General features: G+C 41.0%; 4 protein-coding genes, 1 long non-coding RNA gene and 3 pseudogenes across 11 annotated transcripts in view; 4 read left to right on the top strand and 4 right to left on the bottom strand.

The window, feature by feature from the left end:
- LOC128115165 (uncharacterized) overlaps window positions 1-10,467 on the bottom strand; it is an 11,438-nt gene extending 971 nt beyond the window's left edge. The window contains exons 1-3 of one of the 2 annotated variants that reach the window (XR_008220026.1): window positions 10,388-10,467; window positions 10,098-10,177; window positions 1-165 (exon numbers count right to left, since the gene is read on the bottom strand). The exon at window positions 1-165 is cut by the window's left edge and continues 971 nt beyond it. This is a non-coding gene — a long non-coding RNA (uncharacterized LOC128115165). Of the gene's footprint in view, window positions 166-5,796; window positions 7,478-10,097; window positions 10,178-10,387 lie in introns of those variants that run through there. The other variant, XR_008220025.1, reaches the window with a different exon arrangement.
- A 53,296-nt stretch (window positions 10,468-63,763) lies between these two features.
- On the bottom strand, window positions 63,764-160,474 carry LOC128115349 (zinc finger protein 431-like). Of its 2 annotated transcripts, XM_052745916.1 has the most exons (12): window positions 160,365-160,474; window positions 148,319-148,445; window positions 148,058-148,118; window positions 145,660-146,789; window positions 139,417-139,564; window positions 130,957-131,109; window positions 126,866-126,989; window positions 123,613-123,917; window positions 118,622-118,739; window positions 97,701-97,795; window positions 69,065-73,822; window positions 63,764-67,678 (listed from the first exon to the last, which is right to left on the bottom strand). In XM_052745916.1, the coding sequence occupies exons 1-5, from the start codon at window positions 160,380-160,382 to the stop codon at window positions 139,533-139,535; spliced, it is 1,368 nt and encodes a 455-aa protein (XP_052601876.1). In that variant the 5' UTR covers window positions 160,383-160,474; the 3' UTR covers window positions 63,764-67,678; window positions 69,065-73,822; window positions 97,701-97,795; window positions 118,622-118,739; window positions 123,613-123,917; window positions 126,866-126,989; window positions 130,957-131,109; window positions 139,417-139,532. The 2 variants fall into 2 exon arrangements, with proteins under 2 accessions (XP_052601876.1, XP_052601875.1); XM_052745915.1 differs by lacking the exons at window positions 63,764-67,678; window positions 69,065-73,822; window positions 97,701-97,795; ... (4 more) ...; window positions 139,417-139,564; window positions 160,365-160,474 and having other exon boundaries at window positions 144,760-146,789; window positions 148,319-148,370.
- A 14,653-nt stretch (window positions 160,475-175,127) lies between these two features.
- On the top strand, window positions 175,128-195,335 carry LOC128115340 (zinc finger protein 431-like). 3 transcript variants are annotated; one of them, XM_052745910.1, is made up of 5 exons: window positions 175,159-175,244; window positions 179,037-179,069; window positions 191,946-192,072; window positions 192,269-192,329; window positions 193,465-195,335. In XM_052745910.1, the coding sequence occupies exons 2-5, from the start codon at window positions 179,067-179,069 to the stop codon at window positions 194,675-194,677; spliced, it is 1,404 nt and encodes a 467-aa protein (XP_052601870.1). In that variant the 5' UTR covers window positions 175,159-175,244; window positions 179,037-179,066; the 3' UTR covers window positions 194,678-195,335. The 3 variants fall into 3 exon arrangements, with proteins under 3 accessions (XP_052601869.1, XP_052601871.1, XP_052601870.1); XM_052745909.1 differs by lacking the exon at window positions 179,037-179,069 and having other exon boundaries at window positions 175,128-175,244; XM_052745911.1 differs by lacking the exons at window positions 179,037-179,069; window positions 192,269-192,329 and having other exon boundaries at window positions 175,128-175,244; window positions 193,465-193,974.
- LOC128115346 (zinc finger protein 120-like) lies at window positions 186,485-231,343 on the bottom strand. Of its 3 annotated transcripts, XR_008220132.1 has the most exons (4): window positions 230,134-231,343; window positions 204,119-204,287; window positions 188,670-188,744; window positions 186,485-188,017 (listed from the first exon to the last, which is right to left on the bottom strand). XR_008220132.1 is itself a non-coding variant. In XM_052745914.1 (3 exons), exons 1-3 carry the CDS (start codon window positions 230,149-230,151, stop codon window positions 211,599-211,601), a joined length of 210 nt encoding a protein of 69 aa, XP_052601874.1. In that variant the 5' UTR covers window positions 230,152-231,343. The 3 variants fall into 3 exon arrangements, 1 of the variants encoding a protein (XP_052601874.1); XR_008220131.1 differs by having other exon boundaries at window positions 186,485-188,744; XM_052745914.1 differs by lacking the exons at window positions 186,485-188,017; window positions 188,670-188,744; window positions 204,119-204,287 and adding exons at window positions 211,599-211,663; window positions 211,863-211,989.
- LOC128115344 (60S ribosomal protein L5-like) lies at window positions 198,976-200,950 on the top strand (annotated as a pseudogene).
- On the bottom strand, window positions 209,091-211,588 carry LOC128115341 (zinc finger protein 431-like; annotated as a pseudogene).
- Window positions 231,344-255,693: 24,350 nt separating the features above from the next.
- LOC128115345 (zinc finger protein 431-like) lies at window positions 255,694-273,831 on the top strand. Its single transcript, XM_052745912.1, has 4 exons — window positions 255,694-255,814; window positions 272,533-272,660; window positions 272,865-272,925; window positions 273,525-273,831. Exons 2-4 carry the CDS (start codon window positions 272,546-272,548, stop codon window positions 273,727-273,729), a joined length of 381 nt encoding a protein of 126 aa, XP_052601872.1. The 5' UTR covers window positions 255,694-255,814; window positions 272,533-272,545; the 3' UTR covers window positions 273,730-273,831.
- Window positions 273,832-273,835: 4 nt separating this feature from the next.
- Window positions 273,836-274,975, top strand: LOC128115343 (zinc finger protein 431-like; annotated as a pseudogene).
- Window positions 274,976-288,358: the final 13,383 nt, after the last annotated feature.

The raw sequence follows: 288,358 nt of genomic DNA, 5'->3' as shown, positions 1-288,358 counted from the left end.
GATTCCCTCTCTACTTCCCCATTTCTCTGGCCTCTTCAGCTTCTTCTCGTTTTACATTGATGGTATAGTATATTCACTTGAAAATTGGATTGCTTCGGCAAAAATCAATTAAAGACTTTATTTTTAAATTGAAACAATGTGGAAAAAATTCATCAGGAATCTGATCTAGAAAAAAGCAGGCAATATTTTAATTGGTGTAGTTTCAGGCTTTCTTTCTTTTTTTGTATAGCAATATATGTGTTTTCTAAATATGAATATTTAATAAACAAATTGGATACTACTCATTTTATGTCAAAAATATGTTACTGAAAGCTTTACATTTCCAGAAATTTCTATGTTACTAATTTTAATAGCTAAAAACAAGGCATAACACAACTTATTTACATGCTGTATATTTTATTGTTTTAGTTTTTATGCTTTAACCAATAATACAGTAAACCTCTATTTATTTATATTTCCACTTTTGTATATTTATCTTTGTATATTTGCCTTCGGTAAATTCCACAAAGAAAATTTGATATCTCAGATTGCACATCGCATTTCTCTATGAAAATCTAACAGCAAATTTAAAGCCAGAAAGCATGTTATATTTTCTAGTTTCTCCCTAGTCCTATAGTAAATTTGAGTAAACTCTTTCTTACCCCTTCATAAAAATATTATCCAGTCTTTTTGACTGAATTGCCAATCTAAGCAGCTGACAATAACCTTGTTTCATTCAAATTTCATTGGCCAGAATTTAATCAGATTTTTTTTTGCATTGATGATTCATATTTCTATTTATGAATGCCTCCTTCACATTTTTGGCCTATGCTTTGGTTAGCTATTTATTACACTTGTACTTAGTCTATTTGGAAGTCAATTCTACGTCATTCTATGATTACCACACATGTGCCTTTGGTTGCCATTTTCTCTTCATCTTAGTTATTACTGTTAGAATCCTTAATTTTGAACAGGACCAATTTTGTCAGTCCCACGGTGGATTTTGTTTGTTTGATTTTGATTTTGATTTTAGCTCCCTGGAAACTTAGAGACAGAAGAAGGTCTCAACCCCTACATTCTGAAATCTCTTTTTGTGCTTCTGTCGTTTAAGGTATAGTTGGCCTTTGACCCATCTCTGGATGATAACACGTCTTTTCTTCCTTCTCTTCGGTTTCCAGCTATGCGGGTCCCACCTTCAGATTCATCACAGCTCAAGACCCTGAGGTTCACCTGACCACAGCCTTCTGCTGCTGCCACACATCCAGGTGGCTTCTTTAACCACAAGGAGCTTCCGAGAGATCTTGAATTTTATTAAGTTCTTGTGTATATTCACTCCCCTGGCCCTCACATAGCCTAGGAGGGCTTCCTGGACCCTCAACTCCCACCAAACTTTCAGTGATCCATGGGGTCCTTTTCCAGGAGAAGGAAAGGGAGGCCTGGAGAAACTGCAACAAACCATAGGTAGATCTGAAATCAAGCCAAAATGAAGTTCAGTCCAGAGACCCTCAGATTCCCGGAGCCATCCACCTCTCATGACACAGAACTTGTGGAACCCTGCACATTTCTCTGTTGCAAGCCTCCTGCCGTGTACCCTCTTCTACAGACCAATGTGGCCTTTCTCATCATTCGTCTGCATTTTGCAGGTGTCTCCTCCCCCTCTACTTAGAGTACTGATCCCAGATTAATCTTCCTAAATGAAGGTTGTGTGCAGACTCAGAATCCTCTGGTCAATAGAAGTCTTTATCTTCTGTGATAATTCTCCAGGGACTTCAGGGACACCAATGATCTGCCAAACACTCAGCCCCACCTCATGCTGTCCTAAAGGGATGGCTTGTTTCCAGTTACCACTTCCCACTACAATCAGCCCTGCATTTCTCTTCTTCCAACACCCTGTCCTTCCTGAGGCCCAGCGCGAATCTCATGTCCTTCATTAATCTCTTTCTGGAAACTTCCAGTAGACGTTTCATGTCTTTCCCCCTTTACGTTCCACCGAGCACTATCTGTAACTCCCAGAACTGACAAAGCTGTGCTTTGTAGCTCACGCCAGGGCCTTACTTTCCTTATCAGACTGTCAACTTCTGGGGCTGATGGATAGTCTCCTCTTTATGTTTTTATTACCCATCTCCCAATGTGTGGAACGAGCATAGGTAATCTCTGAAAAATAAAGTAACTAGTGAATAAGTGAGTAGTGAAGGAAAGGCCTATTGAGGAATAAAATATGGGATGGCTTACTTCTTTGAGAGCCTCCATTTTCCAAAAGGTTTTGTCCTTTCATGCTTTCTGCTTGCTCAGCTGTCAATCAACAACCCCCGCTCCCAAGAAGGCTGAGTCCTGACATCCCACTAGCACAAATCTATGGTTTAAGTTATCACTTTGATTCCTGCAAATAAATGTGGAGGCTCTTAGGAACATTGGTCTATCTGTCTCAAAGAAATGTCCTCTTGCCTGCAGTGAATGAAGGACTTTGAGAATTTCCCACCACCACCACCACATTACGCAATGATTAGAATAGTATATGACATGGGAGGTTGTAGAAGTGTCAGCTGGAGGTACTGTCCTAAACATTTGGATACAGCTGATCTGTAGTCCTTGGAGATAAAACTTGAATTCTGTATGTCTTGCTCCCTACCCATTACAGACAGACTGCCTTTCTATGTGGCCCTGGGGCTTCTGAACTACTCCTAGGAACAGACACATACAGGGTATGCCATCCCTGTGTCCAGGGAAGTCCTTGTCCTTGATGGAAATCATCATAGAGAAGAGGAGCAGCCATGTGACATGTGGGAAGAATGGAATGCTCCAGAAGAACTCCTTGCCCCAACAATGAAATGTTATTTTAGAGAGGGCTGAGGGCCAGTTTGCTAGAATTGAATACATCAGATTTCCAACATCTAATAACAGATGTTCTGGCTACAATTCATGAAATCATTTAATATTGCTTTATGCTGTGGTAATAAAAATGTCATCTGGCTCTAGTCGGCTCAGGTTGCATATCTTCCTCAAAGGGTCAAAATGACTTGATGCAGTTCCTGGATCAAAGGGGCTGATGGTGCCTGAATCTTAGAGGCTAGTGGACAGGATTTGATCTAAGAAGGGACATGTGCTGCTGCCCTAATATGTGCTTTCGATCCAACAGCCTGAGGGACGCCTCTGACGCCTAAACTTGCCCAGACTCTAATCCTAAGAGAGAAAGAACAGTTTAGGGGAGGCTCACACTTCCCATCCATCTCACATCTCACATCTGGCAGCATGAACATCTGGGGGATGCTAAAATAGGTGGACCAAACATTCAGAATGTGACTGGCATGGTACCAGACTTTATCACCAAGGTCTTGGAGCAGCCTAAGTAAGTAGAGATGATTTGGTCTCTCAGAACAAGTATTGCAGGAGGGTTGGAATTAGCCACTGAGGCAGGGGATGAGAAAAGGCATCTCGTGGAGTGTGACTGTAAATCAGGAGACTCAGCAACATGAAGAGATAATAAAGTTGCCAAGATGACTTGAAGATTGAAATAACAGTCTAAAGGAGATAACAGTAAAGCAAGGGGATTTCTTATGCTCAGAAAATATCTCAGGTAAAAACCAAACAAAGGACACAGTAGAAGTGCAAGACAGCAATGCTTGGGGTCTGTTCCAGAAACAAATTAAAGGGAAATAAAGGGTAATCCAGGGCCTATAAAAAATGAATACGTTTCACAAGTTTTTAAAGAGTGAAAATTCCTCCTCAGAAACCATGATACCAATGATTCATAAAATGGAAAACCAATACTGAATGTCAGCAATGGCATCACATAGGCTGTTTAATCCTACAGCAATCTACTATATGGGCTCAGACTCCTAGACGCAATGAATGATGGCTTTTCATTGTCAACTTGACTGGGTCTAGAATCAGCTGTAGTTGTACATCTGGATGCATCTTCAAGGGTGTTCCTAGAGACATTTATGAATATGATGAATATGATGGCATCATGCCATGGGCTGGGGCCCTGAACTGAATAAAAATGACTTAAAGGGAGAAATTTACCCAGTGCCATCTGTCACTTCATGCACCTACCAACTGATCCAGAATTGTAAGTCAAAATAGGTCCTCCTTCTTTAAGTTCTTTTCCCCGTGTTTTATCACAAAGTTCAATTTAAATGATATATAAGCAAAGCAGATAAACACCGGAGTCGAATTAACAGCTGCAGTAATAACTGTAGAGAACGCTAGTGTCTCCAAAAATGTTAGCAAAAAATTGATTATGAGGATGGCGTGACATTATAAACCTGCTGCACAATTGGAAAAAATTACCAGAGTAAACAGATAATCTACAGAATATGATAAAATCTTTGCAGGCTGTTGACTTGCAAGGAATTGATATTCAGAATAGAAAAATGAATGCAAATACCCAAAGAACAAATAATCTAACTTACAAATGGGCAAATGAGTTAACCACTTTAACACACACACAACAGCAACAACAACTATAAGTCGCTGCTAAATGTGTAGAAAAAAATGTTCAACATCCTTAGCTGTCAGGAAGATGCAAATTATTTATTCTTTTTGTTTTTGAAAACTCTATACATGTGTACAATAAAATTTCATCACGTTTACCTCATTTCACTGCTTCAAATTCTTCCATTATTTTCATGTCTCTGTGTGTGTGTGTGTGTGTGTGAGCACATGTGTGTGTGCATGTGTGTGTGTGTTCGTGTGTGTGTATGTGTGTGTGTGCATGTGTATGTGTGCAACAAGTTAGTGCTTCCCTTGTGTGTATGGCTGAGGCCATTGAGTAGAGCATGGGAAACCCATTAGAGCTATAACATCAATAAAGAATGATTCTCTTTTTCCCAGCAACTACCAACTGCCAATAGTTCCTCATAGGAAGTGGGACCTTAAGATCAAGATGTTGACTGCTGGGAGTTAATAAGTGCAACAGCCGTGTTCCATCTAGAAAGCAGCATCTCACAGCATTTCTCCCTGCCTTTTGGCTAGGATACACTTTCGTCCCCCTCTCCCACCCCTGAGCCTTCTAGGGATGGGGTTTTGTTTAGGGCTCAGCACTCAGTCTCTGATTCTCAGCACAGTGACCAGTCCCGCATCTCTCCTCCATTGACCGCTGGCACTGCAGGAGGAAGAAGCATCTCTGACCAAGGCTGAGAGCAGCCCAGGTCTGTCAGAGCCAGGAGCTGGGCAGACTCAAGAAGTCTGAAGTGCTACTGTGAGGCTCTATTCCACCCCTGTCAGATATCTATCATCAGGGAAACAGAGCCATAGAAGCTGGTAAGGATGTCTGTGTGGCAAAGTACTTGAGCTTTCTTGACTAAAACATAAATGAGTTCGCTATGGAAATCAGTCTGGCAAAGCCTCAAGAAAGCCAAAAAGAGAACCAGAATGTGAACTTGTCGGGGAACTCCTGACTGTATATGCAAAGAAACAAAATCAGCATGCATGCCCAAACATACATGCTTATTGTAGCACTCGTCACCACGGCCAAGTTATTCAACAGCCTTGGTGCCTGCTGATAGGTGAATGCCCAAAGTGTGGCTTATTATACACAATGGGTATTATTAATCCGTCATAAAAAAGAATGAAACTATCTAATTTGCAGAAGAACTATTGATCACATTAGAGATCTTATTACACAAGATAGTTAAATTCATAACGACAAATCTTGTTTTCTCTCATATGTAGAATTTAGATATTTTAAAAATCTTACAAGAAAGTAAAGGGAAATAATTGGGAAGAGGAAAGGGGCCAATGGGAGGGGGCAAAGAAGACAAGGGATGGGGAGGTGGTGAAAGTACACTGTATACACATGGAAATATCAAGACGGAATGCACTATTGTATATAATCAATGTATGTTAATATTGTAAACATTGTAATATTAAAGTAATAATACACACGTAACTAGAAAACATTTTTCAAGCTGAGGGTCTGACTAGAAAAGGTACTTGCTGCCAATCCTGAAGACCTGAGTTCAATCCCCGGGGTCCCCTGACCTCCTCACATGTGTAGATGCACTCATGCACAATATATAAATAAATAAAATGTAGGAGAGTAACTAATGTCTAATACTAAATGTATATATTGAATGCTAACTGTCCTTTCCTTAGTCCTCCAACCAAGCAGTTTCTGCCCCCAATGAACTCATCAAGATTGCCTGGGAAAGTACAATAATAGAAATAGTTTTCTATGGTTTGTGTTTTAAGTGTTTTGATGTAGTAGTGTCTTAAGGGGTGGAGTCAAATGGAAAGTGAAGGCTAGTGGGAGGTTTCTGTCAAGTGGGGATGCACCCTTGAAGGGCATTATAGGATTTTTGTCCCTTGTTTCTCTCTGTCTCTGGCTTTCCAGGTACGAGGTGAGTAGTTTGTCTTGGCCACTATCGTGATACACTGCCTTTTCCAAAATAAGAGGCAAACTGATCATAAACTGAATCCTCTAAAACCATGAACCAAAATAGTCATTTTCTTTTTGTAAGTTGATTATCTTAGGTGTTGACTCGAGAGTGAGAAGAAGCTAATAATAATTAATGTGGGTTAGCTTCGTTGGTTCCAAGCTCCAAGTCAGTTAAGTTTTTTAGTTCCTATTTTGCTTTCTCTTACAACTCACTTAGAATATACTTACTTCCTTACCTGTCTAAGATCACTGTTTATGAGACCAGTAGGACCTAAATCGTTGCCCCATGACACTGAATCCCTGCTTCCCACCACTGACCAGGGGAGCAGAGTTGAATTCTGTGAGCCTGGGAAAACTTCTGGAAACACCAGACCTTTTCCTCTGGGCTCCAACACAGGAGGCTAATGGCTTTTTGAAACTCTTCCTCTTAGGAAGCTGAATTGATATATTGGAGCACAGTCACAGGAGCTGAATGTGAACTGCCCAGCTATGAGAGCAAAGAAGCCCACAGAGGTGCCCAATCCTGACAACACCTGAGACCCTTTCTGCCTGGTGCAAAAATGCACACAAGGACTTCAAGTGAAGAGCAGGGGTTGCAGATCTCCACGGGGTCCAGTTAAAGCACATGAAACTCCAGCTGTCCGGTGATGGGGTTTCTGGGCCAAGGCCAAGGCAATGGTATGCTCCTCACAGGTAGTCTTCCCATTGCTGAGGCTCCCCAAGGTGTATTCAATAATGCTCTCCTCATCCTGAAGCAGATGGGAAAGTGTTTTAAAAGGTGCCAGGTTTATTTATGGAAGCATGAGACTGCATTTAAGAGATGCGCTTTGCCAATGTGAAATGTGAACTCTCAAAACAGGAAGTGTGCTTTACTGCCTATTTATTTTATTGCCGTATCAGCTGCCCAGGGCCGAGGAATCCTTCCTCTCAGGAATTATTTATTTTCTAACTTCTGAACCAGAACATCTTGACCATCAGTGTGTCTGACTCCTTGCAGCCAGATTCCCAACTACAAACATGTGCCTTGTGCCTGACTGTTATCCCGAGTATGTGGCTGACAACACTGGAAATAGAGGAAAAACATTGCCCGGAGTCTTTATTTCCATGTCGATGAAGAAGCTGAAAAGAAAGGAATCAAATGATACTAGATGGTAGACACTGTCAATGCCTTTTAGAATAATGAAGAAATTACTGACTCTTCTCCTGTGTCTCAAGACACTTGGAGGTAACCACCCATCATCATTAACTCATAGGAAGTTCTTAGCGGAAGAAAATAGCTCATCAATTTGAACTTGTCGCTTTGCCCCTGGCAACAATAATGAAGAAACAAAACAGAATTTACTGTGTTCTTCAGTTTATGCTCTGATCCTTTGTGGTTCTTTTCAGTGGTGAAGACATGAAAGGTCCTAATCCAGGCTTTGTTAACTAAGCCAATAATAACTAGCTAGAAGCACTTTTTGGTATCAGCAGAATAGCCCTGTGTACAAAGGCACAAAAGCAGAGTAAAGACACCTCACGTCTTGTTACCGGGCACTATCAAATCAAGAACTGAGAAGGAATCCAGTGAGGGTAGGAATAAACTTGCCATCCAAATGCACTAGGGATAGCCACACATGATAAAACAGACTCTGGGTAAAAACAGATAATATATACAAAAACGCATATGTATGCAAACTTGTAACTGCATGGATGCTTTCATATTCTATCCTAGAAGAGAGCTAGCACTTCCTTCAGCTTTAAAGAAGACTCTCCCACCTAATCTGTGGGAATCCATTAGAATAGGTGTGCTTTCATACTCGGAGCTTATGGTACCTGTGGACTTCAATTCCTGGGAGGAGCTCTCAGGAACGTGTCACAATGGCGCCACCTTCTGGACACTTCCAAACATATCTTTTCTTCTTGTCCATATTGCACGCCTAGTCTCCCTTTTGCCTATGTATGGTCTAGCACAAATTCACACTGAGGTGCCATCTCCTCACACTCCATACATGGGTGATCAGTGCCTCCCTGGGTAAGTTCAACACCTTTCTGCATCCTCGTTCTCAAGTGTCTCAATGCAACGAGGCGGATCAAGACGGGAACTGCAAATTGTTTCCATGGCTCAGTCCCACCGACTGTGAGGATGACTAAGATTAGGAAGCCTCGATACCCACAAAATACAGGTCATAAGTGTTCATGACAACCTGAACTTGGCTCTCCTTGGTAGAATTTAGAAGTCTAATGGGGGGGGAGTAAATGGTGAAAAAAATAGATAACAGGGCATGGATATAAACTCAAAATGTACATAGTAAAAGTAGACATAGACAGGCTTAGGAGATGGCTCAGCGGGTCCAGCACTTGCCATACAAGGATGAGGACCTGTGTCTGAATCCCCATAGCCTAAGCAAAGCTGGGCACAGTTGTACACATCTGTAATTCCATTGCTCCTTAAGCAAAATGGGAGACAGAGACAGGAGAATCCCACTGTCCAGCTATTCTGGGGTTCACTGTAGCAAGCAACACAGAGACCCTGTCTCAAATGAGTCACGAGATGAAAACTAACTTCTAATGTTTCCCTCTGATTTCCACATATTTACAGAGGCATGTGTATGCCTTTGAAACACACACACACATACACACACACACACACACACACACACACACACACACACACACACACAAACACTATACACAAATATCATGTATACACACACAAAATAAAACATAAATATATGAAAGTGGATCAATAAATTCACAAATGACAGAAATGCAGTGTTATGATTGTCCATCCAACATCCAGAGATTATTATTGAAATGATGGTATGTCTTGTTGCCTAGGAAACAGGCAACTGTTATGCTTATACATGACATCATTTCTAGAGGGGAATCTGTGAGTTTTCACCAAGAATCCTAGAAATACAGTTAGAGTTTAATCTAGAAATTCTATTTACAAAATTATCTCCAGCATGTATCATCATTTTACAGTAATACCTGTGAAAATGATGATCATTTTACCATTAATTTTGGTTAAAAATAAAGTGAAATAACCTACATGAATAACCACAAGAGATTGTTAAATCTAAATAAACATTGAAGTTGATAATGTAGTAGATATGTCTCTTACATGTCTAGGGTTTATGTGATATCAGAGGCATGTTCTATTTGATTCTATTTGTTGCTATTAAAACAGGAACAGTGATCAATAGCTATCCCAAATATTAATGGTGCCTTCTGTAGGAACTATACATGTATCTGCATGTTTCAACCTGACAATCTTAATACAAGTTCCATCCAAGTGGCATGACCTCAAAAGAGTAGTATCATGTTCAAACATACTTATTGCTGAGTACCAATAGTGAAAATTGTGGGGACAATGGAAACATCCACGAAGAGGTAAACAGTTAAGTAGGCCTAGGATAGGCATTCCATGGAAACTGAAGTCATTAAAATAGCTTAGGAAAACTACAGAGCAAGGTGGTAAGTGCCTCTGGCATAATGCAGTGAAAGGAAATAAAACAAAACAGCTGGGTTTGTGTGATTAGGATTACATCAAAACGAGTTGTGACATACTGTGTGTACACAGAAGACAATAGTCTAAGCAGGCCTGAATGCCACTGCAGCTCTGTTCAGGTTAAAGTCACACGTACAGCTCTTGGGGACTCAGCCCCTGCCCTGAGTGTATGGATAGAGTGCACGGGTGTCAACTGTGATAGGAAACTGGGAAGGTGAAGGCCTGAGCAGAGGCAGAAAGTTCTCTTACCCTCAGGCTGCTTCCTAGGCGAGTTTCATCATAGGAAATGTGATGCTTTGCTGGATTTCTCAAAAGATGAGACATCTTTGCTGAAAAAAAGAAAGAAAGAAAGAAAATGAAGCGTTCGGTTCTGTTGTATCAAAAACCATGAATGCCTCCGACCCTCTTCCCACACATTTGACTCAGTGACTAAAGATTTTTATAGCAGGAACTGAGGTTGTCAGTTTATACATCTTAATCCATTTCCCCTACACATCCCATGCTTTAAAATGATAGTCTAACCCTCCTGAAGTGAGTACCCAGATCCAAAGAAGAAAGAGATTGAAAGAAAGAGACAAATTGGTCTATAAGGGAGAACCATGAGGCAGCCCAGCACTGCATTCCCTGGAAAGGCACACCCTCCAAGGACATGCCTCTGCTCTCAGAAAGGTTGGCCTGGCAACTGGCTTACACACTCCGCACACTTGGAGAAAATTCTTTTCAGCACTCGCCAAAATGCCGGTCCAGGCTCCTTTTGCCTAGCAGCCTTGAAAGCTTGCACACATTGAGAGAAAATACTTTCAAATGACTCTGGGGTTCTGCTTTATGTTTCATATTCCTTTGAACTTGTTACCTCTTTACAATGTCTTGGACTATTAGTTTGGGAACATTTAAACTTAATGACTATATGGAAAGTAAAACAACACTTTGAAGTTTCCCAAGTCATTCATTTTTCCCTTTCATACACAGGAGGTTACAGAAGGCTATATGATGCCAGACTGAGTCAGTTCAGGAATAAATAACTTATTTGGGGGTCTATGTAGCTTGTTGCTCTGGGGTGGGTCAGGGGGAGGATAGATTAGTTATGGAATGTCTAAGACAACCAAAGCCATGATTAATGAGGGTCAACTTGACAACAGAGGACACACAGATACTGTTACTTCATATGGAGAGCAGAGACTGTCTGACCTGGGGTACCCAGACGCAAACTCCGGAGGTATTTGTTTCACAAGTCTTGTTGGTTTCAGGATGCACTAACAATAAAAAGAGATATGCTGAGGACTTCCTCTGGCTATAACTAACAGAACCAGGACAGCCATAAATGCAAGGATGATGGCCATTAAAGAAAGTTGGCAAGTGTGTCCAGAAGGTCAAGGCTCAGGAGTTCCAACTAAGTGTCTTTGGGGGAATGTGTTCTTCCACATGATAGTCCCACATGCTGTAACATTTTAATCTTCGTTTGCTTCCTTTTCTTCTGTAGATAAGATCTTGGAAGCTATTGTGGGATAGAGTTCCCTGTAGTGTATAATGGGCTTAGAAGTGGATATGGAGCCAAGAAATCAGAGAGACATATTCATCCTGGGTTTCTTAGATGTTCCAATAGACGTTTAGGGGAAATGGAAGCCAACTACAAAACCTTCCTAATTCTCATCAAATAAACAGCATAGCAATGTGGACCAAGGATCAAATCTCTAAAACATAAGATAGTATTCAGCAGAGATCCAAGAACACTGCTCCTCAGTTTGATTTCCATTTCCAAGAAAAAGCTAAATATGTATTTATTGGGGGCAACTATATGCATTGAAAGGTATGCTGAATGTGGAGAGCAATAACATCATCTCTCAAAGGGCTTGTGACTTTAAGAGACATGATTAATGTGTTTAGATAGTAAAGAATGAGTGATGGCCCTGTTGCTATTCAAACTTGTCAAACATCTACTGTAGGCTTCATACTAATGTAGATATTGGTACAAAATGGTGAAAATACAAAGTTCCAGTTCTCATAAAATTTATACTCTGGAGTGAAGAGATAGACAATAAACAACAAATAGAGATGATATTATTTGTTAAAAAGCAGTAAAGAAAATTAAAGAGGATAGCATGACTGAGGGTAAGAGGGAATGGAATTGATCAACGGACCTCTCAGTCTAAAAACTCTTGGGCTCCAACTGAATGGGAACTGCTGGGTTTACCTGATGCTTTCTATGGGAGCATGACTGTAGAACTGTCTACTGGAGCAGAGTAGGCTTACCAGTGACTAACAACTAAAGATAATGGCACCTGGGTCAGGAAGGAGGTAAGAAAGGGTGAAAGTGGGTATAATCAGAATTCATTATTTACTTGTGTGAAATTGCCAAAGAATAAATTTACTAAACACAAAGGTAAATGAGGAGTATTTCCAGGTAGAGACATAAGACATGGGGCTAGAACACATTTATTCCTTCAGAAAGCAGAAAACAAGTTCCTATGGCTGAAGTTAACATCCTACAAAGATAGAGAAGAAAGGTGATTTTAGAAAAGAATGTAGGATAGGGATTGTGTGAACACTGTTAGGTAGGGGAAATGAGTTGGGGTTTTATTTCAGGTACAGTGACAATTATAAATTTTAAGCAAAGAAGTAACATAGTTGATGTTTTCAAAAAGTCTGTTTGTTGTTTAACAGTTCCCCTGCAGATAGAAACATTCCATTCTGCTGGGAAGAAGCTCTTTAAGCAAGAATGTAAAAGAGCTTCAAAAACAAAACAGTTTCAGGAAGTCCCTGAAGCTGAAAAGATTCACTAGGCCCCTCCCTGTCAGAGTAAGCAATGAAAGTTGAGAATCCATCTCAGCCAAGCCAAGCTACACAGAAGACTCTTGAGAACATACCAGCTGCTTGAAAGAAGCAGAAACTGTTGCAGCTGCTGGGAAGAGGTTTAGACCAACTGAGTCACTTAGAATACTCTTCAACCTGTTGAGCTGCCTACAGTGTGCTCCAGGTTCCTAGCTTTTGTGAGTTGTCACCTGTGCTAGGGTGCGCTTTGATGATGTAACTGTCTTTGAGTCACCTCTGCTCCTGTAAGTAGCCCTTCATCTATATTCCTGTAATTAAACCAATAAAACTCACTGGGCCACAAAGTTGGATTTTTGTGGTTTTCATACTTTGTGCTGTGGGCTCCTTATCTGGGGTGAATACATGTGTGCTGGGTCTCCCTAGGAAAAGTTTTGTCACAGAACACTGTTCTGTAGGGAACTGACAAAACTGAAAAACTGACGAAGTTCTCAAAATTCTTGAGAAGTGTATTACAACTGTTCAAACAAGAAACCCTGATGCACAGACCAGGTTAGAAGAGTAAGATAAAGACAATCTAGATATGATTGACAGTAGAGCCCATAGAACTTGCTGAAGAACTGAAAAGTGGTCCTTACACAAGGACCAGATATATTCCCAGGGATGAATGATAAATGCCTGTATGCTCTTTGGGTGGTTGCATGAATGGAGCATCCCTATAGGTTCAGGTGGTTTGTAAAAGCTTTCTAAGACATGAACCTGGCCATGCTCTTTTAAGAATGGGTAGAATTTGAACATGTGTCTAATGATGTACTGTTGAGGATGATTTCAGGGCACAGCTTGGAAATGTTTTATGAGTTATTTATCTCATCAGCTTCAGTCATTAGTGATTATTTTGCAACTTCAGACCTATTTTTATTTTATGCTAATGGTGATAAGAGCGGTTGTTTTTATTAAATCAATCTCTCTTCTTTTTCTGCAATTATAATGTTTTTTAGGAATAGTTTTTGGACCAAAGAATTGGTGGCCCAGTACCCTCTTTAGCACTGCACTGAGTTCCTTAAACTATACCTGGGTCACCTCACTCTTAAAATGAATGCTGCATGCCTAGTTAGTATTCACCACCCTGAAACAAAGATTCTGATTAATCACCATGTCTTTCTGTCTCAGTAGATTCCAAGAACCTTGGAGTGAGGCTGAAACAGCTTCTTTTGTTTGGTTTGCTAGGGTCTAAGTTGGAGTTTGAGATAAAGGATAGAGTGAGGACTGTGCAAGGATTTGTTCAATAAACAAGTCCACACTTCATCTTCCGGTTGAGATTGTTCTATTTCCATTCTCTGGTTATAAAACCATTATTCTGAGAGTCATCAAAATGACTCTCCAAACATATATCTACCTTAACTTGAAAAGGCAAAAAAGGACTTACTGAATAAGGACTTTGAGATGACATCACAGTGGGACTTTCGGGTATCCCCTGAATCCCATAAGAAAAAGACACAGACTGAGAAGTTCATGTGAAGACTGAGATGGGTATTGGACTTCACTTGTCATTAACTAAGGAACATCTAAGGTCACCAAATGCAGAAAGGAGTGAGGAAGTACTCCTCTTAAGGACTTTAGAAAAATCCTGATCCTGACAATGCATCATGATTTAGGGCTTTTAATCTACAGATACTAAGAAACAGTAAAGTTTTGTTTTTGAAATAAATGTGGGTACTTCATTATATCCACCCTTGAGAACTGGCAACCTTTAGACACAGCTCAATTAAGCTCAGCATAGAGCTTGCCCAAACTAGCAGGATCTGGACAGCGTAAGAGAAGCTAGACTCTGCTTGAAATAGTTAAAGGGGTCCTCAACGGAGCTCTTGAATGTTTCCAGCCCTGCTGTGCCTATGATTATCCACCCTAATTCCCAGATGGTGTAAGAGCACTGAGCAGTCTAGATGACAAAAATATACCAACCGAAGTAACTTCATCTTGAATTCTAAATCCAATGGACACCTACAGTCTGGTTGACTTAAAGCATTCTGATTGGTGTTAGAACAGCCCAGAATACCCCAGAAATATTTGTATGACCTCCTCAGAGATAAGAAGCCCCTGAGAGTCCATCCAAGCAGTTGACTAAGTTTTCCTAACATTTCAGGCACCTCATTTTGAAAGGGGAAAAAAGGAGAAATGTTCAGACTGTTGATAGTTGTGTTGATTTATTTTGGTTGTCCCTGGTGTGCCAAACATAGACAATAAGGAGAAGTGTGAGGTGGGGGTGAATAGGAACTTCTGAGTGTTAGCAGTAGAAGTCCAAGGAAAGAAGGACAAAGGAAAAAAAAATAAGTCAGAACTCGGTACATATGGGCATTCATCCTCAGCTGTATGAGTGTTAGAGTGGTGTTAACTCTGATTTGATCTGTGTGTGTGTGTGTGTGTGTGTGTGTGTGTGTGTGTGTGTGTGTGTGTCTGCTCTTGTTGTAACTGATTCTCATGCAAATAAGTGAGCCACACGAGTTTATTTCCAGATACAATGTTCTAGAAATGCCTCTCTTTAACTTGCAATGGGGCTAGAGTTTTCATTTAACCCAAATTTGTATTTTACTGGCATCATCTCTAAGAAAACAAAATTTAAAAAAAAAAATCAAACAAACATCAAAAACCCTTTTCCTGAAGATTCCAAGAAATTAGAAAGATAGTACCATATAAAATGATGCAGATGATCCAATCTCTGTGTATTTCACACAAAAATTTTAATACCTCATCTTTTCACATCCAACTTCTAAAATGTCTCCAACTGGCTGACAAAAGAGTAACAACTCCTTGCCCTTAAATCCATGATTAGGTGACAAGTTCTTCTTTTAAAGAGGAGACTTCTACAAATCACGTGTTCTGAAGGGTTCTAGTAGGCCTAGCATGGCAAACATGGCTCTGGCAGGCCTTGCCCTTCTCCTACTCCCTCCTCATTCCTAAGAACTGAGATTATATTCCTAGAGCTAGCCACCAATGTCTACTCCCTTATTTGGCCACTTCCTTCCCCTGAGGCTGACTACGAAGGTCCAACTATCAAAGTATTAAAGTCCAGCAATCAAAAGCCCCCTTTTAGCTAACCTAATGAATCTGTCCAATCAAAATTAATCACTTCACCCTAACACAGGGTTTCCCTTTTTACCTTCATAAGTTGCCATTTGCCTAGGAGCCACGTATGCCCCCTCTCTATCCAGAGACAGTTCTTTGTCCCTCTAGGGCCAATATCCCTTCCCCTTCTCCCTTGTTCCCTTCCCCATCTCCCTCAACCTCTATCTCCTGTCTTTGTCTTTTATGCCCTGCCCTCTGTCTGTAGAGAAGGCCACAAAGAAGTCAATAAGGCCTCTAGGAGCTGAGAGTGGTCCTTAACTGATAGCAAATAAGAAGGCAAGACTAGAGTCCTATAAGTGTACCAGATGAACTTGGCAAAGAACTTGAGAGAGCTTCAGAATAGATGCTTCTCCAGTTAGGCCTTCCTAAGTCAACACAGCCATTCTGTGGATTGAAGTCTGGTGAGATGATGAAACAGAGAACCAAGAAAAGCCATGCTTTGATTTGATAGACAGAAATGCGAGGTAATCAATGAATGATGCTCTCAGATTCTAACTTTGTGATAAGTTATTGCTCGTCACAGAAAGTTCATGCACATTTATTGTAACTCAGGACCTGTGTTAGGTGCACCAAATTTTAAGAGTTCATCACCAGTTTCTTCTGCTCTCAAGTTGGGAAATATTACAGAAGAACAATGCACATAACATATTTTATAACTTTTTGTTAAAATGCTCATAGTAGCGGACAGAGCTAAGGTAACACAAGAAAATCCTCATCTGCCACCTTGACCCCATGGATTCGTTTCCTTTCCTCTTATTGCCAATTTCTCTCTAGCCCTTCACTTTTACTGATATGCAGGAACAAATGTCAGCTCAATCTGACACTTTTATTTGTAGTAGTATAGCATAGAAACCGAGCTCATCAACACCCAGGACTTCCTTCTCCTTTCGCATGTGGTATGAGAAATTTTGCAGACTTCCCTGAGGTTGGAATTCTAGGAAAGAGTATACTGACATATTAAGGGACAATACTTTCATGCCAGGTTTTAAAGTTCCCCATAAGAACCCTTGGACAGAAGGAAGATGGCCTGTTGACAAATTCCAAGCCCTGGAAATAGAAGGATCCTGGAGCCCTAAACCACATTGTGAAATCATGCCTACCTCCTCACCATTTCATCAAAAAACATCTACAGATCAACACACTGGGGATTCGTTGTTTTCTATAGTAACTGTTTAAAAGCCAAATTTTACTAGTATGTAAAAAGGGATTACAGAGATGGATCAAGGAAAGAAATAGATCAGCAATCTTTTATAACTGTATTTAGACATGTTTGAGATCTCCCGGATATTCATGCTAAACTTCAGCTGATACTTAGGCAGCTGTGAGAATACATGGAGACACACATAGCGAGGGACTCTGTGGGTAAGAACAGCTGTTTCTAACCTTAACCTCGGCAGGCAACAAGGCCAGTGCTTCCAGCCTACCCCTGGCATTGGCTCTTCCCCAGCAGATCTGTGGTCTTACCTTGTTCCTAGGACTCTACTTTCACAGAAGGGCAATTATAAGCTCTGGGAAAGGAGCCAGAGTGCTTCATATTGTAATGGAAAATAATCCTTCCACCCTCAATCTGCACATTTTATTTAAAGTGTGAAAAATGCTTTCCCAGCTTCAGCCAGAAGCATTCAGGTCTCTATGGGGATCTAGGCTAGGGAGGTGGGGGAGCAATGATTAGGTGAGGGAGAGAACACTCCCTGCAGTGGGTTCCAGGGGAGCAGCAAGCTTGTCATCAAATGAAAACAAGGCTTGACCTCCAGCCTTGCTCACATCACAGATTTCTTCTTCACCTTGGTGCCCAGAAGCTCGGGCTTAAACTTGGCTTGGAACCAAGGGGAACTGAATGGTGCAGCTAGCCTCTCTGTGGACTAGGAACCTAGAATTACTGCAGCCAGAGCAGTCCAAGAGTGAGTAAGGAACAGGGAGACCCATGTGCATTGGCAGTTGAAGGTGGTAGACTAATGTGCACAATTCCCAAGTTTGGGAGGTGTTATAAAAGCTCCAGTGAAGTTGTTTTTTCAAAGGCACAAACACAGCAGCTGGCAGCTTAGTGTTTGTGTCAAACAGTGGTTAATTCTTTCACAGTTCTGGGTCCTCATTCAATCACTTCATTGTTATATTTCCTTTGTTATTTCCATGTAAGTATGATGTCCTTTCATCAATTATTTTCGAGCTACATAATTATTCTGTAGTTAAAATTATATATGAAAGAAGAGAGGCACAATTATTTGACACTTGTTGGGCATTGGTGTAGTTACTAACTTCCTCTGGTTGGTGTTTAAGGTTATTCAAAACTTAAAATGAATTGGCATCTATCTGTGTCCAACCTGTGGCTTTGGCCAGCATCAAAATGAGGAGAATTAGGAGTGAGACTCCGCGCAAAAAAAAAAAAAAAAAAAAAATCATAACCTTACTTACTTAAAACATTAGATTTGTATGTTCGTGTGTGTGTGTGTGTGTGTGTGTGTGTGTGTGTGTGTGTGTGTGTGTGTTTCTGTTGCTTTGTTTGATTTGTTTGGTTTTGTAGCTCAATTGCCTGGCTCTGTAGTGTGAACTTTGTAGATAACAATGCCTTCTTGCCATGTCAAAAATTTGGCCATACACTCTAGAAATAAATGAAGTATGATTAGAAAGTATGTTTCCCATTGGAAACATTAATTTCCAAATTTTTTTCACTTTATGAAGATGTTTTCTACTTGGTTATTCATAATTTCTACAAAATGATGGTATGGCTTCTATGTTACAGACTAGCTCAATGTCCATTTTACTCAGAGACAACTCTAGCATAGAGAGGCTATTACATAATTATAGGTCTGTTTAGGGTAACAGCATTAAAATTCTTTAATTAATGCAAATGACTTCTCCCTGATTTTGTGTGCACCCACTGAATAAAACTCCAGGGTTCTTGTTCTACCACAAAATGGATTCTACTCATCTTCTACATCTATTTCAATGCTCCCTTCACTGAGAGAAGTTTTGTTGCCCTGATTCACACCCATTTTCCTTGCTGCTAGCACATGGAGGGCACCCTTCAACATCATTCTGCTTGGACACTTCATCAGGCATTGTCTAAATAGCTCATGGATATATTTTTGAAATGCATTGAGCAGTAAGTCCACTGACAATCAGTGTACAAAGTATTTTATAAGGCATCATTTTATTTGATATTTGTAATTGATCGATGAAAGAAATATTATCATTAGTTCCATTTTGCACGTGAGAAAACACAGGTTCATGGAGAGTGTTACTTGTTCAAGACCACATAGCTAGAAAAAAAAATCCAACTGGGTCTGTGACTCAGTGACTTGCACCACTGGGGTCCTTGATTTCTTCCTTCCTACTCATCTCCATCCCCATTCCATCAACTAATGATGCTTATTTACCTCAAAATGTGTCTTGAAATGAGTGTGTCTTCCCATCTCTTCTACTGATGCCTTACTTCATGCCCTGCATCTCTGGATGCATTCATGAGGAAAAGAACTCTCTTTAAAGCAGCCACTGTGCCTAGATCCAATCAACCATGAATGTCCAGCCTTCATGGCTTCCTTTCTTATTTTAGCTTATCCAGCATATTTCTACCCATCTTTCCAGTGCTTGCTCCCTGTGGCTGAGGGGCTTCTCAAGGCCAGCATCTTGAAGTCAAGGGAGAGTCATTAACTTCAATTCGCTCTCGCCACCATTTTACTTTCACTTTCACTCATAGCAACATTTACTCTAAAATATAAGAGAGGTATCTATTTTTTTAAAGTGTCTCCCTTGACCAGTTCTGTAAAAACAGTGCCTAGTCATATATGGACCCCTCCCCATGAATCTTTTTAAATGAATGAATAGGTATTTCCTAGGTTAGAAAAAATTGAGTAAACAAAGAATGAACTAGTCTCAGTTCCTCAAAACACATTTTTCAAGTTACTTATTTCTGTACTCTTATTTCCCAAAATGCTTGACAGAAAGTACATGCTCAAAAAACCATATTAATTAAATTAAGTCATTTAAAAAATATCCTACGAAAGCTTAACATCTAAGGATGAAATGGGAAAAAAAATTTTCACACCATTATGAACACATACATTATATGCCTATATATTTCTTCTTTTAAAACTTTGAAATTGAGTAGAAATAAGTACAGAATGGGGAAATCTGTTCCTAATAAGCTAGAATATTGAATTTTCACCCAGAGTGTTGGTAGATGTGGAATGAGGACTGTTCTGGAGGTCAACGAGCCCAGCTGAGGTCCTGTCTCAGTCCTTCCTCAGTCACCAGCAACATCCCAGAAGATTCCTAGAGCAATTTCCCAAACTCTCTTTAAAATGGGAAATTGATGAATTCCTTATTTCCAGCATAAAAAAGAATGATCTGAGGTCTAGGGAAGGGCGCTCATGTGATCACATGCATCTGACCCCCAGCTTGAAGACAATAGCATGTGGCTGACTCTGGGGCTGCATCCACATCACCAGGTCACTTTGAGTTCTGAGAGAAACACTTGTTTGCTACCTGAAGATTCAATCTTTGTCAGCTTCAACTTTCCCTTATATTTAATACAGTTTCAACGTGTTTGGGTTTGTGCTACAGTAAAAGGAGGTTTAATGGATTTGGCAGACAGGGGATGGAAGGTTATCAGTCCAGTTTCATCTTCCTGGGCACATAATGCAATCACACCTCTCAGCTCTAGACTGGACAAGACTGTGGTGTGTTGCTGGGTCTTGAATAAAGCAATGTCAGGCATCACTATTCAGACATAGTTAAGAGAGGATGTTTTTTCTATGGGGACTAAGGAGATAATGGTAGCTGTTCCTTAAAGACAGGATGGAAGAGAGGATGCTTTTTCTGTGGGGATCAAGGAGGTTATGGTAGCTGTCCCATAAGACAGGACAGTTCTGGAGTGATTTTATCAAACAGAAACTATGGCAACCAGATTGAGCTAACACACACCAACAAGGAAAGAACGTATTTTATTACTTTAAGCCCCTGGTATGTGTGGTTTTATTTGTCATAGCGGCTTTGTGGTCATTGTTCTTATTGAAATGATGGCTTTAATAGAACTGCTTACTTAGGTTGTTCTGTCCAGTGCTTAGGATGAGGATAAGGACTGAAACTACCGTGATGCCGGATGTTATCGTAACAGAATCGTGTACTTGGGCTGATTTGTTCCACATTTAGGATGAGGACTGTTTTTATTTCCGTCTATATAAAGAACCAGTGGAAGGTTGGGGGTATAGCTCAATGGTAGAGAGCTATCTTTGAACAAAACCTTGGGTTCAAGTCCCAGCACTACACACACTCATACACACGCACACACACACACACACACACACACACACACACACACACACACACACATCCACCACACACCAAAAAGGACAAATACAGATGCTTTCCATCCATGATTAATAATAATACAATGAATAACAGTGATAAATATGATGACACTATGACTCTCCTGAAATTTTTATTTCATGTTTGAAGATCTCTTTTACATCTATAAATGCATACAAAATTTTATAATAAAGTATAAATGGAAATCCTGAATATTTTGAAATCACACACAAAAATCTCATTTTCTGACCAAAGCAGGAGACATGGTAATTTGAAGATTTTCGAATGTTAGCATTATGATTCATACATGCCCTTTTATTCTGCCTTAGTGAGTTCTAAAATTACTAGGAGTCAATAGGTTTTCTTCTCAAATCTGTTTGTGGTTGTGCTACTTCACACTATGTCTACACAACATAATAAAAAGATAAATAAGTGATAAAATATGAAGAAAGAGCTACTGTTTCTCTCAGAATGAGATAAAGGCAACCTACTAAAACTAAACCTCAGTTGAACTGGATACGGGCAAAGCAAGAACATGTATCTTGGGGGTTGTTGGCTATGTTATTAAGTGACATTTATGGCAGAACACAGGAGCCATTTATATGGATTACTAGTCTGCAAGTCAATGATTTGGGTTTGCCTAAGCAGCACTCGTCTGGATCAAGCTTGACTGATCTTGGTTAGACCTGTCCACGCATGCCCAGTAGGCTGGTAAGTTGTCTGAGGACAGTGGAGGTGACTTGGGCTTCTCTCCACATAGCATATCATTTGAAGGAGGACTCAATAGTACAAAGTACGGTTCAACAGTACAAAGATAAACCCTGACACACAAATGCCTTTCCAGTTGAATATCTATACTGATATCTATTTCTACTTCCTGAACCACTCATCAAAGAAAACCACATGGTCTACACCTGATGTCAGTTTGGAAGGATGACTCAAAACACATCAACATCAAGAAACGATATTAAACTTGAGTGATAATGGCACAGCCTTACACAAAGATGTGTGTTTCTCCCCTGGAATCACTCTACTTTGTAGTAACAAATAGGTTTTGCTTCCATGCTTTTTGTATATTTTTGATAAAATTCAGTGAACAGAATATATGTCATGGCCTACAAAATATACACATTAGGATTTTTTTAAAAAAAACTTCTTTGTCCCTTGTCCCAGCATTATTTCTTCTTTCCACAAGCAATTCCTGTCAACAGTTTACCAGTTTACCAATGTTCTACAAAGAACCTTTTGCAAGCTTTCATAAGTGTGTCTGCATGATACAAACTGTTCTCTGTTTCAGTTGGTTCCTGTAACTCTTTGGACATCTTTCTGTATTACTACATAAATCTGCTCAACATTTTAAAATAACTTGAAGTATGTCATAACTTTTGAAAATGTATCAGCTTAATAGGCAAAACTGATATCTCATTGTTTTGAAATCCCCATTACTTTCATTTCTGCTGTGCTTAAATGCTATTTTTTCAGAGGCCTAGCTTCCCTTTTATTTTCCCACTTCATGATTTTCATCCATCATAGGTCTGGTATAATGGCTGTAAAAAGCCATTTTGGACAAATTGTACCTCACAGCGATTACAGGGGGATACATTGCCTCTACTGTCCCTGAAATTCTATTCCCACCTTTGCTTTCAGGCAAGGAGATCCTGCAGTGGTAACCAAGAGCCTACAGACTGAAGAGGCCTCCAATGGTTCTTTCTCTAACTTTAGAGTAAAAGAAAAGGTAAGCCTTGAAGCTATCAATTAAAAACATGAAGGGGAAAAAGGTAGAAAAAATCCTAGGCATATTTGATGAAATACCTATATTCTAAAAAAATTTTTAAAGCATACCCTTCAACTAAGGTGCATGATGTGATTTGATGTAAGGTCTCACTATAAGTTAACTAAATCTGATTTTTAAAAGAAACTTTGAGACATTGCTTGGCAAGAAGACATTCTCCAGGCCTTATGAATGCCCTCTCCAACACTGCAGTAAAATAAGTGACCAAGTAAGGAACTCCAAGTGGTAAGGAAATGGTCAACCAGTCTCAGGAAAAGCAACGACATCAGGGACAATCCAGGTAGGGGATGAGTTTCACTTGAGGTCCTCCTATTAAGTAAGAACTCTTGAGGAGACACTGGGTCCCATGAAGAAGTGGTCACACACTGATGGACATCTAGAAAAACCAACCCAGTAGATGATATATGTATGCTATGATGGTTGTGCAAAGGTGTGTGTGTATGTATGTGTGTGTGTGTGTGTGTGTGTGTGTGTGTGTGTGTGTGTAAGAGAGAAAGACAGAGAGAGAAACACAGAGACTGAGGAAAACGAGAGCTACAGGAAAATACTGTATATTTTAATAGCAGTCAAGTAAAAGCCTTTTAAAAACGCACATATGAATGCAATTTAAAATTGGTCAAGGTACAGGAAGATAAAATGCTCTCTCTGCTGGTGGAAATACGCACTTCCTCTTTTTTTTTCCTGAAGCGTGATCTGCTAACACATGGCATGAACTTGAAAGGGTGTTCCTACCTAACTAACGAAAGTGGACATAAATCCATATAAACATTTACATCCAATCAGATAGGTGCTGAAAGGCTAATTATCATGTAACATAAATAAGTTCTGATAAAGAAAGTCTACACTGCAAAGATAAACTACCAGTGGTATTTGTAATTAATGGAGCATAATTGTTTTTTTTTCTAAGACTCTGCAGTAGCAAATTTAAATGGTAAATATCAACTTGCCAAAAAAAATTAAAGAGTTTTAAATGCCATATAATATTACTTTATCTTAAAACATAAAGTATGGAAGAAAGTATATTTATATTAGCAGCCATTTTTATAAAATTATTACTGTCCGTGCACGGTTTATCTTGTTCTTTTTATGCTAAGTTTTCATTCCATGTTTTCCATGGTGGATTTCTTTATTTTATAGTGAAAAAAAAATATAACACAAAAGAAATCCCTAAGAAGTTTTAAATAATGTGCATCATGTACATGCATCCCAACTAGAGCCAGTAACTTGCCCTTACATTCCTTGCAGTTAATAGGATTGAAGGCAACATTATCAATGACCAGGTAACCTTTCTCTCACCACATCATTTAATGTAATGATTTGACATAAATAGACATACAACAAAATTCAAAGTTCTATCACATATGTGTATTGGGAAATATTTCTCTTTGTGTTTAAAACTCATGGGAAATCATGGTGGCAGTAAGGCTCAACTGAAAATGGACTACCGTGGAAGCCTGAGGGCCTGAGTTTAACCCCAAGAATCCATGTGAATGCATCTATAATTGCAGCATTTGTACCCTGTCCTGGGAAGCAGAGACAGGGGGATCAACTTGGAGCTCAAGGGCCAGTTAGCCTGTCACACTCATTAGAGGCAAGAAACAAGAGAGATCCTGCCTCAAAATAAGATGGAAGCAAATAATCAACTCTTAAAAAGTTGTTTCCTGACCTCCACTAGTGCGCCATGACATGCACAATGCTCCCTCTACACACATAGTCACACATAGTCACACACACACACACACACACACACACACACACACACACACACACACCTTAAAAAAACCATTGCCATTTTGTCATTTTACTAATAAGTTGTATGTTTTAATAGAAAAATAATATTTTAAAAGGTCAATCACACCTGAGTATAATCTTGTTTGATTTTTATATTGTTTGATAATTTCATATAAGCATATACTATGTCTTCATCAAACATATCCCCTATTTCCTTCTCATCCAATTTGTTACCTATTCCCTGTGCCATTTTCCCCTCCCAACTTCATGTACTTAGAAAACAAAACAAAATATAAAAACTCACTGAGCCTACTTGGTGCTAAATATATGTTCATGCCTCCATAGATGATCCTACACTCAGGCACATATAGGTAACACTAAGTCGACTCAGAGCCTGTGTCACTTTGAAAACATTCTACTATTGTGTGATATTTTGTTTGTGTTCTGACAAAGCTTGCCTGGAGATCAGAGGGCGGAGCTAGCCTCTAGTTAACCATAGAGGCCAGGTGGTGGTGACTCAAGCCTTAAATCCCAGCACTTGGAAGACAGTAGAGAGAGGAAGTGATAAGGTGGGGCAGAGACAGGACCTTGACCTTTAGGTCAGAGAATACCAAGAGGTAACATGTCACTAGTAGCTGCTCCTCTGCTTCTCCATCTTTTAGGTTATTACCCTGATATCTGATTCCTGGTTTTTATTGATAAGACTAATTGGGTTCATGCTTCATTCTACTCTACAGAGATCTAGAATTCTTAAATCAGCTAAGTCTGGAATCAAGTTAGTATTATAATTGCCCTATATTTACTAGTAAATACCTGTCTTGTGAATTAGTTCCAGTCTTCTATAAATACTGTCTCTATGTCAATCCCAGGACTAGGATTGGACTATATCATTTAAATGATGAAGAGATGGTTCATTTCTTTGTAAGTCTTATATTTCAGTGAAGAAGGAAGACAGAAAAGTGATCATAACTTATCATGAATCAAATGCCAATGTATCCTAGAAGGGGAGGAAGTATAGAGAGGGGTGTGGGAAGTTATAAGGGAGGGAGGGCTAAGGAGCTGTTGAGAAACTACTCCCGAAGGCCAGAGGTTGGGGTGGAGACCAGGGCTGACTTTTTGCTAAGGGTGCTATTCATAGCGATGTTTGGGTGGTATTCGTTAGACAGTCCTTAATTCCAGAACTGGACTGCAAAAGAAGAATTTTGAAAAATGGCAAGATTTCCTCCCATCTTTCATTATCCCACTAATGCTGCTAAGTGCTTATTTTGAAAGTGAGAGAGAAACACGAGTCAGCTGGAGCAGGGTCCACAGACACACCCCGAACTCTGGCCACTTTGCATCTCATTATCGATTCTGCCTTGGAAAGTAATCTTGAAATTCAAAGATAAATGACATTTACACTGTGCCAACCCTAGAAGACATCGGGAGGCAGCCGTACCGCTCTTTTTCTAAACCTGAGGAAACTCACAAGACTGGTGACTCATCCCAGACAATGAGCGTGCTTGGTAACATTGGGACATGAGTGTGAGACACTGGGAACTCTTGGCTCCTCTCCTTCAGTGACAAGTTACTCCTTTGAACTTGTTGCATGGAAGTCTGTCCTTCCTTATCATTTGTAGAAAGTCCTACAAATAGCCAAAACGAAACCATCTTAGACTCCACATCCATCAGTGGCTTGTGTACGTGGAATGTTGTATTTTAGAAGTGGTGACTCATAATTTATGTAATCGTATCTGTTTGCACAGTGACCTTGGTGCAAGCTGATGATAAATCCTTTGGACTAATGTTTCTCTGCGTTTCTTCACATGTAATGCATAGACTTGTAACTGAACTTAGAATTTACCTCTGCAGCCGTTCCATCTTCCCTAGTTAATTGACTTCTTGGGTTGACTTCTCTGAAAATGTGTTGAGCCAGAGTTTCCCCATGCCAAAGCGACTCCCTCATAGACTTGGCCTCACTTGGAAATTGCATTAATGTTTCTTCTGCCTTCCAAGCAGGGACTGCTTCAAGAAGAGCTCAAAGCTACATTAGAAAAGTCAATACAGCTTGAAACAAGGAATACTTTCCAGGCTTGAAATCAAAACATGCATTAGATTTTTTTAAATGATGAAATGAGAAAATAGGGAGCTAAGAAAACAAAGAACCCTGTATAAAATCCCACTCGTGGCTTTGAAATTTAAATTCTTAGATGCTTTATTTTTTTTTTTCAAAAATAAGCAAATTCACCCTCAGTACTGTATTACTCAGTATGTTCCAGAATGACCCATGTTAGTCATGGAATTAAAGCAATGTCAGATTATATTGGAAATGTGCATGTTCACAGACAATTCTCTGTCAAATCCCATTTCCACCGCTTGGAAGCCATATGCCGTGCAGGATATTTCTTAGCCATTTCGGAGCCGCAAAACCCAAAACTAGCAAAGTAGAAATTATATCAGGTGAGATATAATTTGACACTGACAAAGGGACTGTGTTTTAAACTAACTGCAAAAATCCAACATGCTGTGGGACCTTTATTCACTGGTAAGAATGTAAATTAGTCTGGCCACTATGGGAGTCACTATGATGGTTTCTTTAAAAAACTAAAAAAACAGAGTTATCATATGATCTAGCTATTCTATGTCTGGCTATATACCCAAAGGACTCCAAGTCAACCCATACTTGCACGGCCATGTCAACTGAGCACAGATGACAACCGTCAAGTTGTGGCATCATCCAAAGTGTCCATCAACAGATTGAATGGGTAAAGCATGTTGTGTATACAGAAAGGAGTTTTATTGACTCATTAGGAAGAATGAAATCATGATATTGCAGAGAAATGGCTAGGACTGGAGATCACTATGTCAAGCAAAATAAGAAGACTGAGAAAATAATGGTTTTTTTTCTGTTTGTGGATTCTGGTTGTACGTAGATATACAAAACTATGTACACATATTATATGAAAGAAGAAGGGGGGCTGGAGAGATGGCTCAGAGGTTAAGAGCACTGGCTGCTCCTCCAAAGGTCCTGATTTCAATTCCCAGCACCCACGTGGTGGCTCACAACCATCTATAACGAGATCTGGTGCCCTCTTCTGGCCTTCAGGCATACATGCAGACAGAATACTGTACACATAATAAATAAATAAATCTTAAAAAGAAGAAGAAGAAGAAGAAGAAGAAGAAGAAGAAGAAGAAGAAGAAGAAGAAGAAGAAGAAGAAGAAGAAGAAGGGAAGGGAAGGGAAAAGTCTAAATGTGAGTAGGAAAAGGGGAAGAGGGAGAAACAGGAGAGTACGAGGTGAATCTCAAAGTACGTGATATACTTGAAATTATATTTATGGGATTCATTATCACGTGCAATGAATCCCTGCACATAAAACAAGTATCAGAAACCCATTGTGGAATAAGTTGTGGTATAGTTTATTGTTTTAACAGAACATCCATATGTGCATATATACATACACACCACACACACACACACACACACACACACACACACACACACACACACACACACAGAGAGAGAGAGAAAGAGATGGAGACGGAGAGAGAGGGGATGTTCAACTTTCCAAAAAATAGCTTCCACCCATTTGTTCCTTCATAAGCAGATTGGACCTAGCATTCTCTTAATAACTTAGCATTTTGGCCTTTTGAGATCTACAAGGTCTTTCATTTTCACTAAGTAATTTCATATGGTAATTTAATGCTGTATTCCCTTGATTTATTATTGGTGGTAATGAGACACAGGTCATTTTTTCCCCAAAGTACACAAACTTTCACTGATAAAAGACGATGGACAAAGTGAAAAGCCCAGACGTTATTGCATGGTGGAACTTGGACTTCTTCAAATTTAAAATATTTTAAGAGAAAGTAAGTCATATCATCCACAGAAGCACTGTATTCTATCTGTCCCCAAATTTAAATTCTATACTCACATCTTAACACAAAAGATTACAATCAAATGATAATCGCTCTGATTGATTGACCATACACCTTCTTCAAAAGTGACTCAACATTTTATGTTGATACACACACTTAGAAACAATAGACTACATCCTTATCCTGTGTAACACTAGCACATATTTTTATATGTAGAATCATACTTCTCATATTCTCTATGTACTCACCTCTCAGACACACACAGAATGATGTACTGAAAAGTTTAAAGAGAGAACAAATCAAGTTTTAAAGTATTTTTTTTCCTGAACAAAAAGCCCTACAAACTTTGATGATGAAAATCTGACTCAATAATACTATTTCCAAGAGAAGGAATTTTCCTATGTTTTCCGATGATTTAATTAGAGTACATTGGCATATTCATTCTGGCAAAAGCCAAGAAAACCTATATGTATTCTTTCAGTGCCAAGAAACAGAAACCAGGAGGTATTTAGAGTATTTTACAGTGATTTACTCACTCTGTATGATAAAATTTTCCAGCTTCAAGCTTAGCTAATAGTAATTTAATTACAACATTTTATAGAAATACAAAGCCAGATTTACTCAGTGGCCAGAAGCAGGGCCAACTGGAATTATAGAGCTGGTACAAGATGACTTAATACTCTTAGGCTTCTATGGTTTTGCTTAGAAAATTTCCTTGACTATAAAACCAGCTTCCTATGGACCTTCCTTCTATCAAGGAAATGGATCAAACTAAGTTTGTGCTGAAACACAAATTGAGCCAAGAACAATCCAATTATCCTAAGCAATAGAATGTTAAGTCAGCCCTTCTCAGGAAGATGGGATGTCAGTGTTTTGGACCAGGGAAGTCAGGGAAATGTCTAGTGTTGTCTTGGATTAAATTGTCTCCTGGCTTTATTCTTAGTCAAACATCTCTGCTACTGGCCTTAAATTTGGTTCTGAGGCTGCTTAAGACACTTAGAATGGTTGGATCCTGCTATTTCACTATACTGCATGAAATACATGAGCAGCGCTTTTTTTTATTTTCAATATTGACCTTAAGCTTAGACAGTCATGAGTGAGACACTATATTATTTGGTGTAGTCACAAGAGGAAGACCATATTTTACTTTAAACAAGGAAAGCATAATGGAAAGGTTTACTAGCTGCCATAAGACATTGAGATAATAAGCGATTGACTAGTCAGAAATGAAGAGAGCTCTGGAGAATGAGAGCAGAGAGAAATAACTAAGTCCCTGGAGCTGAAGTGGAGAGGGGAAGAGCTTTACACCCTAGGTTTGGGGGGTGAGATCCAGCTCTCACTGGAGGGTATGGCCATGACTCACGGGGAGACAGAGGAAGTTCTAACTAGTCATCTGCCCTCTAGGATGCCGAGGGAAGGTGGTTTGCCTGAAGCCTTTGGCAATAATCACCCAAAGGCATCGTTTGGGCAACTACAGTTGGCTCTGTACTGCAGAAGTCAGTTACTGTGAAACCACTCATGCTCCAGGTAAAAGAGAATGCTTGCGCTGCTGAGGCGGCCAGAAGACACCCTGCGCACACAGGTGCTGAGCCTGTGACAGAAGCTCCCTGCAAGAGAGTACTAAACAGGAAACAAAACTCCATCCAACAGTGACTTAGCAATGTCCTCTACTGACAAAGCTTAAGATGGTGCTTCCAGCACGAGAAAGCTGTTCAAAGAATCTACTCATAGCCTCCTGAAGCCGGCAATGAAGAGGCTGTTTGGATCTGACAGGAAATCCCTTAATAACTGGCAAAGAAGTTAGTGAGAAAGTTTCTTCTGGTGGTGACTGAGAGCCATGAAGGGGAGGGGCTGTAGCTAGGATGTCACGGTCTCTTCTTTACCCTAACAGCATGATTTCTTCTTATTGCATGCCTTGGCTGCTGTTGTTGTGGCTGCTGCTCTTCTTCTTCTTCTTCTTCTTCTTCTTCTTCTTCTTCTTCTTCTTCTTCTTCTTCTTCTTCTTCTTCTTCTCCTCCTCCTCCTCCTCCTCCTCCTCCTCCTCCTCCTCCTCCTTCTTCTTCTCCTTCTTATCCTTCTTATCCTCCTTTTTCTCCTCCTCCTTCTCCTCCTCCTCCTCTTCCTTCTTCCTCTTCCTCCTCTTCTTCCTCCTCCTCTCTCCTCCTTTCCTTTCTTCTCCTCCTTCTCCTCTTCCCCCTCCTCCTCCACCTCCTTCTTCTCCACCTCATTTTTTGTTGGTTTGTATGTGTTAAGACTTCTATCAGGCATAACCTGGTCAATGACCCCCACTGTAAAATCCTCACTCTCCTTAGATTTATTACAATCAAGAGAGAAGACAGTGTGTGTGTATCATGCTGCTGTCACGTGTCAGACTCTATCATAGGTATTTGTCATTTATAATGTTCCTTAATCCTTGGAGACTGTTGGTAGTTCATCCCCATTATCAAGGTTACTCAGCTTTTAATCACATGTTTAACATTTTACATGAATTTAATTTCCATTAATAGACTGTAACTTTTAGAAAGCTGCATATTCTTCAGATGCCTGTTCTCTCTTTTGTTCAGTAGTAATACAAGTACTATTGACTCCATAAAATGTTTCAAAGATTTAGGGGATAGGTGGCGCAAAGTCCTTAATACCATGTTTTGCACATTAGGCTACCTGAGTTCAGTAAGCAATGTGAGTGATAATATTTATGGTGGTTCTGATAGTAACTCAGACTGGAATAATATTAATTTGTGGGGGGGGGGGGGCGCTGGGGAGATGTCTCAGACAGTAAAATGCTTGCTGCTCAAGCATGAGAACCTGGGTTTGATCTCCAATGCTGCCTACATAAAATGCCTCAAATATCTGTAAGCCCAGTGTGGCGGAGGCAGACACAGAGAGATCCTTAGGATTCGCTGGCTAACAGCTAGTTTATCCAAGAAGTGAACTCTAGGTTCAGTGGGGTTCCTGTCTCAATAACTAAGATGGAAAAGCAATTGAGGAAGACTTCTGAGATTGTGATCTGGCTTACACAAGCATACCATCCATGTGCTTCCATACTGCACATGAACACACACACACACACACACACACACACACACACACACACACACACACACACACACAATTCCTAGGTAGAAAGAGTCTGCAGCTCATAACCCTTTCCTTATGCATCACTATTAACCTTTGCGTGCCCCCCCCCCCACGGGAAGACCCTCTGTTTATTTGATTAAATGAAAATAAAATAAGATGCATAGGAATCATTTTAAAGTCCAAAGAGACTTTAAAGGCTTTGTTTTAAGGCTGCAGTAGCTGATATGTCTCCCTGCTACTTCTCTAGCCTTCTCTGTGGACACAGAGATACATTCAGAAGCCTGTGAGCTCACAGGAGGTTTGGAATGCTTCTCCACTGGCTCTTCACCTGTTCACTGCCCATCAAGCCTGTGGCTGGCAATAATGACATAAAAGATTTTAAAGGTAAAAATCCAAAAAGCAGGGAAAGGGACTTGCCAAAATTATTAAAAAAAAATAAAAAAATACACTTTTGCTTTGAGTTATTTTATATATTATTATTTGATATAATAAATAATTCTTCATCCTAACCTGGAAGCCTACCATCAGCTAAGGGCTAATATACACACCTCCTCTATTTGCCTTTTATAGGAACGACATTTTGATGACAATATGATCAGTTCCTAGAACGGCTGACTCCAAACAGTATTTAGTAATTGCCAACGATGCTCAAGAGTCAGCAGATCAATCCACAAAGATGACTCCCATCTCTGCTACTCAGCGAGTGTATTCCCGGGGCATCCCTCATCTCCCTGAGCCTCACGGATAAAATAAAAATAGCAATAATTGCCTTTCAAAAGTACCTTGAAGGCACTCAGAACAGAACCCTGTTCTGTTGTGTTATTGCATGGACAAAAGTTAATAAACTGTTCATTTTTATTAAGGTTTACAATACCCAAGTGTTGTAGTATGAGTGAACTCCGTTAACCACTGATCACAGAGGCCAGATAACTGTTTTCAAACCTATCTTTTTTTTCTCTGCAGCATGACTATAAACTCATTTTCCAGCACTCCTTTCAGTGAAGCATGGCCAAGGGTTGAAAACACAATACAGACAGAAGTTCATTAGCACATCCAGGACTGCTCTGTGAAAACTCTTGCCTGATTTTCCGTTCTGTCTCCATCTGTCAGCTGTGTGTTGACAATATAACAGAGGATTCCAAAACCCTGGGATGGGGAGATCTGCAAGTGGAAAGACACTGAGTCCTGAATCACTGTTTGAAAGGCTACCTGCCAAATCCCCACACTGAAAATCATTTGAGTGAGTAAATAAAATGATTTTTATGAAGCTACTGAGGTCCGGGGCTTATTTGCTAGAAGCCGTAATCAATGACATATTGGAAAATGTTTAACAAGGAGCACTGGGAAAAACAGGCTCTGATTTGTAACGTTTGCCAATTTCCATAGTGTAAATATTCCTATCTTGGCCAACTTCAAGTTACTAATGTGACGTTATTGAATACAGTTGCAAAGAGATTTGCACAATTAGTTCTCATGAGCCAGTGAGAGCTAACTGTGGGATAGCATACTTGAGGTAATCATTCCTTAATCTCTGTTGCCAATAAAGATGACAGTTTTTTTTGTTGTTACAGTTGTTATGTAAATTAGATACAGTTGTAACCAACCTTAAACTGGTTAATAACTGGTGGGACCTAGAAAATGCCTTGCTTATTTGGTTTGCATACTGTAGGGAGAGAGAGAGAGAGAGAGAGAGAGAGAGAGAGAGAGAGAGAGAGAGAGAGAGAGAGAGAGAGACTGTTTCACAATAACCAGAATTCTTATGGTTTGCTACTCTTATGTTCTTATTTTGGTTTGATCCTTGTGTTTTATGTTTGTTTTTCTACACAGACACCAACAGTACAAAAGAATCTAAACAAAATTCAAAGTTTGTCTCGTCTACTTTGATACTTCGGGACATACAGAATGAAGATTTCTTCTATGTATTTCTCCAGGAAATACTCCAAAATTTACCCCCAAATGGAACTACAAACACATGAATATATTCTAGAGTCTTAGAATTAGTGGGGCAATAGTCAGCTTATAGTTCTTGCCCTGGTAGACCAACCTTTAGGTTTTCTTCTCTCTCGCCTTTTCCTCCTGGAATTGAAAGTTGTTGCAGAGAAGCATACACAAGCTTTGTACATGAGACCATTTTTATCTGCTTGCTGGTGTGCAGACCCTGGTCAGATAGTAAGTCTCTATCCAAAAATTATTTCCATGTGTTTTACATAGAAATTATCTTCCTGGATCAATAATTTCCTTTATAAAATACAGTTGCACAATGCTCAAAGCCTGCTCTGGTCAACTTCAGTGGACACTTCTATTTTGAAAATTTATGTTGAAAAATACTTGCCATGGACCTTTTTTCATACACAGATAACCCTGGGGAGAAACTTATGCAATTGCTCAATTCCAATTGCTCGTCTGTCATCTGTCAAGTTTGTGACCATGATCTATCCTGTGGTTAAGAAAAGGGAACACATTTCCAAAGGTAGCATACTGAAATGATCACCTTCTTCCAGTAGCAATCATGGCTTGTATGCGGGCTGCTGGTGAGTTCTCCAGAAAGGCTATGTGGAAGGTGAGGGAACACCCTGCCTACGTTGGCTGAACTGGACACAAGCTCTTCCCAGATCTGGGGTATGAATGAGAACAAGATACGGTGAGAAAAAGCAGTAAGTGGGCACTTAAGAATGGCTTGTTGAGTACCCAGCCCTAGGCATGACAGAGTTATGCATGGGGCTCATTGACTCCTAACACTGGCTTTATGATATTGATGGCACTGTCACTACCTTATAAATGAAGACACTGACATTTAAAGAAGAAGAAAAAATACGTCATTGATGGTCACAAAATGCAAAGTGCTAGGCAGATGTTTCAATGCAATTAGAATCAAGTTCCATATAAAGCTAAAGAATTTTAATTAAAAAATTCAATCCTAGCCGGGCGGTGGTGGTGCACGCCTTCAATCCCAGCACTCAGAAGGCAAAGCCAGGCTGATCTCTATGAGTTCGAGGACAGCCTGGGCTACAGAGTGAGTTCCAGGAAAGGCGCAAAGCTACACAGAGAAACCCTGTCTCAAAATAAAAAAATAAAATAAAATTTAAAAAAAATTCAATCCTAAGGAAAAGAGATGAAAAATTTCTATTTGTTCAAACAATTGTAAGAAACCATGTGATATATGGAAATGTAAATGGTAATATATTCTGATGGGAAAAGATATTCTCCCCAATATGTAAAGAGAAATAAGATAACTGTAAAAATTTAAAAGTTAACCAAAAATCTGATAGCATCAATTATTTAAAATGATTCTGTATCACCATTTTTCACTATAACTTTTCTTTTATTATTTTCTTTTCATTTTTGAAATCCTAGAGATAAAGCCCAAGACCTTGAACATGCTAAAATGAATGCTCTACCACTGGACCACATCATTAGTCTTTAAATAACCAAGCCGTTTAGTGTGTTGAAAATAGCACTATTGACACGCACTGATCAGCACAAATTTTATAAGCTAGTTTGTATTTGAACACCATTATAAGTCTGCATTCATGCACATGACATCACTTTATTAATTGCCAAGAAAAATGAACAACACATTAATATTTATGATCAATTACAACAATGTAAAGAGATGATTACATGACAACTGAGTGCTTACTATGTACTAGGTATTAAGCATAGAAGCTGCTATATGGGAATTTTAAGTAGAACAGAGAAGTTCAGGCCGTCACAGCAGACTAGGCAAAACCAAAAATGAACCAAGACAATAGCGAAAACAAAACAAAACTTTAGCTGGGCAGTGGTGGCTCATGCCTTTAATCCCAGCACTTGGGAGGCAGAGGCAGGCAGATCTCTGTGAGTTCGAGGCCAGTCTGGGCTACAGAGTGAGTTCCAGGAAAGGTGCCAAAGCTACACAAAGAAACCCTGCCTCAAAAAACCAAAACAAAACAAAAACAAAACTTCAGTTTTTAGGGTTAGTCTCTAGACTACTAAACTGATGGATGAAGGTTCAGTAGAAGAAAGTTAATGGATGTGAGCACTAACTAGTTCAACGAAGGAGATGCTGAGCACAAGGCACGGGGCAGGCACAGATACACTCAGGTGTTCGAAACGCAGACAGATCTGATCCTCCCTGGGAATGAAGACTTGAAGCCGTCGGCACATTGGAGTTGAAACCACACATGGCAAATGTAGGGCGGGAGAGGCGTGAATATATTGAGGGACGCAAGTGAGCAGACAATATTTAAGTGACAAGGGAGGAAATAATTATCTCAGAGAAGAATTCTTTAAAAGAACAGAAGGCGAGAAAAAAATCAAAAGATTCTTAGACACACATTCTTCCCTAGGCCATTGAACAGATGCTTAAGATTTACATTTTCATGGCCGGGGCACTACATTTGTGTGCCTCTCGGGGGTGTTGCCCAAGTACCACTCAGTGTGAATGGCTCCTTCAGGAGCTTTGTGGTTCTGTGATGATATGCTTTCCCAAGCCTCCTATTCATTTCGCCCAGGGCTCAATACATAAATGTTTGCCTCAATCCACATTGATAACCATCTTTTGATTCTCATGGTTCCACTCTCGTCTCAAAATCCTCATCCCTTTTAGTCCTGGGTTTCCTCTGGGCTTTCTTCATATCAGGGAAGCAAAGGCCACTATGAAAGCTACATTGCGTACATTCCAGTCTCCCACACAGCATGTACAGAAACAGATGAGAAATGAAATATCAATAAACCCCTCAGAGTCATTTCCACAGAGGTGTTTTGCCAGTTCATCTGGGATTTGCCACGGCTGTGAGATATTTCATCTACCGCAGTGATAAAATGTTCAAAAGGTATCATCAAACAGCGAAGTCGGTACGTGCTCTATATGAAAAGATGTTCCATTAAAGATGCAGCCCCTAATGCACAGTGTAAAATGCTTGTAGCTTTTATTATGTCCTAGATGGAAAACATGTTTTACTGCATACCAGAGTAACAGACGTCAACTCACTTTTCAAATTGGGAACAGCTTTTCATTTTGTTCTGTTCAACAATTTCTGGGTCCTAATTCAACCCTTCCCACCCTCCATCCTACCTCCCACCATCCCAAATTCGCCTCTGCTCCAACAAAACACTGTCACAAACTGCTACCAAGGGCAAGAGACATGGTCATCAGGCGATGAGAGGAAGGTTCCTAGAGATAGGAGCCTACCATGATCTCTCCTTTCAGTCAATTAGAATGAAAGAGAGGAACAGGAAGGTGAAATATTTACTGCCTCAATATTGCTGGTTGAACCCAATCCACAGGAAACACAGATGTCCAGAGAAGTAGATCCGAGAGGGAAAACTGTGTGGCTGCATAGCCAGATTTTCTAGGCTCCCCTAAAAGGAAGTGGGGAAAAAATGACCATCTGCAATGCTGTTAGATCCCAGCATGGAAACGGTATCCATCCCGGGCTTCTTCCAAGTGCTACTTTCTATTTTCTGATGACTGGTTCAAGTTCATTCCTTATAAAGCTTAAATGTGTTTGAAGGCTTAATTAAGATTTCAGGGGTATTGTAATTCCGATATAAAACTTTGTTTGAATGTTAAGCAAATTGGTGCCTTTTACTCCTTGGAGGGGAAAATCAGATCTAATTTGATTTTTTCTTAAAATTGAACACAAATGTTGAGATATGCAATTAATACAAGTTAGGCGTGAAATTAATGGTGTCTAAGTGGAATATAACACAAGCACTCATGTCCTGGGTGTTCTCTACTTGAGAGAGGGATAGTCTGGGTTTAATTTTAAGAGACATGGTAGATTTTGCTTGGGATGTAATCCTTGAGATTAGGGGGTCTGAATTCTAATCCTGGTTCCCAATCTGCATGAGTCTGTAAACTGTCCTTATTTCAGGCAGATTTTCCCAGATGGAAAAAATGGGGAGATTGCCTTTTGCTCTACAACGTTATTACAAACAGAAGTGAGGCAAATCGGTGTGAGTGCACATTAACCTCTTCAGATAAAAAATGGTGAGGAAATACAAAACAATGAAATATTCCTTGAACAATGTATAATTTTTTCCTTCCGCTCTCTCAGATAGCCAAGTTTAAAGTCAGCGGTGCCCATTTAAAAAGAAAAATCACAGAAACATGGGGAGAAATTTGGAATCAATTTATTTAAAGACATGTTCTTCACAGCTGTTGTTCATTAGGGAACTTTTATTGACGTGTCCAGAAATCGTTCCTAGTAGTTTAGACACGCGGGGGCTTTGAGCTCTATGAAGTACAGCAAATTGCAGATGAATTGGTCCAGAAGTGTGTAGGTTTGTTTTTTGAAAAAAAAAATGCTTTGTAAAATAGAATATTCTCGAGGGACTGACGTGGGGGTAGCGAGGTATGCACTGACATTTTCAATACCCTTGACCTTCTGGAATCCGCATCAAAACTTCTGCAACAGTAGCTGAGAAGGACTGGAAATCGGCGTGCAGGAAGAAAACCCTTTGAATAAAAAGGATCTCAAACCAAGCGAAGCAAGAGTTCGTTTATAACAAGGTCCTGCTTGCTTTAAGGGACCTGTTTACCTCAGCAGCCTCTGTGTTCAAGCACCACCAAACTCCTGCGTTTCAGCAAGATTGAGAGTTTTCTCGGTAGACTTGATCAAAACAAAACAAAACAAAACAGATGGAGACTTGAAAGGCCTCATTTGAAAGATGGGTCTTTTGCTCACTTTTTTTTTCTTTACTTAATCATTACCCAAGCGTATGTTGTGCTCCTCCTGTTTATTGGGAACCATGTTAGGTGGTTGAAAAGAAATAGATCTGGCACTAAGCCATTATCAGAGCAGTGGGAGAGATGGTAATACAGTATAGGAAGGTTTAGGTATGTGTGGGAACAGGTCTCATGAGATCACAGTGGTAGAGAAGAGAGCAGAGACTGTGAGATGGGTTATCATCAAGGAAAGACTCTCTGGGAAGATGGAGCACCTAAATTGAATCCTAAAGAACATGTAGAAAGTGGCCATAGGGATGTTGGAGGGAAAGCATCCTCCAGGTGGCGGAAGCAATGTAGAGAAATAGACCAATGAGAGATAAAATTTCATGTAATGAAAAAAAAAATCAAGTAATTCTGCCTGGAGCGCAGCTCGTCTAGGAGGGTCTGATGGAGTGCTGGTTAAGAGAGGACGTGTAACAGGAAGGACAGGGGACCATTGGAGAAGGAGGAAATCACAAAGATCCTGGGACATCAGGAGCAGTACAAGACTTGATCTGGAGTTCCAAGGAACAGTCTTTGTCAGGGACTCATTTTTGCCGCCTGGGGGAGCTGCTGCACGGGGCTCAAAGGAAATCCATGGAGTCAGCTTACTGTGACTTTTCTGAGGGGGTAAGGGAAAAGACACACTCTCTCCTGATGGTTTAGTTCTTTATTCTTTTTCTATGCTCTTCTCTTTATTTTTTCCTTCTTTCATTCTTGATGTTTTCCTTCTAACTCTATCTTTACTTCTGATGTTTCCCTTCTAATTCTATCTCTATTCTTTCCCTTACAGTGTATATACCTCAGCAAAATCTTTCAGGCAATATAGAAATTACAATGTAGTTACATTCTATTTTTCAAGTGAATGATTACAATGAATACAAGTAAAAAACAGCATGTTTTCCATATCCTTTACATGATTAAACATTTTATGTATTACAGTTGGAAAACAAATTATCTCTAAGAACCCACATATATTCATACCCAAGCAACTAGTTATAGATTAACAGAGTGTTAGAAAGCAAGATTTTCTTCTCAGCCAGATCTTTTACTGGTTGGCTGTGTTTTGCAGTTACAAAGAAAGGCCCAATCACTTTATTACTAATCTTGAAAGGTAATCTTTTAAGGAATCTTGAAGGAATCACAAACCTAAAATTTTATGCATGAAAAACAATCAGTCAGCTCTACTTTAAATCTTAGTGTGCATACCCACTCATCAATAGATTTTATATCAGGAGATTGAGGGCAGAAATGGGTATAAGGAACTAGTTATCATCTTTGATCACCAACCAGTCCTAGCAAGGAAAGTACATCAGCTAGTAACAATTGGGCTGTTTTGAATTTTTGACCCTAACCTAGCAAATCTATACTCAACAATGTGTCATTGTGAACTTTACATTGTTTTCTAAGGTTTTTCATCTCAAAGCTGTTATCAAAACATCTGATCTAACATGAAGTTATTTTAAGGCTTTGTTTCAGCTATGATACGCTCCAAAACTTGTGAACACATCTCCCAACATTAAGATTAAAAGAATTTAAACTAGATGGGCTACTGGGACTCAGTTGTTTTCCTTAATCATTAACCTAAGCCACCATCTATGTGACTCCTCAATAGAAACCCATGTGTTCTAGCTGTGTGACATTTCCTTGTTTTATTTTTTATCATCAAAACTCTATTTAAACTAACATTATCATCAATTAGACAGTACAGCTTAGGAGGAAATCATCTTCACAATAATCTACAGATTAAAATGCCCAGTAGAATGGGATATTTCCATGAGATAAACACACTACATTACAGGCAGTAGGGATCTCCACACACCCATTCACACCATGCCAGATACCAGAGAAAGATAGCAGCAGCAAACATGTGAAGGAACAGCAGAAGCAAAAAACATTCTGGAGTCTGTGGTCTTGGGGCCTTGCCTATCTGAGATTCATCCATCAAGGATTTGCTACTCCTCTAACATGGCCACCAGCACTCATGATGCTAGACCCAGCTTTAGGAGAGGGAACTCTGTGTAGGGTAGGCAAGAGGAAGAGCAGGGGAGATTAGTATTTGGCCTGTACATCTGAGTTACATAAAAGAGGAAATGAGTCTATGAAACAAAGGTATCCACAGGCATCGGCAAGCATCTGCAAGCATCCATAGGCATCCACAGGCATCCACAGGCATCCACAGGTATCCACAGGCATCCACAGGTATCCACAGGCATCCACAGGTATCCACAGGTATCCACAGGCATCCACAGGCATCCACAGGCATCCACAGGCATCCACAGGTATCCACAGGCATCCACAGGCATCTACAGGTATCTACAGTGTATACTTTGTATTGCTGGACCTACCTTCTGACTCCTACAAATTTGTATACACCACTCTGTTAGTACTACAAAAAAATGGCCTATTTGCTTACTTGGGTTCTCTACAAAAATCATGCATCAGCTCTGCTATGTTTTAGAATCTAGGTCTTTCATTCATTTTACAGAATTCATGAGAATCAGGTGTGGGGGCTACCACAGAAAACTGAGGTAAACCGTGAAGTGGAAGTCAGGACCCTAGCATGTAAAAGCTGTGTGAAATGCCTACTGAAATGAATTTATAAATAAACTGACAACTCTTATTAACATTGTCACTGGGTGGAGAGGCTTCAAAAGAAGAGAAAATCTTGTAGTTTGACCTACTGAAATAGAAACAGCATGTGCCTTTAGGGACTGTGAGGCAATAATTAGATGTAATATAGGAAAAGAACTAACGAGGATTGTAAAATCCTGAATATACAGTTGGTTTTACTTATAAATAGATAATGAATGGAGATGATAAATCTCCTTGATCCCTCTATTTATGGGATGAGTTCCCTTTGATGATCTCATCTACTATTCCTATTTCCCCACCTACATTTCCATAGCTGAAGATCTTCCCCTGATTCATTGGCAGATTTTAAGGCATGATACATCAACATGTCTTCCCACTTCCTAAGCTATGTACCCTCCCATAGCTGTCTTCTCCTCCAATCAACTTCACAGGAAGAGTACTTTTCCCATCCCAAGGCAACGTCTACACTTCCTGCTTCATCTCACCCCCCACCTGGCTACCCTCCTGACCCATCACATTCTCTTTATCTACAGCATGGTTCTCATCAACTTACAACCATGCTTTCTTATCCTCACCTTGAAATAAAACCCTCCAAACTACTTTGATCCCCACCCCATCAACCAAACCCCTCATATGCGCTCCAGGTCATGAAAACCTTCATTGTTTTCTCCATCTTCTTCCTCATCCCATTTACAGTTCTTCATCTCTTATGCTGGCATTGCATCTTGCTACACCAAGGAGGATACTGTTTCAAAGTCACCAATGCCCTCCACATTGTCGGGTCCAATCGTTGCTGCATGGATTTTTTTTTTTTTTCTTACTTGACTTCAGGAGCATCCAAAACAAAGGAAGGGCTGTTTTTTGTTTGTTGGTTGGTTTTTTGTCTTGTTTTGCTTTTGACATCCTCACCTTTCTGGTTTTATCTTATCTTGTTTCTTGCCTCTTGCTATAAACACAAGCTTTAAAAGAATGAATGCTTCTGTGGAAAAGGACCAATTCTCTTCTCTTTGAGTGATGCTTTCAAGTCTATGGTTGCATCTGGATCCTAGGGATTCTCATCTAGCCTCTCCTTCACAGAACCCCCGATTTGTGTATACTTTCCATGTTCATATTTCCAACACAAATCTGTTAGTTGCTAACTTGACATTTATAGTTACAGATAATTAAAAAGGAAAATAAAATCTTTGGTTTTAGTTAGTATTCTCCTCACTGTGACCAAACACTTAACAAAAGGCAGCCCAATGGAGAAGAATTTATTCTGGTTCACTCTACAGAGGAATGAAGCTCACCCTGGTTGGGAATGCATGGTGGCAGGACCAGTCTGATCCATGACATCAATCAAGAAGCAGAGAGTGGGGAATGACAGGGGTCATGTCAGCAGGCTTTCTTTTTGCCCTTTTTTGTTGACCATAGGAGGGTGCTACCTACATTCAGGGTGTATCTTACCTCCTCAGTTAGACCTTACTGGAAACACCTTTATATATACAACCCAAGATGTACCTCATTAATATCCTACATGTTTCTTAATTCAATCAAGATGACCATTAAAACTAACCATCACATACTCTATTATAGTGCTTATCATCTCCAAAAATGATTTCATTGCATCTACCTAGTATCTTGACCCTTTTCCTTCACTCATATTTTATAAGCTGTCCTATACTTGCTCATTTTTACTTCTGGACTACCTTGGTAATCTCCTATGTAGCTTCTCTTCAGCTCTCACTTCCTTATAACTCATACTCCATATAATCCCTAGAGTGATATCTTAAAAGCTGAGGATCCACCCATCCCAGTCTTAAAGCCCTTCAGAGACTCACAACTGCATTTAGAATACACCTCTTTTCCTGGTGTAAACATCCTACCTGATATGATCCTACTCTGACCTCTTCCTCTCCTGTAGAGTCATTGGCAACTCACTCTACTCTCTAGATCACTTATATTTCAGGGAATGACCAAGCTCAGTGTTCCCCATGACTTTTCATGTATAATGTTTCTATGTAGGTATGGCCATCTGACATCCTGACTTAGAACACAATCTCTGTCACAGAAGACTTAGTCTGCAATTCTGAAAACAGTGTGCTCATCACACTGAATCCATTAGTGACATGCACTGGTGACATAAAAAATAGTGCTGAGTAAATTGATGTCCTTAGGATGGTGGTATGGACTATGAGGTCATTCTGGCTCAGCATCTCCATTTTACCAATCAGGAAACTAAGATCTAAAGTAGAGTAGTCATTTGCAAACAAAATAAAACAAAACAAAAATCCACTTGTTAAAAGAAATGCCATTTCCATTGGCAACATTTTCAATTCTCCTTGGTTGACTTAATGATTGAGACCAAGATCTTTAAAAAAAAATCAATATATAATGCATAAATTTCTACTTTATTATCAATAAGAGTGAATCATGGACTAGATCATCCCTGCACCCAGGACTTGGATATGAACTGTGATGGTGCATGCATCTCTTTAAATCCTAAAAAACATCTGATTTCTAGAAGCTGAAAGAAATGGTGGGCTTCAAATAGGCAGTTTCCATGCTCGCTTGGAGAGAGGACAAATGTTGAATTCCTTTGGAGTGATAGGAAACATATGTGTGTTCTTGATTCACAACCCAGGAAAGTCAGCTGTCAAAGACGTAGCTTTTACCTTCCATTTCTTCCACCTTAAAAACCCAAGACTGCGCCAACATGGCTGCACCCCAAATCCAAAGAACCCGAGGCTAAAGAGTTAGATAGGCTTTAAAAGACAGTGGGGGAGGGGGCTGAATGCCATTGGATGGTGTTTGACTTTTCAAATTTCCTTTTTTTCACATTTAGGTCTTTTTAAACAGAAAGCCCATGAGAAGACCTACAGTTCAGAAAGATCTCCCTGGTGGAAGTTGGATGTGGATTTGAAAGACGGAAGAGTAAAAACAAGGAGACCAGTTGGCAGATAGTTACAGGAATCTAAGCATGAGATAATGTGGACATGAGGCAAGGCAGTAGAAAGGGGGTGGGGATGAGGGCAGGTCTGAGGACAACACACAGTACTAAATTGAAAGAGTGATTACCAGGATGTCACTATTGCGTCATACTTATTGTCTGGTATGATGGTGGGCTAATGCCCGGCTAGTGAGAAGAACAGAAATGGCCTCTGATTTTCATGAAATCCTTGTCCTGGGTCTAGCCCTTCTGTGTAACTAGATAGGGCTTCTCTAAAAGCCATTATAATCTATTGTGTGATATTTTATTTGGGTTTTGACAAATAAAGCTTGCCTAGAGATCAGAGGGTGGAGCTAGCCACTAGTTAACCATAGGGTGGTGGTGGCTCGTGCCTTTAATCCCAGCACTCAGGAGGTGGAGACAGGAAGTGATAAGGTGGGGTAGAGACAGGATTTTGGCCCCCTTTTGGTTGGAGGATCTGGAGAGGTCAGAGGCCACTGGTGGCTGTCGCTCTATTTTTCTGATCTTTCAGGTTATTACCCTGATATCTGACTCCTGGTTTGTATTGGTAAGATTACTTAGAATTATGCTTCAGTCTATCCCTCAATGTATCCCCTCATTTTATTCAAGCAGGCAAGAAAAGAAAAACTTCTATGTAATCCAGAAAGATAAGGTAAGAATTCCAATGTACACAGAGGCCAGCATTTAAGGACTCTATATAAACCCACTTTCTATGACAATTTCATCAAAGAGAAACTGTCAAAACCAGTTGCCAGATACCTCAAAGCTCGCTAATGTTAGTACCCATCCCTTCTTCTGTATCATTTAATCTAAACAAGGAACTCACAAAGGTATATGGGAAGGGATACATAATACATTCTGTTTAACAAAAAACTAATTTTATATATCTGTATCGTGTGTGTGTGTGTGTGTGTGTGTGTGTGTGTGTGTGTGTGTGTGTGTGTAGAAAGCATGATTCAGTAAGTGGTATAAATATGATTCAGTAAGTATGTTTACAACACTCCATCTTCATGAGAATCATAATCTAGAAGATTCCATAAGGTCTTTAACAATCTCTCCTTATGGCCATTATTGAATGACATGTGTTTTGATTATTTTAGGGGGAAAGACATGAATCACAGGATATGCCTGGAAGTGGCTAAAAGATATTATTTCAGTAATCAACAACTCCCACTGTTTACTAATTCTGAGGCCTTTCAGAGACTCTCACAATGACTTTTTGTCTTCATAACTTTGGAAATATTTTTGCTAAATAGATTATAGCTATCCACTGTTAAACAGACTGCAAATCTAGAGCTATACCTTTTAGAACCCTAGCCATTAGCCACCTTCAAACTTAATTTTAAAATTAATTACCATGAAATAAAAGTAATAATTCAGTTGTTGCCCTACACTAGTTGAGTTTAATGTGTTACATGCCTATATATATATATATATATATATATATATATATATATATATATATATATGTATATATATATATAGCCAGTGGCTATCATTTTGTCAGTACAACAGGAATATTTTCACAACTGTGGAATACTACATTGCATAGTTCTGGCCTAGAGTTTGCCTGATCCTGAGTCATGAGCTAGGAATTCAACAAGAGATAGATTTCTGTCTTCAAGTCTCTCTAGACTAAGTGGAAGAGACATTAAAACAAAATTAGTGTCCTGTAATATGTGGGCTTGCTCTGGCTGGACACAGGGCCTCGTCCTGCCCCCAAGCCTGTAGCTAAAACGCTTTTGGATCTAGGGATCAGTGTCATGGGGCCATCAATACATGAGTTAAATGAATCAACCTTTACCAAGACTGTCAGAGGAAGGCTTAGACTCTGGAAAATGAATTTCTTTATTCACTGAGCAAACGTGCATTGAAGGCTTGCTGTATATCAAGCATGCCATAAGTGACAGAGATATAGCAGTGATCAGAATGGGCCAAGTCTCTCTGAGTTCATGGGGATCACGTGCTTAGTGTCTGGCACGGGCAATAGAACCCAAAAATATCAACTGGTATACCAGATGGTGATATGTGGAATGGAGAAAACTTGAACATGGTAGAACCAGGAAGGGAAACAAACGCGCTAGGTTGTGAGGTGGGAATTGGAAAAGCTGGGGAAGGGCCGTGTGCTTTAATAGGACAGACATGGAAACCCTGAGTAATAAGATGATGTGACATAAGGCTCTGTGCGGAAGGAGTTCTTATTTGATCTCCAGTATAACAGTGTCCTTTAGAAGTCCATGTGTCGTGGGAGACAAGGTATAATACCAATATACAATTCCCATTCATTTCCTGAAGTTATTATGCAGGTCCTTGTTCCTCTCTGGTCCCCTGTGTCCCCTGAGCATATGAAGCATTTTGACAATATGGCATCCAAGGACACGTCTGGTCCCTCTGAGTTTCGGTTTAATCACAGCAGAAGTGAGATGGGGTGTCAACGTGAGCTCATCCTTCCTTCACTATTGAGTAGCCATCCAATGCATGGAGAGAGCATGGGGAATATTAACATTCAGAAGGTGAGGAAGCCGGTCCCACTGTCACAGAGCTCCTGAGAAATGAGCCAGCGGATGCCTTTATATCTTGGAGGCTCCGTCTTTGCCTCTTCTCTGCTGGCGGAGAAGTGCAGTCTCACTGCTCTCCAGGCCTCCTAGCCACGCTACATAGTCATGGTGGGGGCCTAAGGCCCCAAGCCATCAATCACCCTGAGGCGGGGAGCCAGGCATTCTGTCCTCCCCAGAGTCTAGCCTCTCCCCTTAAGAGCACTGTATCGTAGAAGGGGGAACTGTCTCCATGGAGGATGATGATGATGGATGGTCAGAGGAAAGCATTTTTCATCCCCAGGCGGTCCACGTGTGCATTCTCATGCTGGGGCCAGGTTCTGGCTGGGATGCCTGCTGCTCTACATTTTCCTAGCTGTTGTCACCTTTCCCCTTTGTCTGACAAATGGACCCATTTTACAGCCTGAGTGACTCATGACTTCTTCCGGAAGTCTAGCTTAACCCAATGTGGTGTAGGAGGAAAATAAAGACAAATTTTACAACTTAACATCTTAAAGCCCTATCTTCATCTTAGCCCGCCACTCTGAAGGAAAAAATGGCCATGGCTCCCTCTCGACCCTGGCGTGTTAGCCAAAGTCTATTTCCATCTGGTTCTAGTAATTCCAACCTTCCCCTCCCACTGTGAAATTATGCAGGCAGGATGCTCTCAAACATGTCGTTGATTTTCCTACGCAAAATTTACATGGTTGATGCTTACCAATCACGAGGCTTTCTCTGGGAAATTGTCACTGACCAAGCCAGGTCACTATAGTAGCTTGTCCTTTGAATGGTCACCCGGCACCAGCTGCACGAAGTGTGGCATTGTTGTTCTCAGAAGAAACTCTGAAGCGCCTGCGATTCCTAGAGCCCAGGGACTGTGTCCACCCTTCCCGTCTCCAACAGCAGCAGGTCCAGCGCCCAGCACGTGGAAGTCGTAAAACGCAACTTAGCTGATTAATTCTTTCAAAGGCCCTCTCTAATGTGCTCTAATTCCATCAGCAAGCGGGCAGGGGACCAGGTTCCCTAGTTTCAGCCTCGATCAGCCTAAGAGGAGGCTGGGTTTTCAGGCCCAACAACAGCGCACGCACGGGAACAGAGATGCCTGAATTTCAGGGTAGACAAGTATCTCCAGATATTTTGGAGTATTTTAGAAGCCTTTAGAATAGGTACAATGTCAGACAGTTCAGGAAAGCTTCGGCAGTGTTTAATGAACGCTTTGCTTCAACATGAGTCCCTAATCGAGAAGAATCTTCACCAGTCCGTACATGGTTCTTAGACACTTTGAGGGCGATGTGCCATTTGTATCTGTGTGTAAACCTCAGTGTACCTGCCCTGGTTTCCTTTCTGTTCCTGTGATAAAACCCTGACCAAAAGCAATCTGGTTCTTAGACACTTTGAGGGTGATGTGCCATTTGTATCTGTGTGTAAACCTCAGTGTACCTGCCCTGGTTTCCTTTCTGTTCCTGTGATAAAACCCTGACCAAAAGCAATCTGGGAAAGAAAACGGATTTATTTGGCTTATACTTCCAGATCACAGTCTATCACAGATGGAAGTCAGGGCAGGAACTGAAGTAGGGCTCAATGAAGATATCGTGGAGGAATGTTGCCAGTTGGCTTGTTCACAGAGAGCTTTCATACACATTCCAGAACAATTTGTCTAGGTGGGCTGGACCCAAGGCTTCAATTAATAACAAAGACAACTCCCACAGGCTAACCTGATTTAGGCAATTCCTTAATCTAGGCTTTCCTCTCAGATGACTCTAGGCTGTGTCAAATTGGCAATTTAGGACAGCACCCAAGAGGAATATTCAACTCTCTCCTTGGTATTGTTATCCCAACAACCCTACATCCACTGAGATGCCATGTGACACACATATCTGTTTGTATCTTGATTGACACATTGAGATTATTATATAAAATTAGAAAAACTTCTGGACATGAAGCAGTTTAAAGTCAGAAATCACATGCAATGTGGAAAGCATTACTTTCCTCCTTCTTACAATATATTACACAGAAACACCAATACCTTTTGTTTAAGTCCAATTAGAGAAAATAAGTAAGAGATGTTGTTGGCATACACAGTGTCTTTTACCAAAACAAAACAGCATTCTCTCTGAATGTGGCGCTTAGCATTTAATAAGGAAGGTAAATGATTTGAACCCCTGGCTGTTGAAAACACAGGGCAGCAAACCCTAAGAAAGTGCGTGAAATGAGGGACTATTGCAGTATAGAGGTGACATCAGCATTGCAAAGCACCAGATCTTCCTTAAGACCCAGGCTTAGAGCCAGGTGGGGGACTCTATGGAGCACAGCAAACACTAAGGTGGCTCTTGTAATGTGCCCTGTCAAAGCCTTCAGGAAGAGCCCCTTCCTACCTGAAGAAGACATTGCTCCTCTCAACCACCGGGAAGCTCCGAGGACCGCCTTTTGTAGCCTGGGACAGCTTAAGTTGTCACACACACTGCCACCACCACCAGCAGCAGCACTCCACCCCCAACCCCATTTTCCCTTGGCAGAGAACAATTGAACGCTAGCTGTGTTTTCTCGAATGGTCTGATTAATGACCCACCTGTGGTGCTACTCACCCACCTGCTTCTCTGGAGCAGCCATTATAGTATTTCATTCTCCTTGCCTACTCTCGTGTGGAGGCCCAAATTACTCAGGATCAGAAAAATCTGAGCTTGCTTTACCCAACAGGGCTGCACAAGGGGATGGCTTGACCACGTGCGTGGTTACCAGGTGTTTGGAAGGGCCTACACTTGACTATGTGATGTGCTTTGATCTAGCACAGGGGAGGTCTTTTGCCCTGCCCCTTGGCATTGATATAAAAAGCCCTTTTCAAGAGGCAGAAGGGGCCATTGGGTATTGACCAATGTCCTCCTGAAGCTATCCTGTATTTCTGTCTTTCTCCTCTTCGCTATCTTTCTATCTAATATTTTCTTATCCCTCTCTCCTCCTCATAGGAACCCTTAAAAAGGTGGGAGCTGGCCTCCCACACTCTCGGGCTATACTTCCTCCATACATAAAATACACCGAGCTCTATAAAAAGGAGTAGTTTTATCTGCATAGACAGTTTGGAGAGTTAGTTTCTCTCACTCGGTAGGACAAGGAAAACCAGTGTTTCCCCATTTGTTTTAGAGATTTGGTTTATGTAGATTTGCCTCGGAAGCTTCTATTTTAGACATATGATGCTGGTGGGTGTGCACACATTTGCTTGGTTTTATTGTCATGAATTTAATTCTTGACTTATAATCTGGAGGCTTCCGATGAGAAGTGGACTTTGATTTAAGGCAATACATTATGTAGAGCTTTTATTTTCTGCTCAACGTTAACTACCAGTCAATTTCAGGGGGAAAATGAAGTATGGTTTTGGCCAAAGACCATGTTCTGATGTAATTAATATGGACTTAAAAGTGAAGCATTCCCCAACAACCCCATGAAATGAGCCTCGCTCTCCACAAGTCTGACTAGTGTGGAGTGGTCCCCTCCCCTACATGGGAGAAGCAGAGTTGGATGCTAGAATCTTTCGCTCTGGTCACAGATTGGTTTCCTCCATCATTCACTCTCAAAATACCTGCAAAAGCTGTCCCCACGATCATCCGTGATAGGAAAAGTACCTTCTCTTGGGAAGGTCCCACGCCTTCTGACTCTCAAATAAACACCTAGAGCTCTGAATCATCCCAAACAAGTCAGTAAGTTGAAGCCTTGGGGACATCACATGTCAGTCTTAATGGACAGGTAATTTACCTCATCCTGTGGGGGTGTCTGCAGTCAACCCTACACACAAGGCAGAGGCTGCTGAGCTGGTTCAGGGAGTAAAGGTGCTTGCCACCAAGCCTGACCATCAGGGCCAGGTTCTCAGAAGCAAAGGTAGGAGAGTGAACCCCCACAAGTTGTACTCTGACTGCCACACATGTTTAGTGGTTTGTTTAAACACGCGCATAGACACACAATAAATAAATACATGATTAAGTGTAAAAATTAAAAACCAAATAAAGGTAGAGTCCTTCTCATTGTAGGACCTAATCAAAGAGCTATGGCCTCCCCTCTCTCTGGGGTAACTGGTTACAATTTATGTTGATGTTACATAAAGTACCACTCAGTTGGGAGAAAGATCGCAGGAGTCCTCCCTTGCAGCTGGATACACATCTATACTCATTTCAATGTCTTTAGGTTTAAATTTCATCAGGCTCAGTGGTTAAGAAGACTGGCTGCTCTTGCAAAAGGACCAAGTTCATTTCCCCATACCCACAGCACCAGGAACTCCAGTTTGGGGCATCCAATGCCCTTTTTCAGCCACTGTGGCACCAAGCATGCACATGATGGTACATACACATGATTAGGCAAACACTCAACATGTAACATATAAAAAAAAAAAAATTTAAAGAAGAAGCTTTAAATTTTTCAAATGCACTCATCTCTTTACCCCACTCACTGTCCATGGAGTAAAATAGGCCATAAAAATCAAGCAAGCATCCCGGTAGGAGGCAGCTTATTTGGATGCCATTGGATGCTCAGAATGACATCACCTACTTTGAATATCCTGTAGACTGATTAGAAACATTTGAAAGTTCAGGACCTGGAACACACAGCGGGCACTCCACAGGTGTTATCATATAAACTGTCAGTCTCAGAACACTAATAGTGGCAGTAAGATTTGCTAATTTTTCCGGTGTTTCAATATTCCTTAGGGATTACATTTGAAAACAATCTCTGTCCCTGCCCCTCGACGTGCACTCCTTGGGGCCCTCTTGTTACTCTTCACGTTTTTTCCATTTAGTTGGCTCGGGAGTGACTGTTAGGATTGAATAGTACCTTCACTGAGGATTCTCTCACACACCTGCTCCTGTGGTAGGTAGCTCCTCGAAAGTGTTTCATCTTAGAGGATGCGGATGTTCCATTGGGAACCAAAGGTCACTGGAGACAGAGAACTGAGAGGAAACATCAAAAAGCAACAAGAGTGACTGTCCACCTTTCAGTGGCTTGGAAGTATCTTCATCGTCTTTTCTTGGGTTTGTTAGCAGAGTCATCAATCAGCCTTGGCTACCCATGCATATTGCCTTCGTTGAAGGATATCCCATCGTTTCAGAATGCTCAGTGCAGGCTGGTCTCTACCCTATGGATGGCCAGTACATTTCTAGTCATAAAACCAGTCTATATCTAGATACCTCTTAGTATCATCTGAGGGCAAAGTCACGCCCAGATGCTCTGGTACAGGAGACAGAGTGTCCAGGCCAAAGAGGACCATGGGAGCATGGGTCCCTGGGATCCCGACTTCTTTACCACAGTTGCATAGTGAAGCTCGCTGAGCGCCAGAGTAGGTAAGAAGGCAGACTTGACTACTGACTTCTGGGAGGGAGCCTGGGGCACGTGAGGCCGAATCAGTGGTAGTTGAGTATGGTGCTACCAGCGATCATTACACTTGCTTCCAGGGCCCCATGAAATAGGCACAGTTTCACAGTGGAATGGAATATTATATTCGAAATATGTCTAGCCTGAACAAAAGCATTGGTTTGAAAATCCATTCCTCATAGTTCTCAAAGTAAGCATGAAGTCGCGTCATTTACAGGTCTTGGTTGCCATTAATATTATGGCAGATTATTATTTTAACCTATATCCAAAAACTCCAGTTATTTCCAGATTCTTTATAATTAATTTGCCTAGCACCTCACACACATGTTTCCTTTAAGCTATTCAAAGACGAGAAGTGCATGGTAAGTGTATTTCACACACATCAATTTTCTTGAATGTTCTTGCAGTTTCTCGAGCTGCACTTTAATTCTAAAAGGTAAGTTACAGGCATCCAAGCAAAATGCCAAGTGAAAAGGAAAATGGTATTTCTGATTCTAGCACTAGAATTCCTTGTCAAGCTCTTTCCTCTTTTTGTGTATGGAGAGCTGAGCTGGGGTGACTTAGGGTTGGCCTAGGAAACCTGGCTGGCCCAGAAGAAGGGGTGAGGGGCTAACCTTTCCAGTGAATACCCGGTAGGCAGCAAAGTGCAAGTGGGGAGAGCCCAGTGATGCGGCCTGGCGTATCTGCACAGGGAATGTGCAAAAAGCCCGAGCATGAGCAAGGACCCGGGCGGAGCTAAGACTGGCATCTGGCATTGGGGTTTCAGGCAATGAGCCTGGACCTAACTCCAGCAGAGAAAGTGCCTTGATCTACAGGTTTGTCAGGGTTCCCCAAAAGACAGAACAGATAACATGTGTGCATATTAAAGGGGATTGTTTTAGATTGGCTACATGATATGGTCTGGGTAGTCCAATGGCTGTCTCACACAGGTTACTTATTTAATTTTCCACTTTGCTCTTTGCTGGCTGAATAAACGTAACTTTTGGAATGATGGCCTGACTCTCAGGCCTTTGGTCTGTTCATTTCAAGCACATGGTTCTTGTGAAGATTAAACCAGGGTGGGATGCATTAAGCACCGGCACACAGTGGGAGTTCACCAGGTGACAGTCTGGAGGATCCCTAGAGAGCTGCTAGTCTTCAGTCCGTATTGGGAGCCGGAAGTGACGTCCTAAGATAAGATCAATGAAAGGAAAGCAGCAATGATGTCGACAAGGTAGATGAACTTGCCAGTGAGAGTAAAAGCCAGCAGGCCAAAGCAAAGCTTCCCCCGTCCATCCTTCAGCTGGGCTGTCACTGGAAGGTGCTGTCCACACTTAGATAGTCTGAGATCCTTCACTGCATTGCTCACTGGCTTGTCCTCAGATCCAGTCAAGTTGAAATCAAAATTTAAAGCCGCAGTTAGGAAGAGCAGAGGGATGCTATCCTACCTCATGGCCTTCCTGTTGACACTGGCGGGGACTTGTGTCGAATGGAGATCACAGGAATGATGACCCTCTGCCACAGATGAAGCTGCCAGGTTGGAAAGAAACAGAGAAAGAGAACAGACACTCAAAAGCTGGTGGCTTGTCTGCATCATTTACCAGAGATGTTGTTGTCAGAAGAGCCAATTTTTAGGAACAACCTGAACTGATCGGAGAGGCACAGAAAAGCAGAATCAGTTGTCAAAGAATAATAAAGCTGCGGTTTCTGTTCATGCTTATTTATGACTCACCATTGTTATTAAAAGCCCTGGCCTCCTTGTACGTGCTTTTTAAAATGACTTCCATTATCTAGGACTCTAAGGCTTCCTACAGATCCTCAGGAATGCTTTAATATGTGGTCTATATGTTACTATTTACAGGTCACAACACTTAATGGCTGGATGTCTTCCAATGTTTATGCTTACACTCACCCGAGCTTTGTTGTGACGCTACTTTTCCAGATGCATAAATGACATAAACTTTTCCTTTTAAAGCTTTATTTATAAAAACAAATAGCTTCCAAAGCTAAGAAAGAATGGTGCACTCTAATAGCACATGTCGCCAAAGCAATGGAGCTAGTGGCCAAATGTCTAACGTTTGAGAGATGATGGTCCGGTGCAATTCACAGGGTCCTGGCACCCCTGGGAACCTGAGGGGTACGTAAGTACCTACACCTTCCCATAGCTGCAGACTTCTACACCAGACTATGTCTATTGAAATCTTCAAAAGGATTGCTGGCTACAGAGCTGCTTGTCTCAAACAACAAGTCATAATTAATTCAAACACACAGGAGCTCTAGGAAACACCTGGTGAACTCCCACTGTGTGCCGGTGCTTAATGCATCCCACCCTGGTTTAATCTTCACAAGAACCATGTGCTTGAAATGAACAGACCAAAGGCCTGAGAGTCAGGCCATCATTCCAAAAGTTACGTTTATTCAGCCAGCAAAGAACAAAGTGGAAAATTAAATAAGTAACCTAGGATTCGGTGAGAGTCTAAACTTGTCAGAGACTCATTTTTTTAAATGTCCCCAGAAGGACATTAGGGCATAGGTGTGTCTCCACTTAGATCTGTGAATCAACAGTTGGGTGTGGTGGCCTGCAGTATGGGAAGGATAAGAATATTCTCTCAAGCGATGAGGGAGGGAGGCAGTTAGACCTCTGAGACCCCGCAGTGGATCCACAAGTAAACAGTGTGTAAATATTGGCTCCAGTCAGCTATTGTGGTTACCTTGTGGCCGAGCTGACTCATTGGGAACTTTCAATTCTCACTTCATCGGGCCTTCCATGAATTCCAATAGGATTCTAATAGGAATCCCAGTCTCCTAAGGATGCTCCAGGGCATTAATTTTACTAGCACATACTGCCATCTAGTGGCCGACTTCGGTCACTGCATGTACATTAAACAACTCCTCACCACAGATCTATTCAAACAGTAGGAGACACACATTGTCTCTTACAGTCCAGCCATCCTGTTGTTCCTAGCAGTCTCTTTGTGCTTTCTGGGCAGCCCTTGTGCCTTGCAGCCATCCAATCCCTTATGCTTCGTACTTCATACTGCCAGTTCCCCATCATTCGGGGTCCAAACCTGTGGTCTTTCCTTCCTGGACATCTACAGCCGTAGACGTCGATCTCACGGTGCCTCTCTTGCTTTCTGCTGTTCCGTGCATGCTATTTATGTATAAAACTATCCAGAACTTCCTTCTCCTTGCCACACCCGATACACACCCTCTCATGAACGAACCAAAAAATAAATACTTGATGATTAGCTTTCTGTTTTATTCTTTTGACTTTTCGAGATAGGGTCTCTCTGTGGAGCCCTGACTATCCTGAAACTCAGGATAGTAGACCAGGCTGGCCTCGACCGCCTCTGCCTTCCGAGTGCTGGGATTAAAGGCGGGCGCCACACGACTCGATTAGGACCGACCAGGAGAACTTAACAACAGCTTGCAGCTGCCTGCACAGTGTCACACCAGTCGACACTCCAGCAAGGATGATGCGAGAGGAGCTCCAACCGCCGCCTGAGGAGTTACCAACAGTTGACGCTGCCAGGAGAGGGTGAGTCCGTTCTCCTTAGGGGTGTGGCCCCTGGTCGACTGAACTTGCTCCAGTGGGGGACCCACACCCGTGCCCTCACAAACAAGCAACACTAAGGTGGTCCTTACTAATCAGACTCAGTGCGTAATTGACGAACACGAAGTGGAGAGTATGATGGCGGGGGTGGGGTGGGGGTGGGGGTGGGGGCGGGGGGGGGTTGGGGGGTGGGGGTATGGGGGTTCGAGATGAGTCAGAGGGGAATAGTAGGGAGTGAATACGGCCAAAATAATTGTATGCATGTATGAGACTCTCAAAGAATACACTTTAAAACAGTATGCTTTTTTTTTTTTTTTTTTTGCATCTTCTCATGTGTCTTTTGGAACCCACACCAGTCACCCTCCAGCAGAAGCCACCAGTGACTCGACAGTCAACTGGAGCTTCGGAGACCCAGATGCTGTTTCCCAAATAAATCCCACTTTGCTTATGCCAGGCTCTATCCCTCTTTCTCTCTGATCCATCTTAATTTTCCAAGCCCTCCCTCAGCCCCCAGCCGTCAGCTAACATGCTCAGAGACGTGGGAAACTGCCACTCTTCCTTACAGCCCTGCCTGGGGTAGCTATCTCCCCACTCTCATCTGTTCTCTAGGATCAGGACACAAACCCAACTTCAGGTGTGGTTTCGTGGTCAGCGCACTCTTGTGATTCTCCAGTGGTCGTTGGATGGCTGATGTAGCGGGATAGCAAGTCCGGCAAGGAGATACTGAAGAGCTGGTACAAGTGAGGACATTGAGATGATACTGCAACAAAGTCAGTACTGAGGGTTAACTTACTGCAAAGCTAATGCAAACACCAGACACGATGTGACTAGGCTCAATAAGAAAACTGCTATATTTTTGGTTGTGAGCCTAGCCTTTAACGGCTGAGCCACCGGGCGGTGATGGCACACGCCTTTAATCCCAGCACTCGGGAGGCAGAGCCAGGCGGATCTCTGTGAGTTCGAGGCCAGCCTGGTCTCCAAAGCGAGTTCCAGGAAAGGCGCAAAGCTACACAGAGAAACCCTGTCTCGAAAAACCAAAAAAAAAAAAAAAAAAAAAAAAAGAAAACTGCTATAATATAACAGACCCGCTAAGGAGGAACCAAAGTAGACCATGATGAACACATCGGCTTCTTTATCTTCCTCCAAGCCCAGGGAGGCACACTGGAAAGGCCCATTTATAGAAAAGTGAACCTAGAAGAGGTTAATAACTCTCAGTTAGTTGTGGCCTCAGTAATTATGGAACAGATCAAAACAGGGATGTCCTCTGCCCACGTGCATTTACCTACCCACGAGTCCCAGGGCTCAATGGAGCTGCACTGATACCTGCTGGACTCCTATGTTGGTTCCCCAAGAGCTTCTCTAACAAAACAGCACAGTTTGGGTGTTTTAACAGAAATCACTTAATGTCCATGTTCTAGAAGCTAGAAATCTGAGGTCAAGGTGTTACCAGCTCTTACTTCTTCAGAGGTCACACCCAGACTCCATTCTGGCTGTGCCTTCCACGGTCTTTTCCTTCCTTGTCTCTTCCTGTGTGTAAAAAGTCCTCTTAGGACACAAATCATGTCGGCTGGACCTCTGCTGGCCTCTTTAAGGGCTCTGTCACCAAATACAGCCCCACTCCAGAGCACTGCGGTAGAGCATCCATGCATACATTTGGAAGAAAGGACATTCCTCAGTTCTTCACAGCTTGTTTTTCACATGTTTCAGGATGGGCAAGTTCTCTGCTGGCTTTTAGGCTAGCTGGAGGTTTTAGAGGTATTTATTGCTCATTGGTGCCACACAGCTAGAGGACTGCTCTGTTGCGAATTGAGGAAATGTAGCAGATATAGTCATCAATTAGATGATGACACTCTGGACTCCAGATCCTGTTAATCCCACCAGACAAGAATAAGACCACTGCCACAATTGTTGAGCCAATTCTGAAGCAAGCTTTATTACTTGCCAATACTGGTCGGGATGACAGACACCAGTTAGGTCCTTACCCGAGATTCCCAGAGAATGACCAGAAAGTATGTCAATCAAATGCTTATAAAGGCAAACCCCACAAGGCTACGGACTTCCTGCCTTCATCCAATTGGGGGCAAGCGTATGTCCTGATGTAATTCCTGTCAACATACCTCCTGCCTAAGGGTGATTAAGCACATCCTGTGCAGTTGGGGCAACCAACCTTGTTTACAGAAGTGAGAACTTGTGTCTTGTTATCTTACATGAACAACAGCCCCCAGCACTCCAGGAAGTTATCTTTCTTTGGGCCAGTGGTGCTTACAGGTTAGAGGCATTTTTGTCTGACAGATCTCTTAAGCACAATAACTTAAACTTAAAGCGTAACTTTAGCCCTCACAATCCCTGTCATCTACTGGGAGACACAGGTGATCACTGGGAGCTTTGGGTTCTTATCCCTTAAATTCAAAGAGTAAATTCACCACAGAGAGTGAGTTTTAGAGAGAAGTTTCTTAGAGATTTATAGGCGGGCTCTTGGGAGTGAGAGGAGAGAGAGAGAGAGAGAGAGAGAGAGAGAGAGAGAGAGAGAGAGAGAGAGAGAGAGAGAGAGAGAATTATATAACATGATGAGTCCCAGGAAACAGGCTACAATGAGCCGCCACTCGTCTGGGGCCTTTATAAAGAACTTATGTATGCCAGTAACTTGAATGAAGTGGACAAGGGGATGAGCTGGTCCATCCAGATGGCCTACGCCAGTATCTCCTTCCACTTTCTGTCAGGGTACAAAAACAAGGAAAGGAACCAGACCTCTCTCTTGGCCTTCCTGGTCTCCAGCAAGGAGGTTCTCAAAACTGCTTACTTTGGGGACCCCCGCCCCCACTTGATCAGTTTTTTAATATGATCATGAACACACTGATAAAGTGGTAGATTAACTCAGAGATAAGTTGGAAACACATGCAATGGAAACAGCAAACGATTTCATTCTAATCAAAGAGCTTTAGAGAAGCCGGGCAGTGGTGGCGCATGCCTTTAGTCCCAGCACTCGGGAGGCAGAGCTAGGCAGATCTCTGTGAGTTTGAGGCCAGCCTGGTCTACAGAGTGAGTTCCAGGAAAAAGGCGCAAAGCTACCCTGTTCGGAAAAAAAAAAAAAAACAAGAGAGAGAGAGAGAGAGAGAGAGAGAGAGAGAGAGAGAGAGAGAGGAGAAGAAAGAGCTTTAGAGCACAACAAATACTCATTTGAAAAGCAGGGAAAGAGCTGACCAATTCTTAAGAGCAGAAAAGGCGAATGCACGGGGCTGGAGAGGTGGGTCAGTGGTGAAGAGCATTCACTGCTGTTCCGGAGGACCTGGAGTCCAGTCCCAGTACTGTGTCAGATGACTCACACCCGCTCTTAACTTGCACTCTGGGAGATCCTCCAAGGATGCACACAGACTTGTGCACATCCACTACATGTACATATAAATAAGAATAAAAACAGATCTTTAAAAAAAGAAGAAGAAGCCGGGCGGTGGTGGCGCACGCCTTTAATCCCAGCACTCGGGAGGCAGAGCCAGGCGGATCTTTGTGAGTTCGAGGCCAGCCTGGTCTCCAAAGCGAGTTCCAGGAAAGGCGCAAAGCTACACAGAGAAACCCTGTCTCGAAAAAAACCAAAAAAAAAAAAAGAAGAAGAAGAAGAAAAACCTATAAGTAGAGTGGGAAGATGCTACACCCCCAATTACCAAGGCGAGAAATGTGATTAAACACGAGATATAATTTGTTATCATCTGGGAGAAGGAAAAATACTAGAAATGTCTGTTTCCAGTAAGTGGTGAAGGAGTGTGAATTGGGACAATTTCCCAGAGAAGCGTTTGACACTGTATGTCAAAACATGTCAGAGGAATCTCCTTGACATTTCTAGGATGTCAGATAACTTGACAAAATGCACAAAGAAATGTGCACAAAGCAGTCACTGAATATGCATTTGATTTTTATCAATCCCTGTATAGCACTAATGGAAACTGAAAATATTTGTCTATAATAGATCACTGATAAGTCAAGTTGTAAAACATTTATCTCATCGAATCCTATATTTATTCTCATATGAATTTTAAAACTGTGCCCATTGAGGAACTTTGGCCGTGGGTCTAGATTGGCAGAGAATTGTTTATAGTATTGTTATCTGGATAGACTCTCAACTCTCGGGGTAGAGATGCTTTTTTTTTTTTTTTTTGGTTTTTCGAGACAGGGTTTCTCTGTGTAGCTTTGTGCCTTTCCTGGAACTCACTCTGTAGCCCAGGCTGGCCTCGAACTCACAGAGATCCGCCTGGCTCTGCCTCCCGAGTGCTGGGATTACAGGCGTGCGCCACCACCGCCCGGCCTCCATTCATATTTTTTAAAGCCACTTTTGCTCCCCACACTTAAACTTCTCCGTTGTTTTGGTCACTCTTGCGGTTCTTTCTTCCTTGTTACTTTGGGACTGATTTTTTTTTTCATCAGTTCTGAGTTCCCCTTGTGTCTGTCCATGACGGTAGCTCTTAGTCATCAAACACGGTGCTCTTCCCCCTCGGACCACAAGTTTACACTCTTTTGCGATGTCATCTGTGGGAATTCCTCAAGACTTGTGGTGAAGTTCAGGGGAGATGTGTGTGCGTGCTTGCTGCCATTTATCTGGAGCACCATCAACGAGGGATCACAGATTCATGTGCTGCAGAAAGCTGGTTTCTGACGACCAATGATTCGGTTAAACAAAAATTCCCTTCAGTGATAGTAGTAGTATGTGAAGGTAAGTTTTTCACTGTTCCTCTCATGTTACAAATGGGTTTATTACTTTGTCATAAAAAAACATAGTCATTGAGGTCTCCATGTGCTGGGTGTGATGGTCATGGTCAACTTGACTGCATTTAGAGTCATTATGGAAACACGTCTCTGAGCGTGTCTGGGGGAGTGTTTCCGGAAATGCTGAAGAGAGCAGAGTCACTCTGAAGATTGGCTGCATCACCCACACAGATTGGAACTCCGACCTGAACGAAAGCACAAAGTGACTGTTCATCTCTCTGCTCCCTGACTGCAAGGGCAATGTGACTGGCCCCTCATACGCTCTCCACCATCACTTCCTCACCGTGATGGACTGTACCCTCAAACTGTGAGCCCCAATAAACCTTCTTTCACTTGCTTTTTTTCAGGTATGTTATCACAGCAATAAGAAAAGGAATACAGTGATTTACTTCCTAGTGGTTTACTGGATTGGACCGGTTTGGGTTTTTTTTTTTCTCCTCTCCTGAACCACGCCCAACCATCAAATTGAAAGTCTATAGCAGCGGAGTTTGACAGGTCCCCCTGAAACAAAATCTCAAAATCTAAAACAAGCATTCGTACAGTTCATTTAGTTGGGGGTTTCCTTGCCATCTTGCAAAATTGAGAGATGGCTTAGAGGAAAGGTCCTTTATAACATATTTGGTAGGATTCAACAGTTCTTTACGGGTGAAGGATGGTGTGTGTATCTGGTCCATCACATCGCAAGAAATGGAGCCTCTCTCTTTCCCTGGGTTTCTTTTTTCCTTCTGTACTATCGACTCTACCATGTGGACTTTTTTTTTTAACTTTTATTAATTCCTTGCGGAGGATTTCACATCATGTATCCTGATCCCACCTGTCTCCCCGTCTTCCTGCATCCACCCACTGCCCTTACAACCTCCTCCCCTCAAAACAAAACAAAATTTAAAAGAAAACCCAAAACCAAACCAAACACATAAAACAAAGGGGTGAGTGGGAGGGGAAGCTGTGGTGTGTGGCCTGATGAGTCACACACTACACCCTTTAGTCCATTCATCTTCATTTGCCCTGAGTCATTGTTCTGGGTCAAGACCTCTGGCCATCGCTACACCATCAATAATGGGCTCTCACTGGGGCTCCTCCTGTGTGTGTGTGTGTGTGTGTGTGTGTGTGTGTGTGTGTGTGTGTGTGTGTGTGTGTTTAGATCCTGCAGTTTTGGACCTGTAGCTTCATCCCCATCTCATGCTCTAATGGTTCACAGATGAGGTGGTTGTTGGGGTGGGCCAACTCATAGCTCCGGTCCTGGGTGGCAGCTGGGTTTACCCAACACAGCCCGCAGCAAGGAGCTGGGCCAGATCTTCTGCTCTCGTGCCCTTGGTCCGGCTCACTCACACTCACACCACCAAGGTCAGCTCCACTCTCTTGCCTAGGGGACTTGCAGGGCCCTCTCTCGCGATTGCTGGAGGGGCATATGAGGGTGGGCGGGGTGTCGGCGCTCCAGATCTCATGCCCTCAGGGCTGGCTCATCTGTGCCCCTGACAACAGGGTTAGCTCTAGTATGGTGCCCTGGCAGTCTGCGGGGCTCGCTCTCTTGTGTGTTGCAGCTGGGGTGTGGCAGGGCTAGTTCTCCAACTCTCTCGAACCCGGGCCATTTCTCTCGCCCTCTCAGGTAGGGGGGCGGGCCGGATACACACATCTTTCCCTCCCCCATACCACCACATACCATGTGGATTTTTAACTGAACATCTTCAAGGCGGTTGCTTTAGGTCCAGCAACTGTGTCAGGATTGCAGACGAGACAAGGACATGGGAGGAAAAAGCCTGTTTTATTTTGGTGTTTTCTTTTTCTTCAGGGAAAAGAGAAGCTCTGCTGGGAGACAATTCATTAACTAAAATTATGCAATATGACCATCCTTATATTGAAAGAAAAATAAGACATGAACATAACGCCTTGTGAATAACGGTCTCCGTTACCAAGGAAAAGTGAGAAATGGCTATCGTGATAAAAACAGAACGTGTCTTCCACTGCCTGGAATCACCAGAATAATAATCATAGATGTATAGTTTCCTTGCTTTATGCCATGCACAGTGACAAAATAGATACATAAAACATAGGCATGATAAACAGCAATCTGAATTCCCCAACCTTGGCACTATTGACAATTTGGGTCAGGTGTTTTCCTGAGAGGGACTGAATTGTGAGTGCAAGGTGATGAGGGAATCCCTTGTCTCTGCTGAAATTAATAGGGCACTGGTAGCTTTCAGCCCAGAGAAAGTTAAGACAAAACACTAAAAGCTAAGCACCCCCCAGTATCCTACACACGAGTTTCGTGCCGTAACACTAAATATTATGGGTTCAGGTTGGGACTATACACTTGTAATATGCAAAACGCCGTGCTAAAAAACCTTTAAATTCCCTGGAAGTTTGCAGAAATTCCTCTTCGAGCAGTGAGTGGTAAGAGTATCCATAGCTGCATCACACAAGAAGAGAGGCACGCATCCTTTCCAGATGGGGCATTGCCTCAATCCAACAGCAGAGGGCAGCAAAGTCCACATTCTGATTCAGGAGCGACTTGGGCAGGAATTTCCAACATCAGGACCAGTCCTTTCAAAGAACTTTTTACTGTGGGCTGAAATTAATTAAACTGTCATTCTGCTGTGGAGAGCATAAATTCTTCCATAAACAATGAGTCCTGGAAGTCCTAGAGTCCAGAGGGAGACTGACTCCAAGCCACAGAGTTCTATATCTCCACTACCTTCTTTACTAGCATCTGTCACCTAAAATGGGACATCTTGGAGTGGGTGTCTCAGTGTCGAACTAATACACACTGTGCTTCAGAAACTGACCGCAATGATCATTTATTCCTTCCAGCCAGTTCCTGATACCTTGGTTCCTGCTCCTGTGCATGTCCCAACTGCAGGAGACCACCACCTCGCCAGACTCTGAAGGGGTGGGTTGCAATCTTGGTTCTCTGAGAAATTCAAGAAATGCCAAAAATTTTCACTTTGCTTAGCTCTACTGCTCGTTTGTGAGGTTGGAAATGTTGTATTTCAAGCACTTTACAGGCTGAGGCTGAACCCAAAGGTCTTGGGTTTGGTTTGATTTGGTTTCGGTTGTTTGTGAGCATTCACGAGCAAGGATAAAATTTAATCACATGCAAAGACAGACATTAAATGCCATCCATAGTTACATAGCGAATGAGTCATTAAACTTTAATTTAAAAAGAGATGGCAAGTTGTCATTCCTGTTTGTAGGACCACGGCCATCCACTTCGTTTTTGATTTCTCAATAGAAGTCGTCTTTCATCACTTAGATTTTTGTTTGTTTGTTTTCTTAGGTTTTCCAGTTTGCCAGAGTACAGATATTTTATTTTCCCATATATTGCATATGGACTGCAGTTTCCAACTGATGCAAATAGATGCAGAGACCTACAACCAAACATTAGCTGGAGCACGGGGAATCCTTCTGAAGAAGAGGAGGAAGTGTTGCAGGAGTCGGGTCAAGGGCATCACAAGAAAACCCACAGAATCAACTAACCTGGCCTCACGGGGGCTCACAGAGACTGAACTGACAACCAGGCAGCCTGTATGGGTTTGACTCAGATGTTATGGTTGCGTAGCTTGGTCTTCTTGTGGGACTCCTAACAGTGGGAGCAGGGGCTGTCTCTGGTTCTTTTGCCTGCTCTTAAGACCCTTTTCCTCCTACTGGGTTGCCTTGTCCAGCTTTAATATGGGGGATGTGCCTAGTCTTATTGCAACTTGATATGCCATGTTGGGCTGATATCCCCGAGAGGCCTGCCCTTTTCTGAAGGGAAATGGAGGAGGAGTGGATGTGAGGAGAGAGGAGGTAGGGGAGAGGGAAGGGAAGGGAGAGGGAAGGGAGGGGAGAGGGAAGGGAGGAAAAACTTGGGTCCAGAAGTCTTGTTTTTATTATGCATTCTGCCAATCTTTCAAAATTAGAGTATTCTAACATTTATACTTAATGTATAAATATATACATATATCGGTATAGTCAGGTTTTATAGATAGATTGATAGATACATAGATGGATAGATAGATAGATAGATAGATAGATAGATAGATAGATAGATAGATAGATGATAGATGGATAGACAGATAGATGGTAGATGGATGGAAAGAAAGAAAGAAAGAAAGAAAGAAAGAAAGAAAGAAAGAAAGAAAGAAAGTTAGGTAGATGATAGATGGATGGATAGATGGTAGATAGATGGATGGATGGATATGTAGAAAGATAGATAGATAGATAGATAGATAGATAGATAGATAGATAGATAAATAGATTTCACATCTATCAGTATAGTCCGGTTTAAATCTACCAACCACATTCCTGTTGTTTTATATCTTCTGTGAGTTTTTTGTTTGGTTTTGGTTTGGGTTTTGGTTGCCTGTATATAGTTTTATTTCATTAGTGGTTTCTTGAGGGATTAGTTTATTGATTCATACAAAAGGCGAATCTTTCCAAAATTAAAAAGAAAACTTAAACCCCAAGTCATTGTTCTTCCCTTCCTCCCATCAGCGCAGCCAATTCTGACATCAGACATCTCCTGCCCCTCCTCAGTTCCATGCTGGGTTGCTCTGAGTACCTTGTCATTGTCTGTAATTAAGTCCCTGTGATTATCCACTCTCAGTCCTTGCAAGGTTATCACAGCTGTAACATTGGTATTTCCAAAGAGGTTGTAATGCAAGAAGGAAACGGTCTTTAAACAGACTCGAGAGATCTTTAACTGAGATCCATAGTGCACATTAAAATGCAAATGTTTGTGCTGTTCATTGCAAGAAAGTACACTATGGTGCATTGCAATATTTAAGAGCCCACAGCGATATCCCCGGGACAGTTCGGTTACAAGCACATTCCAAAGAAAGATGTGCCACCTTTCCCCTCTCACAGAAAATGTTTCTATTAAGTATAGCGTGTAAAATGAAATCACAACACTCGGGTTTAATGTGGTCAATTATAAATACCTCTCTTTTAAAACATTTTATAGAAGTAGTATTGAGGCACCAAAGGCTATGCCCAATTAATAGAGTCAACCTGACGAGTCTAAAGATGAGTCTAAAGAGTCTTCGGAACCATCTCTATAACCTAAGCTGTAAACATATCTATGACCTCTAAAATTCTTCTCACACTCTTTTTAGCAAGTAGGTTCTTCAAACGTATTCATTGTGAAGAGTTCAAAGTAACTGAGAAATTTCCTTAAGTGGTCTGAAAACCCATTCCCTTTCCACTGGACAGTATGAATGTTATGTTACAATGGTATCTTTCTACCTGTAATGTCCATTGGATCTCATGTCTAACACCTAAAATACCAGCATGCTGGGCTCTTTCATTCACATTTAGAAAATAATCTCCATAAAAGGAGCATTCAGAAGCAGGTGTGCTTGCTTGGACTTGGTTCAAAGTTAAGTGGATCTTGACCAGATTCCTTCAGATTACTTAATGCCTGGTGTATCACTGTGCAGTCCCTTCAGAGTCCTCCAGATCTTTCACTCAGTCACCTTGCATTCTGGAAGCTATTCCGGAATACAAACAATGGGGTAATAAGCCTTTATTTCTTACGTCACAACCATGACATATAGTCATATGACACATAAGGTATGCACGAGAGCTCTTGTTGGCTTTGGCAATTCCAGAAAGAAGAAAAAAAGGTACCTGAGAGAAGTGAGCAGGTAACTGTATTACTGTGACTTCTGAAATATTTGTTTATTTATTTTTATGTGTATAGGTGTTTCATCTACATGTACATCTGCACACCAGAAGAGAGCATCAGACCACATGATAGATGCTTGTGATCTACCATGTGGCTGCTGAGAATTGAACTCAGAACCTTTGGGAAGAGTAGCCAGTGTTCCTACCTGCTGAGCCATCTCTCCAGCCTCTATTTGTGACTTCTGAATACTGTTCAAATTCATGTTTGATTTTTTTTTTAGGAATTTTACATTGTGCTAGTAACTACATACATAATCATTGACGTGAGATATATATATATAGATAGATAGATAGATAGATAGATAGATAGATAGATATCTATATATATATATACACACACACATATATCAAGCACTCCTTTGGGAAACATGCAGACATGTATAAAACATTAGAAATTACATCTATAAAAACTATAGTTTTGTATCTCTAGGATCAAGAATCAGTTCCCTTGCCTATGTAACTAATCAGTTAATGTCTGGATAACTTGGACTTTCTAAAACTTATGGTACAGGAAAGGAGTTAGCCACTAAGGAACATGGGCTCATTGTTTGTGAGAAAATTAAGATTGGGGAAATGTACTGCTTTAAGAGATTTTTTTTTCTAAGTTAGTGCATGCTGAACATTAATGAAGATGGTCTGCCATGGGGGTGGGGGGCTGAGGAGAAAGACAATAGCTACTTGACAATCCAGTTCTAAAATGGAACCAAAAGACCTCCAATCCTTATGGCTGCTCTGTGTATAAGAAGTAGTCTGTGCTGGGTTTCTTCCAAAAATCAGAGACCCAGTGGTGAATTCCAAGTCCTCCCTGCCCTCAATGAATGGCCAGTGTTATGAACACAGCAATGTGTATATTTAATTTGCTTAATCAGACTAGAACCATGTTGGTAGCCCACGATGTGTTCAGAGAATGAGGCCTCACCTCCATAAACAGCAAACTATGGATCCATGTATTTGTCTCATAAGTCCTTTGGAAAGTATTTACTCATTGGAAGAAGAAACGTAAAAGAATTTTACAGAGCTGTCTGAATGTGAAATAAATTCATAGAGATTTATTCCCTTCTTTCTGATATCTTACCATTTATTAAAAAAGAAGAAAATAACAAATGAAAAGTTGAAAACAGAAGAAAGAAGTGCCACTGATATCTGTCGGTAAACATCATGGAAGGTAAAACCAGATTAGCAGGTGGAATGAGTAGGCAATACAGCAGGGAAGAAGGAGCTGCCAACCTTCCCAAAGGACTCTAGAGTGGCACTGCACTCAGAGCCCGCAGACATTCTGCCCAGCTGTAAGATGCATGAAAGAAAGGGATAAATACTTCCATTGGAAGTTAGGATTTTATTCTATTAATTTTTAGAAGATACAAACATCCATTCCATAACTTGTATCCAAAAATTCTGTTCCTGCTTTCAAATCCTAGCACCCAGGAGACACAGGAACAGAGATGAGTTGAGAAAGATCATCTTTGGCTACAAAACAAGTTTCAGGCTAGCCTGGGCTACATGAGACCCTCCATCAAATAGAGATAGATAGATAGATAGATAGATAGATAGATAGATAGATAGATAGATAGATAGATGATAGATAGATAGATAGATAGATAGATAGATAGATAGATGATAGAAAGATAGATAGATAGATAGATAGATAGATAGATAGATAGATAGATAGATAGATAGATGATAGATAGGTAGATCTGCTCCTGCTCCTTGGATGGTCCTCTTATCCTTCTACTGCCCCAGGCTTTCTTTGGGGAAAACAAGTCATCAACTCCCCCCAGAACTATGCACAGAACAGCTTCCCAATGCCTGATGGCAGCTTGCCCAGAAGGCAGTGGCTGCCTTCACGTTCACGAGGTGACAAACTGTCACAAGTTGCTTTTGTCTGATCAGTTGCAGGACTCAGGTTGTGGAGAAAGTCTTTTGTCCCAGCATTTCTGGGTAGAGTTGTGTGTGCTGAGATTGGTTCTCTTGGAACTTGTCCAAAGATCCAGCACCAATATGTACCTGCCGAACATCCAATATCTGCCAATACCCGTATCCTCAGCCTGCCCACCTCTGCCAGTCCAGAGAGCACAGAGGTACTTCTTTCTTCCTGAAAAATCTGAAAAAATCAGGACATCAGATCTGACTGGGATTTCAATTATCCAGGATAAGCCTCTCATTTCATAAACTGAGTTGGGGACAGTCGGATTCTTTATTCGTAACCCTCTAAAGGTCAAGATGAGGCAGGAGTCACTAATCCCTGACCTCATAACTAAGTACATCCTCCTTGTCATCTGAAAGTCCGTGTTACATTGAACTCAGGCTTATAAACTTTCCATTTTCATCTACTTGAACAGCTTCTTAAGATCACTGGGGACCTCCATGGGTTACACTCTGCCATGCCCTCAAATATTAACTGCAATATACACAGCTCTCTCCAGGACTGAAGCAATCAGACATTTCCTATTATTGGTCTCTGTAACCTTTCAAAAATCCAGACAGATAAATGTCCCTGACTGTGGGAGGTGACTGACAGGGAGGAGTCTGGCAGAGCCTTGTCAACGCATGAATGACAGCTGAAGACCTGTAACCTTCCCTATCAAAACAGGCGAATGGAAAATTTTCTAAAAACAATCTGTCATGGAGCATGTCAGATTGTCTGCATGAAGGTAAGAGGAGGGGCCTACGGACTTCTCTTGGAGATGGAGCAATTGGTATGTTCACAGAACACTTGTTTCAGGTCCTGCCTGGGCTGGATATCACATGAAAGATAAAATGGGAAGGACAATATGTAAAGAACATCCAGTCCCAGTGGCCACAGATCACTGATCTAAGGCATGACACTTGTTTCTCATGAGCTTGTCCAGTGGTTTCCTTTTGAATAATACAGGAATGTAGATTCCATTCCTCTCTGAAGAACATCAGTAATGGAATCTCTCCTATCATAAGTCATGTATATATGCAGGTGCCAGGCTTTGTGCTGAGTACTAGGCAACCAGAAAGAATGAGAATGATCCAGATATGGCCTTCATCACACAGAGTTTGTTTCTCTAGGTAAGCATACGTATATGTGTGTGGGTGGATTTACATACATGTATATGGACACATACACTATACATATGTGTTACACATATAATATGAGCTTAGTAAGTGCTTGAATTTTATCAAGACATATGTCAGGTGGCTCATCTACAATTAGAACATAAAGCAATATAATAGAGTTTAGTGGAATGTAAAAAGGCTTGGGAATTGGACACATGGTCCTCTCATTAAGTGTTTACACCTCTCATGAAATTATTTACCTCTCAAGATTTTCCCCAGCTCTATCCACCCTTGTTACAAGGCAAAATGATAAAGGTACTAGACAGGGGCATCTTCCTCAAGGGCAAGTTTTTCCAGGATGGAATATTATATTAGCCTCCCTAAGCCAGATCAACTATGAAGGGCTGAACTTGAAGGGCTGAGAACGGGTCACATACACTAGTAGGATTACTAAAGGTAATACTTCTTTCTAAAGTTGTGTCCAAGTGTCCAAATGATGCAGAGGCTGTGAACACACATCACATTACTCTCCAAATATCCCACTGTAAGCCTTTGTCAGACAGGTCCACCATCACCTCCATAGCCTTTCTGGTTTCCTCATAAAAGGTAGGGGAACGTAGAAAAAATATTAAAGAGGTATAAAATTTACCTTCTAAGCCACTAACTAACTAAAGTGGGTTGGAAGATGCATGCCTGCTTGGTGCTCTGAACTTTTCAGAAAATGTAGGCAATTACTGTTGTCCGGTATCTGCAGCTAATCCATTGTAGATGTGGAACTTCACACTCTTCCTGTGTCGTAGCTGGACCTTAACGTATCACTTGACCTACAGCTCCCATTGGTCAAGCAGGCATGCATCTTCCAGCCCACTTTAGTAATTGCCTATGTGGTTCTGATGGTGTTTGTCTTCATGGAAAAGTTCAGAGCACCAAGCAGGCAGGTGCTGTAGTCACAGGAGACAACTGAGCAAGCCAGAGCTTAAGCAATATTTCAGAAAACAAACAGCTATTAAGAAACAGAGGGAGGATTCAGACTCGGGCTGTCTGGCTTCAAGTCTTATACTATCTCCCTGGGTTCTCGCTGTTACTCTCCTGTTAAAATGGGGCTGTTGCCATTACGAAGTCCGATTATTGTGACCGCTACAGAAAATGGACATAGCAAGTGCATTTTCCAGCCAGTTCTAGGGTCTCCAGCACATTCCTTTCTTTCTGTGGACTTCAGGTTCCTGGTAGAAAAGGAAAAGGCTTAAGGAATCAACCCAGGATCTCAGGTTCCAATTTAATATTCCAAAGAGCAGAATATTTCTCTCGTTGAAGTGTTATTTTAATGCCTTCATCCACAGAGGACTCAAGAGAGAGAGAGAGACCAAATCTACCTCACGGACGTTGGCAGCTCTTACAGCTTACGTCAGCTGAAATAGAGGCACTCATGCTTATCATACGGACTGTCCCCTTGCTTGAAAATTTCTCCTTATAGAGGGAAAATTCAAGGTATAGAAATAGGAATAGAGCGAACATTTTAAGATGGAGAGCCAGCCAATGTTTCACATTATATATTGATTAGTGATTCTCACTGCAAACTTGGAATCTGACACCTCACTGCATGGGCAAGAGACCTGGCTTCGGATATTCCTTGGGCAAGATTTGTCTAATTAAGGACTTTCAGTAACAAATAAATGACACAGATTCCATCTGCCCTTGAGTCCTTCTTCACTTCAAAGATACCCTGGCTGTCGAGGCTGCAAGCATCGCCCAAGCTCTTCTATGACAGTGCACAGCTTTAGATGTTGGGAAATAAAGATACTAGAGTGGTCCTGTATAAAAGAGTAAAAAGGAGGTGGAATTTGGGCCAGGTTGTTGTCAGTTATCTAATGTGTTCTCACTACACACACACACACACACACACACACACACACACACACACACACACACACACACACACACCAGGAGCTCCATTGAATGGTTTCAACATAAGAATTACTAACTTAACCCTTCTCAAATCAAAGTGAACTAGCTGTGCCTTCCAGAGAGGCACATTCTCATTTTGTGGTCATGAACGACTCTTCAAAAGGGAAGTGGTCCCTTTAAGTTTTTGTGAGAGTTTTATGATGTCTCATGCTTCAGGGTTCAGGTCATTTCATTGTGACTTTCAATAATAACATTTAATGATTTGGAAAATAAATTTTTTTCAGTTACTGGCAAATATCATAAGCTCCTTTTGCTTTATGGATGACTTCTAATAAAGTTGTTGTGGTACCAGTGCTTGCTTCCTTTTGGATGCCATGTTAACCAGCTGTATGTTGCTATGACAAAGTACCCAGGATAAATAAGCAAAAAGGAGAAGAGACTTCTTTTTGACTCACAGTTTCAGAGGTATTAGTTCATAGTTCTGTGGCTCAGTTGCTTTTGCATCCTTAGGAAGGCAGTGCATCATGGCAATAGTGTCTGATGAAGAAAAGATGTTGAGAATTCATAAACACCAGGAAGAGAGTGAGAAGAAGGTCTTTTAAGGACACAACACAACAACCTGCATTCTCCAACTAGGCTCCTAACTTCTTGCACCTTCCAATGGCACCACCAGCTCAGGCAAAGCCTTCAACGCGTGAGCTTAGAGGGGCTGTTCCAGATGTAACATGTAACAGATGATTTGGACAAGGCTCCAAAAAACAGAACCTAGGTTGGGAGGAGTAATTCGTGAAGTTTACAGTCCATATTCTTTCGTATTTTTGTTCACTCAAACAATACTGAATATCGAGTGCAACGTGTGTATCTTAAAGTTATCGTAGTAATTATTGGTGATGACATATCTACCCTGTACTGGGACAAAAATGAAAGGTTTGTGGATTAGTTTTCTTTCTATTGTTGTGATAAACGTCATCACCAAAAGTAACATGAGGAAGAAAGGGTTGGTGACATCTTATAGCTTATAGTCCACCACTGAGGGAAGTTTGGGAAGAAACTCAAGCAGGAATCTAGAGGCAGGAACTGGAGTAGAGCCCACAAAGGACCACTGCTTACTGGCTTGCTTTCATGGCTTGCCCAGCCGGCTTTCTTATACCCAAGGGTGGTATCACCTCAGCGAGTTGTGCTCTCCCACACTAATTAACCAAGAAAATTCCTCTACAGACTTGCCTACAAGCCAACCTGATGGAGACAATTCCTCCACTGAGGTTCCCACTTCCCAGGTGGCTCTCGTTTGTGTCAGGTTGACATAAAAACTAACTAGCAGGGCCTCGTGGAAGTCTTATAATAATTGTATGGGAGGGAATATACTGTTATCGTCTTCTTGTAGATAGAAAAACTAGGCTCACAAAAAAATGATACATCCAACATCACACGCTTACCCCGGAGAATGATGAAAAAGCCATATGTGGTATCAACAAATACAGTTACATCTCCTCTGGGGCTGGAGGGATAAAACATTCATTCTTTGACCTATGCAGATACATGGAGCCATACCTCACCGGGAAATAAGACTTGGGTATCTGGGGTGTCAGTGATGGGACAAATAAATCATGAAGATGAGTGACACAAGGAAGGTCACCACAGGTTACATAATGATAAACAACGTCTGTCACCCAGAAGTTTGACAGGTGCCCTCCTGGCACCCAGGCTCTGATTCCTGCAGTTTTCTTTTCACATGAGGAGTTCTGTCAGTATTAGAGAGAGGAGCTCCCCCTTCCCACACATTTCTCTGCCATTCTTCAATCCAGGCTTTGCTTAATGGACTCTGGAAGGACTTCACTTAGGAAGGACAATGAGAGGGCGTTAGAGTCTGGGACAAGGTGAATTTTGTCTGGTGTGATGGCCCCTGTAATTCCACTGTTTTCTAGACCTGCTAAATTGATAACAAGGATTTACCCTCTCTACAGAAGCAGAAATAATTTATGATACCCATTTCATTATCTGGAAGGCTCCCACATAGCTTTACATAATGACTCATGTTGTCTTTATGGATTTTTTTTCCTAGGGAACATTTTAATCTAGCTGGAGTAAATAATATCAATCACTTTGCTCGTATAATCATTATTGGCTTGGGTCTTTGATTGATTTTTAAATATTGTGTTCTTTGCTGGAGGCAGGCTAGTGGAATAGAAACAACACTGTCCTAGAAACCAAACTGGAGTTCGGGTTTCTCAGTCCGATTTCATTACAATAGGGTCCGTGTCTTCCCAAATACTCCGTTTACTTCTCTGCTTTGAGCCTTTGATCGAACAGAATTCTGCAAGAAGGACAGGGACACTGAGTAAGTGTGTGCTGGGAAACTTGGTGTCAGCAGCCTCTTCTGCTAGTGCCTGGTTGTATGACCTTGGGGACGCTAGGGAAACTTCTCACATTCTTGTGTCTGGGAAACTGATAATCAGTTAAACCTGTCATCCCCAATAGTTAAAGATTTGATGAGAAGATTCAGATGAAGCACTTTAGAGAGTCCCTGTGCTGTTGTGCTCAACAAGCAGGCATTTGTTGTATCTACATCCTCGCTTCCATTCCAGAGTACCCCTGTGTACTCAGCAAACACCTACAATGCCCCTCCTCTGAGCAGCCTTCCATGGGTTCCTTTCCGATTCTCCCTACATGGAATAGATGACTTTCTCTTTCTGATCTCTCGATCCACTTTGTGGATAAGACACTTTATCCACCCAGACAAGGAGTGTTCACAAGGCTGTGGTTACTCTGCTTTACTGCCACAGTAGGTCTACAAGGAGGTCACTGTTTCCAGCGAGAGGTGACACACGTAGTAGGCTAGCATGGTGGTATGAAAGTAGCATGGTTGCTGGTTCAGAACAGTAATTTCTCAAACTGTAAATCCCAGGGGCAGTCCATGGAAGCATGTAAATTGAGTTTTCTTTGCCTCGTCTCCATTGTGTTTTATTTCTCAATTTACATTTACTTTCTGATTTTCTCTGGTTTCTTCTATTACTCATGCCTAGTGTCCTTTAGGTATTTCTTCTTTATTCTTTTCTTTCATTCTTTCTTTCTTCTTTTTCCTTTTTTCCTTTCTTTCTCCTGTCTTCTCTGTCTTCTCCTTCTTCTCTTTCTTCTCCTTCTTCTCTCCCTCTCCTCTCCTCTTTCTTTTCATACACTGGCATAGGAGAATGCCCAGGAAAGTCTTGTAGGAAAGACAGTACCCAGGCTGAGTCTTCAAGGAAGTGTGAGATTTATACCACAGGTGTCATGAGGAAGATTGTGTACAGATGGAACAGAAGAAAAACATATGAGATCCCTGGGGAGGAGGAAAATACAAGAGAAAAATGTGTGAGTGAATAATGAAGTGCCAAAAGTTAGTAATGTTAGGGATGCCTCAAAGCTGGGCTAGAATGAACAAGAGAGAGTATGTAAGCAGTCCACAGAAACATGGGCATTCGTTGCCTGTGGAATGAGTTCCACACGGGGGCTTCAAGGAAGAGAATGATATGAGTAAATTTGAATGCCAGAAAGATCCCCATTTCTGGGTGTAGGAAACCAAGTACATGCAGAGTGTTCTGCTGTGGGAGTGAGACAGTCCAAGAAGGGGATGCTGATGTCTCAAGGACCTGTGGATATGTGGTAGTTCAGCATGTAACCTCTGCTTAATCACTAGGGTCCTAATCCAGATTCTGCCAACCACAGAGGCCAGGATGAAAGGGTAACTCCCAATGCCCTACACTCCCAGACAAACCTCTCAGGGCGTGGAAATGGGCTTTTGTGCCAGGTGGATGACTATTCCATACCAAGAAACAAAGTGATTTGTCTAATAATCCATCCTTATACTTCACAGGTTAGGAACATGAGATGGACACTTTTAGTCATTCATTTATTTTAATATTGTACAGAAATGCCCTAAATGCAGGGTTTCCATCAGAATGGAAGATGGGTCAAGCTCCCCAAATTCTGGAGATGACATAGAACATAAGCAATATATTAATGCACATGGTTGCCCTCATGATATAAGTTGGTTTATGTTATGAAGAAAACTGAAGCAATTAGAGTTAAATCAGATAAGGTGGCTTAATTAGGATGGCAAATTTATATGGGATGGAAATGGGAGGCTGTTCTAAAGAATGTAAGTGAGAAAACCAGGCAAGTGTTTAGGGGAAGAGTGTTCCAGGATGAAGAAATAGCAGACGCAAATGACTTAGAGCAGGTATAGGGGTGATTAAGTGTCATCCAGGAGGCCAGTGTGGTACTTAGAGGGTGCATAGAGGGTACTTAGAGGGTACAGGGGAAAAGACACCAGAGCAGTAAGGGCTTCTTTGACGCCCAGCTTAGATTTAGTTCCTACGTGTACAGGGAAGCCATTGGAGCAAAGAGAGAATAGAGAGCATGATTTAACATCTGACAGCACATACATGGTAGAATGCAAACTAGACCATCATGGAGCAGAACTGACGGAACCCACCTAAGAGAGCTTTGTCAGAGTCACAGGAGAAGAGACATGGTGGAATGGACTGGGACCTTGTGAGGGAGCCAAAGGAAATGGCAGAATTCTGGATCTCTACTGAAGACAGAACTGACAGACTAGTTGGGAAGCATTAATGTAAAGTAGCAAAAACAAGGAGAGGGCTGCATGGTTATTTCAGGGTTGAACCTGAGCAACTGGATAAAAAAGTGCTCTTGAGTTAAGCAAGAATAGGATGGAGTTTAGTATCCTGGGACTTGCAATTGCTATTGGTTACCCACACTCCCTCTGGCAGTAATGCATTTGACAGCCTAGTTCCTTCACCTGCATGTACCACACACACACACACACACACACACACACACACACACACACACCTACAAACAATGCATATAGCAACCTGAGACCTCTCTCAGTCTCCCCACCACCTGCAGTAGGTTAAACATACTCTCATCTCTGAATAATAGTGTAAGTTCACATGCCCCTGGTCTATCCAAGTTCAATTTCCAACATTTGCAGATATGAAGAATAGTTGGGCTGATCCTGCTTGAACCAGTTTGAGGTGCCTTCACAGTAATGTAAAACTGTGCCCAGTATTATAACTTCATTCTGAATGAAGTTAGTATGATGGTTTGAATGAGAATAACTCCCACAAGCTCATATATGTGAATACTTGGTCCCTACTTGGTGGAACTAGTTTGGAAGGTTTAGGAGGTGTGGCCTTGTTTTAGGAGATGTGTCACTGGGAAATGGCTTGGAGATTTCAAAAGCTCACATTATTCCCAATGTATTTCTCTCTCTCTCTCTCTCTCTCTCTCTCTCTCTCTCTCTCTCTCTCTCTCTCTCTCTGTATGTCTCTGTCTCTCTTTCTCTGTCTCTGTCTGTCTGTCTGTTCTCCCTCCCTCTCCTTTGTGCTTGCTTCTCCAGGTGTAAGATCTTAGCCACTGCTACAGTCCATGACTTCCTGCTTGCTGCCATGCTTCCCACCGTGAGCATCATGGATGCCAACCCTCTGTAACTATTAGAAGCCCACAACAAACTCTTCATTCTGAGTTGCCTTGGTCATGTGTCTTTTTATAGCAAGAGAAAAGTAAACAAATAAGTTGGCTTGCTTCATTTGCAAATCTGCGTGAACCCTTATTTTCAGTTCTTTAGATAAGAGGCCAAAAACCTGAAGATATCAGACCCAGTCCCCAGTGACCTGTAACAGTGTTGTTATGCGTGTGGTGATGGGGAGGGATGTAAGTTTGGACATGATTACTTTGAGATGCCTAGTGTATACCTAAGTGACTGTATTAGCTGTTTTCTGTTGCTGTGACATAATACCATGACCTAAGGCAATTTAAGAAAGAAATAATTATTTGGGCTTACAGTTCCAGAGGGGGACTCCATAATGGTATAGGAGGCATTACAGCAGGTGGACAGAATGCGAAGCTGAGAGATTCCATCTTCAACCACACACAGAAAGCAGGAGAGAACTGGGTGGTGGGGGCTACATATTCTCAAAGGCCACACCTAAGTGACATGCTTCCTCCAACAAGGCTACACTCCATGAAGTTTCCGTAATATTCTCAAACAGCACTACCATACAAGTACTCAATTATGTGAACCTATAGAGGATAGTTCTCATTTGAACCACCATAGGGACAAAGCAGATGGCAAGGACTGGTCCTAGACAGCCTGGAAATGCAGAAGTAAGGCTGAGTCATCAGTAAGTGTCTCCCTCTGGGACTTCATGTGCACATTATAGACAAGAGATGTTCTCAGGAATGGGATGGAAGCCTAGACCATCCCAGCAGACGAAGGTTACCAAGAGAGGCAGTAGCCAATAACAGATGTGCACAAAGAACCGCATAAATCATTTCTAGAAGAGCAGAGGTTTTGAAAATGTTTGTGTGAAATCATCCATCCCCCTCCCACTTCTCATAAATCAGACAAACCCACAAGAGAATAAAAAGAAAGCTGTAAGCCACATATTTAATGGAACTCTCAGACATGTTTAACCACAAGCTGAGAAGCAGCATCCAAAAACAGCAGAGTCCTGAAGAAGGCTGTGCCAGGAGCAGAAAGGTGAAACCCGGGATTTCAGCTCTCAGAAGGGTAGGCAGAGTGCACTTTTCTGGGTAGGAGAGATGCTAAGGTGCATAGCCAGGTCAATAAGGCCACTACTGGTGCTCATTTGCTCACAAGTCAAGAAATAGAAGGTAGGACTGAAAATGAAATCATACAAAGAGGCACAAGAAAAGAAAATTTTGCATTTTAAATTCCTCCAGGTTCCAGTCTCTGATAAGCCAAAAGAGCTACAAGCTAAATGACATCACAGACACAATGCTGGTGCGCGGAACTATTACTCATCTTGTGTACCTTGCTGTTCCTTAAGCCTTCCAAGAGACACTGGACCAGGAGAGAATCTACTGCAGAAGATAATCAAAAGAGCCAGCAAACAAAACAACGTAAAAGTAAGAGAAGCAGAGCAAGCACATGGGGGACAAAGAATGTATCAGAAAATGAAAGTTGAAACAGAGACAATGAAAATACTTACATTCAAGTGTTGTTGTGTTGTAATGAACTATAGGCTGGGCAATTCAAAATCAGATCCAATCATTTCTATTTTTTCTAAATTATGAGTATCATTTACACACAGTCATCTAGAGGTTTTGCCCATGACAATGATCCACTAGTCAAAACTATTACCTGCCATTTGAGGCAGTATTCAACAAACACTAAGCAAGCAATTTTTGGCAAAAGCAATAATACAGGCTGCCAATGCTGATCTCCATAGTGGCGCCGACTGAGTGGTCCTGAGCATCTTGGGTGCCGAGCAAGAATAGTAGTAGCCATGGATACCTGTGAAAGCACAGACTTGGGCATTTTAGCTACTCTGCCCCTAGCTGGATATCTAAGCTGAGTTCCCAAGCATTCCAGGAGGGTTTGTGAGCCTCCAAATACCCTTTAATGAATAGATTTGTTTGAACCATCTGGCCTAAATTCTGTTTCTGGCAACTAGAGAGACTGATCAATATTCATAGATTCATAGAGAGAAAATTCAACAAAGCACTTGCTGGTATTTAACAACTGCAGAGAGGAAAACACACAAAGTTAGGGAATAGATAATGATACGGTAGGAGGAGTTGAAACGGAAGCTGCAAAAATCAAGGTGATGAAGGTGGGGGAGGGTAGACAAGGGAGGGCAAAAAGAAAAACAGAAGAAAAAAAACCCTATCATTACTGTTCATTGCAAAAATTAAAATATTTCGGGTCGATTTGAGAATAATGATTACTAGCTCAGCCAGTCATTAGAGTACAAGCACAAGGACCTGAGTTCAACTCCCAGAGCCGATGTAAAAGAAAAGATGGTGGTGTTTAATGTCTGTATGAAGGGATGCTCCATGCTTCCAGATGCCCCATCATCCTTTACTGCAGCCACGTCCCTTTCCGTGTCACGAGCACAACAAAAACCCGATTATACTGAGCAATGTTAGGTACGTGGTCGCCTCTCTCACCTCCTGTCTCCCTCTACAAAATGCCAGTTTTCCTTTGGATCTTGGGCCACATTCTTTATCCTATTGGAAGCTATCCCTGGCCAGTCGTGGCTGTGCTAAGTATCTTAAGAAACAAAACATGGCTGAAAGAGGACTAGGAAAATGAATTGACTAGATGAAGTCAGGATAGGGTTGTCATATCTCTCTCAGATGAACTGTTCCCACGACATGGATGCTCTTGCCCAAAACAAACAGGTAAAGGGGGCAGGAGAAACCACCAATAAATATGCTTTCACAAAACTATTCTGTAACTGATTTATTCCCAGTGATACTGGAAACGTATGTGTTGTAGATAATTTATAGGTTGCAGGAAGCAAAAGGAACCTCGAGTGCAATCAAGGGCCTTAAGGAAGGGTAGCTATTCGAAGTTCTCAACACGGAGTAAATCAGAAGGGAACTGGAGAATGAGCTTACTTTTCATCATATGAAGTTCCTATAGGGGACAAGTCTTGAATCTCCAGGAAGTATTAGACCTTAATCAGTTTGGAGATAGAGATGGAGAGATGGGTCAGGGGTTAAGAACACTTGATTTTCTTCCAGAAGACCTGGATTCAATCCCATCACCCACATGGCAACTTACAGCTACATGTAACTCCAGTCCCAGGGGATCTGACATCTTCTTTTGGCTTCCCTGGGCACTAGGCCCACATGTAGGCAAAGATATGCATACAAGTAAAACATCTACACATGTAAAAACAAATGAATAAAAATTAAAAAAAAAAGAAAAGCCCACCTCTATGGTGGGCTGATTCATTTGCCTTGTCTGAAAGGATCCAAAAAATAATTCAGTAGTTTCTTCTACATGGTACAGTCCTATCATTATTGACCTATTTAGAAGCTTAGAACATAAAATAATAATTTTTTTGCCCATTAGTCTCTTGCGAGGAGCAGAGGCTCCCTAAACTAAGCTATGTATAGAACTCCTTTCTAAATAAAGACAAATTCATATTTTGAAAGACAACTGAGGTAAATTTAGTGGTTGTCCAGTTCCATGATTTAGTGGGGTTCTTGTTTTTGTTTTTTTTTTGGACATGAAGATCTGCTGCACTCACCAAGAGAAGGTTTTCCAAGAGAAGATGCTTACAGAAGTGACTGGCATTGCCAGCTTTGTGTCTATTCAATAAGATGACTTGTCTCAACATGGATGATGTAATGAAACCACCATTCTTCTAGACACAGAAAGTGAGAGAGGCCCTCAAAATTACACCATGTGTAGAAGAAAGTGGAGAAAGGTCAATGGGCACACAGTATAATGATATATGTATACAAAATGTCATAATGAAGTCTAATTCATTTATTTATACCTTGTGTAAGTAGATAAGCAAAGAAACAAAAGTTAGAACATCTGCATGCAAGGTCGTATCTGATAACAGCTCCTCTATTGAAATCATTCTGAGATGCTTTCCCCCTCTCCCCTGCACCTGCGGAATTGACTTCTTCCTCCTGCATGTACTCACTAGACACAAAATGGGTTTCTTATATTCCTGGCAACAAATGTTGCTTTAAAACCACACCTGACTCATCAAATAGAACATGGGCTTCCTGATGGCAAGGGTGGTGCCATTTTTGTCTTGCCTATGGTCTTAGTTAAGGTTACTATTGCTGTGATGAAACACCATGGCCAAAGCAACTTGGGGAGGAAAGGGTTTATTTCACTCACAGTTCCATGTGATGGCTCGTCATCAAAAGCAGCAAGGAGAGGGACTTGTACAAAGCAGGAACCTGGAAGCAGGAGCTAATGTAGAGGCCATGAAGGGGTGCTGCTTACTGACTTGTTCTTCATAGCTTGCTAAGCCTTCTTACTTATAAAACTCGGAACCTGGTGGATGACACTACCCACAGTGGGCCGGGCACTCCTTCATCAATAACCAATTAAGAAAATGCCTCACAGGCCTGCCTACAGTCTGAACTTGTGGAGACATGTTCTTAGTTGAGGCTCCCTCCTCTTAGATGACTTTGGTGTGTGTCAAGTTGACATAAGAACTATCCCACACAATCCATTTGCCCAAGAATAGTTCCCATTGGTACTGTCTATGAAGACCCTGCTACAAAGAGAGGGGTAGAATAACGGACATTCTTATTCTCTTAGGGCATCAAGATGTACCTGGACTTCCCTTCTAAACACGTTGCTAAAATGTAAACCCCATGAGGAGAGGAATCACTCTTCTCATTCACCATGGTATCTTCCTCATCTGAAAGAGTTTCTGGCTGGAAGTAGACTACAATATTCTTGAATGAATGGATGAGTACATGAATGAATGTTTATGAGTTGTCCATACCCTCTTCCTGCCACTTTTCCTCTGTCTCAGAAAAAAAAAAAAGAACTAAAATTTTTGTCAATGTCACTCATTATTCTTCATTAATTGCCATAAGACAAACTCAGGAAGCTGGCAGTATTCTCCAAGTGATGGTTGGTGTCGAATATAGATGGGCCTCTTGGGGATTAGCTTGACCATTTTAACTGAGATGAGGAGATGTACCCACTGTTGGTGGAATCATTCCCTGGTTGGGATGATGGACTCAATAAGTGGGGAAGGAGAGGTAGGGAACAGTGTGTATTCATCGTTCTCTGACTCTTGATTGTGGACACGTGGGCAGCTAATTCAAAATCTTTCTGGGTATCGGACCCAGACTCTGTCTGAAGATTTGAGTAAGTGCAAGAGGCTTAGGGCTAAGAGGACAGATGAACCAGGCTGGGCCTCAAAGAAAATAAAACATATGGGAAGTGAAAGATTTGTAAAATAAAAGCTTTAAAAACCTCTGAAGAAAGAAATGGAAGAAGATCTAGAAAATGAGGGGACTTCCCAGGCTTACGGATTGGTAGAGTTAATATTGTGAAAATGACCATTCTACCAAAAACAATTTACAGATTTAATGCAATTACCCTGAAAATACCTACAACATTACTCACAGAAATAGGAAAGAATATCCTAAAATTCATATAAAACCAAAAAAGACTCCAGATAGCCAAAGCAATCTTGAGCAAAAGAACAATGCTATAAGGATCACCACTGCAGACTTCAAGGTACATTATAGTGCTATGGTAATTAAAAGTGTATGGTCCAGACATGAAAACAGACATGTGGACCACTGTAACAAAAGAGAAGACCCAAACATAAGTATGCACAACTACAGCCATCTGATATTTAACCAAGATGCCAAAAAACATACAGTGGTAAAGAACAGACAGCATTTTCCACAAATGCTTCTGAGGAAACTGGATGTCCAGTATAAAAAAATGCAATTATTCCTGTATCTATCAGGCTGCATAAAAAAACAACAACAATTGAGTCAAGGACCTCAATTTGAAACCTGAAATACTGAAACTTCCAGAAGAAAACATAGGCAGTACCCTACAAAATATAGATGCAGGAAAGGATTTTCTCTACTGGAATCCATTTGCCCAGGAATTAAAGTCAACAATTGACAAGTGGGACCTCATAAAACTAAAGAACTCCTATACAGCTAAAGAAACAATCAATAATTTATTCATGTAATCAGTCAGGCAGGCCAATGCTAGAAATTTCTATGAGGTTAACAGGACCTAGGGACTTAAATATATTCCCTACACATTGTTGGGTTAGGACTTGTCTCTCATACAAATCTTACATTGGGAAAGAACGTTAAGGTCTAGTGCTCATGGAAAATTTTGTAGGGAAAAAAATTATAGCTTTGTAAAAGTGCCGTTTGTTCTTCCTGACTTCTTACTTAGTGAATCGGTAATTTAAAATCCAATCTTTGATTTATAGACCAAATAATACCGTCTTGATTTAAGGATTACAATCACTGCAGCTGCGAATATAAACACCACCACTTAGACTGCCAGCACAGTGTGCATTATAAAACAAGTCCCCGTTTTGTTTATATTGAATTTGGATTGATGGGCAATATGTCATCACCTACCAGGGATCATTCCAGGTTTCTACTGCAGGAGGCTATGTAAGTTCTCAAGAAGAGTCTATAGTTATGAGGTACAACTGATTGAATTGCTCCTCCAGAAATGAATACCAGAGTATCAGGGGTGTTTTAGATAGGACATCAGCATTCTTCAGGTACACTGATAGTACATAAAGATGCATGACAAATCACTTGATTGGGAGCAGAGTTTTAATACTCTTGTTTATCCTTGTGTGTCCTTGGACAAAGAACAGGAATATCCATTGCTTCCTCTGTATAATTAGTAAAACAGTTATCACAAGGTGGTTGTAAAACTGAAAAAAGACAAGATCTTCTTAGAGAACCTAAATTAATAGTGGCTACTATTCAGATTCAGTCATGCAACATTTGCATAGTCTTGGTTAAAAAATCTTTATTAGATCCTGTGCACTTTAATGTGTCCAGCACTTATACGTGGAATTTATATGAATGACCCTGAGATTAATCTTGCATGAGCCCCACAAGATTCTTAATCTATAAGTAGTACATGGTGATCACAATGGTTTTAGTGTTCATGCACGTAACTGGATTTATTACCAGATTGATATCATTTTGGATATAATCACCATCCTTCTTTCTCCTTTCTTCTCCAAATCAACCGGTCACAAATACATTGTCCACCCCATTCTACTTGGATTACCTTGCAGCTCATACATACCCAGCTGGTATGAACACTAATGACTGATAGATTTCAGTCATCAGCCCTTTCTAAGATTTCTCTAACCCAGGAGAAGCGCCTATCCAAGTGGACAATTAGCGTCCAATAACTAAAGCATGGAGGATTTAATGACCAAGGTGACAGTGTTCAATGTCCATCCTGGCTTTAGAGTGCACCAGTGAATATTTTACCTGTGTTTTTATTGCTTCCACATCTCCTCCCTACTGTAGCAAGAATCTTAGAAAGTCTTATTAATAAAATCAAACCTGAAACCAGGTATTGGGGTGAATGCTGGAAGATCAGATAAGCAGAACAAGCCACAGCCACCTCACCTTGCCAATTCCTCAGCTGATCCTGTTTCCTCAGACTGGAAGCTTCTGTGTCCTCATCCAAATGGGTCTCAGCTGAACTGCTGGCAAAAGCCTAAAAGCTTACCCAGCCTAATTCCTGGTCCTCATGCCTTATATACCTTTCTGCTTTCTGCCATCACTTCCTGGGATTAAAGACGTGAGCTTTAAAGTGATAGGATTAAAGGCGTGTGTGCCACCATTTTCTGGCCTCTATATCTAGTGGCTGTTCTGTTTTCTGACCCCAAATAAGTTTATTAGGGTGCACAAAATTTTGGGTAACATAATATCACCACACCCTACCCCAGCCCTTCTTCCTTTACATCCCACAGATATTGACCTCAAGAAGACACCTGAACAATTTGTCCACTTACGAGGCTTCTCTTTAAGGTCTGCAACACCAGAGAGCCTCCAAGTATGACAGAGTTCATTTCCAATCAATGGAATCAATCATTTGCTCACCTCTCTCTTCGACACTGTTTTCTCCTGATTTCACCTCAATCTAATCTCACCTGCATAGAAATTGCCTCCCACCTTCCGTTTAGTTTTAAGAAAGACAAATGATGGACTATTGCAATAAAGTTCAACTTGTTTTAAATCAACTTTAGTTTAATATCATGTAACCTACTAAGTTATTGAATGATGTTAACAGGTTGTTGAGTTATTATAATACTCCTGGGCTATATCCATTTTTGAATCCTACTAAATGTATTTCTCAGGTTAGTATGCTACCACTCTTAACATCATGTACTATTTCTTCCTTATACATTTTTCAGTCAGTTTTAAAATCAATACTGCAGCAGTCATTCAGAAAGACAGACATATACTTCCTTGTCTTCTATTCTCTACAACTGTACAAGCAAGCTAAATGTTTGTAGTCACCAAAACTCTAGTTTAATGCCTTTTTGTGGACATAAAGAATTTTTGTGGGTATTATTTGTAATAATGGATTCAACTTAATACACACAGGTTTTCTCAATTTTTAAATTTGCCTTTGGATTCATTTTAGGTCACAGTTTTCTAGAAAACTTCTGTTTACTCAATGATGCGAATTAATATTAATTCCTAATTATGTCAAAATTAAATCTGATTATCTGGGGTTATTGAATTGACCACACAAGCTTATGTTGTGAATACTTGTTCTCCAGTGGATCACACTGTTTCGAGGAAAGTATGAAATCCCTGGTGGGTGGTATCTAGCTGGTGAATAGATGACTTGTTGAGTCTTTTAAGGTTACACTGGGCCCCTGGTGCCTGCCTCCCTCTCTTCTTCCTCATCTACTATACTATGATGGTCTTTACAAGATGTCTGTTACTATGGCCTGAGCTCTTCCAAGCTTTCACTGGAATGCCTTTCCATTCCACCATGAAGGACTGAGCCCTCTAAGCTGTGAGTTCTTAACTGGCAATCAGTATCTTTTAGTTGACAAGCAATTGTATCAATGACTGTTTATTTCATTCTTCTCTCAAGTTGTTTCTGTCAGCTTTAAAAAGATGCAACATTTAAATTGAGACCTATTAAATAAAAGATACTAACCTTATGCTTTATTAGACAAGAGTATTGGAAATTCCATGATTAATTCACCAAGTTTTTAAGAGAGCGAGGTACATTTTAGGTTTAGAATTTATCTTTCTTCTGAATTATTCCTTTTGGTATTTCCTCAGAATTACCTGTATCCCGGATTAAAACTGCAGCCTGTCACATCTGTTTTATGTAATTAATAATGGTGTTGCTGTGTTTGGTTTGGTTAGGATTTTTCTAGCATATGTTTTCCCACTGGCTTACTTCCTACAAATTCTTACAACCTGTGTCCATGTGTTTTACTTTGGCTCTTAAATAATATATTCATTTTAGTTCTTAACTGGTAATTAGTATCTTTTAGTTGACAAGTAATTATATCAATGAGTATATATCTCATTTTGTGCACTGTATCCTGCTTTTCTGTATTTCTCCATTTCCTGGGTTTTCTTGAATTAAAATGCCTTTATTTGCCCACTCTCCCTCTGTTCTTTGGGATATTACATTTCATTTTTATGCTTTTAGATTTTCTCTTAATATTTCACCATACATTCTTCTTTTGAAATACATTTAGTAATGACTAGTTCTTCCTCACTCTATGAAAGAAAATTTAAAATTGTTTAACTATTCCTAATTCCTTTATGTTTTATATTTGTTTAGTAATTTAGAATCTTCTAATTAGAAAAATCCTATAAATAATGCATAATTTGGAAAATAAATAATGACTACAAAAGTCCCCACTGCCTCCAGCTCCATCCATTTGCCTACAAATTTTATAATTTAATTTTTAGCAGCTGAATAACTTCCCATTATGTAATTGTACACAATGGATTTCATTATCCATTCATCAGTTGATGGACATCTGGGTTGTTTCTAGTTCTTGGCTATTGTAAATAGAGCATCAATGAATATGGATGAACAAGTCCCAAGACTAACTGGGCAGCATGAACTGGATTTGATGAGGAAAGAAACAATCTCAAAATTGAGTGAGAAGAGGTAGGAGGGTCGAGTGGGTAGTACAGGGAGGAGCTGGGGGATGTGGACATGTTCAAAATATATTGCGTGACATTCTCAAGGAATTCCCTGTGTGTTCTACTTTTGCTAGCAATATCTGTATGCTTACCATTTTAATTCAATAGTTACTCTGGCAATACATTCATAAGCAGTTTGACTTAGAATCTGAACTTACAAATGTGACTGCGACTTAGTGAGAAGCTTCTTCCATGTAATAATCAGGGGTCTTGTTATCATGTAATAAGCAGGGCTCTTTGACACATGATCTTAGCCTATGAACATTGGATATGTGAAGATTGGATAGGAAATATGCTAGCTTTCAATGACATTAGCTGGGACACAGATCACTGCTCCATTCATCATCGGTCACAAGCCCCTGAACTCACTATGCACAGATTTAGGAATATACAGGAACATATGAACTATTTGGAAAAGCTAAATCCCTGTGCCATAATTCAGAGGAATGTCTGCGAACAGATGGAAGCATTTGGTGATGGTAACCTTTGTATGTCTTTACCTTCTGCAATGCTGCTGACCCATAGAAGACTCACAATTAACATGTACGAACAGCAACTGATAGAACAAATAGACGACAGAAAACTGCTATCTCCGAATGAGCCCCACCTCAGAACATGGAGATCTAATCTCAGTGTCCAGCCCTACCACCTTGCAGATCTCTGTGAAAACTCATTTTTGTTTTGTGTTCTCTCTTATCTAGCAGACAAGAGGACTGGTGATTTTTACTCACAAATAAACAGGGAACAGTCCCTCATTGCTTTGTGCATACATCCAACCAGTAACCTTAAGTTCCATCCATGGGCTACAATTGAAGGCAAGAAACAGGTCTATGATGATGAACATTAAGAATAGTATCTCATATGTTTGTTAGAGGAATTTAGCATGAAAACAAAGATAAATCACTCAAAATAAATCCTATTCTTTTCCAGAGATTTTTAATTTTTACTTATGTGTCTGTGGGTATGTATGTATGTACGTATGTATGTATGTATGTATGTATGTATGTATGTATGTGCCTAGAGGCCTAAAAAGGATGTTGTCTTCCCTAGAGCTGGAGTTGTGGCTAGTTGTGAACTACCTTCAGTTTATGCTGGGAACCGAACCCTGGTCTTTTACAAGGGCATCAGGAGCACTTAACCTGACTTATTCTTTCCAGTCTCCTAAACCTTATTCTTGAGGATCCAGGTGAGTGATTCATACCTGTGATCCCAGCACCAAGAGGCCAGGGCAGCAGGAGTGTCACATACTAAGGGCAGTCTGAGTTAAACAGTGGGTTCTAGTCCGGCTTATATGACAGAATGAGACCCTACCACCCCTAACTAGACCAAAGAACGTCCACTATTGCACTGTTCTCTATGCTTCCCGCGTTTCCTGCCATCTGGCAGGAGGAGGAGGTGATGGTTAAGCTGTAGAGTCAATTTCTGTTTTCTCTGCACCTGCAAGCTAGAAGAATCTCAAGAGAGAAGATGAGGAGTTGAGCAGCGCAGCGCAGCAATGTGATTTACATATTCATAGTATTAAGATAAATGTACGTGTTATCAAAACGAACTCGGCCATCACATTCTGAAGTCATCATTAACCATGCAACTTATTTGTGCCATGAAAGGAACCTTCAGTTGTTTTATAAGAAACCTGAATTCCTCCAGCATTATCATAAATTAGAAATTGTGGGAGATCCTGTCTTAGACACTTAGCAGCACTGAACGAAAATTTCCTCCAAACAATAGCTTCCAGTGCGAAGTTAATTAGCCGTGCTCAAATTTTTTGGAAAACTCTTTTTAATTGAAGAAAGTGAATATTCACAAACTCCGCTTCAGTAATTGCAAGCACAATGGATTATCACAGCTGCATAGGGAAAGTTTGCCTCTCATTTTGAGGGAGTCTTGGATCTTCATCAACATGTCAGTGAACTCTGTATGAGGTCTAAACTAAAGAGCATTTCCTGTGTTTCTTGAAGAACTTTACAGCTGCTTTAAGGGGGCTAAATTAAACTGCTGCTGTAGAAGGTCCTCTGATTTTCCACAGTAATGTCACCATTCTAAGATTACAATAAAGACACATTCCTATGGCTTTTTCTTATTTCTCTGAGGATTGTATAGAAGACCTGCATTATGCTTTCAATAATTCAAAGTGAGTCATAAAGCAGATAGTCTTTTCCTCCATAACTGAAGACTTTTATTTCTAAGTGTTTATACTGTTTCTGTCTCAAATAGAATCTGGAAATATTTGAGCAAGATGTTGAAAACATCTTTTGGCTTCCTTCAATTCTTTATGTTAAAATTGTGGAAAATGCCAAAGAAACTGGTGTTGTTTTTCTCTTGGTGGAAAATTGAGTTTTGAGGTTTTTATTACAAATACGTTCTTGTTATTTAAAACATCAAATGATACCAAACAATATAAAAGAAAATAAACAGAGCCTATCCCAATCTCCAGTTCCAATAGAGGCAGCCACTGCCAATATATTGTATAGCAAAAAAAAAATTGTTTAATATAAAATATCCAATCTAAGTAAGTTAGCATATTTTGTATGATTTTTTTCACTTAATTATATATCATTAACTTTTTAAAGTCAATCTTTTCAGGTGTACAACAATATTTTAATGTGGATTATTTTTATTAACAGTAATACTTTATTGACTCAACACCCATCGATGAACATTTGATCATTTTCTAGGTATTTGTTTATTCCCTATGCAGCTGTGATAATCCATTGTGCTTGCAATTACTGAAGCAGAGTTTGTGAATATTCATTTTCTTCAATTAAATAGAGTTTTTCAACTCTTGTCAATGTGATCTCCCTATGTTCAGCTATTTTCTGGATTGCAATCCAATATGTAGTCCAGACTGGCCTGGAACTCACTAGACTTCTTTTTCAGCCTCCCAAGTGCTGAGATTATGGGCATGTGACTCCACTTAGCTGCCATTTCTTCACTTCATTCCTACAAACAAGCCTGAAGCTGTCTCTCATTTTCACAAATTATGGTTGAATTCTTATGGCAGTGGTTAGGGGAATAGGACCTCTAAGCCTATTCCTATTTATCAGTTAATAACTCATTCTCGTATATTAAGCCAGCTCTAAAATAGTCACTTGCTTGCCTACCAATTTTGTGTAGGTATTTATAATAAAGTGGTCTTCATTTTGGGAGGACTTGTCACACATTTCATGGAAATTTCCTTCTGTAGTCTTTTCTACTTGAAAACGAAGTGAAGACAGCTCAAGTGAATGGTTACTGTGGAAGATTCAAGCTATTCAGACTACCCAAACACAAATGAAATGCATTCCATATCTTCTTTACTACATTGCCTTTCAAAGTGTTATGATGAGGGTAAGTGATTTTTTTTAAACACTATATTGAAAGTAGTAAGCTGCTTCTTTGCTATTAATTGGCTGTGTGGCTGAAGGCAATCAATGAATATTTTTAAATCTCAGTTCTGCTTTTAAAATGTGAGTCATTATAAAAGCCAGTTTCGTGTGGATATAAGGACAGCAATGAATTTCAGAAGATCTGCAAGCTAGCACAAGGTTTAGGACATTTTAAGTGCTTGGTAGCTGCCAGTCATCATCACCATAACCAATGCTCATTAGCGTGAATGCTTCATTTGGTCACCCTGTGGTCGACTCTCTACCATCTACACAACGAAAAATTTTTAATGTCTCTATCTGAGTATTAAGGGCCAGTGTCCACTCTTCAGCTTTTCATTCCCTGAACATGCAAGGGGCTACCTTTCACATATGTGTTCTCTTTTTATTTGGGGGTGTCACCATCTTTTAACCACAAGGCAAATTCATTCTTGGTGTTCCAGGCTCCTCTCAAGGATGTATTCATTCTGCTTCGATTTTGGGCAATATGGATGCATGTTTAGAATTAGACATCTGTGTTAATTAGTGAGTGCAGTGGAAAATACAGGTGCATCACAGAAGTCTGCTCATGGAACAATGGGTTCACCAGAGCTGAAGTGGTCATCGGGCCGCAATGGGGGTGAGAAAGCCAGAAGTCATTTTTCAAAGAGAAAGACTTTACAGAGAGTAATACTTACTATCCTTGACTATTTAATTGTTGGAATTCTTACAAAATTACCTAAGAAAAGACTATATGGAGCAAGGCTAAAACAAAATACGTCATAGACAGAGAAAACTAAGTCAATGAAATTACAAAGGCTCAAACATCAATTGTGTGATGAAATCTGACCTACTGGTTAAAGGGAATGCTCAGTGGATGACTTATAAACTACTCAGACTTTAAGTGTCCTGCTTAAGTCATGGACATAGTAGGAAATAACTGACATTTTTTTGATGAAGAATCTGTCAGATGCTTAGGGTTCAATTATTTATCATTCTCTAGTCCCTCTCCAACTTGGTAGCAGTCAACTGAACAGACACAACCAAGTGAGAGCCTAAATAGATGTATCAAGGGAGATGCCCGAACTAAACTAAGGAAGACTTTATTCTCCTTACTCCTAATTTCACATGTGGAATTTGCACAGAGCCCATTGTTTAACATATTCCTGGCAAGTCTGAGTCTTGACCCCAGTTGTTTTCAAACAAAGCTACAGGAGACTGGTAAACTGCTTCTTTCTCCCTTGACCTCAGGCTCCAAGTGCTAGCCCCTTAAATGCTCACTCCATGAAAGCCAGAGGCAGGAAGCCAAACAGAGAATAGAACTCTCTGTTTTGTACATGAATGAGAGTTCCAGGTACATCCCGTTTTACATATATAGAGGGAAGACAGTTCCATCGACATGTAAACATGCTGAAAGGGATGTCAATCATTCACTCTCTCACCAGGAAGGCTAACTGGCCTCTCTCAAAGGAAAGAATCAGCAACAGGGAAAGGCATGGGGAGGCTCTACAGAGCCTCCCTGTTGTAGATGCCTCCTCTGTAGAGCCTCCCTGATGGGATCATGCTCTCCACAGATACTCTGATCTCAGTGGACTTGAAAAAAGACCAGGGAAAGAAAAGGCGACTGCTTCTCCTATGGAGTGGGTCTCCTTCCTTGATGGTATCTTCCCTGACTCACTCTCCACACAAAGGACACATTCCTTTTGAAGAGCTTATCACACATGCTCTAGATCTTTTTTCTCACAACTTCCTTGTCCTAGACTTACAGTTATCAGTTTAGTCCAGGATGGAAGAGTGAACTTAGGAATTTTTTTTCAAGGTTTATTTATTTATGTATACAGTGTTCTGCCTGCAAGTATCCCTGCAGGCCAGAAGAGGGCACCAGATCTCATGACAGTTGGTTGTGAGCCACCATGTGGTTGCTGGGACTTGAACTCAGGACCTCTGGAAGAGCAGCCAGTGCTCTTAATCACTGAGCCACCTCTCCAGCCCCGAACTTAGGAATTCTTTTCAGCGTAATGATAAGAGCTGTTTCTCTTGCTCAGTCTGCACCAAAGAAATCCCTTAAAAACATTCTACTTAGACTCTGCATTCTGGGTGCCTTAGAAGCCAAGATACAGGAGGTGAGGGAGGAACATGCATCAGCCTATGAGAGAAGGAAGTACCTAGAGTCAGTGGACAAGATGAACAGGTTATGAGACTTAAAGACTTTTAAGACTGTTTCTAAAAGACTAGGACTTTTCAAAGTTCTAAAAGTGGGTGGTTACCGACTCTACTACCACCCAGGGAGGGAGCAATGTACTGAAAGCTTAGTGTCATCAAAGCTTATTGCTGCCATCTTTCTGTGCCCATTACATGCTGGATGTTATTCTGCTGTGTTGAAAATTGAAATACATCCCATTTATTAAACAAACTGACCTGAATGAATATATGTGCTTTGAGGATTACATTGTGTCATACTATTCTTTCCCAAAATTCACAAAAGGAGATATCAGTATTAGATTTTCTACCCTTAGTCTTGACGATGATGATGATGATGATGATGATGACGATGATCTATCTAGAACAGTGATTCTCCAGCTCCAAAAGGTGAAGACCCCTTTGTGGGTCAAATGACCCTTTCACAGGGGTCGCTTAAGACTATCGGAAAACACAACTATCTACATTACAATACATAATAGCAGCAAAATTACAGTTATGTAGTTAGTAATGAAATAATTTTATGGTTGGGGTTCACATCAATGTGAGTAAACTGTATTAAAGGGTCACAGCATCAGGAAATTTGGGAACCACTTGTCTAAAATATGCTGTGTAGGATCTCAAATATGTTTCATGAAAATAAAACTAATTTGACTAAGCAGACAGATCAATGTGGTTGAACGTATGAATTTTTAAAAATATATATATATACATAATTGTAGTCTTCATACTAAAAAGTTAATAAAATAACAGAATAACTGCTGACAGAATACTCAGACTTATGCAAGTGACATTTTTATCACTAGCTACATAACTTTGTATGTAAGTTGGTTGTTCATTTTATATATGAAATACATGATCATATTTATTCATTCAATACTGAACAAAATTCTAGATGTCCTGTAGCTACATACATCTTCCTTGAGGTTGAATTACAAAGCTCAGTTTGCTAAGCTCCACTTACTCTAGGCTTTGAAGAAAACTAAATTTCATTTCATAATTTGAAGACAGAGTTTCTCTGTGTAGCCTTGCCGGCTGTCCTGGAACTCACTCTGTAAACCAGGCTGGTCTCGGACTCACAGAGATCCACCTGCGTCTGCCTCCTGAGTGCTGGGATAAAAGGCATGCTTCACCACCACGCCGTTTGTACACTATTCTTAAGAGAATCAGGCTATAAGCACAGAAGCTGAGACTAATTTATCTTAGTTTTCCGTTTTTAAGAAAATCTAACCTGCAAGGGAACATTTCTTTTGCTTGGTTCACTTCCCATGCCCAGGGCATTTTGCCCAGAAGATGGAAGACATCAATAAAAAGAAAGACCTGTTCTCTGCCTCAGGAAGTTTACATGTGAGAATTAATATTTCATACCAAGGCAGAGAACATGGGCTGGATTCCCTTTCATGCCTGACACAATCCGAAGACCAGAACAGCATGGCGTAATGGATTGTCTAGACACAGGTAATGCGCAGTGAAAGAACTATGGAGGTGGGAAACACAACAAGTGATTCCCATTGATGCCTGAGCATCTGTTTTGAGGAGGCATTCAGGGACTCCCTGAAGGGAGAGGGAAGCAATCTGGAATCCTAGAGTAGCGGGGAGCTCAGCTGGAGCTACAGGGCACAGAGACAGTGACTAACTTCACAAAGAGAGAGCCCCAGAATTTTCAGTTAAGCTGTACTTCATTAAAATCAAGCATCTGTACTCTTGGAAAGTCACTAAGAAGATCCACAGACTAGCCACAGACTGAAGAAATAGCTACAAATCGTGTATCTGATACTAGTAAAATGACCTTTGAAAATAAGCAAAATAAGTCTGGTGGGGTGGCACACACCTTGAATTCCAGCACTTAGGAAGTGGAGGCAGGCAGGGATTCAAGGTTATCTTCAGCTACATAGCCAGTTTAATGGCAGCTGTCTCAGAACAAAAGCAAAATATTTGAATAAAAATTTTGCTGAAGATGATTTATGGATGGAAAGGAAGCACTTTTAAAATATAGCCTTCTTCAATAGTCAAGGTAGAAATGCACATTGAAACCACAATGAAGTTCTACAGTGCATCAGTTAAAGTGGCTAAGACTGAAGACCAGCCATGAGATACTGATGGAACAGAGTTTTTCCACATGGATGCTGGGAATGTAAAATTGCAGCAATCACTTTGGAAAGTAGTTTTGGAGGCTCTTAAAAATTAAAACATATACTGCCTGTATCGTCTAGACATTGCACTCCTGGGAATTTACTCAAAAGAAATGAAAGTACAAGTCCTTGAAAAATACTTGCGCATTAAAATTCATAGCAGCTTGTTTATTACAGCCTCAAACTATGATCAGCTCAAGTACCTACTAGCAGGTGGCCGTGTAAGCAAGCACTATGCTGTCCATGTGGGTGAGGCAGTTTTTATGTGAGAAAGGTTGGAGACAATTGTTATACTGGAGTGGAAGATGGGAGTGGGTGTTGACTGCCAGTCTATGAGGCACTTTACTCAGCTGTGTGTATGTGTGTGTGTGAGTCCCAGAGCAACTGGGAGGCATGGGAAGCAGTCAACTGCTCTTTTCTGTTACTGCTCAGCTGTTACTGAAGGGGTTCTCAACCTATGGGTTATGACCCCCACATGGGTCATCTATCAAATACCCTATATATCAGATATTTATATTAGGAGTCATAACACTAGCAGAATAACAGTTATGAAGTAGCAACAAAAATAATTTTATGGTTGATTGGGGGTCACCACAACATTCGGAACTGTGTTGAAGGCTCACAGAATTAGGAAGGTTGAGAATTACCATGCTAGGGAGACTCTCACCTACTTCTTTCAACTACACGTGATTTGGGTGGAACCAACTTCCCATAACCCACTATAGACCTGGAAAAGGGTCAGAATCAGACCAGAGTATGTGACCACCCCCACCCCAATTCTCTTGACCCCAATGACATATTTGTGGGAGGTTACAGTACCCACCCAGGAAAAATTTCTTCCATGGGTATTTGGGTGTCCTGATGGGTAGAAGGCATGCTTGGTTCCCTAGGATTTTTCTCTAAAAGGACAAAATCAAACTAGATATTCAAATGGCCACTGGAAGGTCTGACTGAGAATCTAGTCAGCCCGTAAGGAAGCTCAGCCAAAAGATGAAAGAGTTCTAATGAATAGACTCTCCCACAGCACTGTTTATCTTCTGGATGTAACCACGCAAAAGCCTCACCATGCTTGACCGTACAGCCATTAAACAAATAGACTATTTCTCTCTCATTCTCTTCTTTTGGTTTTGCTTGAGATATATTTCTGTATCTTGAAAATCTAGTGTCATGAACTGAAATCCTGACCAGGTCTTTGAGTCAGGGATTCAGCAGCCTTAAAAGCAAGCAAACAATAAAAAATGCAAAGCTGGACACTTCCTCTTCCTGACCATTACCTGAATGTTTTTAGCTATTCTGATTCTTACTCTTTGCACTACAAATACTGTAACTCTATTTGGTGATATTTTGTTCATGCTCTAACAAATAAAGCTTACCTGGAGATCAGAGGGCAGAGCTAGCCATTAGAGGCCAGGCAGTGGTGACACACACCTTTAATCCCAGCACTTCAAAGGAGGAAACAGGAAGTGATATGGCTGGGCAGAGAAAGGAAATGATAAGGCAGGGTGGAGGCAAGAGCTCGGCCCTTTTGGTCTGAGGATTCATAGAGGTAAAAAGTCTCTCTAGTGACTGGCTGTTCTGCTTCTCTGATCTTTCAGTGTACTGAGTAGTCATTCCAGCTTTGATCTGGAAGTTCCAACCCCCATTAAGGCTTCGGTAACTGTCACACCTATAAGGCGGAGCTGAGAGGAGGCTGAAGACCCGAGATCCAGATGCATAGGCTCTCTTGGTTCCTGGACCCTGGACGCTGGAGGTAGACCAAGCCGAGTTCTCCAGAAAACACCGACTGTGCCACACCTTTCCCAGACCCTGCAACCTATCCCTTCGCTTGTAAGTTACCCCACAAAATAAACCTCCTTTTTAACTACGTGGAGTGGCCTTAATAATTTCACCAATATTTCAGCTTTCACCCTGATATCTGACTTCAGGTTATTATTATTAAGACCAATTAGAATTCGCACTACAACTATATATGTTAACAGCATTGTTGGAGCTGGAGATGTAGCTCAGTGGTAGAGCATTGACGTAGTATGCTCAAAACCCCTTAGTTTGATCTCAGAACTCCAAAATAGTCAAATATCTCTGCAATTATTACTAAAAAATTGCATGATCACATAGCTATTGTCAATGGTAATGTTGTTAAAGCATCTGTGCAAAGCATCCTTGATTAAAAAACCCTGTGCAACTCATTTTGTAATCTTTATCAGAGTCCTAACAAACTAATTATTCTCCTTATAGATGAGGAAAATAATATCCAACCAGTCAAATTCACAAGAGAAAGCATGCAAATCTTTGCTGAATGATTCTGTACTTTGTGGTGGTATTGTGTTCCCCAAAATATTGTGCACCCTAATAAACTTATCTGGGGTCAGAGACAGAACAGTCACTAGACACAAAGGCTAGAAAATGGTGGTACTCACACCTTTAATCCTAGCATTCCAGAGGCAGAAATCCATCTGTTCAAGGATACAGCCAAGCATGGTGACTCACGCCTTTAATCCCAGAAAGTGAGCCTTTAATCCCAGGGAGTGATGGTAGAAAGCAGAAAGGTATATAAGGCGTGAGAACCAGAAACTAGAAGCATTTGGCTGCTTAAGCATTTGGCTGGTTAAGCTTTTAGGTTTTGAGCAGCACAGTTCAGCTGAGAGCTATTCGGATACGAGGACACAGAGGCTTCCAGTCTGAGGAAACAAGATCAGCTGAGAAGTTGGCCAGGTGAGGTTGGATGTGGCTTGTTCTGTCTCTCTGATCTTCCAGTGCTCACCCCAATAACTGGCCTCAGGTTTGATTTTGTTAATAAGAACTTTTAAGATTCCTGCTACAGTACTTCATACTGCTGACCACACACTGGCCATTCTGGAGGAATGGCCACTGTATCTCTTCCTCCTAAAGGACAGAAAGAGGCTGATTCACACCACTGCTGGTCTCACAACACCTCTGCTCCATCTGTTAAAATATGAATCCCTTGGAAGTGCAGGGTGGGCATGACATCCTGCCTGTAACCCCAGCATTCCGGAGGCAAAAATCATAAAGTGTCCAAAGCTGGCTAGGTAGGCTAGCCAAATCAGTAAACTCTGGATTCAGTGGAGAGAACCTGCCTCCTGATGGAAGGAGGATGCTGATCAAGGAAGACATTTGACATTGACCTCTGGCCTCCATACACATGAGAACACACGTACATGTATACAGACACAGACCACACACACACACATACTCACCAAAAATATAAGAGAAGAATAAAAAACAAGACTAGGAGGAGGAGGAAGAAGAGAGAAGAGGAGGAGGAGAAGGGGTGCTCAGTGACAGTTCCAAAGCAAGTCGGCACAATAGATGGATAAATAGAAGCAGAGATATTACATAAAGAACAGGGGAGGGTGGCTGACTCTTGAAGTTGATGTGGTTTCTCATGATTGATGACTTCCTACAGTTCACTGTTACGTTTACAATTTGGGCTATTGGAAGACCTTTATTCTTTACCATCGAACAAACCTGATTAGACCTCCAAGCTACATGGTGGATACCAGATTCAGGAACAGTAAATACTGTGACGCTAATCAAGGTTTTGCCTCAGGGCTAGCTGAAAGCTAATCGCAGGTGACAGTACTGGTTGCGGAGCATTCTGTGAGCTCAGGAGGCAGATGTGACCTATGGAATATTCGTTCTGGAAGACAGGAGAGGTAGTCAAGCATGTAATTCATGAATTGCTTTGTCCTTCCAAAATCTGCCTGCCACTGTCTTGTGTGATGAGAATTAATGTTTACAACAAGATTGGTCCAGGAGTTAAGCTGAGAATTGTATGCCAGATTTTCTATAAAGTATAAGTGAGCCTTAAAAGGAGTTTAATAAACCAAGTATGGAGGACTATCCCATCAGTATCAGAAACACCAGACATGCCTGCGTGTCCACAGACCCCCAATGCTGCCTTTCCATGGCGATTCCTGGATGCACATCAAACTTGAGGCTGTGACAGAAGAACAAATTGAAGCCACTCAGGGTGACATTTTGGAAGGACAGAACAGACCTTTTCCAAGGGGACTCCACCTCCAGAAGGGATCAGTTCCTGGAGCCACTGACTTCAGCTGAATCATTTTCATGCTATGGGTCCTGTTCAAAGTCCTGTAAGGAGAAACCTTTCCATTAATGCTCAACATCTTCCATTGCTTCCTCCTTTCCATTTACAGACGCCCCCAGGGAGAGCTGGTTGGAAACGTCCTTGCTTGGTTCGAGGAAACCCTCTACAGCTGACACAGCACAAAGATGGTTGGCTTGGAATTTAGATGGCTTTTCTTGAGCCTGGATCAACCCTTAAACAGTTAAAGGAGCAATGAATTCTCCTGTGGGAGTCCAGACCAGGCATGGTTGTCTGTTGCCATGGTACCAAATACACCAGGAAAAAGGAAGAAATAGATGCTCTGTGATAGACAGAGCACTTGCCTGTCAAACAAATATTGCTAAATCCTTTGTGTAACATGAACATCAAATTATGTAAGACAAGCAAAAGCAATTGAAGAAGTGCTGTATCCATATGGTTTTCCTCTGGTTTTATGCCTGTACCTTTCCAGCAAAATGTTTTTGTATAACCCGTTTTATGTCTTTCTTTTTATACGTGCATCTCCTCTTAGTAGTTTTAAATGCTGAAATGTGTGCACTCTTAAATAAAACAAGAATGACAAAATCGCATCAGTATCACCTTCTCTGAAACACTCGGGTTAAAGCTGAATCAAATTGAGTTACAAACACACAAGCTCGAAATATTCATCTTTTAGTAGCAGGGCTATTTTGTTATTACACACCTAAGTTTCAGAACTCAGAGGAAAAACAATCCCATAAACAAAAATTGAGAAATATCTGTTAGGAAAGAATTGGCCCCATGGTGTCAGTACCACCAGGGCTGGGCTAAGTTGGTTGAGTATTAAGCATCGTCCTCTTCAAAAATAATATAAGGAAGATTTGAACACACAAAGAATCAAATCGGGGGGAAACTTCCTTTCAGAAGAGGCTAACTAAAGGCCTTTAGTCCCCAGATTGATATCACTAATGTTTAAAGCATTAACGAGTAAGATAAATATGAGAAAACTGTTAGTGGGGGTGTTTGATTCTTAGTTTCCTCCAGCTTGCACCTCTTTGCTTCCTACTTTATTAAGCCAATAAAGATAATGAACTGAAGAAACTAAACTGTAAGTAGAGAGTCAGCTTATTAATAATTATGTCACAATAATAACATTTTATTTACTGAGCTTTCAGGATCATTTAAACCTCAAAAATATAGCTCAATGTAGCAGTTGTTATACCCATTTTATGTAAATTCTATCTCATTTTGACTATATTGACTTATAAAGAATGAAACTGTCCATATAGTTCCTGGTCTCAGAGCACATATGCAATAATAATGTGACAATGGTACACATTTTAATTAAAAAGTAAAATCAAGAATAAGTTTCTGGAGCATACAACATAAATGGAGGCCAATAAATATGGCTATTGTGCAGATCTTCATTAATTTATGAGTCAGCAAAATCCATCCCAGACCTGTCAGGGAAGATGTGTCTGCTCAATAGTGCTGACCAACCAATTCATCCTCTCCACATCTCATTAGAGATGGTTAATGAATCGGAATATTCCTTCTCAGCATCTTGGATCATTTCTTTTAGAAGCATATATAATCTGCATTTCATTATACATCTATCAGATAGCCAGGGCTTTTTTCCCCCAGTTAATAAAGTTGGTGACCTCAAATTCACTCCAAAAAAAAGTCATCATGCTTTCTCTCCTCATTAAAAGGATAATCAAGGGAAAAACTCTTGTCTCTTGCTTGTCTTTGATGGCATTTAACTGATGCTCAAAGATACCACATGAGTTTCCGCTCAAGGATTTTCAAATGTGTTTATCTTAAGGTATTAAGAACCTTATGCATTATCTTGACCCTTATTTTTATTTATACATTCGAAAATACAAGCAACCTGATCCAGCCTTAGACCATGGACCCACAATCACTGTTTTATCCACAGTTCAACCAACATTTTTTATTTGCTGATTATATGCTGGATCCTGTGCTAAGGGCTGAGAATTCAGCAGTGATCAATCCAGTATCATCCCTTCATCAAGGGTCTCACGGTCTAGGGGGAAACATGGACAGTTGGACTAGAATTTGAACACATACATTATACACACTGATCTTTGTAATATGTCAGTGATGTCTCCAATAATAAGATCTATTGTGCAATTAATGTCTTAATATTTCAGATTGGATGGTATTATGTTCTCTATCCAAACTAATTCTTATAATGGCTATGTAAAATATTTCTATCATCCTTATCTTATAAATAAAGAACATGAAACTGGAAAGATCTACAATTTGCTTATGAGTAATCAGATAATGTATGGAATTGATGTATCTTTCTATTGCACTGAATAGTGTAATCTTTCTATTGTATTGTGCTCTTGGGATGCTTTCTTAATGCTTTATTTGCAACCTTTCCATGGATATTGTCAATGATAAATTATAAGCTAGTTTTATAGTTAAAACTGAAAACTCCAATGATCTAGCAATTTTGAGACCACACAGTAAAGCTTTCTGAGATGTTGAGTTACTGGATAATTTTCAAAAGAGCATGTCTTTATGAGTTGGGGTAGAATAGTGAACAAGTAAGAGCCTCCATGCTTCCTAAAAGTGAAATGACATCATCATGTCACAGGGGAAAAAAAAAACAGATTTTGTAGCCACACTGGTATAGTTTCAAATCTCAGTTTTGTTCTTCTCTCAATCATCTTGGCATGGGTCTCAAAGACGCCTGTCTTCACCTTCCTTGGATATAAAATGTAGCTTGTACTTCATATGTAAGAGGATACAATGGGGATTGAATTAGGTCAGGAATATGTCATGCCTAAACAACAGCTGAAGTAACACCTTTAGTAAAGGTCCATCCCCTAAACTTGTCGATTAACAAAATGGAGACTAGTGAAGACAATTAACATCAGAAGTAATCCACCGAGGTGGTAGAAGAAACACCTATGAATAACTCTTTAGCTCCTTATAAGAGCAGACATCCCAAGAACAAGCTGGATTGGGCCAGCATTCCTTATTGGATGGAATTAGGTGGGACCATTACATCATTCTCTCTTGCGGGGAAATAAACACCTGTTCTTTTAAAGGTGATCAGGTGGCATTAAAGGCAATGGACAGAGTAGCTAGGGTGGTAATATAGGTGTCAGAGGACCTTCCCTAGACCCCTGACATCACCATACTTCTGAACTTCTCTAGCTTGAGGCTGGACTTGGTTAAGCTATGCAAATAGCACAGTGTGCTTTATCTGTCCAAGGACTGGAGAGAGGCCATATTGATATCTGCAACTCAAGACATCTCTTTGCACTACATCCTCTCTTGAAAGCAAGGGTAAGCCCCTTTAATAGAATGGAATACATGAAAATGTACACAATAAAAATCACCATCCTCTACAGGAGACTGTAGAGCTGTGTTGTTAGATACAATCTGGGCATTATATTTTAACACAAAGAAATGAATTATCTGAAAGACAAGCTAAAATTATTTTCCACATATACTTAGAAGTTTTCGGTCCCCAGTCTCATACAAACCAGTAACATATTCAAGGGTATGATTTTGATAAAGCCCTTTTGATGAGCTACGCATGTGTTGTCTGTGATGCATACATCAATCCTGCAGAGTAGACCATATTTTAGATGAGAAAACCGAATCTGGAAGGGGGTAGTAAACTGCTCATATCAAAAAGCCAATAGGTATTAGAACTAAATTTGGAATCCAAGTCTATTGTGCCTATAACAAGTGACCCAGGAACCTTCACCAGTACAGGAGAAAAGGTACCTAATCAATCCCACTCATTGACAAAAAGAGTTCAGAAAATTGTTTATTCATTGTGAGAGTGGGAAATTCCATACAATGGAGGGGAGACATTGAGAAGAAGTAAAAAGCTGGAACAGGGCTCTTCCAATGCTATCACCAAAAGTTAAAAATCAGAGTATTTGCCTCTTGCTTTATCTACCTACCCCAGTAGTAGCTGGGCCTATTATGAGCACAATACCACAGAATTATTTATACCTCTGACAGATTTCAAAAGCAAAACTAAAAGGTAAAAAGCATGCTTTCTGGATTGAAAGCTGAATTTTTACGGCAGCTTATTAATAAAGATGTCCATTGTCTTTCTCAAGTTCCTATACAGGAAGCTCAAAGAACAAAAGCAACATCTTTAAATATTTGAATGATAAAAATAAAATTTAAAAAGATTTCCTTTCAACAAAAGGTTTTTAATTGGATCCATAAATCAAGTTTGATTTCTAAAGCGAGCAGGAATGCATGTTAAGTACTAAAGATGTTTAACATGAAAACGTGCGTTCAATAAAAAAAAAAATTGGTGGCTCACTTTTATATGTGGTTACTTACCTGTTTTGTTGAACTAAAGCTGCTATTGGGAATATGAAAAAAACTCAGGTTTGCAAAATCAATAAGTAACAGCAAGTTCTATCAATTTCAGAACCTAAAGGAACATTTTCCCATATATTATCCTTATAGGTACAATCAGTTTTTAGAACCAGTCAATAAATAATTTCTAGCTGTTGTTCTGTAATTAGTTCCATGCCGGTTATCATGATTACTACAGAAAGGAATGCGTGAGCCTGCCTGTGCCATTCAGGAGTCAACACTTAGGATAAGCAGTGAAGACTCTCACTAAGATTCACCCCTGACCCACAGTATCCATGATTAAGAGAACAAAGAAAATATAGTCTTGTCTAAAAAGTTGGATACAAAACACACAGAAACCAAGCTAGAAGCTGGAAGCTCCCTCCCTGCTGGTTAACGTTCACAGTGCTGGAAGGTGCTACCCAGGCTAATCGGGGAGGTTAAGTCATCAACAAGCACATTCAGCTATGAACCGTGTAAACTACAATACCAAAATGCCTAGCAAGATGTACCCACTAGGACAATAGTGACCTGAATGTTCTAGATGTACCAACCACTTCCTGATTGAATCTGAAGCTGGCTGTAAGGGAAAGAATGCTGGCATTGTAGAACTGATTGAAAGCATCTCACTAGGGCAGTTATAGGGGAAACCTGCTACTAACATTGTAGCAAATGGGCAACCAGTTAGACTGCCTTACAAATATCAATGCTCATATCCACAGACTAGTGCAGCTCTCAGTCTTAATCAGACAAACCTCTCTTGGCTGTGAGCAAAAGCCCATGAGGGGATTAATAGCAGACAAATGTGCCGAGAATAAGTGACCTGAGTGATCAGCACTAAACAGGGCATCAATATCACCCCCCTCTGAAGCCCAGGATCCATCACAGAATGAGCAGTAGTAGGGGGTGAGTATGACCACAGTGTGCAAGTATGATGTTACCAAGAAAACTTACAAGAGAAGCCAGATGAATAAAAGGGACCACTTCAGAAGAGGCATTTGAGCTAGCCAGTCCTGATAAATATGAAAAGTTTAAGCTAGATATTATTTACAAGTCACAGAAAGCAGAGGGACATCATCTCCAGAGGCAAGCGGGTGCTGTTCAAAGAAGCCCGTATGAGTCCTTCAAAGCCTGCAGCCATGTGATGTGACTACTTTCTTCTACTCTGGAGATGGCTACTGTTTGACCAGAAAAGGTGCTCACTGTGTAAGAATACAAGAGAAGTGAGGCTCTAGGTCTGTCTAATCTTTTGATTCTATAATACAACATGGTCATCTACGAAGTTCATGCTTAAGAATTGCATAATAATTGAATCTCTCTCTCTCTCTCTCTCTCTCTCTCTCTCTCTCTCTCTCACACACACACACACACACACACACACACACACACACACACACACACACACACACCACTGTATGCATGCACAAAAATCTCATAATACTTTAAGTAACTGCATACTTTTGTGTTGAGCAACCATCCTTGGTCCCACACAAACAGGCCACAATTTGTTCACTCCTTGAATATCTAACGCTATTATCCTTTAAAGGATGTTTTAAACTGTTTCTATTGCTACTAGAATAATATCATAGATTGTGCAGTGAAAATAGGTTTCTTGTGAAACCAAAAACCAGGTTTCTTCAAACCAGGACTTTGAAATCCATAAATCATAGTGCTGCCATTACTTCTAGTTCAAGGATGAGGGACAATAGCTTTCTTGCTGGCAGTGTGCAGTGTCCTGGGCTGGCACAAGTGGCATCAGTGACAGGGAGCTTGTGAGAGACCTTGCTGAGCTAGCTGTTATAGCAGATCACTCTTTAGCTAACCTATGTACCTGTTAGTTCATTCATGACATGAGTAGATAAGCTCATTCATGAAGCAATCTTCGCTCTTAAAGCATCTACCTTTTAGTACATGATAGTGGGAAGTAAATTCCTACAAGTGAAAAGACAAACCACATTCAAACCATAATAGCCTAGTCTGGCTCCCTGAAAGTCATGTCCTTCTCACAGACAAAATTTAATCAATCCATACAAATAGCCTCAAAGCTCTAGTATTAATTCTAGAATACAAAGTCCAAAGTTTCATTTGCGACTCGAGGCAAACCTATATGCTGTGAGCACATAAGATTAAAAAGCCTCAAGGCCCTGCATCCAAAGTGCTGGTGTCTTTACCAACTGGAACTTATCGTTCGCCTCTGGGGGCTGGGGTGGGGGCAACCGAGAGCAGTATCAATAGCTTGTAATGTCTTGGGAGTCCCCTGAACGACCCTGACCAACAGCTGAAAAAGAGAGCTTCTAACACCAGATGCCGGAGATTTTGTTAGACGGTCTTTGGCTCTTGGAGGAAGCATTGTAAACCCAGGTGAGTAAACTTCATTTATACACAGACCTATGCACATTATAAGGTTATTTTTAGTTAGTCAATAATATGATTATGAATATTTTAGATGGCCTTGCTGTAATTTTATCTTCTCCTTCTCCTGTATTTATCTCTCATCCCCCCCCCCCATAATCAGAGGCCCTTCTCATTTTCCCCATTTTCTCAAATCACATCAATTTAGCATACAAAATAGGCAGGCAGATGGGAAGCGCAGTACCATTGCAAATGGGATAAATAGGAAGTAAGGAAGAGTAACTAATTCCACCCAAAGCAATTTGAAACCCTTTATACAGACATTTCAATCTTTCTGTTGTTTTTGAGACAGGTTCTCACGTAACCCAAACTGGCCTTGAACTTACTATGTAGCTGAAAATGACCCTGAACTCCTGATCCTCCAGGCTTGGCCTCCCAAGTGCTGAGATGAGAAGCGTGGGCCACCATGCCAACCTTGGACTCTTAAACCTTAAAATATTCCATACTTACAACCTTGGGCACACTAAGGAAGCAGTTAAGCCTTTTGCATTCTGGTATGCTGGTCTTCGGTGGTCTCTCTGGGGGTGGCGATATGGGCACAACAAAAAGGTTATTAGGACCACCTGTTATGTTATGACCACTTTGTTGTGACCATCTTGTTGCAACTACCTTGTTGTGACCACCTTGCTGTGACTACCTACTTATGACCACCTTGTTATGACTATCTTGTTATGACTCCCTTGTTGTGACTACCTTGTTATGACCATCTTGTTGTGACCACCTTGTTATGACTACCTTGATATGACCACCTTGCATCCACGTCTTTGTTTCAGAAGGTTGTTATGACCAAATTGTTATGGCTTATGTTCTGCTTCTGTAACATCACTTATTTGCCTGCCAAATCCCCCATTTGGAAACCCCCTACCCTGACCTAAAAACTCCTGATCTTCCCCACATCCAATGTTGATCTCTTGAACCTTGCCATAAGGGGGAGTCAGTCCATGTATACAAATCTTTTAAAAGCTTGCTTTAATTAATTGCTTGCTTTAATTACTTTATCCATGATTTGGGTCGATAGTCTTTCTCCTTGAATCTGTGGGATTAGCACCACCCTGAATGGTGGCATAATGGCATAGGCTGAGATGCTGGACTGAGGAAAAAGGAGACAATGGGGTAAGTGCCAGCATGCATCTCTCTGCTTTCTAACTGGAAAAAAAATGTGGCCTTCCATTCACATTCCTGCTACCACAGTGGTAAGCACTCTTACCACCATACTTCCTGAGGTGTGACAGACTGTACCCTCAACCCTTGAGACAAAACAAATTCTTCTTCAATTAAATGGATTTTGTGATGTATTTTGTCACAATGATGAGAAAAGAACTACTGTGAATAAATAATAGTTTTCAAAAGAGCAGATCTGTTGGCTCTTAGCCAGAGCTGCTACTTGCTGAGTTCTGGTGGGGGTGGGGGGGCAAGGGGCAGTCCCTGGCAGGATGTTGTTCAGGCTACAAAGATTGTAAGAGGTTATCACTGTGGTGATATTTTAATTGTGCTGAAATGTGATTTTATTCACATGTTAATAAATAAAGTTTGCCTGGAGATCAGAGGTCACATAGCGAGGTCACATAGCGAGCCATAAACAGAAGTCTGGCAGTGGTAGCACATGCCCTTAATCTAATCACATGGCAGGCAGAGTCTCTGTGTGGTCAAGGACACAGCCAAGTGTGGTGACACGAGCTTTTAATCCCAGTACCAACCATAGAGACCTGGAGGTCTGTATAGACAGGCAGTGATGAGGAAGTCATGTGGCTGGGCTTAAAGCCAATGAGAAGGCAGAACAGAAAGGCAATAAAAACACAAATCAGTCAGGAAGAAGCTGTCTCTGGGGAAGCAATGGCGGCGAGGTGGTAGGATAAGGTAGTGGCTCCCTGATCTCTTTGGCTATTACCTCTGTATTTGGCTCTGTGTTTCTTATTTACTAAGACTGTTTAGAATTTCGTCTGCATATCACAGAAACATTGCTAGTGCAGGATTTGGGAACTGGAGTCTGAGCAGGCAGCATGGCTGCCCACTAACCTGGATGGTGCGGCCTGCACCTTACCCCACACAGGTGAGAACATAGGCCCCTGCAGAATACGGGGTTTCTGAGTTGACAGATGGCCCAGTGGAAGTGCCATGAAAGCTTGCCGCAGGCCTTTCACACTGCAAGATTAATTAAAACACACTTTCGACAAATTCCATAGTGACAGTTTAAGACAATTCATTTCATTTTTAACTCACTTATGTAGAATAACAGATGGCAAATTTAGAAAGTGATTAAATGTTTTTTTTTTTTTTTTTTTTTTTGGTTTTTCGAGACAGGGTTTCTCTGTGTAGCTTTGCGCCTCTCCTGGAACTCACTTGGTAGCCCAGGCTGGCCTCGAACTCACAGAGATCCGCCTGGCTCTGCCTCCCGAGTGCTGGGATTAAAGGCGTGCGCCACCACCGCCCGGCTGATTAAATGTTTTTATAGCAAGGTTTTGCGAAGTCTAAAGAACATGGGCACTCAATGAACTTGTTCATCCTTCATTCCTCATTTTTTACAAATATCAGGAATAGATTACAAAATAAAACCAGTTCTAAAAAAGTGTAGGCAGCATAATAGGTGTGCTCTATATTAGTGTTCCATCTTTAAGTAAACCACTTTGCTTATCTGTGCCTCAGTTTCTCATTTATGATAATGGGAAGCATCAGTTGCAGGAACACTCACTCTCTCTCTCTCTCTCTCTCTCTCTCTCTCTCTCTCTCTCTCTCTCTCACACACACACACACACACACACACACACAGCTTATTTAAAGAGGTTTTTATTGTGATATTAACATTCATTGAATATACTGTTCCAAGTGCTTAAATTCAATATCTCTATTAATCTTTTTAATGTGCATCCATCTCACAGAGAAGTAAACTGAGGTAAAAAGAAAATGTTTTTTTTTTTCAGCTTCTAGGTAGCTGTGTCAGTCTTTGGCAAGAAGTCTTTTAAGCAGAGAGACACTGTGCCTTGGACAAGCCCTCCTCCCACCCTCTTAGCCCTGTTAACTGTAAAAAACAAAGGTAATAGGATATGTGGTTATCTGTTATTGGTGGTTTTGCCAGCAGCCCTGTCCAATAGCACATCGCTCTGGACCAAGCACAGCAGAAGCAGCATGCTGAGCTGCCGGGAATGACTTCTGTCGTTTATCCGCGTGTTCAGTCTCATCAGGAAGCTGACAGGGAGGGCAGTTACCACTCCTGTTGGCCTGCACATATGTTGTTGCCTCAAGTGTCTGACAGGCGTTCTCGGAGGCCAGAGGAAAGAACTCGATCTTCTGAAACTGGAGTTATGGATGGTTTTGAGCCATGGTGTGGGTGCTGGGAACCAAGCCCAAGTCCTCTGTAGGAGCAGCAGGTGGTCTTAACCATGGAGCCATCTCTCTAGGTCCTGTTTGTTTTTAAAGGGTAACATTTAAACTTGGTTTAGCTTTCTCTTAGGTTCAGAGCATTACTGATTTATAAGCCCTAACCAAACTTGTACTGATTTAAAAGGGGGAAAAATTGCCTAAATTCCTGGGAGAATCCATGGAATATTTTAAGACACCAGAATGCAAATTCAGAAACTCTCCGTTTCTGAGAAGCTTGTACCTTAAAGTCAAGCAATATAACATGAGGGAATTAACAAATCCCCATGATTTGAAACAAATGTGTTTTCTTCACCTGAAGACAAGCAGTTTCTGTTTTAAACAAGTGAAACAAGATCATTCTGTAGATGATCAACAGAAGGAGGCACACAAAAGTGCCCTATCCCCTCTCCCTGGAACTGACAAGGCAGATAGCCTCAGTAAGTTTATGATGGAACACAGCAAAGTCAGAGTCCTAATCCCCAGGGCTCTAGGCTATTTCTAAAAAGACCTTTAGAAGCATGTAGACAGGATGCATTTGATGCTACCTTGCTACTTCCTGGGGCATGTTCCCAGAGATGTTTGGATTTTACTGAACAAGTGTGTCAGATCAGGCCCCACCCACCAACCAAAACCTTGGTGCCAAAATTAGCAGGATGGAAAGTAAGCAAGAGGAAGCTTCTTGGCTGGTGGGGACCCGAAAGCGTCACTTAGGACTTCATTTTCAAAACATTGCAGCCTTGTGGCTACCAGTGAGTCTTATTCTGCAGCTTGGGGACATGGGATATCGCGTGCGCGTGACATTATAATCACGTGAACTGTTCTGTGAAACAGGGAGCCAGCACAGCCACAAGCACAGGGCATGTGAAAGAAAGCAGTCCAAGGAGCAGCGGACTCCAGCACGTAGTCATTCATGCTTTCCTGACTCTGTGTATGTCATAGGGGGTTAAACCTCTTTGGTTTCACATTTGAGAAATGTGAAATAGTAACACAGTGGGTAGTGTCTCACTCTGGGCTGGTTTCTCACTGGGACACCATAAGAAACTGCTGGAGTTCATCTTGCTCATCTGAAATTGGGAGGACAATCTCTGGCTCACCTGCCCTATGAGATGTGGGTGTTCTTTTTTTTTTTTTTTTTTTTTTTTTTTTTGGTTTTTCGAGACAGGGTTTCTCTGTGTAGCTTTGCGCCTTTCCTGGAACTCACTTGGTAGCCCAGGCTGGCCTCGATCTCACAGAGATCCGTCTGGCTCTGCCTCCCGAGTGCTGGGATTAAAGGCGTGCGCCACCACCGCCCGGCGAGATGTGGGTGTTCTTTATAGACAGCCTCTCATTGGTCCTCCTGGGTATGAACTCTTCCATTTCTAGTGCTCCCCACACAGCATGTAAGAGGAAGTATTCCAGCATGCCCGGCTTCCCATCCCTTGCCCATGCTATTTGATACACACACACACACACACACACACACACACACACACACACACACACTTTTCTGGATAGTTTCGACTCATCTCTTAACTGACACAGCGTTTCCTCCCTGTAGTTGTCTGTCACTGCCCCAATTCTAATCCAGATGTTTCCTTTCACCATGCCACATGTGCCACAGCGCTAGATGTGCCACAGTGGTTTCCTCCTCTTCCACTCCATATTACTGGAGAGCAGAGATGGAATTCTTCTGTGCTTGTCCCCAGAATCTCTTAGACCCGTGGGTGTAGCCAGCAGTGGATGATCAAGGGTCTGGGACTGTTTTACGTGCTTTCTATGTCTTCTGTATCTTGTCTCAACTTGCCCTTTTTTTCTTTTTTCTTTCTTTCTTTTTTTTTTTTTTTTTTTGGTTTTTTGAGACAAGATTTCTCTGTGTAGGTTTGCACCTTTCCTGGATCTTGCTCTGTAGACCAGGCTGGCCTCGGAACTCACAGAGATCCGCCTGGCTCTGCCTCCCGAGTGCTGGGATTAAAGGCGTGCACCACCACTGCCCGGCCTCAACTTACTCTTTAAGTAACTGTATTGGGCTAGTGTGACTATTATCTCCAGTTTGAAAAGTGGTCCATGGATAACAGAAGCAGAATGGCAATGGATGCACAGACATGTTCTTTACCCTTCCCCTAAGTCAAAGCTACATATAGTGATCAACAGATGTTGGCAAATGGAGGGATGAAGGTTGAAATTTATAAATGCATTAAACTCTGCAATCCCGTCATCCAATAATCAGACTGGATATCAAGCATAAAGCCTACCCACGCTTGCTCTTGAGACCTCACCTCCTAATATTCATTAATAGTTCTTCAGCCCCTTGTAGCATATTCATCTGGCCTCCATCAGCTTTTCGGTATTATTTTCTCCCTACAATGCTCTAGGCCAGTGGAGGGAAATCACATTTCATGTACCGTGGGTCTCACGACATCCAGGGAAAGTCTGAGTTGGAAGATCACTTCCCGCTGGCATAATCCTGCCTGGAAAACCACTACGACATTTTACGTGTCTTTTAATTTATCTCCCTCTTGCAAAGAGACAGCAAGCTGCTCGGGGGCAGAGACTACAGCTGACTTTTTCTCCATCCACCTGTCTGGCTTAATTAAACCTGACCCGAAAGGCTCAAAAGAAAATGCTTGCCGTGTGAGTGAACAGGAAATGCTCATCATATACAGGAAAGACTGAATGTCTTCCAGTCGATCTTTCAGAGGCCAGACTCTCTTTAGTCATCACCTGGATGTGATGGAGTATTTAGAGGGTATCTTTCTTACTCTTCCCTGCATTCCAATGTCTGCTGCCTATTAGAGGAGACACAGGCTGTGTCCGTTACTCTTGGTTGCTGTGACCAACACTGTGACCAACAGCAACTCAGGGAGGAAAGGGTTCCCTTGGAGATTACAGTTCATCCTTGAGTGATGCTGCCAGTACCCAAAGCGGAAACCTGGAGGTGGGAGTTGGACATAGAGTGCTGCTTACGAGCATACTTCCATAGCTTGCTTAGCTTATGCAACCCTTGACCACCTGCCCAGGGATGTCACCACCCAGAGTGGGTTGGGCCCTCCCACATTGACCATTAATCAAGCAAATGCCCCGTGAACCAGTCTAATGGAGGTAATTCATCAACTGAGTTTCCCTCTTCCTAAGTGAACTCTCGTTTGTGTCCAGTTGACAAAAACTCACCAGCACACAGGCAAAGAGGCGTGACATCATCGCTGATGGGAGATGGAAAGAAGAACAGACAAAACCAAAGCAGAATCACCTGCTCTTCTATGGCTACTCAGTTGTTCAGCACGAGAACACTGGTGGAAAGGTATCGGGTGGAGGAACAACCAAGCATTTCCTTGAACTTTTGCCTCTCAAGAGCCAGAGGAATGATCATCCTGACCCACATGCTCCCAGGCCTCCCCAAGGTGCTGAAAATAGCCCTGACTATAAAGGAAACATTCCTTACAAAGATAAAAAGTAACCCTAGTATAGAATATAAGTAGTAATTCAATCACTTCTAAATCAAAATAAATATCATGGTATTCCAAAGAAACTATCCTCTACAGATCAACCATAATATACCAAGAATATGCCAGACAACTTACCCCTCTCCTACTGACCACAAATGTTCTGCTAAGACATCTGTGATAAAGGGCATCAAGAAAGAAAGACAGAATAACTGAAGCCCACAGAAAGCTGCTGGGGTTGGGGTGGGCACTGTCAGTGGAAGGAAAATCAAACACAGAGCTGAGACTTTGAATCCAAATTGCCCAGAGTTCACAGTTTCACACGAATAGGACTCTGTTCTTTCAGCTCCCTGCTATAACATACGTGCCTGCGTACACGAAGCATCTCAGACTAGGGCACAGGGAGAAATCTATCACCAAGTTCTCTGATGGACAGAGACAGTGAGCAGAAGCAAGGAGTCTGATTTTCAGTGTCCTCTTTGGTGACACATCCAGGTTGAACTGGCTTGAGTTCCTCACTCTGGGAATTTTAAGTAATTGCAAATCTAGCATATTAAATAATTACAACTTACAGTTGCGACCACACAGCAAGACCTGCCATTTCTATTTGCTATTATGAGAATGGCCCACCAGCACAGACTCACAATGGTACAAGAGAAATCAAGGATGTGGCAGGGTAGTTCATGAACAATGTTGGGGTCCAAAACCACCCCTGCTGTATGGGCTAGGTACAGCACGGTTCTCAGACCATTTCTTCAAATGATGCAGTAAAGGAGAAAACTGCTCACACTATAGAGGCTGACATTTGGTCATACCAGACGGCAGTGGATGGAATGAAGATGGCCCCCATAGGCTCATAGGGAGTGGCCTTGTTGGAGGAAGCGTGTCTGTCACTGGAGGTGGACTTGGAGGTTTCAGAAGCTCAAGCCAGGCTCAACGGCTCACTCTCTCTTCTTGATGTCTATGGATCCAGATGTAGAACTCTCAGCTACCTCTCCAGAACCATGTTGGCTTGCAGGCAGCAATGCTTCCCGCCATGACAATAATGAACCAGACCTCTGAACTATAAGCCAGCCCCCAGTTAAATGTTTTTCTTCATAAGAGTTTCTGTGGTCGCCGGGCGGTGGTGGCGCACGCCTTTAATCCCAGCACTTGGGAGGCAGAGGCAGGTGGATCTCTGTGAGTTCGAGTCCAGCCTGGACTACCAAGTGAGTTCTAGGACAGGAAGGACTGTTACACAAAGAAACCCTGTCTCGAAAAATTTTTTAAAAAAATTTAAAAAAAAAAAGAGTTGCTGTGGTCATGGAGTCTCTTCACAGCAATAGAAACCCTAGCTAAGACACAGCTCTTATTGCTCACTACTGTGATCTGAGAAACATCACTCATCCTCTCTCTGCATTACATTTTCAGAGTCCTATTTGAAACATTATAGAAATATACTGCAGATGTACCAGATGTTTCAGTGTTTTCTACTGTCCCTCAGTCCAAGAAAAGCCCCCATGGAAAAGGATATATACAGTCACCCCTACACAGAGATGCCCGTAAGCCAAGCGCTGAGAAAATGAGTCTTATCTGCAGATCCTCCAAAGGCAATCGCAATTCACTGCATGAGTCCTCCTCACCTGGGACACTTGGAATTCTTGAACATTTTGGCTGGGTATCTCTGTGTCTGACATATCACTGACGTTCAGTAAATGCTTGACATATAAAAGCATAAATAAATGGGATGACCAGTAGTGAGACCTGAAGGGCGGTAGAGGCAGGTCATATTTTAGTCCTACTGCATCCCCCAGCATCCTCCGTCTACAGAATAAATGTGAGTGGTGCCAGTGGGTGCCTCACAAAGCAAATATTTCGACAGCGAAGCATATGTTTATTCTCTTCCATTTCATCCTGTGTTCACTTATTCATAGCCTATAAAAAGCCGTGAGCTGCAAACATTCGAGTTTCTTCATTACGCTCCCCAAAGTGGGTGGTTGTTTTCTCTTTCGTGTAACACCTTTCTCAGTGTGGAAAAGAAATTCCGCCAAACACTTGTAGAAGCTCATCCACCAAACGCTTGTAGAAGCTCATCAGCAAGGGCCAGTAAGATGGCTCAGTGAGAAAAGTACTTGCAGCCAAGCCTGAAAACCCAAGCTTCATTCTCCAGAGCCATACCAGGGGAGAAGAGAATCAACTGCTACTACATGTTCTCTGACCTCCACACACCTACTGTGGCCCGTCCCCCTCTTTCCACACAAACATGCAAAATAGAGAGGTGTTTTTTAAAAGGGAAACGGATACAAAAGATGATTACTGCTGAGTCTGAAATAATCCAACAGCGGTAGAATGTTCTCACAGCCCCAGAGAGCCTCAGAGGACAACGGCTTTCACAGAACCTCAACAGAAATCGGGATCTGTATAAATACCATTACCAGGAGGGCCGCGGAAACCACATGCCCCAGCATCCCAGCCCAGCTGGGAAATGAAGAAAAGAGCTCCCTTTCTCTTCCAGCTGACCAACACCAAGGATCCACATTACTTGCACAGTTTTCATCTTTCACCCAGATCTTCAATGTTACACAATTTATCACACTTGTTCTCATATTCTGCTTCGTGATTGGTCCAGGGACCTGCAGTCTTCTTAGCATCTAATCCCTCCTCATCTTCCCCTCACATTTACTTCATCATCCCAAACTGATCATTGTGTCCCTTTTATTTTTCAGCATGACTTCCCTTCCCTGACTCTTGTATTGCCCATAATTATACAACCTGTGTCACTCTAATACAACCATGAAATAATGAGGTTAATTTTGCCATTTCCTTCCCGTGGGGCATCCCTTTGGGTGGGCTACTGAAACATCCTTCAGTTGGACATCTTTGGCATCCATCTTGCTTCTTGCTGATCCTTACAGTCCCATCCTTCTGAAACTAATTGGAGACTAATTGCCCTACTATGTCCTATAGTTAATTCTCAAACTTCTTAACATAACACCTAGCACTCCTTTAAACCGAATCACAATGCTTTTATTATTGTTACCTATTACCACTTGCTCCTGTAGTTACATACCAGAATTTCATGCTCTGTACCTGTCTGAGCTTGTTTTCTGTTGCTAGAAGAGAATGCCCAAGAGACAGTAATTTATAGAACAAGAGGGTGATTTATCATGATATTCATGGCGGGGATGTTGGGGAACGTAGCATCTGGCTCAAGCTCAGGCCCTGGTGAGGTCCTTCCTGCTGAGTCATGGTACAGCAAAAGGTCTCCCATGAAACAGGGCAAGAGTGCCACCTTTTCTGGTGGGTTAACTAAAATGTCCCCATAGTCTCAGGCATTTGAATGCCTGGTTCCAAGTTGGTAGCACTGTTCAGGGAGACTCAGAAGGTGTGCCATTGCTACAGAAAGTCTGTCACTGGGGGTGGGCTTTGAGGATTTCAAGACATGCCATTTCTAGTTTGATCTCTCTGTTTCATGCTTACAGTTCAAGATGTGACTTGAGCTCTCAGCTGCCTCCTCAGCTGTCACGCCTGCCATTACTGCCTCTGCTCCATCATTATGGACTGTAACCTTCTAGAACCATAAGCCCAAATATGTCTTCCTTCCATAAGTTGTTTTGGTCATGGTGTTTTAATACAGCAATGGAAACATACCTTCCTTCCATAAGTTGTCTATCTTTTTTTTTAAGATTTATTTATTTATTATGTATACAGTGTTCTGCCTGCATGTATGCCTGTGGGCCAGAAGAGGGCACCAGATCTCATTACAGATGGTTGTGAGCCACCAAGTGGTTGCTGGGAATTGAACTCAGGACATCTGGAAGAACAACCAGTGCTCTTAACTGCTGAGCCATCATACTCCAGCCCCATAAGTTATCTGTCTTGGTCATGATGTTTTATCACAATAGTAGAAAAGTAACTAATACCTTTCATAACAAAGATGTTTCTCAAAAAACGATCTATTTAATTGATGAATAGGTTAATCCATTTATGAAGGAAGAGCCTTCACCATGCAGTCATCCTTCCTAGAAGGTCACACCTCTAATCACCATCTGGAGATTAAGTTTAAAATGCATGAAACTTAGGGGACACACAGAAGCCACAGTAATAATTTTTTACACATTGCTCTTTTTTCAACTCTCTTTTCAAGCGCAACACAAACATCACCTCCTACTTAATTTCCTTTAGGATCTGCCTATAGCTTCCAAATTCAGAAGCCATTATGTGACTATAGAAACTTTCAGGCTCTATATTCTTTTTGATGTTCAACTATTACCTTTAAGTGGCATTTTTGACTTTTAAAAATGGACCTCAGTAGCAAAGGTCACACTCTTTTTTAAAAAAATGCATTTATTGAAGAAAATGTTGATCAGATTAGCAGATGACACATTGGAATCAAGTTATTCTATTGGGAGGGAGGTGCTTATTACTATCCAGTAATTACTATGCTGAAAAACAGAGGAAAGCATGTGAAGACAGAGGTTCATTCAACATGAGACTTTTTTTCAATTCAAACTGGGCTAATTCACTTCCTCATTAGAAAGTGAAAGACATGGGTGCCCTGAAAAGATTAATGAATCAGCCCGATTATGCCATGGGCTTCTAACTCTATGGGAATAGTGTTCCTTGCTCTTGAACTTGAAGAAGCACGAGCCCATGGGGAGACAGGTTCCAACACTATCCAGTTTTTCTGTTTCTTTCATTGGTACTTATGAGTGGTGGAGACTTGGGTGGCACTGTCATTCACTGCTGAGCATAGCATGGCCAAGTTTGTTTGGAAAATGCCTACTTGACTCTAGTGAAATTCCAACAAGTCACAATATTCAAAAATTCTAAGAGAAGGAGCAAAGTCCTTCAACTCTTAAAATCAGAGAGAGGACATCCCAGATATTTAAACACTATTAACCATACATGGTACCTAAAATAACATATGGATGTTTATTCTCCCTATAGTTGTATTTACATCAAGCTTTTAAAATTCAGTTTTTATTATTCTAATTCTTATTTGGAACATATGCCATGGCTCATAAAATATTTATTCTAAGAACACAGAGTACTCTTTGTGGATGAATAAATATTGAGATAAGAATCCACTTATTCTAAGTAGCCCTCACCAGAAAGTTAGTTTCATTGGTTACTGCTTTTTATTGCTATGCTTCAGCATCTCTAAGGGAAGGAAACTGTCTAGATACGTAATCCTGATGGGTGCTTTAGGACACATGGAGTTCTGGGGGTTTTGAAGTCAATTGCCACAGCCAAAAGGATATGGTCAATATATGACATATGGTAATTACCTTGTATTGAGGTCACATTTCTCGTTATAGCATTATTGCTTAGTGGCATGTCCCTTAGCTGATGGACAGTTTACAGAATATGACAGAATACCCCAGGAAAGGTTATTTTCTAGGTGCTTTAAATAAATGGCAGAAAAGTTCATCTTGGGCTGAATTCTTTGGGAGTCTTCTTCTTAGTGATGACATCTTTGAGATATTTATAGGAAAATAATAATTTTGATGCTTTTTATTATTATTAACAACTATATTGATGTTTGACTTTCATGATGATGACTGGGGCTTACTTTTCTTTCCTGGAACGGACAGGACTTAGTGTCTCATATCTAATATGCAAAGGGGACAAACTATAGAGTACCAGCACTTACTGAAAACCCTGGCAAGTACCAGTTTAACCTGGTGATTAATGTCACTATCTTGATAATGCCATCCTGATAGACTGTTCATCCTGCATATGACATTACTGATGCACACCAAACCCTATACTCTTTATAATTATTCTATAAATCCAAAGTTATTTCAAACTTAAAGGTTTAAATTAGTCTTCGTAGGTAATTTGGATTATTCTTCCATCTGCTGTTAGTTCAAGAAAATGAATGAAAGAAAATTATTGATGTAGATTGGAAGGTAGTACTTGTAACAGATCTGATAATAACCTGCTATCCAAAATATACAAAGAACTCTTAAAGTAAACACTGGGGATAATTAATCTGATTTCACAATAGGCAAAACAAACCCACACAGACATTTAAGCAATGAACATATTAAAACATGTATGACAACGAAACATGTGAAAAGATGCTCAGGTGCAAATTAAAGCAGCTAAGGAACTTCACCAGGTACCTAATCAAATGGCCCAGATTCACAACAAAGACCAGCAGGGACATAGTATGCTCTTTCATTGCTGGTAGGAGCATATAATGGTCCAGTCACTCCTGGGGACATTTTAAAGTTTCTTATAAAATTAAACACATCCATACCATGTGATCCAATAATCACACCTCTTCATTTCTACCTAAATGAGCTAGATATTTAAGCCTACCTAAAAACACACATGCACATTTTGACTGTTTTATTCATAATTGATAAAATCTGAAAAGGTCCAACATATCCTCTACAGATGAAAGGAAAACTCAACTGTGGTACACAAGACAACAGAATATTACATAACACTAAAAAAAAAAAAAATGAGTTACCAAACCACAAGAAAACATGGGAAACCTGAAATGAATATTACGAAATGAAAGAAGTCAATCTGAAAGTGTTACATATTATATGATTACAACTCTGTAACGTTTTGAAACAAAACACACAGCTATTTTTTTAAATGGTTGCCAGAGAATAAGGGAGAAGAAGGGATGAATAGGCAGAACATGAAGGATTTGGGAGACAGTGAACGTGACCACTATGATACTACAGTGGTGGCTATGTATCATATGCTTGCCCACAAGTAAAGCCTAGTGTGAACTATAAACCTTAGGTGCCAGTTTGGCGCTGTAGATTCCTCAATTATAAAATGACTTACTCTGGAGTAAGTAGAAAGTGGGAGAGGCTCTGTGTATGGGGGACAGGAGGTATAAGGTAACTTCACATTATTTCACCTAAATTTTGTCATAAATCAAGAACTTCCCTTTAACAAATTCAGTACAATTAAGAAAAACATTAAAGTGCTCACCAGGTACCTCTAAATCATGTGCTTATTCCCAAGTTCCATAGTGATTTCAACGTGGCATACCCTACACTGAAATTCTTCCTAGGATGCCTCTACCACCTTTAAATTTGTGATCTGTGCTAATGGCCAAACATCAATTCTCCCTCCTTTACATCTGAGGCTTTCCAGCGCAATATCTGATTGGATTTGATTGTAGCTGGAGTTTTCTCCAGTCCTACCCAGCCCCACGGACCCCACAACCGCTTATAAAATAATCACTCAGAAGCTCATATTAATTAAACTGCTCGGCCATTAGCTCAGGCCTACCACTGTCTAGCTCTTACACCTAAACTCAGCCCATTTCTGTTAATCTATATGTCGCCACATGTTCCGTAGCTTTACCTGCTGCCTTTACATGCTGCTCCCTGGACGGCAACTGGTGTCTCTCCCTCTCAGTCTTCCACTGCCCATACTTCTCCTCTCTCTTTGTCCCGCCAAGTCCCGGCAGTCCCGAAGCCCACTTATAAAATAAACACACAGACGCTTACATTATTTAAACTGTTTGGCCTAATGGCTCAGGCATCTTGCTATCTATTTTCTATATCTCAAATGAACCCATATCTATTAGTCTATAAGTTGCCACGTAGCTCGTGGCTCACCGGTACCTTACAGCTCGCTTGTCATGGCAGTGGCTGGATGCGTCTCTCTGCCTCAGCCTTCCACTTCCCAGACTTCTCTCTCTTTGTCCTGCCTATACTTTCTGCCTGGCTACTAGCCAATCAGCATTGTATTTATCAATCAGTCATCCACAGCATTTGATTTTGTTTATTTCCCTCAAGTCAGCCTGCTCATTTGGGTTTCCTGGCACTGTGGGACAAGGATTCCTCATTCTACCCCTGTTACCTTCTAACTTCCCTCCATCTCCCACACTTCAGTCCGTGGAACTTCATAGTGGTTCTTGCAAATGCTACATCTGTGTTCATCTGGTACTTTTATATCTACTGGGTCTGGTAGTCCTAACGGTTTTCCTTCCTTCTACAGACACAGCTCTCTCTACCCTTCAATACACAGCACAGTTCTCTCCTCTTCTGAGGAACAGCCCTTTACACCTTGCAAGGCTGAGATGTCTTTTGGGAGGTGCACAGAGAATTTTTCGAGATGTTACAAGGACACCAAGTTGAAATCGTTATAATAAAACATGTGTCTAATCTAGAACATCATGAACTTCCTTTTTAAAAATTATTTAATTTCTTTTATGTGTATTTGTGTGCATGTATATCTGTGCACCACATATACAGTGCCCATGGAGGCCAGAAGAGGATATTGAATTGCCAGGAACTGGAGTTACAGATGGTTGTTAGCCACCGTGTACGTGCTGAGAATCAAACCCAAGTCCTCAAGATGAATAGTCAGTGCTCTTAATTACTGAGCCAACTCTCCAGCCCTACCATGAACTTCTTAACAGTGAGAGCCTGTCACAGTCAACCATCAGGTCCTATGCCTGGCATTTATGGAAGATTAATGCTCCAAGATTTCCATTAAATTGTTGGGGATACCTTTGATTTATTGTTGAGTTGAATGCCTTTGATAAGGAACAGTGTACTTCTGTGTAGAGCAGAATTCTGCCTACATGATATGAGTGCAGGGGCCACACAGGAATGCTGTCAATGCACACATTTTTACACATTACCCAGGTCAGTGCTGCCATACATCATTCTTTTCTCTCCATTGTGTTTCATTCATCCATTCATGTATTTCTTCATATTTGTGTTAGACAAAGAATAGTGGTCCTTGAACAAGTCACTTTAGTATTTCAGAAATCACAGGCAAGGTAAATTTGACTCAGCCTTTAGGTCTTACCCTGTTTGCAACTCCCAGCTGAGTGTTAAGATCAACATCTTTTATGAAGTCAATGTGGACCACAGTTGATCCTTGGTTAGTGTTCTAGCTAGTGGTTAACTGTCAACTTGTCCCAGCCTGGAATCACAAGACATCCCAATTGAGTCATTGCCCTTATCAGATTAGTCTGCAGGCATATTTGTACATATTGTACATGACCATATTTATCATCAGTTTGATGCAGGAGAGCACAGCCTGCCATGACTGGCACCCTCTCTACGCAGGTGGGTCTGGGCTATCTAAGAAACCTAGCTACATATGAATCTATGAATGAGAAAGCCAGTAAGGAACATTCCTTATGGTTTCTGCTTCAAGTTCCTGCTGGAGCTCCTGTCCCAACTTCCCTCAATGACAGACTGACCTGGAAGTATAACTCAAACACATCACTTCCTCCATAAATCGCTTGTGATCATGGCATTAGTTACAGCAATAAACAGGAAACTGGAATCGTTAGTTTGGGTATCTATATCTTGAGACTCTCTTCCATAAAGACTGAGCCCATTGCCTATGTCTAGGACCCATTCCAGCAGAGAAGACTTTGAATAATTCAAGTATTGTATAATCATGTTATTTGTATCCCCTGACAGCAGAATTTACAATGCCTCGTTTAATGAGAAATTGAATGGAATATGTGTTTGAAAAATTAATCCATTTTAATAATATATGGCCCTGAGACTGGCCATCCCTGGCAGAGTTTAAACCTATAAACTAAGGGACCATGAATACCAATTACAGTAAAAAGTAATGAGATATGTATTATTTCCCTAAGAAAATTACTTTTAATAATATGCATTCTGACATCCTTGAGATTAATTGCACAATTATGCAGTTCCAAAGTGTAATGAGTAAAACTCTAAGCTGTGGTGAGGAAGAAGGGAGCACTCACATTTACTAAAAACCTCAAAAGCCTCACCCCTGAAGAAACACAATTACAAAGTTACTGAAGTTTAAAGAAGCTAGCTTCCCAATAAAAATATTGATCTATCTTCCGTTTAGCAAAACCCAGGGATTGGGTGTAATTTAACAGTTAGTAAAAGAATAATGGCTAGTACACTGTGAAACACACTGAGCTGAAACAGACTGAATATTGAAAAAAAAACAAAGAAAACACAAGGTTGTTCACCAAAGGGAGGCTGAATAAATAGATTTGAGAAGAAAACACGACTCTGAAAATGCTTTTCCATTGCCTTATAAAAGCGCTGCTCTCAGCAGGCAGACATTAGGGTGAATGAATTGAGAAAGAAATTACAGGTGAGAAATTAGCTTTGAGGTTTTTGCAGTTCGCCACTCAGGACCTACAGATCAAAAATTCTGGGCTAAAAGTTGTAGAAGGCACAGCTCCCTGAGTAACACAAGAGAGTTGTAGAGTTCCATGAATACCTAGCTGGTCCCTGTGTGGTCCCAAAAAACAATCAGGACACATCCAAAAAAAGAAGCTTTCCTACTACACTGGAGCCAATTTTAGTCCGGCAGCTCTGATGACCAGAAAGTTCCCTCTGTGTTAAGCAGAATAGAAGCATATTTGGTCCTTGTAAAGCAACGGTCCTGTGACCATTCTGGCAGGAATGAAGGTATTCTGAGACACTTGTATCCTCCTCATGGCTATCAGACTATCAGAACAACGGACCCCAAGAAATTTGTGTGTCCACAGGAAGCTTCCTGGGAGAATAAGGGGGAGGCTGAGGTCTTTGGACTAGCCAGAAGGGGTGCTTAACTCCTGGAAAAAGATTGCACGCCTTTCTGATCATTTGTCAGACAAAGTCATAGGAGAGCCTTGGGATGAGGATAGGTGGTACCATATCTTGACAGGCACAGCTTTCCTAGGCATACTTCTGGTCTTCTATTCAAAGCGAAACCTCAGGCTGGAGATGACTCGGGGGCCAAGAGCATTTACCGCTCTCGCAGAGGACCTGAGTTTGGTTCCCAGCACTCATAGGGAGCAGATGGGCTTGCAACCTCCTGTAACTCTAGCCACATAGGATGCAACACTCTCCTCAAAGGTAACTAGCTCATGAGCACCTCCCACCCACACCACACACACACACACACACACACACACACACACACACACACACACACACACACACAATCAAACATAAAAATAACTCTTAAAAATCTAATCGGCATGTTAGGGTTTTGGAGATAGACTTGTGGAGGAGATTCCACTGGATTTCTTTATCATTGAATAAAATTAATTTTTCTGCTTTTTTGCTATTACACGTGTAATTGGCTTATTGAGGCTGGCTGGCCAAACCTGTGAGCCCTGTGCAATTGTCTGAAGACATCTACTATGCCCCCATTTGTCACTTCTCACATCAAGACTTCTGTTCTTTCAGTGAAACAGCACAAACAGGTCATTTCAACACCAAGTTCTGATGGAATTCAAGCTGCTAAAAGGCAAACTATCTTATTCCTAGATTTTTTTGAGTTTATAATTATGTTTCTGCATAGTCCTGCTATAAATAGCTATTTTCGCCCCCCAACAATGGCTGAGAAATCCACACCATGACAGCCCCTGGATGGGCACTCCCGCCACAGCTGATTACCTAGTCTCTCTGTTCAGTCTGCTTGCCCATGAATGACAGGGTGGGGCCTTGATGTTGCTCTGATCCCCATGGCCCCCAGAAGACACTGTCCATCATCCACACTGTGGAAGGGAAGAAAGTGGGCAGCACACAGATTGAAGCTTACAGATTCACTGTAGCCTTGTGAACTTCACTGTTGACTTTTGTATTGGCTTGTCCCACTCTCACAGAAGTGTTGTTAACCATCCACTTGAAAGTCAGTTTATTAGATTTCTATAGGATTTCTTATATATCAATATATCTTTCTTGAGGAAATTTATTTTTTTAATTTCCAGGTTAGCTGGTATTTGCACGTAGGTTATTCTAATTGCTATGTATTATAGGCAGGAGGAGTCTGTGCCCAGGGAGGGGCCCACCTTTTGTGAAGGCTCAGATATTAATAGATGTTGGAAGTTTGTATCCGAGTATATATAATTTAGTGAGACTTTACAATTTGTATTTTCTGTAGACTTAACACTTCTTGTGTGACGCTTCCTCATTTTACAGGTTAGACTGCTATGTTTCAAAGCTTGAGAGAAAGGGCAGTGAATTCAATTTGGTATTTTTTATACTATTCCTGGGCCCTAACCTTTGGTGACTCTCTCTTGCCTGTCAGCTAGCAGGGCCAGGACATGGCTCAGGGTGACTTTTCTTGGAGCCCAGCACATGGTTTATAAGCCCTCCCTGGCAGATGTAGTTTTGCTAATGCAGCCAAATTATTTTCCAAAAAATAAAGAGATAACGAGTTCTGGTTACCACTTGTACCTCTTACCTTGTGTTCTGGGACCTGGGCAGCTGTGCCCTCACTACCTGTGGGGACAAGTTCTGAGGTTTGTCCCTAAGGGGAGAGGGATAACACCTGCTGAGAAATCCTTAGCTACTGGTGGTCCCTAGAGCAAAGTGCTGGACTCGGGCTCCAAGGGGACTTACTACTTTTGCTTTTCCTTTCCAGGTTGAGGGTGGAGCTGGGAGATCAGGTGGGCTTGAACTTGGAGAAGCTCTTTTCCTCCAGCTTGATTCTGGGCCGAACGATGTGGATACTCCTCATCTGAGTCCCGGCTCTAGCTGAGTAGCCCTGTAGTGATCTCATGTGGTTGGTCCAGCAGATTGTGCGGTGCTCTTGGACATTCCCATCAATGTTAGGAGAAATCAAGGAAATTTTTGATAAGGTATTAGGTACGTATCCTATCGCTAAAGTTCTTGTGCATCTGTACAAGTGGATCTATGAGAAAGTACTGTAAAAACAAAGCGACAGAAATGAAAGATTTTAATTCTGTAACTGGAAGTCGGTTTATCTGTAGTACTTTCTTTTTTTTTTTTCTTTTCTTTTTTTTTTAAGACAAGGTTTCTCGGTGCATAGTCCTGGCTATTGTGGAACTGACTCTATAGACCAAGCTGGCCTCGAACTCACAGAGATCCTCCTGAGTCTGCTTCCTGGGTGCTGGGATTAAAGGTGTGTACCACCACTGCCCAGTTTATCTGTGCACATTAATATCTGTAGAGAAAGGATTAATAATGTAATTTTGGAATCAAATCCTCTCCCGTATAAAGAGTCTTGGGGCATTTTTTTAAGAACAAAATGATAAAACAAAGAAACAAAAAAGCCCCACAACCTTAATAGCTTAGCTCCTGACTAAATTAATTGTGAATTTTTGTTAAACTTTCAGGTTTCTTTTGGGGATGAGCAGGGGTTTATTTGAGTTTCTTAATGGCTATGCATAGATCTTTGGGTGTAATGTACTGCACAAAAACAGCATTTGGAGAAAAAAACGGCCTTCTAAGTTTTGTACATGTGTTGTAATGTGCCATGGTCTCAACCTATTGGTCCTATTCTATCAATTCTCCTAGGTTTATCTTGGGATTCAAGGCACACACCACGCTCAGCCAGAAAAAGTGCTTTATGTGAATGGAATCATGTAGTAAGTCCACTTGCAGCTTACTTGATATTCATACATGACTGTTATGCATGTATTAATAGTTTAGTGGTGTTCATTTTTTTTTCTTTTTGAGGCAGGTCTCATATAGTCCAGGGTGGTCTTGAATGTGTTGTGTAGCTAAGAATGTCTTAGAACTCCTGCTGATGGCCTTGGTGTCATGTCTAGATGGTCTGTTAGAAATACACAGTTATGAACATTCATATGCAATGATTCTAAAAAACATAGAGTTTTACTTATTTTGTATAATTCTTAAGAGCAGAATGTTTGTATATATAGCAAATTTGTTTGTTTTTTTTTTTGAGTTTTGTTGATTGTTTGTTAGATTAAAAAAAAAATAGGACCAGGCATGGTAGTGCACATTTTTTTTTTGTGGTGATACATGCCTTTAATCCCAGCACTCAGGAGGCAGAGGCAGGTGGATCTCTGTGAGTTCGAGGTCAGCCTGGTCTACAGAGTGAGTTCCAGGATAGCCAGGGCTACACAGAGAGATCCTGTCTTTCTTTTTTTTCTATTTTTATTTATTTTTCTATTATCAGCTTGATACAGTATAAATTCTTATCCTAATAGTGCAGAATTTTAATCCCAGGTCTCAGAAGGCAGATTCAAGGCCAGCCTGCTCTACATAGTGAGTTCCGGGTCAACCATTGCTGCACAAAGAGACCCTGTCACAAGAATAACTAAAAAGAAGTATTTTTCTTTGTCAGTATGAAGTTCATTCTACTTTCTTGACATAAGGCCTGTGTTGGTCTGCTCTTCTAAGTTGTAGCTCTCATTTCTAGTCCTATCTATTGACTTTTCTCATGGCATTATTTTCCTGTAAGAGGTAATAGACTGTTTGTCACATGATACTGCCAACAAGTATGAATTTGGAGTTGGATTCTGTTTGAGTTTGGGTTTTGTATTCATTTTTAAAGTTTTGCTCCAGGTTCACTTGAGTTCTGAAAACACGTTGGTTCTTACCTTGCTCCTTGGTTTAGAAATAAGCATGCATCTAAGCTTTCAGTCTGAATTCCCTTTGGCCTCTTGTACTCTGATGTTGTAACCCTGGCTGGCCTAGAACTCTCTGTGGAGATCAGGCTGGCCTCAAACTCAGATTTGCCTGCCTCTGCTGCCCTCTGCTAAATGCTGGGACTAAAGGTATATGCCACCATTCCCAGGGGGCTTGACTTTTTATAAGTCACTCATTTCCTTATTATGTTTTCTTTTCTACTTTATTTATTTTGCCTGCATGTGTGGATATGTACATATGCATTCATGGTGTCTACAGAGATTAAAAGGAGGGGTCAGATCCGCTGGACCTGAAGTTATAGACAGTAGTGAGCTGCCATGTGGGTCCTCTGGAAAAGCAGCCAGAGCTCCTAACCGCTGAGCCATCTATCCAGCCCCCTATCAGGTTTTCATAGAACCTGATGATTTCAGAGCTTTGAGGTCATTGTTAATGTCTCCTGTCACTTACATTGGGAGGAGGAGGAGAGTGATATTCACAGTCAAGCCTGTTTCCATCTCATTCTAGCTTAACCTATAGTACATAGAAAACTTGGGGTTTTTTTTTTCTGAAAATGACACATTAGTGACTCATTGTTTTTGTTGGGTAGAAGGTTATGACCAAGTCTTTCTTTTTCCCTTGCAGGGAGAATTTATGAAAGTAACAAGAAAGCATCATTCCTGAAGAAGATTTGGGTTAACAGGAGTTCTGGATAGCCAGTAAGTGTATGTGGACTTCCTTGGTGGTGGTGATTTACCATAATCTGAAAGTGCAGTGGAGGAAGAAGGAGAAGATGAAAACGTACGTGTGCTTAGTGTCAAATGTTATCATACGGACTTAACATGTGACAGAGATTCTAGACACCATCTAGGAAGGATGAAAACATTAACCTTAGTATACCCTGTTCTGTGCACATCATTTTGCATCATCTTTTCAGTAATTCTTATTTAAAAAGTGTCTAGAGACTGAAATATACAAGTTAATTCATCTTACTGTAATAAATTTTTTACTATGTCTTTGAGACTTTACTATTCAGAAGGGTAACTTCTGAAGTGCCTTGGAGATTTTATTTTGGCACTTATAATAATGTTATATTTAGATGCGTGAAGATTTCTATAACTGATTAAATGATAAAATCTGGACTGTCCACAGGGACATGTACCACACTCAATAGCTTTAGAACAGAGAAGTACACCAGGAACACAGGACAGATTCTCAGAGGCACAATGCCAAGAAGGAACATGCCATGTCAATAACTCACCCTGGAATCTTCCTTGATGCTTTTTCGTATTCAGTGGCAGTTTCCATTATGAACTCACCTACATTGTAAACTCTTCACTTTTGCCTTGTCCCATGTCCGACTTTAGACAAGCAGTTTCTTCAAGCTAGACAGACAACAATCCTTCCATCAAGAATTCTTACCCCCAGGGTTAGCTTTGATTAAGAGCATCAGTCATTTGAAACAAATGTCTGCACAAATCACCCACAATACACAATGTACAATATTCTCTAAATTTCAGAACCACGACAAAACCCTCTAAGGCAAATCCACAAGTTGGTCATAAAAAGCACCAGGGAATGGCCCCTGAGATGGCTAGGTGGGTGGAAGGAGAGAACTTGCTCCTCCCAATTTGTTCCTTGGCCTCCACATGAACAGAATGACAGACTGGTATGGCATGCATGTATTGTATGTTCTCTATCTGTCTGTCTATCTTCTCCCTCTCTCTAAATAAGTAAATAAGTAGATAATCTTTTTTTAATGTACCCATAAGATTTCTATATATTCATCATATGAAAGCTTATCTTAAAATGACAGACTAAAGAAATAATTCATATTTAAAATAATGAAAAAAATCACCTTTGCTAGTAGATAATAGTTTTCACCATAGCCAAAAGGGAATCAGCCCCTTAACTTTAGGGATATGAAATTCTGAATCCTGCCCTCATAAATGTTGTGAATTTCTACTTTGTTTTAAAGGAACTGTCATTTCTATTTCTCAGGTCCAGCTGTTAGTTTGGTAAGAACCACTGACCTTGTGCCAGTGGTTCCAATCAACTGTGCCTATTGGAAGAAGATAGCACTGTAGTGTTAGCCTTGTGTTTGTATGCACAGCGTAACGATGTTGCCAATCTAACAAACTGAAAGATCACTCCAAGGAAAGGCTCAACACTGTGTTGGAAAGGGAGAGAGGAGGGGCAAATATACTGGGAAAAGTGGCAAGTTTTCATATCCTTTTCCTCCTCGTTGGTGTGTCTTCTATTTCTGGGGAAACAGAAGCAGTATTGTCTTACTGGGTAGGACAGTTTCCCAATGCTTACATCGCTCCTATCAAGCTTGATAGGCACACCTGCAAACCAAGCATGAGAGAGACAGTGGAGGGAGTTTCGTGAGCTGATGGAACTCTCCTTGCCAGGACCCCATTACTCCATTTTCTCAGCGCAAGAGATGATTATATACCCGTGCTCATTGATCAATTCCAAGACATGCTAAGCATGTGTCAGTTAACGGCGTCAGCTAAAAGAGACGTTTTCATTATAGTAATTTAACTACTTAGTAAGGAAGTAGCATTCCCTCTTCAAAACGCAATTTGTGTTTCCTTTATCCTCACAGGTCTAATTTTGAAGTTACCTATCTGGGATCATCCCCCTGATGAGTACTGCAATAATGATTCTTTTTATTGGAAGTTAATGTACAGGATTCAAAAAGAGAGAATAAATGATGCTTCTGTGAAGTTTCAGATGGCGAAGGACCCATTTGCTCTACCAGACCCAAATCATGGGTAGGCAAGGAGAAACTCTTCAAATGCTGCTTTCTAGCAACTTCTGCTCTTTTCCCTGTTGGGAGCATCTGTAGGGATAGTGACTAGGCAAGGACAATGGCATGTCATTCCTGCTAGTGTTATATTTCTGATTCTCATGAGACCTAATGGATCAGGAATTTTACGGGATTTATCACACAGACTTGACCATACCCTGTGTTATAGACCTCATCCTGGATTCTGAGACTCTTGGTCCAGGTCAATGCATTTGAACTCTTACAGTGTCCAAGGCTTTAAGCTCCCCTCCTCTGCTCCTCATAGACTTTTCTTCTTCTTTAGTCTTACCTGTTTTCTGGTCATCTCCTTCATTTCTTGATGGCAACCACCTTCTTCTGCCTTTGCTATTCTTGAAGGATTCAAGGGATTCTGCAGCTGAGGCATTCCCTCAACCCTGTACTGCCATTGGGAGTAAAACCCAGAGTGCTATCCTCGGTCATTTTATTTCTGATATCTGCTAGGGGCATTCAGTACACCAGGCACAAGGTAGGCCTCTTGGATTTATTTCCTATGTGGGGAACTGAGTGTTTGTTTTCCAAACACTGCACAGAAATATCTCATTCTTTCATCAAAATCAAAATATTCTTTCATCATATTGAGAAAGAAATACTACTAGGAAATTACATCATATGAATAGGAAGAAGAAAAGATCACTTGCCTCAAATACAGAAGCATGGAAACACACCCAGGAATCTGTAGGGCTGGCTACAATGTTGGATTTGGGTAACGGGGTACACTTAGAGAAGCTACATGCCTAGCTGTTGAAAACTGCCCCAGAGGTGCCTCAGCAGATAGACAATATACCCATGAGGATGCTGTAATGAACTGTTGGCAGAAGCAACTCGAATAGTGGAGCCACCAAAAGAAAAAGCCCTCAGGTTGAGTGTGGAGCTCTCCAATCTGCACTTAAGAGACCAAAGGAGGCTTGGGGATTTAGCTCAGTGGTAGAATGCTTGCCGAGCAAGCACAAGGCCCTGGGTTCGATCCTCAGCTCCAAAAAAAAAAAAAAAAAAAAAAAAAAGAGAGAGAGAGAGACCAAAGGAAAATAGATTGCATGCCTCTGTGAGTTACACATTAAGTGTTGAAAAAAGAAATGGCAGCAGGCAGCTGGGCGGTGGTGGCGCTCGCCTTTAATCCCAGCACTCGGGAGGCAGAGCCAGGTGGATCTCTGTGAGTTCAAGACCAGCCTGGTCTACAAAGTGTGTTCCAGGACAGGGCAGGGATAGAAGACATGGTCATATTTGAATTATTACATCCTCTTGACTGATCCTTTCTATTTGTATTATTTTCTGAAAGGTTTCTCTCTAATAGTGAGCAATAGGTCCAACAGAATAGGTTAAGAGGACTACCCTGAGGAGGTGAGGGGTTTCTTAGAAACATGCCCCTCTTCTTTGTCTTTAACCGAGGACTGACCACATTGTCAGCCCTCAGTCCCAAGGCCAGGCCCAACTGTGGTCTCTGCCAGTTGGAGAATTCCGCCAGTTGCTTTCCTTCTCTCTTCTATCCCCTGCTCTGCCCTTTTCATCCAGTATCAGGGTTGACTCTGCTCGCCGCAAAGTAGGTGACTGATCTCTTTGTTTCAGGGGCCACACTTTCTCCCTCTCCTCCTTCCTCACCCTACAACTCTGCTCTGGAAGAAGCAAGCCTCTCTGTGTGAGCTCTTAGCAGCCTGCGCCCGCTTGGGAAGTCTCTCACTTTCGGATTGTCAACGGGATTTATGGACAAGATGAGGATTTTGATCTCTAGGGCTGGCTCATGCCATCTTCTTTCCTTCCTTAGTCTCTGGTGAAATAGAATAACAAAAATACTTTGGGGAGCAGGCAGCACAGACCCCACTGATTCTTTGCCTTCCTTAGGAAATATGGTTTTAGCAGGATAAGGCTTCTAGCCCAGGACTTCAGCTCTGAGGCCAGTGAAAAGCTGGACTTCTCTCTTCCTCCCCTACAAACCCTCTTTTTCCCCATAGAATGAGGGTCTCCTGCCAGATCAATGTAAGTAGAGAAGTAGCTGATTTTTATTGAGTACAAGAGCTAATTGAACACTACTTGGGCTCCGGGGTTTTCATTCCCAAAATACAGGAGCCAAACACAGGCACATCCAACTTCCATTTCTTTTTGGGAGTTTGGCGCGGGAAGGAGCGGGAGGAGATGACGGAAGATGAAGGTGGCCAGTGGACTGGACCTGCAGAAGCCTGGGCAGCTGGGGCTTGGGGGAGGCCTGTTACTGGGTGACACCTTCGTTCTCTTTTGTCAGTTGAACCACCTTAACTGGTGGTGGGGGCAGGGAGGGGAATGGGCAGGGAGGCCACTGCCAGAGCCTCTCCTCCTGCCCAGCTAAGCATTAAGCCTTTAGGGGTGCTCAGTGCTTTCAGCTTTTTTGTTGAAACTCCCTCAGTCTGAAGGCAGGGCCAGGCGGAGGAAAGATAGCAAGGTCCTGTTCTGTGGGGCTCTGCACAGGAAGAGGAGGGGGCGAGAGACAGGAAGGAAGCAAACCGTCAAACTGAAAAGAAGAAAAAAAAAGGGGGGGCTTCCCCTACCTCCTTCCTTATGCTGTGGTAACAGAAGTTGGTCCACAGTGGCAATTTCGTGGGTTCACAGTTGTGAGCGCGGGGCTTGGAGCCGTGGTCCAGGCGGAAGACGAAATGGTGGGTCGAGGATCTCACCATCGCAACCCTAGCCTGGACCTTCCTCTTCCAAGCCAGAAAAGTCAGATGAGGTAAGGGGGAAGAAGTTTGGGGAGGTGGGGGAAAAAAACCAGTTTGGGGAGGGGAGGGAAGAGGAGAAAAGAGATTAGAAAAACTGCCAACCCAACTCTGAATGTTTACTAGCAACCTGAGCCTGGCCATCGGTCTTGATGCCCAGATCTGAGCACTCACTAAAGAGAGTTAGACCTTCAAGAGGCTCAGCTCTGACCTTGGCTCTGATGCTTGGGGACTTCATACTCCCCAGGCACAGGCAGAGTCTCATTTTGTCTGTGATGAGCACTGGTGACCCTAAGGCCACAGTGGGATTCAATTCGAGTTTTTCTCAGTGATTTAGGCTGCTTATGTTGGTTCATTTTGATTTCTTCAAGGATAACTATAAGCATCAAACAATTTGCATTTGACCTGAGGTCACCTGTTGAGTTAGCTGGGCAGGTTGGTCATCAATTCTGCCCTCTGCTGGTTTTCTTTATTATTCAGAATTAAAACATCAACCACAGCAAAGGAAAGTCAATTAGTGACACTGAAAAAAATGTCACCTGTCTAAAGAAGAACAGATATGCCATTTCGTCTCAGCTTGTCACATACACATGCAGACACAAGTATTCTAGTGAGACTTACTAAAAAGTACAGAACCTGAGACCTTCTGCAGTGAGTACCAGTATATGGGTTACCTGAATGCATTATCTGCCTGAAGATATTTATTTTTCTTTTCCACACTTTGATTTCCAGTCAATCAAATTTCTCTGCTTTTAGGTCATAATTTTCTATTTGCACTCCAACTACACATCTGAAGGGCAAATATCTCAGTGCCACATTATATGTGTTGTAAAATAATAACTTTTTTATTGTATAAAGTCAAGGAATATGACAAACAGTGAAGCATAGAGTCAGGTGTTATTTCTGATTAAATATTTTGAAAATAGTATGAACCATTAGATAGTTACATGGCAAGATCTGGGTATTTGTTTTGGTCAAGTTGGCAGGTACTTGTTACTTAGTGGAAAGCCACTTATTTATTAATTCAATAATGTCGGAATTCATTCTTTAAACCTACTAAATCAAAAAAAGAAGTAATAGTAAATGAATGCTTAAAAGGGAAACACTATCCTCCAATGTAGAGAAGAGCCCTGTGCACACAGATAAAGCACTGGAGAAGCCAGGAGAGTTAAACACACAGCTACCCCTTCAAAGGAATGAGGTGCGAAGCTGCTCTTCCTGGAATGCTAGGATGTCATTTTACAACCTGGTGATTCACTGTCTATAAGTAAGGCTCTGCCTTGTCTCTCAGAATTTGTTTTTACTTATCCCAGCCCTTTCCCCCTAAATCTTGAGCATCACTTTTAAACCACAAAACCCACTCTTATGAGGTCACTTGTGTATTACAACAGCCTCTCTACATTATCTTAGGGCCAGGCCGATCCCAACACCCACAGGCAATATGTTTACCTCAGTCAAACTCCCTAGACCCTAAATCTTGGGTGCTATTTCTGAGTCAACAGTACCCATTCTTGTGAAAGAAGCCAGATGTACTTTGTAAGGAATCTCAGTGTAAGCATGTCTTAAATTGTTGTGCACTTGCAACTGAGTTCATTGTTATCTGAATACTTTTTTTTCAAAATTGTGCTGTGCTTGAATATGGCTAAAGTAAAATGATCTGGGCCAGATTCTAGAAGACCTGGCCAGCATCGGTTACAATCAAATCAGGCTGAGCCAAGTTTCATTCTTATCTCTTTGTGGATCATTTGTTTTGTTTTGTTTTTTGTTTTTTCTCTCTGCCTACTGTAAAGCCTGTGGGGAAATCACCACACTTCATGCCCCAATCACCACTGAAGGTGAAAGTAAACTCCAGTTCTCAAGTCAGCATTTAGAATTGTAGTTAAAGGAACTGAGTGAAATTTAACATCCCTTTCTAAATGGAGGGATCTTATTCTAAGATCATCCTGACTAACGGATTTCCCAGAAGTGTGTGTGTGTATCCTTCAGTTGCTAAGCCTGAAGACGGAAGATTGGAACATTAAAGTTTTTTTTTTTTTTAATTTATTTTAATTTATTTTGCAATACAATTCAGTTCTACATATTGGTCACGGATTCCCTTGTTCTCCCCCCTCCCGTCCCCCTCACCTTCCCCCCAACGCCCCCCCCCCCATTTGTGTTGTTTCTTTTTTTTTTTTTCCCCTTTTCTATTTTAATAAAAAGGAAAAAAAAGAAAAAGGTTATAACTAACAAAAGAAAAACTATATACAAAAGTACAATGACTATATACAATATATACAAGTAATAAATGTCTAAACAATGTCTAGTCCATTTGTATTTGACAAATTCAGAGAAAATAATTTCATTATCTATCCTATTTTGTTAAGTCCAAAATGTATCTAATTCACTTTCTGTTTTTATTTTTGTTAGCTAATATTATTTCCTTCTTGGGTCTCTGAGGGAGTTGAAGATTAGTTAGTTATAGTTGAAGGTTAGTTAGTTATAGTTGAAGATTAATTAGGATAGAAAGGAACATTAAAGTTTTAACAGTATGGGTTCACAATGACATTAAAATAGAAACAACATGCACAATGAAGTTTTGAAGCGTTTTGGAAGTGAATGGATTAATGAAATTGATCTCACATTTTATTTTACATTGAAAATATAAAGTAACTTGAAAGTCTTCAACACACAATCTCTACTATGATTATACACATACACACACACATACACACACACATACACACACACATTATTTAGTGAGTATTCACTGACATCCACTTTTGTTTTATGTTTGATATATTTGCTATGTTTCAGGGATTTTTGTGCGTGCATAATTTAGGCCATAACTTACTTTAGACAAGACCTGGGGGTTATGTTTTTATGTGAAATTTACTGTGACTGAGCTATGCCGATGCTAAGACACATACTTTATTGTGTGAGTTTTAAACCACAGTCTCAGGAAGAGCTTACTATAACTGAATGTTATAACTGATAATTGAACTTAAGAAATTACAATAGCCTTCTGCATTTAGCTGTTAAGCCAAATGTGTCTTGTAGACTGCTGATGTTTTCTAAGTATAATTTTAATGGCTTGCACCAATGGGTAGCAAGTATTGCAAAGGTGCTGTTTTTAGTGACTGGATCAGCAGGCGAAAAGCACTGGCTCCCACAGTGTGTGTGAATTCAACCTGTGAGGGGCTCAGGTTTGTCTCTATAGTTATTTAATCAGAGTAAGTTAAAATATCGGGTATGCTCTTGCTGGTAAGTGAAGTATTTGATAGGATGACTAATCTTGTGTCTTTTAATAAAATGTAAGCACTCGTGAGTGAAACCTTTTTGTGTGACTTATATATCAAGGATTAGTTTGGGGGGTACATATGTATTTAGTTAACAAGGACTCCATCTGCTGCCTGCTTTGTGATCATAATGTGTAATTTACATCAGTTTGAAATAAGATTATTAAGTAGACAAATGAGAAATATATTTACAAAGATAATATGATTGCTTACTATTTAGTTTTTTTTAATTCCTTATTTTTCTGAACTTGTGACTAAAATAAAAGAGTAACATTGTTTAAATTAAGTTCTCCTTTAAGAAGAGCAAGATAACCACCACTTATTTTTGTATTGGGAGGGCTGAATTTATTTTTCTAAAATTCTTTTCTGAGGTAGATTTTACTTGTGTTAATTTCTTAAGGCTCTAGTGTTGGAATCTTAGATGGTCTTTTATTTAAAAAACCCGGTACTGGATATTAGGGTAAAAGGTGAAAGATCAGAGAAGCAGAGCAAGCCACAGTCACCACCTATTACCTCACCAACTCCATGAATCCTCTGACTGAAATCCTGAGTCTTCACCCAAAAGGGTATACCTTTCTCTGCCCTGTCACTTCCTGGGATTAAAGGCATGTGTGCTTCCCAGTACTGGAATTAAAGGCATGTGCCACCACTGGCTGGCTCTGTTCCCAGTGTGGCCTTGAATTCACAGAGATCCACACTGATCTCTGCCTCCCGAATGATAGGGTTAAGGGTGTGTGCCACCCCTGCCTGACTTCTATGTCTAATCTAGTGGCTGGCTCTATCCTCTGATCCTCAGGCAAGCTTTATTGGGATACATGATATATCACCACACTCTTTATCACTGTGTGTTTCAAAAACAGAAGTCAAGAGTATGTTTAACAGGATGCCTTATTTAAAGGAGTAAAAAGTACTCACAAAAAATTTCTCTCCTGAGAATTCTGGAGTTAGAATCTACAGTATGTGCTAATCACTCCTATTTTTTCATTTAAAAACAAAAACAAAAACAAAAAAACCTGAGGCACAAAACAATAACTTAGATGTTTAAAGTACTGAAATTTTAAAGACTGTGGAACTCAATGTTATAATGTTTATATTGTGATATCCAGATGTTAATATGACATTTGGGAGCCAGGCAGTGGTGGTGTATGCCTTTAATCCCACCACTCGGAAGGCAGAGGCAGGGGATCTCTGTGAGTTAGGCCAGCCTGGTCTACAGAGCGAGTTCCAGGACAGCCAAGTCTACATAGAGAAACCTTGTCTTGAAAAAACAAAAGGAGAAAGAAAAGCAAGCAAACAAACAAACAAAAAGTCAGATTTGGGGAATGAAGGAGAAAGGGGAGAGTATCATTTATGGTTTAATGGAAGATATTTGTGTGTCAAATCGACATGGGGACAGTTCTGCTGTTTTTTATTTGTTTGTCAACCTTATACACACTTAGGCATGTTATGGAAGAGGTAATTTTAACTGGGGAAATGCCTCCATTGGATTAGCCTGTGGGCAGTATGGAGGACATTTCTTTTTATTGATGACTGATGCTGGAGGGCCCAGATAACTGAAGTGCTGCCAATCCTAGGCTGCTGGTCCTTCGATTTTAAAAATGCAGGCTGAACAGGACATCAGGAGCACTCCAGTAAGCAGCCTTCCTTCATGGTCTCTGCTTCGCTTCCTGCCTCCTGATTTCTGCCTTTGAGTGCCCGCCTCCATTTCCCTTCCTGCTGGACTGCAGCAGTCAGCCGAAATAACACCTTTAATTTCCGAGTAGTTTTTGGCCATAGTGTTTGATAACAATAGAAATCTAATAAGACAAACAGGAAGATGCAGAGATTGCTTTATGATTTGTACTTGCTCATGAGGTTAATACTCAAATGCATGAGTACTGTAAAAGAAATGGGATTTACAGAGTGTCAAATCAACTATAAGCCAAACTTATTCTAACTTTTACAGATCGTGTATGAATGATATTTTATACTTTTTAAAGTTTGAATGAAATCATGTAATTTTATATGACTGAGCTGGACAGAGGAAATATGTATAAAATATGCTCTTGGACTGATTGATTTCCTTTGGGACATGATGTTACATGAACATCACTGTCCTATAGAGAAGTGGTTAATTATATCCAATTGCTTTAAGGAAAGGATCAAAGAGTTTTTTGAGAATAATGTGGAGAAACAATATGAGCTTCTTTCAACAGCCATTTAAAAGTGAAATATTATTTAGCCTGAATGTTGCAATGTTTATCAGCTTTTATTAATTTGGAATTTGTGGTGTATTGTATTGCTCACTTGTAATCATTATTTGTAGATATTATATTTAAGGAATTGAATTCAAATTGTGTAAGGGGAAAAAGAAGCCAAATGTAATTTGGGGAATTGAAGTTTCTAGTTACTGAGGAAATCACAGGCAGGAAGATAGCTCAGCCAGTCCAGATGTTACCTCGGCCACCACCATCCCCCAGTAGTTGGTTCTGTAGAACATTATGACTCTTAATGGTACTGGATGAGGAGGTCATTCACTTTTCACCGCTAAATGAAACATGTCATATTGACACAAACATCCTCAGATTATGGTTTCCCCTCAATTCAGGTAACATGGGCTATCTCCCCACCCACCCCCGCCTCAATTCAATGAAAGAAACATTACCAAACCAAGAAAAGTCAACTACGAGCCTCATCTCCACTCTGCACAGTGAATTGCTTATGTTAATTGTTTTCCCGACCTTGAAAGGTGCTAATGGTTGGACTCAGGGACAGTCTAGCCCCTTTATCATTCTTAACATATTTGTTGTATTGAATCCTATGTCATTTAAGATTTACACCAGTGCTAAGCATTTGATAAGATTTATCTGTCATATGAGATCAAACCAACAATATTGTTGCACAAACGTAGCACGGTTTGTAGATACTAGCACAGGGCTTCATCCTCCAGAAACTTTGATGGATGTGAAAATTAATCCTTGTTTCTAAGTGATCTTTCCAAAAGTAATATTATCAATAAAACTTATAAATAAATAAATATAAAATAAATCTTACGTGGCTCATCGACCAGGGGAAAGGGAGGTGAAAAATGTGTCAGGAAATATTCTGGGATATTCCTTCAGTAGGAGTATATCTGTTATATATGAATATACTTATACACGCATCTATGATGTGTGTGTTTATATGTCTATATGTGTACCTGTTTATGAACACACACATACGCACATATAGTTCAATTAAAGAACAGTTTGAAGTACATCCCCCATCCTGTAATAACATGACATTTTTCAATGCTGCTGTGATGTTATTTACATCCTGCCATTCATTTGGTGACTATTTAAATTTTTCCTTTCCCTGTAGGACCTTCCTCCTGAGGAGGAGAAGATGGACTCTTGAATTCTTGATCGTTACCCTGAGGACAGGACTTTTCATTGTGACAGCCACAGTGGTTATCGTTGGCAGCCATCTTTTCATCAGATTCAGCAAAAATTATTTAGGGACTCTGAAGCTTTCTCCATGTTATTATAACTCTTTGGACTATTTCCATAAAAACAGTGGCATCTTCTAATCTTACTGTAAATGACGATTTGGGGTGTTAAATGCTTCTCTTATATTGTAACCATAGAGTATCTTTCCTTACCTGTAAGTCCTCCATTGTGAGGAGGAACAGTTGGACTCATGGGCACTGCATCACTGTCCAGGGGGCATGTCCTCTCCCTGGGACAGCTGTTGTCTTCATGGTCTTTGTCCTTCAACTCATTGAAGTCAGTTAAATTGTTTAGAGACCCTGAGACCTCTCTATGGGGGCAAGGCATTGAGCTCTCACCCTGAAGCAAAGTCATGTCTTCTCCAAATATTTTCTGACAGTTTTCAATGAGAAATTTTACAAGAGAAAACTATGGGAAAAAAATGGGGCAAAACAGAGGATCTCGGTCATTTCACAGAGTTGTTAATCACATTTTATATATGAGTCATGGAGGTTAAAAATGTGTAACTCAAAATTCTGAGAAAGAGTCAGCAGTTACAAAATATAGGAGCTGGCTTATCATTTGAAATTTAAAGCCTATTGTGAGGTCAGATGTTGAAATGTGATCAACACAGAACAATACATACTATGTAAGAGAATGATTTTCAGGGTTGTAAGTATTATGGCTAATTTATATTGTCTGCCTGACTATCTTTGGTTCCGTTTATCACACACATGGCTGACCTTGTTTGTAAGGACACTTATAGAAATACACAATAAGGTGGGGACACTCTTTCTGAATGTGGGCACCGGTGAACAAAAAGGGACAGATGGGCAAAGCCAACTGAGCAGTAACAGCATTCATCTGTCTCTGATGGCTCAGGGCAGTTGCAATATTAACCGCTTAATCCTCAGGTTCATTACATTGGGAGGTATCTGAAGTAAGGGCTAGTGGGAGAGAATTGGATAAATGTGGGTCTCAATTGAAGGAGGCTCAGCCTTATCTTCTTTTCTCTATTGGATTCCTTGCTGCATAGGGAAAATATTTGGGGAGTCAGGTGTACCTATAATGTACTCTTTAGAGGCCCAAATGCAATGAGCCAATCAATAATCATTCAGAAACTCAAAGTCTGGGTGTCTAAATAATCATTTGAGTTTTATACTGAATACTTGTAATTTATTTGAAAGGCACCCACCCTAGACAGCAGCAAGAGACTTATATAAAATCATATTAACTAAAACTCAGACCAAGACTCAGAACAACCGTGTCTGATTTTAAAAAAAAAATCCATATTGGCCTTGTTTATATGGGGCAGTCATTTTGAAAACAAGTAAACACGCACACAGCCCTCAGTGATGACACCACACCATGAGTCAGTCTTGCTTGCTGAGCCCAGCACTGATGTTGTTTCCTGTCATCTTACAGTCCTTGCTGTCTGAATCAGTCAAACAATATGGACAAACTGACTGAGTGTTGTGCTCAAAAACCCACTGAGAAGACTCTCAGGTTGTCCTGTATTCCCATCTCACTGTGAGGACTTGACTCCCCCAGGCATACAGACCACGTCTCATTACCTTTTGGGAGCTCTCATTTGCTAATCCAGGATTGTAGGACGTAGGCAGACGTAGGATGCCAGGAGCCATGCAAACAGATAAACCACAAGCTGTCATCCTGTTAGCTGCAGAATGTCTTACAATGTTGTGTAACACTCTGAAAAATAGTCTAAAGAGAAGGACGCTGAGGTTAGGCAGCTGCTCCAAAGGACTGAACACAGAGACAAATTATTTTAAAACAAGAAATTGTATTCAGGAAGTCATAAATATGAAGAAGGGAACAGAGTAACTGGATCTTATTCATGGTCCTCTGAGAATACAATGAAATGAGGGATGTGTCCTAGAATACTGTCTGAAATGTTTCTGCAAAGTCAGTAAAATAAGACAATATCTACTGGTGCATAATTGAATATAAACCTACCTCCATTCTTGACCTTTTCCTGCTTTGAATATAAAATTGTGGGATTTAGAGTAATTCAAGTATTTATGTAGCTGCTCTGAAGCACCAGCCTGCCTCCATTTGGGGCTTAAAAGCCATCTTCTAGTAAAGACAATTGGCTTATTCCTGTTTATGATTAAACCTCTGTTTTTCAAGGATTGGGCTGTGTCCCACCTGTGACCTTAACTATGCTTCTGTTCTGCATGTTCCAGGAATGGGAATCATGTCTTTGGTTTTTATAACCATTTTACAACCCTACCTTTGTTGAAAAAGGTTCTACAACTACCTTGTTACCTTGTAACCATGCCTTTCTTCCAGGAGAGACTAACTTGTTAGGCTTACATTCTGCTCCTATAACCCTGCCTATTTTGATTGCCAAATCCCCCATTTGTAAATCCCCTGTCTCTGATCTCTAAAGTCTAACGGTCTTGTCTTTCTCATATCCAATGCTGACCTTTGGAACCCTGCCTTAGAAAAAGCAACCCATGCACACTAATAAAAACTCTTGCTTTAATTAATTTGGCCATGCTGGGCGGCGGTGGCGCATGCCTTTAATCCCAGCACTTGGGAGTTGGAGGCCAGCCTGGTCTACTGAGTGAGTTCCAGGACAGGCTCCAAAACTACACATAGAAACCCTGTCTCGGGAAAAAAAAAAAAAAAAGACGAAGAAGAAGAAAAATTAATTTGATCATATTGATTGAGGTCTGTGGTCTTTCACTTCTGGTCTTTGGGATAAACAGCTCTCTGTGTACAGGACACGTTGACTAGATAACTCATGGCATGGCTGCATGTGTTTCCTTAAACATATTGAGTTAACACAGATAAACATCTTTTTGTTATTTGTAACTTAGATACTTTGGATCTTAACAGGAATTCCCTGATATTTTCCTCTCCCCATTCTTAACCATTTGTTAACATTTCACAGAATTCCAGTTTCAAAATGTTGAGTGACAATAGCAGTGTTTGTGCTCATGTGAACCCAGATACAAACTACACACACTCCTTGCTTCTAGAAGGAGGCTAGGGGGATGTGATGGGAGCTTTATGGGCAGAACTGATATTTCTGAATTTTTTTGACCCTGCTAGAGTTAAATATTCCAGTGAAGTTTGCCTAACACAGTGTCAAACTGTCTTGATTGTGCTCACTTGAAAAGTCCGGTTTCCTAAGTGGGTAGCTAAGCTGTTTCATCTATCTTCTGGGTTGGGAGGATCCCCACAGAATTTAGCAAGTTGCAGTACTACTTCCTGGTCTGCAGCTCTAAGGCAAAATAAAGCTTTTAATCCCCAAGTTGTTTTTGGTCATGGTGTTTTAATCACAATAGAAAAAAAACCTAGTAAGACAAGCATGAAGTAGCAGAGATTGTTCTGTGATTTGAATTGGCCTATGCTGTTTAATACTCAAATGCATGAGTATTATAAAAGAAATTAGAATTTTTAAGTGTTGTCAAGATAATCTATAGAAACTTCCAACTTTTTCTAACATATGAAAGATATGTGATCGGTACTTTAAGAAATTTGATTAGAATGTCATAATTTTAATGACTCTGAGATGCATAGATGAAATTTTCACAAAATGTGCTAAGCAAAGGCTGAATCCTCTGGGATGTGATGATGTTACATGAACATTACTGTCTTGTGGAGAAGTGACCAATTATACCCCCTACCACCATTGTTTTATGGAGAAGGCCAAAGTGAATTTAGTCAATAATATGGAAACAAGACAAGTTTTTCCGCTCTTTCTTTTCTTTCCTTTTTTCTTTCTTTCTCTTTATTTCTCTCTTTCTTTCTTTTTCTTTCTTTCTTTCTTTCTTTCTTCCTTTTCCTTCTCTTCTTCTTCCTTTCTTTCTTTTTATTTTTGAGACAGGGTTTCTCTGTATAGCCCTGGCTATCCTGGAACTCACTCTGTAGACCAGGCTGGCCTTGAACTTACATATCTGCTTGCCTCTGCCCTCCCAAGTGCTGGGATTAATGGTAATGGCATGTGACACCACCATCCTGCTACAAGACCAGTTTCTTTAAACAGCCATTTAAAAGTGTTGCATTATTTTTCCTGAATATTGCAATATGTATTCTTATCAGCCTTTATAAATTTGGAATTTGAGGTGGATTGTATTACTTATCCTTAAGAAAAATTCACCTTTAAAGATTGTATTTAAAGAATTTACTGCTTCAGATTGTGTAAGGGGAAATATGATGTGTAGATGCACTTGTGAAAATAGTTTGCTTTATTATTTTACATTTAATATATGTACTTGTAACAAATACTTCTTGATTTGAGCTTTTATAAGTTTAATTATGCCCATGCCTACAGGATCCTCTGTTTCTATTTCTGTAAAGCACCCAGAGTCCAGAATTCTTCAGAATCTTTTAGGATTTTTTTTTCTGTAATACAGGCGTGCAGAGCACACCAAATTTGAATATTCCTTTGCATTGTTGGTCTTGTTGTGTTGACCCATTTGAAATAATTAAATTATTTGCCCAAATTTGTGTCTTGTCAATTCTTTGGACTGTTTTCGATGCACTCAAAAATTGCCTAAAGCTGAAGATGATGTGTTTGTTAGTGATTTTATGTTCAGTTCTTGTTAACACGAACCAATAAGAACCTCCCATAAAATGAAGGTCTAGTTATTTAATTATTCATTCATTCATTCATTCAATTTGGTTTCTCAAGATGGAGTTTCTCTATTTAGCCTTGGCTGTCCTGGAACTCTCTCTGTAGATAAGGCTGGCCTTGAACTCAGAGAGATTACCTGCCTTTGCCTCCCACGTGCTGGGATTAAAGGCATGTACCACCACTGCCCAGCCCATAAAGGTCTTTTTTTCTTATCTCCTGTAGTTGGTCATATATTGCATCTCATAGATATCTCCTAAATTAACTTCCGATTGGACCTTGGCATAGTAATCTTTGACAAATTGGCTATTAAGTAACACTGACCACTCGAGCTGCTGAAAACTATTCTTTTACTGTGCGAAGAAGCTTGGACATACTTGCTGTAGACTGAGAACAAATCATGAGCCAGTTCAAGTGACAGACAGGTTAGTGACCCCCAGTTGAGCTCCTGTGACTGCACATCTATGAGTTGCACAGCTAAGACCAGATCAAATGCCCAGCTGAGCATCCTACAAAGAACTATGTCAGTCATGAACAAAACATGACTGTCTAGACATCAAATTATGGAATATGACTACAATAAAGAAGATGTGTAATATAAGCAAATACATTTAGGTCATATTATACTGAATTGGTTCATATAAGAGAAAGCAAGCATGGAGGCCCCAAAGTCAGAGAAAACAACCCTTTTAAGTTTGTGTTATCATTTGGGAAGTCAGGAAATGCTGCTGTTCTGGAGGAGGTATGTCACAGGGGGAAAGTTTTGAGAATTTACAGCCACACATCATCTCCAGTTCCTACTCTTTGCTTCACGCTGCAGGTTAAGGATGTGAGTTCTTAGCCTCCTGCTTTAGCTGCCATGTCTGACACTTGTTCCCGTGCCACTTTCATGATGGACCTGTAGTCCTCTGGAACCAGGAGATAAATTATATCAATACATTATATAAATACAACAGAATAGAAAGTAATACAAATCTATAAAGTTTTACACCTGAATTAGTTGTTTCCTGTAACCGAAGAGAACCATGAAATCTAAAAAGGTTACATTATCGTTTAAATTCACACTGTAAGTGAGACAGTTCTGGAGGGAAAGTTACCCTGGCTGTCAGAAATCAGGCTTATCTACAGCTGTGAAAGGTCTCCTGGATACCTCCAGCTGTGAGGAGAAAGAAATCCTGAGTTGGAGGAAGTCAGGATATACCTGAAGCTGTGTTCCCATGCCACAGGTTGTGGCAATCCTCCTGTCTCTGAGAGAGAACCATTACAGCTCTGCCCCCTCCACTCTGTCTGTTACCACTTTGCAATATTCTTCTAATACTTTCCCAGCAGAGGTGTGCATTGCTTCTCTGCTCAGTTCCATTAGGGAGTTTCCCAGCAGAGATGATGGTTTCTTCTCAGCTCTGGCCCAAATTGTTACCTCTGTGCTTCACACAACTAAGGGGAAACCTTTTGCAGAAATGGAGCAGCTCCCAAAACCTTACTTTTGCTCTGCTCCCCTTTGGGAGTTTCCTTGCAGAGGGTTCTACTGCTTCACTGCCAGGCTCCACTAGGGAGTTTCCCCGTAGAGACTATGCTCCGTGATGGCGAAAGAAGGTCTTCACACAAAACTCATTCAAGATATTCATTGGGGAGGGGAGAATCCAGGAGAGTGGTGGGAAAGGGCAGCTACAAACTGAACATGCATATGGCTATAGGGATTCTTAGGGGTGGAGTTTTTCCACTGAAAAGATTTTCAGGGTGGGAATTGGTCTTATTTCAACTCTGAGCTCGGACAATCTTAGAGATTGGCTGGATTTCCTGCTCAAGGATTGGTTGGTTTCATGCTACTCATGTTTTTCTCTGGCTCTGGTTTCAGCATCAGGATCTGTTTCTTTGGCTGGCCCTTTTATCCTACAAATAGGGCTTCATAAATTCACAAATTTATTTTTTCCATGAGTTTGCAGGTGCAGACAATATTAAAGTTGACATCATAAAACTGGAAGAGATTGTTGACACTGTCAGTTTTTTTTCTACAGAATACTGCCATAAGTGTGTTGACTAAACATCTAAACAGATACTTTATATTAAAAAGCCATCAAGCCAGACGAGGGTGGCACTCGCCTTTAATCCCTTTAATCCCTCGGGAGGCAGAACAAGGCGGATCTCTGTGATTTGCAGGCCAGCCTGGTCTACAGAGTAAGATCCATCCAGGACAGGCACCAAAACTACACGGAGAAACTCTGTCTTGAAAAACCAAAAAAAAAAAAAAAAGGAACCATTAGTATTTTTTTTCAGGTCCCCAAATACTATTGTACTATGCAAAGGCTTTAATGAATTGATTGCACACAAAAGGTTTATTTCTGTGTAAAATGCAAACTTTACAACACTGACTATATTTATCGGGTTTCTTTGCAGTATGGTTTTTTCAAATGTTTTCGAAGACTACTAGAATAGACAAAGACTTTACCACACTGATTACATTCATAGGGTTTCTCTCCAGTGTGTGTTCTTCTATGTGCTTGCAGACTACTCTTTGTAGTGAAGGCTTTACCACACTGATTACATTCATAGGGTTTCTTTCCAGTATGTGTTCTTCTATGTTTTTGGAGCTTACACTGTTTAGAGAAGGCTTTACCACACTGATTACATTCATAGGGTTTCTCTCCACTATGGGTTCTTCTATGTGCTTGGAGACTACTGTGTACAGAGAAGGCTTTACCACATTGATTACATTCATAGGGTTTCTCTCCAGTATGGGTTCTTTTATGAATTTGGAGAGAACTGTGTTGTGTAAAGGCTTTACCACATTGCTTACATTCATAAGGTTTCTCTCCAGTGTGTGTTCTTCTATGTACATAGAGACTACTATGGGATGCAAAGGCTTTACCACATTGATTACATTCATAGGGTTTCTCTCCAGTATGTGTTCTTTTATGAATTTGAAGACCACCCTGTTGTACAAAGGCTTTACCACATTGATTACATTCATAGGGTTTCTCTCCAGTATGTGTTCTTCTATGTGCTTGGAGACTACTCTGTCTAGAGAATGCTTTACCACATTGATTACATTCATAGGGTTTCTCTCCAGTATGTTTTCTTTTATGTGTCTGAAGATTACACTGTTGTATAAAGGTTTTACCACATTGATTACATTCATAGGGTTTCTCTCCAGTATGTGTTCTTCTATGTGCCTGGAGACTACTATGCAATGCAAAGGCTTTACCACATTGCTTACATTCATAAGGTGTCTCTCCAGTGTGTGACTTTTTATGCAATTGGAAATTATTGGGAAATGCAAAGGTTTTACCACACTGATTACATTCATAGGGTTTCTCTCCGGTATGTGTTCTTTTATGAATTTGAAGATAACTCTTTTGTGTAAAGGCTTTACCACACAGATTACATTCATAGGGTTTCTCTCCAGTATGGGTTCTTCTATGTAATTGGAGACTTTTCTGTGTAGAGAATGCTTTACCACATTGATTACATTCATAGGGTTTCTCTCCAGTATGTGTTCTTTTATGCATTTGAAGATACACTTTTTGTCCAAAGGCTTTACCACATTGATTACATTCATAGGGTTTCTCTCCAGTATGTGTTTTTTTATGTTTTTGAAGAATACACTTTTGTCCAAAGGCTTTACCACATTCATTACATTCATAGGGTTTCTCTCCAGTATGTGTTCTTTCATGCATTTGAAGATAGGCCTGTTGTCCAAAAGCTTTACCACATTGATTACATTCATAGGGTTTCTCCTCAGTATGTGTTCTTTTATGTTTTTGAAGATGACGCTTTTGTCCAAAGGCTTTACCACACTGATTACATTCATAGGGTTTCTCTCCAGTATGTGTTCTTTTATGCATTTGAAGAGAACCCTGCTGTGTAAAGGCTTTACCACACAGATTACATTCATAGGGTTTCTCTCCAGTATGTGTTCTTTTATGCATTTGAAGAGAACCCTGTTGTCTAAAGGCTTTACCACACTGATTACATTCATAGGGTTTCTCTCCAGTATGCGTTCTTTTATGCATTTTAAGATACTCTTTTTGTCCAAAGGCTTTATCACATTGATTACATTCATAGGGTTTCTCTCCAGTATGTGTTCTTTTATGTCTTTGAAGATGACGCTTTTGTCCAAAAGCTTTACAACATTCATTACATTCATAGGGTTTCTCTCCAGTATGTGTTCTTTCATGTATTCGCAGATTTCTGTGAGATGTAAAGGCTTTTCCACACTGATTACATTCATAGGGTTTCTCTCCAGTATGTGTTCTTCCATGCCTTTGAAGATGACTGTCATATGCAAAGACTTTACTATATTGAGTAGATACAGAAGGTTCCTCTCCAATATGGCTTCTTTCATGCCTGCAAGGAGAATCAGCACATGTAAAAGCTTTACCACATTCAATACACTATTGAATCTTTACATCTGTATTAACTGATTTTGCAGTTTGCTTCAACTACAAAGAGGAATCACATATTAAAGTTTTATCACAGTGTTTGCACTCATGTGTTCCCCTTCATGAAGGGATGTTTGAAGTATCTTTGAAGATACCTATGATGGTAAGATCTTTTCTTACAAGGTTCACATTTACAGAATCTTTTCTCTATATGAATTTTGTTTATTTATTTCAAGAAAACTGAAAAACCTCAGAGCTTTACAATGATTGTTGCTTCACAAATTTTTCTATAATTGTTTGGTTGGGTTTTTTTTTTTTTGGTTTTTCGAGACAGGGTTTCTCTGGGTAGCTTTGCGCCTTTCCTGGAACTCACTTGGTAGCCCAGGCTGGCCTTGAACTCACAGAGATCCGCCTGCCTCTGCCTCCCGAGTGCTGGGATTAAAGGCGTGCGCCACCACCGCCCGGCCATATAATTGTGAGTCAAACTACATTTGCTAAGTGAAATAGGACACAGAGAAGTATTTGTACAGTCCTAGTACTCATAGAGCTTTTCTGCAGTGTGAGTTTGCTGATGTATTAACAATGAACCTAGAACTTATATACCTAAATCAAATTCAACAAGTATACTTAACATGTGCAGTCCTACATATCTTCTAATTGTTCTGAGAAGTATGTTACATCTTTCCTTATCCCTATGCACATATGTCTTGTATACAGAGTGACATATGATATACCTAGTAAAGAAAGAATAACAAATACAAAGGTTTCCACATTGTAATTACACAGTTCGACTTTCTGTTCCTCATAGACGTGTGATATAAGAATTAAGGTTTCTCCACCACAACTGCCCCATCACTAAACTTAGTAGTCACAACAAGTATATGCGTAAAGATTCCTTTACCATGGCCTATAAGGTTATTAGGGGGTTGGCAATATACTTATGACCTCTTCAATGTGTATATCTATTTTAATATGAGTAGTATGAAATAAATGGATTGGCAGTCCCTCATGGTACTAGGATTCAAATGGTGGTATCTGTTAAGGCATTGTTTCCTTGTCTTCCAAGTGAAATTCACCTACCTAAAATTGAGGTATATGGTTTTATGAGGAGTTAATAATCATCAATGCACTTTAAGCTGTGCTTATATACACTGTTACTTTCATTTAAAAATTTCAGGACACATTACAGTTTCTTCAGAGGCATATTTGTATCAGCTTGCACATGAAAATTACCTTTTATGTCTTGTAGAACTTTGATGGTGTTTTTCAATATTATGGTCTTCCCAACTGTATCCTAAAATATAGTACCAGAAAATGTATGGTATATTATTGAAAATTGGACAAAATTTAACTTAATATCTTCAGTGAACCTTAGAACCATGCCTGAATTATTCACTTCATTCTTCTTCTTTCTCAATAAAACTATAGAAGAGCATCAATAACCAAGGAACAGTTCTCCCCTTATTTTAAACGTGAAGGAAAATTCAGTCTTACCTATAGTAGTGAGGTTACTGTAGGTCTCCAGCATCACATCTTTGTAGAGAGTCTTCTGAGATGGATCCAGCAAAGTCCACTCTTCCCAAGTGAAGTCAACATGCACATCATCATAGGTCACTGTATTCTAAAATATCCCATACATGTGTACAACAGAAAGCATGATATGGACAACATTGTAAATGTATACATCTTTGACAGTATAGTCATATAATTCTGGTGCTCCCCACACTTATTTCATGACATAGACATTATAATGGAATTTCCAAGTCACTTTAGATGGCATATCACCTTGCAAGAGAAATGTGTATTAACAAACATAGAGAGGCAAGTAAACAGATCAACAGTACAGAGTACACATGAGAGAAATTGTGTGAACAATTACTAACTACATAAAAGAAAAATAAGATGGACAAGCTGAGTGTATTGGCTCATTCATGCCTTTAACCCCAGCACTCAAAGGGCAGAGGCAGGTATATTTGCCTCTGACTTAAATGCCAGCCTAGTCTATGCAATCGGTTCCAGGACAGGCAGAAATACATGTTAAGATACTCACTCCCATGCTAAAATCAGTCAACCAAACAAAAAAGATAGAATTGCCAGGTGGTGGTAACACATGCCTTTAATCCCAGCACTCGTGAGGCAGAGGCAAGTGGATTTCTGTTGAACTCAGGCCATCCTGGTCTATAGAGGGAGTTCCAGAATAGCCAGGGCTGTCTCACAGAGAAACCCTGAGTCAAAAAAAGAACCCAAAAGTAAGAAGAACTCAGAAGTTTTTACTAAGTTTCTACAAAGTGTTATGCATTCACTTCAGTTCTGTACTCATCTTCCAGAAACCTGAAGTTTCCAAATTTAAACTCTAACATCAATAAAATTTTACTGAAAGATGTTGCATGTTTAAACAGTTACAATTGGACATATAAAAACATTAGCAATATAAATTTTGACCATAAATAATCAACACAGGCTCAGTAGTAAAGAGCTCTTGCTGGTCTTGCACATAGGTGGGCTCAATTGCCAGTACTTGCATGGGAGAATCAAAACTATCTATTACTCCAAATTCAGGGTTTCTCAGACCAGCTTTTGATCACTATGAGAACCAGATACCCACATGGTGCATAGCTGTGTATACAGGTAAAACACTTGTATTCATTTAAAAAATTCAAAACAAATACAACACAAGGAAGAAAGTCCTGTACCTACAATCTAATGACTAAGAAAGCTCAGGCAGTATTAATGTCATAAATATATGCCATCTTGGGAAACAGAATGATACCCTCTGCCAAGTTTAAATTCAACATATGGGTGAACTTCAGTACAACAGCGTATGTTTGACATGTACAAAAACCAATATTCCAGGCCCATCACCCAATAATATAAAAACAAAAAAAGCTAGTAATGTTGATCCACTTTTAATCTCAGCACTTGGGAGCAATGCTGATCCACTTTTAATCTCAGCACTTGGGGGCCATAGTCAGGGGGATCTCTGAGTTCAAGGCCAGCCTGTTGATCAGAACTACTTTCAGGACAGCCAGGGCTAGACAGACAAACCTTGTCTTCAAAACAAACAAAGGAACAACAACAACAAAAAAAAGAAAACATATTAAAACAGCAGTCTACCAAACTGACTCAACACTGAATAGCAATGGCTTCTACTGTATCTTATGTAATTTAGGGGTAGAGACTATTATGGTGGTGAAGGCATGACAGCACAAGAAGGAAGCAGGCTGATTAGATTCAATCACAACAGTAGATACAAAGAACAGTCAATGGGTTGAGGCTATCCCATCCCCAATGAGAATTCCATCCAGAAAGGCTCTTCCTACTAAAGGTGTCACAAGCAATCAAAAGAAAATCACCAAGGAGATACACATGTTCAAATATATCATCCTATCTGGGAAGTTTTCATTCAATCAACTACAATGTGACCCACTCACATTAGACTGGGTCTAATGTCACTATAGACTCACAGTCATCCATGAAGAAAAGGCATTTAGTCACTTCAATGATCCTCATAGTCTGTGACAGACCTGAGTTGTTGTTCTATGTTGAAAGTCTCTTCTGACACGCAAGACAAACTCTTGACAGTGACACATAAAATCAGAAAGCAAGTCATATCTTCCCAACATACAATGGCACATTCACATTCCAAAAAAGAAATGGAGACATACTGAGGGAAGATTGGCCCAAGACAAGAATGAAGCACAGGAGGACAAACATCAAATCCTGTAGTTCTGTCTCAGATGCATGGAACTTCAGTTTCAAAGGGCTTGGATGGCCCTATCCCTGCAACTTTTCATACATCTCTCTCTTTAGTTAACTTCCATTCACTATATTCAGCTAGGTCTCCATGGAAGATGTCTCATAGCTTAGGTATCTCAACATCTTGTGGTCTCAAAATGAAACCCAGGCTATCGTGGAATATTATGCTAAGATGTGTTATATTTGCTTATATTGTGAAACATTTGTTTTAATGATGCAACGATGTGTTGCATTATTTATGTTGCGTTTGTTTAACTCTGTGAATTTGCCATACTTTGCCTGTCTAAAAGCCCAAACTGGTTGAATAAAGAGCTGAATGGCCTGTAGCTTGGCAGGAAAGAATAGGCTGGGCTGGCAAGCAGAGAGAATAAATGGGAAGAGAAATCTGGAGGAAAAAAGAAGGAGGAACAAGAAAAGAAGAGGACACCAAGTGCCAGCCACCCAGCTACTCAGCAAGCCAGGCAGTAAGAGGTAAAGAAAAGTATACAGACTAGAGAAAGCCCAGAGGCAAAAGATAAATGGGATAATGTAAGTTAAGCAACACTGGCTAGAAACAAGCCAAGCTAAGACAGGGTATTTATAAAAAAGAATAAGCCTCCATCTGGGTAATTTATTTAAGAGCTAGGTGGCAGGCCCACAAAAGAGTGAAAAAACAAAACAAAAAACAAAAAACCAACACCAGGTTCATCCTCACAGCTTCATGCAATGACCTCTCACAGTCTCTTAACTAGGTTTCTAACTCTGCTAAACATCGATGCCTGCAACAATGCTGAACTGTAACCTGGAACAGTAAGACTAAGAATCCATGACCTTAATTTTTTATTCTTTCTTGTTTCCAGGACCAGCACATGATAAGTGATTCTGCAAAATTTGACTTCTTTATTGGGATGGACACTAACACACTTGGACCACAGGTGCAGCAGGTTTTGTATGAAGTTGCTTCCTGAGACTAGAAATCACTTTGCTTACTCCTTCCATAATTAAAGGTTTAGCTGGATGTGGTCTTATCCTTACGGTACCTTACTAGGATTCCATTACAGAGCAAGGGCCTTCTCTATAAAGGTGATAAACTCCTTGAAAATTCCTGACTGTTTCAGCACTTGACTGCTATCTGAAACTACCATTTCATTTTCATTTCTTTCTTTTTTTTTTTCAGAGCTAAGGACCGAACCCAGGACCATGCGCTTGCTAGGCAAGTGCTCTAACACTGAGTGAAATCACCAACCCCCATTTTCATTTATTTCTGCCCAATTCCTTGGTTGTTGTTTTTTTGTTTTTTGTTTTTTGTTTTTTTTGTTTGTTTTTTTTTTTTTGGTTTTTCGAGACAGGGTTTCTCTGTGTAGCTTTGCGCCTTTCCTGGAACTCACTTGGTAGTCCAGGCTGGCCTCGAACTCACAGAGATCCGCCTGGCTCTGCCTCCTGAGTGCTGGGATTAAAGGCGTGCGCCACCACCGCCCGGCTTGTTTTTTTTTTTAACTGTAGGTCTGAATGAGTCACCAGTAATAACCAACCAACCAAGATTCAATGTTCCATTTAAGAAATTATCTCATTATTTTTCAATTCAGTCATACTTAATTTCTAGGGCATAGGCAGAATAAGAAAGATATTGGAGCCAAAATATCACACCAATGACGTCTACCTTAATTTTTCATTGAGTCTATTTCTGACTGAAATCCTGTGATCTCAACCTCCACTTTCTGCCATTACTCTCAACATTCCCATCTTCCTGGACCTACAAGAACAGTCAATTAAGTTCTGTGTACAATTTTCTGACTTTTGCTACCTAAAGTCCTGATATCTTCCACATTTCTCCAAAAGAAAACATCCCAGGTTCTACCTAGCAACAACATCGAGTTTCCTGTTCCATTTTTTATTCTAACATGCTTGTATGCTGCTGGGATTATATCCTCTAACAAAAAGTATCTCAGGCAATAAATGGGTTTATTTGGCTGATTCTGTCAGATCACACACCACCATTTTGGTAGCCTAGGATAGAAACTCAAGCTAACAATTGTAGGCAAAACCCATGGGCAAAGACTGTTTCCTGGCTTTTTCTCTTGCCCAGTTACTGTCTCATGATCAGATAGCTCCCTTTTCAGCCTAGGCCCACTTTCTTGGGGATAATTCCACACTCAGTGGAGGAGCCTTCCCACATCAATCATTAATCAGCACAGACTCTCACAGGCACAGCAGTTTCTGGCTATTATGAATAATGCCACTATGGAAATAGTTGAGCAAGTGTCCTTGTGGTAGGATGGAGGAGCATCATTTAGGTACATGCCCAAGAGGGCTATAGCTAACTAGGTCTTGAGGGAGATTGACTCCCAATTTTCTGAGGATTGCATATTGATTTCCACACCTGCAACAGCAATAAAACCCCTTGCTCCATGTCCTTGCCAGCATTAGCTGTCACTTGTGTTATTGGACTTAACCATTCTCACAGGTATAAAGTGGAATCCCAAAGTAGGTTTGATATGCATTTTCCTGATGGCAAAGGATGTTGAACATTTCTACAAGTGTTTCTCAGCCACTTTAGATTCTTCTACTGAGAATTTTATTTAGAGGTGTACCCCAATTTAATTTGACTATTTAGTTTGTTGTTGTCTAGATTCTTGAGTTCTTTATTATCCTGAGTGAGGCAACCCAGAAGCACATAGACAAACATGGTACATACCCACTTATAAGTGGATATTAGTAGTTAAGTGAAGTACAATCACAGTAATCACAGTTAATCACAGTACATACAATCCAAAGATGCTGAGAGGCCTAGTAACAAGAACGGCAATAGGGGTGATGCATGGCTCTTCCTGGGAAGAGGAAATAGAATAGATGTTATAGGTGCACCAGAGGCAGCTGGGGATGGGAAGAGGAAGGATGGGGTGTGTAAGAAAGGGACACAGAGAGAGAAGTCAGGGAGAGATGACTGAAACAGCAAAGCTTTCAGTAGGGGCTATGGAAGCAGTGCAGAGCAAACTTCCTGGAACCTAGAAGGGTGACCCTAATGAGGACTCCCAGCAATCAAGAATATGGAGGCTGAACCAGCCACCTTCTGTAACCACATAAAGATCCCAATGGTGGGACTGTGACACCAAGCAAACCACAAACCTTTGACCCACACTTGTCCTGCCTGGAAGATATGCTGGGGCAATGGTGGCTCTTTGCTTCTGTAGTGGCCAACCAATGACTGGTCTAACCTGAAGCCCAAGCTGTGAGAGGAATCCCATGCTAACACTGCCTGGAAGGCCAGGAAGGAGAACTAAAACGGCTCAGAGAACTAGGTGAAAACCAAATACAACTCACCAAGGGAGAAAAAGTGAGATGATTTGTAACTATATTCTGCTATAATCATATATATTGGTGCCTAGCCCAATTGTCATCAGAGAGGCTTCTTCTGTCAGCTGATGGGAGCACATGCAGAGATCCCCTACCCATATATTAGCTTGAGTTCTAGGAATCCTGTGGAAGGAGAGGGTGAGGATTGTAGGAGCCAGAGACGTTGAGGAAACCAGGAAAATATGGCCCACAGAATCAACTAAGCAGGGCTCATAGGGGTTCAGAGAAATTAATGTGGAAATCATGGAGCCTGCAAGGCTCTGTGCCCAGTCCTCTATAGACATGCTATGGTTGTTTAACTTTGGGTGTTTGTGGAACTCCTAACTGTTGGAGTCATGGTGTCTCTGACTCTTTGCCTGCTCTTGGGGCCTTTTCCTCCTATTAGGTTACCTTGTCCAGCATTGATATGAGGGTTTGTGGCTAGTCTTATGACACTATTATGGTGTGTTTGTTTGCTATCCCTGGGAGGCCTGTCCTTTTCTGAAGAGAAACAGTAGCAGTGCATCCGGGAGAATGGGGATTTGGGGTGGTGTGGTCGGATAGCTGGAAGGAGTGGAGGAAGTTGACATTGCAGTCAGGATGTATTGTATGAGGTAAGAATAATACAAAGAAAAAAGAAAAAATGAAATGCATTTAGTCTAACTTCCATGATCCTCATAATCTGTAACAGCCCAAACAGCGCAAATATCCAAAGTCTCTTCTGACACTCAAGACAATCTCTTGACTCTCACATCTTGTAAAATCAAGAAACAAATTAAGGATTTCCAACATACAATGAGACAGAATATATTCCCACTGAGAAAAAGAACACGCCCAATGTTCCAGCCCCCATCACAGGCGGGCACCCCTTGTTCATGTGCCTGTCAAACCAGTCAGAAGAACAGGTAGACAGGGCACCAGCCCATGAAACTTCCACACTTTCTAACATTTGCACAGACACAAACCCCAACAACCCTACAGCTGCTGGGCCCAAAGCCATGTCCTCACTCCCAAATTGGATGGCTATCTGCTGCTCAAGTGCAGACCACACCAGCTGGAAGACCATGTAGGTAAACTGAGGTGAAGTTTCCCTGATGGACCGAAGACCATGCCAGTAATCAGAATTCCACATAGGACCTCACCTATGGACCTCTTCCATTCTTTCAACAACCCCAACACTATCCCCAATCCCACTTCCTTCCTCATCTCTGTGATGTAGCCTCCAACTTAGGTGGAGACCCCTTCCTCAAAAAGGACACACCACCTGCCAGAAGTCCATGTATGCCACCTGTCCACAGACCTCCCCCACTCTCTCAGTGTCTCCTCAACACAATCCCCAAGCTCCCTCCCCTCTTCTCTTGTTTCAGGCCAGAACTTTGTACAGATACCACATGCTGGAATAAAGGCCTCACCAACTACCAGATTTTCATCCCCCAACTTGGGGTGAGAACCCATGTTCAACCATAGGACATACAGACCAGAAGACCAGAGCAAATAAAAACTAAAGAACAAAACACCTATCCAACAAGGATAAACTGAGAAATCAGCACCTAGATCAAGAAAATCAGAGCAAACCCAGATACCTGGACACCAGCATAAGAACACAATCAACAACAACCAGAGCAATGTGTCCCCACCAGATTCAGCTATCCTACTATAGTAAGCCCTGAGTACTCCAACACAGTCGAAGCAAAAGAGACAAGACCAACTTTATAAAGATGATAGAAGTCCTTAAAGGGAAGTGAATAAACCCCTTAAAGAAAGCCAACCAACAAACAGTTGAATGTAATGAATTTATTCAAGACCTGAAAATGGGAATAGAAGCAATTTTTAAAAATGCTAACTGAAGGAATTCTGGATATGAAAATCTAAGTAACTGAACAGGCCCTGCAGAGGCAAGCTTCGCCAATAGAATACAATTCATGGAACAGAGAATTTCATGTTTTGAAGATATTACAGAAGAAATTGATAAATTGATCAAAGAAAAAGTTAAATCTAATATTTCCCTGAACTATAACATCCAGAAAATCTGGAACACTATGAAAAGATGAAAACTAAGAACAATAGGAATAGAAGGAGAAGAATCTCAGCTCAGAAAATATTTTCAAACAAATTCACAGTTGAAAGTTTTCCTAACTTAAAGGACATAGGAAAATACAGCCCACAGAATCACCTAAGCAGGTTTCATAGGGGCTCACAGAAACTGATCCAGCAAAATTGGAACCTGCTTCACCGCAGGGCTGCCATGTGAAAGCACCGAGTGCTGTTTTTCTCTAAGAAACGGACTTCATTTCTTTCTGCACCACATGTTTCTTTTCCACGGTAGACCTGAATGAGTCATCAGTAATAAACGCCCAACAGAATCAATACTTTGTTCAAGAAATCAGCCAATTACGTTTTAATTCTGCCTTACTCAATTTTTCAGGAAGTGGAGAAAATAGGAATTATCTGGGGACAAAATACTATATAAATGCCCTCTAGCTACATTTTTCATGGAGTCTATTTCCCACTGAAATCCTATGACCCTAAGCTCCACTGTCTGCATTACTTTCAACACTTCCATATTCCTGGTCCTACAAGAATAGCTGATTAAGCTCTGTGTGCAGCTTTCTATGGCTTTTGCCATCTAAAGTCCTAATATCTTCCACATTCTTCCAAAAGACAACATTCCCACATTCTACACAGCAACACAATCACTTTTGGTGTACCATATGTTGTTCTAACTCTCTTGTTTCTCGCTGTGATTAAATTCTCTAACCAAAAGCATCTCAGGTAATGAACAGGTTTGATTGGCTGATATTTGCAGATCACAACCCACAATTGTGGGAGCTTAGAATAGAAACTCAAGCTAGGAACTGAAGACAAAGCCACAGGGAAACATTGTTTCCTGGCTTGCTTTCTTCCCTGGTCTTATCCGTCTCAGGCTTTGGGTATTACAACCTCAATGGAAGAGCCTTCCACACCAATCATCAAACAATTCAATTTTATTGTATTGTATACAATCACAAACAGTAGCTAGCGATTCTGATCTGGGCATAGCCTCTATTGATATTCCCTCAGATGAGTGTAGGCTACATCATGTTGACAGCTGAAGCTAACTAAGACAAAGAGACAATAATAATATATGAGAAGATTTTAAAAATACAAAACCATTATATTAACCACATCAATCACTTAAGCATCAAAAACACAAACATGAACATGGTAACAACTGGAAAACATAAATATGTCAAGAAATGAGGAGAAGCAAGCCTCTAAGATCAAGAAGAGAAAACCAAAACTGTCTCTCCAAAGAAAGTTTCCAAAACCAACAAAAACTCAAGGAACTGATAACATAAGAAATTTTCTCAATACAAAATTGGTGAAGGTCCATCATTTCCCAGAAAATGAATAATGAATATAATTAGTTAACAGTTAATAAAATCAACAACATGGATGGGGTACCACTGACAAAAGAAGACACAGAGACAGACCAACAAATATACACTATGGTCCCTTAAACAACAACAAGATTCTAATCAAAACCAAAATCCAAAAAAATCACTGGCCATCACTCATGCTGTACACACTCTGGTTCTCTTCTTTACCAATAACAGAAAAGGAGTTGGGTAAGGAGGGTGTTCCACAAAAATTGGAGAGATTCACTTGAAGCCTTCTGATGTTTTCACTTTATAGAAAGTGGTTTGACTAATAAAAGGATATCATTCTCTTATACTAAAAAGAAGGAAGTCTGTTAGGATCACTTAGACACCATTTTGTTTCCGATGATTGATGATTGCCTGTAAGTCTGCATCAGAGTGAGGAAATGAAAACTTTTTAAAACAAGATGTAAGATAACAGATTTTTATAGAATCAGTGTATGATCTGTATTATATAGCTAAGACAACGTGTTTTGCTCTTTTTAAGTCCCAGCACTTTTGAAAACAGGTTTATTGTTTTTGTTTGTTTTTTTTTTTTTTTGCATGTTTGTGCATGATACAGAATGTCTTCCATATGTATACAGGTGACACACACAAAAAGAGGCTGTTAGATCCCTTGGATATGAAATAGTAGTTATGAGCCTCCCAACTTGAGTGTTGGTATCTGAACTCAGGTCATCCTGCAAAAGAATATGTGCTGAGCCACCAGCCAAGACCCATACTACCTTTTATCCAATAAAGGAAAGATCTGTCACAAATTAACAACAACAAGAACAACAAAACCTAACTAAATAGAGAAGTAAAGAAATGATCCTTGGGAACATGATGCATCAAAATTAAGATGTTGTGTATGGTAAATCTGTAGAATAAATAGAATCCAATGAAAATGCCCAACAATTTAAAACAGGAAAGCTGATTCCAAAACTACATGCAAAATGGAAACACTCAGAAGGTTCAATGGGATTATTTTTTAAAAAATAGTAAACAGATTGACATAATATGACTTCTATACTTACTACAAAGATACAACAATCAAGAATGGGTACAATGTTTGTGAAAGAATAAAGGGAATGGAGAGAAAAAGCCAACAATAAAGGCAGGAAAATATAGTCAACTTTTTATTAAAAAAAAAAAAAAAGGAAATTTAGCCAGGAAAAGTGTGATCTTGACCAATGTTACCCAGCTACCTATGACTCAATGTGTATAGAAATTAAATAAACACGGACTTCACAACTTTCACAAAATTAACTCAAAGTGACCCTTAAACTGTTGTTTCTGACCCTCCAGCTACTGATGGTTCATCCAAAGACAGAAGCCCCATGCTCTAGAGCTCTCTCTGCAAATGGAGGTGATCTCCTGCTATGGCTCTGCAGCCCCTTATGCCCCCTTGTGGTTTCAGGTAAACCCAGCCCCACTGATGCCAAATCCCAAAACAACATAGAAGAATAATTTATAATCTGCTTCCTGTCACATCCACTATGGCACAAGATGTGGATTCTGCCCTATCTACCTGCCCAACACCACGCACACGTCAGAAATCTCTGCCTATCAGAAACTCTTTTAGTCCCTTGGAATTAAACTTTACTGAATCACAACATTGTGGCTGATGGTAGCAGAAAGTGAGAAGCATTCTAATCATGTATTGCTGAAAGATGATCCACATCACCATCCTTCTACCACTTTCTAAACTATTTGTAACAAATTATAAGAAACCTGAAAGAGGAATGCCATATTCAGAACTTCTAAAAGTCAGACCATCAGTTTCCAATCTGTCTTCCCACTGAACACCAAAAGCAGTGCTCTTGTGTGCATACTGGGCAGTGATATTACCAGCATTATGTCCTTCCATGCCAGGGCTGCAGTCTCCCCCCTCCCCAGGAAGTTCAGACACGGGAAGGTTCAGAGGACAAAGGCCACCACCCAGGTCACCACATGGACCAACAGAGCCACAGTCTTGCTCATGGTCCATCCAAATTCCAGAAGAAATGACAGCACAGCAGACCTGCTCCAATACCCTATGTTCACCATGACATGGCTTATGGTCTTCCTTACAATTCCCTACAGAGGAAGCAGAGGAGAATCCCAAAAAGTACCTGAAAGCTACCTGCTGCTGGTACTTCTGATTGACAAGCCTCTCCAGAGTCCCTCATTGGCTAGGGCCACCCAGTTGGGCCTCAGAATATTAACAGCTTCCCTACTGGGTGATCTTAGATCAAATGACAGCACAGTTTCTGCCCTTCCAGCCCAGCAGCCAGGGCCAGGGCCCTAGTCTAGAAAGTTTGTATTTTAGTAGACATTCTTCCACTTTCCAGAGCACCTCCAAAAACATGTTGAAGTTGACCACAATGATCTTTCTACACACAGCTCCCTGCTCCCAATGATTTGTGAAGATGCAGCCCACAGAGCAAAGTTATTCAGAGACCTCCCCCTGGGTCCAGGGAGTTGCAAGGACCACATGGGACCTCACAGGACAGAGACTCTGGCTGCAGTTTTCCACCCAGACCTGGGGAGGTGCCGCCATACTGGCTCCCGCTGAGAGAACCCCATCCCAGTGCCCCTAAAGCCCCGAGAGCTGAGAGAAGGGGTATCTTAAAATAACCAGAACTGAGTCAGTTCCCCATTCCCAGACAGGGTGAAGTCAGAAGTTTGCAAAGGACAACGTCAGGATGTCTCGTGATGACTAACCACGAGACGCCCCCTCCCTGGTGACAACATGACCCGACTTCGGAGATGGGCCATAACACTCCTGACAGAGCAAACAGACAAACTAAAATAAGATAAAGTCCAGGCTCGGGAAAACTGGACCAGTCAAGGATGGACCCGTACTAACCCCCTCCTCTCTGAAGAATTTTGTGGTTTTTGCCTTTAACAGCTAACCTCCCCGCAAAAGAAGAACTCTACTCCGAGGAGAGTCCCCTGCTAGCTGGTATTGCGCCAAAAAGCAACCCTTGCTGTTGCATTCTGGACATCCTCAGTCACCAGTCCCTTTGGGGGTTCTAAACTGGGCAGAACACTGCAACCTTCCCATCCAGAGACAGCAGACCCTCGCTCACCTGGTCACGGTTTCCCATGCTCTCCAGTCAGCTCCCTGCAGCAGCGGCACTCACAGGACAGCACGCAACACCTCTCCCGCCAGCTCCTCTTCAAAGCAAAGCCTGAAGCCGGGAACCCGGAAGCGCCCTGCACAACTTATGACTGGCAGGTCGCCTGGAGGGTCTGATTGGCTAGTGAGTTCAGAGTGACAAGAGCACCTCCCATAGGGTTACCCTGTGCTTAAAGACACAGTACCATGGTTCCTGACCCTCTCTTCCAACTCAGACAAATACCTTTTCTAAATCAGCAGACATAGGCACTTCAATAGCACTTGCCCCTGGCTCTAATAACAGACCCTGCTATCTTCCTGCTCTCCACAGGCACTTCCCCTTCTTCCTCCTGGACACAATGTGGCTAGCTAGATTGTACAGCCCTCTACACTATATACATGGAATGATTCCCTATCACACAGGTGGAAGGGTGCCTGGAATATTAATAACTAACTGAAGAGTGATTTAAGGCTGGGCAGCGGTGGCGCACGCCTGTAATCCCACCACTCCGGAGGCAGAGACAGGTGGATCTCTGCAAGTTCGAGGCCAGCCTGGACTACAGAGCTAGTCCAGGACAGGCTCCAAAGCAACAGAGAAACCTTGTCTCAAAAAACCAAAAAAAAAAAAAAAAGAAGTGATTTAAGGACACAAAAAGAGGTATTTGTTGTGTGTCTTTACATTGGGGTTAGGTGAACTGAAGGTACTTTTTTTTCCCGGGAGCTGAGGATCGAACCCAGGGCCTTGTGCTTACTAAGCAAGCTCTCTACCACTGAGTTAAATCCCCAACCCCCTGAAGGTACTTTTTACCTGGTTGTCACAGGGACTTCCAAGATCCAGAAAAGAAAAGCAGGAACTAGATCACAAACAAGGTAATAGACCTTTCTTCCATCAGAAGGCTGGATGATGGCTCCATTAATTTAGGAGTTTTATTCCTGAAATTCAGAGCAAACTGTTGGCAAATGAGTAACAATAAAAAGAGTAGTCTTCATGGAAAGTTGAATACTTAGAGAATAATGGAGCCAGGAAGAATGTCTTTATGAGCACTATTGTTAGCCAGCACATCTTCCTCAGTGGGCAGGTTAAAAAGAAAAAAACAGCTGCATTATTCAAGGTTCTCTACATGAACATGACCAGTAGAATGAATCTCTACATGTATGTATAAAGTCAAATTATTAGACTGTCTCACAAGCTGTGGCCCAGCTACTCCAACAGTGGCTGTCTACCAATGGAAATTTGAAGTTGTTCAGTCCCTTTGACTGGATGTCTTAGCTGGTCTTCAGTATACAACAAAATTACCAAAAAGTAGGTTCTAATGCTAGTAAAGGAGTGAACTTGGTAGCCAGAGCTAGGGCAAGTAGACAAAGACAGAGGGCTTCCTTCTTCAATATCCTTTATATACATCAGCTGCTGCCAAAAGGTGTGTGGTCCAGATTAGAGCTGGATCTTATTGTTTGTTTGATTGGTTTTTTGGTGTTTTTGAGACACGGTTTATCTGTGTAGCCCTGGAACTCATTCTGTAGACCAGGCTGGCCTCAAACACAGAAAATCCAACTGCCCCTCAGTACTGTGGCTAATGGTGTGCACTGCCACCAAGCAGCTAAACGAGGATCATATCACCTCATATGATGCAGATTAGTCTTTAATTTCATAACCTTTAAGAAACATTCTTCACAGATGTACACAACTTTTTGGGTTTTAGTTAATTCCAAAGGTAGTCAGTTTGACTACCAAGAATAGCCATCACAACAGCCAAGACAGAAAAATTAGAAAGATTTCTTACTTGAAGGAGGTAAGAGAGAGCATGTGAGTTATTTCCAAAATAATGCTTTTCTTAACAAAGGAAGCATGTGGGTTTTACTTAGAGAGTAGGAACGTGTTCATGTAGAATTCTGCCTATTTATAAGCATGCTCATGCAACAAATCCACTTCTGAACATGATCACACTGTAAAAGCAGAGACATTCAGGGACATTTTTACCTCAAAGCCATGTAAGAACATAAATTACAACAATGATGGACCTTCTTCACACACGTGTCTTTCCACAGGCCTGTTCACATCTGTCCCTTTCTCCTCATCTTAATAAAAGTCTTGTTAGTGGAAAAAAAATGATGGAAAGAAATGCCTCTGGCCTGTTCATCTTATACCACAAGGTCTTAGCTGAAAGTCAAGCAGATGACGCTGTGAGGGTAGACGACTGCTTTGGAGCCCATGGTGCCTGTCACTCTTGATGTTGGATCTAAAGGACAACTGTACCAATGCCACAATTCTCACAGGTACAAAAGACAGAACACAAATAGAGAAAACATCCAGGAAAGTTCACCTAACAGCACTGCATACTCTGCTCTTAGATGAACGGTTATGATGAGCTCTATTAACCTCAGAACAATGCAGCTTTTGCCTCTGAGCAGGCTGACTCAGGAGAAGGCCACAGCTGCTTCCATGAAAGACCAGAAGGAGTTCATTTTAACTAGCCCTGGCTGCTGTCTGCCTCAGGCCTGTGACATCACTGCAGAGAATTCCATTCTTCCCTTTTTCTAACTTCAATAAATAAAAATGAGTTATATGGTGTTTTGCCTGCATGTGTCTGTGCGCGGTGCCGACAGAGGCCAGAAGAAGGCAGGAGATGCTGGGACTGGAGTTACAGCAAATGGTTAGCTACCATGTGGTTTCTGGGAATGGAACCTGGGTCCTCTGTAACAACACCCAGTGCTCCCAATTGCTGAGCCTTCTATGTAGCCCCTGTTTTTTATTTAAATTTTATTTTATTAAATGGTTAATTAAAAGATATTACATCACTGTCCCCTTTTGTCTCTTCATTCTATCCCTTCCCAAATACCTTTCAACTTCTTCCTTGTTAAGTTTGGGTGAATCAGTATGCTGAATACATGAGTACAACCTATGTGTCCATTTGCGTTGTATACATTTTTGTTGTACATATATGGATAATGGGCTGACCACATTGTACTAGATCATCAATTAGGGAGGTCATCCCTGGCTGAGGCTAATTCTCTCCCCTGGAGGAGAAGCCCACTTTTTAATGAGCATCAGGTATCTGACCCTGACTAGGCTTCCTTGGACAGGAAGCATAAACAGAAAACACAGAGTAGAAAAAACCTTAGCAGTTAAGAGCACTGAAGATACTTTCAGAGCATCCTGCTACCATTACCAGTATATACAGAGGCTCACTACTATCTGTAACTCCAGTATTGAGTTCTGATACCATCTCCTAGCTTTCCTGGACACCATAAGAAGAGGGGACTTGTACCATAAAAATTATTTTTCACTGGGCGGTGGTGGTGCACGCCTTTAATCCCAGCACTCGGGAGGCAGAGGCAGGCGGATCTCTGTGAGTTCAAGGCCAACCTGGTCTACAGAGTGATATCCAGGACAGACACCAAAGCTACACAGAGAAGCCCTGTCTCAAAAAAAATTAATTTTTAAGCTGTGTTTGGTAGTGCATTCTTTTAGTACCAGCAACTATGAGTTTTAAAGCCTGTACTACATAATGTGCACATACACACACACACACACACACACACACACACACACACACACACACACACACGAAAGGAACAAAAGTGAATAATACACAAGAAAAGGAGAATTGGAGAATTGGGAAAATACAGTACTTCTTAAAGACATTTCAAGTGTTGTAGCAGGAATCTTAAAAGTTCTTATTAATAAAATAAACCCAGAGCCAAGTACTGGGGTGAACACTGGAAGATCAGAGAGACAGAAGAAGCCACAGCTAACCTCACCTGGCCAACTTCTCAGCTGATCCTGTTTCCTCAGACTGTAAGCCTCTGTGTCCTCATATCCAAATGGCTCTCATCTGAACTATGGTGCTAGAAGCCTGAATGCTTAACCAGCCAAATGCTGCTAGTTTCTGGTCTTCACGCCTTATATACCTTTCTGTCTTCTACCATCACTTCCTGGGATTAAAGGCGTGCGTCACCATGCTTGGCTGTATTCTTGAACAGATGGATTTCTGACTCTGGAATGCTAGGATTAAAGGCATGTACTACCACTGCCTATCCTAAGTATATAGTGGCTTTTCTGTTCTCTGACCCCAGATAAATTTATTAGGGTACACAATATTTTAGGGAACACAATACCACCACAAAGTGTCTGTCACTGATGCCCAAAGAATCATTTTCAAAAGTAAATATGGCCAAGCATGTGAACACATGTTGTTAATCCCAGCCACTGGGAGAAACTGAACATTTGACAATGGGCTACCAAATTAACGTGCCACCTGAACTGCCCATCATGAGCTGGGTGTTATCAGACCCTCCAAGTCATAAAGTAGGCCATACACAGCAGCACTGTTATCAAATGATGGTGGTATATAAGAGATCAGGCCAAAGTTGGTCTGGAAGGAACAAGCAAGCTCCCTGAAAGAGCTGCCCGAATGCATGTCTGTTGATGTCCCATTAGTCAGGTCCCTCCCTCCCATGCCCCTGGGAACCTGTCCTAGTGCAGAGCCTGGGCACCTGCAGGGTTTTCATGGGTCACCTGCTCAGTCTGCTGAGGACCAATGCTAAGGGGCAGAAGACCAGGGAGCTAGATCTCACATCTGGAGGCCCTGCTGACTGACGGGCCAATGTGAGCAGCAGAGGCTGGACGATAGGTCTGCTCTCCACGCCCAATCACCTTGTCATGTCAAGCAGACTGTGTGCAACAGTGATGCCGTGGCACATGTACACACTTGGCCATTTGGCACCCTGCACTGTGACCTAGACCTGGTGGGCAGTAGAGGATATAGGAGAAGGCTTCCCCTGGGCTAGACCAGAACCGTGTACATGTGGACTCTGCTGTGTTCTTGTTGATTTTCTCTGATTGTTCCTCCTACTATACGACCTTTCTGAGAATGCTCAATTGGTTGCTGGACCAGATCTTCCAGGACAACTTCTCTGAGGAGGAGAAAGTGTTGCCAGCTATGGAGTACGTACAACAGGTGTCCCAGTTCATCCCCATCACCCCAAAGATGAGGCTGCAGATCCCCCACTCCTGGACTCCCAGCTCCTTACCTCAGGGTCCTTCCATCAGCATTCTAGAACTGTCCATTTGATGACCTTCAAATTCTTATCTCTGCAGGAGGCAGCTGGGAGGACTAGAACATGAATCCAGATCCCTGGGTCACATGCCGGTGCTCACTGCTGCTCCATGGGAGCCTGGGAAGGCTGAGGTCCTCCTGAGCTTCCCTTGCCTCCTCGGATGGTGAGGTAGAGAGTCTAGATGATTTCCAGGGCAGGTGTGACCACACCTGTCTGCCCTGACCTTTTGGAGAGAGCCTACTAGTCTCCGTCAATCTGGAGCCTGAGCCCAGTCAAGGCCAACTCCAAAGCAGTCCCTGTGAGTCTGTAGTGGCCTGCTTACAGGGAGGTGGGAAACTGTACTGGCCATGACCCATTAGGGTTTTTCCTCGTCAGAACCAGGAACATGTTCTATGTCACTGGGGCTTTGGACTCTTCAGGAAAAGCTTTGCATACTTTGGCCTTAGTACACTACCTGCTCTGTAGAACCCCTGCCCTACATCTGCTGGCTAAGGGGTGGAGCCTTAGGCAAGGGCTAAGCTGTGTGTGGCTAAGCTGTTTGACCCTTGCAAACCTGAAGCTCCCTGTCAGGAGGGGAACTTGCAAGCCGTGACTCATCCCTTATGTGTACAGGGCTTCCTGTGTTGCTCATGTCTCAATCTGTCAACTGTCCGCTCCTCTCCCTCACTCTGGTTTCCATTCCTCACTCCCCACCAACCTGAACACTCAGCTTTTTTTTTTTTTTCAGGAAAGCACTTTTGGCATTATGTTGTACAATAGTTCATTTTATTATTGCAAAAATCTTCCAGAAGAATGAAGGAAACATTCTTGGCTTGGCCATTCATGTGCAAACTAGGCACAGAGGCGTAAGTGGGTATAGCACCTGGGAGGCTGAGGCAGGAAGTTCATGAGTTTGAGGCCCAGGGGTGGCAGCTGAGGCCTGTCAAAGAGCCACTGGTTAGCTTGGCTGCATCAGCCTCTCCTGGTGTGTTGGATATGCTGTGGACACTGAAGCCAAGAAAGGCCAGCATACTCTTGTTCAGTCCTTGCCCTGTGCAAAGATCAACTGGCTACATGTGAGGAAGGCCCCCAAAACAGCTTGACCACACAGTTGCCATGACAGGCTTAGGGGCCTAGACACAGCTTCTGTTACCGGCTTACTGGCAGGCAACACCCAGATCCAGGAAAAGCCTTAAGCTGACACCACCCAGGGAGTCACCTGGGGATGAGGAAATACCTGACATAGCTAACATTCCAACCGTTAGATAAGGTGACCAGATGTCCTAGAGCCTAGTACACACCTATTTCCCCTTCTTACCAAGATACCCCTAGAAAATTTGTCAGCCAGTCAAGGTCTAGAAATCACCTCACCCCAACCTCTGCTGTGATAAAACCCCATGCCACCTGGGCTCGGGACTCTCTGCTCACTGCTGCATTGGACGGACAGAAGGACCAAGGTCCGCACCTTAAAATAAAGGCTCCTTGCTTTTACTTACAGGATTCGGTCTCCACGGTGGTCTTTTGGGGATCCCTGCGATCTGGGCATAACACATAGTCCTCCTTCTCAGGCACAGGCTGAGCTATGACTGAGTGGGTGGCATCACATTTTCTGGGAGCTGAGATCACTGACAAACACCAGAGAGAGCTGGCCCAGGGGTTCATGTGAGCGGCATCCTGTTAGGCTGTGGTGGTCTGGAAGGGAAGTGCTGCAGGTTCTGGGACTGGTAGTAACACTCCGAGTGTGGTCTGTTGTTGGAGTTCATGGTGGAATGGCAGAATTGGTAACCTGAGTTAGCCCTGAGATTAGAAACCTGAAGCCAAGGTTCAGGGAACCAGAGGGACAGGAGAAGTCAGAGGAGAGGAATAGCATGGGACACTAGAGCCAGCTGAATATATATACATATATACATATATATTCCTAAATATTGCCTGTTCAATTGGTATAATTTTTTAAAATAATTTAGTATGACTTATTTATTTTATGTATGTGGTGCTCTATCTGCATGTACACCTGCACACCAGAAGAGGGCATCAGATCCCATTATAGGTGGCTGTGAGCCACCATGTAGTTGCTGGGAATTGAACTCAGGACCTTTAGAAGAGCTGTCAATGCTCTTAACCACTGAGCCATCTCTCCAGCCCCAGTTGGTATAATGTTACCTGCATTTCTGGGCTGCCTGTTTAGCCCAGGACAGCCAGTTGGTGTTCTCTCCTGAGTGAAGCTCACCTCTTCCCTTATGTGTCTGTTTATAGTGTTCACATCACCTTGGTTTCTTTCACTTTGATAGGTTGTATATATCAGGAAATTCATCTTTCTTTTTTAATGTTTTCCAGTTTTGTTCGCATTCTTCTTTTTCTTTTTTTGGTTTTTTGAGACAGGGTTTCTCCGTGTAGTTTTGGTGCCTGTCCTGGATCTTGCTCTGTAGACCAGGCTGGCCTCAAACTCACAGAGATCCGCCTGGCTCTGCCCCCCATCTATCACCAGGAATCTGAGTTCATATTCAAAAGAAAATAGGCCTTATTACAAGCTCTGTCTTCAGCCTCTGGTTCATTCTGACACAGCAGTACGATCAGGGAGAGCATTGAGCTCAGTTATGGCAGGGTTTTTAAAGAGTAAAGGATGGAGGTGTAAGGGGAATTCCAGATTCAGATGAAGGTTGAACTCCTGATTGGGCAGAAGTCTTGTCACACAGAACAGAAGTCTTGTCACACACAACAGAAGTCTTGTCACACAGGGATTGTACTGGCGTTGGTGTAAGGAGATTGGAATTCTATATACAGATTAGGTAAGCGTTCCTTTATGTTCTAGAGCATTTAGTACTTGTTTGTCTCAATTCTGATTGGTTCCCTGCAGGGTACAGTTCGTGGCTTTTCCTGGTTATTGTAATGGTGAGGCCTAGTCCCAGTAGTGTTAGTCTGCAGCCTGTCATGGCCGCACTAATGTTAAGTTAGGCCTCTTCAAGACCAAGCAAGGCAGGAAGAGAGAAGGTGAAGCCAGGAGGACCCAGGGTTCCTGATGAGCCAAGCACTGACTTCAGACTGAAGCATGGGTCTTCATTGAGAGTCAGAGGATGGACTTTTAGCATCATGGAGATCGAGACTCCTGAGGGTGGGAAGGGGTGTGCTGGGGCAATGCTAGCTTAGGTAGGCATAGGGGAGGGGTCAGCATCCTGGCTTTACCCAGGTCTCCTCCTATCTCAAGTCCTCCTTCCAGTGTCCCGTGGAGGGGAGTGCATTTGATGAATCATGCTGGGAGCAAAGCTCTCCTGTAGAAAAAACCATCCATGGGGGACAGCTAGGATTCCAAGGGAATTTCCTGCCCATGCCTCACTACTGCTTCCTGCCTAAGTCTCCAAGAATGTGACCTCCATTAAATTCCTCGCTTCCGTGTTAGTTAGGTGGACACACCACTTCATAAATCCAGAGACTCCCAGCCTCTCAGCAAGCTGAGGACCCCAGACCTCCAGTCTACCTGGGGGCTTCTGATGTGCTGTTGTTCAAAGTATTTTCTGGGGCATATGGGGGAGAAAAGAGCTGAGGCTTCACCTTTCCCTGACTAGGACTTCAGTCCTAGGAGGCCTGCCTGACTTCCCACAGCTTGTCTCTTTCACCTCTCACCTCTGCCAGGATTTTTTAGATTCCATCATTCACTCATACAGCTCTTTACCCAGGCAGAGCTCAGGGACTTCTGGTGTGAAAGAGCATCTTTAAATTGCACAAGAAAACTAACAAGGTCCTAGGTCCTCCAACACCCCTTCTCTGACGATAGAGTTTTCTTGTGTTTCTGATATGTGAGACCAGGTCTTAACGTTGAGAGGATTTATTGGTGTTGTTTCAATTTGTTGAATTCTTACCTCTTTATTACTCCTACACACCCACCCCGTGTGTGTGTGTGTGTGTGTGTGTGTGTGTGTGTGTGTGTGTGTGTACGTGTGTGTGTGTGTGTGTGTGTGTGTGTGTGTGTGTGTGTGTGTGTGTGTATCTACTGTATCTACGTGTCTGTGTTTATGGGCATAAGGATAAAACAGCATGTGTGTGGAGGTCAGAACACAGCTTAGGGGAGCTGGTTCTTCTTCCAACCACATGGTTACAGGGGATTTAATTGAAGTCATCTCTTTAGCAACAAGTGATTTTCCCTTCTCAGCATCTTTCCAGCTCAAGGCTGAGGGCTGTGAAACCCACCAGAGGTTGACAAAGGAATCAGATCTCAGTTGGCACAATGTTCCACACCTGTAATCCCAACACACTGAATATGGAGACAAGAGGATTTTGAGTTTCAGGTCAAATTAGTCTCCTTAGTAAGAACCTGTCTCAACACAAAACCAATAAACAAACATCATACATGCCCATTTTGGTGGTTCACACCTTAGATCTCAGTACTTAGCAAACTGATGCAGGGGGATGACCACTAGATTCAAACAGGCTAAGGTATCCTGTGAGATGCCATGTCAAAAAAATTACCCTTCCCAAAAAGGTTCAGATTGTGTTCTTTTTACTATTTCCTAAACCTAATGAGTGTCCACCCATGTGCTTGGGAATGCTAAAACCAACACCTAAAAATGAAAAGGTAGGACTGATTGGCACTTATTTAGATTCTAACCCCAGAGTTCTCAAGGGAAGAAATTTTATCTGAGTACTATTTACTCCTTTAAATAAGACAGCTTGTTAAAAAAAAAATACTCTGCATTTTTTTTCTTGCATTTTTTTTCTTACGTACCCAATGATATACTAACTAGGGCCTTGAAAAATTAACATGAGTAAAATCTATCACAGAAAAAAAATTCAGAAAGTAACTTCAACACACCCAATACAAAAAGTCCACAGTGTTTCCTTTGCTGTGTTTTAAGGATGATTTAGTTTAAATATTGTTACTATTTTATTTTTGTTACAGTTTAGAAAAATAATGAATCAAAACCAGAATTTAACAGTGAGCAAGCATGCTATCTTTGTAAATATATTTCTCCCTTGTCTACATAACAATATTTTTTCCAACTGATGTAAATTTTACATTATGATTACAGAACAAATAGTCAGTAGAAGAAGGAGTCCTTGTTAACTAAATAAATATCTTTCTATCCAGCCAGCTCCTTCAGGATGCTGGGGAACACCATAAGACCAGTGGATTCCATGATTATGGACCCACTATCATGCTTCTTGGATGGGAAGTGAGTTCCCAGGTGAGAAGCAGTACTGTGTGGAGTACCATGTTGGCGGATAAGACCTTTCTGTAAATCTGTTGATGATAATTTTGGCAAAAGTTTTACATGCAGAAAAGGCAAACCCCTAACCAGAATAAGTATCTATTCCAGTAAGGACAGAGTTGTTCTTTCCATGAGGGAAGTCGTCCAATATAGTCAGCCTGCCACTAGGATGCTGGCTGGTCACCATGGGGAATAGTGATGGTCTCCGTCATTGATCTGGTACTCAGCATTATCTGTAGCCATGTCAGCCATGGTGAGTGGATGTCCATGTTGTTGAACCCATAAAGACCCCCATCTCTTCCAACATGGCCACTTTGTTCATGGGCCCATTGGGCGGCTGACATGAGTGGCTGGGAAAAAAGACTGACTGTCCACAGAAAGAGTCACCCGTTCTACCTGATTATTGAGTTTCTTCTCAGCTGGAGTCACTGTTTGGCGAACATTTACATGGGATACAAGTATTTTCACACTCTTTGCCCATTTGGAGAGATCTATCCCCAGATGTCTTTCTCACCAATTTTCCAGTCATGCTCTTTCTAAGTCCCTGACCATCCAGCCAATCCATTGTCTACAGCCCATCAATCAGTGATCAGTTGCGCATTTGGCCATTTCTGCTTCCAAACAAACTGTATGACCATGTGTACTGCCCAAACTTCTGCCCACTGTGATGATTTCCCTTCACAAATATCTTTCAGGGTTGTCCCAGAATAGGGTTGTAATGCTGCAGCTGTCCACTTCTGGGTGGTGCCTGCATGGTGGACAGGACCATCAGTAAAGCCAGCCCGCGTCATCTCCTCCTCAGTCCAGCAATCATCAGGAACACTCCATGAAACTGTAGGTACATGTTTGGCAGAGGAAGGTATTATAGCAGGAGAAGAAACCGTAGGCATTCGGCAACTTCTTCATGGAGCTTGCTCGTGCCTTCAGGACCTGCTTCGGCCTGATCTCTTACATACCACTATCATTTGATAACAGTTGCTGCTGTGTATGGCCAACTTTATGACTTGGAGGGTCTGATAACACTCAGCTCATGATGGGCTGTTCAGGTGGCATGGTAACTTGGTGGCCCATTGTCAAATGTTCAGTTTCTCCCAGTGGCTGGGAGTAATGACATGTATTCACATGCTTGGTCTTATTTACTTTTGAAAATGATTCTTTGGGAACCAGTGGGAGACACTTGAACTGTCTTTAAGAAGTATTGTATTGTCCCAATTCTCCAATGCTCCTTTTCTTGTGTATTATTCATTTTGTTTTTTATAGTGTGTGTGTGTGTGTGTGTGTGTGTGTGTATGTGTGTGTATGTGTGTGTGGCGCATGCCTTAAATCCCAGCACTCGGGAGGCAGAAGCAGGCAGATCTCTGTGAGTTCAAGGCCAGCATGATGTACAAAGTGAGTTCCAGGACAGGTTCCAAAGCTACACAGAGAAACCCTGTCTTGAAAAACCAAAAAAAAAAAAAAAATGCACTATCAAACACAGCTTGAAAAATAATTTTTATGGTACAAGTCCCCTCTTTTTATGGTGGCCAGGAAGGCCAGGAGATGGTATCAGAACCCAATACTGGAGTTACAGAGAGTAGTGAGCCTCTGTATATACTGGTAATGGTAGCAGAATGCTCTGAAAGTATCTTCAATGCTCTTAACTGCTAAGGTTTTTTCTACTCTATGTTTTCTGTTTTTGATTATGCTTCCTGTCCAAGGAAGCCTAGTCAGGGTCAGATACCTGATGCTCATTAAAAAGTGGAATTCTCCTCCAGGCAAGAGAATTAGCCTCAGCCAGGGATGACCTCCCTAACTGATGATCCAGTACAATGTGGTCAGCCCATTATCCATATATGTACAACAAAAATGTATACAACACAAATGGACACATAGGTTGTACTCATGTATTCAGCATACTGATTCACCCAAACTTAACAAGGAAGAAGTTGGAAGGTGTTTGGGAAGGGATGGATTGAAGAGACAAAACGGGACAGTGATGTAATATCTTTTGTTTTGTTTTTTGAGACAAGGTTTCTCTGTGTAGCTTTGGTGCCTTTCCTGGATCTTGCTCAGTAGACCAAGCTGGCTCTCACAAAGATCCGCCTGCCTCTGCCTCCCAAGTGCTGAGATTAAAGGTGTTCGCCACCACTGCCCGGTGATATAATATCTTTTAATTAACCATTTAATAAAATAAAATTTAAATAAAAAACAGGGGCTACATAGAAGGCTCAGCAATTGGGAGCACTGGGTGTTGTTACAGAGGACCCAGGTTCCATTCCCAGAAACCACATGGTAGCTAACCATTTGCTGTAACTCCAGTCCCAGCATCTCCTGCCTTCTTCTGGCCTCTGTCGGCACCGCGCACAGACACATGCAGGCAAAACACCATGTAACTAATTTTTATTTATTGAAGTTAGAAAAAGGGAAGAATGGAATTCTCTGCAGTGATGTCACAGGCCTGAGACAGACAGCAGCCAGGGCTAGTTAAAATGAACTCCTTCTGGTCTTTCAGGGAAGCAGTTGTGGCCTTCTCCTGAGCCAGCCTGCTCAGAGGCAAAAGCAGTTTTCTTCTGAGGTCAACAGAGCTCATCATAAACGGTCATCTAAGAGCAAAGTATACAGTGCTGTTAGGTGGACTTTCCTGGATGTTTTCTCTATTTGTGTTCTGTCTTTTGTACCTGTGAGAATTGTGGCATTGGTACAGTTGTCCTTTAGATCCAACATCAAGAGTGACAGGCACCATGGGCTCCAAAGCAGTCGTCTACCCTCACAGCGTCATCTGCTTGACTTTCAGCTAAGACCTTGTGGTACAAGATGAACAGGCCAGAGGCATTTCTTTCCATCATTCTTATAATTTATGTATGTTCTTACATGGCTTTGAGGTAAGAATGTCCCTGAATGTCTCTGCTTTTACATTGTGATCATGTTCAGAAGCGGATTTGTTGACTGAGCATGCTTAGGAATATGCAGAACTCTATGAGAACATGTCAAGATTCCGTAAGTAAAATCCACATGCTTCCTTTGTTTAGTAAAGACATTGTTTTGGAAATAACTCCCATGCCCTCTTTACCTCCTTCAAGTAAGAAATCTTTCTAATTTTTTGTCTTGGCTGTTGTAATGGCTATTCTTGGTAGTCAAACTGACTACCTCTGGAATTAACTAAAACCCAAAGACTTGAGTATATCTGTGAAGAATTTTTCTTAAAGGTTTTGAAATTAAAGACTAATCTGCATCATGTGAGGTGATAAGATCCTCGTTTAGCTGCTTGGTGGCAGTGCACACCATTAGCCACAACACTGAGGGGACAGAGGCAGTTGGATTTTTGAGTTTGAGGCCAGCCTGGTCTACAGAATGAGTTCCAGGGCTACACAGATAAACCGTGTCTCAAAAACACCAAAAAACCAATCAAACAAACAATAAGATCCACCTTTAATCTGGACCGCACCTTTTGGCAGCAGCTGACATACATAAAGGATATTGAAGAAGGAAGCCTTCTGTCTTTGCCTGCTTGCCCTAGCTCTGGCTACCAAGTTCACTCCTTTACTAGCATTAGAACCTACTTTTTGGTAATTTTGTTGTATACTGAAGACCAGCTAAGACATCCAGTCAAAGGGACTGAACAACTTCAAATTTCCATTGGTAGACAGCCACTGTTGGAGTAGCTGGGCCACAGCTTGTGAGACAGTCCAATAATTTGACTTTATACATACATGTAGAGATTCATTTTACTGGTCATGTTCATGTAGAGAACCTTGAATAGTGCAGCTGTTTTTTTTTTTTTTTCTTTTTAACCTGCCCACTGAGGAAGATGTGCTGGCTAACAATAGTGCTTATAAAGACATTCTTCCTGGCTTCATTATTCTCTAAGTATTGAAATATTGAACTTTCCATGAAGACTACTCTTTTTATTATTACTCATTTGCCAACAGTTTGCTCTGAATTTCAGGAATAAAACTCCTAAATTAATGGAGCCATCATGCAGCCTTCTGATGGGAGAAAGACCTATTATCTTGTTTGTGATCTAGTTCCTGCTTTTCTTTTCTGGATTTCAGAAGTCCCTGTGACAACCAGGTAAAAAGTACCTTCAGTTCACCTGACTCCGGTGTGAAGCCACAGAACAAATATCTCCTTTTGTGTTCTTAAATCCCTCTTTAGTTGTTAATATTTCAGGCACCCTTCTAACTGAGTGATAGGGAATCACTCCACCTACGTAGTATGGAGGGCTGTACAATCTAGCTAGCCACATTGTGTCCAGGAGGAAGAAGGGGAAGTGCCTGTGGAGAGCAGGAAGATAGCAGGGTCTGTTATTAGAGCCAGGGGCAAGTGCTATTGAAATGTCTATGTCTGCTGATTTAGAAAAGGTATTTGTCTGAGTTGGAAGAGAGGGTCAGGAACCATGGTACTGTGTCTTTAAGCACAGGGTAACCCTATGGGAGGTGCTCGTGTCACTTTGAACTCACTAGCCAATCAGACCCTCCAGGCGACCTGCCAGTCATAAGTGGTGCAGGGCGCTTCCGGGTTCCCGGCTTCAGGCTTTGCTTTGAAGAGGAGCTGGCGGGAGAGGTCTTGTGTGCTGTGCTGTGAGTGCTGCTGCTGCAGGGAGCTGACTGGAGAGCATGGGAAACCGTGACCAGGTGAGCGAGGGACTGCTGTCTCCACTTGAGGAGGAGCAGATGGGGAGGTGCGGAAGCCGGTGGGGCGTTCTGGGTGGAAACCTGCAGCCGGATTCCCTGTCCTGTGAGGTCCCATGTGGTCCTTGCAACTCCCTGGACCCAGAGGCATGCCTCTGATTAACTTTCCTCTGTGGGCTGCATCTTCACAGATCATTGGGAGCAGGGAGCTGTGTGTCGTGTGTAGAAAGATCATTGTAGTCAACTTCAACATGCTTTTGTTACATTCCTGAAAAGCAGCCTGTCAAACTCAGAGCGGCTTAGTTTCTCCAGGAGCTCTTAGACATTCAGAACTTTGAATTTTTACCTTTATGTGTAAGACCATTTCTAGTTAGTTGTTTTTGCGGAAGTTATAAAAGGCGTCTCATGTGTTGGGTAGCACTGCACTACTAAGCTGTCATGTTGAAGTGTAGAATTGGTGATATAAAGCATTTACCAAAGTTTAGGAGGAAGTAATTACTCAAAGTAGAATTTAACTGAGGGAGGACTGCCTCTGAAACACCCCAAAGATAGTAGTATGCTAACCAGGCCAGTTAGGGACTGAGATGCTAGGATACACATTTGTTCCCCAGGATAGTTTGGCTCCAAACCACAACCACTTGGGTCCATGCCTGTATCAAAGAACAGGCCTCTAACAAGCTGCTCAAGGAGGCATTACAGGGTCACAGCCAACCTTAAGGCATGGTGTGCCATAAAGTTCCAGTTTTCTTCCTGAGAAAATCGTAGTTCTGGCAGATGGGAAAGAGGACACCAGGTGGCAAGTATTTGGAATGTAAAGTAGTGTTATTTATCTGATCAAGCAGGGCTTTCCTTTAGGCGGTCACGCAGGGAGGAGGAACTTTCTTGGGAAAGCTAATTATGGCCTGGGTCCTAGGCCTTGGGAATTTACCCTGAGGGCCTGATAGATTGAAAATAAAACAGAGCTCCTTCTTTAAAACCAGGGATGTGCTTGGAAGAGCTGGTAATGGTCTGGGCCCATCCTTTGTGGAGGGGTGGCTTCAGATCCTGAGAGCCCAGCACTTCCCTCTATCTACATGGAGCTATGGTGATCAGCCCCAAGACAACTGTGGGCTTAGTAACGTTCTTGAGATACCCTGTGTTCCCCTTATGCAGCATTGTCTGATTAGTCTTTTCCCTGGGTTTGTCCCATTGTATTATAGTTTCTGCTGACTTCATAGATGTTTCCCATTGCCTTCCATTTCCCCTCTGGAAGCAGGAGAGGATGATACTGTTCTTCTTAAGATGCTACTTGCATGAGACATAGCTTGTGCAGGACCTCCCCACCACATCTTTTCTACCTTCTACTTTTCCTATCTTTCTCTTCCCTGGCACCTCCACCTCAGGACACTGTCAATGAAATAGGGTCTGCTGTTTCAAGTCAATGGTGTACTTAAGAAATAATTCTGGGAATATATTTGCTGTGTAACTCTCCCATCTGTCTAAGTAGCTAGACTTTTACAATTTGCTGTTTCTGTTTAGATTGTTCAAAGTTAACCTGAAGCATGAACCTAAAAGACACTTGAGGACAGCATATGTGGAATACAGTATATGTCTAGGCTGTCCCTCTTTGAACACTAGCCAGAGATGGAGGCATACTATTATTAAAGAGATTTTTCTTTATTGTTGTAAGTGTGTGGAGTGATTTGCTCTTGGGAAGGGATGTTAATTCTCCAACAGCTGCATTTTGATCCTGTTAGAAGTGTTTCTGAGACAAGCTCTCTTATGTTGACTCAGGTGGCCTTGATTCCAGTCTGTTGATTTCCAGGGAAGTGATCTTCTGTCTTCTATACTACACCTTGAAAATTCTTAGGTTAAATGACTGTACCTGCCCAGAGTTTTAAAATTATCCATTTGAGTCATGTAGTTGACCATCCAATGCAATCACAGGAGAAGGATCCACATGTGGAACATTGCTTCTGTCTTCAGACCAAATAGGAGGAATAGGTTCTTGGGTACACAGCAGGGGAAATGGTAGGCAATCAGCTGCTGCAGTCACTATTATGAAAAAGGATCTGGCCGGGTGGTGGTGGTGCACGCCTTTAATCCCAGCACTCAGGAGGCAGAGACAGGTGGATCTCTGTGAGTTCGAGGCCAGCCTGGGCTACAGAGTGAGTTCCAGGACAGGCTCCAAAGCTACACAAAGAAACCCTGTCTCGAAAAACCAGAGAGAGAGAGAGAGAAAGGAGAAAGGATCCGATTGTGGAAGTGGGAGTGATTTTGTAATTTCCCAGCATTTATTAATTCATCTCATGTGAGAGAACACAAACCAGATTATGTAGGTGTACAGTGTGTTTGGGAAGGTTATCTTGAGCCAGTGAATATTGAATTTGCAACTAGGCCACTCTCCTATGCAGATATGGTCAGTTCTGCTTGACACAGTTATGTCAGCTCAGAGGTTTGAGAAACTGGCCATTGACTGTAACTGTGTGTCAGGCAATAGATCTCAGAAGCCAACATGTGCATATGGACAGGATCAGTCTAGCTCTTATTAATGACATTTCTTCTACTAGGAGAAGGCCTACTCTTCTTCAAAGTCAATATAGCTAAGTTTTTTTTTTGTTGTTGTTGTTTTTGTCATGTCTCCCCCCACCCCCCGTGCCCAGCTGAGGACCGAACCCAGGGCCTTGCGCTTGCTAGGCAAGCACTCTACCACTGAGCTAAGTCCCCAACCCCTAGCTAAGTTTCTTTTAAATCTTAAAAATACATTATGGCTTTACATTATTTTTATTATTTTATAAATCTCTTGTTTTAAGACCAGTTAATGAGTGACCTCCAATCTCCCTGCTTTTAGAGGGGACTTATAAATGAAGAGGGACCTGTGCAAGAATTATTTTCATAAACCAACCTTGAAGTTGGTAAAGTCACAATGCAGAAAGGGAGAGGCAGGACAGAGGTTGAGAGCTTTCACACTTCAACAGTCGTTGAGATTAGCAATGTGGAATTAAGTAATCAATTCTAGATACTTCATAATGTCCTGATTGGCCATTTCTTGGGTTCCACACACCAGGGCAGTCTAGAATCTGCATGAAGGACTGACCTTACTATTAAACCAAATTGCTTTGAATACAGTAGTTCAACCAAAATAGAAGATCTGTGTAAAATGTTGTGGCCCTACCTAACAGAACTGTTAATTTTCTAGTTTAAGATGTTCATCCTGAGAGAAGAGGTGTGAGAAATCTCAGATGTACTCTAAAACAAATCCCTAGTCTCTGGATCACATGGCCATAAAGCCTGTTTTAACTTTTCAAAATAATATTTTGAGATTATCACTACATCATATCCACATTCTGTTTCCTGCCACCAAGCCCTACCATGACCCCTCATTGTTTTCTAATTCATGGCCTGTTTTTCCTTAACAGCAGTTACACAGTAAAACATTTACTGTGTGAATGTGACCTGTGTTTAGCTGCAGTATGCCCAGCTATGAGGCAATGGGTTGGCTGCACTGGACATTGAGTGTGTAATGGAATGTGCACACAAAGGACCCTGTGCTTTGGATGAGGATCAGGAGGTACTCTGGTGGGTGGAAGAATGTCTACTAAAATACAAACTTTCTAGACAAGGGCCCTGGCTGCTGGGCTGGAAGGGCAGAGACTGTGCTGAGTCATTTGATCTAAGATCCCCCAGTAGGGAAGCTGATAATATTCTGAGGCCCAGCTGGGTGGCCCTAGCCAATGGAAAGGCTTATCAATCAGAAGTACCAGCAGTAGATAGCTTTCAGGTAGTTTCTGATATTCTCCTCTGCTTCTTCTGTAGTGAGCTGTAAGGAAGACCACAAGCCATGCCATGGTGAGTATAGGGTATTGGAGCACGTCTGTTGTGCTGTCATTTCTGCTGGGATTTGGATGGACCATGAGCAAGACTGTGGTTCTGTTGGTCCATGTGGTGACCTGGGCAGTGGCCTTTGTCCTCTGAGCCTTACCGTGTCTGAACTTCCTGGGGAGGGGGAGACTGCAGCCCTGGCATGGAAGGATATAATGCTGGTAATATCACTGTCTAGTGTGCACACAAGGGCACTGCTTTTGGTGTTCAGTGGGAAGACAGATTGGAAACTGATGGTCTGACTTTTAGAAGTTCTGAATATGGCATTCCTCTTTCAGGTTTCTTAAAATTTGTTACAAATAGTTTAGAAACTGGTAGAAAGATGATGATGTGGATCATCTTTCAGCAATACATGTTTAGAATGCTTCTCACTTTTTGCTACCATCAGCCACAATGTTATGATTCAGTAAAGTTTAGTTCCAAGGGACTAAAGGAGTTTCTGATAGGCAGAGATTTCTGGTGTTGGGCAGGTAGATAGGGCAGAATCCACATCTTGTGCCATGGTGGATGTGGCAGGAAGCAGATTATAAATTATTCTTCTATGTTGTATTGGGATTTGGCATCAGTGGGGCTGGGTTTACCTGAAACCACAAGGGGGCATAAGGGGCTGCAGAGCCATAGCAGGAGATCACCTCCATTTGCAGAGAGAGTTCTAGAGCATAGGGCTTCTGTCTTTGGATGAACCGTCAGTGGCTGGAGGGTCAGAAACAACAGTTTAAGGGTCATTTTGAGTTAATTTTGTGAAAGTTGTGAAGTCTGTGTTTTTTTTTAATTTCTATACACATTGAATCATAGGTATCTGGGTAGCATTGGTCAAGATCACACTTTTCCTGGCTGAGTTTCCTTTGGATTTTTTTATTAAAAGTTGACTATATTTTCCCATTTTATTGTTGGCTTTTTCTCTCAATTCCCTTTATTTTTTTTTTTTACAAATATTGTACCCATTCTTGATTGTTGTATCTTTGTAGTAAATATAGAAGTCATAATATGTCAATCTGTATACTGTTTTTTTTTTTAATAATCCCATTGAACCTTCTGAGTGTTTCCACTTTGCATGTAGTTTTGGAATCAGCTTTCCTGTTATAAATTGTTGGGCATTGTCATTGGATTCTATTTATTCTGCAGATTTTCCATATACACAACATCTTAATTTTGATGCATCATGTTCCCAAGGATCATTTCTTTAATTCTTATTTAGTTAGGTTTTGTTGTTGTTGTTGTTGTTTGTTAATTTGTGACAGATCTTTGGTTTATTGGATAAAAGGTAATATGGGTCTTGGCAGGTGGCTCAGCACATATTCTTTTTGGGGATGACCTGAGTTCAAATATCAGTACTCAAGTTGGGAGGCTCATAACTATCTACTGTTTTAGATGCAAGGGATCTAACAGCCTCTTTTTGTGTGTGTCACCTGTATACATATGGAAGACATTCTCTGTCATGCACAACCATATGCCAAATAATAGCAATAAATGTGTTGTCAATAGTGCTGTGACTTATCAAGCAATTAGAGCAAAACAAGTTGTCTTAGCTATATAATACAAATCATACACTGATTCTCTAAAAATCTGCTATCTTGAACTTTGTTTTAAAAAGTTTTCATTTCGCTGGGTAGTGGTGGCGCATGCCTTTAATCCCAGCACTCAGGAGGCAGAGGCAGGTGGATCTTTGTGAGTTCGAGGCCAGCCTGGTCTACAGAGCAAGATCCAGGAAAAGGCACAAAGCTACACAGAGAAACCCTGTCTCAAAAAACAAAAAAACAAAAAAAAAAAAAAGTTTTCATTTCGCTGGGTGGTGGTGGCATATGCCTTTAATCCCAGCACTCAGGAGGCAGAGGCAGGCAGATCTCTGTGAGTTCGAGGCCAGCCTGGGCTACCAAGTGAGTTCCAGAAAAGGCACAAAGCTACACAGAGAAACCCTGTCTCAGAAAAAAAAAAAAAAAAAAAAGTTTTCATTTCCTCACTCTGATACAGACTTGCAAGCAATCATCAATCATAGAAAACAAAATGGTGTCTAAGTGATCTTAACAGACTTCCTCCTCTTTACTGTAAGAGAATGATATCCTTTTAGTAGTCAAACCATTTTCTATAAAGTTAAAACATCAGAAGGCTTCAAGTGAATCTCTCCAATTTTTGTGGATCACCCTCTTTACCCAACTCATTTTCTGTTATTGGTAAAGAAGAGAACCAGAGTGTGTCCAGCATGAGTGATGGCCAGTGATTTTTTTGGATTTTGGTTTTGATTAGAATCTTGTTGTTGTTAAGGGACCATAGTGTATATTTGTTGGTCTTCTTTGATCTTGTTTTGTCAGTGGTACCCCATCCATGTTGTTGATTTTATTAATTATAAACTAATTATATTCATTGTTCACTTTCTGGGAAATGATGGACCTTCACCAATTTTGTATTGAGAAAATTTCTTATGTTATCAGTTCCTTGAGTTTTTGTTGGTTTTGGAAACTTTCTTTGGAGAGACAGTTTTGGTTTTCTCTTCTTGATCTTAGAGGCTTGCTTCTCCTCATTTCTTGACATATTTATGTTTTCCAGTTGTTACCATGTTCATGTTTGTGTTTTTGATGCTTAAGTGATTGATGTGGTTAATATAATGGTTTTGTATTTTTAAAATCTTCTCATATATTATTATTGTCTCTTTGTCTTAATGAGCTTCAGCTGTCAACATGATGTAGCCTACACTCATCTGAGGGAATATCAATAGAGGCTATGCCCAGATCAGAATCACTAGTTATTGTTTGTGATTGTATACAATACAATAAAATTGAATTGTTTGATGATTGGTGTGGAAGGCTCTTCCATTGAGGTTGTAATACCCGAAGCAAGTGGGCCTGAGATGGATAAGACCAGGCAAGAAAGAAAACAATGTTTCCCTGTGGTTTTTGCCTTTAGTTCCTAGCTTAAATTTCTATCCTAAGCTCCCACAATTGTGGATTATGATCTGCAAATATCAGCCAGATAAACCTGAGATGCTTTAGGTTAGAGAATTTAATCACAGCAAGAAAAAAGGAAGTTAGAACAACATATGGTACACCAAAAGTGATTCTGTTGCTGTATAGAATGTAGAAATGCTGTCTTTTGGAGAAATGTGGAAGACATTAGGACTTTAGATGGCAAAAGCCATAGAAAGCTGCACACAGAGCTTAATCACCTATTCTTGTAGGACTAGGAATATGGAAGTGTTGAAAGTAATGCAGACAGTGGAGCTTAGGGTCATAGGATTTCAGTGGGAAATAGACTCCATGAAAAATGTAGCTAGAGGGCATTTGTATAGTATTTTGTCCCCAGATAATCCCTATTTTCTCCACTTCTGAAAAATTGAGTAAGGCAGAATTAAAACGTAATTGGCTGATTTCTTGAACAAAGTATAGATTCTGTTGGGTGTTTATTACTGATGACTCATTCAGGTCTACCGTGGAAAAGAAACAAGTGGTGCAGAAAGAAATGAAAAGTCAGTTTCTTAGAGAAAAACAGCACTAGGCAGTTTCACATGGCAGCCCTGTGGTGAAGCGGAGGCAGGAAATTTCAAGATGTTTAGCACTGTTGAAGACAAGGTCCCTCTCGGCATTAGAAACCTAGAAAGGTACCGTCAGGGTAAGACTCCATCCGTCTCAGCCTTCAGTTTATTCAAGGAATAGGCAACTTGATTTTTAATCTCAAGAAGCAACTTAATACTGAACCTGCTGCAACTCTGGTGCATGGTTGGTAGCATCTCGCACAACTTAGAAGCCAAATTTGGGGGTGGGGGTGGAACAGCCTGTGTCATACTGGTCTGCAAATGAGAAAGATGCAAAATTTATAGATCATAGTTTCTTCCTCTGTGATTTTTATTTCAGCACTATTGCACGCATCTATGTTTGGCAGAGTCAGAAACCCATTGAGGAGACTAAGAGCTCATTCCATGAAGGTGTGAAGATAAAGGCAGTGTTGTATTTTGAGATGACAGGAAATACCCAAACCATGAGACATCTGCCATGGCAAGCTGCATACAGGGAGTGGAAATAGCAAAGGAGAGACATGTATGAAAATTTTCAGGCATAGAGCTATGGAAGACCTTGGAGAATGAAGCCCCACTTGTCTGAGATGGAGCTACAGGATTTGCTGTTTGCCCTGCTGAGTTTTAGTCTTGCCTTGGTCCAATCTTCCCTCTATGTGTCCACATTTCCTTTTTTTTTCTTTTTTAAAAATTTATTCCTCTCACACACAATACATCCTAACTTCAATTTCCCTTCCCTCCTCTTTTCCCAGTCCTCTCCTCTGCTCCCCTCTCCACCAGATATGCTCCTCCTCCATTTCCCTTTAGAACAGAACAGATATCCCAGGGATAACAACACAACCCTACATAGAAAGTTACAGTAAAAATAGGCACAGACCCTCATATCAAGGCTGGATGAGGCAATCCAATAGGAGGAAAAGGATTCCAAGAGCAGGCAAAACAGTGAGAGACACCTTCCACTCCCACTCTTAGGAGTCCCACAAAAATACCAAGCTACACAACTATAACATATATGCAGAGGACTTGGTGCAGACCCCTGCAAGTTCTGTGATTGCTGTCTCAATTTCTGTGAGCCCCTATGAAACCTGCTTAGGTGATTCTGTGGGCTGTATTTTTCTATGCCCTTTAAGTCAGGAAAACTTTCAACTGTGAATTTGCTTGAAAATATTTTCTGAGCTGAGATTCTTCTCCTTCTATTTCTATTATTCTTAGTTTTGGTTGTTTCATAGTTTTCCAGATTTCCTGGATGTGATAGTTCAGGGAAATATTAGATTTAACATTTTTTTGATCAGGTTATCAATTTCTTCTGTCATGTCTTCAAAGCATGAAATTCTCTGTTCCATGAACTGTATTCTTTTGTCAAGCTTGCCTCTTCAGGTCCTGTTCAGTTACCTAGATTTTCAAATCCAGAATTCTTTCAGTTACCATTTTAAAAAATTGCTTCTATTCCCATTTTCAGTAGATTCATTACCTTCAACTGTTGGTTGGTTGGCTTCCTTTAAAGGGTTTATTCACTTCCCTTTAAGGACTTCTGTCATCCTCATAAAGTTGGTCTTAAGCCTCTTGTGCTTCAACTGTGCTGGAATATTCAGGGTTTGCTGTAGTAGGACAGTGGGAATCTGGTGGTGACCATTGCTCTTGTTGTTGTTGATTGTGTTCTTATGCTGGTGTCCATGTATCTGGGTTTGCTCTGATTTTCTTGGTCTAGGTGCTGATTTCTCAGTTTACCCTTGTTGGATGTGTGTTTTGTTCCTTAGTTTTTATTTGCTCTGGTCTTCTGGTCTGTGTGTCCTATTTGAACATGGGTTCTCACTCCAAGTTGGGGGATGAAAATCTGGCATTAGGTGTGGCCTTTGTTCCAGCATGGAGTATCTGCCCAAGTTCTGGGATGAAACAAGAAAGAGGAGAGGGAGCTTGGGGATAGTGTTGAGGGGACACTGAGAGAGTGGGGGAGGTCTGTGGGCAGGTGGCCTACATGGATTTATGGCAGATGGTGTGTCCTTTTTGAGGAAGGGGTCTCCACCTAAGTTGGAGGCTACATCACAGAGATGAGGAAGGAAGTGGGATTGGGGATAGTGTTGGGGTTGTTGAAAGAATGGGAGAGGTCCATAGGTGAGGTCCTATGTGGAATTCTGATTACTGGCATGGTCTTTGGTCCATCAGGGAGACTTCACCTCATTTTGCCACGTGGTCTTCCAGCTGGTGTGGTCTGCACTTGAAGAGCAGATAGCCATCCAGTTTGAGAGTGGGAACATGGCTTTGGGCCCAGTAGCTGTAGGGTTGGTGGGGGAGTGTGTCTTTAGGAATGTAGAAAGTCATAGCTTTGGGGGCAGCAGCTAAGGGTTGCTTGGGGAGTGTGTCTGTGGGAATGTAGAAAGTCATGGCCTTGGGGTTGGCAGCTGTAGGGTTGGTGGGGGATTGTGTCTGTGGAAATGTTAGAAAGTGTGGAAGTTTCATGGGCTAGTGCCCTGCTTACCTGTTCTTCTGACTGGTGTGACATGCACATGAGCAGGGGACATCTGCCTGAAATGGGGGCTAGATTTGGGGCACGTTCTTTTTCTAAATGAGAACATATCCTGTGCCATTGTACGTTGGAAATCCGTAATTTCTTTCTTGATTTTACAAGATGTGACAGTCAAGAGATTGTCCTGAGGTTCAGAAGAGACTGTGGATATTTACGCTGTTTGTGCTGTTACAGATTATGAGGATCATGGAGGTTAAACTCAATGTATTCTTTTTTTAAATTTTTTCTTTGTAGTGATTCTTATCTCATACAATACATCCTGACAGCAGCCTCACCTTCCTCCACTCCTTCCAGCCAATCCCCCTACCCCCAAATCCCCATTCTCCCGGATGCACTGCTGTTGTTTCTCTTCAGAAAAGGACAGGCCTCCCAGGGATAGCAAACAAACACACCATAACAAAGTGCCTTAAGACTAGTCACAAGCCCTCATATCAATGCTGGACAAGCTAACCCAATAGGAGGAAAGGGGTCACAAGAACAGGCAAAAAGTCAAGAGAAACCATGACTCCAACAGTTAGGAGTCCCACAAACACCCCAAGTTAAACAACCATATCATGTTTGCAGAGGACCTGGCACAGAGCCTTGCAGGGTCCATGATTGCCACTTCAGTTTCTCTGAGGCCCTATGAGCCCTGCTAAGTTGATTCTGTGGGCCATGTTCTGGTTTCCTCAACCCCTCTGGCTCCTACAATCCTCTCCCTTTCCTTCCACAGGATTCCAAGCTCAAACTAATATTTGAGTAGGGAATCTGCATGTGTTCCCATCAGCTGACAGAAGAAGCCTCTCTGATGACAGTTGGGCTAGGCACAAATATATGATTATAGCAGAAAATATGTACAAATCATTTCACTTTTTCTTCCTTGGTGAGTTGTATATGGTTCTCCCCTAGGTCTGAGCATCTTAGTTCCCCTTCTTGGCCTTCCAGGCAGTGTTAGCATGGGCTTCCTTTCACAGCTTGGGCTTCAGGTTAGACCAGTCATTGGTTGGCCACTACAGAAGCAAAGAGCCACCATTGCCCCAGCATATCTTCCAGGCAGGACAAGTGTGGGTCAAAGGTTTGTGGTTTGCTTGGTGTCACAGTCCCACCATTGGGATCTTTATGTGGTTACAGAAGGTGGCTGGTTCAGCCTCCATATTCTTGATTGCTGGGAGTCCTCATTAGGGTCACCCTTCTAGGTTCCAGGAAATTTGCTCTGCACTGCTTCCATAGCCCCTAATAAGCTTTGCTGTTCCAGTCATCTCTGCCTGACTTCTCTCTCTGTGTCCCTTCCTTACACACCCCATCCTTCCTCTTCCCATCCCCAGCTGCCTCTGGTGCACCTACAACATCTATTCTATTTCCTCTTCCCAGGGAGAGCCATGCATCACCCCTATTGCCGTTCTTGTTACTGGGCCTCTCAGCATCTTTGGATTGTATGTACTGTGATTAACTGTGATTACTGTGACTGTACTTCAATTAACTACTAATATCCACTTATAAGTGAGTATGTACCATGTTTGTCTATGTGCTTCTGGGTTGCCTCACTCAGGATAATAAAGAACTCAAGAATCTAGACAACAACAAACCAAATAGTCAAATTAAATTGGGGTACACCTCTAAATAAAATTCTCAGTAGAAGAATCTAAAGTGGCTGAGAAACACTTGTAGAAATGTTCAACATCCTTTGCCATCAGGAAAATGCATATCAAACCTACTTTGGGATTCCACTTTATACCTGTGAGAATGGTTAAGTCCAATAACACAAGTGACAGCTAATGCTGGCAAGGACATGGAGCAAGGGGTTTTATTGCTGTTGCAGGTGTGGAAATCAATATGCAATCCTCAGAAAATTGGGAGTCAATCTCCCTCAAGACCTAGTTAGCTATAGCCCTCTTGGGCATGTACCTAAATGATGCTCCTCCATCCTACCACAAGGACACTTGTTCAACTATTTCCATAGTGGCATTATTCATAATAGCCAGAAACTGCTGTGTCTGTGAGAGTCTGTGTTGATTAATGATTGATGTGGGAAGGCTCCTCCACTGAGGGTGGAATTATCCCTAAGAAAGTGGACCTACCTAGGCTGAAAAGGGAGCTATCTGATCATGAGACAGTAACTGGGCAAGAGAGAAAGCCAGGAAACAATCTTTGCCCATGGGTTTTGCCTTCAGTTATTAGCTTGAGTTTCTATCCTAAGCTCCCAAAATGGTGGCATGTGATCTGACAGAATCAGCCAAATAAACCTGTTCATTGCCTGAGATGCTTTTGGTTAGTAGATATAATCCCAGCAGCATACAAGCATGTTAGAATAGAAAAATGGAACAGGAAACATGATGTTGTTGCTAGGTAGAACCTGGGATGTTTTCTTTTGGAGAAATGTGGAAGATATCAGGACTTTAGGTAGCAAAAGCAATAGAAAGTTGTACACACAACTTAATTGTCTGTTCTTGTAGGATCAGGAAGATGGGAATGTTGAGAGTAATGGCAGAAAGTGGAGGTTGAGATCACAGGATTTCAGTCAGAAATAGGCTCAATGAAAAATTAAGGTAGACATTATTGTTGTGGTATTTTGGCTCCAATATCTTTCTTATTCTGCCAATGCCCTGGAAATTAAGTATGACAGAATTAAAAAATAATGCGATAATTTCTTTTTTTTTTAAGATTTATTTATTTATTTATCATATATACCATGTTCTGTCTGCATTTATGCCTGCAGGACAGAAGAGGGCACCAGATCTCATTACCAGTGGGTATGAGCTACCATGTGGTTGCGGGGAGTTGAACTCAGGATCTGTGGAAGAGCAGCCAGTACTCTTAACCTCTGAGCTATCTCTCCAGCCCATGATAATTTCTTAAATGGAACATTGAATCTTGGTTGCTTGGTTATTATTGGTGACTCACTGAGGCCTACAGTTAAAAAAATAAAAAAAATAAGTCAACAAGTTGGGCAGAAATAAATGAAAATGAAAAGGTAGTTTCAGATAGCAGTCAAGTGTTGAAACAGGCAGGAATTTTCAAGGAGTTTATCACCATTATAAAGAAGGCCCTTGCCGGGCGGTGGTGGCCCACACCTTTAATCCCAGCACTCGGAAGGCAGAGGCAGGCGGATCTCTGTGAGCTCAAGGCCAGCCTGGTCTCCAAAGCGAGTTCCAGGAAACGTGCAAAGCTATACAGAGAAACCCTGTCTTGAAAAACAAAAAACAAAACAAAACAAACAAAAATGTCTTTAGGAGCTGGAGAGATGGCTCAGCAGTTAAGAGCACTGACTGCTCTCCCAGAGGTTCTGAGTTGAATTCCCAGGAACCACATGGTGGCTCACAACCATGTGTCATGCGATCGGGTGCCCTCTTCTGGCCTGCAGGGATACATGCAGACAGAACACTGTATACATAATAAATAAACAAATCTTTAAAAAAAAAAAAAGGCCCTTGCTCTGGAATGGAATCCTAGTAAGGTACCCTAAGGGTAAGACCATATCCAGCTAAACCTTTAATTATGGAAGGAGTAAGCAAAGTGAATTCTAGTCCCAGGAAGCAACTTCATACAAAACCTGCTGCACCTGTGGTCCAAGTGTGTTAGTGTCCATCCCAATAAAGAAGTCAAATTTTGCAGAATCACTTATCATGTGCTGGTCCTGGAAACAAGAAAGAATCAAAAATTAAGGTCATGAATTCTTAGTCTTACTGTTCCAGGTTGCAGTTCAGCATTGTTGCAGGCATCAATGTTTAGCAGGGTTAGAAACCTAGTTAAGAGACTGTGAGAGGTCATTGCATGAAGCTGTGAGAATGAACCTGGTGTTGGTTTTTTGTTTTTTGTTTTGTTTTTGTTTTGTTTTTTTACTCCTTTGTGGGTCTGCCACCTAGCTCTCAAATAAATTACTGAGATGGAGGCTTATTCTTTTTTATAAATGCCCGGTCTTAGCATGGCTTGTTTCTAGCCAGTTTTGCTTAACTTAAATTATCCCATCTATCTTTTGCCTCTGGGCTTTCTGTAGTCTGTATACCTTTCTTACTTCTTTCTGCCTGGCTTGCTGATTAGCTAGGTGGCTGGTCCCTGGGGTCCTCTTCTTGCTCCTCCTTCTTTTTTCCTCCCATATTTCTCTTCCCATTTTTCTCTCTGCTTGCCAGCCCAGCCTATTCTTTCCTGCCAAGCTACTGGCCATTCACCTCTTTATTAGACCAGTCAAATATTTTAGACAGGCAAAGTATCACAGCTTCACAGAGTTAAACAAATGCAACATAAAAGAATACAACACATCTTTGCATCATTAAAACAAATGTTCCACAGTATAAACAAATGCAACACATCTTAGCACAATATTCCACAACAGCCTGGGTTTCATTTTGAGACCACAAGATGTTGAGATACCTAAGCTATGAGACATCTTCCATGGAGACCTAGCTGAATATAGTGAATGGAAGTAACCAAAGAGAGAGATGTATGAGAAATTGCAGGGATAGGGTCATCCAAGCCCTTTGAAACTGAAGTTCCATGCATCTGAGACAGAACTACAGGATTTGATGTTTGTCCTGCTGTGCTTCATTCTTAACCTGGTCCAATCTTCACTCAGAAGTTCTCCATTTATCTTTTGGAATGTGAATGGTGTTCTGTGTAATTGTTGGAAAGATATGACTTGCTTTCTGATTTTATGTGTTACTGTCAAGAGTTTGTCTTGCATGTCAGAAGAGACTTTGGACATAGAACAGCTCAGGGTCTGTTGCAGACTATGAGGATCATTGAAGTGACTAAATGCCTTTTCTTCATGGATGACTATGAGTCTATAGTGACATTAGACCCAGTCTAATGTGACTGGGTCACATTGTAGTTGATTGAATGAAAACTTCCCAGATAGGATGATATATTTGAACATGTGTATCTCCTTGGTGATTTTCTTTTGATTGCTTGTGACACCTTTAGTAGGAAGAGCCTTTCTGGATGAAATTCTCATTGGGGATGGGATAGCCTCAACCCATTGACTGTTCTTTGTATCTACTGTTGTGATTGAATCTAATCAGCCTGCTTCCTTCTTGTGCTGTCATGCCTTCACCACCATAATAGTCTCTACCCATAAATTACATAAATACAGTAGAAGCCATTACTATTCAGTGCTGAGTCAGTTTGGTAGCCTGCTGTTTTAATATGTTTTCTTTTCTTTTTTTTCTTTTCTCTTTTTTTGTTCTTTTGTTTGCTTTTTTTTTTTTTTTTTTTGGTTTTTTGAGACAGGGTTTCTCTGTATAGCTTTGCGCCTTTCCAGGAACTCACTTGGTAGCCCAGGCTGGCCTCGAACTCACAGAGATCCGCCTGCCTCTGCCTCCCGAGTGCTGGGATTAAAGGCGTGCGCCACCACCGCCCGGCTTTTTGTTTGCTTTTTAAGACAAAGTTTGTCTGTCTTGCCCTGGCTGTCCTGACAGTAGTTCTGATCAACAGGCTGGACTTGAACTCAGAGATACCCCTGACTGTGGCTCCCTAGTGCTAGGATTAAAGATGGATCAATATTACTGGGTTTTTTGTTTTTATATTATTGGGTGATGGGCCTGGAATATTCATTTTTGTACATGTCAAACATATGCTGTTGTACCGAAGTTCCCCCATATGTTTAATTTAAAATTTGGCAGAGGGTATAATTCTGTTTCCCTGGATGGCAAATATTCATGACATTAATACCGCATGAGCCTTCTGAGTTATTAGGTACGTCTAGGATGTCATGCAGGTACAGGACCTTCTTCCTGCCTGTTGTGTTTATTTTGATATTTTTTAAAATGAATATGAGTGTTTTACCTGAATGTATGGTTATGCACCACATGGTTACCTGGTCCTCATAGTGATCAAAAGCTGGTCTGAGACACCCTGAACTTGGAGTAATAGATAGTTTTGATTCCCCCATGTAAGTACTGGCAATTAAGCCCACCTATATGCAAGACCAGCAAGAGCTCCTTACTACTGAGCGATCTCCTGACCTGTGTTGATTATTTATGATCAACATTTATATTGCTAATGTTTCCATCTGTCCATTAAAAATTGTTTGTACATGCAGAGTCTTTCAGTAAAATTTTATTGATGTTAGAGTTTAAATTGGGCAATTCAGGTTTCTGGAAGATGAGTACAGAACTGGAGTGAATGCATAACTCTTTATAGGAAATGAGTAAAAAACTCTGAGTTCTTTCTTTCTTTCTTTCTTTCTTTCTTTCTTTCTTTCTTTCTTTCTTTCTTTCTTTCTTTTTGGTTTGTTTCAACTCAGGGTTTCTCTGAGACAGTCCTGGCTATTCTGGAACTCACTCTGTAGACCAGGCTGGCCTCAAATTCAGAGATATCCACCTGCCTCTGCCTCACCAGTGCTGGGATTAAAGGCATGTGTCACCACCACCTGGCAATTCTTTCTAACTTTTTTGTTTATTTGGCTGATTTTAGCATGGGAGTGAGCATCTTAATATGTATTTCTGCCTGTCCTGGAACAGATTGCATAAACTAGGCTGACATTTAAGTCAGAGGCAAATATACCTGCCTCTGCCCTTTGAGTGCTGGGGTTAAAGGCATGAGCCAATACACTCAGCTTTCCATCTTATTTTTCTTTTTTGTAGTGAGTAATTGTTCATACAATTTCTCTCATGTGTACTCTGTACTGTTGATCTTTTTACTTGTCTATGTTTGTTAATACACATTTCTCTTGCAAGGTGATATGCCATCTAAAGTGACTTGGAAATTCCATTATAATGTCTATGTCATGAAATAAGTGTGGGGAGCACCAGAATTATATGACTGTGTTGTTAAAGAAGTATACATATGCAATGTCATCAGTATCATACTTTCTGTTGTACACATGTATGGGATATTTTAGAATACAGTGACCTATGATGATGTGCATGTTGACTTCACTTTGGAAGAGTGGACTTTGCTGGATCCATCTCAGAAGACTCTCTACAAAGATGTGATGCTGGAGACCTACAGTAACCTCACTGCTATAGGTAAGACTAAATTTTCCTTCATGTTTAAAATAGGGGAGAACTGTTCCTTGGTTAGTGATGCTTTTCTGTTGTTTGATTGAGAAAGAAGAATGAGGTGAATAATTCAGGCATGGTTCTAAGGTTCACTAAAGATATTAAGTTAAATTTTGTCCAATTTTCAATAATATACCATACATTTTCTGGTACTATATTTTAGGATACAGTTGGGAAGACCATAATATTGAAAAACACCATCAAAATTCTAGAAGACATGAAAGGTAATTTTCATGTGCAAGCTGATACAAATATGCCTCTGAAAAAACTGTAATGTGTCCTGAAAGTTTTAAATGAAAGTAACAGTGTACATAAGCACAGCTTAAAGTACATTGATGATTATTAGATTCACTTAAAACCATATACCTCAGTTTTAGGTAGGTGAATTTCACTTGGAAGGCAGTCTTTTAAGAAAGAAGACAAGGAAACAATGCCTTAACAGATATCACCATTTGAATCCTAGCACCATGAGAGACTGCCAATCCATTTATTTCATACTACTCATATTATAAAACGTATACACAATGAAGAGGTCATAAGTATATCGTCAACCCCCTAATAAGCGTAATCCATGCTAAAGCTAGCATTGTGCATAAACTCTTTGTGACTGCTAAATTTAGTGAGGGGGCAGTTAGAGTCAAGTGTCAAGGGGCAGTTGTGGTGGAGAAACTTTAATCACTCTATCACATGTCTGTGAGGAACAGAAAATCAAACTGTGTGAATTCAATGTGGAAACTTTTTTATTTGTTATTCTATTTTACTAGGTATATCATATGTCACTCTGGATACAAGACATATGAGCACAGGGATAAGGAAAGATGTAACACACTTCTCTCTCAGAACAATTAGAAGATATATAGGAGTGTCCATGTTGAGTATACTTGTTCAATTTGATTCAAGTATACAAGTAATTGGTTTTCCAGCTCCTTTGTTAATACATCAACAAACTCACACTGTAGAAAAGCTGTATGAGTACTAGAACTGTGTAAATACTTCTCTTTGTCCTATTTCACTTAGCAAATGTAGTATGACTCATAGTTATAGAAAAGTTTTTGAACAGTCATTGTAAATTCTGAGGTTTTCCAGTTTTCTTGAAATAAGTACAAAAAAATCTTATACAGAAAAAGATTCTGTAAATGTGTACCTTCTAAAAAATAATCTAACCATCACAAGTATCTTCAAAAATGCAAAACAACCACTCATGAAGAGGAACAACATGAGTGCAAACACTGATAAAATCTTAACATGGGATTCCTCTTTACAAATGTACCAAACTGCAAAATCAGTTCATACAGATGTAAAGATTCAGTAATGTACTGAATGTGCTAAAGCTTTTACATGTGCTGATTTTCTTTGCAGGCATGAAGGAAGCCATACTGGAGAGGAACCTTCTATATATACTCAATGTGTTAAAGTCTTTGCATACGACAATCATCTTCATAGGCATGGAAGAACACATACTGGAGAGAAACCCTATGAATGTAATCAGTGTGGAAAAGCCTTTGTATGTTCCAGTAGTCTTCAAAGACATAAAACAACACATACTGGACAGAAACCCTATGAATGTAATGAATGTTGTAAAGCCTTTGGACAAAAGCGTCATCTTCAAAGACATAAAAAAACACATACTGGAGAGAAACCCTATGAATGTAATCAATGTGGTAAAGCCTTTGGACAAAAAGAGTATCTTCAAATGCATAAAAGAACACATACTGGAGAGAAACCCTATAACTGTAATCACTGTGGTAAAGCGTTAGCTACAAAGAAAAATCTCCAATTACATATAAGAACCCATACTGGAGAGAGACCTTATGAATGTAATGTGTGTGGTAAAGCCTTTACACAACAGGGTTATCTTCAAATGCATAAAAGAACACATACTGGAGAGAAACCTTATGAATGTGATCTTTGTGGTAAAGCCTTTGCATTTCCCAATAACTTCCAAATGCATATGAAAACACACACTGGAGAAAAACCTTATCAATGTAATCAATGTGGTAAAGCCTTTGTACAACAGGGTGGTCTTCAAATTCATAAAAGAACCCATACTGGAGAGAAACCCTATGAATGTAATCTATGTGGTAGAGCATTCTCTACACAGAAAATTCTCAAATTACATACAAGAACCCATACTGGAGAGAAGCCTTATGAATGTAATCTGTGTGGTAAAACCTTCTCTACACAGAGTAGTCTCCAAGCACATAGAAGAACCCATACTGGAGAGAAACCCTATGAATGTAATCAGTGTGGCAAAGCCTTTGCATTACGTAGTAGTCTCCAAGGACATAGAAAAACACATACTGGAGAGAAACCGTATGAATGTAATCAGTGTGGTAAAGCCTTTGCATTTCACAATAAACTCCGAATACATGAAAGAACACACACTGGAGAGAAACCTTATGAATGTAATCAATGTAGTAAAACCTTTTCTTCACAGAGAAGTCTACAAGCACATAGAAGATCACATACTGGAGAGAAACCCTATGAATGTAATCAGTGTGGTAAAGACTTTGTCTATTCTAGTAGTCTTCGAAAACATTTGAAAAAACCATACTGCAAAGAAACCCAATAAATATAGTCATTGTTGTAAAGTTTGCATTTTACATAGAAATAAACCTTTTGTGTGCAATCAATGCATTAAAGCCTTTGCATAGTACAATAGTATTTGGGGACCTGAAAAAAAATACTGGGGAATTCTTAATATGAAGTATTTGTTTAGATGTTTAGTCAACACACTTACATTCAGTTATACAACAGTATTCTGTAGAAAAAAATCGACAGTGTCAACAATCTGTTCAAGCTTTATGATGTCAACTTTAATATTGTCTGCACCTGCAAACTCATGGAAAAAATAAATTTCTGTATTTATGAAGCCCTATGTGTAGGGTAAAAGGGCCAGCCAAAGAAACAGATCCTAACGCTGAAACCAGAGCCAGTGAGACACACACACACTTTGGTCCTGAAACCAGAGCCAAAGAAAAACACATGAGTAGCATGAAACCAACCAATCCTTGAGCAGGAAAGTCAACCAGTCCCTAACATGAAATCCAGCCAATCTAAGATTGTCAAAGGTCAGAGTTTGTAATGAGACCAATTCCCACCCTGAAAATATTTTTAGTGGAAAAACTCCACCCCTAAGAATCCCTATAGCCATGTGCATGTTCAGTTGGAAGGTGCCCTTTCCCACCACTCTCCTGGATTCTCCCCTCCTCAATAAATATCTTGAATGAGTTTTGTGTGAAAAGCTTTTTTCTCCATCATGGAGCATAGTCTCTCTGGGGAAACGCCCTAGTGGAGCCCAGCAGAGAAGCAATAGAATCCCCTTAGTTGTGTGAAGCACAGAAGTAACAATTTAGGCCAGTGCTGAGAAGAAACAGACATCTCTGCTGGGAAACTCCCTAATGGAACCGAGCAGAGAAGCAATGCACACCTCTGCTGGGAAAGTATTAGAAGAATATTGCAAAGTGGTAACAGACAGAGTAGAGGGGAGCAGAGCTGTCATGGTTCTCTGTCAGAGACAGGAGGATTGCCACAACCTGCGTGGAGACCATCCCACATGGGAACGCAGCTTCAGGTATATTCTGACTTCCTCCAACTTAGGATTTCTTTCTCCTCAAGCTGTAGGTATTCAGGAGACCTTCCTTTCACAACTATAGAAATGGCCTGATTTCTGACAGTCAGGGTAACTTTCCCTCTATAACAGTCTCACTTATAATATGAATTTAAACAATAATGTAACCGTTTTAGATATCATTGTTCTCTTCAATTACAGGAAACAACTAATACAGGTGTAAAGCTTTATGGATTGGCATTACGTTCTATTCTGTTACATTTATATAATGTATTGATATAATTTGGCTCAGGTTCCAGAGGGCTACAGGTCCACCATGAAAGTGGCATGGCAACAAGTGTCAGACATGGCAGCTAAATCAGGAGGCTAAGAAATCACATCCTTAACCTGCAGCATGAAGCAAAGCCTGGGAACTGGAGATGGTGCATGGGTGTAAATTCTCAAAACATACCCCTGTGACATATTTCCTCCAGAACGGCAGCATTTCCTAACTTCCCAAATGATACCACCAACCTAAAAGGGTTGATTTCTCTGACTTCGGGCCTCCATGCTTGCTTTCTCTTACATGAACCAATTCATGATAAAGAAAAGCTCTCTAAGTTAGATGTTAGATGGCACAACTCCTGTGTTACAGGAATGAATGCTTTCAAGAAAAACTTTCAAATTCGATTTTCTTTAAATCCATCACTATTCTATCTCTTATTTGTTCCTATTCCTCATTGTTTCCAGGCCATTAAGAGTTTCTCGCCGGGCAGTGGTGGTGTATGCCTTTAATCCCAGCACTCGTTAGGCAGAGCCGGATGGATCTATGTGAGTTCGAGGCCAGCCTGGTCTCCAAAGCGAGTTCCAGGAAAGGCGCAAAGCTACACAGAAAAACCCTGTCTCGAAAAACCAAAAAAGAAAAAGAAAAAAAAGAACAAAAAGAGTTTCTGTCCATTTTTCTCAAGTTCTGTTGCTTATATTTTCTGTTTAGAGCAATGTCTCCTGTAGCTTAGGCTTGCCTCACACCATGTAGTTGAGCCTTGCTCTGAATACCTAATCCTACTTCTGCTGCCCAATGCTGGAATGATAGTCCTACAACTACTTCAAGGTTGGGCCTTAACTGGTGAGTGAGAAGGAAAAAATAGACCAGTTATTGAGTGTCCTCCAAATTCTCTGGATTTTACTGCAAACTTGCAAATGAAGAGAGACCTGTGTAAGAATTGGGTTCACTGAACAACTGTAAAGGAGGTTAGTCACAGAAAAGAAAGGGATCGGCAAGAAGGAGCATGAAAACTCTCCTCCTTTGACTAGCTCACATTAGAAATAAGTAGTGAGGTAATCAACTTTAGATGATCAATAAATGTCCTGACTGGCCATTTCTTGGGTCCACAGGCCAGGGAACCAAAAATCTGGATAAACCACTGAGCTTACCATGAAACCAAATTACAGTAGTTACACTAATTCAAGCAAAATAGACCTGGAAAACTGGTGTGGCTCCTCCTCAAAGACCTGTTGTTTTACAGGTTTAAGATGTACAGCCTGAGAGAAAATGTGTGACTAACACTTGGTGTGCTGTAACACAAATCCCTAGTTGTTGGAGCACACATGGCCATAAAGTCTATTTCAACCTTTTGAAGTAAATTTTGAGGATTATAATTACATCATCTCCATTATCTCTTTCTTGCCTCTAAGCCTTGCATAGACACTTCATTGTTCTCTAATTCATGACCTCTTTTTGCTTTAAGAACAGTTACTGTTTGAATGTGACCTATGTTTGGCTGCAGGACTTCTGAGCTATGAAGCAAAGAGTTGGTTGTACTAGTCAGTGACTGTAGAATGGAATATGCACACAAGCGATACCATATCTTGGGAGAAGAACAGGAAGTGCTCGGAGAGATTGGAAGAATTTCTCTTACAATACAGATATCCTGGACTGTCTGCCGCTAGGGTAGAAGGGCAGAGCTGGGAAGGCCTGTGCTGCCTTTGTCATTTGATCTCTGCTCATCTAGTGGGAGTCCCCACTGTCCCAAGGCCCAGGTGTGTATACTGTCTGTTTAGGGACTCCAGGCAAGCCTAGCAATCAGGAGCTCTAGTGGGAGGTGGATTGTGGGGTTTTTCTAGCATTTTCCTCTAATGTAACTATAGGAAGCAGCGAGGGGGACCATAAGCAATGCCAGGGTGAGTGGAGGCACATTGCCTTGCTCTCGAGGAGCTTGTTCGCTGAGCTGTCTGTCATCTGGGAGTTGGATAGACCATGAGACAGTCTGGTTCCGTTGGTCCATGTGTTGACCCAGGTAGTGGCCCTTCTCCTCTAAGCCCCCCTTTGTGTGTATTCCCTAGGAATGGGGAGGCTCTGCAGGCCTGGCTAGGGAGATGTGGTGTGTATATTATCACTGTCCTGTGTCAACACACTGGCATTGCTTTTGGTGTGCAGTGGGAAGACAGATTGGAAAAATGAAGACATGGTTTGTAGAAATTCTTAACATTGCATTTCACAGTTTGTATGGTAAGTTCTACAAATAGTTTAGAAACTGGCAGAAAGGAGGTAATGGGGGGTCATCTTTCAGATATTCTTGATTAGAATGCTTTTTAACTTTGCTCTATCACCAGCCACAATGGCATGATTCAGAGATATTCAATTCCAGGGAACAAAAGGATTATCTGAGCTGCAGAGGTTCCTTGGGTGTCCATGGTGTTGGGCAGGTGGATAAGGCAGATTCCACATCTTGTGCCATAATCCATGTGACAGGAAGCAGACATTATTCTTCAACACTGTTTTGTGTGTGGGCGTCAGTCAGACCGGGTTTGCCTGAAACCACAAGAGGGACTGAGGGGATGGATAGGCCATAGCCAATCTTTCTGATCACCTTCATTTCCAGAGAGCTCTAGAGAATGTGGGCTCTCTGATTGGAAGAGAGATCAGTAGTAGCTGTAGAGTCAGAAATATATCAGTTTAGGGGTCATTTTGAGTTATTTTTATGTGAGTTGTGCAGTTTGTTCTTATGTAGTTTCTATAGATGTACAGTCATAGGTAACTTGGTTCAAGTTCACATTTTTCCTGGTTGGGTTTCCTTAAGGCTTTTGATGAAACCTTGAGTATATTTTTGTGCTTTTGTTCTTGGCTTTTTCTATATCCTTATTCTTTCACAAATATTGTACACATTCTTCATTGTTCTGGTTGCGTTAAATACAAAAGTCACATGTCAATGTGTGTACCAGTTTGTCTTAATCCTATTAAGAATTTTGAGCATTTTCCCCCTTGCCCCACCGGGCCCGCAGGTCTGTGGAGCCGCGGTCGCAGGTTGCTGTTCCGCAGGATGGGGTTTGTGAAAGTTGTCAAGAATAAGGCCTACTTTAAGAGATACCAAGTGAGATTTAGAAGGCGGTGAGAGCGTAAAACTGACTACTATGCTCAGAAACGATTGGTGATCCAAGACAAAAATAAGTACAACACACCCAACTACAGGATGATAGTTCGTGTAACCAACAGAGATATCATCTGCCAGATTGCCTATGCCCGTATAGAAGGGGACATGATCATGTGCGCAGCATATGCACACGAGCTGCCTAAGTACAGCGTGAAAGTCAGCTTGACAGATTATGTTACTGCCTATTGCACTGGCCTGCTGCTGGCCCACAGGCTTCTCAGTAGGTTTGGCATGGACAAGATCTATGAAGGCCACGTGGAGGTGACTGGAGATGAATACAGTGTGGAAAGCATTGATGGTCTGCCTGGTGCCTTCACTTGCTATTTGGATGCAGGTCTTGCCCGAACTACTACTGGCAATAAAGATTTTGGGGCCCTGAAGGGAGCTGTGGATGGAGGCTTGTCTATTCCTCATAGTACCAAATGATTCCCTGTTTTCATGATTCTGAAAGCAAGGAGTTCAACGCAGAAGTACACCGTAAGCACATCATGGGTCATAATGTTGCAGACTACATGCACTCCCTGATGGAGGAAGACGAAGATGCTTATAAGAAACAGTTCTCTCAGTACCTCAAGAACAACGTGACTCCAGACGTGGAGGAGATGTATAAGAAAGCTCATGCTGCTATCTGAGAGAATCCAGTCTATGAGAAGAAGCCCAAGAAAGAAGTAAAGAAGAAGAGGTGGAACCGACCCAAAATGTCTCTTCCCCAGAAGAAAGGTCCGGTTGCTCAAAAGAAGGCGGGCTTCCTCAGAGCTCAGGAAAGGGCTGCTGAGAGCTAAAGCAATTTTCTATGAAGGTTTTTTCATAAAGATAATAAACTCATTGACTAAGCAACCATTTCTGTGTTGATTAAGCTGTTATTATGAAACCGTAGGGGATAGCATAAAGGCATGAAAGCCAAGGAGTGGAGTTCAGATCCACTTGCCTTTGTTGGGATTAAGGGCAAGTAACACCACCTGGCTGAGAAGTTTTTTCCTCCCACAAAACAAGCTTAGTTCCCCCCCCCCCCCCCGAAAAAGCCATCTTGCATGACTCCAGCAGCGCTCTTGGGTTTCTAGTCTTCCTGGAAGGAGTCACTATCCTTTAGCTTGTCAAATCTGGTAAGCAACAGACCCCTGACAATGCAGTTGAATGACAATGAAGTTCACAGATTTCACAATTTGAGCCAAAAGGGTTGTGGCTTTTCTAGTTTTCATTTTACGCAGCTGTTGAAAGCTATGTGCCAGACCTGAATATACATAGGAAAATAAATTGGAAGGGTCAAATACTAAACCTTGAATTTACAAGGGAAAGAACTAGGTGATACAATTTATGTCTTTTAAGAAATAGCCCTTCATCCCACAAGAAGTAAAAATTGTCTTCCGTGATTTATACCAGTCTGGATTTATCTGTATGTCAGCTGAGGTGGTTCAGGGTTTGATCACCTCTGGTCTTAAAATGTCAGGCTCTGCTTTGTGGAACTTGGCACTTCATGAAAACAGTCACTACATCCCCAGTCTAAGATGTCTGTTGGTTGGTTGATTTCTAAGATGATACCATCAGATCTAATTTCAGTCACAGTGGTAACTGCATGTTAACTTGTGGAATACATGGTGAAGCTAAGTCACTCTAACCGTTTCCTCCATCTGAAGTTAAAATGTATAAGTATAATACAATAAACCATGCTATAAATCCAACCTTTTAATAAAAGGAGTCATTTAAAAAAAAAGAATTTTGAGTTTTTCCACATGGCACATAGCTTTGGATTCAGCTATCCTGTCATATTTTGTGAATTTCCTGTGGATTATATTGAATTTGTGTTGTAAATCGGACATGTTTAACATCATCTTGTTGTTAAAAATACATAATTTTAATAGTGTTATTTGCAAAAGTATAAAAGGGTAAATTATACTATTGTGTATAATCACTTTTAGCAAATATAGGAAATTGTAAAACTGATTTGAAATAATGTACCAAGACATAGAAGGAAGATGGCAGTATAGTTTAGTGACAGAATACATTGTTGTGTTCACATGAAAGATATCGCATTAAGTGTAATATATTTATGGAAGCAAAAAATAGTAAAACGTGATCCAGAATTTCACAATGAACTGAATGTGACATGGGATTGTGTAATGGTGTGCAAAATAATCTCTGATAGCAGTAGGTTGGGATTTTCCATACATATCAACTAAAATTAGTTCAAAGCATGTTGCATTGGAATAGTTGTTATAAAATTGCACATATTTAGTGTGAGGATAGTGATGCATTTCGACATAGTACCTATACCCAAGCAACCCCATTACACCAAATAAGAATTAACTATGTTCCTCAGATGTTCTCTTTAGTGACGTTAGTAGACTATCTGAAGGTAAATGATATAAAATCAGTGGTTAATTTTAGTGTACTGAAAATAGCACAAGTCTTCAGTTATATGACTAATAGTACTTAAAAACAGAGCAAAGTTCTTACACTAAAAAGTACAATATTTTGTCAGGCAATGGTGATGCATACGAGAAATCCCAGCACTTAGGAGGCAGAGACAGGTGGATCTCTGAGTTTGAGGACAGCCTTGTCTACAGAGCTAGTTCCAGGGCTCCAGAATGAAAACCCTGTCTTGGAATACTGAAAAAAAAATGTATAAATTGCTGTTAATTATACTAGGTGCATAAGACTCTTCACTTAGTAAATTACAACCAATGAATATAAGCAAGTATATATTAAGGTTTTCTACAGACATATTTCCTGAGAGAATTTATCAAAATTCTTGTAAGTAATAATAATGAAAAAAAAAAGCCATGGAAAATAATACTCTGACTTAATATAATTTATTAAGTGTTATAAATATATGTAACTCTTAACTTCATAGAAATTGCATAAAGGTAAGATTTCATGTACATAAGTGAGTAAAGAGCTTGTGGGTAAACTTAAGCAGAACAAAATGAAATTTCAAAGGAAGGTGTTCATCCCAGCTATTATCCTATTGCTTAAATTCTATACAAAAAAAAAAAAAGTGGACAAGAAGGTAACAGGACGTGGATATGACCAAAGCACATTTTATACTTACATAAAAGCATCATAATGAAATCCATGTTGTGCATAATTAATGTATCCCAACAGACACATTTTTAAAAAAACTTTCAGTGGCTCATGAGGTTGACCTCATGCCTCAGCACACACGGAGGGGCACTCACACAATTATACACTCACATGCAGAGACTCAAACAAATAGAAATTAAACCTGTATGGCAGATACATGAAATGGCATGTGCATTTAAAAAAATTCAGACCAGAAGAATACACTCTTAAAACCTATCCTCAGGGTTCCTACTGTCATACATGGTCTAGTTTATGTTTTGGTGCTGGAAGTGAGGCAAGATCTCAGGGATATTTATCATGACCTTGTTCTACCTCTTTCTCACATGCCCTTCACTATAGTATAGGCTGATCAGGAAAGGGTCAGGAAAAGCTGATGCGCTATTGTATGGTGAGGAATCGAACACCCACAGCAGCTTTTGCCTACACTCCCATGTGTGTGTGTGTGTGTGTGTGTGTGTGTGTGTGTGTGTGTGTGTGTCTCCCTTGTTGATCTGTGCTGTGATAACAGGAGTGATGCAAGAAGTGGAAACAATGATCACACAGGAAAGGACCAAGATTGTGTACAGTGCGCTGCTTCATTAGATCAGTGCTATTCGCTGCCATAACTACCTTACTTCCTGAGTGAGTCCCCCAACACAGGACTTCCAGAGCTCTCAGTGAGGCTAACTGGTTTGAGGAGACCCCAGGTGCCCATTCCAGCAGTGAGAAGATTTTAAGGAAAAATTTTCTGACAGAGGGAGCCCTTCTTCATCCTCACCGGACCTGAAAAATGTTTGCTGACATCCTTCTCCACAGGGAACCCTCTCCTGTGCATGTGACCTCCCTCTGCCTCTTGCCATCACTACCCCTGCCCTCTACCACCTCTACCATCTTCTGTCTTCACAGTGGACAACATCCTCTCCACACAGAATTTGGGGCTATTCTAACTAGCCAGGAGGATGCAGGTAGGTTTCCAAACCCCTGGATGTTCACAGTTGCAGGTCTATAACAAGGAATAGCTATTTTTTTTTTATTTAATGTCATTTCTTTCACAAGACTTAAAGAATAGGTAAAATGATTGTTACCCCTAAGCAATTTGTTGTATCTCTAGTTCTTCCAATCACAGGTCTCTTGAAAACCTGACTAAATCTAGGTGCTTACAGAACATGGCCACCAACCAAACAGGAGTGTAGATGTATCCAACCTTCTTATTAAATAAGAAACACAGAACCAATGCAAAGAAGAAAGCCAAGAGGTCAGAGCTAAGAGCTAAAACCTTACCCTTCCTCCTGAGGTGGTCCTACCTCTCCGAACCAGAGCTACCCCTGTGTTAAAGTCTTTATATAGAGTTCCTGTCCTGCCTTCTCATTGGTTGTAAACCCAACCACATGACCGCCTCCTCACAGCCTGTCTGTATAGGCCTCCAGGTTTTCCATGATTGGTATTAAGATTAAAGGCATGTGTATCCAATAATGGCTGTATCCCTGAACACACAGAGACTTACCCAGCTCTGCCTACCAAGTGCTGGAATTACAAGTGTACGCTACCACTGCCCTGCTTTCTTATGGCTTGCTAATAGCTCTGACCCCTGGGCAACTTTATTTATTAACATACAAATAACATTTTAATACAAATAAAATATCACCATACAGGAGAAATATGATTCAGGGCTATTTGGGCATGGAGTAATGACACCAAGGGTGAAATGTCTGTGAAGCAGTTACTGCTCAATATTGCTAGCTCCTTTAGTATTTACTCTTTCATGTTATTGTAGCCCCTCCTCCCAAAAGCAAAACATACATTTCCTTTTTCCTATATTCAGTTTGACTTTAACAACTTTCTAAAAATGCAAACACTGATCAACACAGGAAATCTGCCCCCTGAACACTACATATTGCCCAGGTAGCATATCATAGGCATTCATGAGCACAAGGACCACTGGTCCTCTAGAAACAAGTCAGAGAGAAGCTACCTGATGGCCTTGGAAGTGTGGATGATGTCTTTGATCAGAGGCACATCCACAGTGATGTTCATGGTGACTATTCCGGCAAAGTAGAAAGTCTTCAGGGCCATCTCAGTGCCTGGCTCACCAAGGCTCTGCACAGAGGGCACCCACTGCAGAGACTGGCTCCATCTGTGTCCTAGAAGAAAGGGCACAGAAAAGGGTATGATGCACCAAGGAAAAGTCCATCAAAAATGCTGGAACAGACTTCAGGTTATTGCCTCTTAAAAGGAAATATATAGATCTTGTTGGGTTTAGGATGGATATAGCAATGGGCCAGGCATCGTTTGTGTCAGAGGAAGAGGCTGGCACAGCCAAGAACAAGAAGAGTGAGATGGTCAGTGTGACTAAATTCTGTGTGGTCAGCGTGTGTATACTGGGTGGATGTTCACTGTGTGGAGTAGTTCACAGTGGTCTGTTCTTGCTGTGTACTGAAGGTGACCAGAGACCTGGAATCTGCCATACATAACAAGAGTTTCCTTATGGGCGGAAGACATTCAGGAAATTCCTTTGCAGGTCCTTCCATGTAGAAGACCATCATCCAGTCTACAGTGCAATTGGAGACTCCAGAGTCAAGACACAAATCTGCTCTAAGCCTGGAAACGATGCTGGGGCAGTGTGCTTGTTAGATTTTATTATCAGACTGAGCCAGACTAAAGTCAACTGGGAAGAGGGACTCAAAATGAGGAACCATTTTGATCAGGTTGACTCTGGGCATGGCTGTGGGTTTTATAGGTTGTTAACTGAGATGGACAGATTCATTTCATTGGCAGGGACCTGAACTCTTTAACAATGGAAGAACCTGGTACATAAGAAGAGTCATTTGGGCAGCATGGGAGCATTCACATTTCTCCACTCTTGACAATGGATTTGATGTGACTAGCTGACTGAGTTTCTGCCTTGATTTCCCCAATATGGACTATAACCTGGAAATGTGCATTAAAATCAATTCTTCCTCTCATAAGATGCTGGCCCTGGGGCCTGGATGTAATGAAGATGCTAAGACACCCCTCTGTGACACCGGGGTTGCCACAAGTCAGGGAGATGTGAGAGTTATGAATAATATGCTCAGCAGCAGCACATCAGTCCCAGAGTGGGAGCTCCTTCTTTCTTCTGAGCCCAACCCCGTGTTTCCTTATCACTATATTACAGAGACACACAGACACCCATTGACCCACACAGCATGTCATCCTGTCCACAAGTCCCTCTGCGTACTGTCTTGCCATAGCAAATGCTGCCCTAATTTCTTCTAATATATTAAAAAAAAAAAGCTTCACTTCACTGGAAATTATTTCTCTATGGATTTACTGACTCTAAGAATTTTGAAATATGGGGAAATGGATTTGGAATCACAGCCCTAAAAATGAATCTCCACCTTATGATGTATTCTTCCTTGGAGGTCAGGACATGCTCCTTAAAGGTCAAACCAGGCAAGCACTTTACCTGCCAGATATGGCGGGTGGACATAATAAGTGGCAATGTGTCCACTAGTCTCTTTAGTTCTAGGCTGCCCTCTAAGTTCTGTGTTTCCTCTGAAAGAATTCTGGAAACTGATCATCAACAAATTTCTTCCTTAAAAAATATAGAGAGAGAAGTACTTAGGATGGAAAAAGTCATATGATAAGGTCCTTATCATTGTAGCTGCTGGTGATGGTCCTTTATGAACAATGTCAAAGGGCTAATCAAGGAGACTACCTGCTTTACCTAGGAATTCTAGTAACCACATTTACAGGGGTAGGGTGTAGTTCTAAGGAACAGAGTTCCAAAGCCACAAGTCCAAGAGGGAGATGGCAGTGGCACCCCTGAGATTCTCTACTACGTGGCAGTTTAGCCTTTCTGTATGTCAGTTTCCTGCAGCTAGAGGAAGTAGGGTAGAGACAGTCCCTGAAGATGACAGCCTCTACCAAGGACACTATAAAATCTTCCCACAAATTTGTTTTTGGCTTTTATTAGCCACAGTAAACGGTCTCTTCCATCTGAGGTCTACAGGGTGCTAAGGACGTTTTGTTTTTCCCCAGCTTTCTTCACCCTCTTTCCTTTTACACATGTTTTTATTCATTTTGTTATGTCTATTAATTCATTTAGAACAAAGGTAGGACGTACCCAAGACACCTGTGTTGGTTCCAGGCTCTGGATGTGTTAAATAAAGCAACTGGCAATAAATCAAGACTCTTGGCATTCCATCTTGCCGAAGTATTTTAACCCCTGCAAGGCAGTTTTCTCTCTGGAAAAGCAGTCATAATGGAGTTCCCCTTCCCAATGACTGGGGCTCCAGTATGTGTGTGTCTCTCAGCACCTGCCTCCTGGACGTAGCAAAGCTGGGGTGTGGTGGACAGACCGGAAGAGGAGGAGAAAGAAGAGAAGGTGGCAGCAGAGGTGGGACAGCAGCCTCAACTGATCTACAGTCCATCCCACTCTGCCTCTGAGCACAGCTTCTGCCCACACTGCGCTCACTGTTGAGGAAAAGTTGCTGGGCTCCCAATGGCTGTAGGAGCTCCACACATCCCATCAGCCTTCCCAACTGAGGCCTCTGCCTACTGCCTGTCTGCTCACTGTCCAGCCTTCTGGCTGGAGTCTAAGGCTATTGGCCTAAAGCATAGAGCTCAGCGGTATGGACCTGATCTTACACCTGACCCTGATCTGTCCCTGACCCACCCCCACACCTGCCCCAACCACAGCCCCTGGTTCCAGGAAGCTCTTGTGTCCTTTGGTGAAGGAGCAGGTGGTGAGAGAGGAGTCAGGCCAGGCCCCAAGCTCTTCGAAGGCACAACCCCTATACCTGGTCACCTCCTGCCCCTAATCTAGGGTCTCCTGGGAACTCCAAAATAAACTGTTGACACATGGAAATTCCCTACACCCAACTTTAGACATCTCCAATTCAAGATCTCTATGGAATCAATCCCCATTCCGGGAATTTCTCACAAAGAAAATCTTCCCGTTAAATCCCCTATTCTGCCTAACATTGACTAGTATCCTGCTCAGCTGTATTCTGAGCTCCAGAGTCAAAGGCAGTCTTTAAGTTCTATGTAAACACAGCTGAGAGTATCTGGCATGTAAACCACCCTGCTGTGAGCACACTGGCCTGGACGGAAAGTAGTATCAGCTGTAAACGACCCGAGCCTTGTCATGAGGCCAGGCATTTTAGTAAATTCCCAGTGTGAGAATTATACCACAGAAAGATGTGAGAGGACAAAACCCGCTTCCTCTTAATGACCTGGAAACAATGGGGGAATAGGAACAACTAAGAGAACAGTGGTCCAGTTAAAGAAAAGCCAATTTGAAAGTTTCGTTGAAAGCATTCCTTCCTGTAACAGAGCTCTGCTGCCCTCCACTCTGTCGGTTACCACTTCGCAATATGCTTCTAATACTTTCCCAGCAGAGGTGTGCATTGCTTCTCTGCTCGGTTCCGTTAGGGAGTTTCCCAGCAGAGATGATGGTTTCTTCTCACCTCTGGCACAAACTGTTGCTTCTGTGCTTCACGCAAGGAAGGGGAAACCCCTTGCAGAAATGTAACAGTCTACTGCAGCTTTAGCAAGAAGTTGTTACTTTTGCTCTGCTCCCCTTTGGGAGTTTCCCAGCAGAGGGTTCTACTGCTTCTCTGCCAGGCTCCACTAGGGAGTTTCCCGGTAGAGACTATGCTCCGTGATGGAGAAAGAAGGTCTTCACACAAAACCCATTCAAGTTATTTAAGGGAGTGGGGAACGTGGGGGGTAGTGGGGGCGTAGGGTATCTAGAAGAGTGGCTGAAAAAAAAGGCAGCTGCCAACTGAACATGCACATGGCTATGGGGCTTCTTAGGGGTGGAGTTTTTCCACTGAAAAAGATTTTCAGGGTGGGAATTGGTCTCATTTCAAACTCTGAGCTTGGACAATCTTAGAGATTGGCAGGATTTCATGTTAGGGATTGGTTGACTTTCCTGTTCAAGGATTGGTTTCATGCTACTCCTGTGTTTTTCTTTGGCTCTGGTTTCAGGACCAGTGTGTGTGTCTCACTGGCTCTGGTTTCAGCATTAGGGTCTGTTTCTTTGGCTGGCCCTTTTACCCTACACATAGGGCTTCATAAATTCACAAATTTATTTTTTCCATGAGTTTGCAGGTGTAGACAGTATTAAAATGGATTATCATAAAACTTGAACAGATTGTTGACACTGTCGATTTTTTTCTACAGAATACTGTTGTATAACTGAATGTAAGTGTGTTGACTAAACATCTAAACAAATACTTCATATTAAGGAGCCTGCAGTATTTTTCTCAGGTCCCCTAATACTATTGTAATAATCAAAGGCTTTAATGGATTGATTGCATACAAAAAGTTTATTTCTGTATAAAGAGCTTTGCAACACTGTCTACATTTATCGGGTTTCTTTGCAGTATGATGTTTTCAAATGTCTTTGAAGACTACGAGCATAGACAAAGGCTTTACCACATTGATTACATTCATAGGGTTTCTCTCCAGTATGTGCTCTTTTTTTTTTTGGGGGGGGGGTTTCGAGACAGGGTTTCTCTGTATAGCTTTGCACCTTTCCTGGAACTGACTTGGTAGCCCAGGCTGGCCTTGAACTCAGAGATCCACCTGGCTCTGCCTCCCAAGTGCTGGGATTAAAGGCATGCGCCACCAACACCCGGCCAGTATGTGTTCTTTTATGCATTTGAAGATGACCCTGTTGTCCACAGGCTTTACCACACTGATTATATTCATAGGGTTTCTATCTAGTATGGATTCTTCTATGTAATTGGAGACTGATCTGTGTAGAGAATGCTCTACCACATTGATTACAGTTATAGGGTTTCTCTCCAGTATGGGTTCTTTTATGCACTTCAAAATAACCCTGTCGTGTAAACGTTTTACCACACAGATTACATTCATAGGGTTTCTCTCCAGTATGGGTTCTTCTATGTTTTTGAAGAGAACACTGATAACCAAATGCTTTACCACATTGATTACATTCATAGGGTTTCTCTCCAGTATGTGTTTTTTTATGTCTTTGGAAACTATTGTGAAACACAAAGGCTTTACCACACTGATTACATGCATAGGGTTTCTCTCCACTATGTATTCTTTTTTTGATGCCTTCGAAGAAGAATCTGTTGGAGAAAGGCTTTACCACACTGATTACATTCATAAGATTTCTTTCCAGTGTGCGTTCTTTCATGACTTTTAAGATAATCCCGTCGTGCAAAGGCTTTACCACATTGATTACATTCATAGGGTTTCTCTCCAGTATGTGTTCTTTTATGTTTTTGAAGAGAACCATTTAGTCCAAAGGCTTTACCACACTGATTACATTTATAGGGTTTCTCTCCAGTGTGTGTTCTTCTATGTGACTTGAGACTACTCGGTGTAGAGAAGGCTTTACCACACTGATTACATTCATAGGGTTTCTCTCCAGTATGTGTTCTTTTATGCATTTGAAGATGACACTGTTGTCCACAGGCTTTCCCACATTGATTACAGTTATAGGGTTTCTCTCCAGTATGGGTTCTTTTATGCACTTGAAGATAACCCTTTCGTGTAAAGGCTTTACCACACTGATTACATTCATACGGTTTCTCTCCAGTATGTGTTCTTTTATGCATTTGAAGAGAACCATGATATCCAAATGCTTTACCACATTGATTACATTCATAGGGTTTCTCTCCAGTATGTGTTCTTTTATGTTTTTGAAGAGAACCATTTAGTGCAAAGGCTTTACCACACTGATTACATTTATAGGGTTTCTCTCCAGTGTGTGTTCTTCTATGTGACTTGAGACTACTTGGTATAGAGAAGGCTTTACCACACTGATTACATTCATAGTGTTTCTCTCCAGTATGTGTTCTTTTATGCATTTGAAGAGAACGCTGATATCCAAATGCTTTACCACATTGATTACATTCATAGGGTTTCTCTCCAGTGTGTGTTCTTTTATGTTTTTGAAGAGAATCATTTAGTGCAAAGGCTTTAACACACATATTACATTTATAGGGTTTCTCTCCAGTGTGTGTTCTTCTATGTGACTTGAAACTACTTAGTATAGAGAAGGCTTTACCACACTGATTACATTCATAGTGTTTCTCTCCAGTATGTGTTCTTTTATGTATTTCAAGATAACCCTGTTGTATAAAGGCTTTACCACATTGATTACATTCATAGAGTTTCTCTCCAATATGTGTTCTTTTATGTCTTTGAAGACTACTGGAACATACAAAGGCTTTAGCACACTGATTACATTCATAGAGTTTCTCTCCAGTATGTGTTCTTCCATGCTTTTGAAGATCACTGTCGTATGCAAAGACTTCTTCATGACTTCTTTCATGCCTGCAAAGAAAATCAGCACATGTAAAAGCTTTAGCACATTCAGTACACTATTGAATCTTTACATCTGTATGAACTGATTTTGCAGTTTGGTCCAACTGTAAAGAGGAATCACATCTTAAGGGTTTAATCACAGAGTTTGCACTCATGTTTTTTCCCTTCATGAAGGGTTGTTTTGCATCTTTGAAGATACCTATGATGTTAAGATCCTTTCTTACAAGGTTCACATATACAGAATCTTTTTTTCTGTATGATTTTTCATATATATCAAGAGAACTGGAAACCGCAGAGCTTTACCATGTTTCCTGCAATCATAAATTTTTCTATAACTGTGAATCATACTACATGTGCTAAGTAAAATAGGACAGAGAAGTATTTACACATATACCCCTAGTACTCATAGGGCTTTTCTGCAGTTGTTACTCTTTTGATGTATTAACAATAAACCTGGAAAACCAATTACTTGTATACTTGAATCAAATCCAGCAAGTGTACTCAACATAGGCACTCCTACATATCTGCTAATTGTTCTGAGAGAGAAGTATGTTACGTCTTTCCTTAACCCTATGCTCATATGTCTTGTATCTAGAGTGACATATGACATTCCTAGTAAAGGAAGAATAACAACTAAAAGGGTTTCCACACTGAATTCACAGCGTGTGACTTTCTGTTCTCCATAGACATGTGATATAGGGATTAACGTTTCTCTCCCACAATTGCCCCTTGACCCTTGACTCTAAGTGCACCTCCCACTAAACTTCGTAGTAACAAATTCATGAGCAGCACTAGCTTTACTATGCACTCTTTGCTTATTAGAGGGTTTTGGAAATATACTAGTGACCTCTTCAGTGTGTATACCTTTTATAAGATGAGTAGTATGAAGTAAATGGATTGACAGTTTCTACAGCATAGCTCTCAGGGTACAATGAATCAAATGGTGATATCAATTAAGGCATTGTTTTTTGTGTTCTTTCTTAAAAGATTGTCTCGCAAATGCAATTCACCTGCCTGAAATTGAGGTATATGGTTTTGGGAGAATTTAATAGTCATTAATGCACTTTAAGCTGTGCTTATTTACACTGTTGCTTTTGTTTAAAACTTCCACAACACATTGCAGTTTCTTCACAGGAATATTTGTATCAGCTTGCAGATGCAAATTACCTTTCATGCTTTCTAGAACTTTGATGGTGTTCTTCAACATTATGGTCTTCCCAATTGTATCCTAAAATATAGTACCAGAAAATGTATGGTTTATTATTGAAAATTGGACAAAATTTAACTTAATATCTTCATTGAACCTTAGAACCATGCCTGAATTATTCATCTCATTCTTCTTCTTTCTCAATCAAACAACAGAAGAGCATCACTAACCAAGGAACAGTTCTCCCCTATTTTAAGCATGAAGGAAAATTCAGTCTTACCTATAGCAGTGAGGTTCCTGTAAGTCTCCAGCATCACATCTTTGTAGAGAGTCTTCTGGGAAGGATCCAGCAAAGTCCACTCTTCCCAAGTGAAGTCAACATGCACATCATCATAGGTCACTGTATTCTAAAATATCCCATTCAAGTGTACAACAGAAAGTATGATACTGATGACATTGCAAATGTATACTTCTTTTTTTTTTTTTTTTTTTTTTTTTTTTTTTTTTTTTTTTTTTTGGTTTTTCGAGACAGGGTTTCTCTGTGTAGCTTTGCGCCTTTCCTGGGACTCACTTGGTAGCCCAGGCTGGCCTCGAACTCACAGAGATCCGCCTGGCTCTGCCTCCCGAGTGCTGGGATTAAAGGCGTGCGCCACCACCGCCCGGCGCAAATGTATACTTCTTTAACAACACAGTCATATAATTCTGGTGCTCCCCATACTCATTCCATGACAGACATACATACAACAAGTCACTTAAAAAAGGAAACTGAATAGGAGGTTCACCTCTGCCATTTCCATATCCTATGAATGGGATATCACCTTACAAGAGAAATGCCTGTTAACAAACATAGAGAGACAAGTAACCAAATCAACAGTGGGAAACAATGAGAGAAATTGTATGAACGGTTACTAACTACAAACAAGAAACCTTGTGATTGATTTATTGTGTACCCTAATAAACTTATCTGAGGGTCAGAGAACAGAACAGCCACTAGATTGGACATAGAGGCCAGAAAATAGTGCCACACAGGTCTTTATTCCTATCACTTGGAAGGCAAAAATCCATCTGGATCTCTGGGAGTGCAAGGTCACACTGGAAACAGCAATAATGACACACACACCTTAATCTCAGCACTTGAGATCCTATGTCTTTGCTTGGGAAAGACATATGCCTCTAATCCCAGGAAGTGATGGCAGGAAGCAGAAAGGTATATAAGGCATGAGGACCAGGAACTAGAGGCTCTTAAGCTTTTAGCAGCAGTTGATCCATTTGGATGAAGACTCAGAGGCTTCCAGTTTGAGGAAACAGGATTGGCTAAGAAGTTGGCAAGGTGAGGTTAAGCAGTGGCTGGTTCTGCTTCTCTCTGATCTTTTAGCGTTCACCTCAATACCTGGCTCTGGGTTTGTTTTTAATTAATAAGACCATTGAAGATGTGTGTTACATGACTAAGATGGGCAAGCTGGGTACATTGCCTCATACCTTTAACTTCAGCACTCAAAAGGCAGAAGCAGGCATGTATGCCTCTTGTAAAATGCTAGCCTACTCTATGCAATTGCTTCCAGGACAGACAGAAGTAGACATTATGATATTGTCTCCCATGCAAAAATTAGTCAAACAAAGAAAAAAGGTAGATAGAACTCAGAGCAAGAAAAGGAGGGAGCCGGGCGGTGGTGGCGCATGCCTTTAATCCTAGCACTCAGGAGGCAGAGGCAGGCGGATCTCTATGAGTTCGAGGCCAGCCTGGTCTACAGAGTGAGATCCAGGAAAAGCGCAAAGCTACACAGAGAAACCCTGTCTCGGGAAAAAAAAAAAAGAAAGAAAAGGAGGGGACAACAGTCTAACCACCCCACTGCACAGCAAGCCATGGACTAAGTAGTAAAGGATGGTATACAGAATAGAGAAAGATACAAGCCCAGAGGCAAAAGGTAGATTGGATAGTTTAAGTTAAACAAAACTGGCTAAAACAAGCCAAGCTAAGGCTGGACATTCATAATAATAAAAAAAACGCTGTGTAGTTTTGGGTAGCTGGGTGATGGGCCCCCCAAAATAATAAACAGCAAAAGAGTTAAGAGCAAGAATGATAACATCCAACAACATTTTGGCCTACCAAAGTGAGGTTCAAATTTCAAGGCTCCTTTAGGAGTTTCTGCCTTACAGCAAGCACTTGCACAGTCGGTACATTGAAAAAAACAAAAACAAAGACTTTAGGCTTGGCTTTCATGACTTGTGAAATGGGCAGAGCCAGCCACAGAAGCTAGAGGCAGAGCTAGTCTGCTCACATGGTTAAAAAAGGCTAAATGACATGAAGTAAAAAATACAAAACAAACAAACAAACAAAAACAAAAACCCACAACCTGTAAACAGGTTCCAGTATGTTTTTTACAATGTGTGTAAGCTTAAGAAAGAAAAGAAAATGAATAGAGACAGTCATAGAGAGAAGTAAATGGATTAAAAATAATAAAGTAAAAGAGGGTTTAAAGGGACACTAAAAGCAATATAAAGAAAATGCACATACACAGGGAGTCTAGATCTTATATATGATTGTGCTGATTTTGAATTTTTTGAATGCTGATGAGCAAACAACTGTTGGTGCCTGACATGGAATTGTGAACAGGATTGCAAAATTGAACCAACCTAGATACTTTAGGGCTATCTTAACTTTTAAATGGAACTCAAAAAATATAACTGTCAAGTGAAAAATCAAAAATGCTCTGAAAAACAGTTTTTTGCTTTGTTTATTATCACCGGAAACAAGGTGCTGTGGATTCTTTCCAGGTTGATATGCATCAGATTTGATCAGGGGAGACCTCCAGAATCTTAACCGGTGATCTGTACCAACAAAGATTACAGCTGGTCTTCCCAGGATTTGGCCATTATCTCAAATTTTCTCTGGGACACTAAAGACAAGAGGCAGCAGTTTGGAGAACATGATGCCTACATTCTCAAAAGAGGTGTGGGAGTTATGGACATGTATTACCATTTAGGGGAATATGGGAAGATAAGATTTAAAAAAAACACTATTGACCTCAGAAATCTTGCATTGGTATATTCATACAAATTTAAACTTAATTTTGTTATACTGTATATATGTTTCTAGTTTGGAGCACTGTGCTTATGCAGCTCATTTAAAAATGCAATGTATAATTAAGAAATGAGGCGGTGGTGGAGCACGCCTTTAATCCCAGCACTTGGGAGGCAGAGCCAGGAGGATCTCTGTGAGTTTGAGGCCAGTCTGGGCTACCAAGTGAGTTCCAGGAAAGGCACAAAGCTACACAGAGAAAACTTGTCTCGGAAAAAAAAAAAAAAAAGAAATGAGATTAGTAGTTAATCTACAATAATCAAATTTGTAATCATATTAGTTATTTTTCAAGGTTAAATAGGTATATTTCAGATAGATGAATGGTTTTCAAACACTTCAAAGACCTAAAGAATATGGTACTTAAAATGTTTTGTTAACATAAAGTTTTTTATGACAATGAGACACATCTGCTCCTGGCAGGACCACTTCACTTCATAGGATGATGGGCATTGAAAAAACTCCATAGAGGTTTTCTTTCATTGTGGCAAGGTTAGCCATTTGGGCAAGAAACTGCTTAAGCCTTAACTGCTTGACAGTGTGCTGTGCAGACTGGACATGCAGCACCCACAGGAAAGTGACTGCTGAAATTTCCCAATACAAGGCAGGACAGTCCTTTCAATTTCTAGCTTCATGAAATGTCTGCCAGATACTCTGGACTTGTAGGCTGAAGATGAATGCCCAAATGTGGCAGAGAAACTTTGGGTGACTTTCCAGACAGATGCCTCTATTGTTAGGTAATATTAATCACATCTGCAATCTTTGATGGAGTTAAAGACAAAAGAATTAGAATTTCAGATTTACATTATGATAGAAAGTAAATTAAGTATTAAACTTTAGAGTCACTAAGATGTGATTGGTGATGGAGTGTTTTCTATGAATTTGCTAAATAAAAATGAACTGAATATTGTAATTGTAATTCTTATTTGATAGCATTTTTTATATACAGTTTTACTATGTCAAAGTTAAAACCTTTCATTTCTGTTTAGACAAAAATGGGGAAATATTGTGAAATATTTTAAGGTTACCTGTTTATGCTGTAGAACATTTGTTTTAATGATGCAAAGAGGTGTTAGTTTTTTTTATGTTACATTTGTTTAACGCTGTGAAGCTGTCACACTTTGCCTGTCTGAAATGCCCAGTTGGTTTAATAAAGAGCCGAACATCCAATGGCTTGGCAGGAAAGGATGGGTGGGGCTCGCAGGCAGAAATATGTGGGAGAATAAATCTGGGAGGGAAGAAAGGAAGGGGGAGCAAAAGAGGGAGAGAACACCAGGGGCTAGCCAGTCAGCTACTCAGCAAGGCATGGAGTAAAAAGAAAGGCACACAGAATAGGGAAAGATAAAAGCTCAGAAGCAAAAAGTAGATGTGCTAATTTAAGACGGCTAGAAACAAGCCAAGACTGTGCATTTATAAGAAAGAATAAATGTTCATGTATGTAATTTATTTGGGGAGCTTGGTGGCAGGCCCACAAAAGAGTAAAAAAAAATAAAAAAATAACAACCCATAACACCAGGTTAATCCCCAGAGCTTTATGGAATGAACACTCTCACAGTCTCCTCACTGGTTTTCTGACTCTTGCCAAACAGAGATGCCTGTAACGATGCTGAACTGGTAGCCTGTTACTGTACGGCTAAGAATCCGTGCCCTTAAATTTTGATTCTTTCTTGTTTTCAGGACCAGCACGTGATAGGTGATTCTGCAAAATTTGGCTTCTTAATTGGGATGGGCACTAACACACTTGGACCACAGGTGCAGCAGGTTTTATATCAAGTTGCTTCCTGGGAGGGACTAGAAGTCACGTTGCTTACTCCTTCCATAAATTAAAGATTTAGTTGGATGGGGTCTTACCCTTAGGGTACCTTGCTAGGTTTCCATTCCAGAGCAAGAGCCTTCTCTATAAAGGTGATAAACTCCTTGAAAATTCCTGACTGTTGTAGCACTTGACTGCCATTTGAAACTACCTTTTCATTTTCCTTTATTTCTACCTGACATTATTTTTTTCTACTGTAGGCCTGAATGAGTCACCAGTAATAACCAACCACCAGATTCAATGTTCCATTTAAGAAATTAGCCCATAATGTTTTAATTCTGCCTTACTAAATTTCCAGGGTATAGGCAGAATAAGAACAAAATTGGAGCCAAAACACCACACAAATGACCTCCAGCTTAATTTTTTATGGAGTCTCAATTTCTGACTGAAATCCTGTGATCTCAACCTCCACTTTCTGCCATTACTCTAAACATTCCCATCTTCCTGGACCTACAAGAACAGGCAATTAAGTTCTGTGTACAACTTTCTATGGCTTTTGCTACCTAAAGTCCTGATATCTTCCACATTCCTCCAAAAGACAACATCCCAGGTTCTACCTAGCAACAACATCATGTTTCCTGTTCCATTTTTTGTTCTAATGTGATTTTATGCTGCTGTGATTAAAACCTCTAACCAAAAGCATCTCAGGCAATGAACAGGTTTATTTGGCTGATTATGTCAGATCACATGCCACCATTTTGGGAGGTTAGGATAGAAATTCAAGCTAACAATTAAAGGCAAAACCCTTGGGCAAAGATTGTTTCCTGGCTTTATCTCTTGCCCAGTCATTGTCTCAAGCTCAGATAGCTCTCTTTTCAGTCTAGGCCCACTTTCTTGGAGATAATTCCACCCTCAGTGGAGGAGCCTTCCCACATCAGCCTTCCCACATCAATCAACACAGACTCTCACAGACACAGCAGCTTCTGGCTATTATGAATAATGCCACTATGGAAATAGTTGAGCAAGTGTCCTTGTGGTAGAATTGAAAAACATCTTTTGGGTACATGCCCAAGAGTGGTATAGCTAGGTCTTGAGGGAGATTGACTCCCAATTCTCCGAGGATTGCATATTGATTTCCACAGTTGTACAGGTTTGCACTTGCAACAACAATGAATCCCTTTGCTCCATGTCCTTGCCAGCAGTAGATGTCACCTGTGTTACTGATCTTAACCATTCTGACAGGTAAAAGATGAAATCCCGGCCGGGCGGTGGTGGCGCACGCCTTTAATCCCAGCACTCGGGAGGCAGAGGCAGGCGGATCTCTGTGAGTTCGAGGCCAGCCTGGGCTACCAAGTGAGTCCCAGGAGAGGCGCAAAGCTACACAGAGAAACCCTGTCTCGAAAAACCAAAAAAAAAAAATGAAATCCCAAAGTAGTTTTCATAGGCATTTCCTTGATGGCTAAGGACGGTGAACATTTCTTCAAGTGTTTCTCAGCCACTTTACATTCCTCTACTGAGAATTCTATTTAGAGGTGTACCCCATTTTAATTGGATTCTTTTGTTTGTTGTTGTCTAGTTTCTAGAGTTCTTTATTATCCTGTTTGAGGCAACCCAGAAGCACATGGACAAACATGGTAAGTACTCACTTATAAGGAGATAGTAGTAGTTAAGTAAAGCACAGTCACAGTCATCACAATTAATCACAGTACAATCCATACATGCAAAGAGGCTAAGTAACAAGAATGTCTCTAGGGGAGGGTGCATGGCTCTCCCTGGGAAGAGGAAATAGAATATATTTTGTGGGTGTACTGGAGGCAGGTTGGGGGAACAGGAAGGATCAGGTGAGAAAGGAAGGGACAAAGGAAGAGAAGAATGGGATAGATGGCTGGAATAGGGGAGCTTTCAGCGCAGGGTTTTGGTAACAGTGAGTGCAAAGTTCCTGGAACCAAGAAGGATGACCCTCTTGAGGACTCCTAGCAATCAAGAATATGAAGGCTGAACCAGCCAACATCTGTAACCACATAAGACTCCCAATGGTGGGGCTAGGACACCAAGCCAACTATAAACCTTTGACCCATATTTGTCCTGCCTGCAAGACATGCTGGGGCAATGGTGGCTCAAGCTTCTGTAATGGCCAACCGATGGCTGGTCTAACTTTAAGCCCAAGCTGCGAGGAAAAAAAACCCATGCCTGATACTGTGTTCCTGACCAGGAACCAGAACTTCAATGGCTCAGAGAACTAGGAGAGAACCAAATACAACTCACCAAGGGAGAAAAAGTGAGATGATTTGTAAATATTTTCTGCTATAATCATATATATTGGTGCCTACCCCAGTTGTCATCAGAGAGGCTTCTTCTGTCACCTGATGGGAACACATGCACAGATTCCCTACTCAAATATTAGCTTGAGCTCTAGGAATCCTGTGGAAGGAAGGGGTGAGGATTTTAGGAGCCAGAGGTGTTGAGGAAACCAGAACATGGCCCAAAGAATCAACTAAGCAGGGCTCATAAGGGCCTCAGAGAAACTGAAGTGGCAATCATGGAGCCTGCAAGGCTGTGTGCCAGATCCTCTGCATACATGCTATGGTTGTTTAGCTTGGGGTGTTTGTGGGACTCGTAACTGTTGGAGTCATGGTATCTCTTGACTTTTTTGCCTGTTCTTGTGACCCTTTTCTCCTTATTGGGTTACCTTGTCCAGCCTTGATATAAGGGTTTGTGGCTAGTCTTATTGTACCTTGTTATGATGTGTTTGGTTGATATCCTTGGGAGGTCTGCTTTTCTCTGAAGGGAAACAGCACCTGGGGGAATGGTGATTGGAGGGGGCAGCTAGAAGGTGTGGTGGAAGAGGAGGCTGCTGTCAGGATGTATTGTATGAGAGAAGAATCAATATAAATAAAAACGAAAAAAACGAAAATGCATTTAGTCTAACTTCAATGATGCTCATAATCTGTAATAGCCCAAACAGAGCAAATGTCCCAAGTCTCTTCTGACACTCAAGACAATCTCTTAACTGTCACATCTTGTAAAATCAAGAAACAAATTAAGGATTTCCAACATACAATGGCACAGGATATGCTCTCATTCTGAAAAAGAAGAATATGGCCATGTTCCAGCCTCCACCTCAGGCAGATATTCTCTGCTGATATGCACGTCAAACCAGTCAGAAGAACAGGTAAGCAGGGCACCAGCCCAAAAACTTCCACACACCTTACATCCTCACAGACACAATCCCCCACCAACTCTACAGCTGTTACCCCCAAATCCATGTTCCCACTCCCAAATGGGATGGATATCGTCTGCTCAAGTACAGGTCACACCAGCCACAAGGCCAAGTAGGCAAACTGAGGTGAAGACTCCCTGCTGGACCAAAGGCCATGCCATTAATCAGAATTCCACAAAGGCAGCTCACCTACAGTCCTCCTCCATTCTTTCAATAACCCCAACACTATCCTCAATCCCACTTCCTTCCTCATCTGTGTCGAAGGTTACAACTTAGGTGGAGACCCCTTGCTCAGACAAAGGACACATCATCTGAAGAATTCCACCTGCCTACAAATCTCCCCCACTCTCTCAGTGTCCCCTTAACACAATCCCCAAGTTCCCTCCCCTCTCCTCTCGTTTCAGCCCAGAACTTGGGCAGATACTCCATGCTGGAACAAAGGCCACACCTAATGCCAGACTTATATCCCCCAAATTGGGGTGACAACCCATGTTCAACCATGGGACACACAGACCAGAAGACCAGAGCAAATAGACACCAAGGAACAAAACTCTCATCCAAAAAGGTTAAACTGAGAAATTGGCACCTAGACAAAAAAAAAAAAAAAAAAAAAAAATCACTGCAAACCCAGATACCTGGACCCCAGCATAAGAACACAATCAACACCAGTCAGAGCAATGTGTCCCCACCAGATTCCAGCTATCCTACCACAGCAAACCCTGAATATTCCAACACAGTTGAAGCCCAGGAGATTGAAGTCCAACTTTATAAAGATGATAGAAGTCCGTAAAGTGAAAGTGAATAAATCCCTTAAGGAAAGCAAGGAGAGGAAAAATGAAATATTAGAGAAAATTATCAAATCCCTTAAAGAAACAAACAAACAATTGAAGAAAATGAATGAATCTGTTCAAGACATGAAAATGGAAATAAAATTTTTCAATTTAAAAAAATACAAACTGAGCCGGGCGGTGGTGGCGCACGCCTTTAATCCCAGCACTCGGGAGGCAGAGCCAGGTGGATCTCTGTGAGTTCGAGGCCAGCCTGGGCTACCAAGTGAGTTCCAGGAGAGGCGCAAAGCTACACAGAGAAACCCTGTCTCGAAAAACCAAAAAAAAAAAAAAAAAACAAACTGAAGGAATTCTGGATACGAAAATCTAGGTAACTGAACAGGACCTACAGAGGCAAGCTTCACCAAAAGAATATAATTCATGGAACAGAGAACTTCAAGCTTTGAAGATATGATAGAAAAAAATTGATAAATTGATCAAAGAAAATGTTAAATCTAAAATTTCCCTGAACTATCACATCCAGGAAATCTGGAACACTATGAAAAGACCCAAACTAAGAATAACAGGAATAGAAGGAGAAGAATATCAGCTCAGAAAATATTTTCAAACAAATTCACAGTTGAAAATTTTCCTATCTTAAAGAAGGACACAGGAAAATACAACCCACAGAATCACCTAAGCAGGTTTCATAGGGGCTCACTGAAACTGAGACAGCAATCACGGAAACTACAGGGGTCTGCACCAAGTCCTCTGCACATATGTTATGGTTGTGTAGTTTGGTGTTTTTGTGGGATTCCTAACAGTGGGAGTTGGGGGTGTCTCTGACTCTTTTGCCTGCTCTTAGGACCCCTTTTCTCCTACTGGGTTGCCTCATCCAGCCTTGATATGAGGGTCTGTGCCTAGTTTCATTGTATCTTGCTATGCAGGGTTGTGTTGTTATCCCTGGGATATCTGCTCTATTCTGAAGAGAAATGGAGGAGGAGCAGTTCTGGTGGAGAGTGGAGCAGTGGAGAGGACTGGGAAAAGAGGAAGGAGGGGAACTGAAGTCAGGATGTATTGTGTGAGAGAAGAAGGATTCTTTTTTTTTTTTTTTTTGGTTTTTCGAGACAGGGTTTCTCTGTGTAGTTTTGGAGCCTGTCCTGGATCTCTTTCTATAGACCAGGCTGGCCTCAAACTCAGAGATCCACCTGCCTCTGCCTCCTGAGTGCTGGGATGAAGGCATGAGCCACCACTGCCCAGAGAAGAAGAAATTAAAAAAAAAAAAAAGTAATGTGCACACAGTGAGGAAAGATTGGACCAAGTCAAGACTAAAACTCAGCAGGGCAAACAACAAACCCTGCAGCTCCATCTCAGATAAGTGGGGCTTCATTCTTCAAGGTCTTCTATAGCTCTGTCCCTGAAAATGTTCATACATGTCTCTCCTTTCCTATTTCCACTCCCTGTTTGCAGCTCGCCATGGCAGATGTCCCATGATTTGGGTATTTCAACATCCTATCATCTCAAAATACAACACTGCCTTCATCTTCACAGCTTCATGGAATGAGCTCTCAGTCTCCTTACTGGGGTTCTGACTCTGCCAAACATAGAAGCGTGCAACAGTGCTGAAGTAAAATCACAGGGGAAGAATCTATGATCTATACATTTTGCATCTTTGTAGTTTCTAGAACCAGATCATCATAGGTTATTCCAGCCCCCCAAAATTTGGCTTCTAAGTAGTGCTTTATGCTACCACCTTGGACCAGATTTGCTGCATGTTCTGTAGGATGTTGCTCCTTAGGATTAGGAATCAAGTTGCCTATTCCTTGAATAAACTGAATGCTGAGATGGATAGTCTTATCTTTAGGGTACCTTCTTAGGCTTCAAATGCGGAGAGGGGCCTTCTCTTTAATGGTGCTTAACATCTTGAAATTTTCTGCCTCTGTTTCACCATAGGACTGCCATGTGCACTGTTTTTTTCTAAGAAGCTGACTTTAATTTCTTTCTGAACTACTTGTTTCTTTTCCATTGTAGACCTAGAAATCAGCCAATAACTTTTTAATTCTGCCTTACTCAATTTCTCAGATAATGAACAAAATAGGAATGATTTGGCACAAAATATCATACAAGTGACCTTTATCTGAATTTTTCATGGAGTGTTTCCCACTGAAATCCTATGACCTTAAGCTCCACTGTCTGCATTACTTTCAACACTCTCAGATTCCTAGTCTTACAAGAATAGCTGATTAAGTTCTGTGTGCAGTTTTCTATGGCTTTTGTCATCTAAAGTCCTAATATCTTCCACATTCCTCCAAAGACAAAATTCCCATGTTCTACATAGCAATACGATCACTTTTGGTACCATATGTTTTTCTTTCTTGTTTCTCACTGCGATTAAATTCTCTAACCAAAAGCATCTCAGGTAATGAACAGGTTTATCTGGCTTACTTTTCCAGATCACGACCCACAATTGTGGGAGCTTAGGATAGAAACTCAAGCTAGGAACTGAAGACAAAAACCACAGGGAAACACTGTCATTGCTTCCTGGCTTGCTTTCTTGCCTGGTCACTGTCTTGTGCTCAGCTAGCTCTCTTATCCATCTCAGGCCCACTTGCTTAGGGTATTGCAACCTCAGTGGAAGAGCCTTCCACACCAATCATCAATCAGCACAATTTCGCACAAACACAGTAACTGGCGATTCTGATCTGGCCATAGCCTCTAATAATATTTGCTCAGATGAGTGTAGGCTACATCATGTTGACAGCTGAAGCCAATTAAGACAAAGAGACAAAAATAATATATGAGAAGATTTTAAAAACACAAAATCTGCCGGGCGGTGGTGGCGCACGCCTTTAATCCCAGCACTCGGGAGGCAGAGCCAGGCGGATCTCTGTGAGTTCGAGGCCAGCCTGGGCTACCAAGTGAGTTCCAGGAGAGGCGCAAAGCTACACAGAGAAACCCTGTCTTGAAAAAACTAAAAAAAAAAAAAAAACACAAAATCTATATATTAACCATATTAATCACTTAAGCATCAAAAACACAAAAATGAAGATGTTAACAGTTGGAAAACAGATATATCAAGAAATGAGGAGAAGCAAGAAGATCAAGAAGAGGAATCTAAAACCATCTCTCCACAGGAAGTTCCCAAACCAACAAAAACCAGGGAGCTCAGAAGAAATTTTCTGAACACAAAATTGGTGAAGGTCCATCATTTCTCAGAAAATGAATTTAATGAGATTACAATTAATAAAATTAACAACATGGATGGTACCACTTACAACAAGGCAGCAAGACAGATTTACAATATATACTAGGGTCCCGTAAACAAGAACGACAAGATTCTAATCAAAATCAAACTTCAAGAACTCACTGGCTATCATTCATCCTGTTTCTCTCCTTGGCCAAAAATAGAAAATGAGTTGAGTGAGGAGAGCTTTTCTGCCAAAATAAGAGAGATTCACTTGGAACCTTCTAAGTTTTAACTTTATACAAAATGGTTTTGACTACTAAAAGGATCTCATGCTCTTATGGTCAAGAGAAGGAAGTCTGTTAGGATCACTTAGACAGCATTTTGTTTCCTGTGATTGATGATTGCCTGCAAGTCTGCATCAGAGTGAGGAAATGAAAACTTTTTAAAACAAAATGCAAGATAACAGATTTTTAAAGAATCAGTGTATGTCTTTAGCAACTTGTTTTACTCTAATTACTTTGTAAGTCACAGTACTTTTTAAAACAAGTTTATTGCTATTTTTTGCACATGTTTGTGCATGAGAGAGAATGTCTTATATATATACAGGTGACATACAAAAAGAAGCTGTTAGATCCCTTGGATCTGAAACAGTAGATAATTATGAGCCTCCCAATCTGAGTGTTGGTATCTGAATTAAAGTCATCCCCCAAAACAATATATGCTGAGCCACCTGCCAAGACCCATAATGCCTTTTATCTAATAAACCTAAAGTTTTTCATAGATTAACAACAATAAGAACAACAAAACCTAAATAAATAAAGAAGTAAAGAAATGAACCTTGGGAACATACTGCATCAAAACTAAGATGCTGTGTATGGTAAATTTGTACCATAAAATGAATACCATCCAATGATCCCAACAATTTATAACAGGAAGGCTGATTACAAAGCTACAATCACAGTGGAAACACCCACAAGGCTCAATGGGATTGTGAAAAAACAGTACACAGACTGACATAATATGACTTCTATACTTACCACATAGATACAAAAATCAAGAAGGGGTACAATGTTTGTGAGCAATAAAAGGGGATGGAGAGAAAAAGCCAAGAATACAGGCAGGAAAATATACACAACTTTTCATCAAAAGACAAAAATTCAGTCAGGAAAAGTGTGATCTTGACCAATGTTACCCAGCTACCTATGACTCAATGTGCATAGAAATTAAATAAACACAGACTTCACAGCTTTCACAAAATTAACTCAAAGTGACCCTTACACTGTTGTTTCTGAAAATCCAGCTACTGATACTTCTTTCAAAGACAGAAGCCCCATGCTCTAGAGCTCTCTCTGCAAATGGAGGTGATCTCCTGCTATGGCTCTGCAGCCCCTTATGCCCCCTTGTGGTTTCAGGTAAACCCAGCCCCACTGATGCCAAATCCCAAAACAACATGGACGAATAATTTAAAACCTGCTTCCTGCCACATGGATTAGGGCACAAGATGTGAATTCTGCCCCATCTACCTGCCCAACACCATGCACAACTGAGAAATCTCTGCTGATCAGAAACTCCTTTTGTTCCCTAGAACTAAACTTCACTGTAGCAAACCATTGCAGCAGAAAGTGAGAATTCTAAACACATATTGCTTAAAGATGATCCACATCACCATCTCTCTACCATTTTCTAAACCATATGTAACATATATAACACAAACCTGAAGATGAATGCCATATTCAGAACTTCTAAAAGCCAGACCATCAGTTTCCAATCTGTCTTCCCACTGAACACCAAAAGCAGTGCCCTTGTGTGCACACTAGACAGTGATATTACCAGCATTATGTCCTTCCATGCCAGGGCTGCAGTCTCCCCCCTCCCCAGGAAGTTCAGACACGGGAAGGCTCAGAGGACAAAGGCCACTGCCAGGTCACCACATGGACTAACAGAACCACAGTCTTGCTCATGATCCATCCAAATTCCAGCAGAAATGACAGCACAGCAGACTTGCTGTGACTACCCTACACTCACCATGGCATGGCTTGTGGTCTTCCTTACAATTCCCTACAGTGGAAGCAGAGGAGAATCCCAAAAAGTACCTGAAAGCTACCTACTGCTGGTACTCCTGATTGATAAGCCTCTCCAGAGTCCCTCATTGGCTAGGGCAACCCAGTTGGGCTATAAAATAATATTAATTGCTTCCCTACTGGGTGATCTTAGATCAAATGACTCAGACAGCATAGTCTCTGCCCTTCCAGCCCAGTAGCCAGGACCCTTGTCTAGAAAGTCTGTATCTTAGTAGACATTCTTCTACCCTCCAGAGCACCTCCTGTTCCTCATCCAAAGCACAGGGTCTTTTGTGTGCACATTCCATTACACACTCAATGTCTAGTGTAGCCAACCCATTGCCTCATAGCTGGGAAATCCTGCAGCCAAACACAGGTCACATTCACATAGTAAATGTTTTACTGTTTAACTGCTGTTAAGGAAAAACAGGCCATGAATTAGAAAACAATGAGGGGTCATGGTAGGGCTTGGTGGCAGGAAACAGAATGTGGATATGATGTAGTGATAATCTCAAAAAATCATTTTGAAAAATTGAAACAGGGTTTATGGCCATGTGCTCCAGAGACTAGGGATTTGTTTTAGAGCTCATCAAAGATTTCTCACACCTCTTCTCTCAGGATGAACATCTTAAACTAGAAAATTAACAGTCCTGTTAGGCAGGGCCACAACATTTTACACGGATCTTCCATTTTGGTTGAACTAATATAACTATAGCAATTTGGTTTCATGATAAGATCAGTCCTTTATCCAGATTCTAGATTGCCCTGATCTGTGGACCCCAAGAAATGGCCAATCAGGATATTATGGAGTATCTAGAATTGATTACTTAACTCCACATTGCTAATCTCAACTACTATTGAAATAGGAAAGCCCTCAGCCTCTGTCCTGCCTCTCCCTTTCTGCACTGTGACTCTTACCAATTTCAAGGTTGGTTTATGAACTCAATTCTTGCACAGGTACCTCTTCATTTATAAGTCCCCTCTAAAAGCAGGGAGATTGGCAGTCACTCATTAACTGGTCTATTTTTTTTTCTCACTGAACAGCCAAGGCTCAGAATGGAAAGAGCTAAAGAACTGTCTTCCAAGCCCTGGGCAGCAGAGGCAGGATTAGGTGTTCAAAGCACTTCTCAATAATACATTATGAAGGACGCCTGGGCTATATAGGAGACATTGCTGTACACAAAAATAAATAATCAAGAGCCCTTGAGAAAAAAGGACAAAATTAAACATTAGGCCTAGAAACAGTGGGGATCAGAAATCAATAGAGAAAAGAGCAGTAATGCACTTGAAGAAAATATTTAAAAAATATTGACATTTAACATTTAAAGCAATAAGATATCAAAATGATAAAAATAATGTATATTAGAGATTAAAAAAATACTTAGCAGCCGGGCAGTGGTGGCACTCGCCTATAATCCCAGCACTCGAGAGGTAGAGGCAGGCGGATCCCTGTGAGTTCGAGGCCAGCCTGGGCTACAGGGTGAGTTCCAGGAAAGGCGCAAAGCTATACCGAGAAATCCTGTCTCGAAAAACCAAAAGAAAAGAAAAAAAAAAAAAAGGTTGGGTTGGAGAGATGGCTCAGTGGTTAAGAGCAGAGACTGCTCTTCCAGAGGTCCTGAGTTCAATTCCCAGCAACCACATGGTGGCTCACAACCACTTGTAATGAGATCTGGTGCCCTCTTCTGACCTGCAGGTACACATGCAGGCAGAATACTGTATACATAAAAAGCCAGGCGGTGGTGGTACACACCTCACTGGATCTCTGTGAGTTTGAGGCCAGTCCTGAAACCAAGTGAGTTTCAGGAAAGGTACAAAGCTACACAGAGAAACCCTGTCTTGAACTCCCCCCCCCCCAAAAAAAAACCCTTAGCTATCTTGACTTTGAAGAAGAGTAGGCCTTCTCCTAGTAGAGAGAATGCCATTAATAAGAGATAGATTGATCCTATCCATGTGCACATGTTGGCTGCTGAATTCTGTTACCTGACACACAGTTACAGTCAAAGGCCTGTTTCTCAAATCTCTGAGCCTGCATTACTGTGTCAAGCAGAACTGACCATATCTGCATAAGAGAGTTTCCTAGTTGCAAATTCAATATTCATTGGCTCAAGATAACCTTCCCAAACTGTACACCTACACAATCTGGTCTGTGTTCATTCACATGAGATGAATTAAAACATGCTGGGAAATTACAAAATCACTCCCACTTCCACAATCAGATCCTTTTCCATAATGGTGACTGCAGCAGCTGATTGCCCACCCTGTTTCCCCTGAGGTGTACCCAAGAACCTATTCCTCCTATTTGGTCTGAAGACAGAAGCAATGTTCCACATGTGGATCCTTCTCCTGTGACTGCATTGGATGGTCGACTAATTGACTCAAATGGGTAATTTTAGAACTCTGGGCAGGTACAGTCATTTAATTTAATAATTTTGAAGGTGTAGTATAGAAGACAGAAGATCACTGCCCTGCAAAATCAACAGAATGGAATCAATGCCACCTGAGTCAACACAAGAGAGCTTGTCTCAGAAACACTTTTCTAACGGGATGGAAATGCAGCTGTTGTAGAATTAACATCCCTTCCCAAGAGTAAATCACTCCACACACTTAGGAAAATAATAAAGAAAAATCTCTTTAAGCATTGTATGCCTCCATCTCTGGGTAATGCTCAAAGAGGAAACAGCCTAGACATATAATGCTTTCCACACATGCTGTCATCCTCAAGTGTCTTTTAGGTTCATGCTTCAGGTTAACTTTGAACAATCTAAAAGAGACGGGCAACTTGTAAAAGTCTAGCTACTTAGACAGATGGGAGAGTTACACAGCAAAGATGTTCCCAGAATTATTTCTTGAGTACACCAGTGACTTGAAACAGCAGACCCTTCTTCAGTGACAGTGTCCTGAGGTGGAGGTGCCAGGGAAGAGAAAGATAGAAAAAGTAGAAGGTAGAAAAGGTAAAAGTTGTGGTGGGGAGATCCTGCACAAGCTATGTCTTATGCCTAGTAAGCATGTTAAGAACAATAGTATCGGCCGGGCAGTGGTGGCTCACGCCTTTAATCCCAGCACTGGGGAGGCAGAGGCAGGCGGATCTCTGTGAGTTCGAGGCCAGCCTGGTCTCCAAAGTGAGTACCAGGAAAGGCGCAAAGCTACACAGAGAAACCCTGTCTTGAAAAAACAAACAAACAAACAAAAAAGAACAATAGTATCATACTGTATCCTATATCCAGGGGGAAATGGAAGGCAATGGGAAACATGTATGAAGTCTGCAGAAACTGTAATACAATGGGACAAACCCAGGGAAAAGGCTAATCAGACAATGCTGCATAAGGGGAACACAGGGTATCTCAAGAATGTTACTAAGCCCACAGTTGTCTTGGGGCTGATAACCATAGCTCCATGTAGATAGAGGGAAGTGCTGGGCTCTCAGGATCTGAAGCAAGCTCTCCACAAAGAATGGGCCCAGACCATTACCAGCTCGTCCAAACACATCCCTGGTTTTAGAGAAGCAGCTGTTTTACTGTGAATATATCAGGATCTTAGGGAAAGCTCTCAAGGCCTAGGCCCCAGGCCATAACTAGCTCTCTCAAGAATGTTCCCCCTCCCTGCCTGAAGGCCTAAAGGAAAGCCTTGCTTGATCAGATAAACAACACTGCTTTACATTCAGAGTTGCCACGTGGGTTCATATTGCCCATTTGCTAGAACTATGCTTTTCTCAGGAAGAAAACTGGAATTTTGTGGTACACCATGCCTTAAGGTTGGCTATGGCCTTATAATGCCTCCTTCAACAGCTTGTTAGAGGCCTGTTCTTTGATGTGGGGATGGGCCCAGTGGCTGGTTGTAAAATAGGGGTGGCTCTTCTGTAATGATTTGGAGCCAAATGTCTGGACAATCCTGATGAGCATTGTGTATCCTAGCATCTTAATCTCTAACAGGCCTGGATATCATATACTTATCTTTGGGGTGTTTCAGAGGCAGTCCTCCCTCAGCTAAATTCTACTTTGAGTAATTACTACCCCCTAAACATTGGTAAATGCTTTATATCACCAATTCTACTCTTCTACATGACAGCTTAGTAGTGCAGTGCTACCCAACATTTGAGATGCCTTTTACACTTTTGCAGAAACAACTAACTAGAAATGGTCTTACACATAAAGGTAAAATGCAAAGTGCTGAAGGTCTGGAAGCTACTGGAGAAACTTTGCCTCAATGAATTTGGCAGCCTGCTTTCCATGAATGCACCAAAAGCACGTTAAAGTTCCCTACAATGATCGTTCTACACACAGCTGCCTGCTCCCAATGATCTGTGAAGATGCAGTCCACAGTGCAAAGTTACTCAGAGGCCTGCCGATGCGTCCAGGGCATTGCAAGAACCTCATGGGATCTCAGAGCACAAGGGAATCTGGCTGCCGGTTCCCACCCAGAACTGGGGGAGGGACCCACCACACTGGCCCCTGCAACCTCCCCATCTGGAGACAGCAGAGCCTCGCTCACCTGGTCCTGGTTTCCCATGCTCTCTGCTCAGCTCCCTGCAGCAGCACTCACAGCACAGCACACAAGACCTCTCCCGCCAGCTCCTCTTCAAAGCATTTCCGGAAGCCTGTAGCCCGGAAGTGCCCTACACAACTTATGACTGGCAGGTCGCCTGGAGGGCCTGATTGGCTAGTGAGTTCTGAGTGACAAGAGCACCTCCCATAGGGTTACTATGTGCTGAAAGACACAGCACAATGGTTCCTGGCCTTGCCTTCCGCCTCAGACAAATACCTTTTCTACAACAGCAGACATATGCATTTCAATAGCACTTGCCTCTGGCTCTAATAGCAGACCCTGCTATCTTCCTGCTCTGCACAGGCACTTCCCCTTCTTCCTCCTGGACACAATGTGGCTACCTAGATTGTACAGCCCTCCATACTATGTGGGTGGAGTGATTCCCTATCACTCAGTTAGAAGGGTGCCTGAAATATTAACAAATAAAGAGGGATTTAAGGACACAAAAGGAGATGTTTGTTCTGTGGTTTCACACTGGGGTCAGGTGAACTGAAGGTATTTTTTACCTGGTTGACACAGGGACTTCAGACAACCAGGAAAGAAAAGCAGGAACTAGATCACAAACAAGATAATAGATCTTTCTCCCATCAGAAGGCTGGATGATGGCTCCATTAATTTAGGTGTTTTATTCCTGAAATTCAGAGCAAACTGTTGGCAAATGAGTAATAAAAAGAGTAGTCTTCATGGAAAGTTGAATACTTAGAGAATAATGGAGCCAGGAAGAATGTCTTTATGAGCACTATTGTTAGCCAGCACATCTTCCTCAGTGGGCAGGTTAAAAAGAAAAAAAACAGCTACATTATTCAAGGTTCTCTACATGAACATGACCAGTTAGAATGAATCTCTACATGTATGTATAAAGTCAAATTATTGGACTGTCTCACAAGCTGTGGCCCAGCTACTCCAACAGTGGCTGTCTACCAATGGAAATTTGAAGTTGTTCAGTCCCTTTGACTGGATGTCTTAGCTGGTCTTCAGTATACAACAAAATTACCAAAAAGTAAGTTCTAATGCTAGTAAAGGAGTGAACTTGGTAGCCAGAGCTAGGCCAAGCAGGCAAAGAAGGCTTCCTTCTTTCAATATCCTTTATATATGTCAGCTGCTGCCAAATGGTGCGGTCCAGATTAAAGGTGGATCTTATTGTTTGTTTGATTGGTTTTTTTGGTGTTTTTTGAGACACGGTTTATCTGTGTAGCCCTGGGAAACTCATTCTGTAGACCAGGCTGACCTCAAACTCAGAAAATCCAACTGCCTCAGTCCCCTCAGTGCTGTGGCTAATGATGTGCACTGCCACCAAGCAGCTAAAACGAGGATCTTATCACCTCATATGATGCAGTTTAGTCTTTCAAAAACCTTTAAGAAACATTCTTCACAGATGTACCCAAGTCTTTGGGTTTTACTTAATTCCAGAGGTAGTCAGTTTGACTACCAAGAATAGCCATCACCACAGCCAACAAAAGAAAAAATTAGAAAGATTTCTTACTTGAAGGAGGCAAAGAGAGCATGGGAGTTATTTTCAACACAATGCCTTTCCTAAACAAAGGAAGCATGTGGGTTTTACTTAGGTAGTATGAACATGTTCATGTAGAATTCTGAGTATTTATAAGCATGCTCAGTCAACAAATCCACTTCTGAACATGATCACAATGTAAAAGCAGAGACATTCAGGGACATTCTTACCTCAAAGCCATGTAAGAACATACATAAATTATAAGAATGATGGAAAAAAATGCCTCTGGCAAGTTCATCTTGTACCACAAAGGTCCTTAGCTGAAAGTCAAGCAGGTGACGCTGTGAAGCTAGACGACTGCTTTGGAGCCCATGGTGCCTGTCACTCTTGATGTTAGATCTAAAAGATAACTGCACCAATGCTACAGTTCTCACAGGTACAAAAGACAGAACACAAATAGAGAAAAACATCCAGGAAAGTTCACCTAACAGCACTGCATACTCTGCTCTTAGATGACACGGTTATGATGAGCTCTATTAACCTCAGAACAAAGCGGCTTTTGCCTCTGAGCAGGCTGGCTCAGGAGAAGGCCGCAGCTGCTTCCCTGAAAGACCAGAAGGAGTTCATTTTAACTAGCCCTGGCTGCTGTCTGTCTCAGGCCTGTGACATCACTGTAGAGAATTCTTTCTTTCCTTTTTTGTTTTTTTTTGGGGTTTTTTTTTTTTTGTTTGTTTGTTTGTTTTGAGACAGGGTTTTCTCTGTGTAGTTTTGGTGCCTGTCCTGCATCTCACTCTGTAGAACAGGCTGAGCCTTGAGCTCACAGAGATCCTCCTGGCTCTTCCCTGCCACTGATTATTCCCGCCCCCCTCCCCTGCCCGCCACCAGGGCTGGGATTAAAGGCATGTGCCACCACTGCCCAGCCCATTATTCCCTTTTTCTAACTTAAAGAAAAAAACAAAAACTAGATATATGCTAGATATATGGTGTTTTGCCCGTATGTGTCTATGTGAAAGGACCAAGCAGATGCCATAAAAGGCTGCTCAGTCTTCTCTCAGAGATCAGGCCTCAATTTCAGTTTCCTGAGACTTGAGCAAGCAGTTTCTGGGAAGGTCATGACCAAAAGACATAGTCCTTGCAGTAGCTCCCTTTCTGCACGCACTCTGACTGCTCAAAGTTCAGCCAGATGTTTACTGTCTGGGGCCCCTCACCAACTTAAAGTTATGTGCAGTACGTGCTTGGCCAGCCAGCCCCCATGGTGACTCAAGGACAAAGCCTGGGGACTTGTGCTGGACTGCCCCCCAAAGTGATAAATTGTAACCACCAACCAGTAAATTCAAAGGTTACATACCCTCACCCAATTAAAAGAGAACAGAGATAAAAAATAAACCAATCCGAGTTGCACCAGTGCAAACCCCCCCCCCCCAAACCCTCGGAAGGGCTTGTGGATTTTGTCTTTAAAAAGCTAGCCACACAAAGAAAAAGCAAGCTCCTCCTGGCCTCACTGCTACTACGATTGAGTGCTTTGGATCGAGCTTCCCTGCCCGCGGCTTGTAAACAGAAATAAACCTTGCTTTTGCATTCTGTACCTAAAGTCTCCGGTGGCCTCTTTGGGGACGCGATCTGGGCATAACATGTGCACAATGCCGACAGGGGCCAGAAGAATGCAGGAGATGCCTGGGACTGGAGTTACAGCAAATGGTTAGCTACCATGTGGTGTAGGGCCCTGGCTCCCCATATTTGAGTAAACTGTTTGCCTGCTTGCTGACCTTGACCAGATGTCCTCCCTATGCTAATTCCCTGCAGGTATCCACCCTCCTGAAGGCTTAAGGGAAGTTCCTTGTTTGTGTATCCTGCATATTGGGCGTTAACAGCTTAGATGCAAGAATGTAGAACATTCAGTAGCCAGCTTCTGTCCTCTGGGGTTCTCCCATTGTGCTGTAAGCCTGTATTTAAGGTTTCCTCCCTCTTTCAGTAAATGGCATTCGGCTGTCTTTGTCTCTGTTTTTTGATCCACAGCCCCTCGCTGGGACATGGTGAATGGGTGGTGGCAGCGCAGGCCTTATTGCTACAATGTGGTTTCTGGGAATGGAACCTGTGTCCTCTGTAACAACACCCAATTCTCTCAATTGCTGAGCCATCTATCTAACCTCTGTTTTTTATTTAAAATTTATTTCATTAAATGGTTCATTAAAAGATACTACATCACTGTCCCCTTTTGTCTCTTCATTCCATCCCTTCCCCAATACCTTCCAACTTCTTTTTTTTTAAGTATGGGTAAATCAGTATGCTGAATACATGAATACAACCTATGTGTCCATTTGTGTTGTATACATTTCTGTTGTACATCTATGGATAATGGGCTGAGCACATTGCACTGGATAATCAATTCGGGAGGTCTTCCCTGGCTGAGGCTAATTCTCTCAACTAGAAGAGAATTCCACTTTTTAAGGAGCATTGGTGTCCGATCTTGCTCGGACAGGAAGCAGAATCAAAAACAGAACACTTAGATTGGAAAATACCTTAGCAGTTATGAGCACTGAAGATTCTTTCAGGGCATCTAGCTTCTATTTCCAGCACATATAGGAGCTCACTACTATCTGTAACTCTAGTATCAGGGCTCTGACATCATTGTCTGGCCTCCCTGGCCCCCTAAGAAGAGGAGACTTACACCATAAAAAGTATTTTTCAAGCTGTGTGTGATAGTGCATTCTTTTAGTACCAGAAATATGGGCACAGATGGTAGGAAGGTCACTGTGACTTTTAGAGTCTATGCTAAATAGTCTATACACACACAGACACAGACACAGACAGACAGACAGACACACACACACACACACACACACACACAGAGGATAAGAACAAAACTAAATAATATACAAAGAAAAGGAGCACTGGAGAATTGGGACAATACAATACTTCTTAAAGACAGTTCAAGTGTCTGCCACTGGTGCCCAAAGAATCATTTTCAAAAGTAAATAAGACCAAGCATGTGAACACATGTCATTACTCCCAGCCACTGGGAGAAACTGAACATTTGACAATGGGCCACCAAGTTACCATGCCACCTGAACAGCCCATCATGAGCTGGGTGTTATCAGACCCTCCAAGTCATAAAGTTGGCCATACACGGCAGCAACTGTTATCAAATGATAGTGGTATGTAAGAGATCAGGCCGAAGCAGGTCCTGAAGGCACGAGCAAGCTCCATGAAGAAGTTGCCGAATGCCTACGGTTTCTTCTCCTGCTATAATACCTTCTTCTGCCAAACATGTACCTACAGTTTCATGGAGTGTTCCTGATGATTGCTGGACTGAGGAAGAGATGATGCGGGCTGGCTTTACTGATGGTCCTGTCCACCATGCAGGCACCACCCACAAGTGGACAGCTGCAGCATTACAACCCCATTCTGGGACAACCCTGAAAGATACTGGTGAAGGGAAATCATCACAGTGGGCAGAAGTTTGGGCAGTACACATGGTCAGACAGTTTGTTTGGAAGCAGGAGTGGCCAAATGCGCAACTGATCACTGATTGATGGGCTGTAGACAGTGGATTGGCTGGATGGTCAGGGACTTAGAAAGAGCATGACTGAAAAATTAGTGAGAAAATATATCTGGGGAAGAAGTATGCAGATAAATCTCTCCAAATGGGCAAAGAGTATACAGATACTTGTATCCCATATAAATGCTCACCAAAAGGTGACTCCAGCTGAGAAGGAGTTCAACAATCAGGAAGATAGGGTGACTCTGTCTGTGGATAGTCAGCCTCTTTTCCCAGCCATTCATGTCATTGCCCAATGGGCCCATGAACAAAGTGGCCATATTGGAGAAGATGGGGGTTCTTCATGGGTTCAACAACATGGGCATCCACTCACCATGGCTGACCTGGCTACAGATACCGAGTGCCAGATCAGTCAATAGCAGAGACCAACACTGAGCTGCAGATATGGCACCATTCCCTGGGGTGACCAACCAGCAATATTGGCAGTGTGACTACATTGGACCACTTCCTCCATGGAAAGGAAAACTCTTTGTCCTTACTAAGTAGTTACTTATTCTGGTTAGGGATTTGCCTTCCCCACAGGTAATACTTCTGCCAAAACCACCATTGATGGATTTACAGAATGTCTCATCCACTGACATAGTATTCTACGCACTATTGCTTTTGACCAGGCAACTCACTTCATATCCAGAGAAGCCTGTCAGTGGGTCCACAATCATGGAAGCCACTGTTCTTACCTTGTTCCCCAGAAGCAGCTCGCTTGGTAGAAAGATGGAATGGTCTTTTGTGCTGCAGGCCGCAGGAATATATCATAAGAACTCAGCTGGTTATGACAAAGTCACTACCTAGAGGAATCAGGGAATTTCTCCAGAGGAAGCCAAATCCCAAGGAGTTTTTGGTGTTACTTGGCTTGTTATATATCAGCTGTCTTCTGTTATGAAAATCATGTGTGCCTTCATAGTTTTCCCAATTGACTTTTCCCTAAGGAGGGCTAACAGTGTGGACTGATCACTCTCTGGACATACACATTCCAGGCATTTGGAGAACAGCCTCAGGAAAGGTTTTCTCTGGAATCAGATATCTCCCTTGGCCACTTTCAAGGACTAGCAGTAATAACAGTCCTCATGCTAGTCTCCTGATTTACGGTAAATTCCACAAGGAGACACCACCTAGGTCTGGTGGACATTAAGTAATAGCTTTACACAATTCAGCTCAGACCCCCCTTTCTTTTTTTTTTTTTTTTTTGGTTTTTCGAGACAGGGTTTCTCTGTGTAGCTTTGCGCCTTTCCTGGAACTCACTTGGTAGTCCAGGCTGGCCTCGAACTCACAGAGTTCTGCCTGGCTCTGCCTCCCGAGTGCTGGGATTAAAGACATGCGCCACCACCGCCCGGCTCAGACCCCCCCTTTCTTACAGCCTTACTAACTTTATAGACCGCTAACTCCTTACCTAACCACTTCTAGGAATATTTAGATAACCTCCTGCGCTGACAGCTATGCTCAGCCAGAACCCCAGTTCAAGCCTCCCTGTAATTATCATCATTAGCAGCATCCGGCCAGGTCCATCCCCAGATGGAGGAGAGTACTTTATCAGAGATACCTCTGTATTCTCTAAGAACAGACTTAACCATCCAGGCTACCTGTTTGAGAAGGCCTGGCGGATGTGCCAATTAAGCCTTACTTCCTCCTTTCCCAAACCTTACCTCCAGTTCCAGATCTCCCTTTAACTATCACCAGAGGCATCCAGCTGTACACAGGTTGCCTAGCGACTGAGCACACTTTCCCCCACCCTGCAGAAAAATGGCAGATAGCTTGGACAGATAGGAGCCACAGGAAAAAAGAAGACAGTTTTACTTTCTCCCATTGACCTAGCAACTTATAGATTCTTAACATTTTCTACTAATCACATTTAAGACTATAGTTGAGCACATAAGATTCCCTCTTCTTAGATATTACCTGAATTCAGCCTTTAGTTAATTCATTTCCCCATTGGTCACTTCCCTTTGGGGTTGCAAATGATAATTAATGGTTACTGCCTCCCTATGTGATTCTTATCACCCTTCCATTTGACCCTGGAAGCCTGTCTTTATATACCAGGACTTCCAGGGCATGGAGGGTCAGAGAAGAGAAAAGAGAATGGAAGAATTAGATGGGTAAGAACTTGAGAGGAACAAACTGAGATGGGGAAGAACTAGATTGAAGGGCTAGAAGAGAGGACTAGAGGAATGAGATGGAAGATGAGGATGAGCCAGTTGGGGAACAACAAGATGAGGAAGAACGAGATGAGGAGAGAGAAGGAGATGGGAGAAAAGGTGATATGGGAAGGAACAAGATGGATGAGAACCTAGAAGGGGCAGAACAAGATGACGGAATTAAGATAGAACCCAGAGGGGACCGCGGACAAGTGTAGAGAGAAATCAGGCAAGAAAAGACCTAAATATGAGAACAGAATATAATCTTGTAACTGACACAGAATAATAAAGTATATGGACTAAGGAGTTTCATGTACATAGATTCATTTCTTCTCATCAAAGATTAATTATCAGCTGGTTGTAGATTCTTCCCGGACCGTGGGAGGGGACTATTGAGGGGCTGGACCCCCATAGTCACCGATACTTTTGAAGACACAGTTGCAGCATCCATTAGATGTCAGCATCTTGAGCACTGGGGTAGGGTTCTCCAGAAGGCAGTATATGGTCTGAATCAGCATCCAATATATTATACAGTTTCTCCTATAGCCAGAATCCATGTGTCGAGGAATCAAGGGGTGGAAAAGGGAATAGTTCCACTCACTATCACCCCTTCTGACCAACTAGGAAATTTTTTGCTTCGTGTTTTTGCAACCTTAAAATCTCCTGGCCTAGAAGTTTTGGTTCCAGAGAAGGGAATGCTCCTTCCAGAAGCCACAACAAGCATTCCATTGAATTGGAAACTCAGACTTCTCCATAGCTATTTTGGGCTTCAAATGCCCTTAGACCAACAGAATAAGAAAGGAATAACAGCGTTAGGAGGGCTGATATATACAGATTAGCATGGGGAAATTGAATTGCCTCTCTACAATGGAGATAAGAAGGATTATGTCTCGTGGGCAAGAGATCCTTTAGGGCATCTCTTTGTTCTACTGTGCCCTGTTATTAAAGTTAATGGGAAACTGTAACAACTTAATTCAGGAAGGATGACAAATGGCACAGACCCATCAGGAATGTAGGTATGGGTCATCTCTCTAGGAGAAGGCCCAAGACCTGCTGAAGCCCTTGCAGAGGGTGGAGGAAATACAGAATGGGTGGTAGAGGAAGCTAGTTCTAAATAACATCAAAGGCTATATGACCAGTTGCAGAAATGAGGATTATAACCGACTTGAGTGCTTCTGTTGTATTTTGTCAATAATGTATTTGTACAATCATTTGTGTTTTCTTTCAACTTCCTTATCATATGTTGCAACATCAATTAAGAGAATATTGCTGGTTATCAGATGTAAGCTTGAGATACTAGAAACATGTCTCCCAAGGGACATTGCCACTATTCTAAATATATAATGCATTTGCAATTGTATATGGGATAGTTATGTTATGTTTAGGCATAATTATGATCTGGTTATTGTTTTTCATTTGGAAATTAATCATGACATATGGTAATGTGATTGTGTGTTAAGTTGACAAGGGCTAGATTGTGATGGCTATTCTTGGTTGTCAATTTGACTATATCTGGAATGAACTATAATTCAGAAATGGAGGGCACAGTTGTGATCTGGACCTGGAGGCAAGAAGACAACGTGCCTTTGACCCAGATCCTGAGGCTGCAGGACTCAAGCCTTTAATCCAGACCTTGAAGCTGGAAGGCCCACCTTTAATCTGGGTCACACCTGCTGCTCGAAGGACGATGGAAGAGGGAAGGTGGTGTGTTAGTTCTTTGTCTGCTTTCCCTCGCCTTGTCAACACATCCATTCCTTCTCTGGCATTAAAACCTACTTCTTTGAGATTCCAGCATAGACAAAAAAAAAAAAAACAAAAAACAAAAAACAAACCCTGAGAAGTCCAGCCTCATGGGGCTGAGCAACTACTAGATTCTTGGACATTCAATTAGTAGCTAGCTAGCCATTTTTAGACTGCAGCCTGTAAGGCATTCCAATAACTTCATACATATGGGAATCCACATATATCTCTATATATCTATATAGAGATATAGATATATAGAGACATATGTGTGTTTGTGTGTGAGTGGGTGGGTTGGTGGATGGATAGAAAGAAAGAAAGAAGGAAAGAAAGAAAGAAAGAAAGAAAGAAAGAAAGAAAGAAAGAAAGAAAGAAAGAAAGAAAGAAAGAAAGAAAGATAGATTCATTCCATAAGCTCTCTGACTCTAGAAAACCCTGACTAATACACTGGGATTTCCAGTCAATGAAATTTCTATACTGTTAGGTCCTAATTTTTGATTTATACACTAACTACACATCTGAAACACTCTTAGCAAATACCTCAGTACCACACTATTTCATTTGCAGAAATCAACCTTTCCTGTTGTATAATATGGGAAACAATGAAGCATAGGGTTGGTTGTTATTTTTGATGAAAAATTTATAAAATAGTATGAGCCATTAGATACATGGCAAGATTTGGTTATTTGTTTTGATCAAGTTGATAAGGTACTTGTTACTTAGTGGAAAGCTACTTATTTATTAATTTAATCTTGTAGACATTCTTTCTTTAAACCTATTAAAATTCAAAAATTAAGTAAATTGATGCTTAAGAGGAAACACCATCATCAAAGCTCCAAACACCAAAGAAGGAGAAATTAAATCTGTCTCCAGTTCTAAAGCCACCATTTAGAATTGTAGTCAAAGGACTGAATGATGGGCTGGAAAGATGGCTCAGCAGTTAAGAGCACTGACTGCCCTTCCAGAGGACCTGGGTTCAATTCTCAGTACCTACATAGTGGTTCACAACTATCTGTAGCTCCAGTTCTAGGGGACTGGACACCCTCTCACAGACACACATGCAGACAAAACAGCAATGCATATAAAAAAATTAATAAATTTAGAGTACTGAATGAAATTTAACAGCCCTTTCTAAATGGAGGGATCTTATTCTAGTATCATCCTGACAATGGATTTCCCAGAAGTGTGTGTGTATGCTTCAGTTGCTACGCCTGAAGACATAAAATTGGAATGCAAAAGCTTTAAAAATATGGGTTCAGCTGGGCGGTGGTGGTACACGCCTTTAATTCCAGCACTCGGGAGGCAGAGCCAGGTGGATTTCTGCGAGTTCAAGGCCAGCCTGGTCTCCAAAGCGATTTCCAGGAAAGGCACCAAACTACACAGAGAAACCCTGTCTCAAAAAGCCAAAAAAAAAAAAAAGCATGGGTTCATAATGAAGTTAGACCCTACAAAATAATATGCACAGGAAAGTTTGGGGGGTTTTTTGGAAGTGAATGGATGAAGGAAATCTATTTCACATATCATTTTACTTTGAAAATGTAAAATGCTTAGACATCGTCAACACACAATCTCTACTGTGCTCTCTCTCACACACAAAGCCTGTTATTTAATGGGTATTTGTTGATGTTCGCTTTTGTTTTATGCTTGAAATATTTGCTATCTTTTAGGTATTTTGTGAGCACGCATACATTAGGAGGGTTTTGTTTTTCCTTTTGTTTTAGTTTTTTTTACTCTTTGGGGACCAACCACCCAGTCCCCAAATAAATACACAGAGATTTATTCTTAATTATAAATGCCTGGCATTAGCTTGGCTTGTTTCTAGCCAGCTTTTCTAACTTTAATTATCCCATTTCTCTTTAAATACATTTTGTCTCTGGGCTTTTGACCTTTCCTTACTCTATATATCTTTCTTTCCTTCTTTCTCTGTAGCTGGCTGGGAGGCTGAGTGGTTGGCCCTGGTGTCCTCCTCTCCTTCTCCTCTTCTCACTCCTCTCCTTTTTTACACATCTCCTCCTCTTTGTTCTCTCTGCCCACCAGCCTCACTATTGCTCTCCTGCCTCGCTATTGGCTGTTCAGCTCTTTATTAGACCAGTCAGGTGTTTTAGGCAGGCAAAGGAACACAGCTTTATACAGTTAAACAAATGCAACATGAAAGAATGCAACACACCTTTCAGCATTAACAAATATTCCACAGCATAAGCATATGTAACATACTTTAAACTAATATTCCACAACATAAATAAGCCCATAACTCACTATAGACAAGACCTAGGATTTATGTGAAATTTACTGTGACTGAGCTATGCTAGTTAAGATACATATGTTATTGTTTGAATTGTAGATCACAGTCTCAGGAAGAGTTGGCTATAACTAAATACTATGATTGATAAAGCAGTATTGAACTTAAAAATAAATAATTGTAATGGCATTCTGTCTTTTGTTGCTAAGCCAAATGTGTCTTGTACATGATTGATATGTTCTAAGTGGAATTTTAATGTCTTGCTGCAATGGTTAATAAGTACTGCAGAAGTACTGTTTTGAGGACTGGAGATCAGCAGGTAAAATGCCACTGTTTTCCAGAGTATGGATGAATTCAACCTGTGAGGATCTCAGGCTTATCTCTGTAGTTATTTAATTAGAGTAAGTTAAAGTATCAGGTAGGCTCTTGCTAATAAGTGCAGTATTTGGTAGGATAACTAATATTGTGTCTTTTAATACAATGTAAGCAGGCTTGAGTGAAACCTTTTTGCATGACTTATATATCAAGAATTAGTTTGGGTGGTACATATGTATTTAGTTAGCAAGGACTCCTTCATCTTCTGGCTATTTGTATTGTAATCATAATGTGGAATTTACATCAGTTTGAAAAAGTATTATTAAGTAGACAAGGGAGAAATATATTAACAAAGATAGCATGCTTACTTACTGTTTAATACTTTTTTTTCATTTCTTATTTTCCTGAGCTTGTGACAAAAATAAAAAGGTAACATTGTTCAAATTAAATCATCCTCAAAACACAGCAAGGGAAACAAACACCACTGACTTTTTGTATTGGGTGTGTGGAAGTTACTTTCTGAAGATTTTTTCTGAGACAAATTTTACTCATATTAGCTTCGTAAGACTCTGGTTATGGGGCTGGAGAGATGGCTCATCGGTTAAGAACTCTGGCTGTTCTTCCAGAGGTCCTGAGTTCATTTCCCAGCAACCACATGATGGCTCACAACCATCTGTAATGAGATCTGGTGCCCTCTTCTGGCCTGCAGGGACACATGCAGGCAGAACACTGTATATGTAATAAATAAATAAATCTTTAAAAAAAAAAAAGACTTTGGTTACTACAACATTGGGTATTTAATAAAAAAATTCAAGAATATTTTCTTTATAGGCCTACTTATTTAAAGAGGTAAAAAGTGCTCATATAAAATTTCTCCCCTTGAGAATTTTGGAGTTAGATTCTACAATAAGTGCTAATCAGTCCTACTCTTTTGTTTGGAATTGGTTTAAGCATTCAAAGAAAATGGGTGGACATTTGTTAGGTTTAGAAAATAGTGAAAAACACCAGTCTGAACCTATGGGGAGGAAAATCCTTTGACACAGGGTCTCACAGGATACCTTAGCCTGTTTGAAACTAGTGGTCATCCTGCTGCATCTGTTTGCCAAATACTGAGTTGTGAGATGTGAGCCACCAAAATGGGCATGCATGATGTTTGTTTTGTTTTGAGACAGGTTCTTGCTAAGGAGACTAACCTGACCTGCAATGCAAAATCCTGTTGTCTCCATATTCAGTGTGTTGGGATTACAGGTGTGGAACATTGTGCCCAACTGAGATCTGGCTCCTTCGTCAACCTCTGATGGGTTTCAAAGCCCTCACTCAGACTTGAGCTCAGAAGATTGCTGAGAGGGGAAAATCACTTGTTGCCAAAAAGAGATGACCTCAGTTAAATCCCCTGTATCCATGTGGTTGGAAAGAGAACCAACTCCACTAAGTTCTGTTCTGACCTCCACACACGTGCTGTTTAATCCTTATGCCCACAAACACAGACACATAGATACACATAACACACACACACACACACACACACACACACACACACACACACACACACACACGAGTGTGGGTAGGAGTAATAAATAAGAATTTAACAAATCTAAACAACACCAGTAAATCCTCTCCACATTGAGACCTGGTCTCACATGTCAGAAACTGGAGAAAACTACAAAAAACTCTGTTCTCAGCTCTGTCAGGATTCTTTCTTGTGCAATTTAGACTCTTTTTCACTCCAGAAGTCTCTGAGCTCTGCCTGGGTAAAGAGCTGCATTAGGGAATGACAGAATCTAAAGGTCCTGGCAGAGGTGAGAGGTGAAAGAGACAAGCTGTGGGAAGTCAGGCAGGCCTCCTAGGGCTGAAGTCCTAGTCAGGGAAAGGTGAGGCCTCAGCTCTTTTCTCCCCCATATGCCCCAGAAAATACTTTGAACAACAGCACATCAGAAGCCCCCAGGTAGACTGGATGTTTGGGGTCCTCGGCTTGCTGAGAGGCTGGCAGCCTCTGGATTTATGAAGTGGTGTGTCTACCTAACTAACACAGAAGCAAGGAATTTAATGGAGGTCACATTCTTGGAGACTTAGGCAGGAAGCAGTAGTGAGGCATGGGCAGGAAATTCCCTTGGAATCCTAGCTGTCCCCCACGGATGGTTTTTTCTACAGGAGAGCTTTGTTCCCTGTTGGAGACCAACTCCAGACAGCTGTGTCTTGAATTTTGTGTGACCTTCCTTACTTTATCAAACCTTGCAAAAAACAGGTTCCTGGCCTAACCGCGGGCTGTACAACTTCCTGGAGTACGTGCTAATCAGCCAGCTGCAGGGGCCTGGGACCAAAGCGACCTCACCCTTCCTTAGGAATTTTCCATTCTTCTCTCCTTTTGCTTCCCCTGCTCCCCCTCCCTGCCTGAAGCCCTGCTTATAAGCCTCAATACCCAGTCAATAAACGAGACCTTGACGTGACTCAGACTGACTCTGTCTTCCCTTATGCGCCTGGTCTCCTTTCTCTCTCGCCCCCATTGATCTTTCAGGAGGTGCCTCCTCGGGTCTCCCCAATAACCTGGCCCGCGGGACGGGTCAGTTCCCAGCACGATTCATCAAATGCACTCCCCTCCACGGGACACTGGAAGGAGGACTTGAGATAGGAGGAGACCTGGGTAAAGCCAGGATGCTGACCCCTCTCTTATGCCTACCTAAGCTAGCATTGCCCCAGCACACCCCTTCCCACCTTCAGGAGTCTCGATCTCCATGATGCTAAAAGTCCATCCTCTGCCTCTCAATGAAGACCCATGCTTCAGTCTGAAGTGAGTGCTTAACAGTCTTTGCCTGCCTACTGATCTTCTCCACAGTGCCATATTTGATCTTTTAGAAGCTCATGGGCTATATCATAGCTGTGGCCTCTCCAGGAGTTATCATTTCTCAGAACACAGACCACATTCCCTGTAAGAACAAAATAGGGTGTGAAAGGTAACATTTAAGAAATATCATCCACGCCGGTCGGTGGTGGCGCACGCCTTTAATCCCAGCACTCGGGAGGCAGAGCCAGGCGGATCTCTGTGAGTTCGAGGCCAGCCTGGGCTACCAAGTGAGTTCCAGGAAAAAGGTGCAAAGCTACACAGAGAAACCCTGTCTCGAAAAACCAAAAAAAAAAAAAAAAAAAGAAATCATGACCCAGAAAGGTTGATTTTTCTTGGGGCACATGGGTAGCAAAAGGCCAGAATGTTAACATGGCTCCTGTTTATTAGCCTGTTTATGATTCCTAATTTTCTTTTCTTTTTTTTTTTGGTTTTTCGAGACAGGGTTTCTCTGTGTAGTTTTGGTGCCTTTCCTGGAACTCGCTTTGGAGACCAGGCTGGCCTCGAACTTGCAGCGATCTGCCTGCCTCTGCCTCCCGAGTGCTGGGATTAAAGGCGTGTGCCACCACCGCCGTCCGGTTTATGATTCCTAATTTTTTGGTCTAATTTAAACCTTTTATATTTTTCTCTGTGTATGTAAAGCAGAGATGAAGTATAATAACTATCATCCCCATCTGAACACACACACACACACACACACACACACACACACACACACACGCACGCACGCACGCACACACACACACACACACACACGCACGCACGCGCGCGCGCACACACACACACACACACACACACATGCATCTCTACAGTCCTAAAATAAAATGAATAAATTGTTTAAGTAGGTTTTCACTTGATGGCTTTTTTGAAACCAAATGGTGACTCCTTCTGTATCATCTTGTGTTGATGCTAAGTGACAGGCGTTCACTGGTGGCATTTTTAAAGTCACAGCTTCATTTTTTCTGAAGATGCTGGGTGTCAAGCAAAGATGGAAACAGAACAGGTCTCCTATAAAAAAAGAAAGGTCACAATTGTATATTCAAACAGAGGAATTTAAATTTTTGAATGCCATAGCACATCTAAGGTGAGAGCAGATGTTGCAGGTGTGAGAAAAAAAAGACTGCCTCCTCATGGAGAAATCCAGGGAGAAATAAGAAATTACCTCTGGGGCAAATTGTGGGGGCTAGTCAGCATCCTCACAAGGAAAACACAAGTATTGCTCAAGCTGAAATACGTAATTCTTTTTTTTTTTTTTTTTTTCTGAGACAGGGTTTCTCTATGTAGCTTTGCACCTTTCCTGGAACTCACTTTGTAGACCAGGCTGCCCTCGAACTCACAGAGATCCGCCTGCCTCTGCCTCCTGAGTGCTGGGATTAAAGGCGGGCGCCACCACTGCCCGGCTGAAATGCGTAATTCTTACAACACAATGTTCTGCCTTGTTGATGATAAAGAACCCAACAGAGGCTGAGAGATAAGTGAGAGCCAAAGTCTAAGTAATTTGGGAACATTCATGATATATCTATCCTGTTTTGGATTTCCAAGGTATGAACTAGAGTTCAAAGCATTAGGATGTACTAAGAATGTTTTCTTTTTATTGGTTTGATGTAATGTGAAACTAAAATAAAATAATTTTAGTCAACGAGGCAAACACATTTAAGGAAATATTCCCAGAATAGTTTTCATTGTTGGTCATTTGTTTTGCTTCTCGGGTGTACCATATACTGCAAACTGTGATGCTGTGCCTTTTAAAATTATGGATCTGAGATGGATGGGTGGATGGATGGATAGACAGACAGACAGACAGATAGGTAGGTAGATAGACAGACAGACAATAGGTTCTCCTCTCTAGTTTCCTATCAAATCTCTCATTCCAATTATCTGGAACTATCAAGAAATTTTTGACACCTTAAGAAGATGAAAGATTGCTGCATGCCGCAGAATTATGCAGCAGGAATTCAGCTGTCATTTTGAGGCCAACCCATCAGAAACATGGATTCTGTTGGCGGAAACCATCACACAGGGCGTTTTGGGATTATCTGCCTTTTGAATGGATAGCTGTTCTGGCTGCAAGATTTCCTGTGAGCTACAGTGCTTCCCATCTGTTACAGCCTTGGGGTTTATTCCCACAGGTTAGCAGTCTTTTTTTTTTTTTTTTTTTTTTTATGGTTTTTTGAGACAGGGTTTCTCTGTGTAGCTTTGCGCCTTTCCTGGAACTCACTTGGTAGCCCAGGCTGGCCTTGAACTCACAGAGATCCTCCTGGCTCTGCCTCCCGAGTGCTGGGATTAAAGGCGTGCGCCACCACCGCCCGGCAGTGTAGCAGTCTTGATCATTTATTGAGCACAGTTTCCCCCACATATAGGTATATTTTGGATGACCCACCTCAGCTCTGTGTGAAAGCAATCACACAGTGCAAACCTTTGTTTCCCCGAACAGGGTCTTTGTTCCATTTTCCATTATAAACTTAGAAGTCTGCCCCCTGCAATTATCTTCATGGCAGAACATTTGGTCAGAAAAAGTCTCTCTACAAATAGATCACAACTGGGGCCCTCACAAGACAGGCCCAAGGACAAAATTACAACTTGTCTAAGTTTGTTAGCCCTCAGAGATAGGAAGAGCAGAGGGCCCTGGATTCACTCTGCCAGCAGATAAGGGAATTATTGCCCCAGACTAACCTCGCCGCACTAACCTAAAAAAAAATTCTTAACTCTTTGTACCTTTCACCTTAGTTTATTGATCTCGCCACACTTAGGAATGTAGTATTACACACGAATTACCCTTTTTCCCTTCTTAGACGTCTCTATTTGATTTAAAGTCTGTCTCCCTCTCATTTGATCCCATTCCCTTTAAGAGTTCACTGAGGTTTTTACAAGTCACCCCCACCTTGAGTCATAAAGAAAACCTAACACCCAGGACTACCAAGTGAGTTCCAGGAAAGGCGCAAAGCTACACAGAGAAACCCTGTCTCGAAAAAGCAAAAAAAAAAAAAAAAGAAAAAAGAAAGAAAAAAAGAAAAAAAAAAAAGAAAGCCTGACAGTCACTGCCTGGTGCAGTTCTTATCTGCTTTTATGACCCTGAAAGAATTCAAGCCTTGTGACCTTGCTTTGGTCAGAGAATTGCTAGCTGTGTATAGTGCATAAAAACCGAAAACTGTAGAGACTTGGGGAAGAACAAAGAGAAGAGCAAGGAGACAAAGCAGAAGAATAAGGAGATACGCAACAATGTATGATGTGAGCAGATTCATTCTTTTGCCCTCAGATATTACTTACTTGCCCCTTGCTTCTTCTAGTGCCTTTTTAGAACCCTGAATAGAAAAGGCTTTTAAGGCTGGCACTTAAAAGTCTTCATTAACACATGACCTGTGGTTGAAGGCTGAAGAGATCACCAATGGCCAATGATTTAATAAATTACGTCTAAACAACAAATCCTTCATGAAATCCGAAATGACTAGGTTTGGAGAGCTTCTACTAAGTAGCTTGACCTGTGGAAATGCTTAAGGGTGTCAGCATAGAGTGTATTGAAGCTCCACCGCCAGACCCTACCTTACTCCATCCAACTCTTCAGCGGGCTCGTTATCTCAATCCCTTTGATAGGTTCTATAAGAAACTAGAAAATGGCCGGGCGGTGGTGGCGCACGCCTTTAATCGCAGCACTCGGGAGGCAGAGCCAGGCGGATCTCTGTGAGTTCGAGGCCAGCATGGGCTACAGAGCGAGTTCCAGGACAGGGACCAAAGCTACACAGAGAAATCCTGTCTAGGAAAAAAAAAAAAAAAAAAAAAAAAAGGAAAAGAAACTAGAAAATGTACCTCTTTGAGTCTTTCAGTGGTTAAACTAATTAAGCCCAATTTACTGACCTATTGGTAAGAATTCTAGTGACAACATCGGGAGGCGACCTTGGCAGCTTGGAGCCAGGGGGCCCTAGAAAGTCTTGCCACACAAAAGAACTCACATGGAGAATGTATTGGAGGAGGGTAGAAAGTGATGCAGAGTGCTCCTCTGGAGACGCAGTGCTGAGGAGAGAGGAGGAAGAAGAGAGGAAGGGAAGAAGAGACTGGAAAAGGGGGGAAAGAGGAGGTGCAGACTCGGCCTCAAGCGAAGAGAGACAGGTACAGGTTTGCCTTTAATAAAGGGATTTAGCGCATGCGCACAGAGACTACTCAGTCACACAGAGCATGAGTACAGATTATTTAATGACTTATGACAGTAGGACCCTGGGCGGACTAAGCATTTATCTGAATACTGACAGCGCATGTGCTGCATTAGGACCCTGGGGCTGGCTAGATGATGCCTGAAATGCTAACAAACATCCCACTTGTGCTCAACATCAGGATAAGGGTTAGTGTTTGCAGAGAGTGGGAAGTTTTATGAAAATGTGTGTTCTGATGTTATCTTCAAGTGCCCAGTGATAATATTTAAATAAATTATTCAATACTCAGTTGGTATCTGCCCCACATTCATTTTGGTGACCAGAGACAAAGTGTTCTTTATCAAGAATTAACTGTTAAAATGAATAGGAAAATACTTTGATTTTTTTCACACAGCTCCTTACAAACATGAGGTTATAAGCATTCTTGGAGACTGACGGCCAAGATACACATCTGTTAACAGCTCAGTAGGCGCATGCGCTCCTCCAAGGAGTCAGCACAGTCAGTGTGCATAATTACCCTTTCCTACAAGTCCATTCAGAAATGACAGATCTCTGCTACTAAAAAGAAGAAAACGAAGTCTGATAAAGAAATGCATCTTTCTCTGCATCACAGAGGTGTTGCTTTAAAAAAATTATGATAGTTAAAGATCGCTGGTTATTTCAGAAGTTCAAAGTTCAAAGTTCAACAAACTCTGATTGTTGACTTCCCAAACCTATGGGCCATTTCGTTTTATTTGCAATCTTAACAGAAAAAATAAAAGCCACATGACACATGCGCACACCCCAGCAGAGGATTCTCTGACCTTTATACACTAGATGCTACACAGTCATACTAGAAATAAAATGTCTTATGAATAAACCAAGAAATCCCAGTCTCCTTGACTAAGGAATTTCATTCTGTATATTTTCTTAATGCAAAAGAGAAGGGAAGTCAATGTCTTTTTAGCATCCACTCCGATATTTTCTTAAACCTAGCACTTAGGTTTTCTGTTCTACATTTTCCTGTTCCTCAAATAAGAAAAGCATCACCTGAGCCAGTTTCTCTACATGAAATCCTATGGCTGCCTCCTCCTCCAGCTCCTGGACCAATCAACTGGTGGATTTTTAATGGCCTGCTATGCTTTGGAATACAGAAGATGAGCATTACAACAGAAAGGATCACATATGCTATTTCATGTCAGTTTCTGAAACAGGTCTGTGTGCTCTCATTGTACTGAAGCAGAAACCAAGATATAATTTGTTTCCTTCACTTATTCAAAATGACTTGCCCGAGGTGCACATGCTACATGGGGACACACACCATTAGAACCTACTTATGTCTTCTTCCTGTCAAGTTAAACTACATTATAATGGAGGCAGGAAATAGACTCCATCCAGTAAAACTGCAGCTGAGAATCCTGTCCTCCATGAGACTCTATTCTCTATTCTTGTTCATTGCTTTCTTGCTTTATTATCAAAACTAACTAGATGGTTTATGAGATGTTTTGAAGTGATGCTAGTCCTTTCCTTAAGCTAAGTTATAGTTTTAATGGCTCATCATTTTATCATCATTTCTTAACCAAAGAGTGAGAGGCATAAAAGACGATTAGCTAACAGTCTTCAAGACTGAATGCTGCCCTGATGCTGAGAAATGATATGGAAGTCTTGACATAATTTGGGGGGACTGTAATTTAGAGCTTTCTGTGAGTGTTGACATCACACAGTGTTCCAGGTACACTGAGAAGATGGAACCATGTCTAATTGGTCTATGGTTCTTTTCAAATTCAGTGAAAACTTCCCTATAAGCAGTTGCTCTTTTCAGTAAACTCTTTTTCCCCCCTAAAAACTGGTGAAATCCATAAACATCTCAACATAAGGCTAATTTAATTCCTACTGGTATTACTTCAAAGCAAGATACATATTAATAGGCTCCATTCAATAAGTAATCTTAGAAAGAAATGTCAATTATCCACAGTCAGGTTCTGTGGAATAAAATCACTTAACACCATGGATCTCAGTTTTTCTTTCCCCACTGTGGACCAGTTTTGTAAACTATTTCCAGAGAACAGATTTGAGTTTGGGAAAAAATATCTTCTCCTTGCTAGTATTAGAATTTATCTAACAATTTTAAATGAAAAGCAAACAGTGAATGGATTTGGTACCAATCATTCAATAACTAGTTATCTAATTGATAAAAATGTATCCACTCTATGCATGCACTGACGAAATGCCACCTGAGTGTTTTAGAAGACTTGTTCAACTTGAGGAGAAAAATATTTATATAAACCCTCTCATTAAAGTTTGTGAGCCCTGGGCACAGACTGTCGGAGGCATGGGGATGATGGTGAGCAAGGATAGCAACTCAAGAACATCACATACAACACCCCTGCAAGAAACAGACCTGTTCATTCCCAATGATATCCCGGGCTCAGGTCTGAAGATGTGGGGAAAGAGGTTATGATTGTGACACACTCTTGGAGAAAACCTCCCTCTGAATTTGTGATATAGATGAGGATAGACCACTGAACACTTGGAATAAGTTAGCCCAGGGAAGAAAAGGAGAGAGTGGGGTAAGAGCAGTCAACAAGAACCGCAGAAACAGTGTATGTGCAGCACAACTATCTGTATCACCTGCTGTCATTTCAGGAAGCAGCAAGGGCCACACCCCTTCACCTGCCCTTTCTCTCCTGGAAACAGCCTATGTAGCAGCTCACTGCAGGACAGAACTCAGGTCTAGGGGCTGGGTAAACCAAAGTGTAGAGATCAGGTCTCTCAGCACAGCCAGATGTCTGGCCACAGTGGGTACTTCCATTGTGGCCATCCTGGATGTACATATCCAGGATTCATCTGTCAGTGAACACCCTAAGGCTGAGATAGCACTGAGTGTGCTGTGTGCAATGCTCTGAAACCAGATGCTCATGCATATGGAGATTAATCAACGTTACTGTCATTGGACCTGTTGGTGACAATCGATATGGCTTTAGCTTAGTTGAATAAAAATCACGACAGATCCATACTTACATAAGGGATCAGGGACTTTTTTATATAAACAGGCTTTAACTCACAGGAAATTAAGACTAAGTAAAAAATAGAAATAGAATTAAAGGTAATTTTAATCTCCTTATATAAATACACTTAATTTTAGAACTTAATTGAAATATATTTCATATATAAATTGTACCCTACATCTATCTATCTATCTATATAATATAATATATATACATATAAATTTTTTCCAGTTATAGAAAGGAAAGTGAAATCTTTACCCTACTATATGGTAAATAAACACTGAAAATGTATATTAAATGAATTTGTAAAATTAGTCACCCTAGGATCCAATACAGAATTAGGAAGAGACAGTGGGCTGAAGGAAACAGTAAATAGAGAGATTAAAATGCAGCTAACTTCACATAAAGTACAAGACTGGCAATCAAGATAGATATATACCAGTGGTTCTCAACCTGAAACTCTAATGCCCAGGGTACCTATATTTGCTAATAATGGACATAGGAAGTAATTAAGATTAAATGACTTCTTGAGAGTAGGGCCCTGATCCAGTAGTATTAATGTTCTTATAGAGAGAAACACACCAGAGAGCATTCCTCTCACCAGCTCCCCCTTAGCAAGCTAGCAGCAAGAGAGTCATGTGAAGACAGGCAGCAGGCAGAGACAGGAAGAGAACCCTCTGGAAATGTGATCTTGGTAAAATGTAGTTAAAGGGAAATGGGATAATTAAAGTTAGAAAAGCTGGCTAGAAACAAGCCAAGCTAATGCCAGGCATTCATAATTAAGAATAAATCTCTGTGTATTTATTTGGGAGCTGGGTGGTTGGTCCCCAAAGACTAAACAAACAAACAAACAAACAAACAAACAAAAAACCTACAAATTCATGCTCACACAAAAATCCCTGAAACATAGCAAATATTTCAAACATAAAACGAAAGTGAATATCATTACATATCCATTAAATAACAGACTTTGTGTGAGAGAGAGCACAGTAGAGATTGTGTTGAAGATGTCTAAGTTACTTTACATTGTCAAAGTAAAATGATATGTGAAATAAATTTCACTAATTCATCCACTTCCAGAAAACACCCAAAACTTGCCTGTACATATTGTTTTGTAGAGTCTAAGTTCATTAGGAACCCATACTTTTAAAGCTTTAGTGTTTCAATTTTATGTATTTAGGTTTAGCAACTGAAGTATACACACATCCCTTTGAAATCCATTAATTAAGGATGAGCTCCTTAATTGTTTACCAAGTACAATGTGGTGAGCCCATTATCCATATATGTACAACAAGAATGTATACAACACAAATGGATGCAGCAGGTTGTTTTCATGTTTTTTATTTGTTTGTTTTGTTTTTTGTTTTCCGAGACAGGGTGTTTCTCTGTGCTGCTTTGCGCCTTTCCTGGATCTCACTCTGTAGAACAGCAGCCAGGGCTAGTTAAAATGAACTCCTTCTGGTCTTGCATGGAAACAGCTGTGGCCTTCTCCTGAGCCAGCCTGCTCAGAGGCAAAAGCCACTTTGTTCTGAGGTCAATAGAGCTCATTATAACCGTTCATCTATGAGCAGAGTATACAGCTGGCCTCGAACTCAAAGAGATCCACCTGCCTCTGCCTCCCGAGTGCTGGGATTAAAGGCGTGCGCCACCACTGCCCAGCTGTTTTCATGTACTTAGCATACTTATTCACCCATACTTAACAAGGAAGAAGTTGGAAGGGATTTAAGAGGGGATGGAATGAAGAGATAAAAAGGGAAAGTGATATAACATCTTTTAATTAACCATTATGGAAATAAATTTTAAATAAAAAACAGGGGCTCGATAGGCTCAGCAATTGAGAGCACTGGGTGTTGTTACAGAGGACCCAGGTTCCATTCCCAGAACCCACATGGTAGCTAACCATTTGCTGTAACTCCAGTCCCAGCATCTCCTGCCTGCTTTTGGCCTTGGTAGGTACTAAGCACAGACAAATGCAGGCAAAACACCATATAACTTAATTAAAAAAAAAAACAGTTAGAAAAAGGAAAGAATGGAATTCTCTACAGTGATGTCACAGTCCTGAGACAGATAGCAGCCAGGGCTAGTTAAAATGAACTCCTTCTGGTCTTGCATGGATGCAGTTGTGGCCTTCTAGTGAGCCAGCCTGCTCAGAGGCAAAAGCCGCTTTGTTCTGAGGTCAATAGAGCTCATCATACCGTTCATCTAAGAGCAGAGTATGCAGTGCTGTTAGGTGAACTTTCCTGGATGTTTTCTCTATTTGTGTTCTGTCTTTTGTACCTGTGAAAATTGTGGCATTGGTACAGTTATCCTTTAGATCCAACATCAAGAGTGACAGGCACCATGGGCTCCAAAGCAGTCGTCTACCCTCACAGCTTCATCTGCTTGACTTTCAGCTAAGACCTTGAGGTACAAGATGAACACGCCAGAGGCATTTCTTTCCATCATTCTTATAATTTATATATGTTCTTACATGGCTTTGAGGTAAGAATGTCCCTGAATGCCTCTGCTTTTACATTGTGATCATGTTCAGAAGTGGATTTGTTGACTGAGCATGCTTACAAATACTCAGAATTCTACATGAACATGCTCTTACTCCCTAAATAATCCACATGCTCCCTTTGTTGAAAAGCATTGTTTTGGAAATAACTCCCATGCTGTCCTTGCCTCCTTCAAGTAAGAAATCTTTCTAATTTTTTCTGTCTTGGCTGTTGTGATGGCCATTCTTGGTAGTCAAACTGACTACCTCTGGAATGAACTAAAACCCAAAGAGTTGAGTACCATCCGTGAAGAATTTTTCTTAAAGCTTTTGAAATAAAAAAATCTATCTTTTCTCTGTATCATATGAGGTGATAAGATCCACCTTTAGCTGCTTGGTGGCAATGTACACCATTAACCACAGCACTCAGGAGGCAGAGACAGTTGTATTTTCTGAGTTTGAGGCCAGCCTGGTCTACAAAATGAGTTCCAGGGCTACACAGATAAACCGTGTCTTGAAAACACCAAAAAACCAATCAACAAACAATAAGATCCACCTTTAATCTGGACCACGCCTTTTGGCAGCAGCTGACATATATAAAGGATATCACAGAAGGAAGCCCTCTGTCTTTGCCTGCTTGTCCTAGCTCTGGCTACCAAGTTCACTCCTTTACTGCCATTAGGGCCTACTTCTTTTTAATTTTGTTGTATACTGAAGAGGAGCTGAGACATTCAGTCAAAGGGACTGAACAACTACTGGCTTCTTCAAATTTCCATTGGTACACAGCCACTGTTGGAATAGCTGGACCACAGTTTATGAGACAGTCTAATAATTTGCCTTTATACATACATGTAGAGATTAATTCTACTAGTCATGTTCATATGGAGAACCTTGAATAATGCAGCTGTTTTGTTTTTTTTTAACCTGCCTGATTAGCTGGCTAACAATAGTGCTCATAAAGACATTCTTCCTGGCTCCTTTATTCTCTAAATATTCGTCTTTCCATGAAGACTACTCTTTTTATTATTACTCACTTGCCAACAGTTTGCTCTGAATTTCAGGAATAAAACTCCTAAATTAATGGAGCCATCATCCAGCCTTCTGATGGGAGAAAGATCTATTATCTTGTTTGTGATCTGGTTCCTGCTTTTCTTTCCTGGTTGTCTGAAGTCCTTGTGACAACCAGGTAAAAAGTACCTTCAGTTCACCTGACCTCTGTGTGAAGCCACTGAACATCATCTCCTTTTGTGTCCTTAAATCCTTCTTTAGTTGTTAATATTATGGGCACCCTTCCACCTGTGTGATAGGGAATTACTCCTCCTACATAGTACAGAGGGCTGCACAAGCTAGCTAGCTTCATTGTGTCCAGGATGAAAAAGCAGAAGTGTCTTAGAAAGCAAGAAGTTAGCAGGGTCGGCTATTGGAGTCAGGAGGCAAATGCTATTAAATTGCGTATATCTGCTGGTTTACAAAAGGTCTTTGTCTGAGGTGGAAGGGAGGGTCAGGAACCATGGTACTGTGTCTTTAAACACAGGGTAACCCTATGGGAGGTGCTCTTGTCACTCAGAACTCACTAGCCAATCAGGCCCTCCAGGCATCCTGCCAGTCATAAGTGGTGCAGGGCGCTTCCGGGCTCCAGGCTTCAGGCTTTGCTTTGAAGAGGAGCTGGCGGGAGAGGTCTTGTGTGCTGTGCTGTGAGTGCCGCTGCTGCAGGGAGCTGACTGGAGAGCATGGGAAACGGTGACCAGGTGAGCGAGGGACTGCTGTCTCCAGAGGGGAGGTTGCAGGAGCTGGTGTGGCAGGGCCTCTCCAGGTTTGGTTGGGATCCTGCAACCAGAGTCTCTGTCTGCCCTGTGAGGTCCCAGCAGTCATTGCAACTCCCTGGACGCAGGGGCATGCCTCTGAATAACTTTGCTCTGTGGGCTGCATCTTCACAGATCATGGGAAACAGGGAGCTGTGTGTAGAAAGATCATTTTGTCAGTCTTAGCATGCTTTTGGTGCATTTGTGGAAAGCAGGCTGCCAAACTCAGAGAGGCAGAGTTTCTCCAGGAGCTTCTCGACATTCAGTACTTTGCATTTTACCTTTACGTGTAAAGCCCATTTCTAGTTGTTTTTTTGGAAGTTGTAAAAGCATCTCATGTGTTGGGTAGCAGTGCATTACTACACTGTGATGTAGAAGAGTATAATTGGTGGTATAAAGCATTTTCAAAAGTTTAGGATGTAATAATTACTCAATGTAGAATTTTGCTGAGGGAGGACTGCCTCTAAAACACTCCAAAGATAAGTAGTATGCTAACTAGGCCTGTTAGAGATTAGGATGCTAGGATACACATTTGTTCACCAAGATTGTCCAGACATTTGGCTCCAAACTTACAAAGGAGCACTCTTGTTTTACAACCAGCCACTGGGCCCATGCCCATATCAAAGAACAGACCTCTAACAAGCTGCTTAAGGAGGCATTGTGTCACAAAGTTCCAGTTTTCTTCCTGAGAAAAGCGTAGTTCTGGCAAATGGAAGAAAACATGACACCAGGTGGCAACTATTTGAAATATCAATCAGTGTTGTGTTACAGACCTACCTGATCAAGCAAGGCTTTCCTTTAGACCTTCAGCCAGGGAAGAGGAGTATTCTTGGGAGAGCTAGTAATGGCCTGGGGCCTGGGACTTGGGAGCTTTCCCTAAGAGCCTGATGTATTGGCAATAAAACAGAGCTCCTTCTCCAAAGCCTGGAATAGCTTGGCAGTGCTGGTAATGCCTTTGTGCAGGGATTTCCTCCAATGCTGAGAACCCAGCTATTCCCAACACATGGAGCTATGGTTATCAGTTCCAAGGCCACTGTGGGCTTAGTAATGTTCTTGAGATACCCTGTGTTCCTCTTGTGCAGTATTGTTTAATTAGTCTCCTCCTGATTTTGTCCCATTGTATGATAGTTTCTGTTGACTTCATAGAAGTCTCCAATTGTCTTCCATTTCCCCACTGGAAGTAGTATCCAAGATGCTATTCTTTTTTCTTTTTTTCTTTTTTTCTGAGACAGGATTTCTCCATGTAGTTTGGTGCCTTTCCTGGAAATCACTCTGTAGACCAGGCTGGCCTCGAACTCACAGAGATCCCAAGATGCTATTCTTTTTTTTTGTTTTGTTTTGTTTTTTTCGAGACAGGGTTTCTCTGTGTAGCTTTGCACCTTTCCTGGAGCTCGCTTTCTAGACCAGGCTGGCCTTGAACTCAAAAAGATCCGCCTGCCTCTGCCTCCCCAGTGCTGGGATTAAAGGCGTGAGTCACCACCGCCTGGCTCCAAGATGCTATTCTTAAGCTTACTTGGCATGAGATATAGCTTGTGCAGGACCTCCCCACCACAGCTTTTATTTTTTTCTACCTTCTACTTTTCTTATCTTTATCATCCCCTGGCACCTCCACCTCAGGGCACTGTCACTGAAGAGAGTCCTGCCATTTCAGGTCACTTACATACTTACATAAGTCTGGGAATATCTTTGCTGTGTAACTCTCCCATCTGCCTAAGTGGCTAGACTTTTACAAGTTGCCTGTCTCTGTTTAGATTGTTCAAAGTTAACCTGAAGCATGAACCTAAAAGACACTTGAGGATGACAGCATATGTGGAATGCAGTATATGTCTAGGCTGTTTCCTCTTTGAGCATTAGCCAGAGATGGAGGCATACTATCATTAAAGAGATTTTTCTTTATTATTCTAAGTGTGTTAAGTGATTTCTTCTTGGGAAGGCGTATTAATTGTAGAACAACTGCATTTCATCCTGTTAAAAAAGTGTTTCTGAGACAAGCTCTCTTGTGTTGACTCAGGTGGCCTTGATTCCAGTCTGTTGATTTCTAGGGCAATGACCTTGCTGTCCTCTATAATGTACCTTGAAAATTCTTAAATGAAATGATTGTACCAGCCCAGAGTTCTAAAATTATCCATTTGAGTCATGTAGTCAACCATCCAGTGTAGTCACAGGAGAAAGATCCACATGTGGAACATTGTTTCTGTCTTCAGACCAAATAGGAACAGGTTCTTGTGTACACCTCAGGGGAAATAGGGTGGTCAATCAGCTGCTGCAGTCACCATTATGGAAAAGGATCTGATTGTGGAAGTGGGAGTGATTTTGTAATTTCCCAGCATGTTTTAATTCATCTCATGTGAATGAACACAGACCAGATTGTGTAGGTGTACAGTTTGGGAAGGTTATCTTGAGCCAATGAATATTGAATTTGCAATTAGGCAACTGTCCTATGCAGATATGGTCAGTTCTGCTTGACACAGTAATGCAGGCTCAGAGGTTTGAATAACAGGCCATTGACTGTAACTGTGTGTCAGGTAACAGACCTCAGCAGCCAACATGTGCATATGGACACGATCAATCTATCTCTTATTAATGACACTGTACTAGGAGAAAGCCTACTCCTCTTCAAAGTCAATATAGCTAAGTGTTTTTTTAATCTTAAAAATACATTATTTATATCATTTTATAAATCTCTTACTGCTTTAAGTGTTAAATGTTAAAATTTTTTAAATATTTTCTTCAAGTGCATTACTGCTCTTATTTCTATTGGTTTCTGTTCCCCACTGTTTCTAGGCCTAATGTTAAATTCATCCCTTTTTTCTCAAGGGCTGTTGATTATTTATTTCTGTGTAGAGCAATGTCTCATATATAGCCCAGGCTTCCTTCATAATGTGTTATCGAGAATTGCTTTGAACACCTAATCCTGCCTCTGCTGCCAAGGTCTGGGAAGACAGTTCTTTAGCTCTTTCCATTCTGAGCCTCGACTGTTCAGTGAGAAGAAAAAATAGACCAGTTAGTGAGTGACCTCCAATCTTTGGCTTTTAGTGAGGACTTATAAATGAAGAGGTACCTGTGCAAGAATTGAGTTCATTGACCAACTTTGAAGCTTGTGGAGTCACAGTGTAGAAAGGGAGAGGCAGGATGGAGGGTAAGAGCTCTTCTACTTCAACAGTAGTTGAGATTAGCATTGTGGAATTAGGTAATCAATTTCAGATGCTCTATAAGATACTGATTGGCCATTTCTTGGGGTCCACAGACCAAGGCAATCTAGAATCTAGATAAAGAGTGACCTTATTATGAAACCAAATTGCTATAGTTATAGTATTTCAACCAAAATAGAAGATCTGTATAAAATGTTGTGGCCCTGCCTAACAGGACTGTTAATTTTCTAGTTTAAGATGTTCATCCTGAGAGAAGAGGTGTGAGAAATCTTTGATGTGCTCTAATACAAATCCCTAGTCTCTGGAGCACATGGCTATAAACCCTGTTTCAACTTTTCAAAATAATTTTTTGAGATTATCACTACATCATATCCACATTCTTTTTCCTGCCACCAAGCCCTACCATGACCTTTCATTGTTTTCTAATTCATGGCCTGTTTTTCTTTAACAACAGTTACACAGTAAAACATGTACTGTGTGAATGTGACCTGTGTTTGGCTGCAGAATTTCCCAGCTATGAGGCAATGGGTTGGCTGCACTGGACATTGAGTGCGTAATGAAATATGTCCACAAAGGACCTTGTGCTTTGGATGAAGAACAGGAGGTGCTCTGGAGGGTGAAAGAATGTCTACTAAAATACAAACTTTCTAGACCAGTGCTCTGCTTGCTGGGCTGGAAGGGCAGAAGAGCAGGAAGGCCTTGTGCTGTCTGAGTCATTTGATCCCTGTTCATCTAGTAGGGGAGGTGCTAATATTCTGAGACCCAGCTGGGTGGCCCTAGTCAATGAGGGACTCTGGAGAGGCTTATCTGTCAGGAGTATCAGCAGCAGGTAGCTTGCAGGTACTTTTTGGGATTCTTCTCTGCATCCTCTGTGGGGAGTTGTAAGGAAGACCACAAGCCATGCCATGGTGAGTGTGGGACAGTCACAGCAGGTCTGCTGTACTGTCATTTCTGCTGGGTTTTGGGTGGACTACGAGCAAGACTGTGGTTCTGTTGGTCCATGTGGTGACCTGGGCAGTGGTGTTTGTCCTCTGAACCTTCCCGTGTCTGAACTTCCTGGGGAGGGGGAGACTGCAGCCCTGGCATGGAAGGACATAATGCTGGTAATATCACTGCCCAGTATGCACACAAGAGCACTGCTTTTGGTGTTCAGTGGGAAGACAGATTGGAAACTGATCGACTGGCTTTTAGAAGTTCTGAATATGGCATTCCTCTTTCAGGTTTGTCTTATGAATGTTACAAATAGTTTAGAAACTGGTAGAAAGATAGTGATGTGGATCCTCTTTCATTAATACATGTTTAGAATGCTTCTCACTTTCTGCTACCATCAGCCACAATGTTGTGATTCAGTAAGGTTTAGCTCTAGGGGACTAAAGAGTTTCTGATAGGCAGAGATTTGTGAGGTGTGTATGGTGTTGGGCAGGTTGTTCGGGCAGAACCCACTTCTTGTGCCATAATCCATGTGGCAGGAAGCAAATTATAAATTATTCTATGTTTTTAGAGGGATTTGGCATCAGTGGGGCTGGGTTTACCTGAAACCACAAGGGTGCATAAGGGGCTGCAGAGCCATAGCAGGAGATCACCTCCATTTGCAGAGAGAGCTCTAGAGCATGGGGCTTCTGTCTTTGGATGAACCATCAGTGGCTGGAGGGTCAGAAACAACAGTTTAAGGGTCACTTTGAGTTAATTTTGTGAAAGCTGTGAAGTCTGTGTTTATTTAATTTCTATACACATTGAGTCATAGGTAGCTGGGTAACATTGGTCAAGATCACACTTTTCCTGGCTAAGTAATTTTTTTTTGGTTTTTGATTAAAGGTTGACTGCTTTTGTTCTTGGCTTTTTCTCTTCCTCCTCCTTATTCTTTTACAAATGTTGTACCCATTCTTGATTGTTGTATCTTTGTAGTAAGTATAGAAGTCATAATATGTCAATCTGTGTACTATTTTTTAATAATCCCATTGAACATCCTGAGTGTTTCCACTTTGCATGTAGTTTTGGAATCACCTTTCCTGATGTAAATTGTTGGGCATTGTAATTGAACACTATTTGTTCTGCAGATTTACCATATACAACATCTTAATTTTGATGCCTCATGTACCCAAGGGTTATTTCTTTGCTTCTTTATTTTGTTAGGCTTTGTTGTTGTTAATTTGTGACAGATCTCTTGGTTTATTGGATAAAAGGTATTATGGGTCTTGGCAGGTGGCTCAGCACATATTCTTTTGCGGGATGACATGAGTTCAGATACCAATACTCAAGTTGGGAGGCTCATAACTATCTACTATTTCAGATCCATGGGATCTAGCAGCCTCTTTTTGTGTTTCACCAGTATACATGTGGAAGACATTCTCTCATGCACAAACATATGCAATAAAAATAGCAATAAACCCATTTTCAAAAGTGCTGTGACTTATAAAGCAGTTAGAGCAAAACAAGTTGTCTTAGGTATTTGATACAAATCCTACACTGATTCTTTAAAAACCTGTTATCTTGCGTTTTGTTTTTAAAAGTTTTCATTTCCTCATTAATAATTTTCATTTCCTCACTCTGATGCAGACTTACAGGCAATCATCAATCATAGGAAACAAAATGGTGTCTAACTGATCCTACAGATATCCTTTTCTTTATCATAAGAGAATCAGATCCTCTTAGCAATCAAAACCGTTTTCTATAAAGTTAAAACATCAGAAGACTTCACGTGAATCTCTCCAATTTTGGTGGAACACCCTCCTCACCCAACTCCTTTTCTGTTATTGGTAAAGTAGAGAACTGGAGTGTGTAAAGGATGAGTGATGGCCAGCGATTTTTTTTTTTTGAGTTTGATTTTGATTAGAATCTTGTCATTTTTGTTTAAGGCACATACACACACAGACACACACACACACACATTATATATATATTAGGTCTGTTTTTGTGTCTTGTTGTGTCAATTGTGCCATCCATGTTGTTGATTTTATTAATTGTAATCTAATTATACTGTTCATTTTCTGGAAAATGATGGACCTTCACCAATTTTGTATTGAGAAAATTTCTTATGTTATCAGTTCCTTGAGTTTTTGTTGGTTTTGGAAACTTTCTTTGGAGAGACAGTTTTAGTTTTCTCTTCTTGATCTTCTTTCTCTTCTTGATGCTTCTCCTCATTTCTTGACATGTTTATGTTTTCCAGTTGTTACCGTCTTCATGTTTGTGTTTTTGATGCTTAAGTGATAGATATAGTTAATATATTGGTTTTGTGTTTTTAAAATCTTCTCATATATTATTTTTGCCTCTTTGTCTTAATTGGCTTCAGCTGTCAACATGATGTAGCCTACACTCATCTGAGTGAATATTATTAGAGGCTATGCCCAGATCAGAATCGCCAGTTACTGTGTTTGTGCGAAATTGTGCTGATTGAAGATTGGTGTGGAAGGCTCTTCCACTGAGGTTGCAATACCCTAAGCAAGTGGGCCTGAGATGGATAAGAGAGCTAGCTGAGCACAAGACAGTGACCAGGCAAGAAAGCAAGCCAGGAAACAATGACAGTGTTTCCCTGTGGTTTTTGTCTTCAGTTCCTAGCTTGAGTTTCTATCCTAAGCTCCCACAATTGTGGGTTCTGATGTGCAAATATCAGCCAAATAAACCTGTTCATTACCTGAGATGCTTTTGGTTAGAGAATTTAATCGCAGCCAGAAACAGGAAAGTTGGAACAACATATGGTACACCAAAAATGATTGTGTGGCCGTGTAAATGATGGGAATGTTGTCTTTTGGAGGAATGTAAGATATTAGGACTTTAGATGGCAAAAGCCATAGAAAGCTGCACACAGAGCTTAATCACCTATTCTTGTAGGAGTAGGAATATGGAAGTGTTGAAAGTAATGCAGACAGTGGAGCTTAGGGTCATAGGATTTCAGTGGGAAATAGACTCCATGAAAAATTTAGTTGGAGGGCATTTGTATAGTATTTTGTCCCCAGATAATTCCCATTTTCCACATTCCTTGAGAAATTTAGTAAGGCAGAATTAAAAAGTGATTGGCTGATTTCTTGGACAAAGTATTGATTCTGCTGGGTGTTTATTACTGATGACTCATTCAAGTCAGCTGTGGAAAAGAAACAAGTGGTGCAGAAAGAAATGAAAAATCAGTTTTGTAGAGAAAAACAGCACTAGGTGCTTTCAAATGGAAGTCCTGTGGTAAAGCAGAGGCAGGAAATTTCAAGAAGTTTAGCACCATTAAAGAGAAGGTCCCTCTCGGCATTTGAAGCTTAGGAAGGTTTCCTAATGGAGCACACAAGTTGGGTGCTGGATAATGTGATAAATCCATGGAAGGCTGTTTAAGGAGTACTAGGGAAATTTATTAGGGAGGAAATACACTCACAGATACAGAATGGAGTAGACAGCTGAAGTTGTCCTCTGATCTGACCAGGAGTGAATCCACATGTCAGGCAGCAGGGAGAAGGGACTCATCCCTTTTCTTTTAAAAGGTCACATACAATGGCAAGAAGCACTTCCTCCTTCAGGACCTATAGCCCAAGGTCAAGGGTGGAGCAAATACCACTACATTTCTCCTTTTTTGTCTCAATAAGAAGGTTCTAAACTTAATGCAAACTATATACAATATGCAATAAGAATGATTACAAGTATTGTCCAGGAAAAACAAAGGGTAGTAATATAAATAAAAATGGGACTACCACCAACAAGAACAACATCAAACAGGAAAGGCATGCTAACTGTCCAGAATTGTCCAGATCATAGGTAAAAGGCAAATCACCGAGATTACTACAATAGCTGACCTATCCTGAAGATTCTAACTCTAGTACTTAATATGTTCTAGCTAAGATATGAGAAGATTGTAACTATCTAGTTTTCAATGCCATCAAAGACCTGAGAAGGATCATAATAATACTAGAGAAAATGAAAAATGCATGCAAGCAATTTCTGAAAATTCTTGTGAGAGTAGACAGAGACAGTTGGCAGCCTGGACAGTCACCTAAAATTTCTCAGCATTGTTGGGGCATCTAATTGGACTATAGGCCTAGAATATCTGACAGACCATTTTCAGAATCAGGAATTCTGAAAGACTATCTTTCCCTGTCTTGGCATGGTTCAGTAGTTGTTTTTCCTTATGTTTTGCTTGTCTGGAAAGGAAAGTGTTCATACTGTCAGCAGTTGAGGCAAGGGCAGTTCTTTGCTCAGCAGCCCCTTGTGTGTCAAGAAGAAGACAAACTTCCAAATGGAAATGTCTCAGAAGCCCAACATTCTTTTGGGATCAGATTGGTGCTTCAAGGAGCTATTGTGTCTCACATCAACAGAATTCTAAGTTATCAAACATTTAAGTGCCATATTGTCTATGTCTATGATGTGTTTGAAGATTACCTGTCCATCTGACATATGTTTCTGTAAATCTGGACATTCTAACTAACATAACTATAGAAATGGCAAGCATGGGTTACTATAAATCTGTAAGTCTTCTCTACCTAAATAACTAAGGGGGTAAGGTTTCACATTAACAAGGTAAACAGTCTGAAAGCAGATGAACTATATAAGGACAATGACCTCAAAATTGTGACAATACACAAAATATCTTAAACAGAGGTAGAAATGTATAATGTAATATGCAATATGACAACAATATCCTTAACATGTGTCACTACACAAAATATCTTAAACAGAAGTAGAACATGCATACAGTATGACAAATGTAACTTTACATTTGTATCAATATACAAAATATTTCAAACAGTTGAAATATATGTATAGTACAACAGATAGAGCTTTGTCATTGTATCAATATACAAATCATCTTAAATAGGAATATAAGAATAGTTTACATTTATACCAAATATATAAGAATCTATACCAGTGCACATTGTCCAAGGCTGATAGTTTGCTAAATCAGTTTACTAGTAGATACAATAATTACCTTATATATATACTATACCTATCCATTCCCCTTTTTCTTTTCTAAAGGAGAATACTGAGCCTCAATTTTATTGTTCCACCTCCAACCCTATAACCATCTATCCATAAGAAAAACGAAACCTTTGGGAGAGTGGCATCAATTCCTTAGAATTGCTTCCTGCTGTTTAGGGGGGTGACAGTATCTCTGTGAGGTCCTGTAAGAAAGCTTAGATAGTTACGTCTCAACAGGGCTAGCCATAGAGTCTACAGCCAGTCTCAGAAATGGATAAGATTGTTGAAGATTCTGGCTAGTAGTGTAGTATAATGGACCATCTCATCTTAGAACTGTCGTGAAGAATTATTAGTCCAAGGCTGACCATTGAGTAATGCTCTTAGTACAATGGCATCTTTCTGGACAGAGTAGAGTCATTGTTATGGGGTCCTATCTTCCTTCTGAATACTTCAAAGATTGCTATTGGAAAGACTTATTTTTTACTATGGAAAGCTTTACATTATTAATATCAAAATGGAAAGTTTGAACCTTTTTTTTTAAACTTATTTATTATTATTATGTATACAGTGTTCTGTCTGCATGTATGCCTGCTGGCCAGAAGAGGGTGCCAGATCTCATTACATATGGCTGTGAGCCACCATGTGGTTGCTGGGAATTGAACTCAGGACCTTTGGAAGAGTAACCAGTGCCCTTAACCACTGAGCCATCTCTCCAGCCCTGAAAGTTTGAATCTTAAGATGACATGACATGTGAGGAGGATTCTGAGAAACCAAGAATAAACATGCAGAGAAATAGAATCTTGACAACAATGATCCCTAGATTATTGGTTTTCTTTTGTCCCATACCAGTTGGCTTTTTTGATATGAGACAGAATCTCCTAGTTTTTCTTTTAGCAATATGCTTGGGTTTAGAGAAGGGGAGAGCCACATTCCAACTCCAAAGCCAGCTTGATTTATAATTGAATTGGGGGCCGCAGCTCTTCTAGCGTTAAAGAGATATTGATGTTAGGCAGTGAGATATTACCCTGTAGAGTACATTGGTACCAGTAGGTCCTTCCTTTATGCACTAGACATCTAGGTGTCCAAGACCTTGTGATTTCTTGAAGATGGGTATTTCTATTATCCTACAAAGACAAAAAGCAAAACCTTGCCCCGACACTTGTTTGTTGAGTTTTTCTACAACTTGTAGAGTTGTTGCCTCAGTGGGAGAGCTGTTACTTCTCCTCATCAAGGGGTTTCTCCTGTTCTAAGTGAATTTTTATTAATTTTGTTGGTATCCATAGCTTTTCTCCTACAGAAACAAAGGGAAAACTCCTTCCCCAACATCGGACATACCCTGGTTTCCATTTTGAAGTCAAAACATCTTGAAGTAAACTGGTTGGTTTAGCACTGGAGTTTTTTCTGTTATTCAATGTCTCTCTGCAGCTGTTATCCCTTTCTCATCAGCACTGAGAAAATTCACGGTTAATAAAGCATTATGTAATCTGTTTCTAGGAGTCATTGTTACCTCTTTCTGTTTATGTAGCATATCCTTTAAAGTTCGAGTGGATCTTTTTATGACTGCTTGGCCTGTGGGATTGTGTGGTGTACCTGCAACATGCTTTATATTGTAGTAAGCAAAAAACTGTCTCATTTTGAGACATATGTTAGAGCATTGTCAGCCTTAATTTGTACAGGTATTCCCATAATGGCCATAACTTCTAATAGGTGTGTAATCACAGAGTCAGCCTTTTCAGAACTCATAGAAGTTGCTTATTGAAATTCTGAATAGGTGTCAATGGTATGGTGTACATATTTTAATCTTCCAAATTCTGTGAACAAAACACATCCATCTGACAAATTTCATTTCTTTGTATACCTTTAGGATTACTTCCTGCAGGTAATGGAGTTTGGTTATAAAAGGAACAAGTAGGACATTTTTTTTCTTTCTTTCTTTTTTTTTTTCCTTGTTTTACAATTTCCTTGGCTTGTTGCCAAGTGATGGAAAAGTCCTTCTTCAAACCCTGGCTATTTACATGGTGTTTCTTATGAAATTCTGAGGCTTCTAGCATATTGCCTATTAATAACTGATCAATCTTGTCATTACCTTGTGCTAAAGGACCTGGCAGACCCATATGGGATCTGATGTGTGTTCTATATATAAGATGTTCCCTATTTCTGATGATTTCCTGTAATTGTGTAAATAGTAAAGTTAATTCTGTATTATCAGGAATAAATTCAGCAGTTTCAATATGTAAAACAACTTTCCCTGCATATTGAGTGGCTACATTGAGAGGTTCTGTGAAGTCCATTAGTACCATAAGAATAGCATACAGCACTAACTTTTGTACAGAATTGTAGGGGCTTTGAACCACTTTACTTAAGCCTCCTGATTTATTTATTTATTTATTTAATTTTTTTTGTTGCTTTGTTTGTTTTTTTATGTATACAGTATTCTGCCTGCATGTGTCCCTGTAGGCCAGAAGAGGGCACCAGATCTCATTACAAGTGGTTGTGAGCCACCATGCAGTTGCTGGGCATTGAACTCAGGACTCTGGAAGAGCAGTCGGTGCTCTTAACCACTGAGCCATCTCTCCAGCTTATGAAGAAGAATTCTTTTTTTTTTCAACAGGGTTGCTCTGTGTAGCTTTGCATCTTTCCTGGAACTCACTCTATAGTCCAGGCTGGCCTCGAGCTCACAGAGATCTGCCTGGCTCTTTCTCCCGAGTGCTGGGATTAATGGCATGACCTACCACCACCCGGCCAAGTCTCCTGATTTATATCCTGCCTTTCCTGATTTATTGACCCGTCCAGCAGGTCAGGTTATTCGAGGGTCTTGAGGAGGGAACCACCTGAAAGCCAATGGGGGCGAGAGAAGAAGGAGACCAGGCACATAAAGAAAGACAGAGTCAGTCTGAGTCGCGTCAAGGTCTCGTTTATTGGCAGGATGTTGCAGCTTATAGGCAGGATTTCAGGCAGGGAGGGGGAGCAGGGAGAGTGGAAATTTTTTGAGAAGAAGTCAGGGTGGTCAGGGTAGGGTGTTTCTTTGGTCCCAGGCTTCTGCAACTCGCCGATTACAGTTTATGCCAGGTGGTTTATCTAAACGTACATTTTGTGGTTAGGCCAAGGACGCCCTGTTTTTGCAAGACTCCACAAAGCAGATAAACTCAAGACATAACAGTCCTGGGTCAAACAGTCCTGGGTCAGTCTCCAACAATTTATGTGCATCAGTATAGAATGTGGGGACTCCAGAGATTGGTTTTTGCCATATAATGTGAGGAAGGACCCAGTCAGTTCTCTTTATGAATTCTGTTCTCTTCTCTTGCTTTTGCGATAATAATTGTTAATCTCTCCCAAAAATTCACTGCAGGCTCTTTGCCAGTAGTCATTATCTTTCCATAAAGAAGAAATGTCCTCATTAGTTAAAGGTACTACAATTTCTGCTGAAGTCTTAGTTTTCCTTTTAGAATCAAATCAGAGATCTTTTCTACATAAATCTTTAACTTCTTACTCAGTTTACATGTCAGAAATATCCATTCCAATATAATATCATCCCTCTGCATCAAAATCCCTGTGGGGGGAGTGTCTAGAGGGGAGTATGACCAGAATGCAGTTAAGTTCTGGATTCCTACAATCCACATGTGCCTCTCGTATTTTCTTTTCTACTAGAGCCAATTCCTTCTCAGCTTCAGCTGATACTTCTTTTGGATTATTTAAATCCTTGTCCCATTTTAGGGTACTGGCCAAATTTACTACTCCATCTTTAGGTATTCCAATGATGGTCTGTAAGCTGGAAATATTCCCTAACAATTTTTGAAAATCATTAGTCCACAATGATCTCCCCTGAGTTGTACCTTTTGGTGTCTAATTTTTTGTAGATCTATCTTTTTGTTTCATTTTGTTTTGTTTTTGAGACAGGGTTGTTCTGTGTAGTTTTGGTGCCTGTCCTGGATCTTGCTCTGCAGACCAGGCTGGCCTCGAACTCACAGAGATCCACCTGGCTCTGCCTCACAAGTGCTCAGATTAAAGGTGTGCGTCACCACCACCCAGCATAGATCTATCTTATATCCTAAGTATTTAATAGAATTTCCTCTTTGTATTTTTTTCAGGAGCAATTTGTAATCCCCAGTGAGGCAAAACTTTCTTTCCTTCTTCAAACATGTTTTCTAAGGTACCTAACTTTGGATCAGCTAATAAGATATCATCCATATAATGGTAGATTATAGATTGTGGAAATTTTGAATGAATTATTTCCAACAGTTTTTGCACAAAATGTTGGCACAGGGTAGGGCTATATAACATTTTCTGTGGGAGGACCTTCCATTGATATCTCTTGAGTGGCTGGGAATTATTTTAAGTAGGTACCGTGAAGGCAAATTTTTCTCTGTCCTTTTCTTGTAGAGGTATAGTGAAGAAACAGTCTTTTAAGTCATTAAGTATAATAGGCCATTCTTTAGGTAACAGAGAGGGGAAGGGCATCCCATTCTGTAGGTAGCCCATAGGCTGAATTACTTTATTAATGACTCTCAGCTCTGTCAGCATTCTCCATTTATGGGATTTCTTTTTAATAACAAATACAGGGGAATTCCAAGGGCTGGTAGATTCTTCAATATGTTGAGCATTTAACTGCTCCTGAACCAGCTGTTCTAAAGCTTGTAGTTTTTCTTGTGCCATAGGCCATTGTCCAACCCAGATAGGTTTATCAGTTAGCTATTTTAAAGTTAGGGCCATTGGTACTTCTGAGAGTTCAACAGCAGTTGTGATCTGTTTATGTACAAGCTGAATGGTTGGTGGCTGTTTTTATAATATTTTATAATATTATTCCCAGAAACATGAATTGGTTTATTTTCCACTTCTGAGACTGGAGGAATTTTATTCTGGGTATTCCATTGCTGTAACAGATCTCGGCCCCAAAGACTCACTGCTACATTTGCCACATGTGGCTTCAGCCTTCCTCTCTGTCCTTCTGACCCTATGCATTCAACCCATCTCGAACTTTGTTTTACCTGAGACAAGGTTCCAATCCCTAGAAATTGGACATCTACCTCTTGAAGAGGCCAATTCTGATGCCAAGATTTTGGTGTAATTAGAGTCACATTGTCACCTGTCCGCCAGTCCTTGCAGGACAATGCTGTTAATTTGCACTCTAAGCTTTGATTTTTGTTCATTTATGGAAGTCTGTCAAAGTATTTTGTTTTATGGTGTTTTTTGGAATTTTTGATCTGTCTATCAAAGTTGTATCATCTAGTGCAGTATTGTTCTTTACATTAGGCACTAGATTATTTTCCTAGAGAGGAACTACCTCCACGGTGATTGGAAATGTTTGGACTGTGTTTGATTTGGGGGCCTGTGAGAGGCCCCCTGAGGCATTTCCCACTGGTAAAGGTTTGTCTCCTAAGTCTCAACAAAGGTATTCCATCCATCTCAGCCTTCAATTTATTCGAGGAATGGGCAACTTAATTCCTGATCCCAAGAAGCAACCTCATACAGAACCTGCTACAACTCTGGCCCATGCATGGTAGTGTCCAGCACAACTTAAAAGCCATATTTTGGTGGGGAGAGGGGAACAGTGGTAACTCATGTCATACTGGTTCTGGAAACAAGAAAGATGCAAAATTTATAGATCATAGATTTTTCCTCTGTGATTTTATTTAAACACTATTGCACCCTTCTATGTTTGGCAGAGTCAGACACTCAGGTGAGGAGACTGTAAGAGCTCATTGCATGAAGATGAAGGCAGTGTTGTATTTTGAGATGATAGGATGGTGAAATACCCAAACCATGAGACATCTGCCATGGAGAGCTGCATACAGGGAGTGGAAGTAGCAAAGGAGAGACATGTATGAAAAATTTCAGGGATAGAACTATGGAAGACCTTTGAAAATGAAGCCCTACTTGTCTGAGACAGAGCTATAGGATTTGTTGTTTACCCTGCTAAATTTTAGGTTTGCCTTGGTCCAATCTTCCTTCAATGTGTCCATATTTTTTTCCTTTTTAAAATTTTCTTCTCTCACACAATACATCCTGACTTCAGTTTCCCCTCCCTCCTCTTTTCCCAGTCGTCTCCACTGCTTCCCTCTCCACTAGATCCACTCCTTCTCTATTTCCCTTCAGAATAGAGCAGATATCCCAGGGATAAACAACACAACCCTGCATAGCAGAGTTATACTAAGACTAGTCCATTTCTCTTTTGGGAATGTGAATGAGGAAGAGGAGCCTTTCTGGATGAAATTTCTCATTGGGGATGGAATAGCCTCAATCCATTTACTGTTCCTTTGTATTTACTATGTTGTGATTGAAAGAAATCAGCCAGCTTCCTTCTTGTGCTGTCATGCCTTAACCACCATTATAGACTCTATCCCTAAGTTACGTAAGATACGGTAGAAGGCATTGCTATTCAGTGCTGAGTCAATTTGGTAGCCTGCTGTTGTAGTTTGTTTGTTTGTTTTGTTCCTTTGTTTGTTTTTGAAGACAAGGTTTGTCTGTGTAGCCCTGGCTGTCCTGAAAGTAAATCTATATACCCAGGCTGGCCTCAAACTCAGAGATCCCTGACTGTGGCTCCCAAGTTCTGGGATTAAAAGTAGGTCAACATTTCTGGCTTTTTTGTTTTTATATTATTGGGTGATGGGCCCTGGAATATAGATTTTTGTACATGTTATGCATATGCTGTTGTACTGAAATTCACCCATATCTTGAATTTTAATATTTGGCAGAGGGTATCATTCTGTTTCCCAGGATAGCAAATATTCATGACATTAATACTGCATGAGCCTACTGAGTTATTACGTAGGTCTAGAACATTATGCAGGTATAGGACTTTCTTCCTGCCTGTTGTGTTTATTTTGATATTTTTTTAAATGAATATGAGTGTTTTACATGTATGTATGGTTATGCACCACATGGTCACCTGGTCCTCATAGTGATCAAAAGATGGTCTGAGAACCCCTGAACTTGGTGTAATGGATAGTTGTGATTCCCCCATGTAAGTACTGGCAATTAAGCCCACCTATATGCAAGACCAGCAAGAGCTCTTTACTACTGAGCCATCTCCTGCCCTGTTTTGATTGTTTATGATCAACATTTATATTGCTAATGTTTTTTATCTGTTCATTTGTAACTGTTTAAACATGCAGTGTCTTTTAGTAAACTCTTATTGATGTTACAGTTTAAATCGGGGCACTTCAGGTTTTTGGAAGAGGAGTACAGAACTGGAGTGAATGCATAACTCTTTTTAGGAACTTCAGGAGAAACCCCTGAGTTCTATCTTGTTTGTTTGACTGATTTTTGCATGGGAGACAGTATCTTAATATGTACTTCTGGCTGTCCTGGAACCAATTGCATAGACTAGTCTGGTATTCAACTCAGAGGCAGATATACCTGCCTTTGCCTTTTGAGTGCTGAGGTTAAAGGCATGAGCCAATACATTCAGCTTGTCCATCTTATTTTTATTTTTTGTACTTACTAATTGTTCATACAATTTCTCTCATCTCATCTAAAGGGACTTGGTAATTACATTATAATTTCTATGTTATGGAATAAATGTGGGGAGCACCAGAATTATATCACTATGTTGTCAAAGAAGTATACATTTGCAATGTCATCAGTATCATACTTTCTGTTGTACACATGTATGGGATATTTTAGAATATAGTGACCTATGATGATGTGCATGTTGACTTCACTTGGGAAGAATGGACCTTTGCTGGATCCTTCCCAGAAGACTCTCTACAAAGATGTGATGCTGGAGACCTACAGGAACCTCTATATTTTAGGTAAGACTGAATTTTCCTTCATGTTTAAATTAAGGGGAGACCTGTTCTTTGGTTAGTGACGCTCTTCTGTAGTTTGATTGAGAAAGAAAAAGAATGAGGTGAATAATTTAGGCATGATTTTAAGGTTCACTGAAGATATTAAGTTAAATTTTGCCCAGTTTTCAATATAATATATACCATACATTTTCTGGTACTATATTTTAGGATACAGTTGGGAAGATGATAATATTGAAGAACACCATCAAATTTCTAGAAGGCATGAAAGGTAATTTTTCATGTGCAATCTGATACAAAATGTGCCTCTCAAGAAACTGTAATGTGTTGTGGAAGTTTTAAACAAAAGCAACAGTATAAATAAGCACTGCTTAAAATGTATTGATGATTATGAAATTCTCACAAAAACTGTATACCTCAATTTCAGCTGGTGAATTGCATTTGCAAGGCAATCTTTTAAGAAAGATGACAAGGAAACAATGCCTTAACAGATATCAGCATTTAATCATCAGTACCATGAGACATATGCTGTAGAACTGCCAATCTATTTATTTCATACTACTCATATTACAAAAAATACACACATTGAAGAGGGTCATAAGAATATCTCTAAAACTCTCTAATAAGCAAAAACATTCTATGTATGTGAACCATGTAAAAAAGGATCTTTCCATCATAGGTATCTTCAACGATGCAAAACAACCCTTCCTGAAGGGAAAAAACATGAGTGCAAATACAGTGATAAAACCTTAAGATTTGATTCCTCTTTGCAGTTGGGTCTAAATGGCAAAATTAATTTATACAGAGGTAAAGATTCAATAGTGTATTGAATGTGGTAAGGCTTTTTACGTGTGCTAATTCTACTTGCAGGCATGAAAGAAGACATACTGGAGAGGAACCTTCTGTATATACTCAATATGGTAAAGTCTTTGCATATGACAGTCATCTTCAAAAGCATGGAAGAACACATACTGGAGAGAAATCCTATGAATGTAATCAGTGTGGTAAAGCCTTTGGAAACGTGGGTCATCTTCAAGTGCATAAAAGAACACATACTGGAGAGAAAACCCTATGAATGTAATCAGTGTGATAAAGCCTTCTCTACACACAGTAGTCTCCAATTACATAGAAGAACACATACTGGAGAGAAACCCTATGAATGTAATCAGTGTGGTAAATCCTTTGTATGTCATAGTAATCTCCGAATACATAAAAAGAACACATACTGGAGAGAAACCCTATGAATGTAATATGTGTGGTAAAACCTTTAGACAACTAGGTTCTCTCCATTATGCATAAAAGAACACATACTGGAGAGAAACCCTATGAATGTAATATATGTGGAAAAGGCTTTGGACAACAGAATTCTCTCCAAGCACATAAAAGGACACATACTGGAGAGAAACCATATGAATGTAATCAATGTGGTAAAGCATTCTCTAGACAGAGTAGTCTCCAATTACATAGAAGAACCCATACTGGAGAGAAACCGTATGAATGTAATCAATGTGGTAAAGCCTTCTCTATACAGAGTAGTCTCAAAATTACATAGAAGAAAACATACTGGAGAAAAACTCTATGAATGTAATCAGTGTGGTAAAGCCTTTACATTTCACAGCAATCTCCAAATACATAAAAGAACCCATACTGGAGAGAAACCCTATAAATGTAATCAGTGTGATAAAGCCTTCTCTACACAGAGTAGTCTCCAAGCACATAGAAGAACCCGATACTGGAGAGAAACCCTATGAATGTAATCAGTGTGTGGGTAAATCCTTTGCATGTCATAGTAATCTCCGAATACATAAAAGAACACATACTGGAGAGAAAACCCTATGAATGTAATCAATGTGGTAAAGCCTTTGGACATCAGAGTTCTCTTCAAATGCATGAAAGAACACATACTGGAGAGAAACCATATAACTGTAATCAATGTGGTAAAGCATTCTCTACACATCGAAGTCTCCAATTACATAGAAGAACCCATACTGGAGAGAAACCCTATGAATGTAATCAGTGTGGTAAAGCCTTTGGACAAGTGGGTCATCTTCAAATGCATAAAAGAACACATACTGGAGAGAAACCCTATGAATGTAATCAATGTGGTAAAGCCTTTGTTCAACACAGTGTTCTTCAAAGGCATAAAAGAACACATACTGGAGACAAACCATATGAATGTAATTGGTGTGGTAAAGTCTTTGCATATACCAGTAGTCTTCGAACTCATGAGAAAAAATCACACTGCAGAGAAAGCCTATAAATGTAGCCAGTGTTGTGATGTTTGCACTTTATACAGAAATAAACTTTTTGCTTGCAATGAGTCTGTTAAAGCCTTTGCATATTACAGTAATATTTGAGTACCTGATAAAAATACTAAGGGCTTCTTACTATAAAGTATTTTCTAAGATCTTTAGCCAAACATACTTACATTCAGTTATACAACCGTATTTATTCTGTAGAAAAAATTGACAGTGTCAACAATTTGTTCAAACATTATGATATCCACGTTTATACTGTGTGCACCTCTAAAGTCATAGCAAAAAATATATTTGTGAATTTATGGGTCCATACATGTAAGGTAAAAGGACCAGCAAAAGAAAACACACACTAACCCTGAAACCAGAGCCAAAAAACCACACATGCATAGCCATTACCAAGCTAGCATGAAACCAAACTAATCCGTGAGCAGGAAAGTCAACCAATCCCTGACACAAAATCCAGCCAATCTCCAAGATTGTTCAGGCTCACAGATTGAAATCTGACCAATTCTCATCCTGAAAATTTTTCCTCAGAAAAGTCTACCCCTAAGAAGCCCTATATGTGCCCTGTGCCTGTTCAATTAGCAGCTGCCCTTTTCCAGACACCCTTCTGGATTCCGCTTTCCCCATTAAATCTCTTGAATAAGTTTTGGTGAAGATCTTCTTTGGATGTCATGGAGCAGAATCTCTACTGGGAAACTCCCTAGTGATTGCACTGGTCAGTGACTGTGGAATGGAATATGCACAGAAGGGACACTGTATCTTAAAAGAGGAACAGGAAGTACTCTGAGAGACTGGAAGAGTTTCTACTTAAATACAAATTTCCCAGACTAGATCCATGTCTGCCCTTAAAGTGGAAGGACACAGCTGGGAAGACCTGTGCTACCTTAGTCATTTGATCTTTGCTCATCTGGACTGAGGCCCAAGCAGGTAATACTAGCTACTGAGGGACTCTGGGCAAGCCTAACAGGCAGGAGTCCCAATGGGAGGTGGATTGTGGGTTTTTCTAGGGTTCTCCTCTAACGCAGCTATAGGGAGCCTGCATGGAGACCATAAGCCATGCCATGGTGAAGAGGGGTAATTGTCTCCCATGTAGGAGGAGCATGTTGCCTAAGCTATCAGATCGGCTGAGAGCTGGATAGACCATGAGGTAGTCTGGGTCCATTGGGCCATGTGTTGACCCAGGCAGTGGCCCTTCTCCTCTAAACCTTCCTGAGTGTGCATTCCCTAGGAATGGGGAGGCTCTGCAGGCCTGGCTATGGGAGATGCGGTGTGTATATTATCACTGTCCTTTGTGCACACACTGGCATTGTTTTTGGTGTGCAGTGGGAAGACAGATTGGAATACTGAAGGTCTGATTTTTAGAGATTCTCAACATTGCAATCTGCAGTTTGTGTGTTAAGTTTTACAAATAGTTTAGAAACTGGCAGAAAGGAGATAATGGGGGTCATCTTTCAGATATTCTTGATTAGAATGCTTTTAACTTTCCTCTACCACCAGTCCCAATGGCATGATTCAGGGAAATTCAGTTCTGGGAAACTAAAGGAATTTCTGAGCTGCAGATGTTCCTTGGGTGTTCATGGTGTTTGGCAGGTAGATAGGGCAGATTCCACATTTTGTGCCATAATTCATGTGTCAGGAGCCAGATATTAAATTATTCTTCAACATTATTTTGTGTATGAGCATCAGTCAGACTGGGGGTTCCTGAAACCACAATGGGGACTGAGGGGATGCATAGCCATAGTCAATGTTTCTGTTCCCCTGCAATTCCAGAGAGCTCTAGAGCATGTGGTCTCTGTGTTTGAAAAAGAGATCAGTAGTAGCTGGAGGGTCAGAAATACATCAGTTTAGGGGTTGCTTTGAGTTATTTTTGTGGGAGTTGTGCAGTCTGTTCTCATGTAGTTTCTATAGATGTACAATCATAGATAACATTGGTCATGTTCACATTTTTCCTGGTTGAGATTCCTTAGGTCTTTTGATGAAACCTTGGCTATATTTTTGTGCTTTGGTTTTTCGGCTTTTTCTCTCTATTCCCTTATTCTTTCACAAATATTGTACATATTCTTCATTGTTGTATGTAGTAGAATATTAAGTTGTGTTACTTTTGTTTACGTGCATTTGCTTAACTTTGTGTTACTGTGGCTCTCTAAAACACCTGATGGTCTAATAAAGAGCTGAATGGCCAATAGTGAGGCAGGAGAAAGGATAGGTTGGGCTGGCAGGCAGAGAGTATATATAGAAGGAGAAAATTCAGAGAAGAGATCTAGGAACCCAAGGAGGATGACTTGAGGGATCAGCCACCCAGCTCCACAGCAAGTCAAGGGGTAAGAGTAAGATTTATAGAAGTAAGAGAACAGGAAAGCACAGAGTCAAAAGGTAGTTGGAATAAGGTAAGGAAAGCTGGCAAGAAAGAAGCCAAGCTAAGGCCGGGAATTCATAAGAAAGAATAAGCTTCTGTGTGTGATTTGGCCTACCAAAAAAGACCAAGGACCAACAACAGTTGCAGATTTGTGTTAAGTACAAAAGTCACATTGGTCAATTAAGACCAGTTTGTCTTAATCCTATTAAGAGTTCTGAGTTTTTCCACATGGCACATAGCTTTGGAATCAGCTTTCCTGTTATAATTTGTTGGGAATTTTCTGTGGGTTATATTGAATTTATGCTGTAAATTGACCATACCCAATATGTTTTTGTTGTTGTTGTTGAAAATACATTATTTTAATTGTGTTGTTTGCAAAACTATAATAGGGTAAAAAACACTATTCTGTATAATCTTTTTTTAGCAAACTACTGTAAACATGTGAAACTGAAACTGATTTGAAAAAAATGTACCAAGACATAGAAAGAGGACTGAGGTAAGTCTAGTGACATAGAATGCATTGTTATGTTCACATAAAAGATATCCTATTAACTATAATTTAATTGAGAAAGCAAAGAGTAAAACATGCTCTAGAATTTAACATTGAATCTAAGTGTGACATGGCATTGTGTAATGGCGTACAAAATATTCTCTGATAGCTGTAGTTTGGAATTTTCCACAGATATCAAGTAAAATTCATTAAAAGCATGTTGCATTGTAATAGTCGATAGAAAACTGCACATATTTAGTGTATGTATTTTGATGCATTTGGACATAGTACCTACACCCAAGCAACCCCATTACTACAAACAAAAGAGTAAACCATGTTCTCCAGACATTTTCTTTCTATCCATGTGTTCATGTGTGTCTACAGTAATACAGAATTTTCATAAAATGATAGGATTGCCCTGGATCCCTGCAGTCTTCCCAGTATATCTTCCATACAATTAAAGTTAGTATTAAGAAGTATCAGAATTCTCGGTTGGGGATTTAGCTCAGTGGCAGAGCACTTGCCTAGCAAGCGCAAGGCCCTGGGTTCAATCCTCAGCTCCAAAAAAAAAAAAAAAAAGTATCAGAATTCTCATGCTCATGGCATTTATATTCACGGTGGCCTAAATTGGAAAATAACCTACATTTTTACTTGATGAGGACAACAGTAAAATTGGGGCCTTAAGAGGACACAGTGCTAAATGAATGAAGACAATGGCAGTGGTCAAGGGATTGTACACTTCCAAAGGACTCTCACAGTCAACGTTGTATTTATTGTTCATGAAACAGCGTGTAATTACAGGTCAGGCTCTGTCCGCCCACTTCTTTCTCCCATCTGATTTTCTGATTTTAATCTTTACTGCCCTCTCCTTTGTCTGGTGGATGTGAGAACTCCAGCCATTTTGTCTACACTACAGGTAACAATAGAAAACGAAGGGCCTAAAGAATACAGAATCTAGTGAAAGCAATCACCTTCAGAGGGGTTTTTTAACATTCATTTAGTTGATATATGGAGAATGAGAATTAAATTCCAAACTTTTTGTAGTAAGAATTGTTGCAGAGATGAGATGCAAACATGCTATTATTCTCTATTTCCTCAGAGTCCATTGTTATGTCCCCCTTTTCCTTCTGATTTTTGTTTATTTGGGTATTCTCTCTGTGTCTTTTAGTTTGGATAAGGGTTTATCTATTTTGTTTGTTTTCTCGAAGAACCGACTCTGTTTTCTTCTTTTTATTGTTCTCTTTGTTTCTATTTCATTGATTTCAGCCCTCAGTTTGATTATTTCCTGCCATCTACTCCTCTTAGGTGTGTCTGCTTCTTTTTGTTCTAAAGTGTTCAGGTGTGCTGTTAAGTCATTAGTATGGGATGTCTCCACAGTTTTCATGAAGGCACTTAGTGCCATGAACTTTCCTCTTAGTACAGCTTTCATTGTGTCATTTAAGTTTGGGTATGTTGGGTATCACTTTCATTGAATTCTAGGAAGTCTTTAACTTCTTTCTTATTTTTTCCTTAACTCAGTAGTAACTCAGTAAATAGTTATTCAGTGCTTGGGTAAAATGTTCTGTAGATACCTGTTAGGTACATTTGAGTCATAATGTCTGGTAGTTCCATTATTTGTCTGTTTAGTTTCTGTCTGGATGACCTGTCAATTGGTGAGAGTGTGGTGTTGAAGTCTCCCACTGTTTTTGTGTGGGGCTCTATGAGTGATTTAAGCTTTAGTGATGTTTCTTTTACAAATGTGGATGGCCTTACATTTGGGGCATAGATTTCAGAATTGAAACATCATCTTGAATGTGAAATGTGAAATGCCCTTCTTCATCTTTTTTCATTAATTAATTTTGCTTGGAAGTCTATTTTGTTAGATATTAGAATAGCTACACCAGCTTGCTTCTTAGTTCCATTTGATTGGGAAATCTTTTTCCAACCCTTTACTTTGAAGTGATGCCTATGTTTGATGTTGAAGTGTGTTTTTTGTATGCAGCAGAATGTGGGATCCTGTTTTTGTATGCAGTTTATTAGCCTGTGTCTTTTTATTGGTGAATTGAGTCCATTGATTTTGAGGAATATTAATGTCCAGTGACTGTTAGCTCCTGTTATTTTGTTGGTGGTTGTAGTGTGTGTGTGTGCCCTTTTTTTGGGTTTAGCTGGTGTGAGATTATCTATTGCCTGTGTTTTTATGGGTGTATTTAACTTCTAGGAGTTGGAGTTTTCCTTCTGGTACCTTCTACAGGGGTTGGTTTGTAAATAGGTATTGTTTAAATTTGTTTTTGTTATGAAACATATTTTCTCCATCTATGGTGGTTGACAGTTTTGCTGGGTCTAGTAGTCTTGATTGACATTCATGGTCTCTTAGAGTCTGCAAGACACAGGTCCTTCTAGATTTTAGGGTCTCCTGAGAGGTTGGATGTAATTCCTAATAATAGGTCTATCTTTATATGTTACTTAGCCTTCTTCCCTTGATGCCTTTAATATTCTTTCTTTGTTCTGTATATTTAGTGTTTATTATGTGGCAAGGTGATTTTCTTTTCTGATCCAATCTATTTGGTATTCTATCAGCTTCTTGTAACTTTTTTTTTTTTTGGGTTTTTTGAGACAGGGTTTCTCTGTGTAGCTTTGCGCCTTTCCTGGAACTCACTTGGTAGTCCAGGCTGGCCTCGAACTCACAGAGATCCGCCTGCCTCTGCCTCCCGAGTGCTGGGATTAAAGGCGTGCGCCACCACCGCCCGGCGCGTGCGCCACCACCGCCCGGCAGCTTCTTGTAACTTTATAGGTTTATTGTTATTTAAGTTGGGAACATTTTCTTCTATGATTTTATTAAATATATTCGCTGGGTTTTTGAGCTGGGTTTCGTTTCCTTCTTTTATTCCTATTATTATTATTATGTTTGGTCTTTTCATAGTGTCCCAGATTTCCTGGATATTTTGTAGTAGGAATTTTTTAGATTTAACATTTTCTTTGACTGATGAATCTATTTTCTCTGTCATATCTTCAAAGCCTGAGATTCTCTCTTCCATCTCTTATATTCTTTGGATGATGCTTGAGTCTGTAGTTCCTGTGCACTTACCCAGATTTTCATTTCCAGGATTCCCTCCATTTGTGTTTTCTTTATTACTTCTATTTTCATTTTCATGTCTTGAAATGTTTGTTTTTTTTCTTGGTTTTCTTTTAGGGATTTATTGATTTCTTCTGATTTTTTGTTTTTCTTTTCTTCGGTTTCTTTAAGGGATTTGTTCATATCTTCTTTAAGGACCTCTATCATCTTCATAAAGTAATTTTTAACATCATTTTCTTGTGCTTCAGCTATGATGGAGTATTCAGGTCTTGCTGTTGTAGAATAACCAGGCTCTGGTGATGCCATATTGCATTTTTTATAATTGATTGTGCTCTTACACTGGCATTTAGCCATCTGGATTTGGGGTGATTTTAGGTCTAGATGTTGATTCCTACATTTGTCTTTGTTAGATGGGTTTTTTGTTCCTTGGTTTCTCTTCACTCTCTGATCTTCTGTCCTAAATGGCTAAAAGTTATGGTGACTAGTATGGTTTCAGGTTCATTAGGGTGTCCCCTATGGGCTTTGGGGGGATAGGGATCCCTCGATCTAGCCTGGCCTTTATTAAGGCCAAAGTCCTCTTCCAACATTGTATACAAGGATATATGGAGCCCAGGAGAGGGAATGAAGACTGGGATCCCTAGATCTGCTCTGACCTCTGGGGTCCCTAGGAGCAACGTGGCCTCTAGTACAGCTTCTGTTGCTGGTGATCCTAGATCCGGCCAGTGCTCCAGTAAGGCTGAATTCTTCTGAAGTTGTAGATCTGGGATTCATAGATCTGGCCTGGCCTCTGGTTAAGTATAAGTCTTCCAAAATTGTAGACCAGGATATGGAGCCAGGGTGGGGAGTAGGGCATTGTGTGCAGTCTAGAATTTAGGGACAGGCTTAAGTCGGTGGTGGGAAGTGTCTTACCTGAAGTTTGTAAGAGCAGTCTGGCCTCCTGTAAGGCTGCCAGGGCTGTGAGCCCTAGTTTGGAGCCCAGAGGAGGGTGAGCTGTCTGGTATTGCCGGGCAAGCTTTAAGGAGTGTTAGCTGGCTGTGGGTGATGTCTTACCTGGGGTTTCTTAAATCAGCCTTGTCTCTGGTAAAGCCAAAGATTTCTTCCAAAGTAGTAGGCTGGGATATGGAGCCTAGGGGAAGGGGTGCAGTCTGGAGTTGTTGGAAAGGCTTAAATGGGTTTAGTGGGTAGTCATCAGTGTGTTCTCTGTGGTCCTGAGGACCTCTCTGGCCTCTAGTACAGTTAAGGGCTGTGGAGCCTGGGGTAGAGAGTGAGTGCAGTTTGGGGTTGCTGGGTGGGCTTTAAGGAGTATTAGTGGTTAGTTGGCAGGTGTCTTGCCTGAGGTCCCCAGATCCAGCCTGGCTTCTGATAAAGCTGAAGTCTTCTTCCAAAGTTGTAGACCAGGATACGGAGCCAGAGGTGAGGTGTTGGGGGTGGGGATTGTCTTTGGTTTGGGATATTTGGGCAGGCTTGAAGGGGTTTAGTGGGCAATGAACAGTGTCTTGCCTGCATACCCAACTTAATTTTAATGCATCAATTTCCCAGGGATTGTTTATTTACTCTTTATTTATTTAGATGTTCTGTTGTTATTGTTATCATGGTTAATCTGTAAAAGAGTTTTAGCTTATTGGATAAAAAGTACTGTGAGGGCTGGGCAGGTGACCTAGTAAGTATTCTTGTTGGGGATGACCTGAATTCAGATACCAGCACTCATATCAAGAGGCTCATAACCATTTGCTACTCCAGATCCAGGGGATCTGACACCCTTTTTTCTGGTGTGTCACCTATATACTCATGGAAGACATTTTCTCACCCAAATAGACTCATAAAACTGAGAATAATCTTGTTTTCAAAAGTTCTTGTGACTTATAAAGCAATTAGAGCAAAACAAGTTGCTTTACATGGTGTATAATACAAATCAGTGATTCTCTAAAAATCTGTTATCTTGCATTTGGTTTTAAAGTTTTCATTTCCTTGCTCTGTTGCAGACAATCATCAATTCAATCATCAGTCATAAAAAACAAAATGGATTCTAAGTGATCCTGACAGACATCCTTTTCTTTATCATAAGGGAATGAAATACGTTTAGCAGTCAAAACTATTTTCTACAATGTTGAAACATCAGAAGGCTTTATGCAAAGCTCTCCCATTTTGGTGATACAGCCCTCCACTCCCAACCCATTTTCTCCAGTTGACAATGGAGAGAACTGGAGTACAGAGGGTGAGTGCTGGCCAGTGATTTCTTTGATTTTTGATTATAATCTTGTAGTTCTTCTTTAAAGGATAGTGTTATATTTGTAGGTCTGTCTAGTGTCTCCTTTTACCAGTGGTACCATCATTGCTGTGTGTTTTTATTATATCTAATTATATTGTAGTTTCTCTGAAAATGACGGACCTTGACCTTTGTATTCTGAAAATTTACTGTGTAATGTTATGAGTTCCTTGAGTTTTTGTTGATTTGAGGACTTTCTGTGGAGAAACAGTTTTAGTTTCCTCCTTGGGATCTTAGAGTCTTCCCTCTCTTTATTTCTTGGCATATCCGTGTTTTCCAGGTTTGCTATCATCATCATTTGGGATGTTGCTACTTAGGTGGTTTATATGGTTGATACATTGGTTTGGATTTTTCAACGACTCTCATATATTGTCTCTGTGTCCTAGTTTGTATCAACTGTCAACATGAATGTAGCCTAGAGTCATGTGAGTGAGCCTCAATTGATGACTTGACCAGATCATACTGGCTGGTTGCAATGATTTGATTGTTCGAGATTGTGTTGATTGAGGATTGATGTGGGAAGGGTCTTCCACGGAGGGTGACAATATCCTTAAGCAAGTTGGACTCTGCTGTATGAGAGAGCTAGCTGAACATGAGACAGTAACAAAGCAAGAAAGCCAGGAAGCCATGTTTCCATGTGATTTTGTCCTTAGTTATTAGCTTGAGCTTATATCCTAAGCTTCCACAATGATGGACTGTATTCTGGGGTGTCAACTGAATAAACCTCTTCATGACCAGAGTTGCTTTTGGTTGGAGAATTTAATCACAGCAACAGAGAAGCAAGATAGATTTTTTTTTTAAATGGTACCTCAAAGGTGATTTTGTTGCTGCAAAGGACTTGGGAATGTTGTCTTTTGGATGAATGTGGAAGATATCAGGACTTTAGATGGCAAAAAGCCATAGAAAGCTGTACGCAGAGCTTAGTCAGCTATTCCTGTAGGACCTGGCAGATGGGATGGTCAATGGTAATGTATGCAGTTGAGGTCAAGGTCATAGGATTTCATTGGTAAACAGTCTCCAAGAAAAATTCAGCCAGAGGTCATTTGTGCGGTGTTTTGGCCCAAAATCTTTGTTATTCTTCATATGTCCTGTAAAACTGAACGAGGCAGAATTGAAAAGCAAAGGGCTGATTTCTTAGACAAAGTATTGATTTTATTGGATGGTTATTACCAATGAATCATTCAGGTCTATAGTGAAAAAGATCAACAAAAGTGGGATAAAAAGAAATGCAAAGTCTGTGGTTTGTCGAAGAATCCTGTACTAGGTAGTTCGAGATGGCAGTCAAGTAGTGGAACAGGTAGGGATGTTCAAGATTATCACTATTAAAGGGAAAACCCTTACTGTACCCTGGAAGCCTAGCAAGTTACTCTATCTGAGTAACACTCCACACTGTAAGTCTTTAGTCAATGGACACAGTAGGCAAAGTGATTCATATTTCCAGGAAGCAACTTCATACAGCTCCTGCTGCAACTGTGGTCCAAGCGTGGTGTTGTGGTTTTCCCACTACTTTTTCTCAAGAGTTGCGTTGATTTCCATTTTTCCTGTGTTAGGATGTGGCTTATATATACACCAAGGGAATAGCATCTTAATTGACAATAGCACAAATGACCACACACAAATAAGTGAACACTGTGGGAGCTTGCTGGTGTAGTTGTTGGCCACTATATGGAAAAGCCTAGTTTATCCCATGAAGGATAAAAGACCTTCAGGAGAAAGGACAGGGGTTACAGATATGCCCATAGTGTTGGCAGAGAACAGAGATGTGTGACTGAGTCCATGGGAAATCGTTTAGATCCTCACAAGATAACACAGACTAATTGGGCTCTTAGTAGATCTACAGATTTGTAAGAAACAGTAAGCCGAGTAGTTTTGCATCACGATGTTTAAGGCTAATTATTGCATGGTAAACAGATAACTAATCCTCTCTGAAGTAGAAGTCACTGTGTTATTGACTGAAAACCCTAATTCCATCAGTCCTCATGCTTTCCATGCCTGGTCCCATACTGGTGGCCCTGCTTGGGGAGGTTATAAAACCTCAATTAGGAAATGGGACATAACTGAAGGACCTAGGTCACAATAATAGTCCCCTGTCCGTCACCTCTCACTCTACTTCCCCATATACCATGAAGTGAACAGCTTTTTTCTCTCATATACTCTGCTAGCAGGATGTTCTGCCCAAGTGCACTGGGCCGAGTAGTCTAAGCCCTCTAAAACCATGAGCCAAAATATGTTTTTCCTGCTAAGTTGTTCCACTGATTGTGTGTGTGTGTGTGTATGTGTATGTATAAAACATTGGTAAGAAATCTAATACATAGTGCTACAATATCATGGGGGTAGGCAGAATATGAAAAATACGCCATATCAGTTAATGATAAGGGAGAATGAAATTAGACAGTTAAGAACAATCTCAGCTATCTCACTATTCTTAGCAAGTCACTTCTACATATTTAAGCTTTGAATAGTGTAAGGTGAAACATGGTGCGGTTTTCAGTGAGCTGTGGTAAGATTGGCAGCTTTTGAGAATCAGTTTGGAAGGAGTAGGGATAGACTAAGAGACAAGAAGAAGCGGTGGCCTGTGATAATGAAGGGCTTTGGCAGTGATGTCAGCATGGATATATCTCAGTGAACTTTAATAAGCATGGGAGCACCTTTGACAATCATCTAGGATCAATCTGTTGTCCCTGAAATGCTACAGCATTTAATATTGAAGTAAGGGTGTCAGCTCTTTAAAATCATATTCTAACTTATTCCAGAATTGCAAATACACTGACTGCCCTGTTTGGCTTATTTCACCTTAATGTGGTCATTTTTCAAATCTCCTTTGTAATAGGTCAGAGTGCCTTAGCATACTGTGTGAAGTATCCTCTAAAGGAAACAAATGTAGGAAGCTGGTTAAGGACCAATATGTCTGAAGCACAGTGCATTATGTAACTTTAGTAGAATATAGGAAGGTAAATGATATAAAATTAGTCCTCTTTAGTGTACTGAAAGTAACAATTATTTTCAGCTTTATGACTAATAGTACTTAAAAAACAGAGCAAAGTTGTTACACTTAAAAATACAAAATTTTGCCAGGCAGTGGTGCTGCACACCTGTAATCCCAGCATTTAGGAGGCAGTCCGGTAGTTGAGTTCAAGGACAGCCTGAACTACAGAGCTAGTTCCAGGGCTATACAAAGAAACCCTGTCTTGCAAAACTAAAAACAGAGCATACATAGTATCAAACTCAGAGATGACGTAGTTATTCCAAAATTTACGATAAAAAACATAAAAGGGTAGAAAATATGTAATGTCTCCTCATCACAAGGGTCACCACTGACACTTCTACAGCCAAAGGGGGGTTGACAATAGAAAAGCAAAATATGTATATTTAATCAAAATCCATGTTACAGAAGAGTCGGTATAAATCAAGAGACAAAGAACCTGGGGAGAATCGTCCACTTTTGTGCTGAGGTTTGAAGCAGCAGGACAGTATGTGGAATTGAGATTGAACAAAGGGCGTGCCTCAGGCTTCAGGGAAACAGAGTTGCCTGCTCTGATTATTTCTGGTTTTTCTCTGTAGCATTTCCTCTTGAGTACGGTCTGCTTTGAGAAAGAGACTTTTGTGAATCTATCTGGCAAGATAGCTCAGACAATTTCCTCATTACCTGCTGCTACCCAGAGAAAAAGGAAAGATAAGGTAAGTGTACTATGTCTAGGGTTTATGGCAGGCTTTGGTAGACAGAGCCTCTGCTTCCTCTGGTGGACTTTTGGGAAGAATTCTTAGTTTGTATTGACTGTGGTAATGGAAAAAAGAGAGAAGTAGAAACCAGAGATTTGGGGTTTGTGGAGTATCTTACTTCCTTCCATTCAAAGCATTCAACATGCCTATGCAACACACCTGTTGATCTCAGTTTCTGGGACTAGAGTTCTACCTGAAAAATAAACCAAATATAAAACAAGTAGAAACAAATCTATATGTTATATATATTTATTTCTATAAATAAATTTATATAATTTTTTATAAATATATTTGGATAAAATTACATGTCTTATATCAGTATATTTATATGAAATATATTAAACAGTTTTATATATTTTAAACAAAATGTAAATAGCCAGATGAAAAATTTTAGAATGATTGGAAGTGAAAAACTGGATGTCAAGATCACTGAAAGGGAGGATGTCTTTGATGAGCCAGCTCCTCTACTGACTATAGCTCAGGAAAGAATTTCTGACCTGGCCACAGGCTGAGTCTAAAAGAAATCAGAGGAAAAAGACATTTAATTATGAAGTGCAAGTAAAAAATGGTCAAGGAACAACATTTTAAGTACACGAAATAAAGAAGTGATCACTATACATTCTGCTGATACTAAATGTTTTGAAATACTGTTTAAGAAGAAAACGCAAGAGAAAATATCAATATCTGCAAAAAAAATATTTTCTGGTTTTTAGAGAGAAGGTCTTGTTTATCCTAGTCTGCCCTTGAAATAATTACGTTACTAAGGGTTACCTGGAAATCCTGAACCTTCTTCTCCCTTGACCTCCCAAGTGCTGACATTTGAAACGTAAGTCATCATGCTTGATTGTAAACAAGGAAACGGAAACTGGATGTTTTACCTGTAGATGATTAAATCTGTCACTTTGCAGGTTTTCATTTAGAGGGAAGGTAAGAAAAGCTGTGGAGGGAGAAGAGCAGGGGAAACTGCCTTGGGATACAGCAGTGGTGTAAACAGAGCATTCTGTACTGTCCAAACATAAGCCTGCAAGGCAGAGAGACGAAACTCCCACTTCCATAGTGGGATTGTGTCAATAATACATCAACACAGGTTCCTTGTTAGTCAAAACAGTGTAACAGTAGCTCAGAACATTACCTTGGAGACAACTCACTGAGAGGCAGGAGTACTTCAGTACTTTCAACATGACAGATTCAATTTCTCCATAATTCATGAACTGGTCTAGAAAACATGTTTTATTTTAAAATACCATTAACAGCCATTCTGCTTTCATCGGTATTGAGGTAGTAAATTCATTTTATAGAGGCTGGCATTAATCTAGATAACATGAATCATTGCTTAATTTATATTATCAACTATACAGGTTAAAGGTGACCAAACATTACGTATTATGTGATTATATGGTCTCTTGTACCGTGTATCATTCATATATGTCACATATGTGTGTATTACAAGCTCATGAATGTTAATTGACTAAGTTATGTGTACATATATACACCTATACAGATATGTGGGTATATATGTATGAAGATTCCTAGCACTATTGCTTGTGAGTATTTTACAT

Source organism: Peromyscus californicus, unplaced genomic scaffold (genome assembly GCF_007827085.1).
Source record: "Peromyscus californicus insignis strain IS unplaced genomic scaffold, ASM782708v3 Scaffold_1__1_contigs__length_55948999, whole genome shotgun sequence".
NCBI lineage: Eukaryota > Metazoa > Chordata > Mammalia > Rodentia > Cricetidae > Peromyscus > Peromyscus californicus.
This window is presented reverse-complemented; position numbering and strand designations above follow the sequence as displayed.

Bases quoted from the DNA above. Each gene is read 5' to 3' on its own strand.
- LOC128115346 (XM_052745914.1), bottom strand. The intron at 211,664-211,862 runs GTAAGACTGAAT...ACTATATTTTAG, and splicing joins CAGGAACCTCACTGCTATAG to GATACAATTGGGAAGACCAT.
- LOC128115345 (XM_052745912.1), top strand. From the start codon at position 272,546: ATGATGATGTGCATGTTGACTTCACTTGGGAAGAATGGACCTTTGCTG. The intron at 272,661-272,864 runs GTAAGACTGAAT...ACTATATTTTAG, and splicing joins CAGGAACCTCTATATTTTAG to GATACAGTTGGGAAGATGAT. The intron at 272,926-273,524 runs GTAATTTTTCAT...TTCTACTTGCAG, and splicing joins ATTTCTAGAAGGCATGAAAG to GCATGAAAGAAGACATACTG.
- LOC128115349 (XM_052745915.1), bottom strand. From the start codon at position 146,787: ATGAAAGAAGCCATATTGGAGAGGAACCTTCTGTATCTACTCAATATA.
- LOC128115340 (XM_052745909.1), top strand. The intron at 192,073-192,268 runs GTAAGACTAAAT...ACTATATTTTAG, and splicing joins CAGTAACCTCACTGCTATAG to GATACAGTTGGGAAGACCAT. The intron at 192,330-193,464 runs GTAATTTTCATG...TTTTCTTTGCAG, and splicing joins AATTCTAGAAGACATGAAAG to GCATGAAGGAAGCCATACTG.